We start from the raw sequence: 288358 nt of genomic DNA, 5'->3' as shown, positions 1-288358 counted from the left end.
TGCGTGGCGTTTAACAAATGTTGTCCAGTCCATAATTACTCTTTTGTTTGTAACTGTCTTCTCTTTCTCCTTTACAATTTATCCTGGCTCTTATCATTACTCCTCCTTCCCCATTCAAGCTGACATTTCTCTCTATATTGTTACTGTCAATTATCTTGTCACTCTTTGTGACATTCTTGTGACAGAAAATAGCCTGAGATACCTAGAAATAAAATGACATCAGTAAATGCTACTTCCTTTATTAAACTGCTTTTGCAGACACTAGTAAACCCTCTCTGTTGGTGCAAAAGCATTTGGTAACTTCAAGCGAACCAAATGAAAATTGCACTTTTCAAAACACAATATAATACATGCCTCCCCTTTTAGTAAATGAGAGACAGTATATTTCAGTGGCACTGTGGTTAGCACTGCTGTCTCACGGCGTCAGGGACCCAAGTTTGATTCCCAGCTTGAGTCACTGTCTACGTGGAGTCTGCACGTTCCCCGTTTCTGCATGGGTTTCCTCCGGGTGCTCCTGTTTCCTCTCAGAAAGACGTGCTGGTTAGGTGCACCGGCCATGCTAAATTCTCCCTCAGTGTACCCAAACGGGTGCCAGAGTGTGGTGATTTTCAGACAAACTTCATTGCAGTGTCAATGTAAGCCAATTTGTGACTAATAAATAAACTTAAAAAAAGTATAAACTGCATAACTTGAACATTCTAATTATTGCATATTCTAACTTTTATAGTAATTTAAAATATATTCAGTCATATATAATGAGATGAAAGATTAAATATGGCTGGATATCATAACGGGATCTTTGCTTTCCAATATGACCATTGCATTTTACAACCTCCTCCTCTCCTGGCTTTAGGGATATAGCTTTGAATTTACTTTCATTCGATCTTTCTGTTCTGAATCATGTGTTGATCATTAGCTCAGCAAGACTGTTCACATAGCGTATGAAAAGATAAGCATAGCTGGAGGCTGTCCAACATTTGAGTGAGGAGTCACTCTGTGAAGCTCTTACTTCCATAACCTGCTCTTAGCTGTAGCTATACGTCTCACTTTTCTCCAGGTATACATAAATCTCTTGACGTCTCCATTAGCTCTTGGCTAATGGGGTGTGACCATTCAATAAGTGAAATCTAGATAGTTCACAAATTGATTGAACTTTTCACTGTTGAATAGGGGTCCTTTGTCATTCCTTTTCATTCTCAAGGTTCCAAAGTAAAGATCTGTCTAGATTTGGGATGACAGCTTTCATTGAAGTTGACATAATTATTTTCACAACTGGGAACCTGCCGCTGTCATCAGTGATAATGAGTAGATGTTCTACAGTGGGTATATATGCAAAAATCAATGCTAACCTCAATCAATGCCTCTCAGCGCCGGGGACCCAGGTTCAATTCCAGCCTTGGGTGACCATCTGTGTGGAGTTTGCACATTCTCGCCGTGTCTGTGGGGGTTTCCTCCAGGTGCTCCAGTTTCCTCCCACAGTCCAATGATGTGCAGGTTACGTGGATTGGCCACGCTGAATTGCCCCTTAATGCCCAAAATGTGTAGGTTAGATGAATCAGCCATGGGAAATGTACGCAGCTACAGGGATAGGGCAGTGGATAGGGCAGTGGAAAGGGCCTCAGTAATGTTGATGCAGACTCGATGGGCCGAATAGCCTCTTCTGCACGGTATGCATTATATGATTCCATGATTCTATGAATGATCCTGGAAGTACTTCAGACATTTTGAGAGGATCACAAAGATTTAAATTGTAGTTTTGTGACATGGTGACCTGTGCTTGATTTGTTGCCCTACCTCAGAACCATACTTTTTCCCGAAGGTTTGTTTGATTTTGACAATTCCCTAGTGATCTTCACGTGCTCTTTTGACAATATGTTCCCTCAATGATTGTGAAATGATAATACAATTGTTGTATAACTTACAAGATCAAATGTGGTTGTAATGGTGAGCTCGTTTTGCACATTGTGAAAACCTGGTAGCGTGAGAGCGATTGTTTTTAGATATTCTTTCAATCATGTCTTTCCCATCTTGTGATTCCATAGCCATCCACCCTGATTGTAAAGCCTCTTGTTTTCTTGGCACCTGGATACCAACTAGGTATCCAACTTGGCACCACATTTCGGCTTGCGTATTTATGATGTTGTTTTACAACCTTTTCCTCATGACTAGTAGAACTAACTGTTGGCATGGATGTCATGAAAGATGGTTCACTGAGTTGAGCTTGCCTGGCTGATACTCTCAGTAAGAAGTCTCACAACACCAGGTCAAAGTCCAACAGGTTTATTTGGTAACAAACGCCACCAGCTTTCGGAGCGCTGCTCCTTCGTCAGGTGAGTGGGGAGTTCAGAGTTGTGATCAGAACCCCCACTCACCTGACGAAGGATGAGCTCTCTGAAAGCTAGTGGCGTTTGTTACCAAATAAACCTGTTGGACTTTGACCTGGTGTTGTGAGACATCTTACTGTGTTTACCCCAGTCCAACGCCAGCATCCCCACATCATGGCTGATATTCAACACGGAACTGTTATTCTTGTGATTTTAGTATCTAATGCTCTATTTGAGTAAGCACTTTGTCATGTCAATGGTTGAACAAGCTCACTGATCGCTCATTATTATTTATAACTTCAAACTCTCTTCCTACAAATAGGGATGAAAGTGTGTTGATACTCGATGCGATTGAGAGCACTTCTCTCACTGCTTGAAAATAATGTTACTTTACAGGTGTTAGCAATCTGCTTGCTATCGCGACAACTGATCAGGTACTTGCTTTGTGTCTTCACATGACTGCTGCGTATAAGCCAACTGGGCTCGCGTCCATGACTAACAGATTGCATTTCTCAGAGTCAAAATAGGCATTTATAGAACTTGCTGATAACTGTTGTCTGATCTGGTGTACAAGCTGTTTGCGTGATCTGGTCCACTCCTATCTGCAGATCTCTTTTGGCAGATGACACAGAACACTCCAGCACAAACAGGCCCTTCGGCCCAAAAGTTGCACCGATCATATCCCTACCTACCAGGCCTAACTATAACTCCCAGTCCCATGTACTCATCCAGAAGTCTCTTAAAAGACCTCAGCGAGTTTGCCTCTACCACCACAGATGGCAGCCGATTCCACTCACTCACCACCCTCTGAGTGAAAAACTTACCCCTGACATCCCCTCTGTACCTGCTCCCCAGCACCTTAAACCTGTGTCCTCTCGTAGCGACCATTTCAGCCCTGGGAAAAAGCCTCTGAGAATCCACCCTATCTATACCTCTCAACATCTTATAAACCTCTATCAGGTCCCCTCTCAACCTTCGTCTCTCCAGGGAGAAGAGATCTAGCTCCTTCAACCTATCCTCATAAGGCATGCCTCCCAATCCAGGCAACATCCTTGTAGATCTCCTCTGCACCCTCTCAATAGCTTCCACATCCTTCCTGTAGTGAGGCGACCAGAACTGCGCACAGTCCTCCAAGTGGGGTCTGACAAGGGTCTTATAAAGTTGCAGCATTACCTCCCGACTCCTAAACTCAATCCCTCGATTAACGAAGGCTAATACACCATATGCCTTCTTAACCACATCCTCCACCTGCGAGGCCGATTTAAGAGTCCTATGGACCTGGACCCCAAGATCCTTCTGTTCTTCAACACTGCTAAGAGTAGTGAGGTCAGGAATGAAACAACTACAGGTCATAATAAATCCTAGCAGACTCTGGACTTCCTGTATGTTTTCAGATTCTCAGCATTTGTAATTCAATTCCAGCCTTGGGTGAACTGTCCATGTGGAATCTGCAGTTTCCCCTTGTCTGTGTGGGTTTTCTCCGGATGCTCTGGTTTCCTCCCACAGTCCAAAGATGTGCGGATTAGGTGGATTGGCCATGCTAAATTGCCCCTCAACGCCAGTGGGTCTAGCCAGGGTAAATACATGGGATTTTGGGGATAGGGCCTGGGTAGGATTGTGGTCGGTACAGACTCGATGGGCCAAATGGCCTCCTTCTGCACTGCAGGATTCTATGATTCTATGAATAACTTCAACTTTTCATGGGTCAGGTGATACTTCCCCACTGAATATGTGACAGAGGATTTTGTTTTGTTGAACAAGGACTTGGTTTTGTTCATGGTGAGATTGCGTTCTCTAAGATCACAATCTTAGAGAATAGAATCATAGAATCCCTACAGTACAGAAGGAGGCAATTCAGCCCCTCGAGTCTGTACTGTCCACAGTCCCACCCAGGGCCTATTCCCATAACCCCACACATTTACCCTGCTAACCCCCTGACACTAAGAGTCAATTTTAGCATGGCCAATCAACCTAACCTGCACATCTTTGGACTGTTGGAGGAAACCGGAGGAAACCCACAAGATGTTGAAACATACATGTAGATGTGTCTCGGGTTCACTTTCAGTGTGACTCCGGATAAGAACGCCTTCACCGGTGTGTAGTGTGACTTTAAGTCCTTGAAGTGCAACTGAATCAAACTGAAATATCTCGGCTGCTGAACTGACTTCAAAGTTTTGAAGGTCTTGCATCAAAAGAGTCTGACGTGAGTAGAGAACTCTGTGAGATTCCTCAATTCTTCAGCAAATTCAAATTGATGGTATCCAGCATTGAGGTCAAGTTGAGCAAAGTGTTTCACTTTCTCTGTGATATCACCAATTGTTGCATGGCTTGGATTGTTAACTGGTTTTAATCTGATTCTCACTCTTGAGTTTTTTTGGTGCTGTGGGTGAGAAGGATCCAAGGGATAGGCTCATCCCAAACTTTCTCAATAACTTCAATGTCAAGCAGATGCAGAAGTTCCTTCCCAGTCTGTTTTCTGACACCAAATTCACTGCTGTTGTTGCACAATTGGGAGCACACTGGGCTCAATATCTGATTGTCAATTTCTCGCAGCTTTATTAAAACACATGCAACTTACTCAAGCAGATATTTAACTTTTACATACCAAGATCTAAATTTTTAGGATGGCATAAGCTTAGCTTCTCCTGCTGCCATGTTATGCTCTAATGAGTCTAATTTGGCATCAGGTGGAATTCCTACCCCTCACTCGGGGTGGAACCTGTTGGTCAGTTTGATTGGCCAGCAGCTCTTCCATCCCTCCAGCAACAGCGCTGCGGTGGCTAGAAGAGGAACTGCATGGAGCTGCCTGAATTGTCAGATGACCTTCTCCCATCCTGGGACTAAATCCCATGGTGGAGGGAAAAGAATTATTCAAGATGGTGGACCTTCTGAAAATGAAGATGGATCTCCAGGAAGATCCTGAGGCAGGATGATGGACCTCCTCCAAGACATCAAATCTGCAAGGTCCACCTCCCCCCACCCACTGCTGTGGTGTTCCATGGTCCAAAATTGCCAGCAGTCTTCATCCTGAAGTCCAGAGGCAGCCCCAGGTATTGTTAAGGTGAGGCCTGACATCTGCATGCCATGTTGTTACAAATGTGGTGAATCTGTGGAATTCACTACCCCAAAGTGCGGTGGATGCTGGTACAGTGAGTAAATTTAAGGAGGAGTTACATTTTTAAATGGTAATGGGTTGAAGGGTTATGGGGAGAAGGCAGGGAAAGGAGGATGAGGAGCACGTCAGCCATGATCGAAATGGTGGAGCAGGCTCGATGGGCCGAACGGCCTAATTCTGCTCCTATATCTTATGAACTTATAAATGTATTTGGCTGAAGCATGTTTCCCTGCTGGCTCCAGCTGGAAAATCAGATATTGGTATTCAACCCTTCATCTGCATCCCAGGTTCACGCTGAAATCCAGCAGGATTTCCCAATCTGACAACATTGGAAGATCCCATGGGAAATTCGTGCTGGCATAAAAATCATTTTGGGTCTCCCACTAGGTGGAGGGAACATAAAATTCTGATCATGAGTTTCCTTATCGAAGTCATTACAAGGAGGACTGTTGACTGGTATTTGGTTGGCCCCTAACAGTACACAGACTGACAGATGCTATTGGCATCCTGATGATCATACAGAAAAGAACAAAGAAAATTCCAGCACAGGAACAGGCCCTTCGGCCCTCCAAGCCTGCACCGACCATGCTGCCCAACTTCACTAAAACCCCCTACCCTTCCAGGGACCATATCCCTCTATTCCCATCCTATTCATGTATTTGTCAAGACGCCTCTTAAAAGTCACTATCCATTTTCACTACCTCTCCGGCAATGAGTTCGAGGCACGCACCATCCTCTGTGTAAAAAATCTGCCTCATGCATCTCCTTTAAACCTTGTCTCTCGCACCTTAAACCTGTGCCCCCTAGTAATTGACTCTTCCACCCTGGGAAAAAGCTTCTGACTATCCACTCTGTTCATGCCTGTCATAATCTTGTAGACTTCTATCAGGTCTCCCCTCAACCTCTGTCGCTCCAGTGAGAACAAACCAAGTTTCTCCAGTGTCTCCTCATAGCTAATGCCCTCCAAACCAGACAACAGCCTGGTAAATCTTTTCTACATCCTCTCCAAAGCTTCCAAATCCTTCTGGTAGTGTGGCGACCAGAATTGAACACTATATTCCAAGTGCTGCCTAACTAAGGTTCTATAAAGCTGCAACATGACTTGCCAATTTTTAAACTCAATGCCCCGGCTGATGAAGGCAAGCATGCCGTACGCCTTCTTGACGACCTTCTCCACCTGCGTTGCCATTTTCAGTGACCTGTGTACCTGTACACCCAGATCCCTCTGCCTATCAATACTCCTAAGGGTTCTGCCATTTACTGTATATTTCCTATCTGTATCAGACCTTCCAAAATGCATTACCTCACATTTGTCCGAATTAAACTCCATCTTCCACCTTTCTGTCCAAGTCTCCAACCGACCTATATCCTACTGTATCTTCTGATGGTCCTCGTCGCTATCCACAAATCAACCAACGTTTGTGTCGTCCACAAACTTACTAATCAATCCAGGTGGTTCATTGGTTCGAGACTTGGGTGACACCACGTATGTGCCAGAATTCTCCAATCTCACCATGGCTGGGATTTTCCAGTCCCGTGGCTGTAAATGGAGATTTGGCCAAACACCAAATTCTCCATTCTCCCCGGCAGCGGTCATGGGGTATGTGAGGCTAGAGAATCCCGCCCACGCTTTTCCAAATTTCAACCGGTTTGGTATATTTTACATTTTATAGAAACATTTACACAGAATATAAATGTAAGAACATCTCCTCCCAACCACAGTTCATTTACTCAGTACAAGGAGTCAACTTTCCACCATTGGCAATCTTGGGTGAATTCTAGCCACATTTTTTACTGTTCTGAAATCTGACCCTTATCTGCCTCTACCTGCCCACTGACAATTATAATCGCAGCAGGTCAGGTGCAGGATACTAAACCAGGCTCAGGCAGTTTGTCAAGTTTCCTCTCAAATTGTCAGTAAAATCTTTGATGAGATTGAGTGCCTCCATTTGACTCCACGTCTACTTTGAACACACACAATCCCAGGGCTTGGAATCCCATCAGCCAATAGGAGATGAGAAGGACCAGATCCATGAGGTGAGTGAACTTACAGCCAGGAGCGGGTATGTTTCCTCCTGTCCCCCCCAAACAGCCTTTTCACAGACCCCGCTACCGGACCCCCTAATCTACTCCTCCCTCTACCACCCTGCCATCTTTGGCTTCCCCCACACCCATGATCACCGATTTGCCCCATGGGCGTAATCTCTGGTTACTGCACCTAATGTCAGCTTTGGATCAGAGTCTTTGCTGCGCCTTGAGTCAGAAAGTGGGTTCAGATCTCACTCCAAGACTTGAGCACAGGAGCGAGTGTCGACACTCCAGTATTGAGGGAGTGCTGCACAGTCAGAGCTTCCATCTTTCAGGTAAGATCTTAAACTGAGGTCCCTTCTTGCCCCCCTCAGCTGGATGTAAAAGATCCCACTACATAATTTTGAAAGAGAATTATTCCAGGTAGTGGTGGAAATTCTCAGCCAGTCTGGCTGTGTATGTAGAGACAGAGCAAGCATTAATATTTCCCTTTCTTGCTATGAAGGTTGTTCTAAACCTCCTAGCTCGCTCTCTCTCAGGCAGATTTTCAAGGGGTTGTTAAGTCAGGCCCCAGTGTGGGGTGGGGGGATTTAAAAGTCCCAGAGGCCTCCGGATCCCAGCGCAACCGAGCCTGGTTTGAATTTTGAAAGGGTTGTGGGTGGAGCAGAAAATATGGTCTCCGTCAATCAACAGTCCCTTAAACTCCCCAAGGAGTTTGTTAAGGAGTCTACAGTTCAAGGTTGAAACTTTTCAATGATTATCTGGCGAGTCCAGACTATCCTGTGCACAGCTGTCAGTTTGCAGGCGGGCCCCGGTAAACTACTTTGCATTCATTTTTACATTTACTCCATGGAGAGTCCCAAGAACAGCAGCACGAACGCTGTTCCTTCCATTCTCACGCATGGCCACTTTGCGTTGCATTCCAACCCAAGGAAGTGACTGATCTCATTGTCGACCAGCTCTTACCAGGCTGCTGCCTGCCTTTGCTGCTGGTGCCAGGAGGGCAGCTTCTGCCTCCTGGTGGCACTCAGCACCTTTGGTTGGGCACCAAGCTCACCTCCCAGGCGATTTCCATTTCAGAATAGCGATGAGCTTGGGCACGCCATGTGCAGGTCAGGTTCTCAACTCTGCATTGAAAACTCAGCCCTCAGGGTCTCCATCCTACACTGTTGTATATCTCTCCATTTTACTGGTACTGCCATGGATTGTGCCCTCAGCTTGGAATACTTGCACATTCCCTTCCCCACAGCTCCCTTCTGTGTTAAAATCTAGAATCATTGCACTTTAATTTTCCAGGAACTCTAAACCTTATCTCTCAGACGTTCCTTCCCCCACCCTAACATGTTCTGAATTTAAGTACCTGGAATTTAAATGCTAATTGTAATCTCGATTTACTCTTTTTTTTTCTTCACTCTTCTGTCGTGTTTTCTCCACTTTGCCCCTCAGCCTTTCACTTTGCTGTCTCAATTTTAAAGCATTCTTATGTTCCAAAAGGTAGGTTTCCAATGGGGAGGTAATGGTCTCGTGGTGTTATTGCCACCCTATTAATCCAGGTAAACTCAGCTAATAACAACAAAGAACAACACAGCACGGGAAACAGGCCCTTTGGCCCAATGAGCCCGCGCCGCCACTTTAACATTGGGAGGGCCCTCTTCTACCTGTGACCATAGTCTCCGCCTATTGGACTCCACAATAAAGGAATTATAACCAGATTGAGGGATGCCTAATTTAGGGGCAATTTGTTAACACCAATCAGCCTAAGAGCATGTTTTTGGTGTGTGGGAGGAAACCGGAGCACCCGGAGAAAACCCACGCAAGCACGGGGAGAATGTGCAAACTCCCACAGACACCGGCCCAAATCCACGTATCTGCACAGCAAACAGTGATAGTCACTGAGCTGTCGTGTTGCCCGTCAGCTGGTCCAGTTTAAGCGTACACTAACGACGTGAAGCACTCAGCAACTCTCGAAGCTAATGTTCTGGGGACCCAGGTTCAAGTCCTGCCATGGTAGATGGTGGAATTTGAATCCAATCCTTGGACAACTAGGGATGCCGGATGGCTAATGACGTCCCATTAATTATTCTTTTTAATTGAGCCTCTTTATGGAAAATGTTGTGCTTTTTATAAAAATAAAGTCGCCTTAGTCCCAGATGATCAGCAGTTGCTCCCCTCAGAGCTGATCGGCAGTGATTTAGCCTGAAGATCACCACACCTCAGGCCTTCATGAATAACCTCAGCTGATACAAGAATTGAAACCACGTTGTTGGTGGCAATGTCCTGCCTCATGAACCAGCGGACCATCCAAATGAGTTAAACCAACCCCCTTTTGTACTAAGGTGACAAAAGCTCCTTCAAATGAAAGCAGAAATCAGCAAGCTTCAAACTTAAAAAATCCCCTGCCCCCAAAATTGTTAATTTTACATGAGAGTTGCCATGGTTATTCTCACACATTTACCGTTGCTTCAGCAGTGGAATAACAAGGTTACTGAAGAAAACCCAGTTTTGAAAATCCGAACTCAATAAAAGCTGAATAAGGATTTCTCTGCATTACTCAGATACACAAAAAAAAATCATTGTACATATTCAAGGGAATGTTTTTGATTACCATGGAGGAAAGATGTATTGCAGTTTTGGTGTAAGGGAGATAAATTTGGTCAGCACAACCAAAGTTAAAACATCTAAAATATTCAATAAATTCCTACAGAATTGGTTGCTAACAGATTGGACAATATTTCATGAGGCGACAGGGGTCTTGCCCGCCTGCTATAGAGCCAGCGAGAGCCCCCAGTCATCTCTTTTAGGGAAGACCTGCTGCATTGGGTACTTTGACAGGCCAGCGACAGGCCTTCCCCAGGGTCAATGATAAAGTGTCCCCCTCTAGCCCTGTCCCCTCCCCTTAGGCCCCACCCCTTGGCAGTGGCTGGCATTGCCCAAGGAGCACTGCCTCCTGCCTTATCTCTGACCATCCGGGGACCTCAACGGTTTCCAGTCCCATCAGCGAGGCCTCACACCGGTTCTTGTTGCTGGGAACTATTCCTGATGCTCGCCAGTAAGGATTTCTATTGGCAAGACAGCTAAGGAAAGTGAGCCTGGATAATTGCAATTCACGTCGTATTTAAACAGCCTTATAATATTATAATTAGCCTCCCTTTCTGGGTGCGGGGTTGATCATGCTGGCTTCACAGGGCAGGTTGTATCATGAGAGGTGAGAAACTGGGCACAAACCCAGTTTTTCGTCTTTTTCGCAATCTTACCGGCTCACTGGGCAGGATGGGCCAGTAAGATCACCCCCAAAATCTTCTGCTAAAATAGTTTTCATATTTCATTATAAATGGAGCCAAAAGCAAGAAAGGGTGGGTGTGGTCAATAAGGAAATCTTGCACATGCCAAACACAATATGGGTGAAGTTGCATTTGTAGCTGATAGATCGCACAAGATTGGAGAAGGGATCAGATGTTGAGAGTGCAACCCTTGAGTGTATGGTTGAGTGTAACAAGTGCCACACGTATAGGAAAGACATCAGATCAGTGCAGAAAATAATGCATTCATTTAAAAAATATAAATTTAGAAATAGGCATATGCATTTCATTACTGTTAATAATTTAAAGAACTTGAATAAATGCATTATTTATTGTGGACCTTCAAAATACGTTGCAAAGCTAACTGCACCTTGTATGTTTTATATTTGATATGAATAATTAATGGAATCTAAATTGGGCTGTGCAGTACTCATGCCTCAACACTACATGGCCAGGTAACATTTGGAAATGCAACCTCTGATGCACGCACACACCTCCATTGGAAAATGTGCCAGAAACCATTCTCAAAATGGCTTTTGCACATCTAACAACCATTTGTTGTCAGCTGTCTCTCGATTCGAGGATGACACCTACTCGGGGTCACAGATTTCTTCCATAGGTCTTCATCTGGCTAAACCAACTGATTCCTGACCCTTTGGGCAGATGGGACAAAGATATCCCATGAAGTAGAAGGGTGAGGATTTGCTTCTTTTTCTTTCCCTCTCTGCCACTGCTGTGCCTCATTGTGAAGATATTGTGACTCAAAGAGTGATTCAGCTTGATGGACAGGTTGTTGCCTTTTTGAACGATTGCTGGCGAGCTTCTCCCAGTCACTAATAACAGTGCCACTGGGCTTCAAGCAGAATTCAAAGTGTCTCTGAAGCGTTTGATTCGTCTTCCTCTGGAACATTGGCCATGATGGATAGGATAGAGGTGGAGAGACTCTTCCCGCTCAGAAAGGACAGTAGGACGAGGGGGCACAGCTTCAAGATAAAGGGGGGGCGGTTTAGAATGGAGTTGAGGAGGAACTTCTTCATTCAAAGGGTGGTGATTCTCTGGAATTCTCTGCCCGTTGAGGTGGTGGAGGCTGCCTCACTAAATATTTTTAAGACGCGGGTTGATGGGTTTTTGATAAGAGAGGGGATTAAGGGTTATGGGGAGAGGGCGGGAATGTGGAACTGAGCCACGACAGATCAGCCATGATCTTATTGAATGGCGGGGCAGGCTCGAAGGGCTAGATGGCCTACTCCTGCTCCTATTTCTTATGTTCTTATGTTATTTGGGAGTTGAGGGAACAAGATCAGGTAGAGGAGGCAGCTTTTAACCATCCAGACACCTGTCCAGTCCATCAAAGTTGATTTTGCGGGAGTTTAGCCAAAGTGGATCTGGCTTCAAGAAGGGCACGAGAACTTATTTGTTTGACAATCCTCCCACTGAAACTGGAAAATGTGGCAGAGGCATAACTGATGACATTTTTCTAGCACTCTTGTGTGTCACTGATTAACAATTCAGGTCTCACTACAATGAACAACTCCCAAGCCTGGTTATGAAGAAGACACTGAGACTGGGATGTTTTGGTTTAGACAGTTAATTGCCCGCAACAAAGGTTACCTTTCATTATAACACTATCTCCCCCGAGTTGGCTGGCTCTTCTTCATATACACATCTGAGTATAGGTGACCAATAAATAATTTGGGGTAGCACAGTGGCACAGTGGTTAGCACTGCTGCCTCACAGCGCCAGGGACGCGGGTTCAATTCTGGCCTCTGGTCACTGTCTGTGTAGAATTTGCACATTCTCCCCATGTCTGTGTGAGCTTCTTCTGGGTGCTCCGGTTTCCTCCCACAGTCTAAAGATGTCTGGGTTAGGTTGCTTGGCCATGCTAAATTGACCCTAATGCCAGAGGGATTAGCAGGATAAATATGTGGAATTATGGCCCAGGTGTGATTGTGGTCAATGCAGACTCGATGGGCTGAATAGCCTGCTTCTGCACCGTAGGAAATATCCAACATTGGTTCATGCTATTACCTTCAACTACTAGCTATTTAACATCCAATCAACAGAACCTATTAGCTATTCGCAGAAGGCCCCCTTTTATTTAAACTAAATTAATATGCAAACAAAAAAAATTCATAAGAAAAAATACAAATATGTGATAATATGTGATCTGGTTGTACAATCAACCTTTCACATATTCCATAATCCCCACCCTTCACCTTGAAAGCAAAAAAAATTTCAACAGGGTTGCAACATGAAAAATTTCATGTTTTCACAATCCACAATAACACAAGGCATCCCTTTTCGAGGATATCCAACAATTTCTTTGGACAAGGGGTTCATTTTGTGAAACAGTCCGATAGTTGGTGACTTGAGCCAACCCATTTTGTTTTTGAAATCTCCTTCCTTTTCCAACATCTTTTACACTCACAAGCTCAATCCTCAACCTCTTCCCTGTGACACTGTCCAATGGATATTGTCCCAGAGTGAACGGTTATTTATTCAGCATCCTTTAGGTGCATTTTTCCCCCATTGCCCCTCATAAAGGAGTTTCTTTAAAATAATCAATTAATACGGAGCCATATCTGTTGTTCTACCAGTACAAGTGTCTCCGCAGCTGAAGTGCTTTTAACTCCTCTCTTTATTTGCTTCGATTCCCAGGCTAATGGATGACATTTATCGTTACAAAGCTATAAAGAGAAGTATGATAGATTATGAGAGTAAACTAGCTCAGAATATAAAACAGGTCGTAAATATTTCTACAAATATATAAAATGAGAAAGAGTGACTAAGATAAACATTGGTCCTTTAGAGGATGGGTGGGATTTAATAATGAGAAATGGGGAAATAGCTGAGGCATTGAACAGATATTTTACGTCAGTCTTCACAGTGGAGGAGACAAATAACATGCCAAAAAATTGATGACAAGAAGGCCATGGTAGGTGAGAACCTAGAAATGATCATTATTGCTAAAGAGGTAGTGTTGGGCAAGTTAATGGGGCTAAATAGGGCAAGTTTCCTGGCTCTGGTGGAATGCATCCCAGGGTACTAAAAGAGATGGTGGGACAAATAGCAAATGCGCTCGTGGTAATTTACAAAATTCACTGGACTCTGGGGCAGTTCCAGCAGATTGGAAAATAGCAAATGTGATGCCACTGTTTAAAAATGGAGATAGATAAAAGGCAGGTAATTATAGGCCGGTTAGCTTAACTCCTGTATTAGGGAAAATGCTTGAATCTATCATCAAGGAAAAAATAGCGAGACATCTGGATATAAGTTATGCCATTGGGCAGATGCAGCATGGGTTCATGAAATGTAGGTCATGCTTAACTAATTTACTAGAATTCTTTGAGGATTTGCTTTGATTTCACATTACGATCACAGTGGACAACGGGGAACCTGTGGATGTGGTGTATCTGGATTTCCAGAATGCACTTGACAAGATGCTGCACAAAAGGCTTCTGTATAAGATAAAGGTGCACAGTGTTATGGATAATGTATTAACATGGATAGAGGATTGATTAACAAAAAGCAAAGAGTGGCGATAAATTGATGTTCTTCTGGATGGCGATCAGTGACGAGTGGTGTGCCTCAGGGATTAGTGTTGGGACAGCAATTGTTTACAATTTACATAGATGATTTGGAGTTAGGGACCAAATGTAGTGTGTCAAAGTCACAGATGACACCAAGATGAGTGGTAGAACAAAGTGTGCAGAGCACACTGAACATCTGTAAAGGGATTATAGATAGCTTAAGTGAGTGGGCAAGGTTATGGTAGATGGAGTACAATGTTAGTAAATGTGAGGTCATCTATTTTGGTCAGAATAACAACAAAATGGACTATTGTTTAAATGGTAAAAAAATTGCAGCATGCTGCCGTGTAGAGGGACCTGGGTGTCCTTGTGCAGGAATCTCAAGGAGTTGGTTTGCAGGTGCAGCAGGTAATTAAGAAGGCAAATGGAATTTCGTCCTTCATTGCTAGAGGGATGGAGTTGAAAAACAGCGAGATTATGTTGCAGCTGTGTAAGGAGCTGGTGAGGCCACACCTGGAGTACTGTGTACAGTTTTGGTCTCCTTACTTGAGAAAGGATATACTGGCACTGGAAGGGGTGCAGAGGAGATTCACTAGGTTGATTCCAGAGTTGAGAGTGTTGGCTTATGAGGACAGATTGAGTAGATTGGCGCTATATTCATTGGAATTTAGAAGATTGAGGTGGGGGTGATCTTATAGAAACATATAAAGTTATGAAGGGAATAGATAAGATAGAAGCAGGGAAGTTGTTTCCACTGATGGGTGAAACTAGAACTAGAGGGCATAGCCTCAAACTAAGGGGGAGCAAATTTAGGACTGAGTTGAGGAGGAACTTCTTCATCCAAAGAGCTGTGAATCTGTGGAATTCCCTGCCCAGTGAAGCAGTTGAGGCTACCTTGTTGAATGTTTTTAAGGCAATGATAGATAAATTTTTGAACAATAAAGAAATTAAGTGTTATGATGAGCAGGTGGGTAAGTGGGGCTGAGTCCACAAAAAGATCAGCCATGGTCTTATTGAATGGTAGAGCAGGCTTGAGGGGCCAAATGGCCTACTCCTGCTCCTAGTTCTTATGTTCTTATGTTTCTTCCTACTAAAAATATAATGAATCCTGCATCTCTGCAAAAATAGTACATTTCAGCACTTTCTTAATTCTAATACAACATGGCACTCATCTGGTCTAGTTTGTGTGCATAGCAAGTTTAATTGCCCATCTTATAGCATCTTCCTTTTGTGAGGATCTGGCCCGATTTATCAGGATCCCATTAATATTTGCTGGGTAAAACTGTTGAGTCAGGATTATTCCTAATGTAGTCTGCCTAATGTCCAACCCTATATACTTAAAAACCCCAGAAGCCTAACTCCCAATTTTGAACCCAGTAATTTTAGTTATCACAAATGTCGCAGATCACCCACAGGAAATCATTTACGTGCATTAAGAAAATATCTGCTAGTTTTCCTTCATTGTACCAATAAAACATTGCTGGATCTGCTTTAGCTGAAGACAACCAGCTTTCAGTAGGCTGAACCTTACTGAAAAATGCCACATTCTGGATGCATTCTTTAACCCATAAACACACTTGTTCAGCCTCCATAATTTCCATCTTCTTCTTGGGGCTTTAAGGTACTTGTCTTTGATATTGTTCACATCGCAAGAACTTCAGCTTTGACACCAACGGATTTACATTCCCATGAGAATGTTGCTAAAAGTGCTCGGAGAATCATCAAAATTCCTTTTCCTATTGTTGGGGAGCCTACTCTAACTTTCTAGTTGCCCAGTCGTTCCTCAAATCCCTGAGCGACAAGTCTGCCCTTAGCTTTTCACATACCACCAGGGAATACTTTCTGCATACATATCAATCTTTGGGACAATGCTGACTGCCCTTTGTCTAGCACCTCCACATAAACACCAAACCCCCTCCAACTGTTAAGTTCTTTTTGTTTTGACTCCTTTGCCATCTAACTTGTTAGTAATTATTTGAGCTTCTCTATTGTAGGGGTTCATACTTCTTGTTTTGCTCCTCACTTGTTCTCTGACCTTTGCTCGTGTTAAACAACACCCCCTTCGAGACTTGGTGTCCTTACCTGGGCTATTTTTACTCAACCTGCCCCTCCCATGACTGGACTCCCTTTCATAAGTTCTTAATCTTTTCCTTGAACTTACATAACATTTCCGGGCTTTCCACACTTTTACTGACTTCTGCCAATCAGTAGCTCTGATATTCTGCTTTTGGTTTGTACGTTCAACTAGTTTTTTGTATATCTTTATGGTCTTTCTTACCCTTCTGACCATGGTGTATGCCCTTTGCTCACCAGTCCCTTCTGACTTTTATGCCACCCTAGATCCAGCTTTTGGTAGCTGAAGTTTGTGATAAATGGCCCTGTTCTGATCTTCAACGCCACTTGTTCTGCTTGCTATCTGTTATCTGCCTCAGTCTGTTCGTACAAGCCCGGTATATATGTGTGCGATGTGCATGCATCTTCAGTTTCCATCAACATGCAATCAGTTGCCAGGAAGCTGTGTGGAATGTACTCTCATTGTTTGGTTACCGTGTTGCAAGGTTAGTGTTCTGTCATCAGTGTCTAGAACGTTTCCTGGGCCACTCCATTCTTTCTGCCCTGCTCTTTTGTAACACACTACGGGCCTGATTCTACCATTTTCATTCTACGTGCCGAATCTGGGCGTAATGCAGATCCGACTTAGAAATCTGCTTTCTGGGGCCCCCATATGCACCCAGCCATCTCCAGTCCCCTTCGCACTGTGGGCAGGGTGTAGCGTGGCTGAAACGATTGGAGCTCTGAACTGTGCAAGCGCAGTTAGAAAAGAAGTTGAAAAAGCGGGCCTGTCACATCGCTCCTGGGCCGGATAGTGCTTCCCCCCCAAGCCCCCACATTCATTGCCCCACCCCCACAGCATTACAGACCCGCCTATCCCCCCTTTCCCCCCCCGTCAATCTCAGGCAGTATGGCAGCAGACTCTCCCCCTTCCCTCACTGATCTCAGGCAGGGAGATCCCCCCCCACCCCCCTCCACCCTACAGATATCAGGCAGAGTGATCCCCCTCACTCCCAGCCTGGACCCTCCTCCACAAGGCCCCATCCCACCTACACTCCAGTGGCTGTGCGACACCTCCCCCTCTCTCCCCTGTCACTAATCATCGAGGCACTCCTCCACCACCACCGCCCCCGCCCCCACCCCCCTTCTCAACAGCATATCTGCAAGTGCTCACTTGCTCTCCCCTCAATGCTAACAAGCAAACTGCATGGAACTCACTGGAACGTTCCGCCAAACTGCCTGCAGCTGATCCGAAGGGCAGCTCCATGAAAAACTCCAGGATGGACAGGCAGCCAGTTCAGGGCAATGTGCACACGGCCAGCCCCCCCCCAGTTTTCTGAGGACGACATGGGGAGGCTGCTGGATGCAGGAGAGGCGAGGCGGGCCACCCTCTTCCCCCGAGGAGGACGCAGACCACAGGGGGGGTCTGATGGCCATGCAGCCTGGGAGGCAGTCGCCATCGCGGTCAGTGCCAGGGCAATGGCCCCCCGAACCACGAGGCAGTGCTGGAAAAAAATCAATGACTTCATCAGTGCAGCAAGGGTGAACCCCGTTCAGCACGCTCCCCCATATCTTCCCCAGATCCTCCCATCCCCAGCACCCTGCGTGCTTCCAGCTCCTGACCCCCAGCACCTCCTTCCTATCCCCCCCCCCGCAATGAGTCCCACTGTGTTTGCTCTCTAACATCACCATCTGACTCTCTGCATGAGTCACGCCACCATTTATTTCATGATTCCTTCTGTCTCCATAGAAGAAGACCGAACACAACAATCGCGAGAGGGCAAAGACACGGGGGTGGTGAGCCAGACCTCCGGGTCCTCACCCCGTCCGAGGAGTGGGCGCTGGAGCTCCCCAGAGGCGGGGAGACACGGGCTGTCAGCGACAGCATGGTCAGTCTGCTGTCCAGACGTTCCTACACTCACATCGAGGCAACTTCTTGGGTGCAAGGGGCAAGGTGTAGATGTATGAGGCATGTTTATTTGTATAGAGAGGATAGTGGGTGCCTGGAACTCACTGCCAGGGGAGGTCATGGAAGTGGAAACTACAGGGACATTTAAGGGGCACCTCTACAGCTATCTGAATGGGATGGGAACAGAGGCAGATGGGGGCAAACAAATCAGATGGGCAGCTTGGTCAGTACAGGGGTGCAGGGCTGAAGGGCCTTTCCCTGTGATGTAAATTGTCTAGGTTCAGTGTTCTATGTTCAAGGGAGCTATATCATTCATTCTCCTCCCTGTATGTACGGCATTCAAATATTCTGCAAAAATGGGACTAATGATAGTCCCCTCCAAAGCCGCATTATTGGATGTATCTTCAGATTCCTGCCATGAACTAATTGATGGGATCTGCGGTTCCCAACCATCTGTAGCTTGTTTCTTTTGCATCTACTGCCCATGCTAAAGCAGTTGCTAATTTACAATTTGCTTGGTGAGCTAAAATCTTTCAGAGCATTTCATCAATCATGGTATGATTTCTTTCCCATATCCCATTGCTAAACGGACCTCCTGCTGCTATGCGCATTGCCACAATATTGAAAATTTCACACCTTTTTCTGAATTAATCATTGGCAAGTCTTCCTTGATTAAGAATTTAGCTGTACTCCTAGCCCCATCCATTTTCCATTATATCATCAATAATTACTTTTTCTTCTTTACTATAAATTACCATTGACAGACTAAGTCTAGTTGCTACGTTTATAAAATGTAGAACAAAAAAGAAATTTTTCTTTATCCCGTATATGGAGGTCCATCACTCGGGTTGAATTAACGTCTCTCGCCAATTGAAATCTTGCGATTGCGTTCTCCTGTACTTTTCACAATATCACATTTTTCACTAATACCCTCAATAATCTAATTCAGTAAGTCTGCTCCCTTTCACCGGTGGACAGAGAGATGTACAAATTGTCAATATAGTTCTGTAATAATTTGCTTCTTCCCCTTTAAATCCCGATTGCCAGCTGCCATTAATACCTTTTTAACATTCTGTCGAGCGATAATAGACCTTAAAGGAACACAATAATGTCCTGACTATTCAAATTGCAAATCTACCGATCTCACAAAGACAATCGCTTTGTCAAGCTCCATGTCCAACTCCATCTGGGCCCTTTTCATTGTGAGTTTGTTTAAGAATAAAAGTATTTCACTCAATACAACATCAGTACTGATAAAGTGATTTATCCCACTATTTCACACTGAATCACTATTCCTGGCACAGTGGTTAGCACTGCTGCCTCACACTGCTAGGGACCCGGGTTCGATTCCTGGCTTGGGTCACTGTTTGTACAGAATTTGTATGTTCTCTGCGTGGGTTTCCTCCGGGTGCTCCGGTTTCCTCCCACAGTCCGAAAGGCATGTTGGTTAGGTGTATTGGCCATGCTAAATTCTCCCTCAGTGTACCCAAACAGGCGCCAGATTGTGGCGACTAGGGGATTTTCACTGCAGTGTTAATGTAAGCCTACTTGTGACTAATAAATCAACTTTAGTGATTTAGTGTGTTACCACCATTGAACATAGAACTGTCAAATTCTTTGACCTTACTTTGGTCTTCCTTACTTAAAGAATCCATGGAAAGTGTTTGGGCAGTTACAAAGTACACTGGAATTTTGTTGAGTTGCAGAGATTGTAACTGTCAAGCATTTGCTGCTGATTTGCAGAAGACTGGACTGGCATAGCTGATCCACATTGATGGTGGTCTGACCCTTGTCAGACCCCACTTGGAGTACTGTGCGCGGTTCTGTTCGCCTCACTACAGGAAAGATGTGGAAGCTATTGAGAGGGTGCAGAGGAGATTTACAAGGATGTTGCCTGGATTGGGTGGCATGCCTTATGAAGGTAGGTTGAGGGAGCTGGGTCTCTTCTCCCTGGAGAGACGAAGGTTGAGAGGCGACCTGATAGAGGTCTATAAAATGTTGAGAGGTACAGATAGGGTGGATTCTCGGAGGCTATTTACCAGGGCTGAAATGGTCGCTACGAGAGGACACAGATTTATGGTGCTGGGGAGCAGGTACAGAGGAGATGTCGGGTAAGTTTTTCACTCAGAGGGTGGTGAGTGAGTGGAATCGGCTGCCGTCGGTGGTGGTAGAGGCAAACTCGCTGGGGTCTTTTAAAAGACTTCTGGATGAGTACATGGGATTTAATGGGATTGAGAGTTATAGATAGGTGTGGTAGGTATGGATATGAACGGCGCAACTTGTGGGCCGAAGGGCCTGTTTGTGCTGTAGTGTTCTATGTTCTTGAAAGAGTGGCTGCCAAGCTATGGGAAGTGTTCAATGTATTCCAGAGCCTCTCCTTCAATATATCTAGCAGGTGGAATATTTGACTGGCCAGGCGTGGGTTAATATATAAGGTTTGGCAGCATTCAAGGATAGGTCGAGAATTGAAAAAAATCAAGCGTGGTTTGCAGTGATGACACTGCAGTCATCCACAAACTCTACATCATATATGTCGACGGTAATCCGTTTAATTTGGCATGGAGGTAGTTGAGGTTAAAGAATTTTCTGTCTCGGGGCTATCTAATACCTGCATCAGAGGACAGTTGATCTTTGATGGTGTGAGTATTCACTGTCAAATAAATAGTAAATAGAACGGGGACTATAACACAGGCCTGTTTGACACCAGTCCAGCTTTTAAAGGCATCTGTTTCAGACCTTCCTCTCAAGACAATTGCAGTCATATCTTAATGAAGCAATTGCAAGGTTGTAATGAAGTTTCTTGAACATACAAATCTTCAGAACTTAATCCACACAGTCAAATACTTTGGCCAGGCCAGTGGAAGCAATAAAGAGTTCCTGGTGTTGTTCTTGGTATTTTTTGCTTGGCAACAAAGACCATGACCCGTATTTTCCAGCAGTCCACACCGGCTGGAAAATACTGCAGGTTCAGCTCTGGCCAATGGTGCACCTCGCCACAGGATTCCCGGTGGTATGGGGCACACTCAGTGGGAAATCCCGTTGACAGTGGCGGGCCCAGAAGATCCCACTGCTGGCGAACAGTATGCCGCCTCCCTCCACAAGAATCACACTGCAAGAAGGCCAAAAAATCCAACCCCCCCCTCCCCTCCCACTATGTCAGAGGAAGGAGTTCTTCGATCACAGGAAGTAGGCAATTCAGGAGAATGCATGTCAGGATTTTCCTAATATGGACAAAAGGAAATGGTTTCCACGGAATTATTTATCCCCCTTTTTGAAGATTGTTACAATTGTCACATTCCTGAAGCTGGATGGACTTAATTTTTCCTCCCAAATCTACAGATTACCTGTACAGAATCTTGATGTGAGCAAACGTCTTATAGTTTTGAAGACCTCAGCTGGAATACCATGGCAGCTGCAGACTTGGTCTTTTCTCATCCATTTGACTGCTTGTTGCAGCTCTCCCACTGATGGTGATTCACCGATAGGTTTCACCGCAGGGTGCTTGGATGTAGCCGAGAGAGTATCAGCTGCCACTGTGGATTGATGGTTGAGGAGGGGTTGAAAATATTCTTTCCAGCATCGACAGATGGCATTGGCATCCTTAAGAAGTAAAACACCATCCTAAAAGCAAAGGGAATTGTGTTGATTTGACCTTGGTCCCTAAGTGACCCCAAAAAGCTTAGCATGTCATGAAGTCAGCAAATTGTTGGATCTCGCAAATATTTTCTTCTCACATGTCCATTATCTTCTGAATTTATGTAATCATTTGCTTCTTCCCCTTTAAATCCCTGTTACCAGCTGCCATTAATACCTTTTTAACATTCTGTCGAGCGATAATAGACCTTAAAGGAACACAATAATGTCCTGACTGTGCAAATTGCAAATCTACCGATCTCACAAAGACAATCGCTTTATCAAGCTTCGTGTCCAACCTCATTTGGGCCCTTGTCAACAGCCTTGAGCTATTGGAATGCTGCCTTCTTGACTTGCAACCTTGGGTTGTTCTGCCAGGCGATGAATGCTGTTCATTTTTGTTCCGGGAGGTCACATATTTCAGCACCGTTTTCATCAAATCAGCCTTAGTTTGTGGAGTAACAATGTGGTAAATCAGCACGTACTGCAGATTATGTGCCAGCATTCCTTAACTTGTCCTTAACTTTGCACAGCTGAACGCAATGTTAAATGGAATGAAGGAGCCCACCCACCTTCCCAACCAGCAGCGCCATATAAAGGGGTCATGAACTACCCACAGCTTAGTCGCCGGGTTATTTTTACATCCGTACGTGGGTGGCTTAGTAAGCCTTCCTCTTGTAATTGACCATATCGTGGAGAATAAAGAAAGGTCACACAGAGCAGGACAAGCTGTTGAAAAGGGAGGAGGTGGAAAGGGAGAAGGGTTCTCAGCAGGAGGGCCTATCCGGAGGCAATTCTCTCACCTTAACATCAGCAGGGACTAATACGTGAATAGTCTTTGCTTCATATAAGACGTCCTGACAGAAGTGTGTCAAATGCTATGCAGCAACTGCAACGTCAAAGCAGGGCTGGGATAGCATTGGCCATCTAGGTGACTCTGGCTCTGAACTTCAATGCATCTGGCTCCTTCCAAGTTGCTGAAAGCAACATCTCACAGTTTGCAATGCATGAGATCAGTCACCGAGGATCTCTATACAACAGAAAGGCAGCTTCATCTAATTTCCTCCTGCCAGAGGCAAGCAAATAGAATGACCACAAACTACTCGCCGCAGAATTCCCGGCCTCTGATCTGCTCTGTAGTCACGGAATACAGGCGGCTGATACAGTTAAGTTTCCAATTAACAATAACAGACTGGGATGTTGATGGTAGGTGATTAAACGATGATTATGTTGTTGAGTGTCAAGGGGGGATTGTCACAGTGAAATGACAGCAGAAAATGTTGGAAATGTTGAGTAGGTCAGGTGACATCTGTGGAGCGAGAAATAGACTTAATGTTTCGAGTTGAATATGACTTCTTCAGAACTGAAGGAAGGTACAACTGTGATGGGGGTTAGGCCATTGAAAGGGGCAAGAACAAAGAGGAGGGTCCAGGACAGGGTGGAAGATAATAGATGACAAAGATATGGGGGAGAATACCTAGAAACATAGAAAATAGGTACAGGAGTTGGCCATTTGGCCCTTTGAGCCTGCACCACCATTCAGCATGCACTTTCAGTGTCCCACTCCCACTCTCTCCATATTCCTTGATCCCTTTAGCTGCAAGGGCCATGTCCAGCTTTCTCTTGAATGTACCTAACTGGCTCTAACAGCCTTCTGTGATTGAGAATTCCACAGGTTCACAACTCTCTGAGTGAAGAGTTTCTTCCTCATCTCAGTCCTGAACTCTTTATTCTTAAACTGTGACCCCTAGTTCTGGACTTGCCCAACATGGGGAGCATTCTTCCTGCATCCAGCCTGTCCAGTCCCATCAGGATTCGATATGGTTCCTTCTCATTCTTTTGAATTCCAGTGAGTACAAGCCCGGTCGATCCAGCCTTTGTTCACATTCCGGGAATCAGTCTGGGGAATCTTTGCTGGACTCCCTCAATAGCAAGAATGTCCTTCCTCAGACAAGGAGATCGAAACTGTACGTGTGCCCGCTGATGTGTGCAGCCAATCATTTAACACAGGTAGCAGTACGACTTTAATATGTTACCTGCCTCACCGTGAACAGCCGTGGGTTAACTGGGTACCGCAATCCCCCTGCTTGGCTTTGGGATTTTCCGCGTTGACCCCCACATGGGCTTATTTATATATTTGATAAAACAGTTTATTTTAATCATTAATTGGACAATATTGACCTCCTGTCCTGTCCTGTTACATGTGACAGAAAGAAAGCTGCAGCTTGTTACAACCTTCACACTGTGAGATTTTGATCTTACAGTTTCGAGAGTTATTTGTCAAATGTGACATGTTTTTAACCTCTGAACCCAGCTGCCATTTAAATTTCACGTAGGCAGTATCTTGGCAGGTGCTGGCTGGAAAATATAAGTTGTTTGTTCCTTTGTGTCCATTCAGAACACCAGAGTAACGCAGTGTAATGCTAATGGGTTTGCTACACATATTAGACTAAGCAGCAGCATTGAAAATAATTCCTACAGCTTCACCAGAAATCATTATGTGCCAGTAAGCTTTATACCAAGCTTTTTGTCTTCCTGGGCCGGTTAAGTCCATTTCAATGGAGCTTCAAGAGCTACTTGATATTTTAAATTCATGTTCCCATTAAATTGTTTAAATCTCAGGTTGCTTATACTATAGATACAAGTCTTACTTACGATTTATTTGTCAATGAAGCAAAAGTGTTAAACAGTCCTTCCCAAACTTCTGGGCTCATAAAATGGAAAAAGAACAGGCATCTTGAGTAAGGAATGTGAAGGATGCATTTGCCTGTTTTTTTAAGAACCGAAGGCTACACTTGAAATATACCCCTGCTTTAAATTCTCTTTCTACACTGAGACAGACACATATTTGAAACAAAAATTAAACTAAAGCTATTTATATATGTCTATTAAGAGCTGTACATTCTATACAGACATGTGTATATATATATATATATATAGTTCCTCTGTTTGCTGATTTAAGCAAGATACTTGGAGTGAGCATGAATAAGGGACGCTCCCTGATTGGAATTTAAATTACTGTTTGTCTGATGTAAATGTTTACGATATTGGTACTTTAAAGCTGTGTAAGGATGCGATTTTCCTGGCCCGGTGCTCGAGTAGCACAGTGGGCTAAGAAATATCAGCAGGAGGCCAAAAAATGGGAATCGCGACCAGCGTCTGGCTGATTGCAATCTTCCCCAGCCATTTTTTCAATATAATCATCCTCACACCAGGGACAGCACACGGCTGATTACAATATGGAAATCAGCATTTGCATTTGTTCAGTGAGCCCAAGATACAGTCGTTCAGGCTCGCTAATGTTTCTGACCCCACCAGTGGAGGTTCACACCAGCGGGTATCACAAACGGTCCTCTCAGCAATGGGGACCAGACGTGATGGCCTGGCTGGTGGGATCAGAGGCCATTGAGGCCCCCTAGGAAGTTGCGGGCAGGGGGTGCTCCTTGGGTACCCTGGCACTTTAGGCAGGCACACTGGGTGGGCAACAGGCACCAGTGGGCATCAAGCAATGCCAAGGGGCAGGACGGGGGTGGAGCCAGAAAAAATTCTCATCCTTGTTTTCAAATCCTATCTTTGTCATCCTTTCCAGTTCTTTAGTCCCCCAAGATATCGGTGTTTGTCTAATTTAGCCCTCTTTAGTATCCCTGATTTTAATTACTCTGCCATTAGTGGTCTTGCCTTCCTCTTCTCTGGGTGTAAGCTTTGGAACTCCCCTGTAATCTCGCTACCAATTTATAATTTGTCCTATCTCTCCTCTCTGGAATGATCAGTAATTAAAATTAATAATGCATGAGTAATTTTGAGTTCAATGTGTTCCATATTCTCAGTACCAGTAAATGGGGTAATTTGATTTAAATATTTATGATAAATTAGAAATCATAATTCAGTATGCACTGTATCAACTTCTTCCATTATAAATTTCCATGTCCACAGTTATTCTGGAAAATGCCCGAGCAAACTAGATGAACACATGAGGACAGAAGAATGGAAAGTTATGCTTAGAGGCTGACATGAAACAGGGTACTTGGAGCAAGAATGGGTTGAGAGAAATGGTTTGTGTGCTGCAACTTCTATATCATTTTATGAGTAAACATAATTACACCCTTTTGCCCAGGGAAATGCTTCAGCTCTGCTCCTGAAAAGAGGGTTTCACTTCAGAGTGAAACATTTACATCAACAGCTTTCATTTCCAACATAGAAATTTATAATAGAAATTTTACAATAGAAAAATAAGGGCAGAATCTATTACTTTAAAATGGGGACTAAATGATGTCTTCATGCCCTGGGTTCAGTTATTTCCCTGCTTCATTTGAACATGATATTTGGTATTAACTGCCCATGTGAAATGTCACAAGAGATTTGCTAGTACCTTATGAGAATTGTATATGGTAGAAGTCACAGTTTTTCTATGGGCTTGTGCAGCAAAGATCTGTGGGTTAGGTGGGTTGCCCATGCTAAACTGCCTCTGAGTGCCAGGCATATTAGTCAGGTAAATACATGGGGTCATGGGAATAGGGGTCTGATTTGGGTAGTTGTCAGTGCAGGTTTGATGGGCTGAATGGCCTCTTTCTGCTCTGTAGGGATTCTATGATGATACGGCACTTCAGACCATATGGTGTCGGCATGGTCAAGTCCTGATGAACGGAATAACTTTACCAAGGGAGCGTTAAATTCAACAAGCCTTGAGAAAGGACGTGGGGATTACTGCATGTAATGAAACCATGCTTGTTCATTGCGAAGCACTCAGCATCATATATTTGTGCTGCCTTCTGTTTTCAATGATAGCTGCCAGCAGTCCGTACCCACACTCTCGATTGGTTACCAGCACCAGCAGGGGGCCCACTACTGGAGTGCTTACCACTACTTCTGGCAACCTACATCTCTTGAAGGGGAGGTGCAAGGTGGCTGCAAGAGGTGATAAGAACTTTTTGAAAGGTGAATCTGGCCTGGGAGAAATGGTTGAATGTTTGAGAGCAAGCACCAAGATTTTCAGACAATTCATTGGAGCTCTTGATGCAAGAGAGGAAGAGAAAGAGAGACAACCTGGGTTTGCTTTCCAGATCAGGGTCAGGAATCCAATAAGTGGATCATTTTCAGATCTCAACCTGTATTACGTCTGTGTCGCTCACATGATGTAGTCTTCACATTTTAATGCTCTAATTCAACCAGAGCTGAACTTGGTGCCCGATTAGTGATACCAAACTCTGTGAGAAGGCAGGAGACCCTGTTAGAGCAGAAGTGTCAAAGGCAGATGGCAGCCATGATGAAGCCTGTCACTGTCTTGCACAAGAGAGGAAGCGGGAATTCAATGAGCCAGAACCTCAGCACTCAGAGAACTGGCCAAATGATACTACTCCCGAGCTTGCAGCAAAAATCCTGGTGGCAAAAGTTTTCTGCCTTGAAGCAGAAACGTTGAAACTTTCCCCATTGAATCCAACAGCTGTGTACTGATGTGTACCAGATGTCGGTTTGACAATTTCCAATTTGAAAATGGCTTCTTGGCCATCTATACCCCACTCATAAGCTCCTTAAGAAGCTTAATGGACTGCTAGTTGGAAGGAAGTTTGTTTTCAGTTCCCATTATCCCCGCCCTCTCTCTGAAAAGGCAGGAGGGTCTCTGGACTCCAGAGTGGGAAGCATTAGCAGTTGGAGTGTTGCTCCAAGAATATGGATGCAATAAAGAAAGAGATTTTGGATCTGAACCTAAGAAAAATCTCAAACCAAAGTTAATTATCTTCAACTCCCTCCATTTTAAGATGTGGGCAAGAGTTCTAAAGTATAATTTTACATGTCACCATTGGTGTGCCTTTCATATCCTAGAACTGATTAAACATCAAAGGGAGCATCAGTGGACAGGATCCATTCCTATATTCCATACCACACAGATCCTGATGGACGCACGTTTAACCTTGTCCAGTCTTTCCACATAGGACAATGTTCCATTCCAGGAATTAGTTCAGTAAACCTCTAAACTGCCTCTGATGTATTTACATACTTCCTTCAATAAGGGGACCACTGCTGTACACAGTATTCCAGATGTGTTCTCACCAGTGCCCTGTGCAACTGAATCATTACCTCCCTACATTTGTAATTATTTTCCCTCATAATACACGTTATTCTATTAGCTTTCTCAATGTTTTGCTGCATCTACATACTAATGTTTTGCGATTCACAGACTGGCAACAGAGTGCTTCACAAGCCAAGCGCTAAATTGGGATTTGGTGCAAGTGGGAATTTGGTGCAGAGGAGGAAGGAGGTGTTGCTTTTTCCTCTTCTTGTTTTGCCTCCAGTAGCTGATGAGAGTTCTTTCATCTGTAAGCTCAAAGACTGTAATTTGTACTTTTCCTTTAGCCAATTAAATTAACAACTAATTGACAATAACTAACATTAGGTAGAACTGACAAGGTTGTGTATTTAATTAAGACTGAGATGGACAAATTTTGAACTTTCCTGGAATAAAGTTAAGTGAAGAACAGGTGGAAAAGTGGAGTTAAGATTAAAGATCAGCCGTGATCATACTGATTTGTGGAGCAGGTTCAACGAGCCATGCAGTCCATTCCTGATCCGATCTCATGTTCTTATGTTCTGAGCATCATTCAATAAAATTAACACTAAGTCACACAAGGAAATATTTGGGAAGATGGCCAAAAGCTTGGTCAATACAGTTGCTTTCAAGAATGGAGGAGAAAGATGTGGGGAGGCAGTGAGGAATAGGGAGGCTAAATGAAGGCCCTAAGCAGCTGAAGGGATGGACCTCAATGGTGAAGTGATTAAAATAGGTGATGTACAGAAACCCGTATTGGAAAAGGGCAGATATCTCAGAGAGTTGTGGGACTGGAGGACTTTACAGAGATAGGCAGGGTCCAGGCCATGGACATATATGAAAACAAGGATGAGAGTTTTAAATCTGGTGTGTTGCCGGGCTGGAGCAATGAATATCTTCCCCAGCACATTTTCATTCCCCCATGTGGTTGCATCTCTGTTCAATCTTTCTGTTTGGTTTCTCTTTGGACCAGTTAGTCAAGGCGCGATATTTTACAGCAAATAATCAAACTGACCTCATTCCTATTTGAATTAGGTAAAGTTCCAAATCATGTTGAGTCTCTCAATTTCACAGGTTTAACAATAATTGACCATAGAACATAGAAAAACTACAGCACAAACAGGCCCTTCGGCCCACAAGTTGCGCCAATCATATCGCTACCTACTAGGCTTACCTATAACCTATGACCATGTTGGAGTGCTGTAGGCCAAAGGACGCCTGTCAGAACTAAAAGACAGGTTGTACCATAAAAACCTGTAAACGTGTTTTCTGAAGCCATGAAGAAGGTGGATGTCAGGGAATTGTTTTCTAAGAAGTAAAGATTTCCTCTATCTGCTATGTGTAGCAACATTATAAGCACGTTGGGATTACTTTGCTGCAGATGGAACAGTATTGCCTTAGGCTCACTGTAGATCTTCTGCCAATTTTTTCTTCCCAGGGTGGAAGAGTCAATTACTATGGGGCATAAGTTTAAGGTGTGATGGGCAAGGTTTAAAGGAGATGTACGAGGCGTGTTTTTTACACAGCGGCTGTTGGGTGCCTGGAACTTGTTGCCAGGGGAGGTAGTGGAAGCAGATATGATAATGACTTTTAAAGGGACCTCTGGATAAATACGGAAATGTGGTGGGAATAGAGGGATATGGTCCCCAGAAGGGTAGGGGGCTTTAGTTCAGTCGGGCAGCATGGTCGGTGCAAGCTTGGAGGGCGGAAGGGTCTGTTCCTGTGCTGGAATTTTCTTTATTCTTTGTTCTTTCTTAAGGCAAATATTCAACTCTTTTCTTTGTAAATAATTTTACAATCTTGTCACCCATGGAACTCAGAGATCTTAGTCCTCGGCTTTCAAATCCCAGTGTTTTCTTGAACTGAAATTTTTTCTTTCAAAATAAAGAAATGATTTGCATTTATATAGCATCTTCCATGGCTTTCCAGCTAATAAAGTGCTTTGAAACATGGGCCGTGAATCTCACATTGCAACCCGCAACTTTTCTGTTGGGTCGCGATGGGAGACCCCGCGCAATGAAGGGGGGGCAATGGGCAACCCCCCCCCCCAAGGGGTTGGGTGGCAGGGATGATGCCCCCCCAGCCTGTGTCCCTGGCACTGCACAAGGGGCAAAGGGCCCATGCTCAGGGTTGACCTTGGCACTACCCATCAGGCATTGGGCAGTGCCAAGGGGGTGGGGCCTATTGTGGGCAGGGCCTAGGGGTGACCGTGGGGGTAGGGGGTCCTGCTGCCTCTCTGCAAACAGGATTGGTCTGGGACGGAGGGAGGGCAGCGAGTGGGGTGGACTGGATGGAGAGTCTGCTGGGGGAGACCTGCCGACAGGCGGAGGGGGGAGTCTGATCCAGGTGATGGGGGGTGGTCTGCTGGGGTGAGGGGTGTGTGGGGGGGATCGCCACTGCTGGGAGAGTTCAGGGACGGTGGGGGGGGTGGGCACAGGTCCCGGGCTGGCCAGCGAACAAGGAGCCTGACAGATCGGAGCCACTGCGCATACACAGAGTTCCAGAACTGTCGGACTCCAGCGCGAATAGCACCCCCCCCCCCGCCAAGTTTTTAATGAGAATCCCAACTGGGATCCCTTCAGTGCACAGAGTGTGGAGATTGGGGTGAGAAGCTGAGCTGACAGAACAATCAGGATTTACAACAAGTTGCCCCACAGTTACAGCAGAAGCAATCATGTCCTCAGAAGTTTGGTATCGAATTTCATAAAAGTCTTGATTTAACCACCTGCCCACATTGTTGGGAAATGGGAATGGGAAAATCTATCGCACAACAAAGCTACCTCAATCTGTGTTACCACATTAGAGGACTGTTTCTTGTTGTCCTGAGTCAGTGTCATCATAAGCTTTAATGCGATGACTTCCTCTGAGAGTTAATTCTCACAAAACTGCAAAAAGCATTGAGAATGAACGCATTATGATTTTGCCAGAAATGGTGATTGGGGGAAATTGTCCTGCGATGTTTATAGTGTTGCCAGCACAGAGGGATCAAAGGAAATCATTCCCAAGTTGGCAATTGCTTCAAAGAATTTGTATATTAAATAAAGCATCGATTTCCTTTGTAGATTATTCAGATGTATGACTTGTATTAATTTAGTGGCCGTTGATTGTTGCTATTTTTTTTAATGCTAAAATAACAAGAAAACAGCTTGCATTCATCCCATGCCCTCAATATCGAAAAACATCAGCCTCTTTCCCAGGAGGGTATTTACACTGAGTCAAGACGAGAACCATTGGAACAGACAATTAAAAGCTAAAAAAAAGTAACATTTAAAGAGGGTCTTGAAAGAGGAGAGAAAGACAGATAGATAGAACGTTTTAGGAAATGAATTCCAGAGATTAGGGGCTGGACAACTGAAAGCACGTCTGCCACTGTTGGTGTGAGGCAACGGGGTTGAACAAGAGTCTAGAGTTGGAGAAGCACTCACATCTTATAGGACGTTACAGAGACAGGGAGAGAAGAGACCTGGGAGGATTTGAATGTACGAAGATTTAATAGGTGAAATAATATAACTGTAGCTTCAGGAACAGCAGATGGTGAAGTTACTTGTGAATTAATGTGCCAATGATCTTGTCGTGCAAAGCATAAATAAATGTTTATTTCTTCGGACTGGAACAACTGTAAAGAGATGTACTGAAGTCATGCGTGCAAGAAAGTTTGATTAAGGAACTATATTGGTATTGAATTACAAAGAGACAGTCAAAGTAAAAACAAGGACAGGAAAGAACTGTGTTTATAGAGCGTTTTTCATGACCAAAGCATTTTACAGCCAACAATTTACTTTTTTGAAGTGTAGTCATTGTTATAATGAGAGAATAGAGGAATTTTAAGAGATTTACCTACACATTGGAAATTTGGGTGTATAGTGTTGTGTATCGAAGAGGTAATATGTGGAACAGATATTGGTTAAAAACAAATGGAGCTTTATTAGTGGTGTGTGATCTCTTCCATGGCTAATTCTTCTCTCCCTTTCCTGCGCTAGGTCTATTACATTACTCCCAGCGTATTCATTAATACAGCAAAGTTCCAGTGAATAAACAGGGACATTTCCTCTCCTAAAATTGAACATTCCCAAACTAGTTCAAAACAAGTTCAACATGAACAATTGTCATTGAGTCAGTCGTTATTAATAAATCAGACAGTCTTGGAATGGCAGACAGCAAATCTCTGACATCTTCTTCTTTCCACTGACATCATCAGTGGTTATTTTTAACCAGCATTGATGTAGAAACTAAAGGTTATCTCTGCATCTGAACAGAAGGTGAGACGTTGCTTTCCTCACTGCTGTCTGGTATTGCAGGGGTCGGAGGAAGTTTAAAGTCAGGCATTTGTAAATCTGATGCTGAATTTTCAACGGACTCCAGATTTGGCGGATTCTGTTCTTCCAGCTGATAACTGATCTGTCTGTCTCCTGCAGATAATGTCACTTCTAGTCTGGACAGTGCAAGAGACAAGTTCAGTCTGCATAAGGACTATGGCAGGAACCCATTTCTCCTCTTTGGAGTCGTTCGGAGCCAGAACTCCTTGTCCAGTCTCCTGGAAAACTCTATATTTCACCTTCCTTTCCCACCATTCCACTTGTGCTTGTTGCCACTGTCACGCAATGTCTTTAGTTCTTGGAGGTTTTAAAAGATCAAATGCAGAACGCAGCTGACCTTTTATCATGAGTAAAGTAGGAGAGGTCTTGGTCATGGAATGTGCGGTTTTTCCAACAGACCAGCAAGAATTTGTTAAGGTGCTTAATAAGTGAACTTCTTGGTTGCGTTCAAAGTGTGTTTCAGAGTTCGAACAAAGTGTTCTGCTTTGTCTGAACCCTGTAGCAGGGTGATATGGTATGGATTTAATATGTTAAATACAGTTTTCTTGTAGCAAGTTCTCAAATTCCTATGAGACAAATTGAGGTCTGTTGTCACTTACCAACTGTTCAGGAAATCCAAAGTGACCAAATACTTCTCTTAGCCTCTGTCTTCTCAGGTGAGGCAGATTTCATCAGAGTGACCTCGGGCCATTTGGTGTGAGCATCAACAGTTACTCAAAACGTGTGTCCTTCAAAAGGTCCTGCAAAACCTACATGTACACATTGCCGAACCTCTTCAAATCATTCCCATGGATGCAACAGTCTTAAGTGTGGCAGGTTTTTGCACAAGGAGAATCTGTTCTAGCTCTCTCCACAATTTCCGCATCCAGTCCAGGCCACCTGAAATAACTTTTTTTTCTTTGTGCATACGACTCCGCAATGACCCTTGTGAACTTCTCTAAAACTTGCTTCCTCAATGATGGTGAAATAATCACTCTTGACCCCTCATAGAAGACATCCTGACTGCACTGACAGCTCCACTCTCCTGGAGTAATAGGATTTCAGGTGAGGTAATAGTTCCAAATTCTTTCCTCATAAAACAATATGCATCACTTCTGAGAGCGTAGGATCACTCCAAGTGTGTTTTCTCACTTGCCTAGAAGTGACAGGTGTGTTGTCTACTTGTTCAAAGTGGAGGATATTCCTCTTCCAGCAGCCTGAAGAACTGCCAAGTTGTGGCAATCTTGAAAGTCCATCCATGTTTCAATGTAGTCTTGACTGTCAGCACTTAATGGTGTAAGTATGTACAGACAAAAGCAATGCCCGTGTTTACATTTTACTTGCTGTAATTAAGGAAATTCCCATGTGTGGCCCAAAAATGGCAGTGAGTGGATGATGGTCCATACAGGAATTGATGGAATTTTTTCATTCCAAAAATAACCCCCAGTGCTTCTCGCTCAATCTGGTTATAGTTACTTTCAACTTTTCTCAAGGTCCGAGAAGCCAAACCAATGGGTCTTTCTTCACCTGATGGCATGATACGGGAGACCACTTGTCCTGCGTCATAAGGGAATGATCACAAGTTAACTGTACTTGACCAAAAACCTGTCAATCTCATCCTTAAATATATTCAACAATGGAGCATCCATGAGCCTCTGGGATAGAGAATTCCAAAGATTCACAACACTTTGAGTGAAGAAATTTCTCCTCATCTCAGTCCTAAATGATTGCTCCTCATCTTGAGATTGTGCCGCCATGTTTTGACCAGCGGAATTCTTCTAAACCCCAGAGAATGTCAGCCCAATTTACTCAGCCTCTCGTCATAGGTCAATCCCCTCGCTCAGGGATCAATTCACTTTCGCACCTCCAATACAAGTGTATCCTTTCCTAAATGTGGAGACTAAAACTACGGACAGTTAATAACAGGCCACAAATACCTTTGCATCATACTTGAGTTCCCTTTTGGTTACATCAAGTGGGGCACTCGAGTGCCCAAAGTAGAGGGCAACTGAAACTTTGGCAGCAGTGTGATTCAAACCTATTCCTCCATAGAGATTGAGACCTGAATCCAGAGCTTTAAACCTTAACTTATTTAAGATTAGTTAATTACTGTGGTTAACGTACCTTGTCAGGGCCAGGTAGGCTCTGGCAATCACTGGTGCACCTTGCAGCAGTATCATCGTATCTACAGAGGTGCAATTGCCTCTGGGTGACCCCTCCATGGGTGATGGAATGGCCATAAAGGAGGACCCCAATGGGAACCTGCTGGGAGGCCACTTGGCAGTCTCTTTGTACAACGACCTCTCCTAACACAGGTAAAATGTCAATGGGGCAGGAGGTGGGTTTAAGTTGGGCACTTGATTGTCACAGTTGACTACGCAGCGGTGGCCATACTGCTGAGGTTCATGGCATATACTGTAATATTGAGAAGACATGGAGTTCCCCTCCTAATGCCTTTGGCTGGCATTTTACCAACCCTCCACCTCCCAGCCCAGCTCCAGAGAGCTGGTAAAATCCAACCTCGGGAGTGAATTCTTATTCACAAGTTGCATCCTTCCAACTACGTCACTACCCTCATCCACTGCAAATTCACTATGTTCCCATCACTCACCTGACTACGAGCTCCATAAATCAGGATTCAGCCCGAATGTCCACATGTTTAACCCCACCCTCACATGGACAGCGCTGTTGCAAGCCTCAGGCCCACAACTCAGATCTTGCATTCACTGGCAGCCATTCCAACCTGAGCACCACGTGACTCAAACATTTTACATGACGTTTCACTGATACACTTTCCTCTTTCTTTGTGGGGGAAGGCAGTGTATAGCAGCCATGGAGGAGACCATGGTGACCATCATAGAAAGAAGCATCGCTTAGACCGTGACCACTGGTAACATTGAGGTGATTGATGATGAGGGTGTCTGCATTCCAATCCTCCGTCCCTCAGTTTATGTTTACCTCCTCTCTCAGTTCCCTGTGGGCGACACTGCAGAGGGTGTAAACAGGCAAACTCTTCCCTCGTTACAACATTTTACATTTCAGATATTCAAGAACGCAGCAGGGGTGGAAGAGGAAGAAGGCAGCAAAGGAAAAGAGGAGACACTTGGTCTACGATGATTTGTTGTTTGCCAGGGCTGGCAGTAAATAAACTTCCTGTGATGGCAGTAGCCAGAATGAGTGAGCACCCAGCTCTACTTCTCTGTCTGGACACTTTCTAGAAGAGTGTCGCTGATGGCACACATTGAACACAGAAACTGGGGCTTTTATAAACAGTAAAAAGTCTGACAACACCAGGTTTTAGTCCAACCTATTTATTTGATAATATACTCACAAGCTTTCGAGGGGACTGCCTCTTCGTCAGGTGAATGGCATTCACCTGACGAAGAGGCAGTCCCCTCGAAAGCTTGTGAGTATATTATCAAATAAATAGGTTGGACTAAAACCTGGTGTTGTCAGACTTTTTACTGTGTTTACGCCAGTCCAACGCCGGCATACCCACATCATGGCTTTTATAAACCACAGAGGATATTTGTTGATCAGTGCACAGCTGGTGTACAACCACAAGAAGAGGCTCATTCAGATCTGTGCCAGACTCTCTGGGAGCTACAGGGTGAATTCATACTGTGGCAGACTTACATTCCAGAGGATTTCGTTCCAGGAAACGGCTTTAAGATCTGCCTCAGAGGAAACAGGCAGTGCCCACTTCAAGCTTGCCAAGTGACACCCATGAGGAAGCCCATTAATACAGTGCAGGAGCACTATAACAAAAGTTGTATAACCACTTAGTGTATCACTCCAGGCGGCATGGTAGCACTGCTGCTTCACAACTCCAGGGACCTGGGTCCGATTCCCGGCTCGGGTCACTGTCTGTGCGGAGTTTGCACATTCTCCTCGTGTCTGCGTGGGTTTCCTCCGGGTGCTCCGGTTTCCTCCCACAGTCCAAAGATGTGCGGGTTAGGTCGATTGGCCAGGCTAAGAAATTGCCCCTTAGTGTCCAGGGATGCGTAGGTTAGAGGGATTAGTAGGTATAGTATGTGGGGGTAGGGCCTGGGTGGGATTGTGTTTGGTGCAGACTCGATGGGCTGAAGGGCCTCTTTCTGCACTGTAGGGTTCTATGAGCTCTATGATCAGCGAGCAAGACATTGGAACGTTGGAATTGTCAATGCCCGGGGATACCAGCGAGTATGACATGTTGCATCCTACACAACACACAGGGCAATGGCTCTCATTGCCCATCCGTGGGTGAGGAGAACATGGAGAAGGATGAAAATGGAGACATACCAGCGGCTCAGCCACTTATATTGCAGCCCAGGATGTCCTAATATCGTGATGTATAAAGCATACCAAATGAAATGATCTCCGTGCACTTCAATCACCCATCCACACATTGCACTTTCACCCAGTCGGCCCGATTATTCCATTTTCATTCTAAGTGCTGAATCTGGGCGTCATTTCAGATCCGACTTGGAGATTTGCTTTCAGGCGCGCCCCCCCCACCCCCCCCATACACAATTAGGCTGAAAAAAAATTGTGGGTCTGAATTGCGCTGTGGGTGGGGCTTAGTGCACCTGGAACGATCAGAGCTCTGAACTGCGCATGCGCAGTGAGGACAAAAATTTGAAAATTGCGCCCCTGTCACATCGTTCCCGGGCCGCAAAATGCGGATAAAGCAGCCAGGGAGAGATGGCCCCCACACACATCCCCCCCATCATCCCTACAGCATAACTTTCCCCCTTTTCCACCCACCCTCCTCCGCTACCCAGTCCGATTGTGACCCCCTACCCCAGCTTCCCTCCCACCGATCACCCACTGAGTGGCAGCGAGCCCCCACCCCGTCCCTGCCTCCCTTGCTGGTCCCCCGCCGCTCACCAGAGATCCATCTGACCTCCCTCCCAGTATATTTCACATACTCACGGCCCGATACTTTGACAGTTTCACTCATTACGTACACGCGCACTATTATAGCTGTGGAATCCCTTCTCTCTGCTACCCATACTGGTAAAATTCACTGAGGTACATGTCCAGGCCTTTATTGAAGTTGTGTAATGAAACATGTACAAATAACCGTTCCTTAATTCAACAACCTTTGGAATTGTGTTTAGCAACAGCCGACTTGCATTAAATTCAAACAGCGGCGTTTCCTAGTTTAGAAGACAGTTTGGGAAATGGTAATAAGATAATTTCTACTTCTTCTGAACTTGCTGGTGTAGGGAAAAAAACACAACGTTCAGGGCAAGTGAAACAAAGGGCCAGATTTTACCAATCAGAGGCTAAGTGCCGGATCCGGACATAAAACGGATCCAAGCCCGGAATCCTCATTCCAGCGCGCCCATACACTTTTTGCCAGCTCCGCGCTGTGGGCAGTGCTTAGTGCTGCCGGAACAATCGGAGCTCTGAACTGCACACCCGCAGTTCGAAAAGAAAACCTGAAACAGCGTGCCAGGAAGCGAAAGACAAAACAGAGAGAGCCGGGGTGGGGGGAGGGGGGGGATGAGCCACGATTGGACCCCCTTGGGAGGTAGGGCCTCATGGCAGATGCCCCCCCCCCGCCCCCGATCAGACCCCCCATGGGAGGAGCTCCCCCCCCCCAATCCATTCCCCCCCCCCCACACCTCATGGTCAGAACCCCCCAGGAGGCAGACGACCACCCCTCGGCAGACCACACCCCAACCTACCTGGATTGCTGCTCTCCCTCCACCATCCTCCTGACCTGCACTTGTTGATGTGGAGATGCCGGCGTTGGACTGGGGTGAACACAGTAAGAAGTCTCACAACACCAGATTAAAGTCCAACAGGCTTATTTGGTAGCACTAGCTTTCAGCATCTCAAGCTCCTTCATCAGGTGAGTGGGAGTCATATTCGCAAACAGGGTATATAAAGACACAAACTCAGTTTACAACATAATGGTTAGACTGCAAGTCTTTACAGATCATCAAGTCTTAAAGGTACAGACTATATGAGTGGAGAAAGGGTTAAGCACAGGGTTAAAGAGATGTGTATTGTCTCCAGCCAAGATACTTAGTGAGATTTTGCAAGCCCAGCAAGTCATAGGGGTTACAGATAGTGTGACATGAACCCAATAATCCGCTTGCAACCATCCTCAACGTGTGTGGAACTTGACTATCAGTTACTGCTCTGCGATTCTGCATTGTCATGTGTCGTGAAAGCCACCATGGAGAACGTTTACCCGAAGATCAGAGGCTGAATGACCGTGACAGCGGAAATGTTCCCCAACAGGAAGAGAACACACCTGCCTGGTTATTGTTGAGCAATGTTCATTCATCCGTTGTTGTAGCATCTGCAAGATCTTGGGACATCCTTTCCTGCAGTGTATCAGGTAGGCAGTGTTGGCCAAGTTGCAAGAGTATGTACCATGTATCTGGTGAATGGTGTTCTCACGTGAGATGATGGCATCCATGTCGATGATCCGGCGCATCTTGCAGAGGTTGCTGTGACAGGGGTGGTCACTGTTCTCCTGAAGGCTGCGGACAATGGTCTGTTTGAGGTTGTGTGGTTGTTTGAAGGCAAGAAGTGGGGGTGTGGGGATGGCCTTGGCGAGATGTTCGTCTTCATCGATGACATGTTGAAGGCTCCGGAGAAGATGTCGTAACTTCTCCACTCTGGGAAAGTACTGGACGACAAAAGGTACTCTGTCCGCCGTGTCCCGTGTTTGTTTTCTGAGGAGGTCAGTGCAGTTTTTTGCTTTGGCACATCAGAACTGTTGATTGATGAGTTGAGCGCCATATCCGATTCTTATGAGGGCATCTTTCAGCATCTGGCGTGGATAGACATTAATCAGATGCTAATTATTTAAATATTGAAATCAGCCTCACACTGATTTGTCCAATCTACATACAGACTGAAATCACTCAGGATTATAGCATGCCCCCTTATTCCTTCCTGTACACCCTGTCCCACCACGTAGTTACTGTTAGGGGATAAACCAAATCTATAAACCAACCCCACAAATGCCTTCTCGCCTTTGTTATTCTTGTCTCTGCCCAAATTGATTCTAAATCTTGATCTTTAGAACTAAAATCATTTGTCCCTAATGTACTATCCTTAATTAACAGAGCAACATTGATACTTTTTCCTCACTTTCTGTCCTTCTGAAATGTCACGTACCCTCGCATATTTGGGTTCCAGCCTTTGTCAATTTGCAGATCACATGTATCAGAACATGCATATTTATTTTTAATTGAGCTGACAATTCATTTGTTTTGTTAAAGAATGCTACATACATTTAAATGCAAAGCCTTTAGTCCTGTCCTTTCACTATTTTTGCAACCTTTAACCTTACCTGCTGGCGCATTCTTATGTTTTGAGCTGGGTCCCATCCTGCTACAATCTGATGATCACATTTACTATTCCCATCAGACCCAACAATATAACACTCAATGCTACCAGCAATCCATATAGAGAACAATATCCTGATATTATTATACTTGTGGAAAATCCAGCGAACCACCTTTTCCATATAAACTGAGGACATCTCGGCATGAACCGATGTATCCCTGAAAGATATTGTGGCTCCCTGCACTGCTATCAGGAGTTTACTTCACAACTATTTCAGAATATTATTCTTTTCTAAACGCTCTTACCGATATTTTAATGTAAATTTAAATGCAAACCCATTATTTTACAAGTGTGGGAAAATAAGAATTGCTTTAACTGATAGGCAAGGTCAATTTGACCAGCCTATCCCTAATTTCCTGGCACAGAACCACATTATCAAACCTTGTTACTTAAATATAAAGTCAATCAAAATTGTGTATTAAATAAAAGATTTTGTAGCATATTGGGAACATATTCTGCAGAAAACCCATGTTGCTAACTTGCTCCATTGTCTTGTTCTGTTGGGGCTGGGCTGGAGGATTGCCTGCTGAATTATTTAACATCTATCAGGTGGGATAATCTGCCTCCAGGTTTCCTGTGGGCATTTAGTCCCAACTCAGGAGAATCGCAGCCATAGAGTCTTACAGCACAGAAAGATGCTCTTCAGCCCATCGTGTCTGTTCCAGCCAACAATACCTACCTATTCGAATCCCATTTTCCAGCACTTGGTCCATAGCCATGTATGGAGTTTCAAGTGCTCATCCAAATGCTTTTCAAATTGTGATGGCTGTGAGATCCAAACTCCCACCACCCTCTGGGTGACACACTTTTTCCTCAAATCCACTCCTTCCCTTAAATCAGTGTCCCCTGGTTATTGACCCCTTTACTAATAGGGAAAGTTCTTTCCTATTTACCTTTCCTATATCCCTCATAATTTTGTATACCTTAATCAGGTGCCCCCTCAGCCTTCTCTGCTCTAAGGAAAGCAGTCCCAGCCTCTTCTCATGGATGAAATTCACCAGCCCAGACAACATCCTAGTGAACCTGCAATCACATCCTTTCTAGAGAGTGACCACCATCACGGGATAATATTCTAGCTGTGGCCTAATGAGTCTTTTATTCAGCTTCATCATAACCTCCCTGCTCTTATATTCTGAACCTCAGCTAATAAAGTCAAGTATCCTATATGCCTCCTTAATCTTCTTAAGGACTTCATTAAAACTTACCACTTTGACAAGTCTTTTTATTACCACCCCTAATATGTCCTTTTTCATCTGGACCATTTTTGTTTGCTTGCAGCCTTGTGAATACCTTGAGATGTTTTTCTACATTAAGCATGTTGCATGAATACAAATTCTTGTGGTGAACTTTGTACAAAACAATGGTAAGCTCACAGTTATAATACTATACACAGGTCTGGAACAATAATGCAGGAACAACATCAAAACCTTGGAGAACATATTGCATTGACACTTCAGATCAATATCGTGGATAAGAAACTTAGTTATAAAAAGAGATTTGGGTACTGTTTTCAATTGAACCGAGAAGGCTAAGGGGATACCGAAAAATAAACGTTGAAAATTTTGTATGGTTCTTAAAAGAAAAGATTACTTCCTCTAAATTTGTGAATCAGTAAAGATGAATCATAAATTTAACATTTTTGTGAGCGAATTTAGAAGAAATTCCTTTACTCAAATGGTTGGTATGCCTACAGGATGCTTTGCGTAGGATATAGTTGATGCTGAGAGTTTTGCTTTTTTCCAGAAAAGATTAGACAGACATTTGAAACAAAGGAAGGTACAAGGTTACAAAGCTGAGAGGAGAAAAATTACAAAATTTTTACGAATGAGTCAGCACCAATAAATTACTGACTTAATTTCTTCAGTGCTATAAACTTTGCTGATTCTCTGGCATTTTGCTATAAATTTAGTTATCTTGTTTGTCAGTAATTTGAACATGACATACTACAAACTAAAACTCATGAAAAAATGCTTCAAACTGTGATGGGTGCAAATTATTAAAGGCAGAGATCTATCCAAGCGTATTGCTGTTTCGACTCTTTGAGCTGTGTATGGTCATTCCTTGTCAGATTTCCAGGCAGGAAAGATACTGCTTTTGGCAGGGAAGCAGGCTGCAAGCATTCAAATTGATTCATGAATATTAATTTGATAGTGTTAAGCCATGGTGTGTTGCTAAGGACAACTTTACATTCTAGCTCTTTAGGCTGCGCTAAACCAACTGCAAATGAAATCTTGCCCAATTGCAATAGCTGTCTGCAGTAATCAATCACAGTTATTCATCTTTTATTGCTTACATGTTTACTATTCCCATCAGACACAATGATATAACACTCAATGCTACCAACAAACCATGTAGAGAACAGTATCCTGCTGTTATTATACTTGTGGAAAATCCAGCAAACCACCTTTTCCATCTAAACTGAGGACATCTCGGCATGAACCGATGTATCCCTGAAAGATATTGTGGCTCCCTGCACTGCTATCAGGAGTTTACTTTGCAATTATTTCAAAATATTATTCTTTTCTAAACGCTCTTACCAATATTTTAATGTAAATTTAAACATGCAAACCCATTATTTTACAAGTGTGGGAAAATAAGAATTGCTTTAACTGGCAGGTAAGGTCAATTTGACCAGCCTATCCCTAATTTCCTGACACAGAACCACATTATTAAACCTCATTACTTAAATATAAAGTCAATCAAAATTGTGTATTAAGTAAAAAAAAATTGTAGCATATTAGGAACATATTCTGCAGAAATAGGATCTGATAATACATATACAATCTTGATTGAATGTCAGTAAATACTTTGATTTTAATTAGATGGAACATTAATGGCCACAAAATTTGACTCTAACGGAGCCAGTGCCATAGACATCAGAGGCCCCTCACAATGCCAGCCACCAGACTTCTGTAATGTCTTGCATAGTGCCTCTTGCTTGAAGGTAAACTAGTGCTGGCATGGCTTGTGTACATCAGAAGCTTTGATAGTGGGGAGATTGTGACCTCAAATAACCTCTCAGGGTCGTGGGATGGCATGGTGGCATAGTGGTTAGCACTGCTGCCTCACAGCACCAGGGACTTGAGTTCAATTCCAGCCTCAGATCACTGCCTGAATTTGCACATTCTCCCCATGTCTATGTGGGTTTCTTTAGGGTGCTCTGGTTTTCCCTCCATACTCCAAAGATGTGTGGGTTAGGTGATTGGCTATGCTAAATTGCCCTTTAGTGTCAGGTGATTAGAAGGGTAAATACGTGGAGTTATGGGGCTAGACCTTGGGTGGGATTGTGGTCGGTGCAGACTCTATAGGCTGAATGGCCTTCTTCTGCACTGTTGGGATTCTATGACTGATGCATGTTCAGCAAACTTAGACCACGTGGTCTAGTGAGTGCCCTGTCATGATCACTCGTGCATTCAGTTGCACAAGGGTTATCCCGAGTAGTATCATTCATTTAAAGGGACAAGCAACCAATTTGTGAGTGGGGTGATTTTGATTTACATTTGCTCTTGCAAAGTTTTAGTGTATTCTTGGAAGAGGTGTCATACCTTGTTGTTTTTGCAACAGAGTGTTGCTGCAATGTAACAGGAAGGTCAGAGGGGTTTTGTGACCATTCCACTGAAAGGCTGGTGTGATTATGGGGGCTGTGTTTGCAGTCCCTCTCAGGATGTGACATGTCAGGCAGGTGGAGCTGAGGCTGCAGAAATGGGAGGCTGTAGCCAGAGACAGGAGGAAGAAGACTGTCAACAGTAGGCCCTCGCTTCAGTGAGAACTTCTCCTATCAATGTCTAAACTGCCTGTGATTCAACAAGGAGAGGATTACCGAATTGTGGCCTCTCCTTCAAGAGGATCTTGAGTCTCACAGCAGGGGGAGGACAATGCTACCTTAGACCATTACTCTTAATTTCTACATAATCAGATTCTCTTGAATGGGAACAGGTGACATTATCAACAGTTTCCAGTTTGCCAACTATTACTGCATCAGGGAGATCAATGGCAAAAGTCTTGTACACCAGGAGAAAGGATTTCATCATCTTCTCTCTGACCAGACAAGGAGGAGAAATTTGGAGCTTAGAGGAGCAGACACATGGCTTTGAGAAGATAACTGGATTCCTGTGGAAGCCATTGACAACACACATATGGTCCGGTGGTTTCCATGTATAACTGAGGGGATATACAGGAAATGCAAAGTGCAGTTGGTGTGTGACTGTGCCCAGATCATCATGTTGGTAATGCCCATTATTCAAGCAGAAACTACAATATCTTCACTATGAGGTATTTCGCTGTTTCTATCATCTTCAGGTCTCCAGGGAGAATGAGGAAAACACTCTACAAGCATGACTAATGATATCCCTCTGCCACGCAACCACACGAGAACAATATGCATACAGTGAGAGTCATGCTGCCACCAGGAACTTCATGGAGAAGAACATTAGGATTCTTGAGTAACTCTAATTAGACCACTTGGGCAGAACTCTACAATATTCACCAGAAATATCTTCAAATTTGTGGTGGTCTGCTAAGTACCCCTCATCTTGCTATCGTGAAGGCGTATTCTTGCCAACAGATACCTGGAGGCCACCTCGAGAGGAAGAGGAAGAGGAAGAGGCATCCAGGACTCCTTTACACTAGATGGTCTACTTGTGAGCACTTGCTGAGATTCTGGGTCTATTAGGACATCATCCCATCATCACCCTTTCACCTTTCTATCCACCTGCAATGTTCTACCACAGTTTCTTTCTTGGCCAAATTCCTGTAGTAAAAGCCACTGACAAAAAAAAATCTTTATCCAAAAATACATCCAATAGTACACAAAAAAAAACTATTCTCCTTTGTGTATCCCTTTACTGCCTGCCTTGTGTTTGCTTTTGACTGGTCCAGTGTTCAGTGTTAACTTTATGACTGCAACATGGTTGGTAGAAAACTGTTGACTTTTGATGAGTGAGATTGCTTTTGGAAATGCGAGGTTATTTTAAGATTGTTATGTTTTGAATAATGCAATGTAGAGAAGTGAAAGAGTCTACACGATCTGCTATGAGCTCTGCCCATCAACAAGCCTGTACGGCTGGTTACCATGGAGACCTGCAGCCCAGATTGAAACTCACTGAGAACAAGATGCAAAATATTCACATTGTAGCGCTAAAGATGGCCTTGCAATATGCTGCTTCTTCCCCAGAGGGCTGGAGCAGTTCTCACCCTTCCTCGTCCAGCTGTGGATGACCAGATGATAGTTCGTGGATACCTGGAAGCAGAAAATCAGAAGGGGAGGGTTGGGAAGGGATGGAGAGGGGGGGAATGGGGAGGGCCAGGGTGATAGAAAGTGAATTGTCTGTGATTCAATGAACATGGATATATTAAAGGCATATCTGACTAACTTTTTGAAGTAGTGGAGAGACTGGATGAGGGTAGTTCAGTTGACGTATGTGGTCTTTCAAAAGACGTTTAACAAATTACCACACAGTAGATTTGCTTGGAAAATTGAAGCTGATGGTATTAAAGGGGCAGTGACTGTGTAATTACAAAATTGGCTAAAAGAACAGAGAGCAAAGAGTACTGATGAATGGTTATTTTCCAAATTGAAAGATAGCTGTCAATGGTGTCCTCCCAAAGGTACGTATTGTAACCACTACTCTCTTTAATGTATATTAATGACGTGGACTTGGGTAAGCAGCATATAATTTCAATGTTTGCCTACGACACAAAACTTGGAAAAGTACTAAACGGTGAGGTGTATGTTAACAGGGATCAGGAAGGAGGGACAGATCTGTGAAATGAAGAGACACACACCAAATGAAACTTAATGCAGAGATGCATGAAATGATTCATTTTGGTAATAAAAGCGAGGAAAGACAAGATAAATTACCTAGTACCTTTGAAAGGAACAGCAAGATCTGGGGCTGTACATAAGACTTGGAAGGTAGCAGGAAAGGTGGTTAAAAAGGCTGATAGACAGGATCCTTGGATTTATAAATTGAGGCAAAGAACACAAAAGCAATGAAGTTATGCCATTTGTTTTAATAAAATACTGGTTAGGCTCCATCTGGAATATTAGAACAATTCTAGGTGCCACACTTAGGAAAGAAGTCAAGCATTAGAGAGGATTCAGAGGTGAATTATTAGAATACAGCAGAATCCGGGATGAAATGGAGGGATTAGAAAACTTGAAATTGTTCTCCGTAGAGCCAAAAAAGTTAAGGTATTCAAACTCTCAAAAGGCTTTGACAGAGTAAGTAAGGGGTAATAGGTTCCAATGGCAAAATGGTTGGTAACCACCAGAACACACAGATTTAATGCAATTAGCAAAAGAATCAGAAGCAACAATAAGATATTTTTTAATGTTAGTACGATATAGAATGCATTTCTTAAAAGAGCGGTAGAAGCTGGTTCAATAAAGTTTTCAAAAGTGATTTGGCTGAACACTTTAAAAGGAGAAATATTATTGAGCTACAGGGAACTAGCAGGTGAGCAGGACCAATTGGATAGTTCTTTCAAAGAACTGGCATCGATACAATCGGCCAAATGACCTCTTTCTGTCCAGCCTTGTGCTATGATTCTTTCACTCTAGACAACTAGAAACTAGGGCCAATCTGTAATGAAGAACTTGGACGGTCCAAAAATCTCAGTCATCTGTAATTATCATGTGAACCATACTTGATTGCACTGCAAAAGGTATGATTCATCTACTACTATTAGACAAAATGTGAGTGAATAATTATCTTAGCTAAGAACAAATGAAGCAGAACCATGAAGTAACAGTGTCAAACTGCAATACTATCTAATGGTAAGCAATAAAAAATATTTTACACAGGTCAGATTTAATGTTTGTTGAGTTAATTGAATAGTTAACAAATGCCCCAAAATCGAAATATAACAGTTGTCAATGCATGCAGTAAAACTTAATAAAATGTTATTTTAACTCATACAAAGCAGTACAATGTCAACAGCTGAAAGTTTAGGGAAAGATTCAACAGCATTATGTCTATTTTGTGGCCTAAAACAAATACAAATTATTAGCATTCCCCCCCCCAATCCCGGAATTATCTCTGACTGTGACACATGGCAAAATTGGAACGGCTTAATACCCTGGGCTCAGTATTTGAGAAATGGTGTGTCATGGTAACCTAGCAAGAGGTAACAGCATTAAGAGATGAGGGAAGAAGTGTGGTGCACAGAATTGTTATCTTTATTGATGGTATATACATTAGATAATTCCAATAGCAACAATAGCAATCTGCATTTGATAGTGGCTTCAACATTATGAAACATCCAAATGATGTATCATAGTGGCATCATTGAACAAATTATGACACCAAGCCACATAAGGAGGTATTCAGTTTGATGACCAAAAGCTTTCTCCAAGATATAGGCTTTAGTGAATATTGGTTCCCCGCAGGCCGTGTCCTCAGTCCCTTGCTATTCTACTTATACATCTGTGATTATGTGGCCACATTCCCCTCCAGCTCAATTTTCAAGTTTGCTGATGACACCACTGTAGAGGGTCGGATCTCAAACAATAATGAGACAGAGTACAGGAAACAGATAGAGGATCTGGTGAACTGGTGTGGTGACAACAATCTCTCCCTCAATGTCAACAAAATGAAGGAGACTGTCATTGTCTTCAGAAACATAGTGGAGAACACAGCTCTGTCTACATTAACGGGGATGAAGTGGAAATGATAAGAGAGTTGCAAGTTTTACAGCCTTGTTTGAGCAAGACTGGAAATTCCTGCCCAACATCAGCAGACATTTCTGTTTCCGATTCTGTGGCAGGCAAGGCGGTAGAATTTTGGCCTTTGTGTCCAACCTTACTTGGTCCCTCCACACCAATGCTATGATTAAAAAAGCCCACCAAAGCCTTACTTTCTCAGGAAGCTAAGGAATTTTGGCACGTCTGACATGACTCTCACTAACTTTTACAGATGCACCATAGAAAGCATCCTTTCTGGTTGTATCACAGCTTGGTATAGTTTCTGCTCTGACCAAGATACCAAGAAACTACGAAGGGTTGTGATCAAAGCACAGTCCATCGTACAAACCAACCTCCCACCATTTACTCTGTCTACACTTCCCGCTGCCTCGGAAATGCAATCAGCATAATCAAGGGCCCCTTGCACCCCACACATACTCTGTTCCAGCTTCTTCTGAATTCCATTGAGTATAGTCCCAGTCTGCTCAGTCTCTCCTCATGAGCCAACCCTCTCAACTCCGAAATCAACCTAGTGAATCTTCTCTGTACCCCCACCAGTGCCAGTATATCCTTTCTCAAGTATGGAGGCCAAAACTGTACACGGTTTTGTACAGGTATGACCTCACCAGCACCTTATACAGCTGGAACATAATCCCACTGTTTTTAACCTCCATCCCTCTAGCAATGAAGGACAAAATTTATTTGCTTTCTTAATTACCTGCTGCACCTGCAAATCTACTTTTTGTGATTCATGCACAAGGACACCCAGGTAACTCTTCACAACAGCACGCTGCAGTTGTTTGCACTTTAAATGATAGTCCATTTTGCTGTTATTCCTACTCAAATAGATGACTTCGCATTTATCAACATTGTACTCCATCTGCCAGACGCTTGCCCGTTCACTTAGACTGTCTATATGCAGACTTACAGTGTCCTCTGCACACTTTGACCTGCCACTTATCCTAGTGTCATGTGCAAATTTTTACACACTACACTTGGTCCCCAACTCCAAATCAATTGCGGCCCCAACACTGATCCCTGAGGCACATCACTAGTCACTGATCGCCAATCGGAACAACACACATTTACTCCCGATCTTTGCTTTCTGTTAGTTAACCAATCCTCTATCCATGCTAATATATTATCTGTAATACCATGCACCTTTGTCTCATCTAGCAGTCTTTGGTGCGGCACCTTAACAAATGCCTTCTGGAAATCCAGATAACTTCATCCACAGATTCCCCATTGTCCACCACACACACAATGTCCTCAGAGAATTCCACCAGATTAGTCAAACATGACCTGCCCTTCATGAATCCATGTTGCGTCTTCACAATGGGACAATTTATATCCAGATCTTTCACTATTTTTTCCTCGATGATAGATTCAACCATTTTCCCTATTACAGAAGTTAAGCTAACCGGCCTACAGTTACCCACCTTTTGTCTACATCCTTTTTTAAACAGTGGTGACAAGTTTACTGTTTTCCAATCTGCAGGAACCACCCCAGAGTCCAGTGAATTTTGGTAAATTACCACTAGCGCATTTGCTATTTCCCTCGCTACCTCTTTTAGTACCCTGGGATGCATTCCATCAGAGCCAGGAGACTTGTCTACCTTTAGCTCCCATTAACTTGCCCAACACTATCTCTTCAGTGATAATGATAGTTTCTAGGTCCTCACCTGCCATAGCCTTCTTGTCATCAACTTTTGGCATGTTATTTGTGTTTTTCGCTGTGAAGACCGACACAAAATATCTGTTCAATGCCTGAGCCATTTCCTCATCTCCAGTTATAACATCCCCCTTCTCGTCTTCTAAAGGACCAATGTTTACATTAGCCACTCTTTTTCATTTTATATATTTGTAGAAAATTTTGCTACCTGTTTTTAGAGCTAGTTTAGTTTCATAATCTATCTTACTTCTCTTTATAGCTTTCTTTGTGGTTTTCTGTTGACCTTTAAAAACTTTCCACTCCTCCAGTTTCCCATTAATCTTTGCCACTTTGTATGGATTTTCTTTTGATTTGCTGCCCTCCTTTATTTCCTTAGATACCCATGGCTGATTATCTCCTTTTCTTATCACGGGTATAAACTTTTGCTGAGCACTGTGAAATATCGCTTTTAAAGTCCTCCACTGCTTCTCAATTGTCCCACCATAACGTTTTTGCTCTTAGTCTAACTTAGCCAACTCTTCCCTCGTCCCATTGTAGTCCCCTTTGTTTAAGCACAATGCATAGGATTTTATCTTCTCATATTCCATCTGTATTTTAAATTCAACGATACTGTGATTGCTTCTTCCAAGTGGGTCCCTAACTGTAAGATCATTAATTATTTCTGTCTCATTATACAGGCCCACCTCAGCACTTCACTGTACTGCAAGCCCACAGATAACTTCACGAAGCTCCACTCCTTTACTTCCACTATAAACACGTTAAAGAAGCCACCCCTATGGACAAGCCCTCTGTATACACAGGATCTGCTCAATGAAGAGGATTGTAACAGACACCTACAACGCTGAAAGACACCCTCGTAAGAACAGGATATGGTGCTCAACTCATCGATCAACAGTTCTGATGTGCCACAGCGAAAAACTGCACAGACCTCCTCAGAAGTCAAACACGGGACACAGTGGACAAAATACCCTTCGCCTTCCAGTACTTCCCTGGAGCAGAGAAGCTACGACATCTTCTCCGGAGCCTTCAACATGTCATTGATGAAGACGAACATCTCGCCAAGACCATCCCCACACCCAAACTACTTGCCTTCAAACAACCGCACAATCTCAAACAGACCATTGTTTGCAGCAAACGAGCCAGCCTTCAGGAGAACAATGACAATGACCACAATACTACATAACCCTGCCACAGCAACCTCTGCAAGACGTGGCAGATCTTCGACATGGATGCCATCATCTCACATGAGAACACCATCCACCAGGTACACAGTACGCACTCTTGTGACTCTGCCAACATTAACTACCTGATACGCTGCAGGAAAAGATGTGAAGAGGCATGGTACATTGGCAAGACCATGCAGACGCTACGACAATGGATGAATAGACACTACTCGACACTCACCAGGCAGGAGTGTTCCCTTCCTGTCAGGGAACATGTTAGCAGTCAAGGGCATTCAACTTCTGACCTTCAGGTAAGCATCATCCAAAGCAGCCTTCAAGACACACGACAGTGCAGAATCGCCGAGCAGAGACTGATAGCCAAGTTCTGCGCACACAAGGATGGCCTCAACCGGGATCTTGGTTCATGTCAAACTAACCCCCATGACTTGCCTGGGCTTGCAAAATCTCACTAACTGTCCTGGCTTGAGACAATTCACACCTCTTTAACTTATGCTTAACCCTAACTCCACTCACATTGTCTGTACCTGTGAAGACTTGATTACCTGTTAAGACTCACATTCCAACCATTATCTTGTGATTGAGTTTGTGTCTATATATGCCCTGTTTGTGAAACAAATCTTGCACTCACCTGACGAAGGAGCAGTGCTCTGAAAGCTGGGGCTACCAAATAGACCTGTTGCACTTTAACCTGGTTTTGTGAGACTATGTAAGAAGTCTGACAACACCAGGTTAAAGTCCAACCAATTTATTTGATAGTAAACTCACAAGCTTTCGGGGTTTGCCCTTCGTCAGGTGAATGTTGTGAGACTATTTACAGGACCAGATCTAGAATAGCTGGCTCCCTTGTAGGTTCCATTCTAATGTACTAGGAAACTATCATGGGTACAGCCAGGTTGATAGAGAGTAATCGTTGTAATGGGGACTAGGCATTGAAATGGAGCTGAGAGTGTCCTTGCTAGCTGCAAAAATGTGGTGAACGAACGGTCAAATACTGGACAGTCAGGCTTTTAAAAAACTCGTTGTAAGTGAATTAGGAGGGAGTTTTTTTCCAAAGGCTGAGACAGAAGGAAGTTGGGTTGAAAGGAGGAAGAGGGATGTGTATGGACAACGGTACAAATAGGAAATCAGAAATGGTCTTATCTGTGATTGATGCTGTGGGAACAGCAAGGCCACATGAGTTAGTCATGTGTGGTTGTGACTATGGGTTGGGGAGTTTACATGGAGAGAAAGATTAAGGGAGAATAGGAGAGAAGTTAATTTAAAGGAGAAAGGATGTGATGAATTGAGATAAAGGTTGAAATCACTAGCAATACAAATTGTAAACTGGAGATGGTGCAGCAGAAAAATTGAAGGTATCTTAAGTGGAGAAAAATCACATAATGGGTGGGTAGTAGAACACAAAAATTTTAAATTTGAGGTTAGAAGGTAGAACAAGGTGACATGTTCAAAGAAGGAGAAAGTGTTGGAGAAGCAAGCAAACATACCAAGATATGATTTTGCAATAAAAACTGCGCTGCTGCCCTGATGATCTGGGTGAGGATGTGGTGTAAGGTATAGATAGGCGGGAGGTGTCATTTAGGAGGAAAGTGATATTACTCTTCAGCTAAGTGACTGTTGAGGCCATTTTGCTGATGCAATCAACCGCAACTCTACCCTATACACTGAGGCAATTAGTCACCAATAGTCAATTAAAAAGCAGCCATCATTACATCTAAATGCATACAGTCTGTGGAAGGTGCATGGGGATGGATGCCAATACAGTAATGCAGTAAACTAGAGGCATGTGTGCATCAGCCTAATGTTTGTATGTGTAAACCAGTGTTAATGTTCCATTTTATTTATTTTGCAGAAACTTGTCACAACATTGTAATTACAATGAATTATGGATAACAAGATATGTGTTGCAGGGAGAACATTTAGTATCCATAAATAGAGGAATGTGTGGAATTAAAATGTGTTGAAAATGTGAAGCCATTCTCTGAATGAGGCTTTCAGTTGGGTGCAAGTGTCAAAGTATTAATCAAGATAAAATTCATTAAGAATAAATAGGAATGAGGAGTGGAGTGGGCAACAATTTGATGATGGGTATTTATGAAATTGAATCTCTCAGAAATCTTCCAAAGACAGATGATACAAACTGGATCTAACTTTAACCAGTCAAAATATCTCGCAAATTGAAACCACAGAAATGTAACATTGGGTGAGGGAATCAGAATATCTAGCATTCTTCATGAATTGCAGTCTTATCTTTAAGGTTCCTGCAGCCAAACAGACATTTCTATATTAGACCACTGAGGATTAACAAAAAGATGCCATTATCATTCCCCCCAGACTGTTTTTTGTCTTGTTGTTATACATTATCTATAACAAAGCTACCCAGCTATAAAAGGAAAAGAGTTCAATTATATTATAATTCAGGAATTAAAAACAATTTAAAGAGGGCATTGTTTGAGAGAGTGGTTTGCTTGTATTAAGACATTCATTTTTATAACCGAAATTCCTGAGCATAAATAACCTAACTGCTCTGCACTTTTGTTCCTTTTTTTGTAAGCTGTATTTGCTCTTCATTACAACAGGAATCATCTTGTGGATTAAAAAAAAGGCAGGCAAACCAATCTCAAGCTTCTGATAACATTGGCTCTGTATCTAATCATTTCAGAGGTTTGATTTTTCACACCCTTCTTTTGTATTTGTTTTCATCTCACTGCTCACACCTGATGTTGTGACTGAAATCGGAAATGCATAATGTGGAGAATCCCAAAAGCAAACTAATATCTTACCATTCAAAAACATACTTCATTGGTAGTAAAGCACTTTGAGTAGCTGGCGGTCGTACAAAAGTACTCTTCAATTTCAAGTCTTTTTTTTATCTATTCCATTGTTCATTGAAATTCAACGTGATTTTGTGATTTTGCTTCCTTCCTCCAATGTTCTCTTTTCCTATTTTCTGAGATCGCTTACTCCTGCTGATGTTCAGTTTTATTCATGTTTTTATTGATTACTTCACTCAAAGGATGGCGATTCTTTGGAATTCTCTGAAATGCTGTGTGAGGGAAAGGAGGCAATTGCAGGGTCTCTGACACTAAATTTCAAATCCGCCCCAGCCACAGGAGAGGTGGCAGAAGACAGGAGGACAGCTAATGCGGTACCTTCATTCAAGAAGGGAAGTAGGAAAAACCGGGCAATCACAGGCCTGTGAATCTAACATTAGTGATAAAGAAATTATTGGAAAAAATTCTGGGGGACAGAATTACTCTCCACAAGGGTTAATCAAGGGTAGTCAGCATGGTTTTGTCAAGGGGAGATCATGTCTAACAAGTTTGATTGAATTTTTTGAGGAAGTGACTAGGTGTGTAGATAAGGGCAGTACAGTTGATGTAGTCTACGTGTTTGTCAAGGTCCTACATGGGAGACTGATCAAGAAGGTAAGAGCCCATGGGATCCAGGGCAATTTGACAGACTGGGTCCAAAATTGGCTTAGTGGCAGGAGGCAAAGGGTATTGATAGAAGGCTGTTTTTGTGACTGGAAACCTGTGTTCAGTGGTGTGCCACAGGAATCGGTGCTGGGTCCCTTGTTGTGTGTAGAGTACGTTAATGATCTAAACATGAATGTGGGGATATGATCAATAAATTTGCAGATGACACGTAAATTGGTGATGAGGTAAATAGCGAGGAGAAAAGCTTTAGATTACAGGATGATATAGATGGGATGATCAGACGGACAAATGGAATTTAACTCTGAAAAGTGAGGGCATGCATTTTGGGGGAACAAACAAGACCAGGGAATACACAATGAACAGTAGGAAACTAGGAAGTTCAGAGGACCAGCAGGATCTTGGAGCATTTGTCCCTGAAGGCAACAAGACAGGTAGATAAGGTGGTTAGGAAAGCATATGGGACTCTTGTCTCTCTTAGCCATGGCATAAAATATAAGAGCAGGGAGGTGATGGCCTGCTCTTTGGCCACAGCTAGAATACTGTGTGTTGTTCTGTTCACCATAGTATCGGAAGGATGTGATTGCACTTGAAAGATTGCAGAGGAGATTCACCATGATGTTGCCTGGGCTGGAGTGTTTCAGCTATTGAAGTGAGGCTGGTGAAGCTGAGGCTGTTTTCCTTAAAGCAGAGAAGACTGAGGAGGGATCTCATTGAAGTGTACGAAATTATGAGGAATATAGGTAGTGTAGATCGGAAGAGACTTCCCTTAATAGAGGAATTGATAACCCCAGGGCACAGATTTAAAGTAAGATTTGAGGAAAAGCTTTTCCACCCAGAGGATGGTGAAAATCTGGAACTCACTTCCCGAAAGGATGGTAGAGGTGGGAACTTTCACAACATTTAAGAAGCATTGAAATGAGTATACAGTCCAAGGCTATGACATTTCAAGTGCTGGAAAATGGGATTAGAATAGATAGGTGCTTGATAGCTGTCACAGAGATGATGGGCTGAAGAGCCTCTTTCTGTACTGTAATAATAAATCTACTCCAAAGGGTTGTGGATGTCCTATTGTTGAATACGTCTAAAATTGGGATGGATAGAATTTGCTCTCTCAGGAAACCAAGAGAAACAGGAGCAGGCAGGAAAATAGAGTTGAAGCCCCAAAATAGCCATGATCATATTGAATGGTGGAGCAGGTTCAATGGGCCACATTGTCTATGCCTGATCTTATGTCTTGTGTTCATCTGGCATGTCTGCTACGATTCTCAGCAATTTTTACCGATGCAGCGTAGAAAGTATTCTTTCACAGCTAGGTTTGGCTTCTGCTATGTCCAAGACCACAAGAGACTACAAAGGGTCATGAATGAAGCCCAGTCCATCACACAAACCAGCCTCCCATCTACAGACTCTGTCTACACTTCCCACTGACTGGGAAGAGTGGCTAGTATAACCAAATCCCCATGCACCCCAGACAAACTCTCTTCCACTTTCTTCCATTGGGAAAAAGATACAAAAGTCTGAGATTATGTACCAACCAACTAAAGTTTAGCTCCTTTCTTGCTGCCATCAGACCTTTGAAGGAAACAATCTCATATTAAGTTGATCTTTCTCTACATCCCAGCTATGCATGTAACACTACATTTGCGCAGTCTCTTTTCCTTCTTTATGAACAGTATGTTTTGTCTGTATAGCGCGCAAGAAACAATACTTTTCACTGTGTACAAATCAGATCATGCTGGTGGCTTTCTGGTATTATGTTCAGACAACTGTTCTACACATAAGTCTCAAGTTGTGAGTGTTGAAAAGTTTTCTTTCCTATGGAGGGCATTACAGCCAAACCTGATCCCATTCTGACACCCACATAGTTTGGAAATGGAATCATAGCTTTTTTTCTCCTTGTACCCAGCTTGGTGTTCAGATGTGATTTATTTTCCGAGGGGTCATTAGTCTTTGGAATGAGTTTTATGTAGTGAATGTGGACTTCCAGTAAGAAGTCTCACAACACCAGGTTAGGGTCCAACAGGTTTTTTTGGAATCAGGAAGTTTCTGAGCGCTGCTCCTTCATCAGCTGTTGGACTTTAACGTGGTATTGTGAGACTTTTTACTGTGCCCAGCCCAGTCCAACGACGGCATCTCCACATCATGATTTTCAGTAAGTGTTCAGAATGTAGCTGGGTGAGTTCCTAGACCTGAAAAGGGAGGTGGCTGTGGTGGTGCTGAGGGGGGTGGGGGGAGATTGTCTGTCCCATGGCCACTGTGGTGCCTCAGAACCTGTCTGAAATAGAAGTATATTGTGTTGAATCAAGAAGAAAATTGCTGTAAAGCTGTTTCAAATTTAAGACTGCTTTGTGAGAATGAAGACTAGACAACCACTCAGACATATTTCAGCATTTGGGCCAGAGGTTCAAAAACAGAAGCTATTTTAAGTCCACATAAATACATAGAAGGTTTAATCCTTAATCTGTGTTAAATGTGTTATTGGCAGAAAACTGGAACTTGTTTTGATCATTTTCAAGGTTGGAGAGGAACTTTCCAATGTTTCTTTCATTGGAGTTGGCCTAGGCTTTTTGTTTGGCCCTTCTGGAAGATTATGTAGCTGCTGGTGGGTGACAGCGCTGATGATCAAGTTAATACATGGCAACTGTATGAGAAAGATTTGGTGGTTCAGCAAGTCTTTTGGTGTCTGCCATTTTTGTCTGTACCTTTCTCGAGAGATCAACACACTTAATAGATCTTAGGGTTTAAATCTTCCATACATTTATTTGGATTTAAAATGCCTTATATCTTTTGAACCACTGGGCCAAATGCCAAAAATATACCTGAGTGATTGTTCAGACCTTGGTTTCATTAATTTTGAATTTTAAATTTGAAATAGTTTAGCAGAGATTTTCTTCCTAATGCACCAAAGAAGGCAAAGGCATCATGGAAATGAAATAATGTATATTTGCCTGGCTACTCATACTGTATAGGATTGGAGTTCCACACCCTTGCCTGGATGAAATCACAATTTACATTCACGTTCAGACTCAGTGAATGAGCCTAATGTGTTCTGGGTTGGCCACATGCAAGGTGAGGCAGAGTGCCCCTCCTGTCGACAGATAACAAAGCAGCAGTAAAATGAGTCAGACTGGTCTGTTCCCACGCATAAAGCAGGAATTACATAGTAGAAACAGAAAATTTCCCCCCAGAAAAAACCAGACAGAAACTAATAGTTATGGGAAAGAATTCAGATTTGTAACAGACTCAGACTGACTAATTACTAAAGTATGAAAGGACAAGCAAAAATGAGACCCATTCCACTTTCTGGGGAGGGGGGTGGGTGCAGAGAGCCCAGAGTAAATATGCCCTGCAGCAAAATACTTCAACCAATTAAAAATAAAACAAGTTTTTGTTTGAAACCACAGATCATTTACTCCCATGAACCATTAATGGTGCAAAACATTAACAATGAGAAGTAGCTGAGTCAATGATAGGTCTGTGTGAATCCTTGTTTTCCAAAAATATACTTTATGCATAAAATATATACAAGAACATTACAAACATTCCAAAATAGCCCTCGCACGAAAATAAATAATAATATTCAGATCCTTTACATACATCAAGTAACACTTGGAGATGATTCAGCACAGTAAACGTTTCAGACATTTCACAAATGTTTCAAAGTTATTTTAAAGGCTGTCCACATAGAACAAGTTCCACTCCCAGGTACTTCAGCACAGCTGGGATACGGGTCATACAGTTTGCATACTGTGAGTCATTGGGGCCTGAGGAGGTCCTTGTTCCCCTCAGTTCACCCTGGCCACACAGGGGCTGGGATGCATTATCAACATGTGGAGATGCCGGCGTTGGACTGGGGTAAACACAGTAAAAAGTCTGACAACACCAGGTTGAAGTCCAACTCTCCATTCACCCGAAGAAGAGGGAAACCTCCAAAGCTAGTGCGTTTACTATCAAATAAATCGGTTGGACTTAAACCTGGTGTTGTCAGACTTTTTAATGCATTATCAACCCTCATCATCCCATCTTAATTCGATGCTTTTAAGTTTCCTTTGTACTTAGATTTTGTTCAGGCTGTTTCCCCCCCCCAGTCCCTGCTCCTTTTTTGGGGGGAGCTGCCCCTTTTTGACTTTGTCCTGATTTAACTGGAGTTTTGTTCATTTGGTCTGGCCTCACAAAAGAGGTCAGTACAGCCGGGCTGAAGAGGTTTATGAAGTCGGATCTGTGTGAATGAGACGAGGTTTCCTCCTCTCGGTCACAGCTCCAGGATGCTTGCTGCTGCTGCTGCTACTTGTAGCAAATCGCTCTCACTTCCCCATGAATGGAGTTTCCCCCCAAGCCCCGCCCACGCACCCACCGGAGGGGGGGGGAGAGAGAGCGTCAGGAAGTGACGCAGACCAATGGCAGTGCGCGGGGGAGAGTCAGTTAGGTCAGTGTGTGTGTGCTGGGGGGGGAGGGGAGGAGAGGAGTGAAAGCCGAGAGAATGAGGAGAGCGGCTCCGGGCAACGGTACCGGGGCGGGGGGAGTGGATCGCAGCTCGCTCTCTCTCACAGACACACATACAGCCCTCGGAAGAAGGAATCGACGGTCGCCATAACGGTGCGTAGCGCACACCCATTCCCTTCGCTCACCCACTCCCTTCACTCACCCACTTACCGACCGACCGACCTCCTTCTTTCCTTCCACGCCCGCGAAGACAACGGACCCCCCCCCCCCCGCCGCTGCTTCTTCTTCCTCGGATGAGCAGAAGCGGCGTCCCGGTGGCTGTGCATTCGGTGCGGTGCCGGAGGCTGTTGGCTGCCCGGGCGCGAGGCGGGCTGGAGTTGGAACGCCGGGGCAACGCGCGGACACAGCGGCGAGAGCGCGACGGCGTTCTATAAGGCGCCGGGTCCCCGGCGCGAGCTGGATCCGTTACTAGGAGGAGGAGGGAGGAGGCTGCTGCTGCTGCTGCTGCTGCATCTTTAAATGCCACATAGTGTCGCAGCCGCGGTGGTTGGGGCCGGGGGGGTGGGCGGTGGGGGAGTTAGCTATTGAAAATCGCCCACATGCGCTGGAATAACAGGACCTGGGAAAAGAAGAAGAAGAAGGAGAAGAAGGTGTTGAAGTTTTTTCAGTCGGTGTGCGGCTCTGTGGCTGGGGGAAGATGGCGGACTGGAGGTGATCGGCGAGGCTCGGGGCTCGGGTTTAGTCTCTTCTCCCGCCGTGTGGCGAGCCTTCCGCGGCCGGACACATGCAGGCCAAGAAGCGCTACCTCCTGCTCTCCGCCGGCGCCGGTGTCCTGCTGCTCGTCTACCTGGCGGGGGTGCGCTTGGGGCGGCTGTCCGTAGCCAGGCGGCAGAGCCGGCGGTGGGCTGCGGACGATGGCTCCCCCTCGGCCCCTGACCGCTGGCCCGAGTGGTCCACTTCGCTGCAGAGTTTCTCGGCCGGGGAGCAGCCGGAGAACGAGGAGGAGTTCAGCCAGCGCGGCTCCCCCCGGCACAAGCGGGAGATTAACACCAGCGTCTACAAGGGGAAGAAATGCCGCATGGAATCCTGCTTCGACTTCTCCCTGTGCCACCGAAACGGTTTCAAAGTCTATGTGTACCCGCAGCAGAAAGGGGAGAAAATGTCCGAAAGTTACCAGAATATCCTGGCAGCTATCGAGAACTCCAAGTTTTATACCTCGGACCCGAGACAGGCTTGCCTCTTTGTGCTGAGTCTGGACACTTTAGATCGGGATCAGCTTTCGCCTCAGTACGTACATAACCTAAAGAGTAAAGTTCAGAGTCTGTACTTGTGGAACAATGGCAGGAACCATTTGATTTTTAATCTTTATTCCGGGACCTGGCCCGATTACACAGAGGACCTGGGCTTCGATATCGGCCAGGCGATGTTAGCCAAAGCTAGCATCAGTACTGAAAATTTTAGGAGCAATTTTGACGTTTCTATACCGCTCTTTTCGAAAGAGCACCCAAGGACCGGAGGAGAGAAGGGATACATGCTTTTCAACAACATCCCTCCCTTGAGAAAGTATTTGCTGGTATTTAAAGGGAAAAGATACTTGACTGGCATAGGCTCTGATACCAGGAATGCCTTATATCATGTCCACAATGCCGAGGACATTGTCCTTTTAACGACCTGTAAACATGGGAAAGACTGGCAGAAACATAAGGACGCCCGCTGTGATAAAGACAACGACGAATATGAAAGGTAAATTTTAGCTTTAAACAAAAACATTTTTTGTTATCCAATGAGAACGGTAGGTATGGGTTTAGAAGCTGAATAACAGGCACGCGTGACTTTTTTGGAGGGTGGTCAGCCCGTTTTCTACCTGTAGTTGAAGAAATGCGTGGAATTGTGCTTCAACAGCAATCGAAGTGCCCGAACCAAAGCAAACGTGTGCTCTAATCGGAACAGTATTTCCCTTCCTCCTGGTATTAGTTTAATTGACGTTTGATTTTTAGCTTTACACGATGTTTGTAAAGGCACGTGGCATCATGAAACATTGGTGTGACTCAGTTGTCTGGCGCTTGCATGGGGGAATGGGCAAGTGTACAGAAAGAACCAGTTTCTTTCAGGGCAATCTGCAATCTATAGCACAAAGTATGACCCATCAAACTAAAGAAATATTGGTCTATTTGCATAATATATGGAGTGGAATTTTCAAGTTTAATTGAGATTTTAGAAATGGGATACATGGTACTCTTTTTATTTCAGAATTTCTATTTGCACCATCTTTCATTGTTTAAAAAAAAATCTAATCACTCAATCTATACAACATGTTTTTCCTCCCTCCAGGCAATGGTTGCATTTTTGTTTGCGAACTTGTTTGGGTTTTGTAATAACCTTTATCAGAATTTGTTTTATCATGCCCTCAGAACTGATTTTTCTCCCTTCTACTGTGAGCAATTAAGCAGATCAGTTCAATTTGGATTCTAGTTTGTCAATAGAGTGTACAGAAACTGACTTTTATGGAAATTGGAATATTATCAGATGAGTTTTAAAATTAAATATTTTATAAAGTTTTTTTGCTTGGGATATCAAGTGACATGGCAGAAATACGTTCATAATTCTGTTCTATCCTTATAAGTGAAATAATGTATGTTCGCTAAAGTTGTTTGGTTTTAAGCTTTCTTGTATTTGAGTGTTTATAGATTGTAACTTAGTCAAGGGGTGTCAGGGATGCCTTGTATTGCAATCTAGCTGTCACTGACTCCAAATAGGGACCGGCTAGCTCAGTTAGTTGGCTGGACTGCTGGTTTTGATGCAAAGCAATGTCAACAGCACTGGTTCAATCCTGTACAAGCCGAGATTATTCATGAAGGCCTGCCTTCTCAATCTTGCCCCTTGCCTGTGGTATGGTGATCCTTTGGTTAAATCACCACCGGTCCTTGATCATCCTTTTGAGAGGGGAGGGGAGAGCAGCCTATGATCAAGTGGGGCTATGGCAATATTAGTGATTTTAAGCCTGAAGAGATGCTGGCGATGTGATTTTTAAAAAATATATATATTTTGCTAAAAAGGTTAAAAATTCTATCTGTACTTTGCAAAGGTGCTAATTGGCACATACAGTTCGAAGTATTTTTATAAAACTAATGCTTAATACCAAAAGTGCATGTTGCAAAGAGATAAATGTAAAGAGATTAACTGTAAAACTGGATACTATAGGGTTGACTGGAGTTTTATTTATGTATAGTTTGGCTGTCCTTGTTACCATGGAAATGCTAACCCCTCCCACCTCTAAAGCTGGAAACATTCTGATTCGAAGCATTTCACAATACTTTTGCAGATTTGCAGGAAATGATTAATATCAAAGATAGGAGGTTTAAACATTTTTGTATAGCAATCAGTGAGTGGTTAATGGAATAAGGTCTGCATTCTGTTTGACCTTTTATTGCCTTGTTTTAATTTTTCATTTGTAACACTTATGATTGTTAAAATGCAGCCATGACACATGGCAGTATATATCCAATTTGCCGAAGTTGTAAAAGTGCGAAAGGTTTTTTTGCTGAGTACGTGCTAAATTTTTGAATTAATGTCCAAATGCTGACAGGTGAACAGTGAATGCTGTTGTCTCCTCCTTTCATGATCCCATTATGAGCTCACGGGCCCATTAACAGATTAAATACTATGACTAATATTTCAGTATGGCACTCTTTTAACATTAACCCCTAATGCAAGCTAATAGATTTGGGATATAACAAAGCTTTAGTGCATTAGCATCTAATTTGTTTTAACTTGATTTCATATGTGGTTATCAGCTTTCCATATCGCCAACTCTTGCTATTCCCGAGAAATGAGCATGTGCATGCACATTGTCTTGGATCTTTCGCATCTTTAATTATTTTACAGTTCATTCTGGGCATGCAGTTCTGAAACAACTGGTTCAGTTTTTGTATATCTTTGTCCAACAATTAATTAACTTTTGTGGTTTTGCAATTTGGAAAGTGAATCTGTATCCCAGAGTACACTTTAATGCCAGCCTTCAGACACTTACGGTTCTCTTGGTTAAGCTGATTCGTCTCATGAACATAGACCATATTCATAATGTCAGTGCCACCCCTTTGAGTAGCTGTGGTATTTGCACTGCCAAAATTCCAGAATTGATCAATTTTCTTAGCCCTTGGTCTGTGAATTTGACCAGGGATCATGCTCATTTCTAACTAGTCTCCTGATGGAAGTTTACACCAGTGGATGTCAGATGAGGACAGCGCATTTATGAATATCTAATGAGGACAGGATTAATTTAGCTGTGGATTTTTCCCATGTGATAAAATAGCCTATCAGTGTTTAAAGTGGAAGCTCTCACTAGATGGGCAAGGTGTCTGTCTGATGCCTGTAGATCCATATAGCAGCGTGGTAGTGTTTTGGCCTTTATTGCTAAGGGGTTGAAATTTAAAAATAGGGAGATTTTGTTGCAATTGTACGTGGTGTTGGTGAGAGTAGAATTTTGTACTCTTTTGAAAAGAGATAGTAACATTGCAGGCAATACAAAGGAGATTCGCCAGGCTCATTCCTGGGATGAGAGGGTTGTCCTATCAAGAGAGACTAAATAGACTGAATCTGTATTCCTTGGAGTTTAGAAGGGTGACCTTATTCAAACATATAAGATCCATAGGGGGCTTGACAGTAGTTGGTGAGATGTTTTCACTAGTGGGAGAGTCTCAAAGAAGGGGACATAACAAAGGCCAGTCATTTAAAACTGAGATGTAGAGAAGTTTCTTTTCACATAGGGTGGTGAATCTCTGGAATTCTTTGTCTGAAAGGGTAGTGGAGGTTGGAGCATTATTTAAAGTGAAGGTGAATAAATGTTTGGTCGAGAAATAGATAGCTATGGGGAAATGGCACAGAAAGAGTTGAGGCCAGCATAGATCTGCCATGATCGTATTGAATGGTGGGGCAGGCTTGAAGGGCCTGATGGCCTACCCCTGTTTTATTTCTTGTGTAGCGTGAACGAGTGAAAAGTGGTGAGCTGGGTAAGAGGTTACAAATAAATGTGAGACTTGACTTATCAGCATTTTTGGCACTGAGTCAGGAGATTGGGAGTTCAAGCTCCACTCCAGAGATCCACTGCTTCTGTTTGCCATGCCATGGAGCTGTTCTGATCCACTTGAGAGCACAGATGGGATCCTCATTTTAACGTTTTAATGAAAGGTAGCACCCCTGACAGTACAACACTCCTTAAGTACTGCAGTGAAGTACCAGCTACACTACATGTGAGGCAGCAGTGCTAACCACTGTGCCACTATCTCCAATTCAGTGTAATGTAAATATTGCTTTCTTACCAAAATGTATAAATGCCTATGTAGCAAACTATGTAATCCTTCACTTGTTAGTGGTTCATTTATGGCAGTTTCCTAGTTGTATACATGTACAATATCATGGGCTGTGTGATAAAAGGGTCGCCTTACGGCTCAGTAATTAGTTCACGTACGTTCTGCAGAAAGCCTTGTTAAGTGGATTTATCTGGCAAATATTCTGCAATAGATACAGATTTGCAACTGGAATTGAGATAATTGATCAAAGTTTGGGAGCTACACAGGTTAGGTAATTTAATCATTTTTAGCCTGTAGCACATGGTAATGTACTTTTCCGTTTTTATGTACAATATGTACTTGCAGGAGCTCGGAGATTTCACCTGAAGCTTTAGTGTGGGAAGAAAGGAGCTGTGCACACTTGCAAGTTGACTTGTTTTTGTGTGAGATTATATATGGAATTTCAGTTGTCGGCTAGTGAAAGGATTAAAAGCTGCCTTGGGCTGTTAATTTGACTTTTTGATAGGTACCTAAATTTCAGCTTTCTCCAAAGGAAAGGGGGATATATATCAGATCCTAGGAGCCAACTGCAAGGGGACTTTCCTAATGTTGCATTTATTTATTCAGCTCAGCAGACTTGGATGGAGTACTGGCTCTAACCAGACAGTAGCCCATTTATACTGCCTCACTTAAAATGTCGAAGGGAAATCTATACATGTATGGTTACATATGCACAATGCTTCTCTACCAGCAGTCAAGATATAAATGTTTGGGGAACAAGGGCTGTAATGTCTGCATTCTCAATGCATTTGTAAGGCACGCTGGACTCCGCTGCTGCACTTGTCGGATCCTGACTTGATGTATGCTGCAACTTTACCATGGTTTCAATGTGGAAACGGTTTTAGATGCCATTAGCTTCAGTCGAAGAGCCCCTTAAGAAAACCACCTTTTTTGTGATTAAATTTGATTATTTGCAATCTGTGCCCCTATTTGTCAGAAATTTGTTTGTAAAAGTGTAGTACATATCTCATTTCTGATATTTTATTACAAAGGTACATGTGGGCTGTTTCTTTCCTTGAAGAAATTTTTTGCTAGCTTTGCCTAGTTACATGGTCTCTTATTTTTCCAAGAAACATATTGCCAGATGCCAACCAAACAAGACTATTTTGGCATGAGCCTTGAAGGAACAAAGCCATTAAACCAATTTATTGGTAAATGACTTCTAGGATATTGTTATTTCAAACTTGGAAAGCCGCTGTAATATCTGAGCCAGTAAATCCTGAAATTGCATTGGAACAATATATTGTACATGTGAAGCTGGGGATTAGTGTGAAATGAACTGAAGTCAGATATTCCTGTCTGGAATTATCTTGATCGTTAATGACCATTCTCCGTGCATGCAAATTTTTAATGCGCAGTCTGTTTTATTTTAGTTCAGTTTAAGTCGTCATGTTTTATTTCCTAAACTTGGGAAATAATTTCTTGTACATTTAAAATGTTCTTAAAATCATAACTACTCTGAAAAGGTTATTTGAATTAACCTATGAACATGAGTTTTCAAGTTGTCCAATACTTTGTTTCTGATAAGGTGACATTTTATGCAAATCGAGGGGGAGCAAAGAATGTTGGTGCCAGTCACTGGTTTATGCGTGTCACATGGAATATTGCATGTGATTTTGCATATGTCTAATTTGACATGAAATGTTCCAGTTCTATCAACACACATTCTAAAATTTCTACTGAAAAGTGTTGAGCACAATGTTCTATGCTATACATGGCACCCAGAATGTGCACTGTCCTTGTGTTATGATCAGTTAGTTGAATAATTAGTTCTGGTGTAAAGAAGGTGTCAGTGTTGAACAACGGTGGCATGTTGGTTAGCACTGCTGCCTCTCGGCACCAGGAACCTGGGTTCAATTCCGGTCTCGGGTCGCTGTCTGTGTGGAGTTTGCATGTTTTCCCCATGTCTGTGTGGGTTTCCTCTGGGTGCTCTCGATTCCTCCCGTAGTGCAAAGATGTTTGGGTTAGGTTGATTGCCCATTCTCAATTGCCCTTTAGTATCATGGAGATTAGCAGAATAAATATGTGGGGTTATGAGGATGTTTAATTTGATTTATTATTGCCATATGAACTGGGATAAACCTTGCACTACACAGACAAAACATACCATTCATTCAGAACATAGGGGGAAGGAGTGGGAGCAGAATTTAGTGTTGCCATAAGACCATATGATATAGGAGCAGAATTAGGGCTTTTGGCCCATTGAGTCTGCTCCGCCATTCAGTCATGGCTGATATGATTCTCTTCTCCATTCTCCTACCTTCTTCCCACATCTCTCAACCCCTTACTGATCATGAACCTATCTATCTCTGTCTTAAAGACACTCAATGATCTGGCCTCCATAGCCCTGTGGGGCAATGAGTTCCTCAGATTCACCATCCTCTGTCTGAAGAAATTCCTCCAAGGGAGCTTCCCTTCACTCTGAGGTTGTGCTCTCGAGTTCTAGTCTCTCCCAGCATTCCGCTCTATCTAGGCCTGTTAGTATTGTGTAAGTTTCAGTTAGATCCCCCTCATCCTTTTGAACTCCATCGTGTATAGACCCAGACGCCTCGACTGTTCCTTATATGACAAATTCTCAATTTCTGGATCCCCTACAAGGCCAGCACATCCACCCTTACCCGTGGGGATTAAAACTGCTCAGAATATTCTAAATGGGGTCTGACCAGAGCTTTATAATGCCTCTGAGTACATCCCTGCTCTTATATTCTGGCCCTCTAAAATGAATGATCACATTCAATTTGCCTTTCTAACTGCCAGTTGAACCTGCATGTTAACCTTGAGAGTCCTGAACCAGGACTTCCAAGTTCTTTTGTGCTTAAGATTTCCAATGCCTTTCCCCATTTAGAAAATAGTTTATGCTCCATTGTTCCTACCAAAGTGCATAACCTCACACTTTCTCACTTTGTATTCCATACAGTCGTAACTAGGGTGTACAGAAAGATCACAATATATGGTGGGTCAATTGAAAAGTTTGATGACAGGAAAGAAGTTGTTTGTGAGTTGGTTGGTATGTGATTTTAGACATTTATATTTTTTTTCCTGAACAAGGTAGAAGAGAACATGTCAAGAGTGACATGGGGCGGCACAGTAGCACAATGGTTAGCACTGCTGCTTCACAGCTCCAGGGTCCTGGGTTCAATTCCCGGCTCAGGTCACTGTCTGTGTGGAGTTTGCACATTCTCCTCGTGTCTGCGTGTGTTTCCTCCGGGTACTCTGGTTTCTTCCCACAGTCCAAAGATGTGCAGGTTAGGTTGATCGGCCATGCTAAGAAATTGCCCCTTAGTGTCCAGGGATGCATTGGTTAGAGGGATTAGTCGGTATAATACGTAGGGATATGGGGGTAGGGCCTGGGTGGGATCATGTTTGGTGCAGACTTGATGGGCCGAAGGGCCTCTTTCTGCACTGTAGGGCTGTATGAAGAGTGTGTGGGGTACTTGATTATGCTGGCTGCTTTTCTGAGAAGTGTAGACAGAGTTGATGGACTGGAGGCTGGTTTGAGAGGTGGACTGGTCTGAGCAGGAGCCATACCAAGCTGTGATGTATTCAGAAAAGTTGCTTTCTATGATGCATCTGTAAAAATTGGTGAGAGTCATAGTGGACTTGCCAAATTTCCTTTGCCTCCTGAGATAATAGAAGCATCGGTGGGCTTTCTTAACTACAGCATCAGCATGGAGGGACCACACAAGTTGCTGGTGAACTGGACCCCTGGAAACATGAAGCTCTTGACAATTTTCACTTTTACACTGATGTAGACAGGCACGTCCGCCACTTCGCTTCCTGAAGTCAATGACTGTCGTCTTCATTTTGCTAACATTGAGAGAGAGATTGTTGTCGTCGCACCATTTCATCAGATTCTTGTCATTGTTTGAGATCAGCTGACTGGAAAATGAAGTTGGAGTGGTATTTGGCCACAGTCGTAAGTGTGTAAGGAGTATAGTAAAGAGCTGAGGGCATAGTCTTGTAGGGCACCAGTGTTGAGGATAATTGTGGAGGAGGTGCTGTTGTCTGTCCTTACTGACTGTGGTCTGTGGATTAGGAAGTCTGCAGCGGTAAGAGTCGAGCCGTAGACAGAATTTGGAGATGAGTTTTGTAGTGATGGTGTTGAAGGCTGAGCTCTAATCAATAAATAGGAGTCTAACATCTTTGTTATCCAGGTGTTCCAAGGTTGAGTGTAGAGCCAGGGAGATGGTGTCTGTTGTGGATCTTTTGTGGTGATAGGCGAACCGTGGTGGATCCAGGCAGTCTGGGAGTCCAGAATTGATCTGTGCCACAACTAACCTTTTGAAAGCAATGATGGATGTCAGTGCCACTGGGCAGTAGTCATTAAGGCCTAGGTAGAATTATTGATGCAGGCATAATGAGCTGAACGGCCTCTTTCTTCACTGTAGGGATTTTATGATTCTAGAAAAATTCTGATGCCTCAATGGACCACCCATTACCTGTGAATCAAAATCATTTTAATACATGCAACAAAGTTGACTAATGTGTCCACAGTCCACCCTAACTTTCTGATTTGTCTTAATTACTTAATTAAGTCAATATTTAATACTATTAGAGATCGTCCATCTACATACATTTCCTGTCACCCTATTTTTAACTTGGTATGCTCATATTTATAATGGAAACTGCCAATGTAAAGTAATGCGCTGTAACTACACCCTGCTGTTGCAGTGCCTCCTTTGGCAGGAAGATACAAATATAGCATGATGATTTACATGGACTCTTGTCTATTAATAATGTGGACGTATTTCTATCTTCCTATTATAAATTTCTAAGCTCCAAACATCTAATTTTAAAATTGTGATTGAATTATGCCGGTATGATTTGGCCCATTAACCCCAAATCCTCTAATTCCTCTTCCCTACAGGGCTATACTTTGGTCCTGTGGACAAGCCCAGATGATGAGACATTGAGGAAATATTTTCCTCTTGTAAAATTTTCTAGAAGGTTGCTCCTTCTGAGTGCAAAACTCCACTGAAGCAAAATAATCTTTGTTTCATTGCATAGACTTAATGGTCAAGTTTGATACAAGGGTGAGGGAAGGGCACCCACCCACCTGCAAAAAAATACATATGACAGTTTTCTGAAACAACATAAATTGTTTATGTATAAAAAAAATTGGGAGGTGAGTTTTTGCATTTCATGATGACAGTGTATTTGATTGGGGTGATTTATATTTTGAAATTAAGCATTGATTAAATTGTCAGTTTTCCTCATGTGCTATTATTTGTCCAATTGCTGTCAGTTGTAGTTTTTCTCTGAGCTGGTACATTGCATTCTTGTCTCATAGAAATAAATTTTGCATTCTTGCCCTGCCTATTTAAACTTTTGAGGTGGCTTGGTATATTAAATGTATTGATTAGTTCACAGTAACTTCATTGCAGTGTTAATGTAAGCCTTATTTGTGATTAATAAATAAAGACTTTAAACTTAAATTGTTAAACAGAATCTCTTTCCCCCCCCCCCCCCCTGTATTTTGTGATCAAAATTAATATTTTCTTCACATCATTGATTTTGTTTTTCCCTCGTTAAAAGATAGGACATTTTTTGGCAGCATTTGAAAAAAATTAGCCCATGTCAGAGAATAGGGGTAACTCCACAAGCTATGTTTGCAACATTTTAGTAAAATAATTTACTTTTAATCATCCTTTTTTTGACAGATTGAATGTTAACAACCTGCCAAATTTAATTAAAAGTATTGGCTGAATATAATTAAATCCATTTCATGTAAATTTGACATTTATAGGTCTTTGATGGATTATAATGAAATGCAAATCAGTTCCGCTGGGTAAAATTCAAGTAACTCATGTTCTACTGTCTTAATTCCTGGTAATTTTTAGAATATTCTAATATTTGATTGTTTGAAAGAACTCTGACATTCTCCACTTCTTCCTCCTGCTTTCATAATCAAGATCAGTAATAAGCATATCTGGATAGTCGTTATTTACACAAACCATTTAGTTTTTAAGAAAATCTGAATTAAGTTGTTAAATCAAGAAGCTGGACCATAAATTGCGCAATTGTTAACAGACTGTGATTATTACCAGTAGCCACTTTGCCCTGTCACAGATTCTATTGTCTTTTAACTGTACAATTTTTGTGCTTACATAAAAATGTAATTCTTTCCTACACTACAGCTACGAAGCTTTTCCATGAAAGTTTTCAAAGTGGGTCCTCCCAGACTTCATTTCATTCTGTTATACCTCTTTTGTATTTTTGAGCAAGAAGGATAATTCATCGAGGCTTCTTGCATGCCAGATCTACAGGAAAACTACTCAGACGTGTGACTCGTGCACGTGTGGTTTCTCTTAAGTAGTGGCCTTTGCTGTAATGTTATGCATATATATAGTTAAGGTCACATGCGTTGTGGATCTGTTGTGATATGTACAGGGGGACTAGTGTCTTAGCGGGGAGGTTAGCTGGGGTGTTCAGGAATGATTTAAACTAATAGGGAGGGGGGGTGGGGAGGTGGCTGGGAGAGAGTCGGGTGAAAGGAAAATTATAAGGGAGAAGGTGGTTCCGAGGGACACTTGTGGGTTGAACTGTGTCTGTTTCAATGCTAGGAGTGTGGCAGGGAAAACGGATGAGCCTTGATATTTGTGAGGCAGTTAGATGTGGTGGCTGTAACGGAGACGTGGTTACGGGAAGGGCAGGACTGGCAGCTGAATGTTCCTGGGTACAAGTGTTTTAGGTGTGACAGAGGAGGGTTGAAGAGAGGTGGAGGGGTGGCACTGTTAGTCAAGGAAAACATCACAGTAGTGCAGAGGGAGGACGATATAGAACATATAGAACATAGAACATTACAGCGCAGAACAGGCCCTTCGGCCCACGATGTTGCGCCGACCAGTTACAAAAACAATGACCCACTAGCCTATACCAATCCCTTTTCGTCCATAAACCTATCCATAGATCTCTTAAACGCCCCCAAACTAGGCTCATTTACAACTGCAGCAGGACAAGATGGAAGAGATAGGGATTGAGTCAGTGTGGGTGGAGTTGAGGAATAAAAAGGGAGAGATCACATTGCTAGGGGTGTACTATAGGCCACCCAACAGCCCAAAGTTAGTGGAGGAAGGCATTTGCAGGGGCATTTTGGACAGGTGCAGGAAGAATAGAGTGGTTGTAGTGGGTGATTTTAATTTTCCCGGAGTGAATTGGAGGGGGCCTAGAGCTGGGGGTACGGAGGGAGAGGAGTTTGTGAAATGTGTTGTGGAAGGGTCGCTAGAACAGTATGTAACTAGCCCGACTAGGGGAGGGGCTATACTGGATTTAGTGTTGGGAAACGAGCCGGGGCAGGTGGGTGAGGTAGAGGTAGGCGAACATGTGGCGAACAGTGACCACAAGTCCGTCTACTTTAGGATAAAAATGGAAAGGGACGAGTGCCGTCCGAACGGGAGTGTGCTGAACTGGGGAAAGGCGAGCTATGGCAGGATTAGGAGGGAGCTGCAGCAAACTGATTGGGAGGGACTGTTAGCTGGCAAGTCCACGGTTGGCAAGTGGGAGGCTTTTAGGGACAAAATGAAATGGTTGCAGGGGAGGTATGTTCCGGTTAAGCGAAAGGATGGGAAAGGTAGGATTAGAGAGCCGTGGATTACGGGGGATATTGAAGACTTGGCCAGGAAGAAGAGGGAGGCGTATGTTAGGTCAAAACAAATGGGTACGGAGAGTGCGCTGGAGGAATATAGAGAGAGTAGGAGGGAGCTAAAAAGGGGAATTAGAAGGGCGAAGAGAGGGCATGAGATGGCTTTGGCTGGTAGGATTAAGGAAAATCCAAAGGCATTTTATTCCTATATTAGAGGCAAGAGAGTAGTTAGAGGGAAAATTGGTCCTTTTAGGGACAAGAGTGGAGAGTTGTGTATTGAGTCGGAGGGAATGGGGGAGCTCCTGAACGAATACTTTGCGTCGGTATTCACGAAGGAGAGGGGTTCGGAATCGTGCGGTCTCTTGGAGGGAGCGGAGGTTCAGTTGCAGGATATAGTTATTACGAGAGAGGAAGTGCTAGGGCTTTTAGGTAGCGTAAGGACGGATAAAGCTCCGGGGCCTGATGGTATTTATCCCAGGCTGCTTAGGGAGGCGAAAGATGAAATTGCTGGGCCTCTGGCGCAAATCTTTGTTTCTTCTTTGGACACAGGTGAGGTCCCAGAAGACTGGAGGGTAGCAAATGTGGTCCCGTTGTTCAAAAAAGGTAGTAGGGATAACCCTGGGAATTGTAGACCGGTGAGTTTGACGTCGGTGGTAGGGAAGTTTATGGAAAAAATACTTAGGGGTAGGATGTATGAGCATTTGGAGCGTTGCGATCTGATTAGGGATACGCAACATGGCTTTGTTAGAGGGAGGTCTTGCCTTACGAATCTGGTAGAATTCTTTGAGGAGGTGACAAAAACGGTTGACGATGGGAGAGCCGTCGAGGTCATCTATATGGATTTCAGTAAGGCGTTTGACAAAGTCCCTCACGGTAGGCTGGTAGAAAAGGTTAAGGCGCATGGGATACGAGGCCAGGTAGCTAGGTGGATTGAGAACTGGCTGGGAAATAGGAGACAGAGGGTAGTTGTGGAGGGGACCTTGTCGGGCTGGAGGCCAGTGACCAGTGGTGTGCCGCAGGGCTCAGTACTGGGACATAAATGACTTGGAAGAGGGCGTAGGTGGTGTGATCAGCAAGTTTGCTGATGACACCAAGATGGCAGGGTTGGCGGGTTTGGAACTGGATTGTCAGGTGATATAACAGGATATAGATAGGTTGGTGCAGTGGGCAGATAGGTGGCAGATGGCATTTAATCCTGACAAATGCGAGGTGATGCATTTTGGACGGAATAATGCAGAGAGGAGCTATGTGATAAAAGGTAGGCCGATTAGGAGTATAGACGTACAGAGGGACCTGGGAGTGCAGGTTCACAAATCCATGAAGGTTGCGTCACAAGTGGAGAAGGTTGTTAGGAAGGCTTATGGGATGTTAGCCTTTATAGGAAGGGGCATAGAGTATAAAAGCTGCCGTCTAATGCTTCAGTTGTACAGAACGTTGGTTAGACCGCATTTGGAGTACTGCGTCCAGTTCTGGTCACCTTACTACCGGAAGGACGTGGAGTCTCTGGAAAGGGTGCAGAGGAGGTTTACCAGGATGTTGCCTGGCATGGGGGGACTGGGTTACGAGGAGAGGTTGAAGAAACTGGGACTATTCTCCTTGGAAAGACGGAGATTGAGAGGGGACGTGATAGAAGTATATAAGATACTGAAGGGAATAGATAGAGTTAATAGTGAGAGACTGCTCCCTAGACTGGGTACGAACACGAGAGGTCATCATTTAAGGGTGAGGGGGGAGAGGTATAATTTGGAGGTGAGAAGAAGGTTCTTTACACAGAGAGTTGTGGGGGTCTGGAACGCGCTACCGAGTAGGGTGGTGGAGGCAGGAACGTTGGACTCGTTTAAGATGCAGTTAGATAGGCACATGAGTGAAACGAGAATGGAGGGATATGGTAGGGGCCATTAAATAGGGTTAAACCTCGGGAGACACCGGAAGGGCAGGCTGTAAGATTAATATTTTTGTCTTTATTCCACAGGTGGAGGTCCACCTCGTGTCAAACGAGGGGCATGCACACGGCGGGTCGTACGTGGGCTGCTCTTGGAAGTTCCAGGAGTGGCCTAGTACTTCATGTCAGTGTGTGTGCTTGATCCTGGACCGGTGGACGGGCACCGCAACAGCTCAGTGACTAGCACTGCTGGCTGTGCAGACACATGGATTTGGGCCTGTGTCTGTGGGAGTTTGCGCATTCTCCCTGTGGTTGCGTGGGTTTCCTCCGGGCGCTCCGGTTTCCTCCCACACCCCAAAGATGTGCTCTTAGGCTAATCGGTTTTTACCAAATTGACACTATTTCTTCCCTGAATCTGACTGAGTAGGGTTCCATTCGTAGACATGCAGGGTAGAAAAGGTGTAGGGTGATGCGGCGGCGCGGGCTTGTTGGGCCAAAGGGCCTGTTTCCCGTGCTGGGTTGTTCTTTGTTCTTTATTTACTCCCTCGAGGGAGCATTAGAAAGCAAAACGTTTGCTTTCTAAAGTTTAAATGAAATGACACCTATACCAAACACAAAAGAAGCATCAAACAGCAAATGCTGGCCGTGGGAGTAATTTTATCACTGTTAGAAAATCTCACTGCTGCTTATGTCATTTATGCTGTAGGTTGCCTCTGTCTGCCTGTCTTGTCAGAAACAGTTATCCCAGTAAAGGCAAGCTTTCGACCATTCTTAGAATTTAACCAAAACAGTCTTCCAACTTTATTCTGTCACCTCATTCTAGAAAGCGATGTCTGAATTTTAAAAAGGTCACCTTTCATCCACCAAATAGAACTTTAATTTCACTCGGCAAGATTAGTCTGAGATCAAATACATACTCTCTGGTGAGTGTGAAGGAATATTTTGGAGCATTCAGATGCACCAGTATTTGATAATTATGACAGTTTGCAGTTTTAGTTAAAATTGAAGGCTGCACTTATTAAATTATTGTGTCCACTGTTTTAAGTATCTTTACTCTTATGTCCAAAGCTGTGGGAGTTCCTACTGTCCAGCTGGACAAACTTTTCTTGGAATTGGCAGAGATGTGGGAGCAGGTTGCCCACCCTTGTCAGAACGTGGGAGGTAGCGGTGCATGGTTGGAGGAATGCCCAGATATAGTTTGAAATAAATCCCATCAGTTGGGATAACTGCCAAAAAAAACTGGCGCATTATTCAAAATGTTCCTGACCTGGTTCTAAAAGTAGGCAAATATGCAGAGATGTGTTGAATATATGATATAGATATAATGTACTCACCTGATTGAATGAGTGAAATTATCACCTGACTGGGAGATCAGCTGCTATCAATCTTGGGTGGTGTACAGCATGAGGAAGCAGTTAATGTGTGTTTAAATATTGGCCTCAAGCATTCGAAGTTTGTAACATTCTTTCAATGCACAACATGTTTATACTATTGGTATTTTTCAGAACGTGTACACCATGTGTCTTTAAACATATACCTGGTTAAAATATACATCAATTTTATTAACACTGCAGCGGTAACCTATCTTTTATTACTCCATGTAAGTGCACTGTCATTTTTGTTGTATTTTTTTCAAAATCATGACAGAGCCTGGGTACTCCATACAGAATGTACAGCACAAATGGGCCATTTAGCCTAACAGGTGTAATCCTCCACATGAACCACTTCCCACCCTTTTTTCATCTAATCATATCAGTAAGGTTTTCTATTTCTCTGTCATTTCTCTGTCGTTTATCTAGCCTTTCCCTCAAATACAATTCACCTAAACCATTCCACGTTCTCTTTCTGGACAAGTAAGTTTTACCTGAATTATTTATTGGATTTATAAGTGCCTATCTTATATTTATGACTTCTAGTTTTGATTTCCTGCACAAGTGGAAACATCAACTATCAAAGCCTTTCATAATTTTAGACATCTCTGTCAGAATAACTTCAGCCTTTTCTTTTCCCAAGAAAGGAATCTAAAGCCTGCTCAGTCTTTCCTGAGTTTTAGTTGTTTTCTCTCCATTCTGGTACCTATTTCATGGTAGGTAGTGGATTACCAAAAAAAAATGAAAACCTGCTCGAATTGCAAGGAATGCAATAGCAGCGAAAACAAATTTCCTCCCTCCAGTGCAGCTGTCACTCTTGATCTTAGCAACTGGTTATAAAAATAACACTGCATATATGTTGTGGTTATGGCCTGGCCACTTACAACCACCAGTCAACAATCTGCTGACATTAACAGTGATTACATAGAAGAGCCAGCTTTATACATACACAGCCCTTAGTGCTTAATTAATGGTCTGTTCTTGCAAATTGACTTGAAACATGAGAATTAGCTGAGTTTTCTGACTGTGTTGCATGTTTTGTGATGGAGGGGGGGGGGGCGAGGTGGGTGGAGAGACACTCATGCCCATTTGACCCTCAGTTGAGTGTCAAACTGCAAGGTACAGCTTCCACCAGCACCCTAACCCTGACCTGCTTCCTTTTCCACAATTTGATTCCATTATAGAAGTACCCCTGAGAAAAGAAACTTTCTGCCTTTTAGCAGGAATGACAAATGCTAAACTGCCATTACAGCACATGGAAAGTGTTCTTGTAATCTGAAACATCTTGCATTTTGGAACTACACACCCATGTGTGGTCTGCATATCTTTTAAGTGATTTAAAATGAGCAAAATCCCAATTAAACATCATGCTCAACTCCTGGTCTGTTTTGTATCTTTTAGTATTCTTTGCAAACAGGGTTGCATGATAAAATAATGATAGTAGGACATTCTGAGGTGATGATGATGCAATAATGCCCTCCTATGCAAAGTAATTGATATTCTACTAATCTGGTCACCTGAAAGCCATGTGCCACATGGTCAACTTCTAGTTCTTTCAGAGTAGAAAAAGCCTTTTTGCCTCTAACAGGAGGGTGAAAATAAATTCAGTTAACAACAGTAAGTTACTTTGGAAAATAGAAATATCATGAACTATTCCCAATTTTCAATCTCTTGCATCTGATTTGCTTTCTTTGTGAATTTTTTTCAAACAGTTTTTTGAACCAAAGTCAGATTAGTAATAAGTCACAGACTTGCTTTGTGGAATCTAAGTTACCTTTTTTTATCTGTCCTTATCTTGCCAATCCTCTGTTTCTAAGGGATTCTTTGCTTGTCCTTTCTTTTAGGATATGCTAGTCAAGATTTCATGGCATCCTTCTTTACGTTCCCAGTGCAGAGCCACAGATAATGCCACTAATGAAAATCACTACTTTCTGGAAAGGCAGATGGTAGAAACAATCTACCGGGGGGAATGATAAACACGCAGTTTCACTGCTGAATGCTGAATCCTCTCTCCTCTCTTAACAATGATCTTTATCCCCTCGTCTCCTTCCCCTTCCCCCTCCCCCAGCAATCCGGTTTCAACCTGCAGTATTATAGATTCCTTTGCAGATCCTGAATGGAGTCTGGAGAAGGCACAACAAGCGGGAGGTTTGTATGCTACTTTTTTAAAAAGGTAAAATACTTGGTTAGTATTGCGACACTTTTTTCAAAATGGAGTTTCTGGTGTTCCAAAAATCTTTGCTTATGTTCCAGAAATTTATTACACAGTACTGATATGTCATACTCAGTTTTGGGTAGCATGTTTTTATTTTGAAGTGAACGTTTTAGAAAGTGATGGCTAAAGCATTACTTGCTTCAATTTAGTCATTCTAAATTTACAATCCTGTATTTTCAAGATAAAACTTTTAAAAATTCTCTTTGAAGTTCAGTATAACAGTTACGCATCGATTAGTGTTTCTTTCCAGTCAGGTTTAAAGGCTGTTCTATTGAAGGAGTCGTTGCTGACGGTCAGTCTATTAGATTTCCTCACTTTAGCCTGTCTGTATCTTCAGCTGCTCATGTTATGAATTTTTCATGTGGTGTTCCCGTATTTTTGTCTGTCACAGGCTGCTGTGTTGAATTTAAATAGGTTATAAATGGTATGTGTTGAGAGGAGGTGAGGCAGAGCAACAGCTCTTTTGAATAGCCTGACCCTCCAGTTCAGTGCCTGGTTTTCCCTTGCAGCAGTTTTGCTGTGAGAAAATTTGGTGAAACGCCGCTGCATTTTCATGCTGTGGCTTGGCTAGGCTTTTTCAACTGGTTTGGAGTGGAATTACTGTCAGTTTGCTTTTGAACTTCACTAGCACATAAAGCCCATCCAGTTACTTCACTAGGGCTCACTTAAATGAATTCATGACACTTCGTGGGTCGTTGGCGCTACTTTCAGAAAGAGAAATTTGAATGTCTGGCCAAGAAACTGCCACCTTTTTGAGGATATTTAGACACGGCATGAGCTGCCAAGCTCAGTGTTCTCTTAACCTTGTTGGCAACAATAGTTCTCGCTTTTTATAACTTGGCTGGGCAATTTGTTATCTGCCAATACAATTTTGTTTTGCAATGACTTTATTTTCACTCTGTATTTAATGCTGGTGATCAGATTCTTTCTGAAAATGTTCCGTCTTTGAGTGCTTTACATTTGTTTTTCTATTTAGCTTCTTTCTAAATGTTAATTTATGTCAATCATTAATACATAGCTGCACAGTGTGGAAAATGAAGTTTGCATTTCTGAATGGCTGCATATTCTCTGGATTGTGATGAGGTCAAGGAAATAAAGCTTTCATAATTACAGTTAAACAGTTTAAAGAAAATAATGCTGAATTTGTCCCAATGTTAATATTTATCCTGACATTATGCAGATCAGTAATCTTTGTGTTTTAAAAAAAGTTTATTTGGAAATCGTAAATTTCTATTAGCAGTTCTGTCCGTTATAGTTTTATGTTTTGAAATTTGTGAAGTGTCAGGCCAAGCTTGGTAACAGCCTGTAGCTTGCGTGTTGATCTTCATAGTCTGGATAGCTGGAGGGCCAAAGGGTCTGCACAGTTGCTCAGTATTATATCCAGTCTGTGAAATTGTGATTGCCATGGTTCACTGCCCTGCATGTTGGTGCAATTCACCAGGTCTAACAACCTGCATTGAGATCAGCACTGGGCAGGATGCAAAGACTTTACAAGCTTGTTAGTGCAGACTTTTATTGCTTCTTCACAGAATTAATTTAAACCAATAAAAAGGCACATGAAACATGTTTGCATGCTTACTGTTCTGTTATATGTAAACATGTTTTGGAATGTAATTTGTGTATTCTGTCAGATTACATGAATTGTGTGACTTTTGTATTTTTCAGAAAGTGGTTCTTTTCCTTGTTTAATTTTGAGCTTTCCAATTTTTAATGAGTAAAAAGATTGGAGAAGAGGAATATTGTGTAGTAAGACTTTTTGCTCATATTTTTGTCTTAGCTTTATTTCATTCAGTATTTTGTTTACTATATTGTGGTGTGTTGGACTGAAGGTGAAAAGAATGTTTAAAAGTTACAGCAGTAGCTAAGCTGTCACCTGTATGTTTTTTTTAGACCTGCCGAAAAGCAGTAAGTCTTTCTCAACCATCCTTCCGTACTCAGTGATCTCCTTTGATTGTTGGATCCCAGATCATATTTAAAATTGTTATCCTTGTGTTAAAATCCATTTATAAACTCATTATATCTAACTCTTTCTCTCTCTTTCAACACCACAAACCCAACCTCATTGCACACTGTTGCTGTGATTTTGGCCTGTTGTGCATCCTCTCTCTCTTTGTACCATACATGGCAATGGTATCTTCGGCTGCCTAGGTCGCACAGAGGTTTCTTCCTTGGCGCCCTATGTCATTCAATTTCGGTCTCCTCGTGTAGCAGTCTACTCAAAACCAACCAGTTTGACCAAGCCTTCTAAAAGTGCTATCTAAACGTAGGTTGTTTCCCTGTATCTCTTTCCACACCAGCCCGCCACTGTATAAAGTAAAATAATAAACACAGCAGAATTTTCTTAAGTTTCAAAACTAGAAATTAATAATTTACCAGAGTAGAAATCCTTAGCTGGATCTTCCTTTCTGTTGGATAAACAAGGTGCACTATGGATGTTGGAATGATTACATTTTTGGGACTGAGATTGATAACGTTTTGTTAGATATGAGCATCAAGGGAATTGAGGTATAGATCAGGCATAATCTAACTAAAATCAGCATAAGGAGTTGGTTGACTTGCTCTGCTCCGCTTTTTGAGTTGTTGTTGGAATACTCTATTTTACCCAAACTTTTTATTAAAGTATTAAAATCTCTCACTTCTGTCCTCCCACACACACTCACTCTCCAACTTTTTTGCATTCAGTTTTTTTCTCTCTTTCTCAATGAATGGGTGACTGCTTGGAACAAAAAAACTCCCCAATTCTTTCAATTTATTTCAAGAATTTCTAGAGAATGTGTAGAGCAACTATAACTTCGAGATGACGAGTCTCCTGAATTTATAGAACATAGAACACTACAGTACAAACAAGCCCTTCGGCCCACAAGTTGTGCCGATCATATCCATATCTACCAGGCCTATCTATAACTCTCAATCCCATGAAATCTCATGTATTCGTCCAGGAGTCTCTTAAAAGACCCCAGCGAGTTCGCCTCTACCACCACCGACGGCAGCCGATTCTACTCACTCGCCACACTCTGAGTGAAAAACTTACCCCTGACATCTCTTCTGTACCTGCTCCCCAGCACCATAAACCTGTGTCCTCTCGTATGCCCCCAAATCTGACTGGCATTTATCAATTGATTTTTAAAGTAATTTAATGTAAAATCGGTTTTGTGTTGCCCAGACCCCATCTTGAAATTGTGCTTAAGAAATTTTATGTACGTATACCTAACTAAAAATGAGTAATTTGCATTTTTCATTCCTATTGACATGAGCAAAGAAAACGAAAATACATTTTTTATTGAAAGGTATTTCTTGGTTAGAAGCCTTAATACACGACTGTGATCATGTACAACAGCTGGATGCAGAAATCCACTTCATTTTTTAAGGCTTTGGTAATTATAGTCAAAGCAATTTGATCACCTTAGTTAAAGAGCTATTCTTCTGGAAGGGCAGGGAACTGTTGGAATTTTCAGAACTGTGATCCTGGCTTCCAGCTTACTGTCAAAAAGCACAATGGTAGTATGAAAACCTCAATTAGCTATCACTTTGATCCAGTCTTTTCAGTTTCATAGAGAAACGGTAACTAAATGGGGGATGAAACACCTTTCCCACGGAGTGCTAGTTTTATCCATTGTATTGTCCAAAGGAAAAATGTCATCAGATTTGTTGTATTGATCCTTTTGCTGAACTTGATAGTCATCCACAAGTTTATATGCTAGAAGTTGCACTTATTTTGAGAACTGCTTACAATAAGTAATTTGACCCTCAAACCCATTTTGATTTCAGTTCAGACAAAACGGAGGCGTAACAAAACATTATATCGATGGATAATATTTATGAACTTGTAACATTATAAATGTGCATGACCCAGTGTTTTTCAGAAATTTTAAAGATATGGTACTAAAATCATAATCTTCAAATTCTGGCCATATAGGTAGGTTAAGACCCAGTAAGATGGTTCTGTTATATATCAGATGTCAGACACTTTAGACTTATCTACTGCCTCTTCATCAGTGCCAGTGATCTATCTCTGCTCGCTCTTGAATGTACAGCCTGGAAGCATAGGGCAAAATGAAAAGTACAGAATTATATCATGGATTTTGCCAACTTGACATTACCAGGCTTTCCTAACATCTGTGCCATGGATTATTTTTTTCACTGGTTCAGGTGCATATTATGAAGGAAGATAAAAATTTATGTTGAAGTTTTAACTGAAATTAACTAGTTAGCTCTGCAGCAACAAGCACTGTTGCAAATTTTTTCTCTTGTATATTGGTTCATGGGATGTGAGCATTGCTGGCAAGGCTGGCAGTTACTGCCTTTGAGAAGATGGTGGCAACCTTCTTGAACTGCTGTTGCCCATGTGGTGTAGGTACATTTGTCATGCTGTTAGGGAATGAGTTCCAGGATTTTGACCCTTCTTTGTTTACTTTGTGGCCCTGCCTGTTGAAGCTTTTGTCAAGCATCAAGGTATTCGTTTTTCTTTTCTTTTACACTCATCATTTGGAGTAAGAATCCAACAAATGATGCAAAGCAGGTGCTAACCTTTTTTTAAATCAATCAGTGCTATCTTGGCATATGGCAAACCAGAGTAACATACTTATGCAGAATCTATTTTAGTAGAATTTCCCCAGTATCTCCTTATTTTATGTTTATGCTCTTCCTTTCCCAAGTAATCAATTTATTACCCCCTTCAAGACAGTTAGCATTTAAAATCAAACCCAGTCATGTTCGCAAATGTTGTAAACAAGCTTCCATTGATTTACTGCTTTCATATGGATAGTTCAAACAATAATGAAATTGAAATGTTTCATTTCATTCACCCCACTCTTTATTTGAACATGTAATCCAATCAGTACTGAGGGGGTGCTGATTGTCACACCATCCGGTGGGATGGAGTGTTAAACTGATGGAGGCTTCCTGCTTCAGTAGTTAAAATATTGCATGACACAATGCATGTGAACATGCATGTGATCATACAAATTATAGGAGCATATCACTCAGCCTGTATTGCCATTCAATAAGTTGATGGCTGATCAGATTGTAATCTCAACTCCATGTTCCCATCTAACCCTGACAGCCTTTCATTCTCTTGCTCGTCAAGTATCTCTGTAGCTCAGCCTTAAAAATATTCAAAGGCTTTACTTCCACTGCCTTTTGAAAAAAAGAGTTGCAAAGATATTTGACTCTGAGAAAAGTATCTCCTCATGTCTAATAGGCATGCCAATTTTTTAAACACTGACCCCTATTCTAGCTTCTCCCACATGAGGAAACAAGTAATGAAGATGAGGTGAGTTCCCCTAGTATTTTTGTGTATGTTCCTTCCTCAGCTATTGCCAAAACAGGTAAACTATTCATTTATCTCACTTGCTGCTTCAGAGATGTAGCAGAGTTTGCTAATATCAGCTAAGACCACTACTTAATTCCCTTGGTTCCCTCAGGCTTAGTGCAGGACAAGAAAAAAACAGAATTGGCTAGAATTTCTTCTATCCAGTCCATCAAACCAAGATCATAGACTTTAGCCACTCATTGAGCCATTGTGGTGAACTCCTGGTTTTAGAAACATACATAGAAAATAGAAGCAGATGTAGGCCATTCAGTTCTTCTAGTTTCGTCTGCCATTCATTATGGTCGCGGCTGAACATCAAATTCAATACCCTGATCCCGCCTTCCCCTCCATATCCCTTGATCAGTTTAGTCACAAGAGCAAGATCTAATTCCTTCCTGAAATTTCATAACGTGTTGCCCTCAACTACACTCTGCAGTAGTGAAGTTCCACAGATGCGTAGCTCGCTGACACCCCCACCATCGGGAACATTGTTTCTGAATCTACCCCCTCTAATCCTATTAGAATTTTGTTAGTTTCTGAGATTTCTCCTCACTCTTCTAAACTTAAACAATTTTAACCCCAACTGACTTAATTTCTCCTCATATGATAGTCCTGCCATCCCAGAAATCAGCCTGGTAAACTATTGCTGCACTCCCTCTATAGCAATGACATCCTTCCTCAGATAAGGACACCAAAACTGTGTACAATACTCCAGGTGTGGCCTTACCAATGCCGTATAAAATTGCAGTAAAACTTCCCTATTCCAATACTCTCATCCCCTCACTATGAAGGCCAACATACCACTTGCCGCCTTTGCCTAGTGTTTACTTTCAGTGACTGATGCACAATGACACCAAGGTCCTGCTGAGTTTCCACACCTCTCAATTTATCCTCATGCAAATAAGATTCTGCCTTCCTATTTTTGCTACCAAAATGGGTAACCCGCAATTATCTACGTTATTATCCATCTGCCCTCTCGTTCAGCCTTTCCAAATCACGCTGAAGCATCTCTGCATCCTGTTCATTGCTCACCCAACTTTGTATCATCTGCAAATGTGGAGATAATACATTTAGTTCCTTCATCCAAATCATTAACATATAACGATTCTTTGGGAAATCCTGAATAATATGGCTTTGGTCTGAAAGGGGCAGTATATCTACTTTGTGTGTTAATGTTTGGTCCTAGCGTTCAAATCAATTTTTAGCTATATTTTTATGAGCACATCTTTGTGGCTGGGAATATATATTTTGGGCAGGGTTTTCTAGTCGCAGCGTCATGTTGCAACTGTACACAACTCTGGTGCGGCTGCACTTGGAGTACTGTGTGCAGTTCTGGTCCCCACATTACAGGAAGGATGTGGAGGCTTTGGAGAGGGTGCAGAGGAGGTTTACCAGGATGTTGCCTGGTATGGAGAGGAGGTCCTATGAGGAGAGACTGAGGGATTTGGGGTTGTTTTCGCTGGAAAGAAGGCAGCTAAGAGGGGATCTTATTGAAACATGTAAGATGATTAGAGGTTTAGATAGGGTGGACAGAGATAGCCTTTTTCCTCGGATGGAGAAAGCTAGCACGAGGGGGCATGGCTTTAAATTAAGGGGGGGTAGTTATAGGACGGATGTCAGGGGTAGGTTCTTTACCCAGAGGGTGGTGAGGGATTGGAATGCCCTGCCTGCTGCGGTTGTAAATGCGCCTAGTTTGGGGGCGTTTAAGAGATCCGTGGATAGGTTTATGGACGAAAAGGGATTGGTTTAGGTTAGTGGGTCATTGTTTTTTTAACTGGTTGGCGCAACATCGTGGGCCGAAGGGCCTGTTCTGCGCTGTAATGTTCTATGTTCTATGTTCTACTGAGGTGTGGGAAACATGTTGTAAACTTAATCTGGTTGCGTACTGTTCAGATATTCGTTTTATTTGCTTTTGTGACAGTATGCACAATATCATGTTTTGAAGTTTACATAAAATTCCACAACAAAGCTTTATCAGATTGACTTTGTTGAATGTACTGTGTGCAAGTGTGCATTGCCTTTGGTGACTTTGTTAAGGTTACCAATTACTGACCACTTTAAATTCAGTGTTTTTGTACCCTATATGAAAATTAACTAAGGAAAGTCAGCCTTTCCTCCTAAGGAAATAGTGTTTTGGTGTCAGGAATCGGAGGCAGTTTTAAATAATCTATATTTGTATTTAAAGCTAAACAGGGTACAGTTTTAGGTAAGCTTTAATTTGTCTTTCTGTATAAGAAAGGGTTAAAACTTTAGCTTTGTGTTTAACAAAGGTGCCTATGTGCCTGTGGGATTGGTCACTTTAAAACTATTTGCATTGTAATTGAAGGGTTTATGACATGAAGGGAAACTAGATTGTTGCTTCGCAACCAGGGGTCACCTGGTTGCCACTGTAACTTTATAGTTTTAAGTTGGGCTCAGAAGAAGCTGAACAGGACAAGGGAGCTATTGGGAGGAGACATGCAAAAGAACAAAAAGTCCAAAAACCAGGATATTGGGGCATGTCTCAGGAAAAACATGAAATTTAACAGTTCTGTTTGATGAAGTAAAAAGCAGACAGTGCGCTCTGAGTTAGAGACAGTTGTAAGAACTAAATTTAAAGTGAGAAGCTGGGCATCTGAGGTAAATCAATCAATAATCAATTTAATATCACCTATGAAGCAGCTGTATTCGGTTAACATGGCTGGGTACCTGAGAGGTTGTATGGAATCTTGAATGCATCCGGCAAATCAAGGCAGAAGAATACTGAAAAGAGAGATTGAAATCCTGGAAGTGGATCCTTGGTGAAGGCATCCGAATGAAAGCATTATTTGGGAGAAGATTCTAAGGCGTGATTTTTGAAAGTGGAATTTGGAAACACCGTGTGGAAGTTAGAGTTCCAGTGAGGCCATTTGCCCCTCAGTATGGCAAACATTTTGGGGATTTGATAAGAAACCCACAGAAGTTGTATTGAGGTGCATCTGTCACTTGGTTTCAGAATGTGGTGTGTCTGGCCATGTTTTGCCGACTGGTTTACCTGCACTACGTACTTAGAGTATAAAATATCTTCTGTAACTTGTGTAATCCTTATCTGTATATATTTGTGTTTAATGTTTTGCTGTTTTGTTAAAAGTTAAATGGCAGTCCTGTGACTCTGTTCATCCCAGTCTCTTCAAAAAAAAATGAAAAGTTGCAATCTATCGATCTGGATTCTGCACTGAGACCTGACTGTCCAGTAGCAACATCAACTAGATTCTTACCAAAAGAGGTTTGAAATGTGGAGAGCAAATTATTGGATGCTGATTAATACGCTGGGATATTTTGAAATGTGGAAAGCAAGTTACTGGGTGTCAAATAATAAAACTTGGGCTTTATTGTTATGAAGTAGAATCTGTGAATTTCTTTTAAAGAAAAAGAACGTGGAGGTACTTGACATATAAATTGGAGTTGCTGTGAGGTATATTAATTGGTTGGAATCCAAAATGCAAGATGTAACCCTGACAGAAAGTAACCAAGAGTCATTTAACTGAATTGGCAGATAAATTGCCATTAGAATTACTTGAAGGGGGTAAGAAAAGTTGATATAATTGAAAATGTATAGAAGCATTTGGGATTGCAAGGGATACCTGAGACCAGGCTCTCCAAAGATAGAGGGAAATGAATTGGCTAAAATATGGTTGCAAAAGAAGAGACTTGAATTTAAGGTAGCGGAAAAACAGAGGTAAAGAACATTTCAAAATGAAATAAAAATGAAGAGGTTTGCAATGGAGGAAACATAAAACAGCAGGAAAGAGAAAGAAGGCAGGAAAGGAAATTGGAAATGGAGAATCTAGTAAAGAAAAAGAGAGAGACACACAACGTATTGCAGCTTAAAATGCTGGTAGTTAGATGAGACACACCAGAAGAAGGTGAGGAAGGATTTACTGCCAGACCAGAATGTGGAGTGGAGTTCTTAAAATTCATACAGGCTCTTCAAGGGCGGCATGGTGGCGCAGTGGTTAGCACCCAGGTTCAATTCTGGCCTCAGGTCACTGTCCATGTGGAGTTTTCACGTTCTGCCTGGATGGGTGAGTTTCCTCCCACACTCAAAATGTGTGGATTAGGTTGATTGGTCATGCTAAATTGTCCCTTAGTGTCAGGGGGACGAGCAATGGAAAATACGTGGGGTTACAGGGATAGGGCTTGGATGGGATTATTGTCAGTGCAGGCTCACTGGGCTGAATAGCCTCCTCCTGCACTGTAGAGATTCTATGGTTCAAAATTTAAGGCAAGGGATATTGGAACATTTGTTATTTCGATTGAAAAGGTGGCAAAATGGATGAAGTGGCCTTTGCTCTGTAGAAGTAGAGTTCAGTGTGTGTATCTCTAAGAAGAGGTATTTGTAGAGTATGATGCAGTAAATAAGTTATCCTTAGTCCATATGATTGGTTCCTGAAGCAGACTGGCAGAAGTTTTGAAATGCAGAGCAACAGCCTGGACAGACCTATAATGAATTTGATAGTTGGATGCAGCATTAATGGAGGAGAAACAAGATACAAAGCACTTGGAGAAGTGATTTTTGTGGAAGAATTTAAAGATTCACTGCTTCCAGTGATAAGAATTTGTGTTAAAATTGCTAAGCAGGCAGCAAAACTTGCAGGTGACTACAAACTGGTGCATAGAACTAAATCTTTTTTCTGTCACCCTATAAAACTGAGAAGAATGGAGGGTGAAAGGAAAATAAGCATCCAGAGAAGAGGAGCAACAATTGGGAATGGTCAGGAAATTTGTATAATTAGGCAATGGATATAGCACGTGCAGCATTCCTAGTCCAGGATTCTGAACTAAGGTTGGCAACCAAGTTGGTGTTTATTTGGCATCTTTTAATCTTTTAGGAGTGCCAAGTAGTAGCTGGTATTTTGCAGTGTCATTGGTTCAGATCCAAGTTGAGATTTGACCTGACAATTCATGTTTAAGTGCTGATGAATTGCTGCGTTGCTGAAAAGCTGCCATTTTTGAATATAACTTTAAACAAGGCCCCAACTGCCTTCTCAGGTGTGAAAGATCCCATGCTGCTATTTGAGGAAGAACAGGGTAATTCCTCTAATACCCTGGCTGATATTTATCCTTGAACCAACATCACAAAATGAGATTCAGATCGCACATCGCATTGCTGTTTTGGAATCTTGCTGTGCAGAGTTTAATTCAACCATATTAACGGACTGTGGAATATATTGCATTTATACAACACAATGCATTTGTGATTCTTCATAGCAAGTGTCTAAATTAAGTCATTTCCTTTTATATATTGAATTCTCGACTCAGATTTTTATTTTCTACCAACACTTTATGAAGGAAAGCTGAAAGGTTTTACCAACTGTGCCCATCTGAAATGCAAAAACTTCCAGTAGAAGACCCTCAAAGCTTGGTGAGAGGGCAGGTGATAAATGGACGTGGAACTGGAATGTTCTATTCAGATTCATGCTCGAAAAGAAAGAAATGTTTTATTCGCTGTTATTCTTTAACGGCGTCTCAGGAAAGGCAGTATTTACATTTGAATGTGCTGTATAGTTGTCATGTAAATCACTGTCAGTCATTTGCTAATGAGTCATTTATACTCCATCAGCTGAGGCTGAAATCTGATACCACAGTTTACAAACTGTGTCCATTGTGAAAATGGTTCTGCTTTTAAATTTGATCCATCAGTGTTAGATAGATGTTCGTCACGTTATTCAAGACATTTAAGTTTGTGCAGTTGCTTAAAAAGTGCATTTGTGGAAATAGGTTACTGATCACAGATCTGCTTTGATATTAAGAACAGTGTGCGTAAACCAGCAATACACATATTACACTGAAGGCTTGCATAAGTGAGCTATGCGAACAGCCTGTTCACGCCACAACAAAATGCCAATGCAGGAACACTACTTTCAGGCATAGAAGGGGTTGCCTTGAGTTGGCATTGTGTGCCTTCAGATACACGTGTCATTTTAGGACAGGAGTATTACCTCCATGAATTTTTCATTACACCCTAACTACTCATAAAAATGCAATAACCCATTTTGGAGATATTGGTATTTGAAGTTATTCTTTACAATTTGATTTCATTCTCATTCACTGCACCTTCACTTTACTCTGAATTGTAAGAAGTAAATATTAGTTCCTTGACAGTATTTGAAAATGTATTAGTGTTACCAAATCAACAAATTGGTTGCTTACCCTTCTGTTTCTGGATGAGAACCACAGGCTACTGATTGCATCGTCAGCTCATCTTTAGATTGTATTTTATTGAAGATTGGTTACTACTTTTCCCCTTGTTTTCATAAACTTGCAAAATTGTGTTTTCCATGTTTGAACTCTTTCATAGAATGTTATTTTCAAAACACTGTCATGAACCATGCTGATGTTATCTGCGAAGGCACCTCAATGTGAGACACAAGTTTGCAGTGATGTATGGTATTGTTTTGGAATGATGAGAGGAATCGCATGAAATCACCCCTGTCAATAAGTAGTCCAGTCCAAGTGTAACAATTGCTCAAGACTATTTAGTAAATTAAAGGTAAATACACACAAACAGTACTATAATTCTATAAGTCGTAAAAACTGGAAACAATAAACATACAAATTTTATCTAGAAATTGGACCTTACTCCAAACTATATCTACAGTATCTGAATTATGCAAGACTTGTTCCCCAAATACCAGCACCTTAAACAAATCTGTGAGTGGAAATCCAGTTTGTAGTTAATACACAATGCCAAGAAAATGATCCATTTGGGAAGTGTCCTCTGGGTCCAGGCAGATATTTAAACTGCCTTTACAAAGGTTTCTGCACAAGTTTGGTCATAAGACTTTAAAGGTGGCCTTAGCTGCTATTACGTGTTAAACTGGCCTCTCTGCTCCTGCAGGAGTGGGCAATTAAACCCTGATTCTATCTTTGATTCTCCTTACTGTATATTGGGATTCTCTCTTTCTCTCTTTTTCTCTCTCTCTCTCTCTCTCTCTCTCTCTCTCTCATTCCTTGACACTCTCAAAAAAAAAGTTTTTGCAGGTGGTGGTTGATGAGATGGGTGGATGGGACAGTCTGGATTCTGAGTTGTTTCTGCTGTTTATACTTGGCCTCCACATGATAACCCTTCAGCTGATTGGCGCCTTTGCTGCTTCACAAATTTGTGTTCTTAGGCAGGTGATTCCCATATGTTGATGAGGATACTGCATTTATTTAGGGAGGATTTAAGAGTGTCCTAGTAGCATTTCCCCTAACTGGATGTTACGATTTCAAAATATTCTCTGAAATTTCAAAGGATTGTGGTCTGAATATATGATTGTCTCTGCTGACTATATAAATCTCAATGTTGTAATGCTGTACCAAGCTTAAAGATTTTCTCAATGTTCAAATATCTTTGCTGGTACCAATTTAGTTTCATTGAGAAATACCCGACTGGCTTCTCGAGGCCAATTTTGTCCTGCAACAACATGGCTCGTATCCCAATGTCACCAGCATCCACCGCCAGTTGAAATTGCTTGCTGTAATTGGGTGCTGCTAACACTGGGTTTGTTAACACTTTGTTAAAATGGTTGAATGCTGTTTGACAGTCCTCTGTCCAGTTGAAGTGCTTGATTTTCTTTAAGAGCTCCGTGAGTGGTACTGCCACGCTGCTGAAGTTTGGCATGAACGTGTGGTAGAATCTGTTTATGCCCAGAAATCTTAGTCTCTTTTCTGATGGTGGATTCTTGGAAGTCCCAAATGGGCCCATACTTTTAGAATTATAAAATCCCTACAGCGCACAAAGAGGCGATTCGACCCATCAAGCCTACACCAATCACAATCCCACCCAGGCCATATCCCCATAACCCGACTTATTTGCCCTACGAATCCCCTGACGCTAAGGGGCAACTTAGCACGGCCAATCCACCGAACTCGCACACTTTTGGATTGTGGGAGGAAACCCACGCAGACACTGGGAGAACATGCAAACTCCACACAGACACTGACCCAAGCTGGGAATAGAACCTGGGTCCCTGGTGCTATAAGGCAGCAGTGCTAGCCACCGTGCTGCCCCAAATTTTGCATCTTGTGGTGCCATTTGATCATGTGCCGCTGTGTCCCAGTTGGGCCTTGGTGAGTTTGCTTTTCTCAAGATTAAGCACAAGGTTGGCTTCTAAATGGGCAAACAATGCCTTTAGGTGGTGCAAATGCTGTTTCCAACTCTGGCTGGACATCACATCTTCAACGTATGTGGCATAATGACTCATTACTCAAATTACCCTATTCAGGAGCCTTTGAAAAGTTGCGGAGGTGTTCGAGTGGCACAATTCTGAATTGATCAAGTCCTTCTATCTCAAAAGTGAAGATCTTTTTTACTGTCGAGGTCAAAGGTATTTGCAGTAAACCTTAAGCAAATCTATTTTGATGGTTAACTTCAAATGTCCCACACTTTGTGTCTTCCAATTGCAGAATAAGAAATGAGCCCGGTCACTTCGTCTCTGTACAGGCTGTGTGCGCTTTCATTCCTATTGTCTACCCATTTTCTTTGTGTATCAATCTGACTGGCTCCTATTGTTCTGCAGTATCTAAACTAATTTTTCCTGCTTGAGATTGATAACCCCCAATGGGCGACCATGTAATTTCCAGCATTATGCATTTGCGTGGCCCAGTTTACTGCAGTGGAAACACCTGGTTTGGGGGGGTGGGGGGGGGGGGTGGTGGGGGGGTTGTTAAGTCATGTGAGAGCAGCTGAGAGTATAAACAGCCAAGTCATGTGTAACTGTTACTAAATTAGAAAAAAGACAAATATACACAAACAGGACTAAAATGATATAAGGTAACTGAACATAAGAAGCAATGAGCATGTAGAGTTTTATCTGGAAATTGCTCCTTGTTCCAAACTATATCTGATATCTGAACTCCTAAAATTTCCCTGTTCCTCAAAAAACATCCTCTTTAAACAAATCTATAAGTCAAATCCAGCTTATAGTTACCACACAATACCAGGTGGATGATCCAGCCTGGGAAGCATCTTTGCAAGGTCTGGAGAAGATATTTAAATTGTCTTTTCTGCACTAACTTAGTTGTAAGACTTTAAAAGTGGCCTCTGCTGTTCGCTGACTTGTGGTTAAACTGGCCTTCCTGTTGGATGTTAAACTGGCCTGTCTGCTTGTCCAATGGTGGCAACTATCCCTTGTTCTCTCCTTGATTCTACCTACTGTATATTGAGGGACTGTCTCTCTTTCATTTCTTCACTCTCAAATTAGCATCTGTTGCTTCCACAGATCTCTAGGTGGTCTAGGTTAACTGCTTCCTGATGATGGGGCTATTTATATCTGATCTCATCGAGATGTCTGCTAATCTCGTTACTGGGAATAGGATACATCTCATCGTCCCCTTTTGAATGTTGGCTACTACTATCACCGTGTATATTCTCCAGTGTTGCTGGGTAGATTACATTCCATCAGTCCCTTTTATTCTGTGTCCTGCTGAAACCAAGTAAATCCAAGACAGCACAGGGAAATTGTTTCTTAATATTTTCATCAATCATGGGATTAAGTTTAGATTGTTCAGGTGTGGTGGAGGGTGTCATTTTGAGTCACTGGATTTCATGACAACTTGCTTTTCACTAACTTGGCTTTCCCTTTGCAGTCCAATGCAAAAGTGCAACAACCCCATCCTACCTCAGCTTCAAACTTCAGTTTGCTTCCTCGACAGCAGTAACTTCCTGCTGCTGCCTCTGTTGTCAGGTTCTATTGAATTGTATTTAGATGTCTGTATCTTTTCCAAAAAATTAAATTAATGATATAGAACACAGTTAAACGTTTTGCAGTGAGGCATGACCCCTCTAAATGTTGTACAAAATCTCATGAAAGCATGATGTGGCTGTTTACAACATCCCTACATTTAACCCATTGATCACCTGTTGGCATGGAAGACTTGCAACATCCTTGTAAATCTCCTCTGTACCCTTTCAATAGCTTCTACGTCCTTCCTACAGTGAGGCGACCAGAACTGCGCACAGTACTCCAAGTGGGGCCTGACAAGGGACTTATAAAGTTGCAGCATTACCTCCCGACTCCTAAACTCAATCCCTCGATTAATGAAGGCCAGTACACCATACGCCTTCTTGACCACACCTTCCACCTGCGAGGCCGATTTAAGAGTCCTGTGGACCCGGACCCCAAGATCCTTCTGCTCTTCAACACTGCTAAGACTCCTGCCCTTGATAGTGTACTCGTTCATCCCATTGGTCCTGCCAAAATGGACCACTACACATTTATCCGCGTTGAAGTCCATCTGCCACTTCTCCGCCCAGTCTTGCATCCTATTTATGTCCTGCTGCAACTTCTGACATCCTTCCAGACCATCCACAACACCACCGACCTTCGTGTCATCGGCGAACTTACTAACCCATCCCTCCACTTCCTCATCTAGGTCATTTATGAAAATGACAAACAGCAAGGGTCCTAGAACAGATCCCTGGGGCACTCCACTGGTGACTGACCTCCATGCAGAAAAAGACCCATCCACAACCACTCTCTGCCTTCTGCAGGCAAGCCAGTTCTGGATCCACAAGGCCAAAGCCCCTTGGATCCCATGCCCTCTCACCTTATCAAGAAGTCTTGCATGGGGGACCTTATCAAACGCCTTGCTGAAGTCCACGTACACCACGTCCACTGCTCTTCCTTCGTCAATGTGTTCAGTCACATTTTCGAAGAACTCAACTAGGCTCGTAAGGCATGACCTGCCCTTGACAAAACCATGCTGACTATTTCTGATCATGCTAAACCTCTCCAAATGCTCATAAATCTTGTCCCTCAGAAGCCTCTCCATCAGCTTACCAACCACTGAGGTCAGACTCACCGGTCGGTAATTTCCCGAGCTATCTCTGTTCCCTTTCTTGAAAATAGGAACCACATCCGGAACCTCTCCCGTCTCCATCGACAACGCAAAGATCATCGCCAGGGGCTCTGCAATCACCTCCCTCACCTCCCACAGTAACCTGGGGTACATCCCATCTGGCCCCGGTGACTTATCTATCTTGATAGAATTCAAAAGTTCTAACACATCCTTTTCCTTAATATCCACATACTCAATCTTTTCCATCTGCTGCAAACCTGTAGCAAAATCTCCCAGATCAGTTTCCACCGTGAATACTGAGGCAAAGTACTCATTAAGCACCTCTGCCATTTCTTCTGGTTCCACGCAGACCTTTCCCCCTTCACCTTTTATAGGTCCTATCCCTTCGATTTGTTTTCGTATTTTGAGAAACAGAAGTGATCAACCTCTTCCATACAACAATATAAAAGTTATTATGGAATATAAAGGATATTTGTGAACATCAGACATTCTGACATGCGTTTTAGTTGCTTAAATGTTAGTTTATTTCTATGTTAGTGGTGTAATTGATACCCTGTTGCTCTCTAGCCTTGCCCGCACAGTTGGTGCATCGAATGTAACTAAAACTAATCCTCAGAAAACTAGCCAAGTGTAATCAATTCATACAGAGAAACACTTCAACTAGATAATTACATTAAAATGAACACACTTTACCCCCAGTGGCTCCTCCTGTTATTGAAGGAAATTAAGGGAGCCGTATGATACGTTAAAGTAAGGTATGTAAAAGTTTTCTGTGGCTTGCTGAAATTGTAATGAATTAAGACTAGGTGAAAACTTCAGTACAGAGGGTTTATTTGTTACTTTGCATTTGAAATATTTTAACCAACTTTGTTTTCATATGATTGTACAGGATAATAGTTCAATGTTTTAATAATTGCTATTGTTATTCAGTAAAACAAAATGAAAATATGGGCCAGATACTGGATGCTATTGATGTCAGCAGAATTATACTTCGTCTCGTATCTTCAGAAAAGATAAGAAAATTGAAGTTCAGGAACATGACTAGTTAGACTCTATATTACCTAATTCATTTAGTCTGCAGAGCACATTATATCTGGAAAGCTGCATTTATTTGTGCGACAACACTGGGGGGATGGGGTGCATTTCCTACACATGCGCAGATACATGGCATGTTTTGTGATGGCAGATGCAGCCTGTTATTGGCTGGCAGCAGGATGGGAACATCTTGCTGTGTCAATGGGGTTTCCAGTTGTTCGCGCCCTCTCCTTCAAAAGTATTTTCCTGGTCCAGCGAAGATATTTAAACTGCTTTCGTGAAGATGTCTGTGCTAATGTGGTTCTAAGACTTCTCGGATGTAAACTGACCCCTCAGACTCTGAGCAGCAAACTAGCCGCTCAGCTCTTAGATGTTACAAAGCCTGTCTACTTCTGAATGTGCTGGAAGTTATAGCTTGGTTCTCTTTTCTGTGTTCCTTGGGCTAGCTGCATCTCTCGAGTTCCATGACTCAACCATCTTTATTCCTCCACTGATTATTCAGTTGTCTAGGTAAACTGTTTCCTGATGATGGGACTATTTAGACCTGATTCTGTGTCTGCATGTCTGCTCGTCTCATTACTGGGAAAGGTCACTTCTCATCATCCCCTTCGAATACTGGCTATTGCTGTCGCCTAGGCAGGTTTTTTACCTGTTGCTTGGCAGATCATAGCCTATCATTCCTTGTTAAATTTTTGTTTATGCTGTTACTAGACAGATCTATAATAATCTTCACAAACGCAGCAATCACCGTTATCAGGTTTGGTTTTCTTGTTACACAAGTGAAAGCAGTGGCACAGATTTTCCTCTGAACAGAAGTTTTTGCATTTGCAGGGGATTGGGGGTGGAGTACTGGATTGGATTGAGGATTGGTTGACTGACAAAGCAGAGGGATGGTATAAATGGGCCCTTCTCTGGCTGGCGAAATGTAACTGGCAGGCTGTGCATGGGTCAGTCCTTGGACCTCAACTGTTTACAATCTACATAAATGACCTGCAAGCAGGGACAAAGTGTAATATAGAACATAGAACACTACAGCACAAACAGGCCCTTCGGCCCACAAGTTGTGCCGATCATTTCCCTACCTACCAGGCCTATCTATAACCCTCAATCCCATTAATTCCCACGTACTCATCCAGAAGTCTCTTAAAAGACCCCAATGAGTTTGCCTCCACCACCACTGATGGCAGCCGATTCCACACACTCACCACCCTCTGAGTGAAAAACTTACCCCTGACATCTCCTCTGTACCTACTCCCGAGCACCTTAAACCTGTGTCCCCTCGTAACATAGCAAGATTTGCAGATGATACTAAAATAGGTGGGAAAGCAGACAGTGAAGAGGATATAACGATTTTACAGATGGATGTGGATAGACAAGGAAGTTGAAGTTTGGCAAATGGAGTTTAATGTGGGTAAGTGTGAGGTTGTCCATTTTGGCAGTAAAAATAAAAGGCAAATTATTACCTAAATAGAAAGCAGATTCAAAATGTATCCGGGCAGAGGGATCAGGGTGTCTATATTCATGAATCACAGCATATAATGAAAAACGCAAATGGATATTGGCGTTTATTGCAAAGGCGCAAGAGTGTAAAAGTAGAGAAGTGTCATTGCAATTGTATAGGATAATGTTGGGACCACACCTGGAGTATTGTGTCCAGTTTTGGTCTCCTTATCTGAGGAAGGATGCGTCGGCATTGGTTTAGTTCAGAGGAGGTTCACCGGATTGATTTCAGCTTGAAAGGGTTGACGCATGAGTGATTAAACGGTCTGGTCTTATATTTGCTGGAATCTCAAACAAAGATGAGACAGTACAGGAATAAGATAGAGAAACTGGTGTGGCAACAATAATCTCTCCCTCAATGTCAACAAAACGAAGGAGATTGTCATTGACTTCAGGAAGTGTAAATAGGAACATGCCGCTGTCTGCATCAATGGGGACGAAGTAGACAGGGTCGAGAACTTCAAGTTTTTAGGTGTCCAGATCACCAATGACCAGTCCTGCTCTCCCCCATGCCTACTTTATAGTTGAGAAAGCCCGCCAATGCCTCTACTTTCTCAGAAGACTAAGGATCTTTGGCATGTCAGCATGTCAGCAACTTTTACAGATGCACCATAGAAAGCGTTCTTTCTGGTTATATCACAGCTTGGTATAGTTCCTGCTCTGCCCAAGACTGCAAGAAACTACAATAGGTTGTAAATGTAGCCCAATCCATCAAGCAAACTAGCATCCCATCCATTGACTCTGTCTACACTCCTTGCTGTCTTGGCAAAGCAGCCAGCATAATAAAGACCCCATGCTCCCTGGACGTTCTCTGTTCCACCTTCTTCCTTCGGAAAAAGATAAAGTCTAAGGTCACATACTAACTGATTCAAGAACAGCTTCTTCCCTGCTGCTGTCAGACTTTGGAATGGACTTACCTTGCATTATGTTGATCTTTCTCTACACTCTATCTGTGACTGTAACACTACATTCTGCACTCTCATTTCCTTCTCTGTGAACAGTATAGCATGCAAGAAACAATACTTTTCATTGTATGTTAATCTATGTGACAAATCAAATCAGTTTAGAAGGATGAGAGGGGATCTGATTGAGGTACATAAAATTTTAGAAGGGATTAATAAAGTAAATGTAGACTAAATGTTTCATCTTATGGGGCAATCTCCATTAAGAGATCACAGGTATGGTTTGAGTTGGTAAATTTAAAACTGGGATGAGGAGAAACTACTGCTTTCTGAGCTTGATTTTGTGGAACTTGCTGCAGCATTGCACAGTGAAGTCTGAATCGTTGAATGTTTTCAAGAATGAATAGATATATTTCTAATAACAAGAGCAATATGGGGAATAAGTGGGGAGGTGGATTTGAAACAAGGGAGAGATCAGTCATGATCTGATTGAATGGTAGTGCAGGCTCAAAGGGCTGAATTTGCTTCCTTCTGCTCCTAATTTCTATGCCCTTTATTCCTGCCCAAAAGTATCATGTCCATAGGCTACAAAAGGAATTTACTGTCCTGACTTCAATAGAGTTCCAGTGGTGAATTCTGGAACAAGGCTTAGTGGCCTCTTGTGTTCTCAATAAAACACACTTCTATTGATGTCATTAATAGAAGTCATGCTCCTTGAAGGTCAAGCAGTCAGTCACTGTCAGATTGGTGCTTTTCAATGCTTTATAATGATCGCAAGTCGTTTAGAGCATTTTAAAACTTGCAAATATTTGTAATCACTTTGGGATATCCTGGAGTTGTGAAAAGTCAAATCAAACAACAGCAGAGATTTGGATGTGTTCAAGTTAATTGAAGGTTGAAGATGAGAGGCTGTCCTGGGGAATTTGAAACAATCAATGTTGGTATGAACATTGAGTATGATCTCATTTTTTAAATATTTTCATTCTTAATAGGATATAGACAGGGTCAGCCAGTGGTCATTGCACATCCTTAATTCAAAGAATGGTAGTGAACTGCCTTCTTGGGTGAAGATGCTGCCGCAGGATTTTGACCCAGTGATCAAGCAATTGCAATGTAGGAATGGTTGATTGGGAGAGGAGTTTGCAGATGGAGGTGATCCTATGTGTCAGCTGTCTTTATCCTACAAACCAGAAGAGACCACTGATTTGCAAGGTGCTGCCAAATAAGTTTTGGTGAATTGTTTCAAAGCATTTTGTGGGTGGATACAGCTTTGGTGTACCAATGGTGGAGAATGTAGAGTTTTTAAGGTGATGGAGGATGGGGTACCAGACCGGCTTTGTCCTGAAAGATTTTAAGCTTGAGCGCGGGAATTACACTCCGTTCACACTTCTAATTTCTATGTTGTAGGTAGTGAAAAGACTTTGGAGAGTTGGAAGATGAATTTGAATCACTACACCATACCAGCCTATGATCTTGCAGACAACTTAGTCTCCCCCTGCTCTTCCTCCATAGTTTGCAAATGTTTTTAATTATTTATCCAGTTACCTTTTGAAGGTTATTGTTGAATCTGCTTCCACTGTCCTTTTAGGAAGTGTTTCCTGGATGTCTGTTAATTCTCCCCTTAATGTTCCCTGCTGTTTCTTCAGTCTCTCTGCATAACAAAGTTTTTCATCTTCGGTACTATTTTAAAAAAACTCTTGCACCCTCCATCCTTCCTAAATTGTGCAGAGAACCCAATACAATTCTGTAGCTGCTATTAGCCAGTGCTTTATAGAGCTTTCTTACATTTATACTTGATGTCTCTGTTAATAATGCCAAGATTCTTTTTAGTAACCACCTCAACTTGCACTGCCGCCTTCCCAGATTTGAGTATGGATAGCCCCAGAGCTCTGTCTTAGACAGCGTTAGAATTGTGACATATACTTTATATTGCCTCTCTTTCTTTCTATTTAACAAAACAAATCATTTCATTTCACACTTGTGTTTGGTTTTATCTACCCCCATGTGTTTGTCTGTTTCACCTGTTTCAATGTCCTCCTGAAGTCTCTTCTATTCTTCAGTGTTTACTGCATTTCCAGTTTTTCTGCAAGTACAAAGATTTGAAATTTATTATTTGTATCGCCAAGTCCAGGCCATTTGTATCAGAGGACAGTGTTTCTGTTCCAGCCCCTAGGTTACAGCTGTATACTTGTCTGAAAAAGAAGTGTTCATAACTATTCTGTACTTTCTGCCCCTTAGCTAATTTAATATCCAGTTACTGTGGTCTTTTACCCCATTGGCTTCAATCTCTCTAACAGTGATAATTCTAGGACCGTCAACATAAGTGGTATGATGTCATATGCAACTTTAAGACTGTCTGTAGCATCTCTTGTCTTTGACCTGAATTAGCTCATCTGCTGAAACCCTTGTTTGTGCTTTTGCTTTCTCTAGACTTAATTATTCCAGTGGTCATATGGCTTGTCTCCCACATTCTACCATCTGTAAACTTAAAGCTGCCCAAACTGTTGTTTGTCTTAAAGCGCAGTTTCTCTATTGTTTTCCCCTCTCTGCAATATTTTTGACCTACAATAACTTCTGTCAAACAATGCCTTGATTTTAAAATTCTCATGTACTTATTCTCAGATCACTTGATGTGTTGCCCTCCCTTTCTTTGCAATCTCCTCGAACCTGACAACCCATCAAGATAACTGTGCTCCACTAAGTTGTGTAATAAGTAGCTGCTAATTTTTGTCATAACATGGAACTGATATAGCAGAACATGAAGCCTGCAAATTTGTCCTATCTGCATTAATTTCCATAATGTCTTCATCTACAGTGATTGCACACAATAGATGATGGGTGCTTTTTATGAATACTTCAGTACTACTAGTTGTTTCTCAGATATCACATTCTTTCCAAAGGCAAGCAAAGCAAAGCAACCCAACTCTGTCATGGCTATTATGCACCATGATTTTGATTTAAGGGGCAGCCATACTTATCATACAGGTGCTATCAATGAACAAAATTTCAGGAAAAACTTGAAACCAAAACCACATTGAATTTATTGTAGAGGTAGCAAATAACAACGTCTTTATGCCTGACTTCTCACACGCTGAAGCACAAGTGTTGGAGCAACCGTGGTATCACTCCAGCATTCAACCATGCCTTGATGTTCCTGATGGTGCTCAAGATTGAAACTTTGTTGTATTCCAATGAGCCACCACACCTGCTAGAATAATATGGAAAGAATTGTGTCTGTGCCAAATTGAATGTGGTTTTGTATCCCGTTGAGAGATACATGAAATGAAATGGAATTGGTGTTGGTGTTATTAGTTGCATACAATCAATTCATGATACTCTCAGGTGTACTAGATCACACCATTATGTCCAAATCCTATTAGTGCTCAATGTGGATCACTTGTGGTATTTATCTGCGAAGTCTGTTCCGGTTTTGGAGAGAAGAGTGGATTTACATAAAGTAACAATGCTGTTGAAAATACCAGCCTACATCATCAGTTTGAAATATGAGGTCTAGTAGTGCATGGCAGAGAAGCAAAAGATGCCAGAGATGGTGGGTGGAATGTACGCAGCCAGCCGTTTTTCCATCCATTCATATTGATGGATAGGAAGCTGCAGGGTAGTGAGCATGGATTGAATATTGTAGCAGATACTGTTTTTAAAAGACCAAACTTGTAGCACAAATGCTAGACTTCAGTCCACAACCATTTTAACAAGAACACCACAGTAACTGAGCACCTATTATTTAATTTAATCTCAGTTGATTGGATGTGTGGTTGCCCTTTGTGGACACAACAGTTTCACAGAACCGGGATTTGGATCTTCTGTGCCTCTTCTTAGTTGGCACTTGTGAGAGCAATGGCAAGTTGAAGAGGTTCCCATCATCTGTGAAACGGGAAGAGAGTTGATGGTCACTAAAATCTCGAGTCTTTTACTAAAAATGTAAGATGAAAGCATAGACTGCAGTTAAACACACCACACACAAAATACATGGGCAAACAGAGCTCCTTCAATTTCAAGCTAAACATTTCACCCCTGCCAAATGCGCAATTGCAAAGATGCCCTTGAATTGTTGGGTGGTATCCACAGAAGTTCTCATCAGACTGTGGCTCTACAAATCAGTGCAAATACAGTGAGTGATGGTAAACTAAAGCTGGAATGACAACAAAGGACTGTGAAATAAGCGTGGGAATTCCTGGATTACTCAGGCAGCTTCCCAAAAAAAGGCTTTCAAAGGCTTTGTTGCAATAATACGCAGTCAGCTTCGGGCACGGCCACTGGAATTTCAAGCGATCAGGAAGGACTTGGAGGTTTACGGCTGCAATTGATAATGAGAGAGAATCAAGAAGCTATGGTACTCTGTTGATCAGGATAGTGACTGAGTGAAAATGTACACACATCCTCCCTGCTGTTTTGGATGCTTGGGCTGTGTAGCATCTGAAAATGGGCTCTATTTGGTCTCAATTTAACTCCTATTGAGAGTGGAGCTAAAACAATCATCAAAAATTCATTGAAATTCCAGGTAGGTTTAAATGAGGTCAGAGCAAGGAAAAGTCATGTCACTGAGATCAGTCTGGATGGCCTTTGAAATGGGGAGAATTGATGCTCTCTGGGAAGGGTTCTTGATTATGTTCAAGAACTTGAATTAGTTCAGGTTTATCGAGGTTAATCTTGCTAATCACCCTCCCTATCTGGAAGATCCAATTTTTCAGACGATTTGCAATTCTGTGATCTTTACAAAATAAAGTAAAAAGTCTGACAACATCAGGCTTCAGTCCAACCGATTTATTTGATAGTAAACTCACTAGCTTTCGGGTTAGCCCCTTCGTCAGGTGAATGGAGAGTTCTGGTCTCAGACAGAGCATATAAAGCACAGACAGTTTACAAATTACTGATTAGAATGTGAATCTTTACACCTAACCTGCTGTTCAAGTCTTAAAGTGGCTAACAGTGTGAGTGGAAGGAGCACTGATCACAGGCTAAAGAGATGTGTATTGTCTCCAGACAGTACAGTAAGTGAGGTTTTCCAAACCCAGGCAAGTCACGGGGGTTACAGGTAGTGCGACATGAACCTTTACAAAAAGCAGTACCCATGCTTCATATTAGTGTCTTCCTAATTTTTCTTTCTAGAAACTAGAAAACTTGAGTCTTTCAGTCAGCAGACAAACCAAATGGAAAATCTTGGTTCAGATGTGACAAATAAACACACGAGATGAAAATTACCCAAGATTCCAGCACCTGGAAGTAAAGAAACCCAATTATCTCAGCTGCATTAGGAATTAAATGGAGATACTGGTGAAAATCATGTGTAAGATGACTAACATCCTACAACCGTAGAGAAATGGCAATGGGGCATTATATGGTGAGCAACAAAGACCACATGATTGAATCCTGTTGTATAATGTCAGGAGGGAGCATATGAAAGGTACGGGGAGGGACTCATGAAACAAAGTACAACAAACAGAATGCACTGGCATTTTTGCATGGACTGCACCAAATGCATAGAATGCAATGTGGCGTATATTTAAACTATATTCAAATTTCACACAGCAAAGATAACCATACTGATGGTCTTGAAAGGTTCCTCAAAATGAATTGACATGATGTACCAGGCGGATGAACATGTCAGCTGTGTTCAGTTGCGAGCACTCTATTCCCTGAATCAGAAGGCTGAGCGTTCCAGTTTCACTGGACTTGAGCATAAAAATCAGGGCTGGTATTTCAACGCAGGGAGGATTGTGTTGTACGACGTACCATCTGTTGAATGAGGTGTTAAACTAAGCCAATGCTTTTGCATATGTAGAAAATCCCTTGGTGCGATTTAGAAGAGTAGATAAGTAATCTCTGGTGTCTTGGCCAATATTTATCCCTCATTCAGTATCAGTATCACACAAGCAAATTACCTGGCTATTATCTCATTGCTGTTGGTGAGAGTTTGTTGGGTGCAAACTGGCTGCAGCCATTCTGCACTTAGACTTTACAGCTAATAGAATACTTTGGGATATCATATAAATAAATGCAAGTCTTTTTCTAAAAAATTAGGCTACACAGAGTAAAGTTCTAGTCTAAATAATATGATTAATGCAGCCATTAGTGATATTTACCGCAGGCATTTCTGAGGTTAAGGTGCAGCTATTTAGGAAGCCACAGATCACCATTGTGATTAAAACACTAATCAATCCACATTCAACCTGTGAAGTGCTACAAATTGTAAGCGAACAACTTGCCAATTGTACTAGTATAGTGTTCATTTTGATTTTAACATACTGTTATTATGAACTCTCTACTTCTAGCAACATCACTACAAATTACTATTGAGACTAACAATTAAAGAAGCAATCTGAACTACAAAACAAAGCAGTGCTAGCTTTCGGTCCAGGAGCCACGTTTCCATGCAACCCGCACTCAAGTGCACGAGCACGTGCAATGTGTGACTGAGTATGCAAGTGTGGTCCCATTTGTGTCTTCAGATTCATCCTCAGTACGATCTGTCCCCGTAGAGATCTGTGTACAAAACGGCTCAAACTTTTGTGCCATCTATACTTCCCATAAAACTGCAAATTACCACAGTCTTTCTGGTCAGTCTTGACGTAGTTTGTGGAACATTCCTGTGTAAAAACAGGTGCTATGTTCATATTCCGCAAATAACTTATTGTGTAAACCACTTTGAAATTGCTGTGATAAGCACTCATAAATGCAAACATTTTGTTCTTAAAAGGGCTTTAGGCAATTGTTGAGCGTCTTTATCAGCTAACTCTACACAGGCTAGGAGTGAGCCTAGGACATTGTTGGTCTGCATAAATCAAATGGCATAAAGATTTTGCTTTTTTTATTCTTGCCTATCCTACCCTCCACTGTCAGAATACTTAGTTGCTCAGATTTTGTGGTTATAATGATGGTGAAAGCTTTGACATTCACTGTCATTACTCTTCTGAAACTAGCAGCAACATTTAAAGTCTGCACGTGTGTTGTTAAATGCAGAAGTTGCAGTTGGTGATTCTATTCTTCTCCATAGGGTATGTTAAGGTATTCTCCCCAACCCCATTTAGAAATCACTGAAGAGAACTTTCCTTTTTATGCTAGAAAACTCCCTGAAAAAGTGGCACTTTGAACCAAATGCAACTGAGTTTTTAAATGTATACCAAGTTCACAATTACTGCTGAAAAACCTGTGTAGCCCTGGAAAACTAATTTTCTAATGATGTATCAAATTTCTCCATTGTGATAAAGGTCCCATATTATTAAAAAAGGGAGATTTGTTCCTGATATTTCAGCTTCTACCTTAATTTTGTGTATGCCCCATCGTTCATTTGGTTTGCTTGATAAATTAATTGGCAGGATAACCATAGCATTTTATTTCCCAGTTTGCTGTCTGAGAGAACTTCAATATGATTGGCCAACTTCAGTGTGATTGGACATCTTTGTTGCTGGACATCACTTGATTTAGCATCCGATTCAAACTAACGTCAGGAAAGGGAGATTCCATGTCATTAATTATTTTAAGGCAGCAACTCATGTCAGTGGTGAGTGGTGTTAAATATTAAAGATAGAAGGATGGTAGGAGTTGAGGGCCTGAATGCGATTACTATCACTAGAGAGTTAGTGCTTGATAGACTAATGGACTGAAGGTGGACAAGTCCCCAGGACCGAATGGAATGCATCCCAGGGTTCTGAAAGAAATGGCAGAGGTGATAGTGGATGCCTGAGTAATTATTTATCAAAATTCACTGGACTCCGGGGAAGTGCCAGAAGATGGGAAGATGGCTAATGTTACGTCGCTGTTTAAAAAAGGTAGCAGACAAAAGGCAGGGAATTATAGGCCGGTTACTTTAACGTCTGTAGTTGGAAAGATGCTAGGATCCGTCATCAAAGAAGAAATAGCGAGGCATCTAGAAAAGAATGGTTTGATCGAGCAGACGCAGCGCGGATTCATTAAGGGGAAGTCGTGTTTGACGAATTTGTTGGATTTCTATGAGGATGCGATGAATGCAGTAGATAGAGGGGAAACGGTGGATGTGGTGTTTTTATATTTCCAAAAGGCGTTTGATAAGGTGCCTCTCAAAAGGTTGCTACAGAAGGTTAGGGTGCACGGAGTTGGGGGTAAGGTGTTGGCGTGGATAGAAGATTGGCTGTCTAATAGGAAGCAGAGAGTTGGTATCAACGGGTGCTATTCTGATTGGCGGTTGGTGACGAGTGGCGTGCTGGGGGTCCTTGTGCACGAGTTGCAAAAACCCAGTCTGCAGGTGATCAAGAAGGCGAATGGAATGTTGGCCTTTATAGCAAGGGGGATAGAATATAAAAGTAGGGAGGTCTGGCTGCAACTGTACAGGGTACTGGTGAGGCCACAGCTGGAGTACTACAGAAGGATATATTGGCCTAGGAGGGAGTGCAGAGGAGGTTCGCTAGGCTGATACTGGAGATGAGGGGGTTGGCCTATGAAGAGAGACTAAATAGACTGGGTCTGTACTCGTTGGAGTTTAGAAGGATGAGGGGGGATCTTATAGAGATGTATAAGATAATGAAGGGGATGGATAGGGTAGAGGTAGAGAGATTCTTCCCGCTTAGAAAGGATAGCAGGACTAGAGGGCACAGTCTCAAGATAAGGAGGGGTTGGCGGGGGTGGGGGGGGGCAGTTTAGATCAGAGTTGAGGAGGAACTTCTTCACTCAAAGGGTGGTGAATCTCTGGAATTCTCTGCCTGTTGAAGTGGTGGAGGTGACCTTGCTAAATATATTTAAGTCACGGGTAGATAGGTTTCTGATAGACAGGGGAATTAAGGGTTATGGGGAGAAAGTGGGAAAGTGGAACCGATCCACTTCAGATCAGCCATGATCTTGTTGAATGGCGGGGCAGGCTCGAAGGGCTAGATGGCCTACTCCTGCTCCTATTTCTTACGTTCTTATGGTGTTATTGGTTGCAAAATCCGTGCTTTGTTTTTTCATTGAAGAAAATGGGTTATTGTGGATACTTAGCAGTTTATCTGCAAATATTTTGATAGTTGCAGTACAATCAACATGACAAGGGCCCCCAACAGCTTCAATTAATGTACACGTGTTGATTTATAACATTTTCAACCAAGATTTAAGAAACACATTGCAAAATGTTAAGCAATTGATTGGAAATGTCACCAAAATGTGAAGTGACAAGGTGACACATTCATGGATTCAAGTCGAACACAGTGCAGGTTTATTTAGGAGATGTTGTACGACTAAGTTGGAAGTATCCCAAAAGCCTATGAACCCTCCTTCTTGTGTCACTGCAGGTCACATGATGTTCCACCAGCTGAGGTGGAATTATTATAAGTAATACAACTTTCTTAAATTTTGAGATACTTTTATTAATTAAAAATAAGTCTGACAAAGCTTTGTTAAAGGGTGAATGGGTTTTTTTAGATTTCCAGCCAGTGTTAGGGATGCATATGTTACACATTTGTGCTTTGCAAGTAATACAATATCTGAATCCTAGACTACATTGATTTAAAATCTTTGAACCATATACTGACTGCTATTTAGGGATTCTGTTGCCTTGTGTATAATAAGAAAAGATGTGTGACATTTCCTTCCTTTACACTTACCTTTTCAAATCAGGTTTCTGGGTTGTGCACTACAAGTGTGCACATTCTGTGCTATACAGTCTGATTACACAAAGATTTGATTATGCAGTATTTTGATTGTTGCGCTATGAGCGATTGAATGTTCTATGCTAGCGTTGTGAAGTAATGAAGTGTCAAAAGGGCATTTTACACGTATGGAGTTAGGATCAGTAAAGGAAACTTTTAGGAAGTTCAGTTTTGGGCTGTCGGATCTTTGTTGTGAAGAGTTTTGTGATGTCCTACGGTTTAAATTTATTAGTGTCCCAAGTAGGCTTAACACTGCAAGTTGCTATGAAAAAAAGCCCTGGCAGATTTGCCCAACAGTCATAATAGTACATTGAAGTCTCCCTCCCCCCAGCCCTCAAGTCTTTGTCTTTGTGTCCTCCACAAGGAGTTCTGAGTTGTGAATTGAGGTGTGTTTAATATCCCATTTTTATAATGCTGATTCACCAATAGGACCAGGAAAACCCAGGGATGGAGGTAGAAGAGTTGGAGTTATTGGGTGACAAAGCTGTTTCTTGAGCAGTCTGTAGGATATTTCCCCCAATTTAGGGAGTGAAAAAGACTAATGTGAAATAAAAGCAGAAAACATTGGAATACTCAGCAGATCTAGTAGCATGGGTTGAGAGAGAAACAGAGTTACCCTGTTAGGTCTATAACCTCTTATCAGAACTAATGATTCAGTGCAGACTAATGTGCATGGGCTAATTATCATTGGCTTCCGAAAGACCACTTGGAATTTTTAGGTTTAATGGTCATTTGTTATAGAATTCAACTTACCATTATGGGATCTGAACTCTCAATCTCTGGTTTCATAGTTTAGTACTATAATCACTATCCTAATGTACCAGGTGTAAATTTATTACAGATTAAGTGCTGCAACAGTGCAGTCTGACACACACTCGCCAGAATTTTACCACCCTGCCCGCCACGGCAATCGGAGCGGGGAGGGGCGGACAGTGGAAAAGCCCATTGACCTCGGGTGGGATTTTATGGTTGAACAAAGAAAATTACAGCACAGGAACAAGCTCTTCAACCAAGCCTGCACTGACCCATGCTGCCTGACTGAACCAAAACCTCCTACCCTTCCAGGGACCATATCCCTCTATTCCCATCCTATTCATGTATTTGTCAAGACACCCCTCATAATTCACTACCTTATCCACTTCCACTACCTCCCCCAGCAACGAGTTCCAGGCACCCACTGTGTAAAAAAAAACTGCTTCATACATCTTTTAAATCTTGGCCCTCGCACCTTAAATCTGTGCCCCTTAGTAATTGACTCTTCCACCCTGGGAAAAGCTTCTGACTATCTACTCTGTCCATGCCTCTCATAATCTTGTAGACTTCTATCAGGTCGCCACTCAACCTTCATGTTCCAGTGAGAACAAACCAAGTTTCTCCAGCCTCTCATAGCTAATGCCCTCCATACCAGGCAACATCCTGGTAAATCTTTTCTATACCCTCTTCAAAGTTTTCACATCCTTCTAGTCGTGTGGTAACCAGAATTGAACACTATTTCAAGTGTGACGTAGCTGTGGTTCTATAAAGCTGCAACACGACTTGCCAATTTTTAAACTCAGCGCTCAGGGCGATGAAGACAAACATGCCTTATGCCTTCTTGAGTACCTTCTTCATCGGTGTTGCCACTTTGTGACCTGTGTACTGTACACCCAGATCCCTTTGCCTATCAATAATCTTCAGTGTTCTGCCATTTACTGTATATTTCCTATCTGTATTAGACCTTCCAAAATGCATTACCTCACATTTGTCCGGATTAAACTCCATCTGCCATCTCTCTGCCCAAGTCTCCAACTGATCTAATCCTACTTAATCCTCTGCTGGTCCTCATTACTATCTGCAAATCAACCAACCTTTTCTGTCATCTGCAGACTTATTAATCGAACCAATTACATTTTCCTCCAAATCATTCATATATATATATATTTACAGACAACAAAGGTCCCAGCACTGAAATGTCTCAAGCTTTCTTTGCACCTCCAGCCCCCCACCCCAAACTTCCAGGGGCTGAGCACAAGTTTTGAAGAGGTTTGGGGGGGCTGGAATGGGGATGGTGAGGGGGGCAGGATCACCACTGGTTTTGTGACGAGTGAGGCTGTAAAATTCCGCTCACTGTCTAGAAGCTTGAGACTACATATGGTGGCAGTTCCTAACTTTGTTACTTGACTGTAACATGAAGAGTGAATTGTCCACCCATTCTAACCCATTTCATCTCTTTGCATATTTACTTCAGAACTCATACCATCCTGTATACTGTGCTTGCATGGAATACCTAATGTCTGTAAACGTAGTTGGCAATTAGCAGAAATGTCATTTGTCCGATCCAGTATTATATCACATGATCTTGCCATGCTGGATGATCTTCAGGCTACATCTCAGCACATATCGTTCAACCCCTCTTTCACCCTGTAATGAGAACAGGAGAGGTAATGGGTGATCCGATTGTATTCTCCCCTCTCACCTATAACATCTGAACTTCACGTTACAAATACAATTTCTTTGTAATGATATTGGAGGAGGCTTAGCACAATGAACAGGATTACTGAAGTGAACTAGAGCAGGCCCCCCCCCCCATACCTGGATCAGCTGGCGAACAGACTACTCAGTTGCTGATCTGAGTTAGGCTCTACAACAGTTGGCCTCCGTGTCCTGGTCTGGAGAGGTGGTGTGGTAGTGAGGAAGGATAAAATAATTAGTTAGGTTCCCAAACATGCTAAATGTGTGCCTGTGCTTATTTCCTATTGATGCTGAAACCCACAGCTGAATAGCCTTGCCAGTGGACAGCGAGGATAACTGTGTTCCAGCAAGAGTCAGAAGGGGTAAATATTGGGATTTTTTTCAACACAAATCATCGTTAAGAGAAATCTGTATGAAAGGGCCATCTCCAGGATTGAATTCTTTACCACAGAGCCAAACTTTAAACAATACTTTACTCGCTATAAATCACTTTGGGATATCCTGACATTGTGAAAGGCACTGCAGAAAAGTACAACCCTACTTTCTTTCCTCCACAGAAGGGAATGTCAGGACAGAAAACCAAAAGCTTGGTCAAGAGGATGGGTTTAAGGAATGTCTCAAAGAAGAAGGGAAGTAAAGAAGCTGGAAGTTTGTGAGAATTACTGAGCTTATGGCCAAGACAGCTGAAAGCACGGCCCCCAAAAATAGAGTAATTAACACTGGGATTGCACAATGCCAGAATTTAAGAATACAGAGATCTCAAAGGTATATTGAGCTGGCAGAGGTTACAGAGGTAGAAATGAGGGAGGCCATGGAGGGAATTGAATACAAGGATGGGGATATTATCATTGGACTCAGACCCAGGGTAGAGCAGCATGCGTTAGCTTGAGGAGTGCTCAGGACTTGGTATAAGTTTTTAGATATGAGTTTTGGACGTGCATGGATTTACTTAGGCTGGAAGCTTGGCTAGAAGTAGTAAAGGCATGGATGAGGATTTCAGCAGCAGAGGCAGGATCATAGGCGATATTATGGACGTGTACGTAAACAGCCTTGATGAAGGAGCAGATATGTTACTTGAAAATAGTTTGTTCACTTGCATGTTAAACCGTATTAAGGATTTTGTCCCCTTCTGATTTTTGAGAAACTGTTATACAACTTTGCAGGAAATTGTCCTGTTACTTGTGAATCAACTTATTTGGAGTACATGGTCTAGGGCAGCACAAAAAGGATTGCATTTGGAATATTATGAAATATAGGTCCTTCAAAGGGATGATTAACTTACCAACAAGTTAAGAGTGCTTTTAGCACTTTATTGGCTGATTAATTTCTGGCTAACGGCCATAAACGAGAACAATTTGTAATTCCACTTGACAGGTTTCTGAAATGATAATTCACTTGTTTTCTTGGGCTGTTTTGATGATACAAATGAGTGGAGCTGAGGAAAGCGGAAACCTGAAGTATCCATTCTGAAATAGCCTATAACAATTATGGGAACATAACAGTTTTTGTACAAATAATTTCTACACACAGCCAAAATCCTGCCCACTTTTGGGAACTCTTGACAGGTGTTTGGATTTTAAATCCCAAGTTTTGTTATCTTTGCATTGAGCTTACTGCCTTATTCTATTTCAAACTGTTGTTCTTAATATGTATCCAAAAAGTTGCTATTTCACTATTGTTGACTGTCACATTAGTTTGAAGGCGTGTATTTCCCTTTTTGAAAAACATCCTTCATTAATGGAGTTAATATTTATACATTAAGCATCATCAAATAACGTTGTGATGTGATAATCCTTATCTCAGGATTTGAGTGAAATCATGTGTTATTAGACATGTACTGTAAAATCTACCAGTTGGTTGGAGTACTTTTGTTGGCAGATAAGTGGTCACTTGAATAGTTTAGTGAATATAAAAGTGAACAGTTATTCACAGTTCACTTTTCATCTTTGAAATGGTTAGTGATACTTTAGTGTGTGAAAGATGCTACATAAGTACATGTTGATGTTAATGTGGAATACAGAATGATATAACTCACGTGAACCATCACTAAAGTTATGTGAACTGTCTTTGCCAGTGAAGCTTTGGAACCTTCGACCCAGAGGTTATGTTGTGCAAGCCCTTGAGATGTACCGCAACACTCCCTAGTGATGAAATCTGGGTACTGAGCAATTTGTCTACTACTTGATTTATTCTCCCTTCCTGATTATCAAAAAAGGAAGGATATAAGTCAGTGTAAGATGTCCAGAGGTATTGATCAGGTTATTCTGAGGCTTTTTCCCAGGGCTAAAATGGTTGCCACAAGAGGACACACGTTTAGGGTGCTGGGGAGTAGGTACAGAGGAGACGTCAGGGGTAAGTTTTTCACTCGGGGTGATGGGTGCGTGGAATCAGCTGCCTTCGGTGGTGGTGGAGGCAAATTCCATAGGGTCTTTTAAGAGACTTCTGGATGAATACATGGGACTTAATAGGATTGAGGGTTATAGGTAAGCCTAGTAGGTGGAGATATGATTGGTGCAACTTGTGGGCCGAAGGGCCTGTTTGTGCTGTAGTTTTTCTATGTTCTAATTTATTAATTGCCTCTGCCTTGCACTGGATTTATGGTTTAATTATAAAATAACACCAAACTTCAGTAGCTTTGGTCAAAATATTACACAATCCACAGATACAAATCTTCTACCAACCTCAGCAAAACATTTTTTCCTTTACAATTCTAATGTACACTCTACCTCTTTTGAACTGCTTAACCCCAGAACTGCTTATTCCTGTTTTAGCAGAAGAGCAAAATCATCTGTGCATGAGAGCCAACCTGTGATTGTCTTCAAAGTTTAAGGAACAAGCCCCTGCAAACATCTAATTGAAGATTTAATGTGACCATTGAAGTGAGGCCTGAAAATATTCGTTAGGTCCTGTATCATCGCAAAAGTAGTTTTTAATAACCAAAAGACATTTTTAGATTCAGAACGTAACTGACGCAGCTTTAAGAAAGCACTGCAAGAGGTTTGCAAAGCAACATCATAGATTCAACAGTCTTCAACTGTTTCATCAATAATCTTCTGTCCATTATAAGGTCAGAAGTGGCTCGATTTGAACAACTGCAGTTTGCAGTTCCTCTAATAACAAAGCAGTCCACACCCATGTACCGTAAGACCTGCCATACATTTGTAAATGGAAAAGTAACAAGTAATAATTGAACCCCACAAATGCCAAATAACAACCATCATCAATGAGAGAGATCCTGATGTATAATGGCAATATTGTTGAGTTTGCCACATTAGCAATCTTGTAAATGAGCCATTGACCAGACACTCAAGTGGATTTGCCACCAAAATGCCTTCCCCTACCATGTTTGGGAAGAATTTGCATATATTCCTAGGTGAAAGCCTTTGTTGCCATAAGTACTCCTGAAGTTGGTGGTGCTGCAGTGTGATTAAAGGAATTGTATGCTCTCTGATACAGCTTTTATCACCATAGTAATACAAGCTTTTATCACCATAGTAGTACACTATTGGCTCTGGCAACACTGTCAATGTACAGTGTAAATCCTGCGGAGACGAAAAGAACATGGCTGCTGACAGACTTGTGGCTGAAGTGCTTCCATCTTCTTCCAAACAGGTATCGGAAGAGTCAGTGATACTTATCAAAAGCAAATTTAAAGTCTGGCCTTGTTGTAGAAAATGTCTTGTACTGTAGCCTATTTTTACATTGATCCTTTAAGTCAAATTCCAAGACGTTTAACTCTGTATAAACCTTGTTTCGATAGCCTTGATAGTGAACTTTTAGTTTCACTTCTGCCGCCAGGTTTGCTGTGGTCTACGATAAGCAGACTTAACAAAAGTGCCAAATCGTGAATATAAAAGCAGCATCTTCAGTGGGGATGGGAAGAGGAGAAGCCAGAAAATTATTTTCCACACCTGGCATGAAAATTACCTTTTTTCTCCTAGCAGAGAGCTTTGTCCAGATGTTGAAGCCAATCGTCTCCAATATGGCAATGCTGGTCAACTCTTGAGCCTTGTAGACCCAGAAATGACATACAATCTAATGGCTGATATCTTAACTTCCATTGCAGCAAAAACACATCATCCACTGTCTGAGTGCTTCTGTGAAAGCATAGACTAGAGTAACAGAACCTTACCTTGCTGCCACATGAGCTGAGACTGCTGTCATAATAATTATGGATACCAATGTTCAAAAGGCCTTTTAGAGTATTTTAATGGTTCACAAATCTTTCCTCCAACAGTTTCTAGGATTACTGAGGTACTACCCCAGGAGAGTGGTTGCTTGAAGCACAAAATCTGCTGTCCTACGCAGGGTGACAGCATTTATCTTCCAAACAGTGCTATTCTGCTAGAGTTTACATTATTGCTCATCAGCAACAAGGCCCTGAATGCCGTGGGCACGTATGGTCTCCTGGTGTGAACTTCCCTCTCCCCATTTCTAATAACTTGCCTTTCCTTGTGCCTCTGCACATTCTCCCTGATGGAGTCGTAGACCAAGAGGAATGCAAACTACTGCATCCATTTCTGCGAGCAAGCAACTTGTGCAGAAGTTAGGGCAAAGTCTTTTATCATGTGCCACCCCCTGATGTCATCAGCAAATTACCAACTTTGGAAACTTCTACAATTAGAGCAAGATCTACTAGAAATTAATCAGCAACAACCCCAAAAGTGGTTGGTTGTTTTAAATAGCACTTGGGTGTTCTTCCTGGTGCTGAACGTGTTTTCAGCTGTGAAAATTTAAGATAGGGCCTTAGTCGGACCATCGAGCTCCCAAATGACTGTGGAGGTGTTAAATCAGCATTACGTGCTCATTGACTTAATGAACTGCCCACTAGACCTAGTTTCAGTAGATGTCATCCTGTTTTAGAGGCAAAACAAGTCTTGTAAAATCAGATTGCATGGCATTAATGTTTTGTACAGCGAATATAGTATTGCACGTCAGGCAGAGATGAGTTTCAACACTTAGAATTGCTAGATTTGATTCGAGTCAAAAGTGGTGCAGGATTAATTTACATAGCCCTGTGAGGAAAAATTCAGCGTTTCCCTTTATTCATATTAATCAACGCAATGAATTGAGCACTTCTCAATTGAAGAGGAAAAACCTGAAATATTTGGGGTTTGGAGGGAGGAAGAAAGCAGTTGCTCCTTTCCAAATACAAATAGATAAACATTTTACGATTATGTTAGGATAAAAAGGATGGTCAGGAGCAACGTAGAAACCAACATCAGTCATATGGTCAATGGAAATAAAGAATAGCACCCAAGTGTCACAGTTGTGCCAGTATTCACTGGGGAGGAAGAGATCAGCATGCCAGAAATGCCAAGGAAAATATTAATGAATCAGACGAGGGACACTCAAATTCTGTAAGTAAAATAAACAGCATCATAGGGTGATAAATCCTAGGACCAGATGGTTTCAATCCCTGATTTTAAAGGAAATGGGCAAGAATGTTGCAGATATTCTATCTATATTCTTCCAAAGTTCTCTTGATAGCCATTCCTTTAAATTGAAAAATTGTGCATGTCACTTTGAAGAAAGCAAGAGAGGACAACCGGAGAATTATGGACCAGGTAGCCCAACATCACCATTTTCAAAATTAGTAGCGTTTATTTTTAAGCATAGAGTGACTGAGCCCTCTAAAGTTTCATCAGATCAAAGCAAGCCATCATGGATTTGTAAAAGGAGGACGAACTGATTACATTTTTTGAACTGACTGTTTCACTTATATAGATGGGAGAAGTTAGAAGTGTTTCCTTGAAGAGAAGGCTGAGAGGAGATTTGATAGCCCTTCAAAATCATGGGGTGGGGTGGAGTGGTGATGATCTGGTCAGAGAAAATAGGGGAAAATTGTTCCAATTAATGGAAGAATCTGGAACAAGGGGGCACCAATTTAAGATAATTGGCAAAAGAAGCAATGGTGGCCGGGAGAACAGCGAATGGTTAGGATGCAGAATACACTGCATAAGAGTGTGGTGGAAGTAAGTTCAATCAAGGCATTCATGCAGGAATTGGATTATTATCTGAAAAAGAAGAATGCGGGGCTATGGGGAGAAGGCTAGAAGCAGCAAAAGTGAATTGCTCCTTTGGAGAGCCTGCACAACCATCGTGGGTCGAATACTGCCCTGTGCTTACAACCACCTTGTGATTCTGTGACTAAAATGGTATGCAGGGAGATGTCGATGGATGTGTTCACGTGGACTTCATAAAATTCCTTATTAGTGACTGTTTGCTGTAAGTTGAATCCACAAAATTAAAGACAAGTTATTGACTGACTTGATAAGTTAACTGGCAGGATGGAAAAGAGTAGGGATAATGGGCAGGTACTTTAACTGGCCAAAAATGATTGGTGCCCCACAAGGATTAATGTTGGGGTCTCACATATCCACCGTATTTATTAATTACTTAGATGATAGGATAGGGCACCACATTTCAAGTATGCTTTAGCTTCATTACGCAAAGTAGGGCCATATGTTCTCTGAAATTTTATGGTTACAATGTGATTTGAAAATTTCAATCAAGATAGTAAAGGGAATAGATAAGGCAGATAGAAAGAAACTATTTTTGCTGGTTAGGGAGTTGAGAATAAGGCATTGTCTAAACGTTAGTGCCCAACCTTTGTAGGATTGAAATTTGTGCCTCTATGCACAAAGAGTGACCGAAGTTTAAACTCAATTGAAAATAGCAATTGATGCCAGATTAATAGTTAAATTGTAATCTGAAATTGATAGATTTTAGTTATCCAAAAGTGTTAAGGGACGTGGAGCCAAGGCAGGTATCTAGAGTTAGGTTGAGTCATCATCATATTGAACATGCATGAGGGGCTAAATGACTGACTTCTGTTCCTATAAACTTGATGAATTATTTGTTGAATTGTGGGAGGAAAATGGAGCACCCAGAGGAAACCCGTGCAGGTACGGGGAAAACATACAAACTCCACATAGACAGTCACCCAAGGGTGGAATCAAACACAGGTCTCTGCTGCTGCGAGAGGGCAGTACTAACCATGGTGTCACCCATACACATCTGCTCATACAATTTCTTATCATTAACAATGTTCTATACATCAGCTGGTGAGCCCTAAATAATTTCTTAACAATTGTGTTGTAACTGAAGGATGAGCTAAAGTTTGAGAAGCCTATGGGCCCCCGACAATAGGAGAAGAAAGAAAGTGGATTTTCTCTCTCTTCCTTGCTTTAGGGGACAAAAGTATTTTTCAAAGCTCCAATGCTCCCAGGAGTTAGTTTGGATCAGTGTAATAGTTAAGTATGATGTGCTGAAAAGGTTATTCCTTAATTATTGGCATTATTACTTGGGGCACCTGATTCTTTTTTGTTAACATTTACTTAGATTGCAAAAAAAAAGTCAGTTTTGTGCTTGAGCATTTAAACTTGTTTGTAAGGTTTAACAATTACACATCTGGCAGACTATTTTGGGATGAGATTCTGTTGCCTTTCATTGGATTGAAAAGTTACATTGTTAGAGAGGCATGGTTATTATGGCACAAATAGGAGGCCATTTAAGCCATCGAGTTCAAACTGGCTCTCCAGAGCAATCCAGTCAGTCCCATTCCACTGCCCTTATTCACCTGCAAGTTTATTTCCTTAAAGTGCTTATCAAAAACTAACGCCACAATGGAAATGGAATCGTCAGAACAAATAGAAAAGACGGTAAAACTGGGAGAATGGAATCAAGACTTTATAAGAAACAGGATGGGAAAAACTAAGTAATGTTTTTCTTTTGAGGATTTGCAGAGTCCTTGACAAAGGTTCAGAGCCTTTAAACTGAGTCCATTTCATTTCTCGCTGTTCTCTTACCTCTTACCCCTTACCCCTTCCCCATCTTTCTAGAACTATGATAGGGTTCCCATTGTCCTTATTGTCCCAATCTTCAAGCTTCCACACTGGACTGATGTGTTTAATGCCATTTCCATTTGGTGTGATAATACCAACAAACCCACCTTCCTTGCTGCCCTCTTTCAGCATTCTAAAGAAATAGTTTGTGCTGCAAAACCCTGGTCCATTCTTCAGCCACCCACAATATCCCCTACCCTTTCCATGACACGTTTGTGTGCAAGCGCAGGAGATGTGCAATACCTGCCTCTTTTACCACTACCTTTTCAGTTCCAAATACTACTAGCAGGTGAAACGGGTTTAGTTGGTGCTCCTTTCGATGTAGTGTCCTCTACATTGGAGAGGTACAGCTTGAGCGATCGCTTCACAGAAGACCTCAGTTCAGTGCACAAGCATGATCCTGATCTTCTGGTCACCTGTCATTTTAATTCCTGGTTGTGCTCTGATTCAGAAATCTCTGTCCTCAACTTCCTACGCTGTTTCCAATTAAGCTCAACTAATCAAGTTCATGATTAGTCACTTTACAGCTTTCTGGACTCAACTTTGAGTTCAGCTATTTCAGGTGATAACCTCTGCTCCCATTTATTTTGAACGTGCAGTTCCTTAAATAAGAATTGGACAGGTCACAAACTGCTGCTGTTATACTTCCTTGATGCTCCTTTAGAACCAAATTATTAATGCATTCTGTGACTTTATTTCTTGAATTATTCTGCGGTGATATTCACTTATACTGGACACCTTCCCCCAAGCAGCCCAACTGAGATCATTAACTCCTCAGAGACTTTCCTTGGGTGGATGTAGCGGTTATTAGGGGGCATAACTATAAGGTTCACGGTGGGAGATATTGGAGGGATCTCTGATGTAGGTTCTTAGAGTGGTTGGGGTGTGGAATGCACTGCCTGCTGTGATAGTGGACTCGGACACTTTAGGAACTTTTGAACGGTTATTGGATAGGCACGTGGAGCACGCCAGAATGATGGGGAGCGGGATAGCTTGATCTTGGGTTCGAACATAGCTTGGCACAACATCGAGAGCTGAAGGGCCTGCACTGTGCTGTACTATTCTATGTTTCTATATCATGGTGTGGGAAATTTGTGTGTGTGAATCTGTGTTCTAACACAGTAGTGCAGTATTGATATACTAGCAAATGGTGTCACAGAGCCAGCTGTCACTAGTTTATTTGGGGGGAGAGGTTCATCTTTACGTATTAATTGACCACTCTGTTTCCCCCAAGAAGATACATTGCATTTTTGCTCATTTTAATTTAGTAAGTGTGAATACTATATGCTTAGATGTTCTTTCGAATGCACATGAATATTAGCACATACCAAGTGAATTTTAAATTATCCTTATATCTGATGGTGGAAACTTAAATCATTCTTGACCTTCAGGTAATTAGGGTTCTATCCCGTCAGGGAGTCCATTTTATCAATATGAAGTGTTTTTGTTGACTGCTCCCCCCTTTTTTGCCCTCTTCCCTCAGGGGGTTGGGGGGAATGGTCCAGTCCATACTGTTGGGGTGAAAAGGAAATGAAAAGCATTGTCTTTTTATGGGGCTCACTGGGATAAATGTAACTGATGCAGTCGTACAGTCTCTTTATGTGAAACACTTTGTGGTTCACTAATGCATAAAACAATACATATAACTGAGTATCTTTTGATTGTCTCCGGATCACTTTAGTTAAATAGTGCCTTTCCAGAGGACTAAAAAATGAGACTGTTGCAGGACAGGTAAAAATGTTTTTGAAATCAGCTGGGTTGTTTTTTGCTTTCACATCATTTTTGAATTTGATGCCTGAAAAGAAGAGAGCTTCGTGGAATTATCAGAACAGAGTCGCAGGTTTGAAGAAACCCAATCTGCTTCTCTAGAATTTAGTTTGCACACGATGTTCTGGAACTAACTTCAGTGATAATGTTGAAAGTTAAAGTGCTGTATTTGAAGACAAACTGTTGGTGATAAACAGCAGGTCTCATTTATTTGGTGCAGTGACCTAACCTGGACATTAAGCTCCCTCAATCCACCCAGCAGTGCGTACTATAATTGTCCCAGATAACAGGAGTTTTCATTAACACTGAAAAAAGGTCAAGGTGACTGCTTTCTCAACAAGTTAGCTTTTAAAATGTGAAAGGAAGCACTTTGCAGTGTTACTCAAAGCAATTGCACAAGTAAAAATTTGGCTTGTGGATGGATTGCACGATAGCTACTTTGAATTTCTAAAACACTACAAAATAATTACCAATTTTGTGCTTCTCACAATCTTATCATGCACCCATTTTCACTTTTTAAGCAACAAAATAAACTGAAAACTCCACACTTGGGGAATTTCTAAAATTACTGTGTTGGGGGGGTGGGGGGGCGGGGTTGTTGAAGTTGGATTGAAATATCGTGGGAGAAACAAAGCTCAAAGTCAACACAAGACCAACAATAGAGACAAAATTAACATTTCAAGGACAATTTTCTGTAATGAAGTTAATTTTATTTATGGAGCACTTGTATTTTTGCAAAAAGGTCTCATTAGATTTTTTTGACAAGTCCATTTTCAGTTTAGGGTTGGTGAAACTAGCTTAATGCAAATGTTTTGTTTGGTAATCAAGACTTTTATATAACTTATTTTCAAGGTTACTTGAATGAACAGGTTTATTGGTAATTTGCAAAATCATTTTTGCATATCTTTACTGGATATGAAAGTTTAAGTTTGAGGTTTTTTGTCTTTGTTGCCTTCCATGCTTTAAAACCACTTCTGCACGTTTTATTGAAATTGTTTTTCAACAACTTTTCTTGATCCTTCCTTTTCTGCTTACATTCTTCTCATATTTGTGGAATTGTGTGGTTTAACTTGAAACAAAAATGGCAAAAAATAAAATCTTTCAAAGTCTCTTGTTCCAGTTTCAACTGATAAATATTCTGATGGCCATCTCATCTTTCTTACCTGCTGTGACAACTCCATCCCCCACGCGATCCTCATCAATTGTTGACAGTGCACCGTTCCATTGGTGCTCTTTACTCTCAGGAAACTCATTTGTAACAGAGTCTAGTGTCATGCCTTCCCTCCATGTCTTTCTTGAAGTGTAGTGTAACTGGAAAATAGATTTTAACTCACAGGTAACCAGCTGGCAGAGCATGTGATTTGGCCAATAAGAAGCCTGGTTCATTTCGAGGGCAATCGTCGATTGTTAATAGTGCACTGTGCCATCTGTGCTTATTGCAATCTGGGAACTAATCCGTAGTCTTTTATGTATGTACTAATAAAGTATACTATTGAATTCAGTTGGATGTGAGTACTGCTGCTCAGTTGGTTTTCCTTTCTCTTGTTTCTAGCTTTTGCACACTAGCGTAGTGAGATATACACTTACTTGCATGGATAGCCGTAAGATATAGGAGCAGAATTAGGTCATTTGGCCCATCAAGTCTGCTCCACCATTCAAACATGGCTGATATGATTCTCATCCCCATTCTCCTGCCTTCTCCCCTTTATTGATCAAGAACCTGTTGAACTCTGTCTTAAAGACACTCAATGACCTGGCTTCCACAGCCCTCTGTGGCAGTTAGTTCCATAGATTCACAATCCCCTCATTGAAGAAATTCCTCCATCTCAGTTTTAACGAAGCGTCCCTTCACTCTGAAGTTGTGCTCTCGAGTTCTAGTCTCTCCCACTAATGCAAACATCCTCTCCGTGTCCACTCTATCTAGGCCTGTCAGTATTCTGTAAGTTTCAATTAGTTCCCCTCTTGTCTACTAAACTCTTGAGCGTAAACCCGGATTCCTCAATTGCTCCTCGTGACAAATCCTTGAGTCCTGGAACCATTCTTGTGAACCACCTCTGGATCCCCTCCAAGGCCAGCACATCATAGAATCCCTACAATGCAGACAGAGGCCATTGGCCCACCGACCACAATCCCACACAGGCCTTATTCCCGTAACCCCACATGTTTACCCTAGTAATCCCCCTGACAATAGGGTCAACTTAGCATGGCCGATCAACCTAACCCACACATCTTTGGACTATGGGAGGAAACCGACGCAGCCATGAGAGAATATGCAAACTCCACACACACGCACACTGACCCGAGGCTGGAATTGAACCCGAGTCATTGGCGCTGTGAGGCAGCAGTGCTAACCGCTTTGCAACTGTGTATAGTGGGGACCCAGTTATGCTTTGACATTCCAGCTTCCATGTCCTGATATTGCTAAATATAATAGGCGCACTATGTACCTAGTAAAAGAGCACAATAATATGTTAATATAGCAAGAATGGGCCGTAGGCTCACTGAGTGATTAAGTCCGTACTGTCGCCGCTGAGCAATGTGAATTTTAATGGCCATTAGAATTTCAACTCCGTGTTCACTCTTGCAATAGTACGGTAGTCACATGATACTATCTGGTTGCTATCTTGTCTTACAGATCTTATTTGCGCTCTTTAGTATCTGATGCTTTGCCCTTGTCCATGTGCCAAAATATTGCCAATGGTTACATACTGAAAGCATTAACAAATTTCTCATTTAGTTTCTAATAAATTTCTTTTTGTTCTTATTTGTTCATAAAAGGGAAATGTTCTTTTATTGTAAAGGGAAAAATGTTGCCACTACCACTCGGAATGGGGCAGGAAGAAATAGCAGAAGGCAGGAGAGATTAAATGACAAAAGATTTAATGGCTGCTAGCACTCTACAGCCTTCTGGACGTGTATTGAGTTCAGCAATTCTGGATCGTGACCTCTGGCTCCGTCTTGTTTTATATGTTTTACGTTGAGTTGATTGTCGTCTTTTCTTTCTTTATCCCCTCGTGTTGCATTCAGGTGGCTGCTGTGTACCATTCACACCTCATCTGGACAGATTGTTTCTCTTTTCTATTTCCATTACCATTCCTTTTGGATTTTGCACTATGAAATCTTGTATTTTAATTTAACTGCCCCTTCTCCCTTCCATCAGCACAACCTATTTCATTTCCATGTCAAACTGAAACGTTAACTCTGGTTCTCATCATCAATTGCTCCCATGTGGCCATTGACTGGTCAATGCAATCTAACAACAACAAGGCTTTTAGTCCTCAAGTTAAACTGGTCTGTGACCAGATACGAGCTTTCTCCATGTGGGTGCACATCTTCCTGGCAGCTGCCATAAATGCTTGGTGGATCCTAATAGATAAGAGAAGTCCCTTGAAGCAGCTACTTACTTTTCTCTGGGAACCCCAGGCAGAGTTGTAGATGTGACACAATCAGTGCCACCTACTCATTGGGACAGTCATTGAGCAGATGCCATTCTGGTACCCAGACCAACTGAGTAATGGCTTCCAATGCTATCTGGCAGGGATCTTGGTCATTGTGATGGTCTGCTGCTTTCCCTGCAGAGAGAAATGAATCTTGAGGGCAGTGAGGACTTAGAGACAGCTCATTAAGGGAGAAGGAGGTAAAACAGGGATTTGAGAATAGGGTTGCCGATCCTCCTGGTTTTGGCCAGAGTCTCCTAGAATTGATATCGATCTCCTGATAGTCAAAGAAAGCAATATGGGAGATTTTAAAGCATTGTTTTAAGCCGATAACTTAATATGCACAATAATTGTTGGAAAGTCATAATTCATTGCGGTGAGCTGATGGCATTCTTGATAGTGTGATGGCACAAAACAAACCAATATTGACATATATTGCACATTTGTACTGTGCTTGTGAATTTTGTTTCCCATTAATGTGACTTGAGATGAGGACGTAAAAGGAACAAGTGCTGAGGTGGTGTTGGCTAGAAAAGTATATGGCCATGCTTTTTTGCCCCCAGAGTCCTGAGATAAAAAGTGTTGATGTTAGTTCTAGCTGTTTTTTAAAAAAGGGAAAACAATTAGCTGTAACTTTCAAGCCCCCCTAGTGTCAGATTGGGAAGGTACTCCATAGATTCCCTCCCCGTCAGATGCTGATTGCCACTCGTGGACATTATAGCTCATTGTGAGATATAGGTGACAATTTATATAGGGAGTTTTAGCTGGTATAAGTTTGGCTTCTGCAGTGGGTGCAATAAGAGGCAGATGCAGAAGTCTGTGCTGTGTCACTGATCAGTAGTTCGAGGAGGCTGCCCTAAACTAGGCACTTTCTCACTGGATTTGGATTAGAGGTGGCAACGAGTGCAACAAGGGTTGAAACCCGGTGATGTTTCAGGATTCACAGCTGCCCACTGCAGGAGTATTCGACTGTTGGCCATCATAAGCTTTCACTTATGTCTGACGCTGGCCTCAGATGCTGGAGTTAGCATCTGCTGGTAATGTCACTGACTTGACTTTCAGACCACCTGACATCCTTCAACTGAGCAAAGCGCCAAAGAAGGCTAAGGTCAAACTCCCGGCAATCAGTTTCCAAGAAAGCCAGCTTCGTGTGTGTGGGCTTGATGTTTCTTTGGATTACTTTTTGCGTTCCAAAAGCATCAACTAGTCCCAGGAATGTTGTAATCAGAATACCTGCCTTCACAATAGTGCAGTGGAATTTGATGTTGACAAAGAGGTGCCTCTGCTGCTACACAATGAGATGGTCTCTTCCTGCCATGTCCCAGGAACAAGATATGTCTCCTCTTTCTTTTGGTTTCCGACATTTGATCCGAATCAACGTTTATGGAATGAGGATCTGCCCTGCCTTAGGGGCAGGCTACTGGTTCCCCTGTAACATTTCACTTTGCTCTGGTGAAGTGGAAGACTTGGGCACAATCAACAGATTTTTCCATCAGGGCAATCAGCAGCCTTAGTGGTGGCTGCCATGGGGAGTCAAAGTCTCTCACTTCACCTGACCCATCTCTGCTGGATTGATTTGGGCTGGAAACCCATCACCATATCAACTAATAGCTCACCCATGAAAATCTGAACTTTGATCACTATCTTGGGGTGCTAAGTAGAAAAATAGTCCAGAAAGCCCCCCCCGCCACCCGAGGCCTGAGGTAAAGAGTGTTGACGTTAGTTCCAGCTGACTTTTTAAAAAGCAAACCCAGCTAAAATTTCCTGTATAAATTGTCAAAAATATCATACAATGTGCTATTCAAAAATTGACCTAGCTCCGGTTTTCCACATCCATGGCAAAAATTCAGCCCATGCATTCTTCAGAACCCGGACCTGATGAGCATTCTCAAGGTTTGTGTGTGCGTGCAGCGTTTCGGAAGCTCTGCTGTCACGTAAATTGCGCTGGCTGAGATGTATCAATATTACGGAAAATTTGAGACATGCTGTCTAAACTGCCTTTCAAATGAACTCTGATAATAGCAATAAAAAACAGTTTACAAATAACATCATTTGTCTTTTACACACTCAGTAACAAACTGTCATTCAGATACGTTAATAATCTATCCTGCTTTACTTTAATTTTGTCAAACATGGCCAACACGAACTTTATTAGCATTAAATTAATAATGCTATAAATCATTTAATTATGTTAAGTGTCAGTCGCTCTGCATATTCACTACTGCATGGCTATTCAGTGAAACAGGGTTTGATTGAAAGATAAGTGGGGACAAATCACTGTATCCCATCCCATCATTACCTTGGTGAAATTGTTGGTTTTTTGATTAAGCTGAAACTAAAGTCAACATAATGCTTTTTTTTTTGCAGTCCATTTTATAAGGTATGTTTCATTTAACTTTGTGCTGTGCCTTTGGCTTTTACATGTTAAAATGCTGAGAAGCCTGGGTATATTGCTGTTACTTTGCAGAATTTTGTATGGTTCACATTTTTTACCCTTTAAGAATCCAGCACACGGACCTTGCCAAAAAACTAAATTGCACCATTTTAAGTTTTTATAAAAGATGCAGGCTACTATTTGCGTATGTAAATTTAAAGCACTACTTCATTTGTACTTGCCCTATTGAAAGAAATGTTGGGTTTTGAGGATAATGTACTAAACCATAAATCCTGATTATTTAGAAAATTGTATGTTTTGCACTTCCTCTTTTCATTCCCTTCTACCTTTCTAATTGAAAATATTGATCCAGTTATTTTAGCATTGTTTTTTCCCATTATTTAATACTTCAACAAATACAACCCAGCTCTCGTAAGAAACAGGCATACGACAACTGTTTTGAAACTCACCACATCGAGCGTTACAGTTGGATATAAATGTTTAAAGATAACGTTACAAAAAATTCTCGTTTTGATTTACCCCATTTTGTATTGAACAAATGCAGTGCATGTGAAACAAAACATTAAAAAAAAAGTCCATTGATCCATGAAATTACTATTCACCCTCGGTATAGTATGCTGCAGTAGCAGATCTGCACCATTTAAATAACATTTTAAAAGCCTATCTCACTTAACTCACTGTGAAGGTGTTAGCGTGGATAGAGGATTGGTTGTCTAATAGGAGGCAGAGAGTTGGTATCAATGGGTGCTATTCTAATTGGCGGTTGGTGACTAGTGGAGTGCTGCAGGGATCGGTGCTGGGGCCTCAGCTATTTACCATATATATAGATGATCTGGAGGAGGGGGATGAGTGTAAGGTGACAAAATTTGCCGATGACACAAAGATGAGTGGAAAAGCAAATTGCGCGGAGGGTGTGGAAAGTCTGCAGAGGGATCTGGATAGGCTGAGCGAGTGGGCGAGGACCTGGCAGATGGAGTATCATGTTAGCAAGTGTGAGATTATCCACTTTGGCAGAAATAATAGTAGGAGGGATTACTATTTAAAGGGCGAAAAGCTGCAGCATGCTACGGTGCAGAGGGACCTGGGGGTCCTTGTGCATGAGTCGCAAAAACCCAGTCTGCAGCTGCAGCAGGTGAACAAGAAGGTGAATGGTATGCTGGCCTTTATAGAGAGGGGGATAGAATATAAAAGCAGGGAGGTCTTGCTGCAACTGTACAGGGCACTGGTGAGGCTGCAGCTGGAGTACTGTGTGCAGTTTTGGTCGCTGCACTTGCGCAAGGATATTTTGGCCTTGGAGGGAGTGCAGAGGAGGTTCACTAGGCTGATACCGGAGATGGGGTTGGACAATGAAGAGACACTAAATAGACTGGGTCTGTACCCGTTAGAGTTTAGAAGGATGAGGGGGGATCTTATAGAGACGTATAAGATAATGAAAGGGATGGATAGGGTAGAGGTAGAGAGATTCTTCCCGCTCAGAAAGGATAGCAGAACTAGAGGGCACCGCCTCAAGATAAGGGGGGTGGGGGCAGTTTAGATCAGAGTTCAGGAGGAACTTCTTCACTCAAAGGGTGGTGAATCTCTGGAATTCTCTGCCTGTTGAAGTGGTGGAGGCTACCTCACTAAATATATTTAAGTCACGGAGAGATAGGTTTTTGACAGATAAGGGAATTAAGGGTTATGGGGAGAAAGCGGGAAAGTGGAACTGATCCACTTCAGATCAGCCATGATCTTATTGAATGGCGGGGCAGGCTTGATGGGCTAGATGGCCTACTCCTGCTCCTATTTCTTATGTTCTTATGAATAGCAGAGTAATTCACAAATATCTACTTCAATCACTGCTCAGTTTAATAGTTGCCAGAATGGGATTGTTGAGCAAATATTGTCGAAGTACAAAAATAATTTATTGCTTAATATTAATTTATTGTCACAGACACCTAAAATTTCTTCAGTACCAGTGCATTTGCTGAGCTGTAAATTAAGAGCGCCCATTCAGTTTAGTCTAACCGTTTTTAAAAAAGTGATTTGAGAAAATTCACAGACATCAAAATTGCCAATAAATCTGGGCCTCTTCCAAGTATTCTTTCTTTTGCAAAGATGTTGAAGAAAACATGAGAATGTTGTAGTCAAACAGCAACCACCCAGTACCCTCATCTTTTGATAAATTCTTTGCTAATCTCTCTAGGACTGTGTCTCAATTTACATATGTGGCTCTGCAGTTACAGGAACCAGATTGATGAGAATATTAGTCACAGTGACTGATGCTGTATATTTCAGAATATGACATCTCATTTCTAGGTAGGTAAGTTATGCTGTGTATATCTTGGAAGACAGCCCAGATAATAAAAACGAATTCACTTAAAAAAAGAAAAATTTTTGTACTGATGATGTGACCAAGGCATTTTGTGTAATGACTTAATAAGAAATTGATTTTCTTTCATTTATTTTGACCTGCGTTATCTAGGCTGATACCGGAGTTGAGGGGGTTGAACTATGAGGAGAGGCTGAATAAACTAGGCTTGTACTCGTTAGAGTTTAGAAGAATGAGGGGAGATCTCATTGAGACATATAAGTTGATGAATGGGATGGATAGAATAGAGGTGGAGAGGCTCTTCCCGCTCAGGAAGGACAGTAGGACTAGAGGGCACAGCCTCAAGATAAAGGGGGGGCAGTTTAGAACGGAGTTGAGGAGGAACTTCTTCACTCAAAGGGTGGTGAATCTCTGGAATTCTCTGCCCGTTGAAGTGGTGGAGGCTGCCTCGCTAAATATATTTAAGACGCGGGTTGATAGGTTTTTGATAGGCAAGGGGATTAAGGGTTATGGGGAGAGGGCGGGAATGTGGAACTGAGACACGACAGATCAGCCATGATCTTATTGAATGGCGGGGCAGGCTCGAGGGGCTAGATGGCCTACTCCTGCTCCTATTTCTTATGTTCTTATCAGAATTTATCATTTCCCCTCCCCCCAGCTTATGTGAATTGAAAGCTACTTAAAAACCAACTATCCTTGTGCAAAAGATGAAAGAGAGAACTTGGAGGTATCGAATTGCACTAAGTGCATTCTATTTGCCTGTCAGGTGATTTGCAAGTAAAGCTTAAAAAAAATCAAATCAGCCAAATATTTTGCTGTTAAATATTTCTTTGTAGTTTATGGCCAATGGTTATTGCTATTTATAGCATCACACTTGCCTGGACAATGGGGGGTGTTGGGGGGGGGGGAACAAAAGGTGATTCATAAGAACATAAGAACTAGGAGCAGGAGTAGGCCATCTGGCCCCTCGAGCCTGCCCCGCCATTCAATAAGATCATGGCTGATCTGTCGTGGCTCAGTTCCACATTCCCGCCCTCTCCCCATAACCCTTAATCCCCTCTCTTATCAAAAACCCATCAACCTGCATCTTAAAAATATTTAGCGATTCTACAATTTGATCTGATCGATTACAAGCATTGCAGAACAAAGGTTTTATTGAGAGCAGAGAGAATAATTGTCACATAATGTTTTAGCACTAGAAAATGATTTGATCTTTCACAAATGCTTTTGGCTTAAAAATTAGCAAAATTGAGTAGTAGTTCAAGCAGAGAAGAGATCAGGGCGTGAATTTTGGGTTGCTCAGAGCGCATGGACCAAATAGCTCGTATTTGTACTGTCCATTTCTGAGGGTCTAAAAGGAGGAAAAAATTGATCCAAAGTGCAACTGCCTTGAGAGCAAAAAATGGGTAATTATGTATCCAAGAATCAAAGCTCAACTGCCCAAAAAAACTAGTGATAGATGAGAAGACTTTTTATTAATTCTGATGAGATCTGTTAAATAGATCATGATTAACACTTCTTTCCATATCCAAACTCATGACTCTCCATGCTAAAGCCAAGGCTAGTTGTCTCCATTCTGTCTGCGGGCCACCATCTCTTTGTGTCTCTTTTTGAATCTTGTCTCCAGCCATGACACAAGACCCTGCAGTAAATACAATGTAGTAATTACGAGTAATAGTGTTGTCACACTGAAATCACCTGAAATAAATTGAGTCATTAGGGAGAATTTTGTGCCCATTTATGTAAGCATCTTCATTTTTGTATATCTCCCTCTTCCACCACCACCACCCTAATATAATGAAACGGGTTGTTTTTTTTCTTGCCACTTGTATCATCAGCATGTCAGATGTATCTTAAAGGAAAGGTACTCATATATGCCTGACAGATTTGGCTTTGTACTTCCCTTGGGATAGCATTAAACTTTCATACAGTATTGCTTTGGATTGATAACTGTGGCTTTGCTGTGCTATTTCTAGTTTTGAATAAATCAAAATAAACAAATAAGCTAAATCAAATAAACTGAGGAACAAATTGAAGGGGCAGCCCTTTTTAAAGGGATACTGCCTAAATCAAAAAGTCACAAATGAAACATAAAACATTAAATTAAATTTGCAGTGCTATTAATGTGCATACCTATTAGAGGAAAAGGAATTGATTGCCCAATTAAGTACTCTAATTGGCTACTGTTGCTTCTGGGTGGGTAGCTGTTGCTGCTGAGAACCTGCCTCCAGGGAAAGCACATGGCGGTGGTATCATGTTACAGAGCTGATCTGGCACAAATCCATTAAAATTTCCATGCCCTACTGCCTTCAAAGTTGCCTCTGCACAGCTGGGAAAATTCAGCCCATTTCTTTGTATATGTTGTCTCCTGAAGATATTGAAATTTCTCTGTTCCTTGCCTGTATGAGTTTTGGTGGCAGGTTTGAAATCCTTAGTTGGTCCACAGGTGTGCACTTGGTGCTGGCTTTTAACAAACTAATGGTCAAAACTGGAACCTCTCTGATCTGTTTGGCTGACAGACTTCCTAGTAAACCATGATCCTTTGGAAGATTTGTTGATCAGCTGTGTAGCTTGCGAGTTGTAACAACAAACGATTGTGGCAGTAATATCATCAGTCGCTGTGCCAAATTGAATTTTTATCGTAAGTGCCCGATGGTGCATCATAATGGGCCAGCAAGTAGAAAGAGAAAAATGTAAACGGTTGTGATGAAGAAAATCTAACCTGTGTTAGCAGGGAACATGAGCAATTAAGACAAACTGCGTTTTACCTAGACCAAAAGTTACATTCCTTTCTGCAAAACTACTCTGTAAGCTAAGCTCACTTGCAAATTTCAACTTGCCTTCCCTTCCACGTAACCGTGAGCATTTTATTTTTACCTCTGCAACATTGCCAACCTCCTCCTGTGCTTACTCCTAAAGGGTGGCACAGTGGTTAGCACTGCCACCTCAGTGCCAGGGGCCCAGGTTCAGTTCTGGCCTTGGGTGACTGTGGAGTTTGCATGTTCTCCCCATGTTGCATGGGTTTCCTCTGGGTGCTCTGGTTTCCTCCCACACTCCAAAGACATGCAGGCTAGGTGGATTGGCCAAGCTAAATTGCCCCTTAATGCCTGAGGACATGTAGGTTAGGGGGATTAGCTGGGTAAATGTGTGGAGTTGCGGGTATAGGGCCTGCGTGTGAATCTCTGTTAGAGAGCTGATGCAGATTTGATAGGCCAAATGGCCGCCTCCTGCACTGTTGGGATTCTAAGATCTGTGCCTTCTCCTCCCCTTCCCCATCGTAAGCTTGAGTATATGTTGTCATCGCGCCAAGGTTCAGCATTACTAATGTTCATTCATCATGCCCTGCTTCAATCCTCAGCAAGCAAATTCGTTGAAAATGTTGCAGCCCATGTTGTACAAAATCACAAACTCTCATCAACGCCACCCTTTCCAACCTGCCCTGGCTTTTCACACCCTAGAAAGTTAACTTCAAAATCCTTGTTCTCATTTCCAGGTCTCACCATGACCATGTTCTGCTGTACCTTAGATTATCTTCTACGTTATAACCCTTTTGACACTTGGATTCTATTGTTTCCCGCTCCTTGTGCTCTAACATTTGCTGCTGTCAGTTCAATCAAGAAGCTCCCACTCTCTGCCCAGCTGCCCTCCTTTTTAAAATCCTCTCCAATCTCTTGCCTTCAATTGTAGCTTTAATAATTCCAGCTAGTTGAGTATTAGGCTAGGCAGTCATGGTAGCAGGGTTAATCGGATTAGAAAAGTCTGTTTCTTTGGTAAACTAAGTTGAGACAGAACTGATCTTTCTCCGTTCTGTTAAAATTTCAATTCTACTATTTCAGCTTTTGGATGAATTTTCATAGCGTTACTTAAACAGCATTACTTAATAGTTTTCCAGAATACATTTTCTGCATATTTTTTCATCAATTCCTTTCTGATTTTTGTCCTTTCAGACCCATCATATTAGCATGTGAATTTGAGTTAAATTTGCTAGTGACTGCTCGCTTCAGTTTCTTTATTGGGTCCATTCTGGCAGTAGATCTGGCAGAACGGGACGGTTTACTTTCACCAATTTCTCAGTCTTACATCCCCTCTCTTAAATTACAAGATTAGTTTATCAGACCAGTTAGAATTATTTAACTTGATATTTTAAATCTACATAGTATATTTTTACTATGTACTTAAAAACAAAAATTTTATGGGGAATTTGAGAAAAGGACAGGGGAGTGGGAATAACTGACTAGCTCTTAGTGAGCTGTTGGAATGTTTGGCCAAGTAGCATGTTTTTGTCCAGTATGAATTTGACTAAATAACACTTGTGCAATTAAGTGGTTTCAGAAGTACCCAGAAATTTCATCCCTCATCCAAACCATTTCATCATGATGTAATTTTGTTCCAAAATGATTCGCTGCTGGAGCAAGTAACATTTAATTAAGCAAATTTTGAATTTTATAGATGTTAACCTTGTATATTTGAGAATATAAATATTCGAATTAAAATTAAGTTGCAAGCAGGAAAGTAATTCAGTCTTGTTGAAGGAACAAAAAAGCAGAATTATTCTAAGGTACATTTTTGTAATTTGAAGCATGAGTTGAATAATTATTACTAGTTATTTTTAGTCTACACCTACAACAGCCATATTACTTAACAGCTTTGGTGATGTGGTGGTGAAATGGCCCCATTTTACAGCTGAAGATGATTGGAGCCAAATACTTTAATATCCAAACTATTCTGGTTGGCAGTTTGTTTTTAATTTAAAAAGTCCAGTGAAGTTGAATGGGTTTATTACATACATAAGACACTCTCACCTTGGAAATGCTTTCCTATTGTTCAATTTTGAAGTAGTGACCTGCACTAATGTTTGGCCACAGTGCCAACCGTGGAATATTGAGCAGCACTTTGCCACTGAGTTGGAGATTATGGATTGAAGTCTCATTTCGATAATTATGAAAACCTAGGGTAGCGCTTCAGTGTGCTACTGAGGGAGCGATGCATTGCAGTTGGGTGCCACGTTCACCTTGGTAAAATGAAACCCCAGCTGGTGGCTGTAAAATATGTGGTACGGGTCAGAAGAGCAAGGAAGTTCTCCTGGTATCTTGGCCACTGGATAGTGTTTATTCATGATGTGGAGATGCTCACCTGACAAAAGCTTGTGGATTTACTATCAAATAAATTGGTTGGACTTTAACCTGGTGTTGTGAGACTTCTTATTAGTGTTTATTCATCCAGCAACATCAAAAACAGATGATCTTCTCTACCTTTATTTCATTGCTAATTGTGGGTTGGGTCTGTGTGGAGCTTGGACCTTCTTCCCATGTATGCGGGAGTTTCCTCCGGATGCTCCTCTTTCCTCTCAGACTATAAGGAATGAGCTGGATTTTTTTAAAAAAGAGATTTAATTCTTGTGTATTTTTTTTTAGTTTAACCCATCCCCAGCCTAAATGGTAACTTCTTCCCCTGAGTTATGTCTAATTTTATTCTTTATTTCCCTTCCTGACACTGAACATAATCACAATTGTGACACTGACAAGCAGAAACTGTGGTCTGTCCAAATGTGTCAACTTGTTACCTGGTGGCCATTTCAGTGGGGGAACTGCTGGTCGTTATCCTTGACCTGATATTAAGACACGTTCCCACTGTTTATCCAGAACAGTTTGATTTCCTGCTGTCGCTCCCCGTGTGTAACATCCACGCCGTCCTGCTTTATGCAGCCACTGACTGTTCTGAGCTTGTTCGGTACATTTGCATACTGTGCTTTCTGCATTAAAGCAGTAACTTCATTTCAAAAGTACTTAAGTTGCTGGAAACACATTAGGATGTCCTGTGATTGTGAAAGGTGCTATATAAATGCAAATCTCTTTATTTCCGTTTATTTTATAACGTATTGGTGTTACGCCCTGATGGTTGGTTCTGCCAGACATCTTAAACACGAGAAGTGTATCGCAGTATGATGTATTTTAACCTGTAAATGCACTTCTTTTGTACCAGTGTAGATGTAGGAATTAAGCCATTTAAGGACAAGAACTGAGTTTGTATACCTGTGGCATCTCTGACCGTTGTTGTAACATTGCCAGTAGTTTCAGTAACACAAAGTCATAATTTATGGTTCCACAAACTTTTGCATTATTAGCCAATTTTTCAGTATCACTTTGGAGAGCGTACAACAAGTGGTCCAATTATTTCCAAGCCTTAGCCTGAATAAAATTGAAACTTTTTATTAGGATCAGGTAAATAACATGTTCTCAAATTTTTACTTGCAAGTGAAATATTTGGTATTTAGATGTAAGGAAACGGTTTTATCTATTGTTAATATCTGAACTTCCAAGTGTTAAGTTTTGATCATCTGCATATTTGTACAATAGTGGTCTGTATCAGAAAGTCCACTGGTTGTGTACTCATGCCACAGGTATTTGCTCCTAGTTTCTGGTTCTATAATGGGCAAGGAGCCAGAAGTGAAGTGTTGGAGGTCAGTATGATGAATATGCAAAGCTGCTCTTTCTCAAAATTGATCTGTACTCGTAAAAGTTGAGTATCTCCTAGATGACATCAGGGTGAATGGGGGTGGTTGGGATGGTGTAATAATTCCTGTGTGCTTGTGGAGCACCACTGAGAAATTTGAACTCAAGTATTTTTTTTTTCCTTTTTTCCTTTGGGTTGCTATAAGGGGTAAATATGAGTGTGAGACCTGTATGTTGTTGCCAATGCAACATGTGGGAGGTCTTGGAGGCTCCTGGCCTGCCAGACATCCACACCTGTGCTCGGTGTGTGGAGTTGCAGGCCCTACGAAACCAGGTTAAGGAGCTGCAAATGCAGCTCGAGGACCTTCGGCTAGTTAGGGAGAGTGAGGACGTTATAGAAAGGAGCTACCAGCAGGTAGTCACACCAGGGCAACGGGATGAGGGCACTTGGGTTACCATTAGGAAGGGGAAAACACGGGTGATGGAGAGCACTCCGGTGGATGTCCCCCTTCAAAATAAGTACTCCGGCCTGAGTACTACTGGGGGGGACAGCTCATCTGAGGGAGGAAGCGATGGCCAGCTCTCTGGAGCTGAGCCAGTGAGCCAAAAAATCAAAAAGGGAAGCAGAAAGGTAGTATTAATAGGGGACTCCACAGTGAGGGGCGCAGACAGGCGTTTTTGTGGACGTAGAAGGGAGTCGCGGATGGTGGTTTGTCTCCCTGGGGCTGGGATCCAGGATGTCTCTGGGCGGGTCCCAGACATCCTGAAAGGGGAGGGTGAGGAACCGGAGGTAGTAGTACATATAGGTACTACTGATGTAGGTAAGAAGAGGGAGGCACTTGTGAAAAAGGACTATAGGGAACTGGGTAGGCAGCTGAGGAAGAGAAAAGCGAAGGTAGTAATCTCAGGATTGCTGCCTGTGCCAAGGGAGAATGAGGGAAGAAATGAAATGAGGTGGAGGGTGAATGCGTGGCTGAGGGACTGGTGTAGAGGGCAGGGATTTCGGTTCCTAGATCACTGGGACCTCTTTAGGGGTAGGTGGGACCTCTATAGTAGGGACGGGTGGCACTTAAATACCAGGGGGACTAGTATCTTGGCGGGAAGACTGGCTAAGGCTACCGGGGGGACTTTAAACTAGAAAGGATGGGGGGAGGGAACTGTGTTGGGGAAACTGGGACGGAGGAGGTTCGCTCCCAGGTAGGGGAGGACCGCAGGCAGTATGCGAGGGAGGTTAGACAGGTGGTGGAGATGGGAAATGCCCAGACTGAGGGGCTGAAGTGTATATATTTTAATGCAAGGAGTATAGTGAATAAGGTAGATGAGCTTAGGGCGTGGATAGCTGTTTGGGATTGTGATGTGGTGGCCATTACGGAGACTTGGATGTCTCAGGGACAGGACTGGGTACTTCAGGTGCCAGGCTTCAGGTGCTTCAGGAAGGACAGGGAGGGTGGCAGAAGGGGTGGTGGCGTGGCACTGTTGATCAGGGATAGTGTCATGGCTACAGAGAAAGAGGATGTCGTGGAGGGATTGTCTACAGAATCTCTGTGGGTGGAAGTTAGGAACAGCAAAGGGTCAAAAACTTTGCTGGGTGTAATCTATAGGCCGCCCAATAGTGACAGGGAAGTTGAAGTGCAAATAGGGAAACAGATTCTGGAGAGATGTTTTAATAACAGAGTTGTCGTGATGGGAGACTTCAATTTCCCAAACATCGACTGGAATATCCCTAGGGTAAGGGGTATAGATGGGGAGGAGTTTGTTAGGTGTGTTCAGGAGGGTTTCCTGACGCAGTATGTGGACAAGCCTACGAGGGGAGAGGCTGTACTTGACCTGGTACTGGCGAATGAACCAGGGCAGGTGATGGATCTTTCGGTAGGAGAGCATCTTGGGAACGGTGACCATAATTCTATCTCCTTCACAATTGCGTTGGAACGAGATAGGATCAGGCAGGCTAGGAAGGTGTTTGTCTGGGGTAAGGGGAGATACGAAGAAGTCAGGAAGTTACTTGGACAAATAAACTGGAAGGAGGCGTTCTTAGGGAAAAGTACCGAAGGAAGGTGGCAGATATTCAAGGAATGTGTGTCTGGAGCTCTGAATGACAACGTTCCGATGAGACGAGGGGGTTTTGGTGGGTCGAGGGAACCGTGGTGCACAAAGGATGTGTTGAACCTAGTCAGGAAGAAAAGGAAGGTGTACAAGAGGTTCAGGGAATTAGGAGATGTTAAAGATCTTGAGGAGTATAAGGACTGTAGGAGGGAACTTAAAAGGGAAATTAGGAGAGCCAGAAGGGGTCATGAGAAGACCTTGGCGAGTAAGATTAAGGAGAATCCCAAGGCCTTCTATAAATATGTGAAAGGTAAAAGGATAAGAAGAGAAGGGATAGGACCGATAAAAGGTGAGGGGGGAAAGGTTTGTGTGGAACCAGAAGAAATGGCGGAGGTGCTTAACGAGTACTTCGCCTCAGTATTCACGGTGGAAGCCGATCTGGGAGATTTTGTTATGGATTTGCAGCAGCTGGAAAGGATTGAGTACGTGAATATTAAGGAGGAGGATGTGTTGGAACTTTTGAATTCTATCAAGGTAGATAAGTCGCCGGGACCAGATGGGATGTACCCCAGGATACTGTGGGAGGCGAGGGAAGAGATTGCAGAGCCCCTGGCGATGATCTTTGCGTCGTCAATGGAGACGGGAGAGGTTCCAGAGGATTGGAGGATTGCGGATGTAGTTCCTATTTTTAAGAAAGGGAACAGAGATAGCCCGGGAAATTACCGACCGGTGAGTCTGACCTCAGTGGTTGGTAAGCTGATGGAGAGGCTTCTGAGGGACAAGATTTACGAACATTTGGAGAGGTTTGACATGATCAGGAATAGTCAGCATGGATTTGTCAAGGGCAGGTCGTGCCTTACAAGCCTAGTTGAGTTCTTCGATAATGTGACTGAACACATTGACGAAGGAAGTGCCGTGGACGTAGTGTACATGGACTTCAGCAAGGCGTTTGATAAGGTCCCCCATGCAAGACTTCTTGAGAAGGTGAGAGGGCATGGGATCCAAGGGCCTTTGGCCTTGTGGATCCAGAACTGGCTTGCCTGCAGAAGGCAGAGAGTGGTTGTGGATGGGGCTTTTTCTGAATGGAGGTCAGTCACCAGCGGAGTGCCTCAAGGATCTGTTCTGGGACCCTTGTTGTTTGTCATTTTCATAAATGACCTGGATGAGGAAGTGGAGGGATGGGTAAGTAAGTTCGCTGATGACACGAAGGTCGGTGGTGTTGTGGATGATCTGGAAGGATGGCAAAAGTTGCAGCAGGACATAGATAGGATGCAGGACTGGGCGGAGAAGTGGCAGATGGACTTCAACGCGGATAAATGTGTTGTCGTCCATTTTGGCAGAACCAACAGGATGAACGAGTACACTATTAAGGGCAGAAGTCTGAGTAGTGTTGAGGAGCAGAAGGATCTTGGGGTCCGGGTCCACAGGACTCTTAAATCGGCCTCGCAGGTGGAGGAGGTGGTCAAGAAGGCGTATGGTGTACTGGCCTTCATTAATCGAGGGATTGAGTTTAGGAGTCGGGAGGTAATGCTGGAACTTTATAAGACCCTTGTCAGGCCTCATTTGGAGTATTGTGCGCAGTTCTGGTCGCCTCACTATAGGAAAGATGTAGAAGCTATTGAAAGGGTGCAGAGGAGATTTACAAGGATGTTGCCTGGACTGGGAGGCATGCCTTATGAAGTTAGGTTGAGGGAGCTGGGACTCTTTTCCCTGGAGAGACGAAGGTTGAGAGGCGACCTGATAGAAGTTTACAAAATGTTGAGAGGAATAGATAGGGTGGACTCTCAGAGGCTATTTCCCCGGTTTGAAATGGTCGCTACGAGAGGACACAGATTTAAGGTGCGGGGAGGGAGGTTCAGAAGTGATGTTAGGGGTAAGTTTTTCACTCAGAGGGTGGTGAGTGAATGGAATCGGCTGCCGTCAGTGGTGGTGGAGGCGAACTCGCTGGGGTCTTTTAAAAGACTTCTGGATGAGTATATGGGGTTTAATGAGATTGAGGGTTATAGATAGGTCTGTAGGTTGGTAGGTGATGTGGTCGGCGCAACTTGTGGGCCGAAGGGCCTGTTTGTGCTGTAGTGTTCTATGTTCTATGTTCTATGTTCTATTTGCAGTAGTGTAGCATGATGTGTGAAAATGCATTTGACATCCAAGTTTTGAATATGCATGCCTGCCTTGACTTTGTTTTACTCCCACTTTCCAACTGAATTACTGAAAGAAGAAATCTATTAAGTTTTATTGTTTTCTGAAGCTGGAGACAAGGGTTTCAACATGTTGTAATGGTCTTTTCTGTTTCTGTGTGCGCCGCAATAAGGGTTGATGTTGTGTTCATCTTGAATGCAGTTCTCCCCGAATATAGATCATGCACAAGCAGTTTAAAATATATTCCCAAATAGCCAAAACCATAACTATATTTCTGCAATTTGAGGTTTTATTGTTTACTATCTTATGTTTACCTCCGATATTTTGAGAATTCACTTCTGAAGTGAGCAAAGGGTTGTGTGAAATAATTCAGGAAAAACACATTGCTTGTGATACGCAGCACGACAGTGGGCATCTTTAAAGAGAAAATGCAACTGATGTGTTTTGGCATGTATCCTTCATTAGTATTTGGTCTGTGTATTCCTAGTACTTGATAATTTAGTTCAGCTTAACTTGCATCTCATGCTGTAGGTCAAAGTAACACTTGCAGGGCTGTAAAGATTGACTGTGCAGGGATCTGTTTGCTGCTTCTCATTGTAAAATGTTCCAATGTGGTTATGCAGCAACAATTTCCCTTTGATTTTCTCAGTTAAAGCAAAGTGTATAATTTATTTTTCCATGCATGCAATGAGCAGTCTGCCATGGCTTCATGTAGACCCAGATTTCCAAGTAATGCTATTGAATTTTCAATGTATTTCCTTCTAGTCCTTTGTATGATCTTATCTCAGTTTCATGGACTCATTCCCATCCAAAACTTGATTATTAATATTCTGTCGGTCAAGGTGACTGCATTTTTTTTATATTGAACTCTAATGATGACATGGAGGGATACAGAGCAGCTTTTTGTGAACCTTGCTTAGCTTATTGAGCTACAAAAAATGCATTATCCAAAAAATGCAGGTGTAATAAGTGAAGAACGCTATGATGAGAGAATCTGACACTCGTGGGAGATTATTCCAGAGCATGTTATGCAGGAAGCCTGTTAGACTTTGACTGTTTTGTACTTCTGGAACTAGCTGGGATGTTTAGCTTAGGCCTAACTGGGTTTTTCTCCCCCACAGTCCAACATGAGAACAAATTAAAGCAGAACAGAGGTTCTGCTCAGTATCAGTATAATTATTTTGGAGTTTTAAGTTTCATGCTCCAGATGGCGTTTTCAGTGATGTTGTGACACAGATTATATTACATTTCATTATTGAATGTTGCCCTTTGTTTTTATTAAAAACAAAACGCACAATCAAAGCAAGTATTAGCTAGCTCAAAATATAGATTGTACACTGCAATTTCCAGATGCAACACTCCATTTTCTAATCAAGGCATTGAAATACTCAAATATTTGACATTGCATCATATTCGCCCAAAAAAAACTCTTTCCAGCCACACCTCCCCAACCTTTCCTAGATCATTTGCTCTACCTCTGTCTCTGTATATCACTCTCTCTGCCCCTACTCCCCATGCATCATAGACATACACTAAATTCATAGAAATTGACATTGACAGTTAACTTAGCTGTGCTTATATACTTTTTTCCATTTTAAGCCAGTTTGTGTGTCTCCACTTAATTTTGTGAATTATCTTTGATTGTCTCTCAGATTGGTTCTCTGATAGCTTTCATTTTAACATTTTTTAAAAACCATAAATGTGTCCATTATTTCTGGAGCAGCACTTCAAATAAAATGTTCACGACTTTGTCTATCAGGTTCAGTGGTGTTTACAAGCTGTCGGCAGGTCTGTGCTTTTAATAACTCTAATATGCGTTATCTACTGCATCGACTAGGTAAAGGTAAAATCACCATTGTCCCAGGTAGCGATAGGCTGCTTTACCCTTTGAGCGGGGGGGGGGGGAAGCTGACTTGCGGTGATTTAATCTGAGGATCACCACACTTGAGACAAGGGACAAGTATGAAACCTTCATGAGTACATTACTGTCTTTTAACTAAAGGCCAGCTCGTGGAATTATTTGCATCTTTTGAAATTTTAAAGAATGTTGCGAATTTGAAATGGACAACTACATCTGAAATTTGTGACGATAAAATTCTGTATTTGTGGGACTTTTCCTAGGTTTACAGAGAACTTCGATATTTTTTCTCAAATAGTAATGCAATCAGAATCGTATCCACTTCTAATTTTGAGTTACTTGCATGCTTTAATCATATCATGCCTGTTGATCTAAGGGATTTCATTTGCGCTTGTGCCTTATTTCATCCCTTAATGTGCACTTGGATCTAAAATGTTTCAAGCAGGAATTAATCTGGAATATTTTCCTTCAGTAAAACATGGATCTGAGATTTTGGCTTTGAAGAAAATACTTGGGTATTAATCAGCTTTACTCAGACATTGCGGTTTCTAGAAAGGCCCAGCTGGTTTTTAACATTCATATTTATTCTTCAAGCTGTCAGAACTTTGGCTAATAGGAATTTATCAAATAATCACAATAATAGTGGAAGTCTGCAATTCTTTTCAATCACTTCTGGGATGAGTGATCACAATGTGGTTGAATTTCTGGTACAGATGGAGGGTGAGAAACTAGTGTCCTCTGCTTGAACAGAGGATGATAGGATGAGGGCGGAATTGGCTAATGTAGACTGGGAGCACAGATCGGTTGGTAGGACAGCTGAGGAACAGTGGAGGATTTTTAAGGAAATTTTTTTCAATACTCAGCAAAAATATATTCTAGTGATAAAGAAGGACTGTAAGAAAAGGGATAACCAGCCATGGATAACAAAGGAAACAAAGGAAGGTATTAAATTAAAAACAGATGCATACAGAGTGGCCAAAAATAGTGGGGAATTAGAAGATTGGGAAGTCTTTAAAAAAACAACAAAGAACAACTAAGAAAGCGATAAAGAAAGGAAAGATAGATTATGAAACTAAACTAGCTCAAAATATAAAAAATGATAGTAAAAGTTTTTACAAATATAAAAAGGAAGAGAGTGGCTAGAGTGAAAGTTGGACCCTTGGAGGATGAGAGCGGGGGTTTAATAGTGGGAAACGAAGAAACGGCTGAGACTTTAAGCATTTTTTTGTGTCATTCTTCACGGTGGAGGACACAAATAGCTTACCGAATGTTAACATCGAGGGTTGGTAGGAGGTGAGGTCCTTAATACAATTACTGTCACTAAAGAGGTAGCGCTTGGTAGACTAATGGGACTGAAGGTAGACAGGTCCCCGGGCCCGGATGGAATGCATCCCAGGGTACTGAAAGAAATGGCAGAAGTAATAACAGATGCGTTAGTAGTTATTTATCAAAATTTGCTAGACTCTGGGGAAGTGCCGGCTGATTGGGAAACAGCTACTGCTACACCGCCTTTTAAAAAAGGAAGTAGACAAAAAGCGGGTGACTACAGGCCGGTTAGCTTAACGTCCGTAGTTGGGAAAATGTTGGAATCCATCATTAAAGAAGATTAATGAAGGGGAAGTTGTGTTTGACGAATTTACTGGATTTTTACGAAGATGTGATTAGTGTGGTTGACAGAGGGGAACCAGTGGATGTGGTGTTTTTAGATTACCAGAAGGCATTCGATAAGGTGCCTCACAAAAGGTTGCTGCAGAAGATTAGGGTACACGGAGTTGGGGGTGAAGTGTTAGCTTGGATTGAAGATTGGCTATCTAACAGGAAGCAGAGAATTGGAATAAATGGGTGCTTTTCCGGTTGGCAGTTGGTGACTGGTGGCATGCCGCAGGGATCGGTGCTAAGGCCTTAACTGTTTACCATATACATAGATGATCTGGAGGAGGGGACTGAGTGTAGGGTTAACAAAGTTTGCTGATGACACAAAGATGAGTGGGAAAGTGAATTGCGTGGAGGACGCGGAAAGTCTGCAGAGAGATTTGGATAGGCTGAGTGAGTGGGCGAGGATCTGGCAGATGGAGAATAACATTGGCAAATGTGAGGTTATCCACTTTGGAAGAAATAATAGTAAAATGGAATATTATTTAAATAGTGAAAAATTACAATGTGCTACTGTGCAGAGGGACCTGGGGGTCCTTGTGCATGAATCGCAAAAACTCAGTCTGCAGGTGCAGCAGGTGATCAAGAAGGCAAATGGAATATTGGCCTTTATTGCGAGGGGGATAGAATATAAAAGCAGGGAGGTCTTGCCGCAACTGTACAAGGCACTGGTGAGGCTGCAACTAGAGTACTGTGTGCAATTTTGGTCCCCTTATTTGCAAAAGGAGACATTGGTCTTGGAGGGAGTACAGAGAAGGTTCACCAGGTTGATACTGGAGACAAGGGGGTTAGCTTATGAGGAGTGATTGAGTAGATTGGGCCTGTGCTTGTTGGAGTTTAGAAGGCTGAGGGGTGATCTTAAAGAGACACATAATGAAGGGGCTAGATAGGGCAGAGGTGGAGAGATTCTTTCCACTTAGAAAGGAAACCAGAACTAGAGGGCACAGCCTCAAGATAAAGTGGGGGGGGGGGGGGTCAGTTTAGAACAGATTTGAGGAGGAACTACTTAGAGTAGTGAATCTCTGGGATTCTCTGCCCATTGAAGTGGTGGAGGCTACCTCGTTGAACATGTTTAAGTCATGGGTAGATAGATTTCTGATCGATAAGGGAATTGAGGGTTATGGGGAGCGGGTGGGGTGGGTAAGTGGAACTGATCCACTTCAAATCAGCCATGATCTTATTGAATGGCGGGGCGGGGGCTAGATGGCCTACTCCTGCTCCTATTTCTTACGTTCTTAGTAGGTGTGGTGTTAACACCAGCTCTAATATTTGCTCCAGTGTTATGAGAGGAAAGGCAAATGCTCTGGACTTCTGTTGATGTGTTTAGGGCAAAGACTTGAAATGGCAAATCACTGATCTGCCTGTAAATTGCTCTGTCACATTCAAGTTCTAAATTTGAAAGAAAATAAGCCTTGGTGAAATAGTGAGAAGCCAGGCACAGCTGCGTGGTCATAGCAGCTTTGACAATGGAAAATCTGATTCTGTTAGAATTTTCTGAATAGCATGGGGGTGTGTGACTAGTGTAAGTCTGGTTTGGGAACAGATAGAAAAAAGACTTTCCTGATGAATTTCCTCTTTCAGAGGAATTACTAGCTCCATTTCCAACTGGGAATTCTGTGAAGATTTGCTGACTAACTGGGTCAAGCAAAGCCTACAGCTAAGTATACTTGCCATCTGGTTTTATCATCTCTTTTCCAATTCTAGGCATTTGGCCATGAGACGCAAAATGATCTGTTTCTCCTAAAGATGTACCAAGCCAAACACAGTGTCATTATAATGTGAATAAACCTGGATGTCCACCTGGCATTGACCTATGCATTGGTTTCTGACACGACAAAGGCGCACCCTAATCTACTAACCCCATTACTATCTGGGGCTTGTGCCAACATTGGGAGAGCTGTCCCTCTGACAACTTGAGCAACAGCTTGGCAATAGTAATATCTACGAAATTGTACTTTTCATTCTGTCCCAGGCTACTCCATCACTGCTAATGTCTTGTGCTACCAGACATGGTATAGGGCAGGGAGGAAGTGGCCCTATAAGTCCTTAATTTGTGGGTAGTAAAGGTACAGAGTGTATGGAGTAGCTTGACTACTGTTGAAGTTGCCAAGCCCTGAAGGGCAGAACTGCCAGATTGGGCCTACCTGCTGCAGGTGACGAAGGAACAGAGGAGGGCATTGTGCTATGTGGCACTACCACTGTGCTGAATGGGATAGATTCGGAAGAGACTGAGCAGCTTAAGTTGAATGGATTGTCAGCAACAGAACTCCATCGTGAGGTATAACTACATGGACCACCAGATCATTCATTCTACCATTACAAACTAGCTAGAGGATGAAATTTGGTTCCACCAGGTATAGAAGAACATACCAGGAATTGTACCAGGCATCCATAAAAATAATTGCTAACTTGGTGAAGCTAAAACACAGGAAGGTATGTATATTAAACAGCGAAGAAATATATTATTGACAGAATCAAGTGATTGAACACCAAACAAATCAGCCCTGAGTTCACTGGTCATATCCAGTTGTAAATGGTGGTGGACAGATAAACAAATGAATAGAGGATGAGGAAGCTCCACAAACAATTTCATTCTCAATGGTATGCCCCAGCTTGAGTGCAAAAAACAAGGCTGAAGCATTTGCAGGCATCTTCAGCCAGACCTCCTGAGTTGATGATCCATCTTTGCCTACCCCTGAGGCCTTCACCATCACAGAAGCCAATTCAATTAATTCCACATTATATCACGAAACAGCAAACTATAGTGTGTCCCAGTAACAAACAGTAACAACATTAGCCATGTCTCTTGTCAAACATTTCCAGTACTACTGCAACAGTGGCATCTACCTGACACAGTGGAAAGTTGCAGGTATATCCTGTCCACAAAACAGACAAATCCAATCAGTGATAACTACCACTGCCAACCTATTGTCAATCATCAGAAAAGGAATTGTTGATGGTACTGCCAAGTAACATTTGCTCTTCAACCTGCTTTACATTCTCAGTTTGGATTCTACCAGAAATACTTGGCTGCAGACCTCATTGACTTTTGCTCCATCATATGGTCAGGAATGGAGATGTTTGTTGATGATTGTTTAGTGTCCAGTTCCATTTAGATGTTCTCGGATAAGGAAGCAGTCTCTGCCTGCAAGCAGCGAGACCTGGACAACTTTCGGCATGGGCTGATGAGCTTAACTAACGTGTGCTACAAGTGTCAGGCAATGACCATTCCTGACAGAAGAAAGACTAATTATATTAAATGCCTTTAACGCCGTGGCATTTAAACATGGTGTTTAAATGCCATGTTGAATTCCCATCATGATTCTGGGGTCACCATTGACTAGAAACTTAACTGAACCAGCCCCATAAATAGTGTGCCTCTCAAAGCAGTTCAAAGACTGGGTTTTCTGTGGCGTGTGATTTGCCTTCTGACTCCACAAAGACAGCCATCTGTAAGGCACAAGTTGGAAGTGTGATTAAGTACCCTCCACCTATTTGGAGGACTGCAGCTTGATTGGACCCTCTCGCCCCCTGAACACACACTTCCTCTACCACTGGTGCGCTGTGGCTGTAGTATGTATCCTCCACAAAATGTACTGTAGCAGTTCATCAAATCTCCTCAAGCATCAACTTAGTCCTGAACTGTCACCATCTAGAAGTACAAGTAGGCACGTGAAAACACCACCATCTACGAATTCTCCTCCAAACCCATCATGACTGGAAAATAAATTGCTGCCTTTGCTGCTGTCCCTCCCAGCACCAGACACCCTGCAGGGGTTCATGGCAGCTCACCACCCATTACCACCTTGAGAGTAATTGAAAATGTGCAATAAATGCTTGCAACCAATGAGCACATAAAGTAAATTCATGTATTTACTTATAAAAACAGTGTGCGGCAAGCATTCTGGATATTTGGAAGAGGAGGTATTGATTTTATTATAATTTTGGTTTAAATAGAATCCCTACTGTGCAATAAGAAGCCATTCAAGCACATCAAGTCTGCATCTTACTCAAGCTCTCTTTCCCCACCTATCCTGTATCCCCACGTGCAACTCTAACTACGGTGCCATGTGCCACATAACTGTAGTCTTGCATCTCTAGTACTAGTCCAGTAAATCTCTTCTGCACTGTCCCGAGCAGCTTATAGAACATTACAGCGCAGAACAGGCCCTTCGGCCCACGATGTTGCGCCGACAACAGGCCCTTAATCATCTTATCATCTTTCTCAAAATGTCATGTCAGGGATAGATGATAATACTTCAGTTGGTCTTTGATCAGTCATTCAGAAAGGTTTGGCATATAGAACATAGAACACTACAGCACAAACAGGCCCTTCGGCCCACGAGTTGCGCCGATCACATCATCACCTACCAACCTACAGACCTATCTATAACCCTCAATCTCATTAAATCCCATATACTCATCCAGAAGTCTTTTAAAAGACCCCAGCGAGTTCGCCTCCACCACCACTGACGGCAGCCGATTCCATTCACTCACCACCCTCTGAGTGAAAAACTTACCCCTAACATCACTTCTGAACCTCCCTCCCCGCACCTTAAATCTGTGTCCTCTCGTAGCGACCATTTCAAACCGGGGAAATAGCCTCTGAGAGTCCACCCTATCTATTCCTCTCAACATTTTGTAAACTTCTATCAGGTCGCCTCTCAACCTTCGTCTCTCCAGGGAAAAGAGTCCCAGCTCCCTCAACCTAACTTCATAAGGCATGCCTCTCAGTCCAGGCAACATCCTTGTAAATCTCCTCTGCACCCTTTCAATAGCTTCTACATCTTTCCTATAGTGAGGCGACCAGAACTGCGCACAATACTCCAAATGAGGCCTGACAAGGGTCTTATAAAGTTCCAGCATTACCTCCCGACTCCTAAACTCAATCCCTCGATTAATGAAGGCCAGTACACCATACGCCGCCTTGACCACCTCCTCCACCTGCGAGGCCGATTTAAGAGTCCTGTGGACCCGGACCCCAAGATCCTTCTGCTCCTCAACACTACTCAGACTTCTGCCCTTGATAGTGTACTCGTTCATCCCGTTGGTTCTGCCAAAATGGACGACAACACATTTATCCGCGTTGAAGTCCATCTGCCACTTCTCCGCCCAGTCCTGCATCCTATCTTCCCTGCTTTTGTATTGCAGTCCTGTTTCTCGTTTCTAACTGTGTGGGCTTTGAACTTTGAGGCAGCAGGTTGATTATCGGTGTTGAACAAAGTGCTCACTGTCAGCGATGCACAATCTGCACACTCAGTGTCATCTACATATCAGCGAATTTCCAACTGGAAAGTCTACTTCCAATGAATGACAATGAAAACTAAGCTTCTCCTGTTGGGGAATTGAACCACGGTCTCCCGTGTGAAAATTGGACAAACTTGGAGCAAAAGTTGATGGCAAGGAGATGGGACTGATTACTGAAATTGCATTTCTAGTGCTGCTGTGTGCATTTGATTCAACTGCAGCCTTAACAATGAACTGTCATGAAGTTCTGTGAAAGAGAATAGTGTCAAACAGAAGCAGTTGAACAAATTGTGTAAAATATTTGTCTGACATAAAAATGGGAAACAAAATGAGGTTAAATTCAATGAGAGCTTCATAAATACAGCTTGTTGGTTTGAATTCAGGAAATATTTGCAGCACTAAACCTGGCTACCAAGGTTAGCTTTAGAACGAACACTGGGAATGGGGAGTTGGATTTAACAGTGCAGGTTTTTAAATCTCTATTACACCCAACTTGTACTTAATTTTGGGTGGATTGTGAAAGGGTCGAATTTGGTTGCGATCATTTTTAAAATTTCCTTTCACCCCCTATTATCTCAAATGTTAAGTTCATTCTATAACACAATTTATTGCAAGCGTATTGCCACAACTGCTAATAAATCTGCCAACAGTGCTTCCAGATCATGGTGCCATGAATTAGGTTTGCAGTTGTAAAAGTTACTTCCTTGCCAGAGTTTCCTGTTTTTCAATTAACCGATGCTTTTTTTCACTTCATCATTGTACCTTTAGTCGCTTGCTGGTACAGAAATTGATTGAACTCTAATCTCATTTGCCTGGAAGAATCCACCCTGTTTGGTGAGAAATAATATGGCACAAGAATTTGAAGAGTGGGAGAATGATGATTCTCCCACTCTTCAAATTCTTGTATCTTAGTATCAAATTTTATATCTTAGTTAAGTCCAGAAATATTTTTTCTCAGGTGGCAATGTAGGTTTGTATATTTGTAACCAAGTTACTTTGTCCTTGTTCATACTTATTCATCTTGTACTTGAGCGGAATGGAAAAATTACTCAGAACTATTTTCAGCTTGTCATTTCTTTATTTTTCTCTTGTTAGTTTTGTGGCATCTTTTGCCTGTATCAGAAGGTGGTTGATTTAAGCCTCATATGAAGGCATTCAGTGCATAATTCAGATCAACACTTAAACTCAGTGTGGAAATGCTGCTTTTTGGTGAGATATACAAGTGAATGGAGAAAATTCTATGGCAGTGTTCTCAAGTTTTCCTGGCCCGTCATAAACCTTGAAACAATATTGCCAAATCAGATCAATTGGTTACTAAACTCAGTGCATTAAGTGCATTATCATCATCCATGTTAATCTATAAAGTAATCCTTAGTATTGTTCCATTGCCCTGCCACATTGAGGTTTGCTCTTTTCTCGCTGTTCATTTACTCCCGCCCCAGGACTCTCGTTCTGCATTTTTTACTGCCTTTGTCCCTCCCCACTCTTTTTCTGTAATCTGTTTCTCGTGTCCTGAGTTTTCTTCCCATTTGCCTCCGCCGCCCTCTGCCGTATTATTGAGCTGCGTTTACGTTTTACCCAGTTCGAGAAAGAAAAGTATTGCCCATTTCAGTCAGCTTCATTGTATATATTTTTCTCTTTGAACACAATAAATGCTTGGCATGGAATGAAAGGTATGTTCTGCTTCAGTGCACAGGCAGTGCACCTGGAATTATTAACTTATTGCCTGCAGCCACTTTCACTCTTGATGTACACTGATATGACTGCATTAGTCAATGATGTTTCACCATGGTGTGTTGCACTTTTAACTAGTTCATTACTAAATAATCTATTGATAAGCAGCCCACTGTAATGACTGGTCTGAGTAGAAAACCACATGGCACCTTCTGTGGATGTATCTTTGGTTGCTGTAAGAGCCTCCAGCGCCTTTTCTTTTATTTCATTGTAACCACAATTGCTTTGATTGTACTGTGAATGTGGTTTCTTTGGTCAAAAAGCTAGAGCAAGTGCTCCCACTGTGATAATGTCAGGCTGTTGAATGCTTTGACGTTTATTACAGGTTTTGTCATCCTATTGCAACTGATTGTGGTGTTTCACCACACATGTAATTGTCAGCGATTAGACCTAACAATACAGGTATTGACATTTCAAGCACCCGGTCATACAGAGGACAAGTGGTTGTCGCTTAGCAATAAGTAGCATGTAATGGTCAACCCATAGCAATTGATTTGCTGTATGTTTAGGACAAAGGTCTATATGAGACCTGCGTCTTGTCGTTTTTATACCAGCGAACTGACAAATTCAGTTGAGTTGGAACATATAGTTCTCTATAATGTTTATGTAATGTAATGTCTTATGGTACCCAGGGACAAAAATATTACTTAGAATTCTGCAGAAAGCAGGCTGTTCAGCTCACCCGGTCTGTGCTGGTGTTTATGCACCCCTCACTTACTTAGCTAACTTACCCTTAAATGGCTGTACGATTTGCATCAACTACTTCGAGGTAATGAATTCCACATTCTCTTACCTCAGTTAGCACTGCTGCCTCGTGGCACCCAGGTTCAATTCTGGCCTTGAGTGGCCATCTGTGTGGAGTTTGCACATTTTCTGCGTGTCCGCCAGTTAAGATAAAAGTAGGGAGGTCTTGCTGCAGCTGTATAGGGCATTGGTGAGGCCGCAGCTGGAGTACTGTGTGCAGTTTTGGGCGCCGCACCTGCGCAAGGATATTTTGGCCTTGGAGGGAGTGCAGAGGAGGTTTACTAGGCTGATACCGGAGTTGAGGGGGTTGAGCTATGAGGAGAGGCTGAATAAACTAGGCTTGTACTCGTTAGAGTTTAGAAGAATGAGGGGAGATCTCATTGAGACGTATAAGATGATGAATGGGATGGATAGGATAGAGGTGGAAAGACTCTTCCCGCTCAAAAAAGACAGTAGGACTAGGGGGCACAGCCTCAAGATAAAGGGGGGGCGGTTCAGAACGGAGTTGAGGAGGAACTTCTTCACTCAAAGGGTGGTGAATCTCTGGAATTCTCTGCCCGTTGAAGTGGTGGAGGCTGCCTCGCTAAATATTTTTAAGAAGCGGGTTGATGGGTTTTTGATAAGAGAAGGGATTAAGGGTTATGGGGAGAGGGCGGGAAAGTGGAACTGAGCCACGACAGATCGGCCATGATCTTATTGAATGGCGGGGCAGGCTCGAAGGGCCGGATGGCCTACTTCTGCTCCTATTTCTTATGTTCTTATGTTAAGATACTCTTTGGAGAGTTGGTGCAGGCTCGATGGGTCGTCTTCCAGTGTTTATGTTGTGTATTATTTCACTCTCCCCATACCACCACCATCACTGCATTGTTTTTATCTCACATTCATGTTCTGTCTTTTTCTCTTGTTCTCTTTATGAATTTTTTTTGTTTCCCTTTTTCTTTAAATCTCTGAAGGTATCCATAAGAACATAAGAAATAGGAGCAGGAGTAGGCCATCTAGCCCTTCGAGCCTGCCCCGCCATTCAGTAAGATCATGGCTGATCTGTCGTGGCTCAGTTCCACATTCCTGCCCTCTCCCTATGACCCTTAATCCCCTCTCTTATCAAAAACCTGATTCTAATGAATTTTAATGCACACGTGCTGCATTTTTCTTAATTCTGGTAAGGCAAAATGGCAGGTAGCGTTAAGCTTCATAATCATACAATATTTATAACTCAGAGGGAAGCCATTTGGTCCACCGTGTCCATACTGCCTCCCTGCAAGAGCAATTCTGCCAATTCCACTTCACTCTTGCCTAAATTTTTTTTTCTTCAGGTGCTTATCCAATTTCCCTTTTACAAACCAGGATTCAATTTCCTACTCCACACCCTCAGGCTATACATTCCAGAATCTAACCGCTCACTGGATAAAAATATTTGCCTTCGCGTCACCATTACTACTTTTGTCAGTCATTTTAAATCAGTGTCCTCTGGTTCTATACCTTCCACCAATAGAAACAGTTTCTCACTATCTCCTCTGCTGACACGTAATTAATTTATAACACCTCTATTAAATCTCCTCTACCTCTTCTGTAAGGAGAAGAGCACTGACTTTGCGAATCCATGTAGCTGAAGTGTTTCATCCCTAGAATCCTTTTTCATAACTTTTTACTGCATTTTTTTCTAATACCATCACATTCTCCCTAAAGTAGTACCCAGAATTAGACACTATATTCCAGTTAAGGTTGAACCAGTATTTCATGAAGATTCACCATAGCTTCCTTGTTTTTGTACTCTGTCTCTAGTTGTTGTGCTGACTTTCGTAATCTGCCCTGCCATCTTCAGCAATTTGTGCAGATGTACCCTCAGATCTTGCTGTTCATGTTCCCCCTTTAGAATTGTTTAATTGCCTTACCTCATTCTTCCGACCAAAATGTATCTTATCTTTTATCCATCAGACTTCATCTGCCGTGCTTCCAGCCATTCCACCAACCTGTCTCTGTCCTCTTGAAGTTTGTCGCTACCCTCGCAGTTCAAGTTTTGTGTCAACTGTAAATTTTGATATTGTGCTCTGGTCATTAATATTTATCAGGAAAAGCAGTATACCAAATCCTGTACAACCACACTTAACCTTCTTCCAGCCTGAAAACCAAACTCTGTGCCTATGCTGCCCCAGCATTTTTATTCCATGGATTTCAATCTTCAGCCCTATTTTGTTATCACAAAACTCAGTCAAGTTAAATGTGAGTTGCCTTTAACACATTCGCGATGACGTTCTTTAATCCACACTAGTCAAATTGCTGTTAAGTTTGCTCAGGTTATTGTTCCGAAAAGCTTTCCCACCACTGTAGTTAAACTGGCTGACAGTCCTTTATTCATAAAACCCCTACAGTGCAGAAGGAGGCCGTTTGACCCGTTGAATCCCACCTAGGCCCAATCCCCTGACACCAAGAGGCAATTTAGCAGGTCAACCAACCTAACTTGCACATCTTGGGAGCGTGAGGGGAAACCAGAGGAAACCCATACAGGCACAGGGAGAACTCGTAAACTACACACACAGTCACCCGAAGCCGGAATTGAACCCAGGTCCCCAGCTCTGAGGCGGCAGCGCTAGCCACTGTCACTGTGCAGCCCTAGTGCTGGGTTTATCCTTGTGCTTCTTCAAAGACAATGTAACATTTACAATTCTGCAGTGATCTTTTGCACCCCCCCCCACGTTTCTAAGCCCAGTTGAAAGATTAGGGCCAATACCTCTGCAATTTCCACCTTTACGTCCCTCAACATTCTCTGATACATCCCAGCTTGTCCTGGTCACTTATCAACTTGAAGTAATTGAAAACTTTCATAATTCCACCTCTATCAATTACTAGCCCAGCCAGCATCTCAACTACTTCCTCTTTTACTATGATTTCAATAGTTACTACTTTGATAATGACAGATACAAGTACCCATTTAGTACTCCAAGTTTAGTACCTTCTTTGCCTAGGTTCTTTTGGTTTCTAATCATCCTCTCTGGCCACCTACAACCCGTTTCCCATTTATTTGTTGATCGAAAACTTTCAGACTTTGTTTTATGCTCAATCTCTCCTCAGACACCACCTCTTTTGTCACTCTTTCTACTTCCTCTATGAATTCTTCATATTCAGCCTGTTTTTCATCTGTATTGCCAACTGGAAATCTGTGCCATTCCCCTTTTTCTGCTTTATTTTACACTCCATTTCTTTCATTATCCAGGTAGCTCAGGCTTTGGTTGCTTTACCCAAACCTCTGTAATCACCGTGACATATTATCTGCATCTGCAGCCGAACATTGAAGGTCAGCCTCATGCTGGGATGTGGAATACAGGTTATGCAATAACACGGTATTCTTACAGAAAGAACAAAATAGAATTCATGTGGTACCTTCTGTGTTCCAAGTGTGTTCCAAAGCATTTTGCAGCCAGAGAATTACTTTTGAAATGCAATGTTACACGGTAACCACTGCCACCATTTTGCACAAAGCAAATGACCTGTCAGATAAAAGCAAAATACTGCAGATACTGGAATCTGAAATAAAAACAGAAAATGCTGGCAAATCTTAGCAAGTCTGACGGCATCTGTGGGGAAAGAATAGAGGGAATGTTTAGAGTCTAGATGACCCTTCGTCAGAGCTAACAAAGGATCATCTAGAGTTGAAACATTGGCTCTATTCTCTCCCCACAGATGCTGTCAGACCTGAGATTTTCCAGAATTTTGTGTTTTGGAATGAACTGTCTTTAGTAGTTTTGATTGAGGGATGACTGTTGATCAGCACATTGTCAGAATTCCCATGCTGCTCTAGTGTCAGAGGATTTTCTGGTGCACCTCAACAGGAAGATGGGGCCTTAACTTAATGCCACATCCAACAACAGTTAAGGACTTCACTGAAAGATCAGCGGGATTATGTGCTCAGCTGCTGGAATGTGGCTTGAATCCCTGACTTGTTTAGGGAAAGAATGCGAACTTGGAGAAAAGTTGACACCAGCTTGTGGTAACTGCACAGAGAGCCTGGTATGAAGCACTTGAGAGCTTGAAGCGACAGAGTTTGGGTGGGGAGGGAAGATGAGAACTGATAGCTGAAATCAATGAGCATGGGTGTGTGATGTTCGTTCGGAAAGGGTGTAAGGAAGGAGCATCTAGAACAAGACATAGTGGCTGATTTGGAGCCCAGGATAGACCAACAGAATTGTAGGGATTGTTACTAAATATCCAGAAATCAGTCGATAGAAAGGTTTGATTACTAATTATGTAGGTTTGATTACTAATTTTGTAGAGGTTGGGAGCATTTTTGCTACCTGAGGGAGTTCACTGAAACACAGATGATGCTCATATTGTGTATGTGCAGACTGGCACCGAGTGACAGTCCATGCCCAGAGGCTCCAAAAGGGGTATTGAGAGCCACGTCCAACCTTCCATATGTATGGAGTATTAGAAGTACTAGCAAGGGGTTCAGGGTAGTTCATTCCAATAATGGGGCAGAATTGGGAAACAGCGAGGTAGTTCGTGCCAGGAGCTCAAATGCAGAAAGGAAGCATTTCTGGGTGAGATGTCATGTTTAATGTATTTATTTTATTTCAAATTTAGTTGGTAAGGATGTATATTAAGGTGGGCTAGAAAGCAAAGTAGATATTGAAAAAACCTTGAAAAACTTGGAGGAATTTAGGGGTTCTGATTTCTGATTGGAAGCTTTTTAAAATCCTTGTCAGTGGAGTATTTGTATTGCTTATGAACGACATAATCTTTTCATTTAAAAAAAAATCATGGCGGCACAGTGGCATAGTAGTTAGAACTGCTGCCCCACAGCGCCAAGGACCCACGTTCAATTCCGACCTGGGGCGACTCAGTGGAGTCTGCGTGTTCTCCCTGTGTCGGTATGGATTTCATCCTGGTGCTCCATTTTCCTCCCATAGTCCAGTAAGATGTGTGGTTTCGGTTGATTGGCCAAGTTAAGTTGCCCCTTAGTGTCAGGGAGATTAACAGGATAAAGATGTGGTGTTACAGGGATAGGGCCTGGGTGGGATTGTGGTTGGTGCAGGCTCGATGGGCCAAAGGGCCGCCTTCTGCACTGTAAGGATTCTATAATAACACAATATTTGAGTTAGTTACAATTTTCTTAGTTTTGAATATGAATTGCATCGTCTTACCTCTGTGGATACGTGCTAGATGCAGGATAGGACATTACATCTTTTAGATAAGTGTTTTTAAAGAATGCTGACGTTCGACAGAGGCAGCATATTATTTACTGTAGTCACTTTTTTCTTGATTTGAAATCAGTGCAGTTCTATCAGATTAAATGTCAAACCAAAGCACATGTATCTAGACCTGTGGCTACATTCCTCTCAATTCCGTATGTTATTACATTTGCTCTAATTTGGATTTACATTTTGTTCTAAGAGGTGGTTCTTAGATTTTTTGCTTGGCTGTCACGTGGCTTAGAAATTGGCCATCTTCTATTACTGTAGCTATTTGCCATACAAGCTGGATCTATCCAGTGTCACCCTTAGTTTCTGAAAGCCACCCGTTCATGTTTTTTTCAAACCATAGTCCAAAACTGCATAATGCTGGTTATAGCATCACAGTCTCCAGTACGTGCATACCTTGTGTTTTATATAATGTACACGGCACTGTTGTTAGATTTTCAATACTTTTTGAATGATTTGCGTAACTAGAAATGTCAGCTATGGCTCAGTGATAGCATTCTTGTCCAGTTTAGCAGTTGTGAATTCAAAAATCACTTCATAACATGGAGCTGGATTTTAACTTAGCTGATACCACCAGCAATCTCAGATGGAGGCTAGAATGCAGGGATGTGGATTAGGGTTCCTTCGTATGCTGTGGAATTTTAACCGACGGGTTCCCTGCCCAGAAACCCACCAGGCTTTCGGATTTGTCTTTAAGTTGGATGGGAAGCAGTCTTGAGGAGACTTGATGACTAGTGAAGTTTGCATATGGATGGGAGATGTCTGTGGGTGTGGGTGTGGTGGGGGGGGTGGTGTGGAGGAAATTGACAGCCATCGGCTTTTGGCAGGGTTGAAGATATTGGAGGGTGGGAAGGGTTAGGGTGAGTCTGCTGCACATGGGTAGGTCCATGGAATGAAGTGAAGCTGTTGTCCATCAGATAGCTGGAAAGAACTTACCCTTCTGGATCTAACCCAAGACTTGAGAAATCTCTGCCCGCTGTGAAATTAAAAATGCTGAATTCGAATGAGACCCACAGCCTTGCTGTAATATTTTAAAAATGTCAACTCACCTGAGTAAGTTTAAAACACACTACCCTCCAACCCTCCTTTCATCCTTCCCGTTAGGAGTAGAGGTGAGTGGGTGGGAGTCCAGTTGGGTTTGCGCTTCAGAATTTTATAATTTAAATCTTCCACCCAAACCAGAACAGCTGTTTTTTTTAGGTTGTAATTCTCCCCCTTGACATTCCAATTCAATACTGAAGGCGTGCTATATGTTTGGAGGTGCTGTCCTTGAAATGTCAAATTTAGCCCCTGCCACTTGGGTGACGTAGAAAATGGTGCAGCACTGTACACAAGAATACACAAGAAATAGAAGCAGGTGTAGGCCACCAGACCCTCGAAGCCTGCCCCATCATTCAACATGATCATGGCTGATCTATGCCAGCCTCGACTCCTTTTCTCTGCCACTTCTCCATTCCCCATTTTCTTGATCTATCAAATACTTAACCACCTCCACTTTAAATACTTCTAATGATCCAGCCTCCATTACTGGAATAGAGAATTCCAGCGATTCACCACCCTCTGCGAGAAGAAATTTCTATGCTCACTTTTAATTAGCTTTCTTTCTATTTTCCAGCATAAATCAAGCTTGACGGTATTATTGCCCTGATGGTTCAAAATTCCTCCACGTTCTTACCCTTAAAAAATCTCTATCTTCATCCAGCCCCCCTCCAAGATATCTGTGCTCCTTTAATCCTGGCCTCTTGTGCAGTAAGAAGTCTCAACACCAGGTTAAAGTCCAACATGTTTTTTTGTAGCAAACACCTAGCTTTCAGAACTGGCTGTTCCTTCATCAGCTGGGTGGGTGTTCTGATCACACAGGGCATATAAAGACACAAACTCAATTTACATGAATAATGGTTGGAATGTGAGTCTTTACAGCTATTCAAGTCTTAAAAGTACAGACAGTATGAGTGGAGAGAGCATTAAGCACAAGTTAAAAAGATGTGTATTGTTTCCAGACAGGAAGTTAGTGAAATTTTGCAAGGTCAGGCAAGTTGTGGGGTTACAGATAGTGTGACGTGAACTCAAGATAAGTTAGGGGTAAGTTTTTCACTCAGAGGGTGGTGAGTGAATGGAATCGGCTGCTGCCAGTGGTGGTGGAGGCGAACTCGCTGGGGTCTTTTAAAAGACTTCTGGATGAGTATATGGGATTTAATGGGATTGGGGGTTATAGATAGGTCTATAGATTGGTAGGTGTTGATGTGATCGGCGCAACTCGTGGGCCGAAGGGCCTGTTTGTGCTGTAGTGTTCTATGTTCTAAGATCCTGGTTGAGGCTGTCCTCGTGTGCGGAACTTCGCTATCAGTCTTTGCTCAGCGACTCTGCGCTGCGATGTCTCATGAAGACCGCTTTGGAGAATGCTTACCCAAAGATCGAAGGTTGAATGCCCGTGACCGCTGAAGTGCTCCCCAGCAGGAAGAGAACAGTCTTACCAAGTGATTGTCAAGCGGTGTTCATTCATCCATTATCGTAGCATCTGCGTGGGCTCCCCAACGTACCATGCCTCGGGACATCCTTTCCTGCAGCGTATCAGATAGACAACATTGCCGAGTTGCAAGAGTATGTACCGTGTACCTGGTGGATGGTATTCTCACGTGAGATGATGGCATCCGTGTCGATGATGCAGCACATCTTGCAGAGGTTGCTGTGACGAGGTTGTGTGGTGCTGCGGTCACTGTTCGTTGCTCGACAATCACCAGGCAAGACTGTTCTCTTCCTGTTGGGGAACACTTCAGCGTTCACGGGCATTCGGCTTCTGATCTTCGGTTGAGCGTTCTCCAAGGCGGCCTTCACGACACTCATATTGTCTGTACTTTTAAGATTTGATTAGGTATAAAGACTCTCATTCCGATCATTATTCATGTAAATTGAGTTTGTGTCTTTATTCTGTTGCAAAATCGCAGTACCTTCATCATAACTTGCCTTTTCACCTACCTTTCCACTCTGCAGGAGGACTGCCTGGGGCTTCTCTGTGCAACGGGCAATGTTATACCCCAGCCAACATCATTGAAATAGATTATCCAGTCATTATCACATTGCTGTTTGTGAGAACTAGCTTGGCACAAATTGGCTGCTGATTTCCCCTTCTTTGCAAAAGTGCTTTTGAAGTCTGTTCACTTAATTGGATGTGCACTTCTGTGGAATTTCCTGAGGTCATGAAAGATACTATATAAGTACAGGTTCCTGCTTGTCTTCCCATCAGTTTGAATCACATACTTTAATGAGTTCCATGACCATAACTCACTTCAGTAGTTCATAGCATGTTTTCAGGATCTGAATATTAACTTTTGAAAGTCTGGTAATTTTTGCTTTGAAACATTCAAGGTAATTTTGTGCTTTTTGTACCAAAAAGGATAACATTAATATACTGCTGTTTATACTTGTACTACTTTGAAAACGAATGCACTTAAATTCAGTGCAGTTCAATAAACTTCAGTCCCGAACTTATTTACAATAAATGTAAAATGTAATTGACATTATTCAGGCTACTCCTTTAATGCCAGTTGGAATTTGCCATATCATAAACTTGATACTAAACTGAAAAGTTGTACCTAATTAGACCACGTTGCACTGAGCACAGTTGAGTATTGGAGCCATGAAAAACTGGATTGTAACTTTTGTATAAGGAAACGTTTAAAAATCTAGGACTGAAGACTAAGGTAATGTGAAGAGTGGAGATTTTCCTTTTTTAGTGGAAAATTCATGCGTCTTTTTACATTGATCTTTTCGCAATAGGCTGAAATTTGTGCAAAATTCCACCAGGTTTCTAATAATTTGAATAACCAATATCACAAAGTTTGTGGTCATTAAGTTTAAAGAAAATCATGTTTGATACAGTAAAATATCATGAGAGTTATCTACTTGTTCGAGTGATTCTGAATACACAACTAAGCCTTCATTCTTGGAATAAACTCAACTGTTGTAGCTCAGCAAATAAGTTGCAATTCTTAAAAATCTACTGGTTTCCATGAATGACCTGACTTTTAATTAGCTTTCATTCTATTTTCCAGCATAACGCAAGCTTGACAGTATTAGTGCCAGGATGCTTCCAAATTCCTCCATGTTCTTTACCGCTCAACATCTTTGTAACTTCATCAGTCCCACAGAGTTCCAAGCTATTTGTACTACTTTAATCCTGGCCTCTTGTGCAATCCTAATTATAATTGTCCACCATTGGTCTCCATGCCTTTAGTTGCGTAGACTCCAAGCTCTGGAATTCTTTTCTGGCATCTCTTTGCCTTTCCACTTTCCTCCTGCAGTGACTTCTTAAAACCTACCTCTCTGACCACACTTTTGGTCAGCAGACTAAAATACCTTTTTGCATGTCATACTTTATTTGGTAATGCTCCTGTGAAATGCTGTGAAATATTTCATTACATAAAAGAGGCTATACAAATATAAGTTGCTGTAATGATAAGAACATAAGAACATAAGAAATAGGAGCAGGAGTAGGCCATCTGGCCCTTCGAGCCTGCCCCGCCATTCAATAAGATCATGGCTGATCTGTCGTGGCTCAGTTCCACTTTCCCGCCCTCTCCCCATAACCCTTAATCCCCTCTCTTATCAAAAACCCATCAACCCGCTTCTTAAAAATATTTAGCGAGGCAGCCTCCACCACTTCAACGGGCAGAGAATTCCAGAGATTCACCACCCTTTGAGTGAAGAAGTTCCTCCTCAACTCCGTTCTGAACCGCCCCCCCTTTATCTTGAGGCTGTGCCCCCTAGTCCTACTGTCTTTTTTGAGCGGGAAGAGTCTTTCCACCTCTATCCTATCCATCCCATTCATCATCTTATACGTCTCAATGAGATCTCCCCTCATTCTTCTAAACTCTAACGAGTACAAGCCTAGTTTATTCAGCCTCTCCTCATAGCTCAACCCCCTCAACTCCGGTATCAGCCTAGTAAACCTCCTCTGCACTCCCTCCAAGGCCAAAATATCCTTGCGCAGGTGCGGCGCCCAAAACTGCACACAGTACTCCAGCTGCGGCCTCACCAATGCCCTATACAGCTGCAGCAAGACCTCCCTACTTTTATATTCAATCCCCCTCGCTATGAAGGCCAGCATCCCATTCGCCTTCCTGACCACCTGCTGCACCTGCAGGCTGGGTTTTTGCGACTCATGCACAAGGACCCCGAGGTCCCTCTGCACCGTCGCCTGCTGCAGTTTTTCGCCACGTAAGTAATAGTCCTTCCTACCATTCTTCCTACCAAAGTGGACCACCTCACACTTGCCAACATTAAATTCCATTTGCCATTTCCTGGCCCATTCGCCCAGCCTATCTAGATCCTTCTGCAGACTCTCCACACCCTCCACACAATTTGCCTTTCCCCCAATCTTGGTGTCATCAGCAAATTTCGACACCCTACACTCGGTTCCCTCCTCCAGATCATCTATATAAATGGTAAATAGCTGAGGCCCCAGCACCGACCCCTGGGGCACCCCACTAGTCACCAACCGCCAATCCGAATAGCACCCATTGACCCCCACTCTCTGCCTCCTATTTGACAACCAATCCTCTATCCACGCTAACACCCTACCCCCAACTCCATGTCCTCTGACCTTCTGCAGTAACCTCTTGTGAGGTACCTTATCAAACGCCTTCTGAAAATCCAGAAAGACCACATCCACCGGCTCTCCTCTATCCACCGCCCTAGACACATCCTCATAGAACTCCAGTAAATTTGTCAGACACGACTTCCCTTTAATGAAACCGTGTTGCGTCTGCCCTATCAAGCAATTCCCTTCAAGATGCCTCGCAATTTCCTCCTTAATGACGGATTCTAACATTTTACCTACCACAGACGTTAAACTAACCGGCCTGTAATTCCCCGCCTTTTGCCTGGCACCCTTCTTAAACAACGGCGTAACATTAGCCGTTTTCCAATCCTCCGGCACTTCCCCGGAATCCAGCGACGTCTGGAAAATAACCACCAAGGCATCCACTATCACCTCCGCCATTTCTTTCAGAACCCTCGGATGCATTCCATCCGGTCCTGGGGACTTGTCCACAATCAGCCCCTCCAGTCTGTCGCGCACCACCTCTCTAGTAACAGTAATGTCATTAAGACCCTCCAGTCCTACCACCTTTCCATCGCTAACACCCGGCAAATTATTCACGTCCTCCTCCGTGAAGACAGAAACAAAAAAGTTATTCAAGACCTTAGCCATATCCCCATCCCCTACCACTAGGTCCCCTTTCTCATCCGCTAAGGGACCAACGTTCACCCTAGCCAGCCTCTTCCTTTTTATATATTTATAAAAACTCTTGCTATCCTTTTTTATATTAAGTGCTAGCCCAGCTTCATAGCTTCTTCTACCCTCCTTTATCAACTTTTTTGTCAATCTTTGTTGACATTTAAACCTTTCCCAATCCTCTTCTCGCCCACTGCTCTTAGCTACTCTAAATTCCTCCGCTTTTAATTTAACACTTTCCTTCACCTCCTTCGTTATCCACGGCTTATTACCTCTCTTCCTACTGTCCTTTTTAACCATCGGAATAAATTTCTGCTGAGCACCAAGAAAGATCTCCTTAAAGATCCTCCACTGCTCCTCAGCAGACCTACCTTCCAACGCGCTCCCCCAGTCCACATTCGCCAATTCTTCTCTCATCCTACCATACTCCCCTCTATTCAAACAAAGGACACGTGTCCGGGAACCCACTTTCTCCTCCTCCATCTGCAACAGAAACTCCACCATACAATGATCACTCTCTCCAAGAGGCTCCTTCACCTCAAGGTCCCTAATTCTACCCGCCTCATTACATAGCACCAGATCCAAGATAGCTCGCTCCCTCGTCGGCTCCAACACACACTGTTCCAGGAAACTATCCCGGCAGCATTCCAAGAACTCCTCCTCGAGCCCACCTCGTCCAACATGGGTCGACCAATCAATATGCAGATTGAAATCCCCCATAACTACTGCCGTCCCATTCCTGCACGCCGCACTTATTTGCGCGTTAACAGCCCGCCCCACCTCCAGATCATTATTCGGGGGCCTATAGACGACACCCACCAGCGTCTTCCTCCCTTTGCTGTTCCTAATCTCCACCCACAACGATTCCACTTTCTGCTCTTTGGCTCCGATATCATCCCTTGCTACCACCTTGATGCTGTCCTTAATCAGCAGAGCTACGCCACCCCCTCTTTCCTCCTGCCTATCCTTCCTAAACACTTGATAGCCCTGTACATTCATCTCCCAGTCCCTGTCACCTTGCAGCCACGTCTCTGTAATGGCCACCAGATCGTATCCATTTGTGTCGATCTGCGCCACCAGCTCATCCACTTTATTCCGAATGCTTCGTGCATTCAGATAAAGCGCTTTCATCCCAGCCTTCTTCTGGACCCTATTTGCCATAACGCCACCACTTGGGACATCCTCAGCCTCTTCCCTTACCTGTACCCTATCCTTAACTGTAGACCTCCTAACATCACCTACCCTCGCACCCTCCCCCCCCCTAATTAGTTTAAAGCCCTGTCTACAGTCCTCTTTACTCGATTCGCCAGCACTCTGGTCCCAGCACGATTCAGACCAACCCCATCCCGCCCGAACAAGTCCCACCTACCCCAATACTGGTGCCAATGCCCCATAAATTCGATCCCATTCCTCCCACACCAATCTCTGAGCCACCCATTCACTTCCTTTATCCTGTCAACCCTACGCCCGTCTGCACTCGGTTCAGGCAGTAGCCCAGAGAAGACCACCTTGTCGGTTCTACTTTTTAATTCCATTCCCAGCTTCTCATACTCCCTCCCCAGATCCTCAGTCCGCACTTTGCCTACGTCGCTGGCACCCACATGTACCACCACAACTGGGTTCTCACCCTCCCACTCCAGATTCCTCTGCAGCCCAGCTGCGACATCCTGTACCCGAGCACCAGGCAGACAACACACCCTTCTGTGCACTTTGTCATTGTGACAAAGGACAGTGTCAATACCCTTCACCCCACTATCTCCAATCACTACTACGTTCCTTTTCCCCTTCTCTTTGCCTATGTCCTGCTGCATCACTGTACCGTGTGCAGTTTGCTCACCAACCTCACCTGCCTCGTCCTCTTCCAGACTGGAAGCAAGAACCTCAAACCTGTTATGCAGATTAAGAGGCTGAGGCCTCCGCTCCTCACCCCCCTTCCTCCTCCCAGCAGCCCCCTTTTGTTCCTGACCCTTAGATTTAGCCAGTCTAGGGGGGGTGGATGTCACTTGCACCCCACTGACAATGACACCCTCTCTCCCCCTGATGAGCCTCAGTGTCTGTAGCTCAGAGGCCAGCTCATCCACCTTGAGCTGGAGCTCCTCCAGCAACCTGCACTTACTGCAGACATGGCCACTGGGAAGGACCCTGGGGTCCACCAGTTCCCACATCATACAGGAACCGCACATCACATGCCCCTCCATTATTCAATATAATTTGTTGTGGGAAAAAAATTTTTCCTTGTTTTTTGCTGTAGTAGTTTTGAAAAAAAAATTTTTTTTTTTTCCTTGTTCTTTCCACCTGGCCTTTTTTCCTCCAAGCCCTTTTTGATATTAAGCCCTAATAGCTCACTCTGCTTCCCTCTCACTCCGCTGCCCGCTATCTACACCAGGCCTCCTTTTAAACTTGGCGCTGATTTAAAGCTGATGGGCCACAACTGCCTGATAATCACTCCCTCACAATTCTTAAAGCAGTAAATTCATGATTCGGTTGTGGCTTCAGGGTGTGTTATTTAACCTCCTAAAGAGAATTAACTGGAGAATGTATTCCTTGTTTCATGTTGCTGAGGCTGTTATTTGCAATGCTATCTGTAAAACTGGCTGACAGTGGTAGGTTTGTTTTAAGTCTCGCTGCATTGTGTTCATGAAGAGTGGTTGTATACACTACCTTGGATATATTGATGTGGCACATTTTTGTCACCAATGCCGATTTTTTTTTTCTGTACTGACTTAGTATACATTATGTCCTCAGTTTAAATCAGTCGACACAAAACCTTGGTCTGTTGTACACCAAATAGCTAGTTCATCTTGTTTAATGCACAATATCACAGAAGAGTTCAATCAAACGCTCTGCATCAGTCAACAAATCTCAATTCCAAGGTGGACAGTTCTTAGTTGCGTTAATCCCATTGTTCTCCTCCAATTGCTGATACACAGCCTGTTTAGAAGCTTTTTGTTGAGGTTGGGCAGCCTGTTTCAATAAATAATTTTATTGGATTCTATACATCGATTATAAAATCGTGTTATTAAGCGGCTGGATAGCATTTCTTTCTGGTGTTTTTACGCAATCTCTCAAAATTGAGTGCGTTTTTAAAACTCTTTAATGGGGTTTGTTACGTTTCAAACGATTTAATTATCAAGTCAGTTGCTTCTGTTTTTGCTGTATAACTTGAGGTAAGGTGATTCTATATTTTCCAATTAGTCTTCCCTTCATGGTGATTCAACTCTATCTGACTTACCAATTCCTATCTTGAAGTCTTAGTTTTAATCACCATTCTTCCTGATAGCAGGCTGACATTGTATGTTTTGTGCAGGAGAAGTTGCAATATGTGCTAATTTTTGCAAAAGTCATTTTGTCCAAAATAAATAAATGTCTTCAAAAAGTTAACGGGAAGGCGCACAATATCTAGTATAAATAAAACATAGTTATCTAATGACCATTTCCAAAACAATTGAAAAGACAATTTATTTATCTATTCATTCTTTGGGATTGTGAATTATGCTCTTCAGTAAACTATCTCCCATTATCTACACAAATGATTTGTGTTACAAAATATGACAATCTCTTTTTAACATGATATGCAGTTTTATATTATCCATGGTTAAAGTTGTGGATATGAACTAATTAGGAAAGTTTTTAGTCGAGAAAATGTTGCCTTGGATAGCTTTCCCATTTCTGTTCCTGTCTAGATTAATATGCTCTGCAAATCCTATTTACTTTTTGTTTGAAATAAATTTGATCAGGAAACTCCATCCCGTTACTATATTTACAATTATCACTATCTAATGCTTGGCTTATACTTCAACACTTCAGTACAGTACTGAGTGAATGCTGCATTGTTGGAGGTTCTGTTTTTCAAATGCAACATTAAGCTGAGGCCCTATCTGCCAGCTTGGATGGATTTAAAAGCTATCCTAGCACCAATTGTAAAAAGAGGAGTCCTCAGGCATCCTGGCCAAATTTTTTATCTCGATCAACTACACAAAAAAAGGTCATTATCATGTTACTATTCATGGGAGTTTGTTGTGTACAACTTGGCTGCTCTGTTTACTATCTTACAGCAGTGTAAGCATTTGGCTGCAAAACACTTTTTGTGAGACATCCAGTGGTCATGAAATGGGCTATGTAAATGCAAGTTTTGCTCTCTGGCTTTATTTAAAAACAAACTGCAAATTTAATTAATTGTAGTATTGGATTCACAAGGTAACCAGTAATGCTCCAGAGAATTCTGAAATGTTACAGCTTTAAGTATCACGCTAGAAACCTGAGTACAGAATCCAGGCTGACTATCCAGTGCAATACCGAAGGACTATTGTGCTGCCGGGGTGGGTGGGAAGTTAAATTGACCTGCCTTGTCTTTTGAATATTAACACTCCCATGACAGTGTGAAAAAGAACAGAGATCTGTGTTCTGACCAATATGTATCATTAACTAACACCACAAATAGATAATCAGATCATAATTGCACAATTATTTGTGACCCCCTTTGGAGGCAAACTGGCTACCAAGTTTCCTGCATGTCAGCAGTGGCGATACTTCAGAAGTACTTAACTGCATGTAAAACACTTACGGCGTCCTGTGGTTGTGAAAAGTTCTCTATAAATGCAGGTTTGTCGTCTCTTTCCCTCAAGGGTTAAACATTGGATAATGGTATGAGAGTAAGAATGCAATAAGCAGGTAATGGGTTGGGCAGGGATTTGGAATAGGTAAAGTCGCTAAGAGGAGAGAAATTGAAAGTAACGGAAGGGTGATCGAGAAGATATTCACCGGGACCCAGGGATGGGAATGGAGGAAAGGAAGATGGAGGTAATGGATTTGAGCCCAAAACAGCAGCAAACATGTGCATATGCATAGATTCATGTGAAATTCGAATTTCACAGGCATGGCAGAGATTTGGAAAGATGTTGTGGTTATAAATAGAAAATAGAGTGAATATTTTATGAAAGAGCAGAATGTAGAAATTTCTCCTTTACAGCGCAGCGAAGATCAAAATCCCGTGGCTGGTCACAAGCTACTGCTATATCATGTCACCACAATCAATCTCAATTGACTGGATTTCTTAAGTGTTTTCATAAAGAAACTAAGCAAACATCGGGGTTGAAATACCACACCTTGGTCACACCATGGCTGGTCATTTCCATCCTTTTGATGCAGTTCTTAATTATTCAACAGACCTTCTACCAGTTGATAGCTCCCTTTCTTAGAAAACTAAAGCAGATTTAAAAGTATCTATTAGAGGTTGGAAGTCATTTTGAAACGTTTTACTAATATTCCAGACAGAACATGTCCTCGGCAATAAATATGATCGATGAAATACAAAATCCAATTTGGATCATAGTTGTACATGCCAAATGTTCTTAATTGCTTAGTGCTTGCTTTTCTTTGAAATGCAAAACTGCTCCACCATTCCACAGTTTGCACAGTGTTAACTAGATTTATGCGCTTCACACGTTGCACTGTCATTTATAGGACCTTTGGGAGAACTGGCTTTTGGATAGAGTTCTTAAATGCTCGTATCTAAAGCTGGTATTTTAAGTCATTATTTAAATATAGAATGTAATTAAATGTGTAAATAGTGTAATTAATCTTGCCCAGAAGGCATGTAGAAGTTTTGACTTGAGCAGTTTCGATAAATTACGTAGACGTATTGCATTTTTTTAAAAACGTTGAACCACTCTATTGTGAGTAGCAGTCAAGATGATGTATGGTATTTGCAAATATACTTGATGATTTAAAATCAATATATTTTAATGGATGTCCAATGGAGTTTGATTCAGTTGGGTGCCATCAGCTCATTGTTTTCATTCCTCCAGTTCCAAAGTTCAGAATGTTTGTGTATCGTAGATGAAAGCAACTCTGATACAATTATATATTTCCTTTTACCTGTCGTTACTGCTCTGACCACTTCACTCATACTTGCTTTCGTCATGTGCCAGAAACCTTTCCATATGTCAAATGCTTGTAAGTCATAAATGGTTATACTAAGTTTATCATTTTGATTTAATTTATTATTGTCACATGTATTAGCATACAGTGAAAAGTATTTGCGTGCTATACAGACAAAGCTTACTGTTCATAGAGAAGGAAATGAGAGCGTGCAGAATGTAATGTTATAGTCATAGCTGGGTGTAGAGAAGGATCAACTTAACGCAAGGTAGGTCCATTTAAAAGTCTGGCAGCAGGGAAGAAGCTGGTCTTGAGTTGGTTGGTACATGACCTCAGACTTGAGAGTGTGGGGAGTGAGTATGGGTGGAGGAGTGCGGGGGATCTATGTGCGTGGGAATATATCTAGAAAAACTTGTTTAGATTTGATTTTAGTGTTTGCAACTATTTTGGTGCAAAGAGAGTTTCACTGACATTGAGAACGTTTGGGATTCTGTAATATTCCTGGGAGGTCATTTGGGGTTCTGCTGCTGAAAGTTGGGGAAACCCCAAGCTCCAGACAACTGATTCAGCACAACTTTTTATATTTGAAATCTTTGCCTACAGGCCCTGATTTGTTTATATTTCCCAAATGCTTTACAATTGTTTCTCATATAGATCCCAGCAGCAGGTTAACTACCGAAGTAAAATTTCAGTTAATAAGTTTCCCTTAACTCCTAACTTTTATTTTGAAGAGCCATAGTCCAGTATCTCTTTCTATGTTGTTTTGATGAATTTACAGTCAGAGTCCCTGATACTACCACCATAGCTACCCAAGGATCCTCAGGTCCCATTAGTAACATGTTGCCCTGATAGTAACTCATTGCTGATTTTGAGGTTCTGCTATTCGATTTACTTCCTAACTGCTGGAATTGTTTTCATAAACTTGAAAATTGTTCCTATCTGTGCAGATCAACAACTCCCAGCTGATTTGTTGTCTTTGTCTCTTTCTACTCGCAAAAAATTCTAACACCCTGGGAAGCAAAATACATTTCAGAATTCCAGAACTGAAAAAAATTGGATGCTTTCATTCAAATCTAGCTTTCAAGATTTTTAAAAAGAAGTATAATTCCGTTATCTCAGGTGCATCTTTTAACTGCCTAATATTTAAGAAACATTTAAGATAAATCTTACTCTTAATTTGTACAAACCTTGTTGACTAAACCTATTGCTTTGAATGACTGATTTGTTTTCTACACGTTGTTCATGCATCTGACAAAATTTTATGGAAGAGACAGAATACAATTTTCATTTAAATTTTGACAATTAACTGGTGGACTTTGCCATGTAAAGAATCAGTGCAATAGCAATTGTTTGCTTTATCACTGGTTCACGTTGTCAAAATGATCCTTGTTCGGGGTCAAGTACGAGAATTGAGATTAGCTCAATGTAAAAAAAATTTCAGTTTCATGTTTACAGAGTATCATTATTGATTTCATGGGTGAGCAAAATAATAATTTATGGATATTTGGACTCCCATTAAACTGTCAAGCCAAAGATGTTGAATTCTTGTACATAATTTCCTAGTAATAATTCTAGTGTTAACAGTCAGGCTAACTGTCCAGAGACCACAGAATTTGTACTGTTGTGAACCTTAGATCCATTTTCACTAAGTACGTGTGTAGGAAGCATACGTTTAGAGTGTCCGTCAACCAGTTTCAAGAATGGAACAATTTTAAATTCTGTCAATTGACTTTGTCAAAACAATTTCACTCTAAATGTTGCTCTTGACTGTGAAGTGAAGACTTCAAAAGTGGCTTTGAGCACAATGAATTCAATGTGATGGAAATTATTCTACATGTGATATGATGCACACGTGGTTTTAAATCGACGTGAAAAAATCTGGGTGTTTTGTTTTTATTCCAATTCAATCAAATCGAGTCCAATTCAGAGTCTCACCAAGTTGAGACATTCCCGATCCGAGATAACAAGACAGGGCTTTCGCTTCCTGTCTTGGACTTGATCTGCATCATCCAAGCTAATTGGAGTAGTCATAGCTCCTCCTCCAAGGCTTGATCTCATTTATATCTTTGCCAAAAGGCCGAGATGCCACTTATAAAAATTGCTTCAAATGAAGCTAAAATGTAACCTAATGACTTCAACCAAGCGCAGCATGTCGATACCACACTTAATCTTAGCCTATGGGTGATAAACATGGGAAATGAAATAGAGCGGAATTAATCTTTTTTGGGTCCTGTCTCTTTTGAAACCTGCGTGTTTGCTTTACTGCTAAAATTAATGCATATTTCAGATAATCAACCAACAAGGTAATATACTGTCTGAGCATGAGTTCACGAAAGGTTTAAATATATCTGTTAGAACCTTTGTACGCCAGTAAAGCGCATCAATGGATGAACCAGATTTGTTGCAGTTTGAAGGAAAGGATTATTGATGAACTGCCAGTAAATATTTTTACATGGCTAAGGATTCAGCGACATCAGTGCTTTTTGTTATTACAAGTCATCTACTCTGGATTTAAGCTTTTGCTCTGCAGAATCTAGTTTTTATTCAAAATGGAGATGAGCAAAGTTTAATAGCAATTGAAAGCATTTCACCAAATTTAACAGACAATCCAGGACAGAGAAAAACATAGGATCTCCTCTCTGTAATTCTGATTCTAGATCATGCTGCAGAATTTGAGTTTGTATGCAATGGTCATTTCCTCATACAATGAACATTTGTGATAACTAGGCTTGTGTTGATTGGAAATGTATGTTGTATGGTTATTCTGTAAGAATTGGGTCCACCTTGAAAGGGTTCCTAAACATCTAAGTAGAATTTTTCTAGAAATAGATACCGAATCTCTGAACCTTTTAAAAGAAGTCACTTTGTTCCATCTCGGTAACAGGAATTCTAAATCGGTAGTTCTCAAACTGGGGTTGACGGAGATCTTTTAGGGGGCCCAATGCACAGGGCCAGCCTTACAGCAGGGTGACTGCCTAGGATTCCTAGTCAGGAACATTAGTGTTGGCAGGAGGCGGAGTCCTGTTTTCTCCTGTACTGCACTTTCTCACTGCTGCTATTCTCACTTTTCTCTCTTGCCTCGTGTCTCTGTTCTCCAGCCTCTCTGCACTTAGGTTCTGTCCGCCCCCCTCCCTGTGTTCTGCTCATTTTCAGGTCCTTTTGAGGATACGGACTCTTCAGGAAGAAGCAGGCATGCCCATAATGTTCGGTGCAGACTCGATGGGCCAGAGGGCCTCTTTCTGCACTGTAGGGTTTGATGATGATGCATAACCTGAACCATTATTAAAACACTCCTTGCGTACAGCATCTCACATGAGTATTATATAGTTGTTATAGTTTGATTTAAATTATTGTCACACGTATTAGCATACAGTGAAAAATATTGCTTCTTGTGCCCTGTACGAAGTATACCATTCATAGAGAAGGAAATGAGAGTGCAGAATGTATTGTTACAGTTATAGCAAGGGTGTAGAGAAAGATCAACTTAATGCAGGGTAGGTCCATTCAGAAGTCTGATGGCAGCAGAGAAGAAGCTCTTCTTGGTTGGTACGTGTCCTCAAACTTAGATGTGATATCTGTGATTACTAATCAAGATGAAAAGGGGTCCTTTGACCAAAAAGGTTTGAGGACCACTATGAAGTGCATGCTGAAAGTGACCTCCTGTTGGAAAACTGTAACTTTTGAGGGATCTCGAGGATAAAAATGTTTTAATTAAAATATTTTAGATCTGGATTCTCAAGTTTATAACAGCAGAGTTTTAAGTTGTTCCATGACCTACAAGATCTGAACAACCAATATTAGTAAATCAAATAGAAATTAAGGAAGGTAGTAAATATACTTTTTAAAAAATGCCACGTGGAAGCTTCTTATCCCTTGAGAGCCCAGGTTTGCGTGAGGGCTGTGTTATCAATACAGGTGATGTCAATCGTTCTTTTATCTCCAAAACAATTTCTGAGACTGATTTGTAAAGCTGTGCCTCTGAAGACTGGACCAGAGGAGCGATGATAAAGCTATACCAAAAAAGGTGCTGAGTTCTCAGCTTTTATCCCTTATCGCTGTTTCCTTGTTAGGGCAAAGTAATGTCCCATGATTCCACAACACTCCAGGAAATCCAGAAAATTGAGGAAGATGCATGTGCCTACATCCATCAGAATCTCAACAATGTCCGTCAACACCTTGAAGTTACGCGCACCCTTTTGGAACCATGTATTTAACCTTTGACAATGTGACTTCAGCCCTGAGGCAGCTTGAAAGCCAAATGGAGTTCACAAGAAATCATAAACATACACTTCATGAAAAACATGATGATGACGACCCCCGGATTTTGCAAAGCTCTTGGGCAACTCTGAAGCATGTCTACGTAAATCATGCCAGATGTGAACGCTTGATGCACAAATGGAAAATTTAAAAATCCATTTTACAACTGTGATCATCTTAACCGAGCATGCAAAATCCAACAGTTCAATACCTGGTTCACGAATATGAAAGAGTTGTCGTAGCAAAGTGCTGCACTACTGATGTAATTATCTGGTTAGTTGAATGTAAAATTATAGTTTTTGCTTCTCATCTGCAACATTACAAATGGCTGTGTTAATGAAAGTTACTTGTGTAACCAAACTGATGGTACCAGTAATTCATTGGTCTTGTAGCACGTAGTTGTATACTGCTGTTACTAGGTTCAAACGGCTGCAAGCAGATTTGAATTTTGTGCTCATTACAAACTACTAGTGTTTTTAGGCAGTTAACTGAATAGTTTTAAGACTGTTGACTCTTGTTATAAATCATCCCTTATTAACTTATTATTCAGTTGTTAACTGAATAGTTTTAAGACTGTTGACTCTAATTCCACCAAGTTACACATTTAAATATGTAAAACTGTGCCAATTGCCGTAATGCTTTAATCATCTACACTACATACGTAGGCTGAGGATTTTTTTAACTCCGAACGAGCCTGAGATTTTTTTTTAATTCTGAACAATTGACCAGGTGTAATCTGTGGATATTTTCATTGTGTTTTGCAAGCTGTGTTAAAGGCATTTTATTTCCTCTATTTTAAATTATCGTCCGATCGCAATTACGTTGACATAACAATTTGGTGCTTAACTTCAATATCTTATAAATATTTCCGTGATAATGTGAATCAAGCCATTGTTATTGCCGGTTCCTCTGTATGTCTTTTTCAGGATTACTGCATACCTACACTACCATTTCTGAAAATGTTGCTTAGTTACCAGTGGACTGACCACGACCTTTTACATAGCTGAGATGTTTCCCTTTGTGATCTGTTTCAATCTAGGCCCTGCTGTATAAAATGACCCTTTGAGTTTAGACTTGTTGCTTTTTTTTCCTTGTGGCCGCTTTAAAAACTGGCTTCCATTACTATCAAGACTTTGCCTTTTATAACAAGACTTTTTTCATTTGTGTACGCCACTGTTTTTCAAAAGTCAAAAGGCAGTCAATAAGGGATGATTTATAACAAGAACAGTCACTCCTTGACTTTGGCAATCTGCAGTATTGCTTGCATTTCAGTTTCTGGTGTTTTAATTATGAGTTTTATAAGAGTGAAGTTTAGGGACTTGTATCTTTAAATTTAGGGTGATCAAGTGACCTGTTCTAAAGTCAGTCTGAGAGTAAGCCTGAGTGGTTTGATTTTAAGAGGAAATAAGCTTAGATCGAGTAACTGGGAAGAAATTGCACTTGGAGATAAATACAATAGCTCATGTCTTTTTTCATTTGTGGGACATGTGTCACTGGTTGGCCAGTTGCCCACCCTAGTTGTCCTTGAAGGTGATGGTGAGCCACCTTTTTCAATTGCTGCAATCCATGTGCTGTGAGTTGACCCACAATGTTGTTAAGGAGCGAATTCCAGGATTTTGACCCAGTGACTGTGAAGGAACGGTGATATATTTACATGTCATGGCAGTGAGTGGCTTGGAGAGGAACTTGCAGTTAGTGGTGTTCCCATGTATCTGTTGCCCTTGTCCTTCGACATGGAAGTGGTTGTGGGATTGGAAGGTGCTGTCGAAGGATCTTTGGTAAATTGCTGCAGTGCATCTTGTATATAGTACACGCTGCTGCTACTGAGCGTTGGTGGTGGAAGAAGTGGATGTTTGTGTGTTAACAATGAAGGTTGAGCATGTCGAGCCTCAAAAATATTGAGAATGTTAGGTTTAAGCCCATTTAGTTCCAAGTGAAAGTTAAGTTCTCAAAGATAGCTAATTGACATTTCCACCTACAAGACCCATGTGATTCACACTGCCGAGGTGAAAGATGCAGAGGAATCCATGGGACGATGGTGATGTAGTGATAGTGTCACAGAACTAGTAATCAGTAAGTCTGGGCTAATGCAACACGATAATTGAAGTTTAAATTGAATTAATAAATCTGGAATTGAAAACCCATCTCATTAATGGTGCATGTGAAGTTTTTATCAATTATGAGAAACCCATTTGGAAATCTGCCAACCTTTTTTGGCGTACGTGTGACTCCAAGCCTGCAGCAATATGGTTGATGCTTAACTTTCCTCTAAAACAGCCTGGGAAGCCACTCAGTTTCAAAAGCAATTAGGAATGAGCAACAAATGTTGGCCTTGCCAGGGATGCCTACATCCCATGGAAGAATTTTTTAAAAATCAGGTTACAGGCTTTCCTAAAGCTTGACATCAAACATTACAGGCATTTTAGTCTGCCTGGATCTTGGAGCAAGTGAACAGCTAGAGATAAGTCTTTCTGGTTCGCCACCAGGAATACCGGGAAAGCTCTTATTCGACTGAACAGACTAAATTTATGGGGAGCTAAAAGGTGGTTGGAAGAGTCAGTATTTGGGCTAGAGGGAGAGTCTCCAGGCAAATAACTTCATTATGATAGACAGTTGAGAGATTTCTTAGTATCTTAACTTGCAAAGAACAGGAATAAGCCCATGAGAGCTTAGAATCACTTCAGACTGTTTCTGGAAAAAATTGAATACCTATGGAAAGGGCACAGTAAATATATCTGTGAAGTTGTTTTTAAAGTTGGGTTAAGTGTAAAGTATTCCATCTGTAACTTAGTTATCACGACGATGTGATTTCTGCATGCATGATACCAATTTTTAATTTCATCAGCTGGCAAACATAAATTGAAATGTTTCAAAAAAACTTTTAAGAAACAAAGACATGTTTAAAATGACTGCCGCAAGTCAGCTTGTAATACCAGGCATTAGCTGACAAGTTTCCTGGAAGGTTCCAATGTTGCACGCAATTAAGACACACCATTTTGCATTGAATTTTAATTTGGTTATGATCTATAAATTGTATAACATGTATATGCAAGTGTACATTATGTCTGCATGTTTGCACATGTTGATTTATATGTTGCAAAGGTTGAGACACTGCTTTACCTTTTTAAAATATTTTTATATCTTTACCTGAGTGGGTTTTTAATTCAATTCAAACTATCCTTTTTTGTTTTTAAACTGCAATCAGCATATAAATGGTTGAGCGCAGACAGTAAAACACGTTCATCTTTATAAAAGCCTGTTACGATCAGGCTTGGAGTGGTAGGTTAGGGGAATCATTTTTTCCCATCTTTACCTGGTCATAAAGTATTTGTTTCCTGCAAAGGTATAGTTTGTTTAATAGTGTTTTAAGTGTTTGTTACAATAAACATTTCAAAACATGAACTCTTGATGTGTCATTCTATCAGTTATTAATTGGAAGTTCAGATTTCTTTTTTAAATGTTATCGGTCGTAACAGGGATCGTAACAGAATTGACTGCTACTTTCAGAATTTTGAATCCATAGGCTGAGACAAGTACACTGAGTTTGGCCAGAGAGATTTCAGTGACTTGTGCTGTATTTGTTGTAAAGTCAAAAATGCCTATATCTATATGCAAGCTTTCCTCAAAAGAGAGGATTGTTTGCAGCAGTTAACAAAGGTTAATTTGAAAGTCATCAGTCACTATAGGGATTGTAATACTAGACCATCACAATAAATAAGTTTTTAACTATGATCACAATGTATTTTTCAGTATTTTAAAACTGCAGGATTCCTGATGGCCTTTGGGCCAGTTTGGTTGGATAGTCAGTATTGAGGAGGATTATAAACTTTTAACCATACAGAATTGGCATATAATTGGAAATCAGTTTCAACCTGGCTCCTGTTTCCTGCCATAGTCCAAAGATGTGCTGATTAGGTGGATTGCGCATTTACCATGGCCAATGTTACAGGGATTGAGCGGAGAGGAGGGCCTAGGTGGGATGCTGTTTTGCAGACTCAGTACAGGCTGAATGGCATCTTTTTGCACTGTAGAGATTTTATGGTTTATCACAGATTAATACGAGGTTTTACATTTTGCTAAGAAAATCAGGGATTTTCAAAATCCATATTACTTCAAAACTGAGAATTTAAATGGGGTAGAGGAAAGTAAGGATTTTGAAATACAAATACCCAAGTCACAAAAATATCAATGCTGGCCGTGAAAAGCAAACCAAGCATTAGGACTCGTTTCGAAATGAATAAAATTGAAAATAGAAAAATTATGGTAAACATGTTTCAAATCTAGGCGAGACCACATTTGGAGTACTGTTGTCGTACTATAAAAGGATACAGATCCACAGGTAAGGCTTTGAATGTTTTCAAGAGCATTATAATAAGCCAGTTAGCATAAAGCACTATCAGTGACCAAGTGTGCAACACAGTAGCATCTTTGTTTTTGGTTATAGTCTTGAGTGCACTAATTGGCTACTAGTTGCTGTACATTCAGCAAGCAATTTTTAATTTACAATAAAACTAGTATTGACACTTTGCCAGTAATTTAATGAGAATGCTATCCATCTCTACAATGGCTTTGGAATGGTACTGCTGCAGAAGTGCGATAAAATCTAAATATTTATTTCACTTTGGTTCCAGATAAAAAGTATTTGGTAGTCAGGTTAAGTACTTAATAAATTCCTGGGTGTGCTCCTTTGTAACAGAGAGAATAATTGTTTCTTAGTAGTTGGGGTTACCATTGTGCACAAGAGTAGCTGTCTGGACTTGCCATTTAAGCCTCAGTGCTATCATGTAAAAAGCACGTGTGTTGCAAAAGCAAACTTGCAGCAATACTTGAAACTATATGACACTGTTACATTGTGAGTTTGTGAATTTCAGATAGCTTGTATTTCCTTGCATTACTGAAGAATATTTATAAAATAGCTCATTTGCAAGTTAATTGACAAATTAATTAAACCCTTTTGAAGGGACCTTTGTGTAACACAAGTTCTTAGTGGATTTTAGTCGGTTATCCATCTGTACTACCTAAGCAGACCTTGTATGGTCGGCTTGCTATGCTGTGTCGGTTCTGCCACTCTTGTTTTCAGAAAATTACACAGGCATCTAAGTGACAACTGTTGATTAAATATAGGTGACTACCTCATGAGTAAAGAATGTGAATAATCTAGAATTTTTTTCATGCGATCAGTAAAAACAAAAACATAGAATCGTAGAAAGCCTACAGTGCAGAAAGAGGCCATGTGGCCCATCAAGTCTGCACTGACCACAATCCCACCCATGTCCTACCCCCACATCCCTACATATTTACCCGGTAATCCCTCTAACCTATGCATCTCAGGACACTAAGGGGCAATTTTAGCATGGCCAATCAACCTAACCTGCACATCTTTGGACTGTGGGAGGAAACCGGAGCACCTGGAGGAAACCCATGCAAATACGAGGAGAATGTGCAAACTCCACACAGACAGTGACCCAAGCCGGGAATCGAACCCTAGTCCCTGGCGCTGTGAAGCAGCAGTGCTAAGCACTGTGCTATCGTGCCGCCTGCGGTGCGTACTCTTAGCACCCCATCCATACGCTAATGTAAAATCAGTTCATTGAAGTAACAGTATGGAAACGGGCTATTTTGTCCACTCGACTAGTTGAAAGAGCAGTAAGTGGGTAAAGGGTAGTTTTTCAGATTGACAGGAAGAGGAGAGTGGGGTCCCGCAAGAGTCAATGCTGGAATCAGTGTTACTTGCTATAACGATTTAGACATTGAAAGCAAAACAATTTCTAAATTTGTGCAAAACATCAAATTGTGGGTAGTCAATACTAAGGACTGTAAACATTAATCTTTACAGAATTGGCATATAATTGGAAAATTAATCGGTGTTGAAATTGATGAGGTGCTATGCTTTGGTACAAAAATTAAGAATATGTATTACTAAGAAACTAAATGGAGCAGAGAAACAAAAATCTTGAAATACAAACACAACTCAGCAAAAAAATCAACACAGACATGAAAAATTAAACCAAGTACGAGAACTAATTCCAAGATGAAATAAAATTGAAAAGTGGAGAAGTTACACTTAGCCTGTATCAAACCTGGGTTAGACTATGTTGCAGTATTGTATAAAGTTTTGATTATCAGAGTGAAAAAAAGGGATATAGGTGTACTGGAGAAGCTGTTCAAAAAGAAAATTACATAATGGTACCAGGATATGGTAGGATATACCAATCAGGAGAGGGCGGTCAGGGTCACTGTCTTTTCTCTTAAAAAGAAAATGCTAAGGGTTGATGTAAGAAATGTTTGTAAAATTCATGAAAGATTTTTGATAGAACGGAAGGGAAGCATGTCTCCACTTGAGGGAAGAGCAAAACTAGAGGTTATCAATATGATAGTCATCAAATCAAATAGTGAATTCAGAAGAAACCTCTAGTGAGAAGAATGTGACACTTGCTAGCACCAGGTGCTTTTTAATTCATTTATGGGATTTGGGTGTTGCTGGCTTGACCAGAATTTATTTTCCATCCCCAGTTGCCCTTCATAAGGTGCTGGTAAGCTTCCGCCTTGAACTGCTGTAGTCCCTGAAGTGTAGGTACGTACATACTGTCTCTCACACACACTCTCACACTCACTCACTCTCTGTGTTAGGGAGGGAATTTTGCTCCGGCAACAGTGTTGGACGGTGATGTATTTCCACGTCAGGATGGTGAGTGACTTGGAGGGGAACCTTCAGGTGGTGGTGTTCCCAGGTATCTGCTGCTTTTGTTCTTCTAGATGGTAGTGTTTTGTGGGCTTGGAATTTGCTACCTAAAGAACCTTTTGAGTTCCTGCAGTGCATCTTGTATACACAGCTATCGCTGCTCGTTGGTAGTGGAGTGGTTGAATGTTTGTGGAAGGGTTGGAAATTAAGTGGACTGCTTTGTCCTGGATGGTGTCACACTTGAGTGTTGTTGATGCTACATCCAGGCAAGTGGAAAATGTTCCATTACACTCTTGACTTGTACCTTGTAGATGGACAGGTTTTGGGGAGTTAGGAGGTGAGTTACTCGCCACAGGATTCCTATCCTTTGACCTGCTCTTGTAGCCGCAGTATTCATATGGATAGTCCAGTTCAGTTTCTGGTCAATGGTAATCCTTGGGATGTTGACAGTGGGGGATTCGGTGATGGTACTGCCATTGAATGTCAACGGGTGATGGTGAGATCCTCTCTTGTTAGAAATGGTCATTGCCTGGCACTTGTGTGGCCTAAATGTTCTTTGCCACTTTTCATCCGAAGCCTGGACATTGTCCCAGTCTTGCTGCGTTTAGACATGGACTGCTTTAGTATCTGACGAGTCACAAATGATACTGAACATGGTGCAGTCATCTGTGAACATCCCCACTTTTAATGGAGAAGAGGTATTGATGAAACAAGTGGAAGGTGGTAGGGCCTGAAGTCCTTACAGTGATGTCCTGGAGCAGAGATAATTGCTTTCTAATCACCGTAGCCATCTTCCTATGTGCCAGGTATGACTCCAACTAGTGGTTTGACGCAATTGGAGCTGGGGTGCTAGATAAGCATATAAGGGAGAAAGGAATGGAGGGCAATGCATTATGTAAGGAAGGACAGATGACCTGAGTGGGACATAAATAGACTGGTTAAACCAAATGGCTGTTTCTATGCTGTATTCTTTATTCTTTTATGGGATGTGGGTGCTGCTGGCTAGGCCAGGAATTGTAGCCCATCCCCTGGTTATCCTTGCACCGAATGGTTTGCGAGACCATTTGAGAAGGCAGGTAAGAGTCAACCACATTGCTGTGGGTCCACAGTCAGATGTAGGCTGGATATTTTCAATCAAATTCCATCATCTGCCATGGTGGGATTTGAACCTGCATCCCTGGAGCATTCACCTGGGTCTCTGGATTACTTATTGGACCCGGGATAATGCCACTGTCTCTGTAGCCCATATAATTTATCATTCTACCTCTGACTTCTATCTACTACCTTTAGTTCATTGAGCTGATTTCCCATTTTATCCATATAATTTCGTAGCCTCCCTATTGTCATAAACCAAGCTGATGTTATGAGAGGTTGCCTCAATTTGAGACACCGGTTTTTGGTGGTATATATTAATGTTTTTGAAATTGAGAGATGTCATGTGAAACCAGAAGTAGAAGTAAAGTTTATTTATCAGTCACAAGTAGGCTTACGTTCACATTGGAATGAAGTTACTGTGAAAATCCCCTAGTTGCCACAGTCGGGGTGCACTGAGGAAGAACAGTGTACTCCTGGTCAGGTATATTGAGGGAGAATTTAGCATAGCCAATCCACGTAACCTGCACATTTTTGGACTGTGGGAGGAGATGAAACCACACAGACACGGGGAGAATGTGCAAACTCCACACAGATAGTGACCCAAACCAGGAATTAAATCCAGGTCCCTGGCGCTGTGAGACAGCAGTGCTAACTACGCTGCCACCGTGCAGTCTCACCCGTGAAAATAAGCAGCCCAGTTGTTGTGTATCAATTAATGAATGTTATTTACTAAACAAAAGAAAAGACAAATACACGTGAACAGGACTATAATTCTATAAGATGCATAAACCTTGGAGTAGTTGACATAGTTTTATCTCGAAATTACACTTTGTTCCAAACTATATCCCCAATATTTGAACTCAGTAAGATTTCCATGTCCCCCAAACAACAGCCACCTTAAACAAATCTAAGTTAAATTTAGCTTGTAATTACCACGTGATACCAGGAGGATGATTCAGTCTGGGCAGTGTCTTAGCGAAGATAGATAAATTGCCTTAATGACTGTTTGCATTAACTTAGCTATAAGACTTTAAAAAGGACCTCTGCTGTCAGCTGCCTTACTGTTAGATGTTAACCCCGGCTTTCCTGTGAGATGTTAAACTAACCTATCTGCTTCTGCAGGAGTTGACAGTTATACCCTTGGCTGTCTTTGATCCTGTTCACCGCATATTCAGCCACTTGGCTCTCCTTCATTCCTGAGTCTGTCAGATTAACATCTATACGCCTCCCCTGATCGCTGTTATCGAGGTAAACTGTTTCCTGATGGGGCTATTTATATCCGATCGTATCTAGATGTCTGCTAATCCTGTTACTGGGAAAAGGACACATGAATGTGGGCTGCTGGCAGATTTTTCCCTTGTTGCTGGATAGAGTACATCCCATAATTCCCATTGTTATTTGAGTGTCGTTATTACCAGGCAAACCCATGACCCTGTCCTAATTTGGTAGCATCAAATTTTGACACCACTCAATGCCTAAATCCAAATAATTGATGTATGCAGTGAAAAGATGTGGTCCCAGAGCTGAAGCCACGGAACACAAAATCTGGAATTCTCTACCCATTGAAGTGGTGGAGGCTGCCTCGCTAAATATTTTCAAGAAGCGGGTTGATGGGTTTTTGATAAGAGAGGGGATTAAGGGTTATGGGGAGAGGGCCGGAAAGTGGAACTGAGCCACGACCGATCAGCCATGATCTTATTGAATGGCGGGGCAGGCTCGACGGGGCAGATGGCCTACTCCTGCTCCTATTTCTTATGTTATGTTATGTTATGTTCTTATGTTATGTTATGTTCTTATGTTATGTTATGTTCTTATGTTATGTTATGTTCTTATGTTATGTTATGTTCTTATGTTATGTTATGTTCTTATGTTATGTTATCAATTACTCTGGAAAAACTGCCATTTATTCCTGTTTTCTTTCTCCTGGCCAATTTTTAAAACCATTTGATCTCCTCCCCCTAAATTCATACCCCATAATTTTCTGCAGTAATTCCCCACCTGGCACCTTGCAAAAATCTATGTACATTTCATCCACTGCATTTCTTTATCTACCACATCTGTTCTTCCTTAAAAAAAATTACAAAGTTTGTCAAGCATGATCATCCTTTTGAAATTTGTACTGCTGTTTCTATTTTCTCCTCTTTGATAGACCACAATTTCACCCTTAATCAAAGACTTCCTTAAGAAAAGAAAATATCCCTACCGCAGATGTTAAACCAACTAACCTGTATTCACTCAGATTAATCCTCTCCGCTTTTAAAAATAGGTTGCATATTAGCCAGCTTTCAGTCCTCTGGGATGTATCCACGTTTAATGAAGCCCTCCATTTAACTTCCCAGTGTTGATGTAGTATCCTCCCTTTATCCCCCTCAGGATCGAGTCAAGGTCTGGGTGTTTTGCTTTCTTGTCACTCAGCCGCCTAAATTTTTAGTTTATCCATCACAACTCTTCGTTTTTGCTCTCCATGACTACAGAATTCATCACTGCACAAGCATTCATCCAGCTGGTAAAGATTGATGAAAAACACATAGTTTGCCATTTTTAGTTATTTATTTCAATTTTGAAATTGTTTTGTAGTACTGATACACAAAATGCTCCTCTTGATTATTTTTCCCTGAAATCCCTCAGATCATAGTCTGTTCAGCCTCTTTTCATCATTCTCAAGTTTTTTTTTCATTATTGCTGTTAGGTCCTCTTTCAATTTCACTTGGCTTCCAACCTCAGTTTATCTATGATATTCTAAAAATATTAGTAGTTTCCTCTGTCAGTGGAATATACTTAATTCTGTATCCTTTGAATCACTTTTTAAAACATTCCACTGTTATTCCTCAATTCTACACAAATTTCTCATCTCCCGTCATCTTAGCTGGGTTGCTCCCTCTTATAATATGCCCAGATTAGTTTGATTTATGTTTTTACTGGCATTTAAAACTTAAATTATATCATAACTTGTACTATCCTTATTGCCCCTTAGTGTCAGGGGGATTAGCAGAGTAAATACATGGGGTTATGGAGATAGATCCTGGGTGGGATTGTTGTCAGTGCAGGCTCAATATGCAGAATAGCCTCCTTTTGCAGTGTAGGGACTCTGATTCATTGTGATTTGGACAAGTTGAGGGAGTGGACAAGAGAATGACAGGTGCTATATAATTTGAATAAATGTGAGGATGTCCACCTCCATAAAATCACATCAGCTGATTTTAAAAGGAGATGCTTCAGCTTTTGTTGAATTAAAGATACAGCAGCACCAGTATCAACCTTCATCCTAAGAGGTTGTCCATTTGACTTTGAATCACCTAGAATTTGTGATTCGCTCTGTATGCATAAAGCATTCAGTTGGAGCTCCTCATATTTCTGGACATTCTCCTCTTCTTTCCTTCCATGTTGTAATTTTTTTATCAAATGCAACTTGTTTTGCTTCTTGAAGGTATCCCAATTCTCCTCCTGAATGTTCTTCTCAAGGGAAGCTGGTCTTGCCCAACAACTTTTTTCAATGTGACCCATTTTGCCATACTTCTTGCATTGAGTATCTTTGCTCCACCATTCATTCGTCGAATGGCCCCTCCTGGCACACACACAAAATCATGCTTGTTGCTATTTTGACGACTTATGAGCATTTCCTAAATTGCAGATCTTCATTTCTGCACCAAATTCTGAAGCCTCTTTAGCAGTGACTTCTATTCATTGTGCAATTTCTACTGCTGTCTTTAAAGTCAAAGGATGTTCAGTAAGCAGTCTTCTTTGGATAGCCTCATTTTGGAAATCACAAACTAGTTGATCTCGAAGAGTATCTTCTAATGCTGTGCTCTCTGTTGGGCCAGCCATTTTAAGGTTTCCACAAACTGAGCAATGCTTTCACCTTCCAATTGATTACTACAGTGGAACCTGAACCATTCCACAGTGATCTTTGTCTTTGGAGAGTAATGCTGTTCAAGCATCTTTTTCAAGTCATTGTAAGTTTTTGTTCCTGCTTTGCTAGGTGAACCGAGCACCTGAGCAAATGGAAAGTTTTCCTACTTTTGTATTGAGAAAAGTTGGTACAAGCAAGTTGTTTTCAATTTTATTCACTTGTACAAACTACTGAATCTGCTGTACATAGACTCCATGATTAATTTTCTTAATTGAAAGGACCCTTGGTACATAATTGACCCAACATTTCTCTTGGATGGGCCGTGTTAAATTGTCCCTTAATGTCAGTGGGATTAGCAGGGTATATATGTAAGTTACAATGATTAGACCTGGGTGGGATTGTTGTCGATGCAGGTTCAATGGACAGAATGGCCTCCTTCTGCACTATCGGGATTCTATGAAAAATAAGATTCCATTTTGCTTCCTGTTTGCTTAGTTTAGTACCAGCACAGGCATCACGAGCATCATCTAGAAGTTTACTGAAAAAATGCTGATTAAAAAGGAAATCCAGTTTTGTTGACATTACAACTATCCCTTGGACTGAAGTTATTTAAGAGCTAGGCAATTATCCATCATTCGTTCAGTAGTTACCTCCATTTTAATCCCCCTTTCTGTTTAAAGCAATTCAACAATCCATTTGAAAGTTTTGATCGATTTTGTACATTGCTGAGCATTAGAACGTTACTCTCTGGTTATTTGAAGCCGGTGATGAACTTTGCCACTGAGATCTCTGTGAGCCATAGATTTTCTATGAATCCGCATTTCATCTTAGACGCTATTTTTTTTTTCTCTGGCCCATACAGCTGCAGCAGTGCCTTTTACTGAAACTTTTTTTTAGATTGATGCTTCTGATTTCTCAATAGTCCAGTTGAAGCATTTAATGGGCCAATTAAAGCCCCTCCTCTTTATCAAATTTCTGTCACCAAAACTGCAGGCTGACACCTGTAACCCTTTCTCTCTCCCTCTTACTTGGCATGTTTCTGCGTGCTGACTGCTGGTGGGTCATTCTGCTGGAGGGCCTGTTCGGAATTCATCTACCATTTGTGATGAAACTCATGCTTTTCTTCAGCTTGTGGGTGGGAGCTCCAGTTTCTGACAGACCGTGGGTCTCCTGCACTAGTTGAGAAATGGCTGTATGTGCACAGTTTGGTGGTTTTACATTCTTCAGGCTAGAGACCAGCCTTGTGCACCTGCATTGAAGAAAGTAAGCCGAATAGCATGAAAATGTAGGTCAGATGACCTGGAATGGTGCACCTTATCTTCTAGGTGGCCCAGGGAATAGGCCACAGGAGGGGGCAGGCAGAAGGTCCTAACCATGGGAAGGGTCCAGAAAGAAGGTCCAAAACCAAAGAGGGGGGACTCTCAAAAGAAAGTCGCAGATATGAGACGAAGCCAGAGGATGGAATTGCTTTCTTTAGTCAAGTTAAAGAAAGAAGTAGACTTTTGAATTCAAGAAGGAACTGCAGGGAGCAGACTTCAAGTGAAGTGGGCACAAGAAGAGCCCTGAACATCTGAGAAGGCAGTTGAGGTTTCATTACTCCATGCTGCAGGCCACTGGGGCAAAGGGACGCCTGTGGAGCAACGATGTTCTACTTGCTACAGCCGGAGATCTGAAATTGTGTTTAAAAGGTGAGTTTGAGCGTATTAACAACCACGAGAAAAGAATCTTGGAAGGAAAGAATGAAATCCTGTGTATGGGTTAAAGATGAAGCCGTCCAAGCAGGAGTGACTTTTGGATTGAATTCCGAGGCGAGATCTTCAGATGTGGAAACTGGAAATCCTCAGAGATGAAGTTCCATTGAAATTGGTTTGTTCACATGTGACCACACTCGAGGAAGGTTGTTGTGAAAACCATAGAATCTGTTTTGGTCACATCTGCCATCTGTTGTGTAGTGTGGTGTGTCTGACAATAGTTCAACTGTTAATTCACATGTATTTCATACTTATCCTGAAAGTTAGGAATGTTAGAATGGTAGATATTGTAATTTATTTTATCTTTCTGAGCTTGTGTAGTAAAGTTTAATTTTGCTTGTTCCAAACCTGTGGAATTTTGTGGCTTTATTCACTTAAGCATCTTAACTTTTGAACTTTATCTAGTTCAAGCAACATGTTATTAGTCTCTAACTGCGTATTTCTCTCTCTTCACAACTGCACCCAGCTCTTGGGATCTGACCACGGATCATATGCAAAATTATAGCACAGTGAATGTGTTCTGGCCATTCCTTAGAAAATCATGTCTGGTGACTTTCTGACGTGATACAAGATCAGGACCTGCATTTGAGGGATTCTCATCGAGACTTATAAAATTCTAACAGGACTAGACAGGGTAGATGCAGGAAGGGTGTTCCCGATGGTTCTGAACTCGCTCACCAATGGTCATAGCCTGAGGATTAAGGGTAGGCCATTTAAGACAGATGAAAAGACATTTCTTCACCCATAGAGTGGTGAGCCTGTGGAATTCATTACCACAGGAAGTAGTTGATGCCAAAAGATTGAATGGATTCAAGAGGCGGCTAGGTATCGCACTTGGGGCGAATGGGATCCAAGGTTATGGGGAGAAAGCAGGATTAGGCTACTGAGTTGGATGATCAGTCATGATCGTAATGAATGGTGGAGCAGGCTCAAAGGGACAAATGGCCTCTTCCTGCTCCTTTTTTCTATGTTTCTATGATCCTGGCTTCAGAGTCGAGACCCAAAACAAAAAGTCCTGTTCTCTGTATCTAGTTTAGCCTGTACTTGGTGGTGTGGTGATATTTTTCTGGCTTCTAGTGATAGAAGAGCACAACAGATATGTTCTCCAGTAACAATTTACTATTATTTGTGATTACTTATTTAATTATTATGCTTAGGTAACACTAACTTGTATCAGCTGAGACCTACCACACAGCAAACAATGTTCTTTTACTGAATGCTCTCCATTTATTTACGCAAATGAAACTGTTTGCCCAGCAAGTTAGGCTGGGAATGTTACTGGGCTGGCTGCAATGAAAGCGATCAATAAGGTGGGAGGTTTCAACCATGTGTTTATCCTACAAGATAACCTGTAATCTCTTATGAAATTTTGTATCATTCTTGGCAGTATACCAAGTTGTGCAACAGAGGTAATGTAAAAATCAAAATGCAAAAATATTTCCGACGTGTGGTAAATATATAAATGTTGTAAAATGTATTTCAATGATAGTAAAATCAGATTTTATTCTTTTTGAATCTCTGGTGTTTGAGGCAATTATACCAACGGAGCTGCAATATCAAATACTGATTCTTTCTCCCGTTAGCAAATACCCTGTACAGCAAATTTTAAAACATTATTCAAGACGGAATTCCAATATTCAGAATTACTTTACATTTTCAACTTTATGACTGCTACTAACGCTGTTAGATCTTCTTGCTTTATCAGTGTATCAATATTTGAGATGTTCCTCAAAGTTATGACAGAACTATAGAAGATATCGCTTAATGAATTTCTCTCTGTGAGCTAATGCTACAATCTTACCAGGAATTATGCATTCAAACAAACAGTTTGAGAGAATGTCCTGGCCTGCATTTCCTAAAACTGACAATCAATGCCAAGCTAATTTTTCTGCATTTACATAGTGCCTTTCACTTCTCAGGATAACTCTGTGTATTTCCATTGTAAATTATTCACTTTTGAAACATACTCTTATGTAGGTAGCAATGCAATGAATTTATATATATTAAAGGGCCACAATGAACAGTGATTTAAATGGTCAGTTGGGGGACAATTATTGTCCAAGACGCCAAGAGAACTCTATTACAACAGTGCCACAAAAAATGACATCTCTGGCTGTTTAGCGCACTGGTACTCCATCATGGGGTATCACCCTAGATAATGTATACAAAGTTTGAATTGTGACAATTTTGTAAAAGCAACTTTATCAAGAGGGAGTATCAGGAAGTTGAGAGTCAGGTGTCCATGGTTTCCTGATACTAGCAGCTGGTGAATGTGGCAAAGGTGAAAAAGTTAGAGTGAAATTCGAAAGAGTGGCTTGGGGAGGTGAGAGGAATGCAGAGTGCAAACCACACCGTTTTTGATGCCACTTCTGCGAGTTTGGAAATTCATTTTCAGTTATGTTCAGGTCAAAACAAAATTTTATAGCAGTATAAACTTCATCAAGAGCTGGAATCTTGAGCATTGTATTGCTTAAGGATTATTCTAAGGCATGCTACAACACACTTAGAGCAATAGTACCAAGTTGGTGCCTTGAATTTCAATAGACTAGCCCAGGGTTTCCCAAATCTTTAATTTTTTTCAGTTTAAAAAGGATTGTTTTCACACAATAGCTATAAACATACCAAAGTACAATAATCTCATTGCAATGTTAATGTAAGCCATTTATGACATATATAAAAGCCTAATTTATTTTTATTTTTCTTGTATACATGTGTTTACTTGAATTAAAAAGAAAATTAGGTGTTACTTTTACATTATTTTCAGTGAGAGAAGTGATGTTGCTCCTTTAGTTTAATTGGTTATTGGGAAGAATGCTGTTGGAAAACTGGATTTCTGTATTGGACCATGCTCCTGTCTCTTTCTCAGGCGCACACTCACCATAGAAACCCTGCAGAAGGAGGCCATTTGGCTCATCGAGTCTGCACCGACTTTCCGAAAGAGGATCCTACCCAGGCCCACCACCCGTCCTATCACTCTAACCACACGCATTTGCCATGGCTAATGCACCTAACCTACACACCCTTGGGCCCAAAGAGACAATTTAACACCGTCAAATCCACTGGCACGTCTTTGGACTGAAAGAGGAAACTGGACCACTTGGAGTAAACCCATACATGCAAATTCCATTTAATCACCCAAGGCCAGAATCAAATCCGGATCCCTGACACTATGAGGCAGAAGTGCTTGCCACCGTGCTGCCACACATATATAAGCTCATTCTCGCCTCACGCGCATCCTCGCACACGCGCACATGTGCTCACCCCGCATGCATGCAAGATCTCGCCACTTCAATGCACCCTCAAACACGATGCACTTCACACATCTGTTAGGCCCCCACAGCTTCTCTCGAGCCCCCATTAGCTCACGAGTTTAAATTTAAGCACTTCTAGTTTGTCGAATCAGAGGCCAGTTTCTCAGTTCACTGGTTGCTTGTAGGCTGACGAGGGCAGCTATCGGTGGTCAGCAAAGTGAAAAACTGCCTTTGGTAAGATTGGAAGGATAGCTTTTTCTAAAATTTTAAAACGGCTGGACCAACTGTGGGACTCCTCACAGAACCCAGTTTGGAAAACTCTGACCTAACCAATAGCTTGTGGAAGTACGGTATTTTCTCAGTTCAAGGCTTATTCTGGTTTTAGTCCCAATAATTCCTGTAGGTTTAAAAGCTATTTCAATTGTTCTGCAATTATTTAGATGCATTTCCCTCCTGGCAAAATATTTTGTAAATCTAAAAAATGTTTGGTACGTTTGTATGTTAAATATGCTGGGCGAGTCAAAATTTCTATATAATATGTTTTGTTAGCACTGTATGGGTTATAGCAATAATGAGAAGGCTATCAGTGCCCACTATCATTACATATAAATTGACTAATAGTGTCAGGTTGTAAGGGTGCAGTTAAATGCAGAAATCAGGAAGTTGCTGACAAGTGGCCCTGCTACTCCCACAAGCTTCGCTGCACTGCAGTCTGAGGGGAAGCATGAGAAATAGGAACAGAAGTAGGCCATTCATCCTCTTGACCTTGCTCTACCATTCAGTTTAATTATGACAGATCCATTTCAACACTACTTTCCTGCACTATTGCCATATCCTTTAATGTCTTTACTATTTAGGAATGTGTCAGTCTGTGTCTTGAACTTACCTAATCATTGATATTCCACAATCCTCTGCAGTAGAGAATGCCAAAGATTTACCACCCTCTTAGTGAAGAGATTTCTCCACCCCTCGAACCTAAATGGTCTTCCCCTTATTCTAAGATTGTGTTCCTTTGTTCTAAGCACTCCCTCCCTGCCAAAGGAGACCATCCTTCGAGGGAGACGTCTTTCCTGCACTTGTTGAGCTCTATAAGAATTTTGTACGCATCAATGAGGTCTTCTCTTGTTGCTCTAAACTTTAGAGAATACAGGCAAAGCCTTCTCAACCTCTCCTGTAGGACAATCCTACCATCCCAGAAATCAATCTGGCAAGTATATCCTTCCTTTGATGGGAGCAAACTACACGATTCAGGTGTGATCTCAGCAAGGCTCTATACAATTGCAACAAGAAATCTTTGCTCCCATACTCAAATCCTCTTGTAAAAAAGGCCAACATATCTTGACTTCCTAAGTACTTGCTGCACCTGTATGCTTGCTATTAGTGATTTGGGTCTCTTTGGACATCAACACTCCCCGGTCTCTCTCGCTTTTAAAAAAAACACTGCATTTCTGTTTTCAAAAGTGGACAATATTCCACTTTCCACGTTCTTTCCATTCACTTAGCTTGTCTGAATCCTGTTTTAAGTCTCTGCACCCTCCTCACAACTTGCAATCCACTTGGTTTTGTATCATTAACAAAGTAGAAAATATTACATTTGGTTCCTCCATCTAAATCACTGATAAAGACTGTGAATAGCTGGGGTCCAAGATCTGATCCTTGTGGTGCCCCAGTAGTGACAGCCTGCCAACCTGAGAGAGATCCATTTATCCTTTCTTTGTTTCCTGCCCTTTAACCAATTCTCAGTCCATATCAGCATATTATCCCTAATTCTATGCATTTTAATTTTGTTTCCTAGCCTCTTATAGAAAGCTTTTTGAAAATTTAAGCACACCATATCTATTACCATCTCTCAGATCTATTCTGCCAGGTACATCCTCAAAACAAAAACCCAATAGGTTTGTCAAATATGATGCCCTTCCAGGAATCCATGTTGACATTGCTCAATCCTACTATTATTTTCAAAGTGTTCAGTTATCACATCCATAGATTCCATCATTTCATCTACTACTGCTGTTAGGCCTAATGGGTCTGTAGTTCTCTGTTTTCTCTCTCATTCCTTAAATGCTGGTGTTACATTAGCTACCTTCCAATCTGCAGGGACATTCCAGAATGTGTAGAATTTTGGAAGAGGGCGACTGATGCTAGCCACGCTTTCTGCAGCTACCTTTTTCAATACTGTGGGACGTGGATCATCTAGTTCAGGGAATTTTATCGACTTTCACTCTCATTGATTTCTCCAGTCCTAACTTTGTACAAATACTAATGTCTTTCAGTTCCTCATTCCTACTCGTCCTTGGTTCCTGTATTTCTGGGAGGCCTTTTTGTATCCTCCTCTGTGAAGGCACACAGAGTAGAGTTCTCCCATTTTCAGACAGTGTGTGGTGGTGGGTGGCACCAATGATGCCTTTCCCACTGACCTCGTGCTTGGAACCTCATTAATTGTGCAGAGGTGAGTTTTGCTTCAAATCATCTGGCAAACTGACAGCTGATTTGTCTGCCTGCCATCAGCTGGTTGGTTTGATTGTCCCAGTGCCCTGTTTAAATACCAGTCCAGCACACCAGTCCACCATTTTCTCCAGCCACCTGTCCTCACCAGGCTATGCAGGATGTACAGAATCCAGGGGGAAAAGCTGGCAGCCTCTCTCAATAAGTAGCTCAGGCTCGCAACATTGACTCGATTCTCTCTCCGTGAATGTTTGCAGACCTGCTAAATTTCACGTTTTTCTGCCATTTCCCTTTTTTTTTATAAATTCTCCTGTCTCTGTCTATAATGGACTCGCATCTGATTTTGCTAACTTTTTCCTTTTTACATAGCCGTAGAAGCTTTTGCAGTCCATTTTTGTTTCTCCCAAGTTTACTCTCATTCTAATTTCCCTATATCAGCGAATTGATCCTCTTTTGCTGAATTCAAAAAAAGCTTCTACTCTTCAGGCTTACAATTTTTTGACAACTTTATAAACCTCTTCCTTTGACATAATATAATAGAGTCATAGAGGTTTACAGCATGGAAACAGGCCCTTCGGCCCAGTTTATCCTCGCTGCCTTTTTTTTAATATCTCCTAAGCTACTCCCAGTTGCCCATATTTGGCCCATATTCCTCTATACCCATCGTACCCATGTAACTATCTAAATGCTTTTTAAAAGGTAAAATTGTGCCTGCCTCTACTACTATCTCTGGCAGGTTGTTGCAGACACTCACCACCCTCTGTGTGAAAGAATTGCCCCTCTTAGACACTTTTCTGTATCTCTTCCCTCTCACCTTAAACCCTCTAGTTTTACACTCCCCTACCTTTGGGAAAAGGTATTGACTATTTAGCTGATCTATGCCCCTCATTATTTTATAGACCTCTATAAGGTTACCCCTCAGCATCCTATGCTCCAGAGAAAAAAATCGAATTCTATTCAGCCTCTGCTTGTACCTCAATCCATCAAGTCCTGGTAGCATCCTGGTAAATCTTTTCTGCACTCTTTCTAGTTTAATAATATCCTTTCTATAATGGGTGACCAGAATTGCACACAGTATTCAAGTGTGGCTTTACCAATGTCTTGTACAACTTCAACAAGACATCCCAACTCCTGTATTCAGTGCTCTGACCAATGAAACCGAGCATGCTGAATGCCTTCTTCACCACTCTGTCCACCTGTGACTCCACTTTCAAGGAGCTATGAACATGTACCCTTAGATCTCTCTGTTCTGTAACACTCCCCAGTGCCCTACCATTAACTGAGTAAGTCCTGCCCTGCTTCAATCTACCAAAATGCATCACCTCGCATTTGTCTAAATTAAACTCCATCTGCCATTCATCAGCCCACTGGCCCAATTGATCAGGATCCCGTTGCAATTGGACATAACTTTCTTCACTGTCCACTACGTCATCAATCTTAGTGTCATCTGCTTCCTATATTCTCATCCAAATCATTAATATAAATGACAAATAACAGTGGACCCAGCACTGATCCCTGAGACACACCATTGGTCACAGGCTTTCAGTTTGAAAAACAGCCTCTACAACCACCCTCTGGCTTCTTGACAGAATGTGGGTATGCCGGCGTTGGACTGGCATAAACACAGTCAAAAGTCTGACAACACCAGGTTTTAGTCCAACCGATTTATTTGATAATAGACTCACAAGCTTTCGGGGTTAGTCCCTTCGTCAGGTGAATGGAGAGTTCTGGCCTCAGACAGAGCATATAAAGCACAGACAGTTTACAGATTACTGATTAGAATGCGAATCCTTACACCTAACCTGCTGTTCAAGACCTGAAGTGGCTGACAATGTGAGTGGAAGGAGCACTGATCACAGGTTAAAGAGATGTGTACTGTCTCCAGACAGTACAGCAAGTGAGGTTTTGCAAAGCCAGGCAAGTCACGGGGGTTACAGATAGTGCGACGTGAACCCAAGATCCCTGTTGAGACCGTCCTCATCTGTGCGGAACTTGGCTATCGGTCTCTTCAGCGACTCTGCGCTGTCATGTGTCGTGAAGGCCGCCTTGGAGAATGCTTACCCGAAGGTCAGAGGCTGAATGCCCGTGACCACTGAAGTGTTCGCCAACAGGAAGGGAACAGTCTTGCCTGGTGATTGTCGAGCGATGTTCATTCATCCGTTGTCGTAGCGTCTGCATGGTCTCCCCAGTGTACCATGCTTCGGGACATCCTTTCTTGCAACGTATCAGGTAGACAATGTTGGCCGAGTTGCAAGAGTATTTACCATGTACCAGGATCTTGGGTTCATGTCGCACTATCTGTAAGCCCCGTGACTTGGGTTTGCAAAACCTCACTTACTGTACTCTCTGGAGACAGTACACATCTCTTTAACCTGTGATCAGTGCTCCTTCCACTCACATTGTCAGCCACTTCAGGTCTTGAACAGCAGGTTAGGTGTAAGGATTCGCATTCTAATCAGTAATCTGTAAACTGTCTGTGCTTTATATGCTCTGTCTGAGGCCAGAACTCTCCATTCACCTGACGAAGGGACTAACCCGAAAGCTTGTGAGTCTATTATCAAATAAATCGGTTGGACTAAAACCTGGTGTTGTCAGACTTTTTACTGTTCTTGACAGAAGCCAATTTTGTATCCAATCAGATATCTCACCCTGGATCCCATGAGATTTAACCTTATGCAAAAACCTATCATGCGGTGCCTTGTCAAAGGCCTTGCTAAAGTCCATGCAGACAGTATTAACTGCATTGCCCTCATCTACCTCTTTGGTTATCCCTTCAAAAAACTCAATCAAATTCATGAGGCATGATTTTCCACTCACAAAGCCATGCTGACTGTCCCTAATCAGTCCATGCATCTCCAAATGCCTGTAGATCCTGTCTCTCAAAATACCTTCAACAATTTACCCACCGCAGGCTCACTGGCCTGTAGTTCCCAGGCTTTTCCCTGCAGACTTTTTTAAACAAAGGCACAACATTTGCCACTCTCCAATCTTCAGGAACCTACCCCTAACTATCGATGATTCAAATATCTCGGCTAGGGGACCTGCAATTTCCTCCCTAGCCTTCCATAACATCCTGGGATGTACTTCATCGCGTCCCTGGGATTTATCTACCTTCGTGTGCTTTAAGACTTCTAGCATCACCGTCTCTGTAATATGTACACTCCTCAAGACATCAGTATTTATTTCTCCAGTTTCCCTTACATCCATCCTTTTCTCAATAGTAAATACTGATGAGAAATATTATTTAGGATCTCACCCATCTCTTGTGGATCCGCACGTAGATGACCTTGTTGATCCTGAAGAGGCTTAACTTGTTATCCATGGTTGCATCACTTTTCCTGTTGGGTTTTGTGCCTCAAAGGATTGTATATTTGTTGAGATTTGCCATTGGAACACGCAGGGCATTAAAAACTGTGCCACAGATGATAATCGAGTACTGTGTGCAGTTCTAGTTGCTGTGCTATAAAAAAGGTACACGAGGGGTCACAAGCTCAAGGTGAGGGGGGCAAGGTTCAACACAGATTCGGGGGATGTATTTTACACAGGGTGGTGGGGGCCTGGAATGCACTGCCAAGCAAGGTGGTTGAGGTGGACACACTGGGATTGTTTAAGACGTATCTAGATAGCCACATGAACAAGCTGGGAATAGAGGGATACAAACGAATGGTCTAGTTGGGCGCATGAGCGGCACAAGCTTGGAGGGCCGAAGGGCCTGTTCCTGTGCTGTATTGTTCTTTGTTCTTTGTATAAGCATTGGAGAAGGTGCAGAGGAAGGTTACAAGGATGATATCATCCTGAAACTGCTTGGTGCCGTTCTCCATTCTTGACTCTTCATGCCTGTCCCCCTTCACATGGCAAACAACTTCTCTTCTCCCTTTAACTTCCCTTTCTCCCTTTAATTTTCTACCCCACCCCCAACTAATCTTTTCCACTCCTCCCCCTCCCAGTTGTATCCTTTGTTTTCTATCCTCCCGTGACTTGATTCACTTGGCCCCACCTTCGTACCTTGCTTATCCTGAACATTCATGGAATCGTAAAATTCTATCGAGCTTTCGCTGGCAACAATCTGACCCAAGCCCTATTCCCATAATCTTGTATATTTACAGTAGTCCCTCTGACACTAAGGGGCAATTTAGCACGGCCCATCCACTAACACGTACATCTTTGGACTGTGGGAGGAAACCGGAGCACCCAGAGGAAACCCACACAGACAGAGGGAGAACTTGCAAACTTCACACAGACGATCATCCAAAGCCGGAATCGAACCTGGGTCCCTTCCGCTGAGGCAGCCGTGCTGACTACTGTGCCACCATGCTGCCCAAATCAATCAAAATATTGATTTTGACTGTATACAGAAGATCTGTTTAGTTTTTCTTTCCTTAAATTCAATGTCCACACAAGTTTGCAAATTAATAGAATTGGATCTATGGAATTTTCAAATTGACTGTGGCTAAAGTAAATGTAATTCAATTGCATATCAAGCTTTGAATTTGGCCTTACCTCCTAAAGTAATCAAAATGTGGGATGCTTGTGGAGTTTCTCAGTTTCATTAGTGCACAAGAAAAACATCTGCATTTGTGTGAAATAATGGGACTTGGAACAACTGCAGAAAAGCACTATTTTGGTAACAATTGTGCCTTGATGTTTTGTTTAGTGCTTAACAAGAGTGATTCAATTTCTGCTGCTGGGGAAATTGCTGACACTGTTGGAAGTATTTTATTTGAAAAGCTGAGCTGTGCAATTTTTTTCCAAAACCAGATGGAGTGCTTAAACATCAAATTACTAAACATCTGTTTAAAGCTACAAAAAGGAAGCGAGTAAACCGATTTAACCTTTTCAGAGCAGTGGATCCCAACTTTTTATATGTCATGGCACACCTCTATACCAAAAAAAATTCAGACGCCAATTTTCTCTGTTGCCTTCCCTTACTGGGAACTTCATGTTTAACTTCTCCTTGTCCTCTTGCCTGTTTTTTTAACTTCTTCCTGTCTCTCTTGTTTCTCCCAAGGATTTTAGAGTTTTCACTTTTTGTGTTGGCACATGGGACCTTTGTCTTCAGCTCCAAAGTCCCATTGGTCTTGCGCATAGGTCTGACCAACATTAAAGATGTAAACTACGCAAGTGCGGCTCCTTTTCTCGGCCGGCACATGCACTGAAGACCCAAGATTCATTGGGTCTTGGAGATGCTGCCAACGGAGCTGAAGATAATGGTTAGTTTTAGTTTAATTACATTAATTTTGGATCATTTGAATATTTTCACGGCACACTTTGGGGTGGGTGAGGGGGCGTTCTTTGTTGTGGCGCGCTGGTCGGGAACCACTGATCTGTAGTATTGGAAGGCACTTTGGGAATAGTAATTACTTGATTCATTATTTGACAATGGGAATCTTTTCTAATGAAATTATAAAATGCAAGACCGCTGTTAGCCTGGATATAATAACAGTTGAAATATGTCTAATAAAACTTTATTTCTAAACCAAAGCGATTGTTTATTAACTATTTTACTAATATAGTAGTAACACAGAGAATGGGTTGAATGCATGGAACCTTGAGTAATGAAACATGGACATTATTGAGGAAGTTCAGTGCAGAATGGGAATAGCCACTTAAATTGTAGGGCAACTCTATTGCAGAGTTTATTTAGGCTAAACTGAAATTGAAGCATTAGGTTTTCAGGGTCAACTCTCAATTTAAATCTCTCTCACACACACACACACACACACACACACACACGTGTTTGTATGTATTTTCTGTGCTTGAATAAAACTAAGAATCCCTGAAAACACCAAAGTTTTAGTAAGTCCTGAAAAAACTAAACCAGTCTCTTGAATTTAGTACATGCAGCAATCTGATGCAGGGAACAGTAAGGATTTTCTCTTCCTTGGAGCCTTAAAGCATTAAATTGGACTTAAGTGCATGTCTTGCCTGTAAGCTTCAAATAGTAATGAGTAATTATTGCCAGTGATACTGTTCACAATTGAAGTGTGCATGTATTGGTTAGTGAGGTGACATTGTGCTGGATGGTTATTTGTATATAAATTAAATTACTTTGAGCAGAATCTAATTCTTGTTTCTAATAGTTATGTTTCCATATTACTAAATATCCCTAATTTAACAGACTGTTTAACTGAAACTACGAAATACCTGATTTGAGAAATGAGAGACATGCACAATGCTGTTTCCAGTCCTCAAGTGTGGCACGACAGGTCACAAAGTTATTCGTAACATGATCAATGGTGTGTCAGAGATGAAGATAGTAAAAGACCAGAAGTAATCTGTTTCAAGCCTTTCTGAAAGTATTGGGGCACTCATTTTTGCTAACGATACATTGTTGTGAGGAGGATCTAGGATCTAATCCATTCTACTTAGTGGGCTGCAATGTTTAATCACCTAATTATAATAATGCTATGATTTTTTAAATAATTTTCACTATATTAATGCAAGATTGTATTTTTTCCTGCAAACTATGAAGGTTCTTTACAAAGCACACCAAATGCCAATAATTTGCATTATAAAACATAAATGTGCGAGTGCCCGATTTGTGTCCCTCTTTCTATGATTTTCTTCAGCTGTGTTCTGATCAATAGGAACAAATGATAAAAACAAAATGATTTTCTTCATCTCTGCACACACTAAAGTGGCTTTTTTACGTGAAATAAAGATGTTTTAGTGATTCCACCGACAACCACTTCTGTCTATTATGGTTGACTCTAATATTTAGCCAACTACATTGTGGCTCGATCTGAATTTTTGCATTTAGTGGTTTTGTACGAAATTATTTTTGGGTGGATTCGAGAGATGAAGAAAAGGACCAAGCTGATGCATTCTTGTAAGAACCTTAACAGAGAGACCATATATTTTCTTGTCTGTTTGGTAGTGTAAATCGTGCAAACGTTGCAAATCAATGTGAGTCGCTACCATGCTATCTAATAGACCACTTGTCCAGACACTCAGTTTTGCGATACCGAATGGATAATTTTGAAGTAATTCTCTTCATGACAGTGCAAAGGCTCACTTATGCTGCATAGCAGATTTCTTGCTTAAGTGGATGCTTTGGATCCTAGTTTGAAACTTTTCCCTGGTGAATCCAGAGGTTTTTGGCCTTCACACCACACTGGGCTAATCATATTGGGTAAAGTGATTTAGAAAGACTTGTGCTTTATTTTTGGAAAGGAATGAATGCTATTGCAGATTACTAACCACACTTGCGTATTGCCAACATAAAGAAATGCTAAGCATGAGTAAAGTAATGATATTGGGGTGACGTGGGAATAATGTGTGTTTTAAATCTTAATGTCATAGCTAATTTACATTGACCAACATTTCTGATTGTTATTAGATTTGGTGGTTCTGATTATTTTATATCTTGAAAAATAAATCTCATTACTTTTGGCTTATAAACTAAAAGTACTTCATTAAGCAGATTGCCTAATTTCATATTTTTAAATATCATGACATAAGTTCAATCAATGCACGATATTTTTATGAAGCCACTGATAACCAGCTGGCCAAAATCATTGGAAAATGCCTTGGGATTAACGCATCTGTCTATTTCTACTTCCCACCCCTCCACTGTTTCTTCCTTTAGCTATTAGAGTTTTGCCTGGCAGCCATTCAGCACTACCACCTGACAGCTGACAGAAATGGAGAGCTTGTTGTCTGTTCCACTTTTGGTCTGTAGTAGTGTATGTTTTGTCGCTAAGTTATTGTTTTCTATATTTGGTAAGATTGTGTGTTGATCTAACTGAATGAACTAATCTAACTGATGAAGAAAAAACAGTTTTTATTCTTTTACATTGAGTTTTAGAACATAGAACATAGAACATAGAACATTACAGCGCAGAACAGGCCCTTCGGCCCACGATGTTGCGCCGACCAGTTACAAAAACAATGACCCACTAGCCTATACCAATCCCTTTTCGTCCATAAACCTATCCAGTTCATTATTATTATTATTATTATTATTAGTTCAAGTATTCCCAAGTCAAGTCTGCTACAACATGAGCTGACCGGATACAGAGCAAAGCTGCTGCTGCTTAGCTCCAACTTCACAAATTGCTCTTCCTGCGGGAATGTTTGACCATTTGTCAATTAAGCTTTCTATGCCACATAGAGTTTGAGTTAATGCTGCTGTTAATTTACATACATCTCAAGTTGCTGATAACGTCTTAATGCTGATGTTAAATGCTTTGCTGTCTTCTAGGACTGTGAAATCCCCTTCTTTATTTTCTGTTTCCTGCTGTTATCATCTCTTTAGGTCAAATTGATTAATCATTTTTTTGGAGGCCTATGACCAACAAACCCTGTTTAAGACTGTTTTTACACATCACACATATAATTCCTATACCTTGGGTGTTAGTAGACTCTGTTAGTTTATCCATATCAGTTTATTACATAAGTTCAAAGTTTTTACAGCACAGAAAGGAGCCATTTGCCAAATTGATACATGTGTCAATGCTTTATACTGGTTTCCTCTCTCCAAGTAATTTCATCTAACCTGGCTGATTTTATTTGCAGTGGCACCATGGGAACCAGAGGCCCTTGACTACTTTAGCCAAAGGAATCATGTGTTAGCCTTCATGATCTGTTATTTGATGGGAGTGGGTAGGGACCGCGACCCCCAAGCAAAGTTCAATCTTGCCCTTACCTAACCTCTATGCAGGTACACTCCCCACCTGCAGTTCACTAGATAACGATGGGAGACCAAAGCATTTTCTAACCTCCTCAGCCCACTCTGGGAATATATATGATCCTTTGTAGTGTCACTGCCACTTCCCAACTGTGAGCAAATGGTACAGATTAAGGGCTAAATTTGAGATCATACCTCAGAACTCTGCTCTCCTCTGTTCTACCTTTTGGTATTTTGGGTCATTGTGTTTAAAGTTTATGATCTTCTTCGTTCCACCTTTCTTTAAAACAGTCATTATTCATGACACAAGACTGCCAAAAATTTGGCAAGTTGTCAATATGTTCTTGATCCTTGGTTAATACTAGAAGCACAGTCTGAAGGTATCTGCATTATAACTGCAATACTTGCTGATAAGCATCTAAAAGACCTAATACCTAATCTGATAATTACCAGTCAAGAGTTTGCATCGTGACCTTTTGAGTGCACGTGTGGAACATGAACTCAGCTGTGTTGTATAAGGGGTTTAAAATCACTGCATACAGTGCAAATAGTTCTGAGAGTTCTCAGCAAGATATCTCTCTGGATTTCAATTTATTTTTATCCTGAACCATGGAGAATTATTTTGCAGAGTGTAGATGCTGTGCTAATGAAATGCACCGATTTCAAAATGTAGTTTTAGCATGTAATTTCGTGTTTGTTTGATGGTTGCTATAATTTGAACGTGCTTGAAGGTGCTAAAGGAGATACCTGCAGGTTTAATGTGGTAAATTGGATCAGCAAATTTGCTGATGATACAAAGATCGGAGGTGTAGTGGACAGCGAGGAAGGTTTTCAAAGCTTGCAGAGGGACTTGGACCAACTAGAAAAATGGGCTGAAAAATGGCAAATGGAATTTAACGCAGACAAGTGTGAGGTCTTGCACTTTGGAAGGACAAACCAAAGTAGAATGTACAGGCTAAATGGTAGGACTCTGAAGAGTGCAGTTGAACAGAGGGATCTGGGAATACAGGTACAGAATTCCCCAAAAGTGACGTCACAGGTGGATAGGATCGTAAAGAGTGCTTTTGGTACATTGGCCTTTATAAATCGGAGTATCGAGTATAAAAGTTGGAGTGTTATGGTAAGGTTATATAAGGCATTGGTGAGGCTGAATTTAGAGTATTGTGTGCCGTTTTGGTCATCTAGTTACAGGAAGGATGCAAATAAGGTTGAAAGAGTGCAGAAAAGGTTCACGAGGATGTTGCCGAGACTTGAGAAACCAAGTTACAGAGAGAGATTGAATTGGTTAGGACTTTATTCCCTTGAGCGTAGAAGAATGAGGGGAGATTTGATAGAGCTGTATAAGATTTTGATGGGTGTAGATAGAATGAATGCAAGCAGGCCTTTTCCACTGAGGCTAGGGGAGAAAAAAAACCAGAGGGCATGGGCTAAGGGTGAAAGGAGAAAAGCTTAAAGGGAATATTAGTGCAAAGAGTGGTGGGAGTGTGGAATGAGCTGCCAGATAAAGTGGTAAATGCGGGGTCACTTGAGAAAAACTTGGACGGGCTCATGGATGAGTGGGATGTGGAGGGATATGGTTCAAGTGCAGGTCAGTGGGACTAGGCAAAAAATGGTTCGGTACAGACAAGAAGGGCCAAAAGGCCTGTTTCTGAGCTGTAATTTTCTATGGTTTAGCACTCAAATATGGCTAGAAGCAATTTTCTTAGTCATATATTAGGTTACAACTCCATTTTCACTGGAGCTATGGACTTGACACACAGTGGCGGGTTTCAGGATGGCTCAGGGATCAAGAATGCATGGATTCTTAAGAGGGTCCAGAGAAGGATTGTCTTTACTTATAGGGGCCGAAAGAGTCTACCTCACCTTCCAGTCTCCTTCTCAATCACAAGTAAGGCTTACATTAGCACTGCAATGAAGTTACTGTGAAATTCCCCATGTCACCGCAGTCCGACACTTGTTCGGGTCAATGCACCTAACCAGCATGTCTTTCAGAATGCGGGAGGAAACCCGTGCAAACTCCACACAGACAATGACCCAAGCCGGGAATCGAACCTGGGTCCCTGGCACTGTGAAGCAGCAGTGCGAACCACTATGCTCGTTTGTGTGAAGTAAGAGAATGATTTCAGAATCTTTCTAACCTCTGCACTAGTTTTATCCCATTGCATAAGGAAGGAGCAAACACGTTATCCCATAAATGCCCTGTGACTGCATCGTGCACGTTGCTCTTGTTTGATGCTTAAAAGAAGTGACGGGGTAAAATGAATAACTTATTCTCTACACTTACATATAATCATCTTTAATGGGCAATGTGAAAAGTATCTAAGTAGCTATGAAAGGTAGTGAACTGCAGCTGGTTTCGGCCCAAACTTCTTTGAAATAGCCTGTTGGGTTGTGATTGTCTCCTCATGGGATCATTTAATGTTTTCCAAAATAAATGTATGTTACTACTGTAAGTTTTAAGCAACAAATTATTAGATCTGAAATTTCAGAGATTCAATTAACTGACTTCTCTCTGCGATGAAATTGCTGATTGAATAAACTTCAGTTGGCAGAGTGGGACTTGATTTAGAGAGAACGCTGTCATCAGTTCCAGATCATGAACTTTTTACTTCTAACTATGACTAAAGTCATCAGAGTCTCTATTTTCAGTTAATTTTGAGTCCATCTTTTAAAAAAGAGTTCTTCTACTTTGAAATCAGTTGTGGTCGTTTTAGACAATGATTTTTATATACTTAAACTATGCAGGCACTCGTAATTCGTGACCTTTTCTTCTGCAAGGTTTTTTCCCCCCAGTAAATGGTTCTTATTAGTGCAAAATGCACTGCTTAGGTATTCTAAATAGAATATTGGCTTGTTTTCTTTTGTCTATCCTGTGTGGATGTAAAATAGCTTTACCTTCTTTAAGATAGGTTTGCTTTTCCTTGTCTGTGAGCTAGGATTTGGTAGGTGCTGGAAACAACAGAGATCCAAGCTCCATTGAGAATGGCAGGGAGTAGGACAGGAAAGCAACTTGCTTCAATAGTGTGAAGCACGTAAAATTGACATTTCATCCTGCATCTCTTCCACGTTCAAACAGTTAGGTAGGATCAATATGGCGCGCGTTTACGAGACAAATGTCTGACAAGCCAGGTTGCTGCTCCAGACTGAACTGTATATCCTCATTGCGCTGCCGTCAGGAGTGGATTCCTGGATTATTATATTTTGAGGGCTACCTCACCTCTACCACTGCCATGCCTGAAGTCAGCAAATTCAGCATGTATAGGTGGTTGAACTGGCACCTTTTTTGGTATTGCTAGATAACTTCCTGAGTAAACTTCCTGAACCATTTGGAGAGCACGTTATTACACATTTCAAGAATCCAATGACAGGTTAATAGTATTGTTTTGTTGAACTAGTATTCCTATGAATATAAATCCTGCAGCTTGATAATTTGAATTCAGAAGCTGATATCAGTGAAGCGTCATTGAAGCTGCTGGATTGTCGTTAAAAACTCAACTGGTTCACAAATGTACTCTTGGAGAAAGGAAATCTGCCATACATATCTGATCTGGCCTTTGAATCCTGTTGCAAAATAAACTGGCTAGCAATTGCCCTCTTAAGCAAACCACTTGCTTCGGGCATCTAGACACACTCAAATGCCAGCCTTGCCTTATCCCAAGAATTAAGCTTGAAATAATTAACTACTTTGTCAGTTTGCTTTTATAGAATGTGATTCAGTTTTTAAACAAATTGTTCTTATTTATTCTTTTCTAGATATGATTATCGTGAGATGTTGCACAATTCCACCTTCTGCTTGGTTCCACGAGGCCGTAGACTGGGATCTTTCCGGTTTCTGGAGGCTTTACAGGTAAATGATAAAGAATATAGATAAAGCCGTGTTTTTTTTATAGTTGTGAACATAAGGTGAAAAAATGTCCTACAGCACTACTCCACACAAAAGTAGTCTGATTAGTCAGAGTTGTTTAGCGCATGAATAACTAAACTGTGACTTTTAACATCTAGCAATACAGTCCTTAAACTTAGAAACTCGGATCCAAAATCAGGATTAATCTTGTTTGAAATTTATCATTTGGAAAGAACACGAATATAATGCTGCATCACTGAAAAATAAATCCTAAATTAAATGCACCTTAGTTCCAATGTGTGGAGTTGCTGGTATTGGACAGGGGTAGGCACACTAAGTACTCTCACAGAACCAGGTTAAATTCCAACAGATTTATTTGGTAGCACAAGCTTTTAGAGCATTGCCCCTTCATCAGGTGAGTGAAGAGTTCAGTTCACAAACATGGCATATATAGACACAAACTCAATTACAAGATAATAGTTGAAATGTGAGTCTTAACAGGTAATCAAGTCTTTACAGATGCAAACAGTGTCAGTGAGAGAAGATTAAGCGCAGGTTAAAGAGGTGTGAATTGTCTCCAACGAGGACAGTTTGAGAGATTTTGCAAATCCAGGCAAGTCGTGGGGGTTACAGATAGTGTGACGTGAACCCAAGATTCCAGTTGAGGCCTCGTGTGGAACTTGGCTATCAGTTTCTGCTCAGTGATTCTGCATTGTCATGTGTCGTGAATGCTTGAAGAATGCTTACTTGAAGATCAGAGGCTGAATGCCCTTGACTGCTGAAGTGTTCCCTGACGGGAAGGGAACACTCCTGCCTGCTGATTTGTTGAGCAGTGTCCATTCATCCGTTGTGGTAGTATCTGCACGGTCTCGCCAATGTACCATGCCTCAGGGCATCCTTTCCTGCAGTGTATCAGGTAGACAATGTTGGCTGAGTTGCAAGAGTATGTACCGTGTATCTGGTGGATGGTGTTCAGGTGAGATGATAGCATCCGTGCCGATGATCTGGCACGTCTTGCAGATGTTGCAGTGGCAGGGTTGTGCAGTGTCGTGGTCACTGTTCTCCTGAAAGCTGGATGGTCTGTTTGAGGTTGCACGGTTGTTTGAAGGCAAGTAGTAGGGATGGCCTTGGTGAGATGTTTGTCTTCATCGATAATGTGTTGAAGGCTCCAGAAAAGATGTCGTAACTTCTCCACTCCAGGGAAGTACTGTATGACGAAGGGTTCTCTGTCCACTGTGTTCCATGTTTGTCTTCTGAGGAGGTCTGTGCGGTGTTGCACTGTGGCACATCGGAACTGTCGATTGATGAGTTGAGCGCCATATCCTGTTCTTATGAGGGCATCTTTCAGCGTCTGTGGGCATCTGTTGCAGTCCTCCTCATCTGAGCAGATCCTGTGTATACAAAGGGCTTGTCCGTACAGGATGGCTTCTTTAATGTGTTTAGAGTGGAAGCTGGAGAAGTGGAGCATCGTGAGGGGTTAGCCATGGGCTTGCGGCACAGTGAAGTGCTGAGGTGGCTGTTTTTGATGGCGATGCATGTGTCCAAGAATGCAGCAGATTCTAGAGTAGTCCACGGTGAGTCTAATGGTGGGATGGAACTTGTTGATGTCATCGTGTAGTTTTTTTGTATTGTTCGCCGTGAGTCCAAAGGAAGAAAATATCATCAATGTATCTAGTGTATTGCATTGGTTGACGATCTGGTGTGGTGAAGAAATCTTGTTAGAACCTGTGCATAAAGATGTTGGCATACTGAGATGCGAATTTGGTTCCCATGGTTGTTCCACGTGTCTGGATGAAGAACTGGTTGCTGGAGGTGAAGGTGTTGTGGTCCAGGATGAAGCAAATGCAGAATCGCGTCTGGAGATTGGCAGTCATCAGTGTTGAGTACTGAGGCAGTTGCAGCAATGCCATTGTCGTGGGTGACGCTGGTGTAGAGTGTTGAGACATCCATTGTGACGAGGACTGTCCTTGGATCGATTACTCCACGGCTGCTGAGTTTCTGTAAAAAGTCCGCCGTGTCGTGACCGAAGTTGGGAGTTCTTCGTACGGCGCGTTTTAGGATGCCCTCGATGTAGCCAGAGAGATTCTCACACAGGGTCCAATTGCCTGATACAATGGGACGGCCGGGTGTGTTGGCCTTGTGTATCTTTGGGAGGCAGTAAAGATCTCCGACGTGAGGAGTATATTCCCGTAAGTTGTGATGCACGTTAATGGCGATAAGGATTTAAGCTTTATATGTGGCTGCTGAAATTCCCTGATGCACATCCATGCAATCCATAAAGACCAAAAAGAATGAACACCCTTAAAAAGTGAAATGGATGGATCTCGTTATGAGCTGCTTCCAAGTGAGGTCTGAGCGGTGCATTAGAACTTTCAAAGTCAGGGTCTCGACTCACGGGTGAGTGAAAAAGGGTCACGGTGTTCCCCAAAGATCATATGACTTGGGTGCCAAGAGCGGCATATACTACTCTAAATGCAGCCAAACCCTACTGCCTTCATTTTTGAATCCCTTAGAACAGTAGTCTCCAACGATAAAAGGCGACAGTGAGCAGAACAACACCCTCATATACACTTGGCGTGAATTCACTTGAAAGCAAATTTCTTTCACTTGCGAGCAAGAGGAGAGGACTGTGGGCATAGATCATTTTGCTACAAGAAAGAGACGGTCAGAGACACTGATAGGCCCAGTGTACCCACTGGCCAGAATCTCGCACTGGGGTCAGTTAGAGAGAGCTGCTTTGGAGAGTCCACGACAGGATAGAGCCATGCTACTGTTAGCTCTCTGCAGAGTGCCGGGGCTCTAGTGAACGGCCTGAAAAAAAAGCAGAAATGGGGACTAAAGCCATATAAAGATTATTTCTTGAGATACGGGCCCGAATTCCCTGATGTTGCGACCACTGCCAGCAAGAATGGATTTGGCACTCAACCCAAACTCCATTCACTGAAGCTGCACTGGAGAATTCCAGTTTGGGTGAGGTTTATGCACATAAACTGAGGAATGAAATCCATGTTTTCTTCCTTGAGGAATCGTTCTCTTTGGCTGGTTGGTCAAGAAAGTTATATGCTAACTCTGTCTTGCCTTGTAGACATCTTTTTGATTCTAAACTGGTCTGAGCCTGAAATTGCAAGGAAAGGATATTGATTGTTTTCAGCACTGGGAACAAATAGATGCTTTCCAAAAGTCATTGAAAGTTTGGCGAGCACAATTTTACATGTTCCCCACACTGCATAGACTGGCGAGCCTTATTCAGTTCATCTTGCTGTGCCGATCAACAGTTTTTGTTGTTAGTTTCCAGAGGAGAAGCATCAAATTTTAAAGAGAAGTCAGCAAAAAATCCTTTTGAGTTTGTGTGTCCAGAGTCAGTTATTAACTTACAGCTGTACCTAAATGTGGAGACTGAGCTGCTACACCTGACCTGTGACAGCACATGAAAAACACGCCATAAGTCCCTGAGGTTATCATCATTCTGGATTAGCATCTCCCAATAGTATCCAGTGCTGAGTAAAACAAGCATTTTGTTGCTATTAACCTTCATGATGACTTACCTGTGTGTGCAAGGTGGGATTTTCCATTCTCACAAAGGATCGGCTAAACTCTACACTTGATATGCCTTCTTATCCTGTGAACTTGATAAGCAGGCTCAATTGTCACATTCAAGTTAAGTGAATGTGACGTGGGTTCCAAAGCTTGGCCAGTTTGTAAAAGTGGGTACCGGGTGGAAAAAAATGAAAACGTTGCATTAGGACACTTCAAATGTGTCCTCTTTAAACGCTTACACCGATGTTCTGGCAGCGCAATTTCTTAATTATATTTTACAATTTTTAGCATGAGGTAATTGAAATAATGATTAGCAAAAGCAACTGAAGGACGTTGCAGTTAAATTTAAATTTTAGGTTTACACCCAGTTGGGAGTTAATTCTGGCCAGTTTTAACCTGGGTGAAATGCAGATTATTGAAGACCTGTAAATAATTAACCTAGGACATTTCAAAACTTTGTGCTGTTAACCAGAATTGTCATGTGAGTTAGCATCTTTTAAAGTTACAGGTCAATTTACTTTGTTCACATAATTTACAAGCATTTGGAGGTGCAGAAGGTACAGGTACACTAGGTACAGGTTTGGCCATTGAAAGGCACTAGACAAGCAAGAAAATCGATGGTGGTCCAATTCTAATGATCCAAAATCAGTAGTGTACTCATAGCTATCTTTCTAAGAGAATCCACTTTCTAGTTTACTTCAGATGGTTTATCGTTATTTTTTAACTCTCCGGAGTCCTTCCCTTCCCTTCCGTTCCTGTCTTCATTATAGATCTAACCACTGTTTCCTGTTCCTTTCTATGTCTAATAAATGGAAAGTAGAACACTGCATTGTTACAGGTGCTTATTATTAAACATTTAAATGAACAATAAGTCTCAGAATTTATGGGCAGCACGGTAGCACAGTGGTTAGCATTGCTGCTTCACAGCTCCCAGGACCTGGGTTTGATTCCTGGCTTGGGTCACTTTGTGTGGAGTTTGCACATTCTTCTCGTGTCTGCATGGGTTTCCTCCGGGTGCTCCAGTTTCCTCCCACAGTCCAAAGATGTGCAGGTTAGGTTGACTGGCCACGCTAAAAGTTGCCTCTTAGTGTCCTGAGATGCATAGATTAGAGGGATTGATGGGTAAATATGTTGGGATATGGGGGTAGGGCCTGGGTTGGATTGTGGTCAGTGCAGACTCGATGGGCCAAATGGCCGTCTTCTGCACTGTAGGATTTCTATGATTCTAGAATTAAAATACGGTGTTTCACACGGGTCTGTCTGTTTCTTCGGCTGAAATATCCCATGGTGTTGTTGAAACAAAATCAGGCAGCTCTTCCTATTCTTTGGCCAACATTTGTTATTAAAACAAAAACTACACCAAAATTACTGAATCAGATTAAGTGGCCATTGACCTCACTTGCTGTTTGTGAAGCCTTACTCTGTCAGTTTGGGCCACATGTCCCTAAGTAAGTGACTAATTAATTGCTGTCAAGCACTTGCTATGTCTTGTGTGAGAATGTGCAATATAAACCTATTTTTTCTTAGGGAGATAACTAAATATTTTCAGAGCGATGAATGCAGTAGTTAATAAGAAAGGAAAGCATAAACATTGTTTTTTAGCAGCAGCGTATTGTGTCATGCTGCAGTTAAGATGAGTTGAGTCAGACATCTCCCACATCACTTAAGTTTCCCAACCAGAGTAGTGTTGCTGTTGAGAAGTGGAAGCCAAACATCTCACCAGGGCACACAACAAAATCAAGGGTACTGCTTTTCAACTTGCACTCAAGTCATAAATGTTAGTTTCAAACTAGCACAGCTTAGACGTAAAGTGCCGATGGATGGTGTAAGGCTTATTGTCATACTTATTTAATCCTTCCCTTTAAAAAAGCCAATTTAGTTAATGCATAGTAAAACGCGTGGAAAAAGAACTTTACAAAATTTAAAAATATATTTGAAAATGTACACAATTTTGTAACGTGCACACCTTGTATCATTTTTTATATTTTCTCGTTCTCTGTTTTGTCATTTTGTTTTTTTTCACTTGGTTATGCAAATTACCTCTAATGTAAATTATGGGGGCAATTCTCCCAGCAGTGCAGTGGGCTGGGAGATATAAATGGAGGCCGTTTAGCAGGCTCCCCACTGGGCGCCTAAAAGGGAACTGGCGGCCGACTCTGCTGGAGTGAAGGGGGGTTATGGAGGCCCCCCAGGAGGTTGGAGGCAAAGGGAAGGGTGCGTCCTGGGCATTGCCAGAGAGGCAGTGCCAGGAGCAGGGCCTGTGGGGGGGGGGGGGGGGGGGGGGGGGGGGGGGGGGGGAGATCAGTGGGTGTTGGGGGTCTTGCTGCCACTCTGCACTAGGAGAATGGACAGCGATCGGAGCTGGCCATCAGGGTTTTGAGGGGGGCGGGGGGGGGGGTTGCGGGGTAGCATTGCAAGGTCACAAGGCCAGCCTGCAGTTGTGCTGGCCAATGATCAGGAGACTGGCAGTATGGGACAACTGCGCGTGTGCCAAACTCCACTATGACAGATAGGCGCAGGCACAGTGGCCCACTCAATGCTATGCTGCATGTTGTAGAATTGTGTACATTTTTAAAAATATTTCTCCAGTGGGAGTTGCCCCGACCCCGATTTTTATCGAGATTCACGCTGAGGCACTCTGTGATGCACAAAGTGTGGGAGATTCACTTTGAAAATCTTGCTTTAAAAAACCCAGCAGGATTTACTCCAGTTATTACACAAAGTTGACATTTAGAATTTTTTTGGGAGATAGATTTATTTAGTACTGCTTTTACCTGATGGTTAACAGTTGACAAATTATCAAAACTGTTTGCATTGTCAATATAATGTATCTTGTGACTTTTTTAAACCTCCTCTGCAGCTTAACTATAGTTTTTCAATATATATTTGGAGCTGATGGCATCATTTTAAGCTGGCATGTTGGTTTTACAAAAAGTAGCAGTGATAGTAGTTGTATTTCAAATGGAATTACGTTTGGTACTGTGGAAGAGCAAATGGATTTGGGAAACAGGTTGACAATAAAGGCAGCATCTAATTTTTTAAAACACTAATAGAATTCTAGATTTTATCTGAGGCACAGAGTATAAGATAAAACTGAGCTTTGACTGTGACCTTAAAAGTTTTGTGGTACAGTATTAGACTGCATGCTACAGGATGAATATTGAGGCTTTAGAGAAAATACAATACAGATTTACTAAAATTTTCCAGTCAGGAAATACAATTATTTTAAAAATTTAATTTTTTTCATGAAAACAAGGCAGATTGTGTTGTAATATGTGTTTAAAATTCTGAAAGAATGGGAAGAGTTAGATAGAAACACTCGTTGAATGCTCTAAAATAAAGGGTCATAGAGACATCTTTAAATATAGAAGAATACAGAACACGGCATGATAAATTTAGATGGTTGTTGTGGTGGAATTCACCTGTTAGTGTTGTAACTTCTGCCTTAAAAACATTGAAAGTTGAAGTCAATATGTGAATTTAAAAAGAGGAAGGGATATGGGATAGAGAAAGTAACAGATTTAGAACAAATTGCGTGTAGTCTAAACGGTGATTCAGACCAGCTGGGCATAATGATCCTTTTCCATTTATTTCAGTGTTTTCTGAGTTTCAATGGATATGCTTTATGTCGTGGTTATGTTGTTGGATTAGCCATCCAGAAGCCTTGACTAATAATCCACAGAACGAGTCCCATGCCTACTTATTTGATTTTTAACTGCCATCTGAAGTGTCTGAGCAAACCCGTCAGTCGTACTAGAGCTGCAGAGGTTTAAGAAAGCGTTCACCACCATCTTGTTCTTGGGCTAACTTAGGAGCAATTTATGCTGACATTGGGAGCAATGCCTACATCCTGAGAATGGAATTAAAAACCTGTCATCTTCATTACTGCAAATTGTTTTGATGATCAAACATGAAGCTGTTACTCCTGTATTTTTGTCCTCCAGAGGAGGAAGACCTGGTTTCTCTCATATAATGAATATGAAGAATAAGGTTCTGTACCAGACAAGGTGCTTAATCAAAATGTTTCCAGGTTTAAAATCTTACCATAGGTGCTATGAATGTTCTTTGAATTTCACATTTATAAATGATTTTTTATCTTTGATCGATATTTGTACATTTTCTATTATAAATATCACAGGCTGCATGTATTCCAGTGATGTTAAGTAATGGATGGGAACTGCCATTTTCAGAAGTCATTGACTGGAACCAAGCTATCGTTATTGGAGATGAAAGGTTGTTACTACAGGTAGGAGAGCAGTATTGTAACAATATGGATTTGCCATTGCATTGATGTAACAAAAGGCATATAATGCAGTATGATAACTGCAAATTCTATTTGCTTCAGACATTATCATGCTGAATGTTTGTCTGATTGTCTATTATAGTCTTCAGTCCAGTTTTAGGACTTGAAAATTTCTCACGGCTTATGAAATGTAAGTTGAATTAAAAACTGTTGCATTACAGCTACGACATTAATATCCACCTGGTAATGTGGAAAGTTGTCCAGCTAGGCCCTGTACACACACAGCAGAACAATTCAACCTGGCAAATTACCATCCCATCAGAATACTGTCATTCCTCAGTAAACCGAAGAATCAAGCAGTGCTTGCTTGCTTAGTAACTCAGTGGCACTCAGTTTGACTTCCACTAGGGCCACTCAGCCTCTGACTTTATTGCAGTCTTGGTTCAAATACAGACAAGCTATGCTCCAGAGGTGAGATGAGTGACTGTCCTTGACATCAAGGCAGCATTTTATATTGTAGCATCAGAGGCCTAGCAAAACTGAAGGCAGTGGTGGTGCTGGTAGATCCAACCATCTTCAACAGCTTCATCAATGACCTTCCTTCCACCCTTAGGATAAAGTGGGGAAGTTAGCTGATTGCACAATGTTCAGAACCATCTGCAACTTCTCAGAGACTGAAGTACCATTGATAAAATGGAGCAAAACCAGTACAATATTCGGGCTTGTGCTGACCAAGTGGCAAGTAACTTGCATGCCACACAAATGCCAAGCAATGACCATCTCGAGCAAGAGAGAATCTAATCATTGTTCCATTCCATTCAATGACATCGTCAACACTGAATCCCCAGGCATGAACATGTGTGGGGGTTACCTTTGACCGGAAACCCAAGCCGGGAATCAAACCCAGGCCCTTGGAGCTGTGAGGCAACATGGGTGACATAATGGTTAGCAGCGCTGCCTCACAGCTCCAGATACCTGGATTCAATTCCCAGCTTGGGTCACTGTGGATTTTGTATATTGTCCGTGTGTTTGCTCCGGGTACTCCAGTTTTCTCCCTCAGTCCAAAGATGCGCCGGTTAGATCGATTGGCCGTGCTAAATTGTCTCTTAGTGTTCCGGGATGCTTAGGTTGGAGGGATTAGTGGGGTAACTATGTGGGGTTACGGGGATAGACCCTGGGTGAGATTGATGTCAGTGCAGACTCGATGGGCTGAATGGCTGCTTTCTACATTATAGGGATTGTATGACATACTGTGACTACAAAAGCAGGTCAGAGGCTAGGACTCCTGCAGCAAGTAACTCACTCTTGACTCCCCGAGGCCAACCACCTACAAGGCACGAGTCAGAAATGCGATGGAATAATCACCATTTGTCTGGAGTGCAGCTACAACAGCACTCAAGAAATTAGCAACATCCAGGACAAAACAGCCTGTTTGAGCACCCATCCACAACATTCATTCCCTCACTGTTGCACGTTGGCAGCAGTAGTATGCTCCAGTTCTCAAAGTGCACTGCAGGAACTCACCAAGCTTTCTTAGCACCTTTGAAATTCACAACCACAATCATAAAATTCCTACAAGCCATTTGGCCAATTGGGTCTGCATCAACTGTCTGAGAGCTTCTTTACCCCCTGTAACCCGACATAGTTAGCACGTAATCCCTTCAAGGGGCAATTTACCTTGGCTAATCCACATAATCAGTACATCTTTGGAGTGTGGGAGGAAACAGAACACCTGGAAGTATCCCACACAGGCTCTGAGAGAACATGCAGACTCCGCACACAGTCACCCAAGGCTGGGATAAAACTCGGTTCCTTGGCACTGAGAGACAGCAGTGCTAACCATTGTGCCACCACGCAGCCCATCTAGAAAGAGAAGGGTGGCAGATATATGGGGCACCACCACCTAGACTTTCTTTCCAAGCCACACTCTATTCTGAATTGGAAATATATCATTATTCCTTCACGATCGCTGGGTCTAAATCCTGAAACACGCTCCCTAACAGCGCTGTGGATGCACTTAGACCATTGAGACTGTACCAGTTCTCTAAGGGCAGTGCAGATGGACAATATGCTGGCCTAGCTAGCAAAGCCTGCATCCCATAAATACCTCTTGAAAAATGGACTTTGTTGCACTTGTTATATGTTAAATAGGATGTTGATTTCCAGCCAATGTATTTTTAAGAGTAATTGAATACCTCTATGCAAATAGAGGAAAATAACCAATTAACAAAACTTTAAAAAATATTGTATTTTCTACGGTGGATAACAAATATTTATAATAGAAAAGGCAAATTGGCCCATTTTGTATTCATTTTATTAAGAATTTGTGATAAAAGTAAAAATAAATTACTGTCAATTACATAACAATTGTAGATAAATTAGTTTATGGGAGTGCAAAGTTCTCGGTTCTGTTTCGGTTCCTGCTGATATTTTCTTTGAGTCTGTGACAAACACGTTAATGTCCCATGGTATTGGTATTTATGTCACTGATAGCACCCTATGGTTATCTCTGCAGTCAATTACTGTTGTATTAGGAAAACCATTGTCGCTGTTCCACCTGACTTGAGTCTGACATTTAAGCTACGTATTTAATAAGATTGCTTTTAGCCTATAGTTGTAAAAAAACGATATTACAGTTTTGTGGTAACTTTAAGACCGAGTGCGATATGAATCTGAACTAAATATTTGTAAATTTTCTTTTTAATTGGACGTGTCAGGTCACATGTAAAATAATTTGGACTTCACAAAGGACTATAGGTATTGCAACTGTCTCCGTGGAATTAGTAATGCGCTATAATTATTTGGAGAATTCTGTTATGCTTACTTTGGTGGAATAGTTCACGAACCAATTCTTTCCTAGTAATTACATTCAGTACATATTATCTCACAGATGTTTCTATATTGCATTGCTCCAGTTGAGAATTTTCCCAGCTGAAATTTTATTTATGTAACTTAATGTTTCATTAGTTTAGAATTGTCATTTACACTTCATTCTGGATCATGTTACTGCAGGAGGCCAACTATAGACTTCCTGTGTGTCATTCATCAAAGGTTTTTAAAAAGCTGTTAAATATCAAACCGACAATTTCACATACCAGATGATTATACATTTCCTTAATTTTTGTATTCATCAAACCATCTGGATCAGTTGAATTTTGCCATTAACTTTGATCCCAATTAAATATCTTTGCAGTTTGTAAAATTCAACCTTTTGAAAAACTCTTCACAGTGCTGAAAATGCTCCACATTTGAAAAAGTAGTCATGAAGTCCAACCTCTGGCGATGATTGTGGGTATTACCCAAACTGATACACCTTCCATTCACCACTGCTCATCCCTCTATCCCAGTGAAATACTGGATCAGGATCCAACGGGATGGGGGATTATCCCTCTATATCCTGTCACCAAATGGTACATGCTGTTTCTCTTTAAAAATTAAGTCTCTTTCAAGCTATATTCATGTCAATTGAGATTTGCTACCCCAAACAGAATATGTCAATAAATGCATACCAACATTTAGTGCGAATATACCTGCACAGATCTACATATTAACCCAAATCCTTTCTGTTCTGCTGGTTGAAGGTCTAATTTGCACGGTAACTGTTGCATGAGTGCTTTGCAAATTCATTACTGCAGTGAAGCAGATGTGTTCTCTAAATATTATGTAGAATTATTCTCCAATTAATTAAAAGGCGCACATTTTCTGTCATTGCCCATTGTTCATTGTTTCATCATATTGATTGTATTGAATGCCAGAGTTGCTCTAAGGACCGACTGTCGTAGTCCTCTTTTCTATGTTTCTATGTCTTGTCTTACAGATACCTTCAACAATAAGATCTATTAATCAGGACAAAATCCTAGCACTTAGGCAACAGACGCAGTTCTTATGGGAAGCTTATTTTTCTTCAGTTGAGAGGATAGTATTGACCACATTAGAAGTGAGTATGACTTGGGTTTAATGCTTGCCAATTTGTCCTTTAATCCAACAATGAAAACTATACACACACAGTCAAACAGAAAATGCTGAAAAATTTCACAGGCCTGACGGCATCAATCGGGAGAGAATAGAAGCAATGTTTCGAGTCTAGATAACCCTTTTTGCTCTCAGCTCTGACAGAGATGCAGTGGAGACTTATACTGTGGGGGTAGGGGGAGTGATGGAATCAGACAAAGGGAATATAAATGAGGATACAGAAGGCTGCGAAGGTGCTACGAAGTGTCCATTAAGTGATCAGAATGCATAAATAGCAAAACAGAAATGCAGATTGTTGAAGCACTGCCTGAAGAATGTTGTCCAAAGGAGGGGGGAGGGCCAAGGAGGAGAGCTGGAATGAAAAGTGAAAAAACGGAAGTGAGAAAAAGAATGATAAAATGAATGAATAGGATGAAATGAAACAAAAAGAAATGGGGAAAGAGAGTTCATGCTTTCAAGTTGTTGAACTCAAAGTTCAGTCCGGAAAGCTGTAAAAATGCCCAATCAGAAGCTGAGATGCTGTTCCTCCAGTTTGCACTGAGGTTCGCTGTAACATGTAAAAGGCAAGGTCAGACACGTGGACAGGAGCAGGGTGGTATGTTGACTTGGCAAGTGACAGGAAGGTCACTTTTGGTCTCTTTGATGTGGAGTAGATGACATTGGGAGCAGCAAATGCTCAAAAATTGAAGGAGGTGCATGTGAAGTGCTGCTTCACCTGAAAGGGGTGTTTCAAACCTGGGACCATGAGTAGGGAGTAAGTAAAGGGCCAGGTATTGCACCTTCTACAATTGCATGGGAAGGTGCCATGGGCAGGGGGTGAGGTGTTGGGGTGTGATGGAGGAGTGGACCAGGGCTTCCTGGAGAGAATGGTCCCTGTAGAGTGCTGATTGGAGGGAGATGAGATGATGTGTTGAGCAGTGGCACTATATTGGAATTGGCAGAAATGCCAGAGGATGATACTTTGAATGTGGAGACTGGTGGGGTGAAAAGTGAGGACAAAGGAGGGCCGTATCCAAGCTCTGGGAGGGAGGAGAAGGGGCAAGAGCAGTGGCTCGGGATGGGTTGGGTGCAGTTGAGAGTCCTGTCAACCACAGTGGATACAAAACCGCAATTGAGGAAGAAGGAAGACGTATTGGAAGTGCTATTTTGGAAAATGACATCATCAGAATAGATGCGATGGAGGCAAAGGAACTAAGAGAATGGGATGGAGCCGTTATAGAATGTGGGATGTGAAGATCTGTGGTCAAGGTAGTTGAGAGTCGGTGGGCTTGTAATGGATACTAGTGGATTTTTATCACCAGAAATGGAGACCGAGAAGTCAAGGAAGTGTCAGATACGGACCATGCAAGGGTGACAGAGGGCTGGAAATTAGAAGCAAAATGTCTAACCCTGAAATCTTGAGATAAATAATTTCCATCGGATTTCGACACCCACTAAACACCTACGGACGGAGCTGATTTTTAGATTATTTCCCATTTTTCCTGATCAAGTTGTCTATGATGAATTTTTGACTTAATCTGTGTAATAGCAATGTCAACAATATATAGAGACATAGAGATGTGTAAAGCTTATCCAATTCAACATCATTTAATCACTTACCTATCCGTGATGTAAATTGTTGACAATTTAGATTATTTATGTGTGGTGTCGTAGGGTGTGTGAATGGTGGTGTTTGTGCTCTGTATAAAATCTGGAAATGCAGTGATACTAATGTGTGGATTGGATTAAAGAAGATTTGCAGCTGAATAAATTATATACACTGTGCTATACTTAATCCCAAACAACCTATTGAATGGAAGAGAGCATTAAATATTTTAACTTCTGATCCTTCGGAAATCCTTGGTAAAACATCTTCATGTGATTTGGCTTGTCCTGCAGAAGCCACAAAGAACATAACAACACAAAATCACGATGTGAAACAGTAATTTTATATATCCATTCACTTCATTCAAATAATTTCACAATTTTGCAGCTTGTTTGAAATAGGTATTAAGATGGCTTGAAAACCCATTATAAAAAGCTTTTGTACTCTTCTAAATTAATCTATTTTAAATATGAACAAAGTATTTCTCGTGCTGCTTTTTGCCAATTATCTCTTCTCGTGATAAGTTGGCGGGATACACTACAAATATCAAAATTACATATACTCATGTGGGATTTTAACATACTAGATCAGACAGTGCGTTATCATCAGTGGCCATGTGACGAACTTCTGCTGTGTATCCTTTAAGATTAAGTCAGGATGTTAAGAGTTAGTGCCCTGTGAGATTTGAACTCCTAACAGACTGACCATATCCTCAGGAGCCAAATAGGCTCGCTGTGGGGGTTTCACAAGATTAAAGATTCTTAGAAAACCTCGTTGGTTGCCGAATGTGTCAGCTTATTTTCCCTTACTTCCCAGGACACCTCAACTCCTAGTTGCAACAGCAATTTATTTGTACTAGTTTCAGTTTGCTGTTCACGATGTGGTCTGCTCAGTGGGGAGACCAAATGCAGGTTGAGGAGAGGGCTTTGTGGAACACTTGTTCAGTTTGTATGCGTGACACCAATCTTTCAGTCACCAGTCACAGTATTTCTTGATCTTGCTTCCACTCTGATCTCTTTGTTCTTGGCCTCCCACACTATTCTAATGAACTTCAAAGTACAACACATCAGAGTCTTCAGGATTCAATGTGGGAGTTTGAAAATTTAATATAACTATTGTTCCCATTTTTCTGGTCAACAGTTGTTAATGATTATGTTTTTTCCATTAATACTTCCTCTCGAACCATCTTTTGTTTCTTGTTCCATTACCATCCACTTTTGCCTTATAATTCCTTTAGTCACTTAAACTCTCCCCATCTCCCATCCTAATCACAGTTCTTTCGTTTTGCTGTTTGCTCCACTACCAGCCTCTTCCCTACTTCTTTTCATCCTTAAACTGTGTTACATCGTTGGCTTTTCTTGTTTTGATGAAAAGTCATCGATCTGAAAAATTGACTTAATTCTCTCTCCACTGATGCTGCCTCGCTTGCTGAGTATTTCCAGTATTTTCCATTTCTTAGTTCAGATTTCCAGCATCTTCTGCATTTTGCTTTTGTAAACTGTTTGAGATGACAAAGCCATTCTATCTAATCATCTAAATAACTTACATCACGCAGATTGCAGTGGTGTAAGAAAGTCGCTCACCTCCATCATCTTCAGGACTAATCTCTTGGAAGAATAATACAAGTGCAATCAGTGAGAAGCATAATTTATTTCTTCCCTCACCTTCATCCACACTTTAGCCTGTAGCAAAATGGTTGCATGCCAAATATTTCTTTAGCTGAGATTAACAAATTCTACCCAAATTGGGAATCCTGTCTGGAAATTTGATTTCAGTATGACTTTATGCTTTGCTCATTAGGTTATTGAAACAGATTATGTCACGGCCTAGCTAAGACACTAGACCGAGTTGTTAGTTCATTGAAGATAAACAAAGCTTACATTATCTTTGTAAATCAATAATTTAGTGTAATTTTATCTTTCAGAATCTTTTAATGGTATCTTCAAACAATGCTTAAATGTGATGTTGTAACATTATTGTAGCTGCATCGAAATTAACTATACTTGTTCCACCATTCACCCGGAAAACATTTTGTATGGAGTTATCCCAGAAACTCTACAGAGTAGATTGTGAAAAATAATGTTGACTGTTCAGTGTTTGCAAATTCATAATCATAGAGTCACAGTCTCTGTCTGGAAATCAGTTTTGCTGACTATATATTTTTTATAGATCATTCAAGACAGAATTCTGAACCATATATCTCGCAATGGCTTAATTTGGAATAAACCTCCAGGAGGATTATTTAGCCAGCCACAGTATTCTTCACATTTAGGAGATTTTCCTTTTTATTATTCTTATCTAGGTAAGTAGAATGCAAATGAATTCAAGCTTCTCTGTTGGTAATCCTTTACACGTTGTATTCTTTTCTTATACAAAATATAATACATATTTATGCTTCAAAATTTATAATGCAATGCTTTAATCATACTGTAAAAATAAGATTTGAATCCGAATGTTAAATTACTTCCTTGTAGGACAATGATAGGGTAGACAAACATGCTAAAATGAAATTTCATTGTATGCTGGCAATCTGCACTGATTTAGTGCAAAAGAATTTTATGAATGCAGCAATAATTAGAGTTGCAATCTTTTTTGTTTTGGGTATCTCCACATAAATATAGTGGGAACCAACTTCTGCATTATAAAATAATTACTGATTCAAACTGTAATGTTGGAATTCCTTTTTATTTTGGTAGTTCCAAAATGAAGCTACAATAATGCAGATAAGTGATTTCATGATCTTGCGTTCTTTCACAGTTGTCTTTACCTAGAATTTCAATGGAAAATAGAAAAGTTTTTAATGTACACGGTATCACTAATATGTAAATCATCCAATAATTTATGGCTTGAGAGAAATACCCTGAAAGTTGTGAATCGGCATAAATTATGCCACTACGCCATTGGCTATAAAACAGGGGCTTGCAGTTAATTGCTCCATGAGTTCTAGAAATTACTATATTTGGGCATTATTTAAGAATTAAATTTGCTTTAATAGGTGAGCGCTGGTACTTAACCAAGTATGGTTAAGTCAACCTTTTAATGGTGATAATTATGCTTCTATAATGTCACTGAACTTTTCTGACCCAGAAAGAAAATTTCAAGTTTAATTATTGCAAGAAATAACTGCTTCCTTTCTTGTCCTTTCAGTCTCACTTTCCTCTCTCTGTTCCTGTTTTCCTTTTGCTCTGTTTCTCTGCTTGTATCTGAGTTTACTCTGTTTTCCTCTTTGTTTCTTTTCCTTGATTTCTTTCTCAATCCTGTAACCTTATGGGCCACGTTGTTCACCAGGGTCGTAAAAGCCCCATTGATCTCGGCACACCATTATCAGCTCCGTCTTCAGCAATTTGCAGCGTGCAAAGCTTTTGAGCTGAAGACTGGGGATAAAATGTCTCAGTCAACAGCATGCTGCAAAATGTCCCACTCCAAATTTTGACTTATTGGAATGGGTTTCCTAATGTAACTAAACAGCATCTACAAGGTTTGGTGATCTATATGTAGCATACATATTGTCAAATACATGAGTTAACTTCATACCTTAGATTTATTTACAAGAGTCAGCAGCTTAAGTTATTTGAGTTATTTTTTGAATTTATCTTTAAACTCCTGTTTTTGGTTTCAGGTATAAAGCCTTCATCTAAGTTTACTGCCGTTATCCATGTAGTGACTCCGCTGGTTTCGCAGTCACAGCCAATATTAAAACTCCTAGTAGCGGTAGCTAAGTCCCAATATTGTGCCCAGGTAAAGTGACCATTTTTGATTACGGTGAGAATTTTTTTTAAGAAGCTGTGGTGGAGATTTGTGTGTTATAAAATTCTTTGCCAGTTTTCTTCTCTGCCCTTCTGGAAAGCATCCTTGCTGCAATTCAGTTTTACAGGTGTGAAGTGCTTTACTAGTTCATTACCAAATTGACCTTTATTCACGTTTGAGTTTTGATGTCAAGAACTTTTTGGCTGTGGTGTTATCACAGTTCTGTCATCTCACAGATTGATTTTCCACGTTGTGCGAACACACCCCATCTATGTGGTTTGAAAGTAATCAGGCTTTGTAATAAGGGCTGATTTGGTACTTTTCCATCGTGGTTCCAAACTTGTGGCTGTCTCATGAATTATCACGCTCCCGCCAATGCAGCAGTTAAAATCGTCTCATTCAGAACTGACTGGGAGTGCAACCTAGAACTTGCTGCTCTTGTGGGATTTGACTGCTTACTGGGTAAACACACTTGTGATGAATAAATCATTAATATGGCGACAGGCTAAAAAAAGCTATGGAAAAGCTATGTTGCTCCATATACTACAGTATCTGGATGTAAACTGATAATAGACCTACTAAAGAAGTTCTTATTTCTTTTGCTGTAGTTCACTAAGTTTTGATTGTCTCCGTATGTTCATGCATGCACATCGTGACACTCCATGTGTTTTTTGTCGCCCCTTTTGAATTGGAATGATCTTCATAGAGTCGTGCAGCATAGAAACAGGCCCTTCGGCGCACTGTCTATGCCAATTATCAAATGTCAATCTATACTAATCCCGTTTACCAGCATTTGATCCGTAGCCTACTAATTTACCCAAAACATTCTTTTTAGTTCTGATCGTGGAACTATTGTAAAGTTATGATTTACAGATAAACGGCTGAGAAATATTATTTTGAAGTATGTAATTGTGTTGTCAATGAATAGTAATTTATGGAACAAGGCATTTTAATGGGCATTAACTTAGTGGCAATGTAAATTCTGTTTATTAATTACAACGGTGCTTGGTTGTTTGCAGGTTATTGTGTTATGGGACTGTGACAAACCTTTGCCAGCCAAACACCGGTGGCCCTCCACTGCTGTCCCTGTACTGGTAATCGAAGGGGAAAATAAAGTAAGTTTCTTTAGGCTGCTCGATTTATTTTCATAGAACGCTTCAATTCAGTGAGAAGATTGCAAATAGGATTTGCTGATTTCGATACCATAGTGTACTTCAGAAAATAAGCTTTGACATCTTGCCGAAAAAGTAATTTGAAGGGACGAGAAAGGCATGCACATGATTCAGAATTTAAAGATAAAGTACCCTTAAATATGTGTTGATAGCTTTTCAACTGTATAGTAATCTTTGTCTCTGGTCCAGCTCACAAACTACCTAACATCCTCACTCTAGCAATTTTTATGTAGAGAGAATGTACAATGAGGAAGGATCAGTGGATGACAAAAAATAAATTATTAAGTGGCATTGGGGCCAGTAATTTGAATCCCAGTAATACTTGTGGTTTAGGGTCTGTGTCATGAGTGATTTGTTATAACCAGAATCCTCCTTGCAAAGTTTAAAAAAAACTTACAGGGTAAATTTTTTGTAATTTTGTGCAGTGATCACACAAAGTAGCCTCTTCATCAAAAAGCAGTCCGAAATGTGGCTCACACGAAAGTACACAAAACCTGTGGAGTGAATCAGTAACAGTAAAGCTGTGGTATCAACTAGACAATGAAGCTCAAATTCTTAACCCATACTGTCATCGATAACAGCTTTTGTATTGTGAAGTGTGCCGGCATTTTCAATTTTGTGAACCGTCCCCTCTTTTTTTTCTTTCTCCTGCCTCATGACGATGATCTACCACTACACGTAGGAAGTTCCAACCCACACTATAAAAAGTATAATATGAATTTTGATTTATGATGCAAGTGTGACAGATAAGACTAAATTATGGAAACGTTTCAGGGTGTCCAAAATTAAATCTATATTCGACTTCTAAAATGATCTCATTTTCAATAAAACCCTTTTCAGTTTAATGTTTAAGATGTCTCCACAGTTAATGCAATGCCTTTCACCTGTGTCTGCAATAGCATACTGCAGCTACAGTTTCTGTGGCAACCTATACAGAATTCCATAACGGTTTTCTGTCTCTTATTTCAGTTCAGCCGAGATGTCTCTCTTAGAAGCACCTTGGCTTTTCTTTTTAAAAAAGACCAATTTCAAAGTGTCCATATTGTATCTTGAAGGTTAGGAACTTTGACTTCAATTTTGCAAACCAGTTAAATAGACTCTCTCTCTTCTAAAATAGTTCTTGGAGGACTTAAACTATGCAGCAGGGACATTGGAATCGCTACGCGTGCCCTCTTCTTCGCCCCTTCCACGACCATGACTCTACCCGTCCCTGCCCCTTTTCTGCTTCATCCATGTCTTTATGGTCTCTGCGCAGTTATTCCAGTGCACGTGATTTGCTGCTTTCTTGCGCCTTACGTGAACTTCAGCGCACCAACTTCATTCGTCCATCACCCCTGTGCTCATTGACTTACGTCGGCTCCTTGTCCAGGAACACAATTTTAAGTTTCACGTCTTTCTTTTCAAATACCAACAATGCGTCAGCCCTCCTTGTCTCTCTAGCCTCATTCAGCCCTACAAGCCTTATAAATTTTTGCATTCTTCCAATTCCGTGCTGTTATGCACCCCTGATTTTCTTTTGCCCTCCTCATTGGGAAGCTGAAGGCACAGCTACCAAGCCTGAAGCTCGAGAATTCACTTCTTTAAACCTCTCTACTTTTCTCCTCTTTTAAATCACTTAGAACCTACCTCTTGACCAGGTTTACGGTCATCTAGTTACTATGGCCAGTAAAGAGATGACATACTCCTAACTATCGATATACAAACTTTATTCAATGTGGCCTCTTTGTATTAGGGGATTTTTGGAAAAGAAAAGCAAAAGTGTTCCAAAGATGGCTGTCAGATGTATATTCAAAAACTGTCTAATAGAGGCAAAAAGGCACATCCCAGATGTGAAGGTGTTAACTGTGCGTATGACCATCAAGAGGCATTGAACTGCCAATATGAGGAATCACAGGGTAAGGCAGCAGTGTTTATCCCTTTGTAACCAAAGCATCAGCAGATAATACCAATACCTTAAAAGAACTAGAGGCTGTAACATCACAGGTTTTCCAAACCTTTTCCTTCTCGGATCCACTAATTCAGCAAACTGACCTAATAATGGGATTGCAAAAAATGAGCATTGTGACCAGCAGAAAGACCATCTCTTTGAGAGAATCCTGAACTTTAGCGTACAACCTCAGATGTTGAATTTACCTGAACTACCCCTCTGGAATGAAGACATCTTCATTAGGTCTACGTATTGTGTTTTCAAAAACAAGTCAATCACGTGAATTACGAACTACTCTCTTTTGCTTCTAACCTGTGAAAGTGAACTACTGTCATCAACTACTGTACTTTCCTTGAGTCTGTTATGTCATTATATGTCTGAGTGAGGGCCAGGGAGCACCAGATTTTAGGGCTGGCATTTAAGTGAACAATCCTTTTTATTTAAACTTGTGAAGAGCTTGCTGCTGGGCTTTCAAATTGCCCACCCACTTGGAAGTTAAAATGTGCCCACTTATCTTTCTGTCAAAAGCTTGCTGACTGCAGATAAGTGGAAAGAGAACAGGGATTTCAACAGTTATTGCTCACTCTATTCATATCATCATTTGTGTCAAAATTTGTTCGATCATCCCCGTAAAGTGGCCTAGGATATTTTACTGTTATGTTAACATGTTGTAGTTCAGAGCACCTTTTTGAGCAGTAAATCGTTTTTTCAAAAATTATATCTCTGTACTCTAAATTCTGGAGTATACATAATACTCTCCACAGTGCAGTGCTCCACAATGCTGGAATGACATGGATGGATCAGGTTTTTTTCATCGTTCAAATATGCAACATTTACTTTCTATGGTCTGTAATCTTAAGTAAATAATTGTTATCATTTCCCTCTAGAGAATCTAATGATACATTGACAGTTAGTTAGAATTTACAATGTGACCTAATGGACAAAAGGCATTGCATTCTAAATCCTAGAAAATAAAATGCCACTGAGTTGAATTCGTGGATCTCAGCGTAGCCAGAAATTGAAATGCTTCAATGGTCTCTTGTGTTCCTCAGATAGGAGGTTGGAAAATGAGGGAGTTCCACACTTTATATGGAACAGAACTAGATTTGTTGGCGACAGTCAAATAGCCTATTTGCATTCACCGTCTAAGTATGCACAAGATCAGAGGAAAGGCAACTGAGTGACTGCTGGTGCCCAAGCATCTGTATTTTAGCAGAGTTCAATTTCCTTAGGAGTCATGTTGAGAAAAATTGGGGAAAATTATATAATTAGTCCCTCATTCACAGCTTTCTGGCGAGATTCTTATTTTCAAAAAATATAAAACTGTTTAAAAACTGAAGTACCAAGAATAACCATTTCACAGTTTGCACGAGAACATATCTGGTGGAAATCCAAATTTGTCGCTCCTTTGTGCCTCAATTAGGGCTTGGTGGCACTTAAGGATGGCAGAATGGTTAGCACTACTGTTTCACAGGGCCAGGGACTTGATGGGCCGAATGACTTCATTCCACACTGGAGGGATTCTACGATTGAGACTAAACTTGATTATCAACACTGTACACGTTGTACCAGGAATCCTATTATTATATGCAGAAGTAAATTTAAAAGAATATTGGCTTACATTTGATGCACGTGTTTAAAAATTTGTTGGAAATGCCGAGCATTTAAAGTTCCCAAAATTATGCAGCTGCATGGGGCACAGCAATTATAATGACTGTTGTCATTTGTAGAATCGAAAGGATGCTTCCTCTTCATGGAGAAAGCCAATGTGCAGTTTCCTACGATTGCCAACTTTTAGTAAATCTTTATCTTGTGACTTAAGTTAAATAACGTTACATGTTACCACTTGTTTAGAATAATTTGGCAATGATTGATAGATTCTGTCTGCATTTTGTGTGAAGGAGATACTTTCTGGAGATATGAGGAGAACACAGCTGTGTTTAAAATAGAGCCATCAGCGCTAGAATGTGTGAATGTAGTTTCAGCAGAGATGTTATCCAATGCGTGTGATAATATCAATCTGCACTGGTCTTACGTTTGCCACCTTGAAGATGCCAAACTAGTTATCCACTTTTTTCTGCATTATTTGCAGGTTATGAGTAGCCGTTTTCTTCCATATGATGCCATCAGTACGCATGCAGTGCTTAGCCTTGATGAAGACACTGTTCTTTCAACCACTGAAGTAAGATATTTGATTATATTAAATGTATTAGCTCAGTTTGTAAATGCACTGCCGTGTTTGGAAAGTCTTGCAGATCAAGAAGCGTTAATTGCCGTGCATTGAGTCAGCTGATCTCATCCGAGGTGGAGATGGGGGCGCTGCAATTGTCTTCAGTGCACCTGTGCTAAGGAGAGAATAATTGAGCTAAGATTCCTGTTCCTAATTGTTATTAGGTGTCCTCTACTGGAAAGCACCTGTGCAGGTATTGAGCAAGTCAGGATTAAGCTAGGTTGAGATGTTTGCGATTACCTGCTGACATTTGTTGCCTATGCACTTACACACAGTGGTGGTTAGGAAAGGATCCTTGGGTGCATCCAACATGTCACTCTCAGCTATCGATGCCTGCTGCATCACAATATAAACATGTACCAGTGCAATGAATTGTCATTACTGAACAAGATTTGTTAAATGTTCTATATTTAAAGTTATATTTAGGATTTATAATTTGTATAACTTCAATTTCTAGAGACTGTATGAATGGTTTACAAATACGTTGGGCCAAAGGCAGCTTGTGGCAAAATTGAGCAACGTAGTCATGTTGCATACATCCAGTTTTGCTGTTAATTCTCCTCCAAATGCAAGGAATGGTCTTTGCAATTGTCAAGCTTTATTTGAATCATAATGAAGTTTTGATAGCAAATTTGGAACAATTCATTGCAGATTTATTTTGATTCTGTGTCACTCTTGCAATGAAACTCAGTTAAATGGACAATATAATTGATAAATAACATCCTGCACACCAGAATTTTCTTTATATCTTCTGTAGAGTGAGATTTGGAGAAGCATTTTATGTTGGAGCATGTTTATCACAGAGAATCAAGACAGAAAAACTTGCATCTTGTAAGGGAAAAGTGTGTAAATATCTAAAACAGGAAAAAAAATAAATGGAAAAGGCAAGTTAAGAAATTGGTTTTGGATAGCTCTGTCGAAGAATAGGCACGGACATCGGCCTGGATTTTAACGGAGTCAGGCTGACTCGAGAGGTGTTTTAAAATGGAAGACCCAGCCACGTCCTTCCTTGTCTCCAAAGAATAGAATTATGGCAGGCAAGGGCTTTTTTTTTTAAAGGGAATGGATCTGCCAAGTAGAGAAATTTACCATCTTAAGCTTCCCACCTCAATGGCAGAAATTTCAGAAACTCAAGAACTGCCACCTGGCCAGAGAGTGGTAGCTGAGAAAGAGCTGACCTTTGAGAAAAATGCACCATTGCTTGATCTGTTATTCGCAGCCACCAACTCAGATCCTGGCATTGTGTATATTTTAGAGCAGTGTGTCCACTGACTTGCCACAGGTATTTCTATGGCATCAGCCTTTAAACCACGTGCAGTAGCTTCAGTAGAAAATGTTTTGCGCGTATTCAATACAGGTAAAGGTATTTTATATGTATACTTAATAGGCATCAACCATCATTCAGTGATTAAGAAAGCAAAACAAATGTGTATTCAGATCATATGCCCAACGACATTTTTAATTGTACATTTATCAAAAATGCAATTAGTCAAATCTGAATTCCCAATTAATCATACGCGGCCAATGGCTAGAATAGTGGACAACACTGGACTTTGGACCGATGAAGACTTTGATGGAGTAACCTATAGGAGAAAGGGCTGCTTGGGTGCATTGGGAAACTGCCATTGAGCCTATTGACACTGTCAAAGAACATGGATGAATCCACCTCCAACATGGTACTGAACTAGGAGCCTGTCATTCCCAGAATCACACATCCAGTTGTTGTGCAGAATCTGACGGCAGATGCCTGAACTCCATTGTAGCACAGGTTGAAGCCACCGATTACTGCAGTGGAAGCTGAGAGAGATTTCTGCTTGTCGACGTGCAAGTCGAGCTTGGTGCCATGCATACTTAGATTATGGCCATTGTGGCTATTGATACTGTGCTTAGTGGGACGTGTAGAATCTCTCAGCAGTTTACCAGTCTGCGCTCCAACAGTTTGCTAGCGTTTCTGAGGCATTAGCCCAGGGGAATGGTTAGAGGCTCCACGGTAGACAATCTTGCTGTCTGTTTTCAGGATTTATTTTTATTCGTTCATGGGATGTGAGTGTCACTGTTCTACTGTTCATCCCTTGGAGCATTTAAGAGTCAACCACATTGCTGTGGATCTGGAGTCACATGTAGGCCAGACTGGATAAGGATGGCAAGTTTCCTTCCCTGAAGGTCATTAGTGAACCAGCTAGATTTTAACGAAAATTAACAATGGTTTCTTGGTCATTATTAGACTTTTAATTTCAGGATTTTTTTTGTATTCTAATTTCACCATCTGCCATAATGGGATTTGAACCTGGATTCACAGAGCATCACCCTGGGTTTCTAGATTACTAGTTCAGTGACAATACCATGATGCCACTTCCTCCACTGGAGGGTGACAGATTGTCTTCCCACTACTGTCGTTCCACCCGTGCCCATGTTGCTTTTCAGCCAGACTTCTGATGTCCATGTCAAGGAAATGCAGTCATAAACCAGATGCTCGAGGGTGTATCCAGTTGAGACGATTTGCATGCTTTTGCCTCTCTGTAGAAAGTCAGCAGCCTTCCACCGGTCATGCAGTAGCCCTAGGCCAGACAAAGGCAACCACAAGGCAGACAATAAGCGGACAGCTTCTGTCTGATGCCACTCCCTGCATTACTACAACCCAAGAGGAACTTCAACCATAGCCCCTATAACTGAGAGCATGTGGTATACTGAGGTTTTCCAAAACCAAGCCACACCTTGCAAAGGTCCAGCACCTCTGTTCTGACTGAAAGAACTTCTTCAACCTTTCCAGTAGCAATAGCACTTCCACCAACTCTGCAGCAGCACTTTGCTTGAAAGTCGTGCGGTAACGTTCTCACGTTGCAGGTGGGGGCCATCATGCAGCTAAGTATAGGGACCAACATAATACCATGGATAAAGGATTGATTAGTTAACAGGAAAAGAGTAGGGATAAATGGGTCGTTTTCGCATTGGCAAACTAACTAGCGGAATGCCACAGGGATCATGTTTGCTGAGGCCTTGACCCAGTCTTGGGTGATTTGCTCATGATGCAAAGATAACAGTAATTTGTAACGAGAGCATAAGAAAAGAGATATAGATAAAGTTAGGTGAGTGGAAAAAAATTGAAAGTTGGAACTTTGGAAGGAAGAATAGAAAAACAGCTTAGTATTTAAATGGAGAGAAATTCCAGAACTCTGTGGTACAGAGAGATCTGGGTGTCCTTGGACATGAGTTGCATCAAATATCGGGTACAAGAAGTCATAAGGAAAGCAAATGGATTGTTTATTGTCAGGGGAATGAGATACGAAAGTAGGGAGATTATGCTGTGGTTGTACAGAGCATTTTTGAGACTACAGCCTGGAATACAGTGTTCAGTTTTGGTCTCCTTGCTCAAAAGATATGATTGTATTAGAAGCTGGTTCCTCACCTGATTCTGGGGTTTATCTTGTTAGGAAAGGTTGGACAAGTTTGGCTGTATCCGTTAGAGTTTTGAAGATTGAGAGATTATCTTGTTGAGGTATATAGAGTCCAGAGGAAACTTAACAAGGTGGATGCTGACAGGATGTTTTCTCCTATAAGCGAAACCAGAACAAGGGAACACAATTACAATTAAGGTTTCCTATTTAAGCCGGAGATGAGGAATAGTATTTTGATGGTCACGAGTCTGTAGAATTCTCTTCCCCAGGCAACAGTGGAGGCTGGGATCCGAATGTTTTTAAGACTGAGTTAGACGGATTCTGGATTGATAAGGGAGTCGGAGGGTATAAGGAGTAAACAAGGGCACAGAAAAGAGACCAAAACCAGATCAGTGATGATATCAAATGGCACAGCAGGCTCAAGGGGCCAAATGGTCGTCTACTCTTAATTCATACGTTCGGCATTGATTAACATTACTATCTGCTTGGACTGCTTCTGACGTGCTCACAAGATCACCCTATAGGATGTAGTGATCGGTGCAGACATTGTCTGATGTTGTCAGAAGCAGGTCATTGTCAATTTTTTTCCTATCTGGTTCCTGTAACATCAAAACCAGGGTTGTATGGGGGAGTTTTAATTTTGTAGCCTAAATATTTTCTGATGCGCTGATAGAGAAAGCAATGGGTTCATGGCGTATCGAGGTGAATTTGCATTTTGGAAAATTGGACACCAGTTTTATGCATGCGATTTTTTTTGTTTTCAAGGCTTCACCATGTCTATTCTACCCACTAAGGGTGTAGAGCAAGCTTGCCCAAACTGTGTGTGTGGGGGTCCTCATTTCTCACTCAAGGGGCCAATAAGCTTTTCGAAAGATAAAGTTTGGCGTAACATTGAACGTGAATTCCAAAAAAAGGTATAAAAAGAAACATCATGCTAAGCAAGAAAACAATGAATAATAGATAAAGCAGAGTATCAGTGCATAATTGTGTTTTTTTTTCTGGCTCACTTCCAGACTCGGTGCTCACTCAGTCACCCTCATGCAGAGAGTGGCTAAGAGGCATGGGAGGATGATTGAGAATCTAGGTACTGGGAGTGAGCCAAACTTTAAGACACATTCTTCCACCTCACTCTCTTTCACCATTGCCCCCATCCACACAGTCTTAATCCCCCCCACATACACCCACTGTTCCTACATGTGCACACTTTCACCACACGTGCACACTCACACCACACGTGCACACTCCCTCACCCCTAAATCATCATGGGAAGTCATCAGAACCGAGTCCATAACAAATACAGGAAACGCTGGAAAATCTCAGCAGGTCCGGCAGCATCTGTGTGGAGAGAATAGAGCCAACGTTTCAAGACTGGTTGACCCTTCATCAGAGCATGTGTCCATTCCTGCTCCTACTTGCATCTGGCTATGCACTTTCACCAGTGGGTCACTAAACTGTAATTATCAGGAATCCTAGACGTATTTTTCTGTCTCTGGTCAGGAGTTCTGAGGGCAAATTGTAATCCAGCCGTTGACCAGATGGACATCAGCATTGTCATGGAAAAGATACGATTTTGTAATCTGAGGACATTACTACAACGTGCAGTATGATTGTTCATTAATTCATCTAGAAAGACCTTTTGTTTTAATTTTTGGAAGCCACCATTCTTAAAATGGGGATGTTTTTCCTCAGTACAAAGCTGCAGATGACTATTTGCAAAATGGATGCTGCTGCAAAAAGGATGGAACAAAAATTAGGGCAAGGTCCATACTTCCGAGTGGGCGACTGTTGCACACTGTGATGTAGTCACTGCAACAAAAATAATTCAATTGTAGATTCTACTCTTTGAAACTGTTTTTCAAAGCAAAGCCAATATGAAAAGGGTACTTTGTTTAGCCAAGAGGTTACTTTAAAGCATGTCATACTATCCATAATTAACTCTCCATCAGAGGATTAATTTAGAAAATGTTTTGAAGGGAAGAGCCAAATGCAAAAAGAAGGCTTTTCTATTTAAATTTAATTGTGATGAGTTCTCTGAATAATTAATTATTGGATGTCAGCAACAATTTTATTATGTAACCGTTACAAAAAAGTCAGTCATCCACAATCCTCTTTCCTTACCTTAATTACAGTAAGTCTGTTGTCAATACATCTTTGAAGATAGCTCATTTGAGTGACGTTATCATGTAGATGAAATTGGTTGGATTTTAGCAATGGGAGGAATATTGTTAATTAAAACCTTATTGCTGACCTATCAACATTCGTAGGTTTTGTATATGGAGACTCTCAGGCGGATTAAGCAGTGGTAATCCAAAATAATTAACGACAATTATTTTGTCCTTAATTACTTTGCTGTTTTAGTTATGCAGATAAATCGATTTCTTTCCCAGCTCCCCAACTCTTCCAGGAGAATTGAACACTATTGTTAAAATCGTACGTCTAAAAGCGTCATTCATTTTTGCTTTAAATGTTGAAGTTGTGAGATTGAAGTGCAATAAGTAACAAATGATTAAATGTATCTTGCACCAGTATAATGTTTTGTGAACTTAGTTTTTCATAAAACACTATATTCAAATGTATCTATAATAGCTATAGTTGTTTCACACGTGAGTTTGAATAAAACTTATGTATCAGTGGGGAGGAGGCTGCAGTTGTGTGTCACTACAGTTAGCAATCTGATGGCATCTTTTATTCCATGTACAGGTTTTAAAATTCCCTATAGTTGAGAATTATTTTCCTCCTGTACGAATGAAGTTGATTCCATGCTGTTTTATATTATACTCTTTCATGGGCTATGAGTGTCATTGGCCCATAATTGATTGCCTTTGAGAAGATGCACATTGCCTCACTCAAGTGGACGCTTTTATACATGAGTTTCGTGGGTGAGCATCACAGTGTACTAGCCAACTGTGGAGGGCATCTCAACCAAGCTCTCTCTTCTCAATGTTGTTCACACACCTTATCTAGGAGGGGTCTTCCACATTCAGCCATGAATAGCGGTGGATAATTAAACAAGCTTGAGGAGGCAGCTTCACAAAGATCCCTGTACTCAGTGACGCAGGAGTCCAGCACGTGGAAAGTCGAGGATGAAGCATTTGCAACGGTCTTCAGCTAGAGATGCCAAGTTGTTGATCATCTCGGCCCCCTGCATTACAGATGCCAGTGTTGAGCCAATTCATTTCACTCCTCGTAACGTAAAGAAATGACTGAAGGCTCTCAGTACTGAAAAGGTTATGGCCCCAGATAATATTTCAGCTTTCATACTGAAAGCTTATGCTCCAGAACTAACTGTGCCCTTAGCCAGCTGCTTCAGTACAGCTACAATACTGGCATTTACCCAGCAATGTGGAATGGCGTCCAGGTATATCCTATCCACAAAACGCAGGACAAATCCAACTTGTCAATTACCACCCCCTCAGCCTACTCTTGATAATCAGCAAAATGATGGGAACTGTTGTCAATCATGCAATCAAATGGCACATACGTAGCAGCAACCTGCTCACCAAGGCTCAGTTTGGGTTCTGTCAAGGCCACTCGGCTTCTAATCGCAATACAGTCTTGGTCCAAGCTTGATTTGGATAGGCTGAGTGAGTGGGCGAGGACCTGGCAGATGGAGTATAACGTTGGCAAATGTGAGGTTATCCACTTTGGAAGAAATAATAATAGTAAAATGGAATATTATTTAAATGGTGAGGAGTTGCAGCATGCTACTGTGCAGAGTGACCTGGGGGCCCTTGTGCACGAATAGCAAAAACTCACTCTGCAGGTGCAGCCTGCAAGAAGGTGAATGGAAAGTTGACCTTTATTGCGAGGGGGATAGAATATAAAAGCAGGGAGGTCTTGCTGCAACTGTACAAGGCACTGGTGAGGCCGCAACTGGAGTACTGTGTGCAGTTTTGGTCCCCTTATTTGCGAAAGGATAAATTGGCCTTGGAGGAAGTACAGAGAAAGTTCACCAGGCTGATAGCAGAGATGAGGGGGTTAGCTTATGAGGAGAGATTGAGTAGATTGGGCCTGTACTCGTTGGAGTTTAGAAGGCTGAGGGGGGATCTTATAGAGACCTACAAGATAATGAAGGGGCTAGATGGAGTAGTGGTAGAGAGATTCTTTCCAGTTAGAAAAGAAACCAGAACTAGAGGGCACAGTCTCAAAATAAGAGTGGGGGGGTTTTGGGGTGGGTGGGGGCTGCAGTTTAGAACAGAGTTGAGGAGGAACTTCTTCTGAGGGTAGTGAATCTCTGGAATTCTCTGTCCATTTGAAGTGGTGGAAGCTACCTCGTTGAATATGTTTAAGTCACGGGTAGATAGATTTCTGATCAATAAGGGAATTAAGGGTTATGGGGAGCAGGCAAGAAAGTGAAACTGATCCACTTCAAATCAGCCACGATCATATTGAATGGCGGGGCAGGCTCGAAGGGCTAGATGGCCTACTCCTGCTCCTATTTCTTATGTTCTTGCGTTCTTCTGGACAAAAGAGCGGAATTCGAGGTGAGAAATGCCCTTGACATCAAGGCAGCATTTGACTAAGTGTGGCATCTAAGAACCTGAGTAAAATATCAGTCAATGGGAATCAGAGGTGAAACCTCCAGTGATTTGGAGTTATAACTAGCACAAAGGTCAAAAATAGGAATGTTTACAGATATTTGACAATATTCAGCACCATTCGCAACTCCTTAGATGTTGAAGCAGTTCATGTAAAAGATCTTGGAACTCCCTCCCTAACAACATTGTGGGTATACCTAAATCACATGCACTGCAGCGATTCAAAAAGGTAGTTCACAACCACTTATTCATGGACAATTAAAGATAGACGGTGAAAATGTTGGCCTAGGTAGCGATGTCTACATCGCATGAAAAATTGGACAGTGGTATGAATTATACTCTGAAATAGAGGGTGAGAATTGATGAATTGTGTTTGTGTGGTACCTGTAATCCAATAAAACTGTCTCAAGACACTTCAAAGAAGCATTATAAAACAAAATATGACACACAAAGCAATAGTAGGACAAAAAGCTTGGTTAACGTTGAAACATAGAAAACAGGAGCAGGAGGCCGCCGTTTGGATTTTCGATCCTGATCCGTCATTTGTCGTGGATCACGGCTGACCGTTTAACTCAATAGCTTGAACCTGCCTTCCCCCATATCCTTTGAACCCCTTCGCCTGAAGAGCTATATCTATCTACTTCTTAAAAACTTTCAATGTTTTGGCTTCAACTGCTTTCTGTGGTGGCCACTTCCATAGGCTGACCGTTTCTGTATATTCAGACTGTGACCCGTGGTTCTGGGCACCCCCACCATCGGGAACGTCCTTCACCATCTACCCTGCCTCATCCTGTTAGAATTTTATAAGTTTCTGTGAGATCCCCCCTCATTCTTCTGAACTGCGGCGAACACGATCCGAGCCAACTGAATCTCTCTTCGTGCGTCAGTCTCGTCATCCCAAGAAACAGTCTGGTAAACCTTCTATGCACTCCCTCTAGAGCAAGAACATCCTTCCTCAGATAAGGAGACCAAAACTGCACACACTATTCCAGTTGTGGCCCCACCGAGGTCCTGTTTAATTGCATCCTGTACTCGAATCCTCTCACTGTGAAGGCCAACTTACCATTTGCCTTTTTTACCACCTGCTGCACTGGCATGCTTACCTTCAATGACTGGTGTACGAGGGTACCCAGGTCTCATTGAATATTCCCCTCTTTTAATTTATGGCCATTCAGATAGTAATCTGCTTTCCTGTTTTTGCTGGCAAAGTGAATAGCCTCTCATTTATCCATTTATACTGCATCTGCCTTGCCACTCACTCAACTTGTCCAAATCACACTTAAGAATCCCTGTATCCTCCTCACAGCTCACCCTCCCACCCAGCTTCACGTCATGATGTGCAAATTTCCCTCATCTAAATCATTAATATAGACAGTGAGTAGCTGGGGTCCCTGCAATACCCTACTAGTCACTGCCTGCCGTTTGGAAAAAGACCCATTTATTCTTATTCTTTGTTTCCTGCCTGCCAATCAGTTTTCTATCCGTCTCGATACACTGCCACAAGCTTTACTTTGACACCCTAATCTCTTATGCAGGACTTTGCTGAAAGCCTTCTGAAAGTCCGAATAGACCACATTCACAGGCTCCTCCTAAAAACCAGGGGGGAGGAAAAAGCAAGGTAATGAGAAGGATAGGATTTGGAAGTGAATTCCAGAACTTGGAACTCAGGCACCTGAAAGCTAGAACATTGCTAGATCGGTAAAAATTGAGGATGCTCAAGAGGCTAGAGTTAGAGGAGATATCTGTCAGGGTTCAAGGACTGGAGGAGATTGCAGAGAGAGAGACAGACTTATCAGGCCATGAAAGAATTTAAAAACGAGGATGAGAATTTTAAAATCAATGTATCGCTTAACTGGAGCCGATTATAATAAGTTTCTGCTCATCCGGTACTCGTGAAAGACGTAATCAATCCGATCGTTTGGAGACAGTAGATGGATAATGGGGTAAAACTGATGAACGTAAAGTGAGCGTGTCGTCAACGTACGTGTGGAAACTGACAGTTCCAATTATATCATCGAGAGAAATAGGAGGAGGTCAAAAATAGATCCGTGGACATCAACAATATTGTACCAGTTTCCCTAAGAATTGAATATTTGTTTTAATGTCAGTTTGGTGACAGCTATCTTTGTCTACTTTAAATTTTACAAAAATGAAGATTATAGCCCTCGTGATTTATCTGCACACAAATTTAGTATTTCCTCTTCCGTCATTATTCTGAAGGTTGGTTAATCTTAATGTTGTAATACATTTACTTTGGCTTCATCTATTTTAGGTGGATTTTGCCTTCATCGTGTGGCAAAGCTTCCCTGAGAGAATTGTAGGATATCCAGCTCGCAGTCATTTCTGGGACAGCACAAAGGAAAGATGGGGATATACATCTAAATGGACCAATGATTACTCCATGGTCCTAACAGGCGCTGCTATCTACCACAAGTACGTACATAGGCAGTAAAACATTTTTAAACTCCCTTTCTTATAATGAATATTTGTATGTTTTTCCACAAAGCTGAATCCTACCATATGTGGAATCCAGCAAGTCATTACCCAATTATGGCAGAGTGTTTTATTTCTTTCTTTTAAGGCACATATTCATAAATCTTTGAAGGCTGCAGGGCAGTTAGGAGAATGGATTTTTTTAATCGGCCCATTGAATACAAAACCAAAGAAGTCATTCTAAACTTTTTACAAATTTAAGTTCTGCTTCAGCTGAAGTATTGTGTACGGTTCTGGATACACCGCACTTTAGGAAGGATCTCAAAGAGTTGCAGAGAATGGAGAGGAAGTTTAGCAAGTTAGGGACTTCAGTCATACAAAGAGGTGAGATAAGCTGAGATTGTTCTCCAGAGTGAGGAATGCAATGTTAGAATCAGGTACAGGGAATGTAGCCAGTATTCATAAATTTTAAAATCAAGATTTTATCGTTGTGAAACAGGAAGCAATAAATTGCCCTTCTGTTCAAACCAGAGATGAGGCAAGAGTCCTAACTGCATTGTAGGAATAATGTTTTTCTGTAAATGATTATTATATTTTTGCAAAGCTCTCCTTTTGGTGCCAATTAAACTTTAATTGAAAATGTTATTTTCCTCTAGGCACTGGGTGGGAAACTGACAAAAGTTGATTAACAATCTCATAAACTTATTAGAGTTCTTCCTATGAAATCTGATGAGGGAGAGAAAGTGTTTTTATTAAGACCAATCAATCATTAAAAGTTGCATTTTGTGCCATAATCCTTATAAACTTTGTTACAAGGAATGAACTGAAGATTGTTGTCTTAGATATGTTGCTTTCTCTTGCAATGCTTTAGATTTGGGAAACAGATCTAACGAAGCACACTGCAACAGCAGACAAATTCACAAAAACAACCACAGCCCTTAATGACAAGGAATCACCCTTGAACAAGGCGCAAACAGCTGCTAAATGTTTCAAAATAGCACATTAAACATGGTTTATGCAGTGCCTTTGTAATTGACAAGAATCATAATGAGAAATGGTTTACTCAATGTCAGTGACTGTCCAGGGTAAATGAGAATAGTTTGTGATGGGGACTGTAATGATGGCCCCCTCAAATGCTTCACTACAGATAGGATTAATACAAGATATGGGTAATCACAAATGCAAGATGCAAGCTAGTTAGATACTGCCTGATATCTGTAGTGACTTTGAGAATGAAGAACAAGATTTTCGTTGCGTTTGTTGAGTTCAATATATGTTCATCAGGTTATCGTAAATCATCTAACTGCTGAACGCAACAGCTACGAACATCCGTCCCCACTGATTTTGTCACTGTTAAATAAGCACTGCAAATCAGCTCTGGTATAAGTAAGCAGATGCAGGATTTATTACAATCTGGAAACAGTTGTGCTAACTTTCAGTTCATCTGCAGAGTTTCAGTTGATCATTACTGTTGCATTTTAAATCAAATGACGTTCCTGTGTCACATTTGGCTAGCGTATTGTTGGAAGTTCAAGTTAAAATGTAACCTGTCTTATAGTTCGTTGTTCAAGTTACATTTTTTAATTGAAAACTGCTCAAAGAAAATTGCAAGCCTATTTGAGGTAGAGCTTTGAAATTACTTAATATTGCTATTTTCATTTATTAAATCAACCACTTATCAGTGAAATTACAGTTAACAACGCAACACGAATTTCATTTTTCTTTTCTACACTTGTGAATTATTCAGTGACGATGTTGCCCAAATTAGTTTCTGCTTTGCACTTTTGAAGCTTTGGAATAAACGTTTCAATCTTAAACTTTAAACACTAAAGTTATCATTAATGTTCTTCACCATTCACCGCTTCTCCTGCCTCTCCGTCCCTTTACCCCGTAAGTTACTTTGATGTGTTTCTTTGATAATTCCGCTTATAAGTGGTTCTTAACTGATATCAGTAACATTACGTCAGAGCGATTCCATCAGTGGTTATGGATCTCTGACGTTGCTGCTGAGGAAACAGTCTTGGGTATTCTCCCTTCTGAATTTCAACCAGATTATTGAATTATACTTGCGTAAAGTACAAGAATTATGAATGATTTAACTCCTTTATATAAAATAAGCAACTAGGTAGCCACAGTTCTAAAGTTTTAGAAGTAATTATATGCATTTTAGACATTTATGATTAAGTCATGACTTCTGATTTTATTGTTGTAGGTACTACCATTACCTGTATACTCATTACCTGCCTTCCAGTCTGAAAAACATGGTGGACCAACTGGCCAATTGTGAAGACATATTGATGAACTTTTTGGTTTCAGCTGTTACTAAGCTGCCACCTGTTAAAGTCACTCAGAAAAAGCAGTATAAAGAGACAATGATGCAGCAGGTAACTTAATTTTGCTAAAAGTGAAGGAATCCAGACATCGTGGATTTTATGATCCGAGTTAAGATTTGTTAAACTTCACGCCTGATGCAGCTTCTAGATTTGGAGATTGATAGAAAGACTTGCATTCACATGAGAGAAGAAATTCAGCTGTTTGTTTTCTTAGAAACCTGAAAACCCTCCTCACAGCGTCTAACAACTACTTTGAGTCAGTGACTGCTGATTGGGAGTACATGTCAGGACATAAGATGAGTACAAGATCGGATGCCCGCTACGATAGGGTAGTTTCAGACAGGTATTGTACGGATTGATACCGCTAAGGTTCAGTGCATCTTAAAGAGAAAGGGAGAATTTGAGAACAAAACGTAAAAACCTTGACACAGTGGATTAATTGTTTTCTTAAAAAAATGTAAAGATGTAAACAAAAAAGTCAGTCAACATCCAAAAAGAATATGCAAGCCTTTGAATGAGAGATCATTTAGTAAAAGCACAGTTAGAAACGAGAAAACAAACGCAATGACACATCAGCTCACATTTAGATACGGGGCCTTAGATATACTAAAACGTCCCAACAAAAACAATGTCGACAAAACAAATGAAACAAAATCAAACACTCAACTTTTGAGAGAGTGTTTGGAGAGACCGAGGGAGGGAATTCCAGCGCTTAGGTTCTGGACAGGTGAAATCGGTATTGGTGGAGACGTTAAAAGCGGGAATGCTCACGAGTCCAAAATTAGACTCGTGCAGATATCAGTGTTGTAGGTCTAGAGGTGGATGGACGGAGAGGTGGGAGAAGCAAAGCTAAGGAGAGATTTAAAAACAAGGATGAGAATTTTGAAATAAAAGGATTGTCAAACTGGAAGCCAGCGTAAGTCAGCAAGCATATAGTTGATGGGTGAATGTGACTTGGTATGAGCTAGGACATGGGCTGCTGTTTTGGTCGATCCTAAGTGTTTGCAGCATGGAAGAAGAGAGGCTGACCAGGTTTACATTGGAATTGCCAAGTCTAGAGTAACAAAAGGATGGATGAGAGGTTCAACAACAGATGTGCTGATGCAAAGTTGGAGTCAGGCAATGATACAAAAGTGGAGTTGAGCTGTCTTTGTGATGAAGGTGATATTTGGAAGTTTAAGAAAACGTAGGAAATAGAAGCAGGAGTAGGCCATTTGACCATGTTCCACTATTCATTTTGATCACGGCTGATCATCAAATTCAATACCCTGATCCTGCCTTCCTCCCCACATTCCTTGATTCCTTTAGCCCCAGGAGCGATATCTGATTTCTTGAAATCGGACAATGTTTTGGCCTCGACTAATTTCTGTGGTAGTGAATTCCACTGATTCACCATTCTCTGGGTGAAGAAGTGTTTTCTCATCTCAGTCCTGAAAGGTTGACCCCTTGTCCTCAAACTATGACCCCTAGTTCCTGCAGTCCCTGTCCATCAAGAACATTCTTTCTGAATATACTCTCTAATCCTGTTAGAATTTTATAAGTTTTTATGAGGTCTCCTCTCACTCTTAACTCCAATGAATAAATTTTAACCAACTTAGTCTCTCCTCATATAACAGACTTGCTATCCCAGGAATCAACCCTGGTAAACCTTTGCAGCACTCCCTCTATAGCAAGGACATCCTTTCTCAGATAAGGATACCAAAACAGCGCACAGTACTACAGGTATGGCCTCACCAACGCCTTGTACAATTGCAGTAAAACATCCCTATTCCTATACTCAAATCCTCTTGCTGTGAAGGCCAACATACCATTTGCTTTCTCTACTGCCTGCTGTACCTGCGCGCTTACTTTCAGTAACTGATGCACGAGGCCACTGAGGTATCGTTGAATGTCCGCCTCGCTCAATTTACACCCGTTCAAATAATCTGCCCTTCCTATTATTGCTACCGAAGCGGGTAACGTCACATTAATCCACATTATACTGCATCTGCCATGCATATGTTTGTCCAAATCACGTAAAGCATCTTTGCATCCTCCTCACAGCTTACTGTCCCACCCGACTTTGTATCATCTGCAAATTTGGGGAAAATACATTTAGTTCCCTCTTAATAACCATTAATATATTATGTGAATAGTTGGGGTTCACGAGTCACTGCCTGCCGATCAGAAATAGACCTATTTGTGCCCCATCTGCTAACCAGCTTTCTACCTATATTAAGACACTACCTGCCATCCCGTGCATTTTAACTTTACATTGTAGTCTTCTGTGAGACCTTGTCAAAAGTCTTCTGAAAGTCTAAATAAACAACGTCCGTCTGTTTTCCTTGGTCATCTCAGGGTCATATAGAATGCCAGGGTATTTACCATCTGGTTCCATGTCAGGCATTCAGAGAGATGGAGCCAGTACCTTGAGAACAACGTTTGCGAAGGAGAGAGGAGACGTGGGCCCGATCTTACCGACTCGCTGTTGATCGGCGAGGCGAGGGCACGAATCGGTTCGCTACCTTCCTGGCCTCGTTTTACCAACGAGAGCAAGTCATGTCCAGAAAGGGGGAGCTCTGCAAGAGAGGAGCTTGTGCAAGGTTTTGTTTTGGAAGGGGGCTTGGGGAAAGTGGACAGTTACGCAAGAGGTGAGATGCAGGGATGGGTCACGGAAGGGGTCATGTTGAGGGCCCATCAGGGGACTCGTTGGGAGGATCCTGATCCTGATTCACTGATGCCGACAGCCCACGTTGTTGTGAGGGGATAACGATGCTACCGATGATTTGGGGGGTGAGGGGGTTGGTTTCCAGTTCACTGGAAGATCAGTGTGCCTTGCTGGTGTATTTAGGCTCCAGCCCTGCAAAACGTTGGCGCTGTTTTCTCTCCACGGGTGCTGTCAGACCTGCTGAAATTTTCTAGCGTTTTCTGTTATTTTAGATTCCAGCATCTGCAGTAATATGCTTTCATGAAGGAGAACAGTGTTTTTTTTTTAATTAATAGTCCAAGAGGAAGTGATTGTACTGCAAGTAGAAAAGAAAAAGGGATGGACTGACACGGTAGCACAGTGGTTAGCATTGCTGCTTCACAGCTCCAGGGACCTGTGTTCGATTCCCGGCTCGGGTCACTGTCTGTGTGGAGTTTGCACGTTCTCCTCGTGTCTGCGTGCGTTTCCTCCGGGTGCTCCTCCCACAGTCCAAAGACGTGTGGGTTAGGTTGATTGGCCATGCTAAAATTGCCCCTTAGAGTCCTGGGATGCGTAGGTTAGAGGGATTAGTGGGTAAATGTGCAGGGATATGGGGGTAGGGCCTGGGTGGGCTTGTGGTCGGTGCAGACTCGATGGGCCGAAGGATCTCTTTCTGCCCTGTAGGGTTCTATGACAAGGGGCCTATTCCTGAAATATTGGCCTGTCTTTTCTCTCTCCAGATGTTGACGGGCTTAGTACTTATTATTTTCTCTTGTTATCGAGCTGAATGCATGTTACATGTAGTGGTTTTTAATTATAGTATATAGATGAGAGCTCTGTTCGCACCATACCTATATTTGAATTCAGCTAAATACGTGATTGATCTTTTATCTTTCAGTCCTCCAGAGCTTCCCGATGGGCTGATCCTGATCACTTTGCTCAGCGGCAGACCTGCATGAACACATTTGCAAGTTGGTTTGGATCCATGCCATTGGTCCATTCCCAGATGAGACTTGATCCAGTTCTCTTCAAAGACCAGGTCTCCATATTGAGAAAGAAGTATCGGGACATTGAACGACTCTAACAAACACACAATCGTTGGACAGCATTGTGATGAAAGCCAGCCTATAGAATGTCCATCCTGAGCTCAGTAAATAACACGTTTGCAAGGTGACTCTTGGCTATTACCTTACGATGCACCGAACAGACGTTTCTGACTCGAGGATTTCTGATATTAGCTTATTGACTGATCGACGGATCTTTACGATCATTAGAATTTTAATCTTTTTATCAATGTTGAGCGACAGGCTCGAGACCCTGTTGGGAGGACGTAAATCAGAAGTCCGTGAATTGAAAGCTGAAGATCAATTAACAATTATTTCATCAGCACTGTGAAGAACAAAGTGAAACACTATTCAGTTAATCACAATTGAGTGTCTTAAATTTTGGCCTAAAGTTAATTTAAGGCTAATTTACACCACTTAAGCTGAGTTTGCTTTAGGAAAAGTGAACGACGTTTGGAGTGGGTAGCCGTTAGGCTTGTATAGGAACAGGCACTAGGGCTGTCGTGACTGAGCGTGTGGTTGGGTTTCACCAATAACGTCTGCCATGTTTACTGTTAGCATGCAAAAGAAGATTTTTTTTAAAAAAACACAACCATACTCACTACAGGATAACCCTTTATATATGTTGGAACTCCATCCTCGTCAGCTGAACGGGGAGGGAGTGGAGAAATCTGCCAAGTAAATGGGAATTGCTAATTGAAATATGTGCACATACCTGCATGTTAATATGCCTTACGGATGACTTCCTGTATGGCTTTTACAGGGTCACTGGGCTGACCTTTGGAATTGAAACATTGGCTGTGTGTATTTTAAAGTGAATGGCACATATGGTGCTCGTGCAAGGGGTAGCTCCTTGTTTCTAAATAAAGTTCTATTTTTTAAATGGCAGGGCTATGTTAGCCTTTGCTCACAGGTACTTGAATGTCTGAAGACTTGAAGGAGTGCTGAGTGTGGCCTTTTAATCACTTTATTTTGGGTTAATAATGGTTCAGCCTAGTTTTTATATCTGTAATTCATTTATTTTAATAGAAATCACAGTTCATCTCGTGTGCTGAATCTCCAATCAACATTTAGACATTTCATAATTAAGGATGTGAAAAATGGGCCTTGTTATAATGTACATAATCTTGTATATTTATTATTCTGACAGAATTATGTATAGTGTATGGTTACAAACTGACAAAGCAATGTGGGAATAATTAGGTGGTTAACTGTAAAGCGAAACAAATTATTTTGTATAAGATGTACATTTCTGAGGTTTTCTAACATATTTCCAATGTTTTTCATAGTGTCTCATTGCTTTATATAAAAAGTAAATTCCCTACCGGTTGGAATAACACAACTATACACAGTTAGTGGGATTAAACCTACAAAGGAGTGGAGAGAATACAAAGCCATATATTGTGATTTACTGCGTTAGCTTTCAAACCGTTATAGTTCCATCAAAAGTAGCCTTTGTATAGATAGTATCACCAAAGACTGTTCCATCTGATACGCAGATGTCTTCATTAATTTAATTGTATTCTTAGAAACGTTTGCAAGTTAAATGTCTGCTATTGAACATGAATATCGTAAAATGGATTTTTTCACTACATTTTCTGCTGCTTTTCTGTTTTTCATTTTTTTGTGTAGCTTGGGAGCTTTTGCACACTTCCTATTGGCTACCATTCTTTGTGTACTTTTACAAATGTATACAGATGTAATTGTATGTCACAAATATCACTAGCTAGTTCTGGTAAGGGAGAGGTTTACATGCTGGACTGCTGTCACTCCAGAGCCATTACTGTTGCAGTTTTCTTTTCACCACATAATCTCTGCCATTTGTAGATCTTTCTCATAAATTTAGAATGTCCGTTTGTCTTTGGACTAAATTCGATGAAATTTGCAAACAAAGCAGAAAGTAGGATTGCAAAAAAGCTGGCAAAATTGAAGACTGATGGTTATAAATTAAAGAAAAAAGAGAGCAACTTTAGACATCAAGCCCCTAGATTATTTTGTTGTCTGTTAGCAACATTTTAAAGTTTTAAAATAATTCTTGCTTTTACACTTTCATGCGATCGATAACTTGCAGAATGACATGTGGTGGTTATCTGTGGTATAAAAATATGAATCTTTAATTAAATACTCAGTGCAGTTGATTCAGGCAAGTAAATGTGTTTTTTTTAAAGCACTGAAATTATGGTCTAAAAAGCTAGACTAACTTGTTTGAACTCTAAACCAATCTTTTATAATTTTGCTTTTTTAGATTTAAGCAGGAAACAATCATTAGATTATCTGCTGAAGTGTGTTGAAGATGCTATTGCCAATTTTGGAATAACTATTATGAACAAAATTAATTGCGATTATATTTAAATCTAAAAGCCCTGTTTAAAATACGATCAGAAAAAATGTCGTCTTGCCATTGAGCAAAGCCGAATTTTAATTTTACTGATGTCGTGGGAAGGAGCTAGGACTTGATTTGTTTTTAAAATAAATAATCATATGAATCATTTTGCTCAGTGAATTGCAGTCAAAGAATCGTGTTTGAATGTGGTCCTTTTCAGAACACGTACAGAAAACTGGAACTGTATCTCTGAAAGCACTCCAGTAACACAAAAGCTGTTCGAGACTTACGTAGCACGTGCGGAGAAAAAAAGTTTCCATGTAAACCTTCAATCCAGTCCCACCATGTTTTCCAAGTCTTACCCAGAGGCAAAAATGGTTATATTAGGGTGACTCAATGTTGTTTCTTATAGTTCCCCTTCCCCAAGATAGATCTTTTGCTGCAGGAGCACTGGAATAATTGTTAGATAATTACTGACATTCCGGGGTGGGGGTGCTTTTCTTTTCGATCCCGAGGTTACATATCGTACTGCTGCATGTTTCTTTATGGTTATTAATTTTGCCTATTTATAATGAGTTTGTCCACAAAGTATTCCATTAACCCTCGTACCACACCATACCCTAAATTTCTGCCTCTGTAATTAGTAGTATTATGTTGGTTCACTTTTATAGTTATAAATGATTTTAAAAAAAACTAGAAAATAAATGGAAATTTTGTAAGATGTTTTTGTTAAAAATAAATGATATTTGATAATATTCTGTTTTGATATTTTAATTATTTTTAGTCACTATTGAAGTGTTAGTTCTACTTTCTTTGCATTTGACTTGTGTTTCATCTGGTTTTTCAGTAATCTGTAAGCAGATCTTCCCCCTGTGCATTTTGCCCTTCAGGGATTGTGTTTTTATAGGTTCTGGGAAGGCCAATCGAACACTTTGTTTATTTTGTCTTCTCAGATTGAAGTGACTTTTTTTTTCTGATATGACGGTTCCATTTTTTTCCTCTTAGTTTTTTGTGAAAAATTCTAAATGTGCTGTCCTTTTCAATCGATATTTTCTTTTGTACTGCTAAAGGCGTGACACTTTTTTGGTTATTTGTTAGGCATTCTAATAAACTTACTGCAGGCTTCTTTTTGCAAAATTCATTTTACTGGCTAGGTCAGTATTTATTGCCCATCCTTAATAGGCCTTGAGAAAGTGGTCACGAGTTTGAACCGGGGAACAATTCTTGAATCACAGTTCTCCCATGTGGTGTAGGTACGTCGCAGTGTTAGGAAGGAAGTTCCATGATTTTGACTCAGCTGTGAGGTAGATGTTTGGAAGGTAAATAGCTAATTTGTTCAAATAGAGTCATACAATAGCACAGCACAGAAGGGGGCTTTTTGGTCCATCAAGGCCTTTTACCTCAAGTCTCTGGAAAGTTTCTAATTGATTGATCGTGGGTGGAGTATCTGCCCACCCCGAATGGACAGGATGGATTTTCCCGTTGCTTTGACGTATGAGTATGCGGCAAAGAAAAAAGACTGGTTTACGTTTTAGTTGACGTCTTCTGTGATGTTAGGCCAAGTCCTGATTTGCATAACGCATTGGGCAACGTGGTGGCACAGTGGTTAGCACTGCTGCCTCACAGCACCACAAATCCAGGTTAAATCCTAGCCTTGGACGACTCTGGTGTCTTCACGTTCTCCCTGTGCTTGCATGGGTTTTCTCCGGGTGCTCCGGTTTCTTCCCACGCTCTCACGATGTGCAGCTTAGGTTGATTGGCCATACTAAATTGCCTCTTTTTGTCGGGAGATTTGCAGGGTAAATACGCGGAGTTACAGCGATAACTGGGTGCAATTGTTGTTGGCGCGGGTTCAATAGGCTGAAAATGATCTCCTTCTGCACTGCAGGGATTCAATGATTCTCTGATAATTGCACATATTGCATATGAAGTCAGTACCAGAGGAACGGAAAGATGCTTTGCACTGCTGTCACTCGTCCTGTCGGTACTTGAGCCTATTATCCTCAAATGTCAAACTGCTTGACAACAGACTTTTCCATTTAGGTTTCATAGGTTTTGTCCAAGATTGCTTTTCCCATGTTTGGGGTCCAACCTGCAAGCTCAGAAGATGGCTTCATGTTGTCTTTATCTCTAAGTTTGGATGCCACGTAGTGCTGGTTCTCATGCTTAGCTGACTGTAGAGTACAGCCTTTAGTGTGCAGGAATCCCCCATGTGGAATCACATGATGGACTCAGCTCTACTGAGCTCTGATGAGCATGTACTCAGTGCCAGGTATGCAGCACTTTGCAACAACCTTGGTCTTGATAGCTGATGTTGCAAATAGATTTCACACTGCAAAGCATTTATTGCCCATCCTTAATTGACCTTGAGAAAGTGATCATGAGTTTGAACCAGAAGAGCTCTTGAACCACTGTGCTTCATGTTTCTTGTTATTTATGGACCACTGCCAGATAGACTTGAATCTATGTTCTGAGAGAAACTCCATGCTCTTTCCAAAGTCTGAACGAGCCTGCCAAATGCTGAGCTTGCTTGTACCAGACGCCAGCTGATTTCGTCACCCAGTGAGGTACTACTAGAGAGAATATTCTAAGCTAATGTTTGTACCAAACTGGTGTTTTTGATGGTGACCGAGAGATCTCGGAGTATGCGGCTGGGGCAGGTTGATACCAGATCTATTTTGTTTCCAAACGTATTGTCATACCAAATCAGACTAGGGTAAAATGATCAACAAGCAGCTGAATATCCTCTGGGTGTGTTTTACGAGAGCATGGTTGTCCACAAACAAGAGTTTTTAGTGGCTGTTTGTAAGAATGTATGAATTAGGAGCAGAAGTACACCATTTGGCCCTTTGAGACTCTTTTGCCATTCGTGACTCATCTGATTGTAGCCTCAATGTCACAATCCCATCTGTGGTCTACCCTTCCATCCCCTTGCTCATCAAGAATCTATCTATCTCTGCCTTAATATTCAATGTGCTTCCATCTGCTTTTGAGGAAGAGAGTTCCAGAAACAGTCATCCTTCTAGGTAGAATTTTTCTAAAAAAAAAATTCTACCTCTGTCGTAACAGAAGAGCTACAGAAGAGCAGTGAAGGGTGTTCAAAGATGAAATTGGGAGGGAACAGGCCCAACGTATTCCCTCTATGATAATAGGAAGGTGTAACAAATGCAGAGAACCATGGGTGACCAGAGACGTTCAACATACAATGAGAAGGAAAAGAGAGGCAAGCATAAGGGGAGTATGAAGAGGCATGACAAAGTGCCGGATGGAGCTAAAGAATTAAGAGAGCAAAAAGGCGACATGAGAGAGCGCTAGCTGGTAAAAGCAGAGAAAATCCTACAATATTCTATAAGTATTTCAATGGGAAGAGGGTAACCAGGGAAAGATTAGGGCACTTTAGGGACCAAGGGGGATATCTGTGGGTGGAGACAGAGGACATTCGGGTGTTAAATGAACATTTCACATCTGTCTTCCTCCACGAGAACGAGGAGGTATTATGAAACTCGGTGAGGCTCTAGAGAAAATCATCGTCGGGAGCGACAAGGTATTTATTGGCAGGCTTAAAAGTGGACAAATCTCCAGGTCCAGGTGAATTGTGTCTCAGGCTGTGTGGGAGGAAATTGCAGGGGATCAGACCCAAATTTTTAATTCCTCCCTGACCACCAGGGAGGTGCCAGAGAACTGGAGAGCATCTAACGTGGACCTACTATTTAAAATGGTTGTAGAGACAAGGCAGGGAACTACAGACCAGTAAATCTCACGTTGTGGTTGGGAAATGAATGGAGAAGATTCTTAAGGAGAGAATCTACCTCCGTTTGGAGAGGGAAGGTTTGATCGGAGATGGCACGGTTTTGTCAGAGGGAGGCCATGCCTAACAAATATGATTGAATTTATTGAACGTGTAACCAAGTGTCGCGGATGAGGGCGGTGTGGTTGATGCAGTTTACATGGATTTCTGCAAAGCCTTTGACAAAATCCCACACAGTCATAGCGACGTGGGAGACTTATTCAGAAGGCTAATGCACGTGGAATACAGGTGATCTGATGAGGTGGATTCATAATTGGCTTAGCGATAGGAGACAGAGGGGGTGACAGATGGCTGCTTTAGTGACTGGAGGCCAGTGACCAATGGCATACCACAGGGATCAGTGCTGAGCCCCCTATTCATCACTTATTACTAAATTTGTCAATGACGCAAAGATTGGCCGGACGGTTAACAGTGAGATTGAATGTCTTGGGTTATGTGAAGATATAGACAAGATGGTCAAATGGGTGGATAAATGGCAGATGGAATTTGATCCTGAAAAGTGATGTGATGCACTTAGGAAGGATTCATTTGACAAGGAAGTATACTATGAAAGGTCTGACACTGGGAAATTCCAAAGAACAAAGGGACGTTGGTGTGTTTGTTCAGAGTTTTCTGAAGGCAGAAAAGCAGCTTAATAGGGGTAGTGAAAAAGGCATATGGCACACTCGCCTTTATCAATCAGGGTATAGATTACAAAAGCAGAGAGGTCACGATGGAGTTGCGTAGATCTTTGGTGAGGCCACAGCCGGAGCACTGTGTGCAGTTCTGGTCGCCACGTTATTAGGAAGGACGTGAACACACCAGAGGGTGTGCAGAGGAGACTTACCACGATGTTCCCTGCGATGGAACATTTAAGTTATAAAGAGAGGTTGAATAGGCTCGGGTCGTTTTCTCTGAAGCAGAGAAGACTGAGGGGCGATCTGATTGAGGTGCTCAAGATTGAGGGGCATGGGCAGGGTGGATGGGGAGCAGCTGTTTGCCTTAGTGAAGGATCAGTTATAAGGGGGTGGTGACAACCTGGAATGCGTTGTTTGGAAGGGTGGTGGAGGCGGGATGCCAGACATCCCTTAAAACGTACCTGGATGAGTACTTGGCATGCCGTAACGTTCAAGGCTATGGGCCAAGTGCGGGCAAGTGGAATTAGATGGGCAGGTCAGGGCATTTCATGCATCGGTGCAGACTGGATGGTCTGTATGCCCTCTTCTGCACTGTAGGATTCTGTAAATGGCCAACCACTTATTTTTAAAACAGTGGTCCTTAGTACTAGATTCTCCGACATCCTCTCCATTTCGATCTTGTCAAGATCCCTCAGGATCATTTGGTTTGATTTATTATTGTCACATGTATTTCACTGTGTACAGTGAAAAGTATTGTTTCTTGTGCACTTTACAAAGCATAGCATTCATAGAGAAAGAAAGCGGGTGTAGAATGTAGTGTTACGGTCATAGCTAGGGTGTAGAGAAAGATTAACTTAACGTGAGGTCGGTCCATTCAAAAGTCTGACGGCACCAGGGATGAAACTCTTTTTCAGTCGGTTGGTATACATTCTCAGACTTGTATCTTTTTCCCGACCGAAGAAAGTGGCAAAGAGAATTCTGGGGTGCGTGGGGTCCTTAATTATGTTGGCTGCTTTTCCGAGACAGTGGGACATGTAGACAGAGTCAGCGGATGGGAGGTTAGTTTTAATGAAGGACTGGGCTTCGTTCACGACCCTTTGTAGTTTCTTGCAGTCTTGGACAGGAGCCGTAACAACCTATGATACAAACAGAAAGAATGCTTTCTGTGGTGCATCAGTAAATGTCGGTGAGACCTGGGGTGGGCATACCAAATGTCCTTTAGTCTCCTGTGGAAATAGGTGGGCTTTCTTAACTATAGTGTCGGCATGGGGGAACCAGGACAGCTTGTTGATGATCTGGATAGTTAAAAACATGAAGCTCACGACCATTTCTACTTAGTCCCCATTGATGTAGACAAGCATGCCCTCCACTACACTTCCTGAAATCGATGAGTATCTCCTTCATTTTGTTGACATGAAGGGAGAAATTATTGTCATCACGTCAGTTCACCAGATTATCTCTTTTCTGGGTCTTGTGTTTCAATCAAGTCACCTCTTGCTCTTAAATTCCAGCAGGATGTGGGTGTCACTGGCTAGACCAGCATTTAGTCCTAAATCCTTTGAGCAGGTGCTGATGAGTTGCTTTCTTGAACTGCTGCAATCCCTATGGTGTATGAACAACCACAACGCAATAAAGGAGGGAATTCCAGGATTTTGACCCAGCGACTGCGAAGGAAACGGCGACGTATTTCCAAGTCAGGACGGTGAGCGATTTGGAGGGGAACCTCCAGATGACGGTGTTCCAAAGTCGATACTGCTGTGTTGTCCTTCCAATTGGTCGTGGTTGTGGATTTGGAAGGTGCTGCCTAAGGAATCTTGGTGAGTTCCTGCAATGCAACTTATAGATGGTACACAGCTGCCACTGTTTGTCAGCGATGGGTGGATTGAATGTTTGTCAAAGAGGTAGTAATCAACAGGCTGCTCTGTCCTGGATGTTGTCGAGCTACTCGAGCCTTGTCGGAGCTGTATTCGTCCACGTTAGTGGAGAGTATTCCATTACAGTCCTGACTTGTGCCTTGTAGATGATGGACAGGTAATGTGGGGTCGAGGTAAGTTACTCACCACAGGATTCCTAACCTTTGACCTGCTCTGGTAGCCATAGTATGTATATGGCTAGTCCAGTTCATTTTCTGGTCAGTGGTCATCCCCCAGGATGTTAATGGTGGGGGATTCAGTGATGGTAATGCCATTGAATATCAAGGGGCGATAGTTAGATCTTATCTTATTGGGATGGTCATGCTCTGACACTTGTGTGCGCGAATGTTACTTGTTACTTGCCACTTGCCAGCCCAAGCCTAGATATTGTCTGTGTCTTGCAGTATTTGGACATCGACTGCTTTATTACCTGAGGAGTCATGCACGGTGCTGAACGTTGTGCAGTTATCTGTAAACATCTGCACTTCTGACCTTGTGATGGAAGGAAGGTCATTGATGAAGCAGCTGAAGATGGTTGGACCTAGGACATTACCCTGTCCTGCACTGATGTCCTGGAGCTGAAATGATTGACCTCCAGACACCACAACCATCCACCAGGTATGACTGCAACCAGTGGGGAGTTTCCCCCTCAGTTCCCATCAACTCCAGTTTTATTGGGCTGCTCGATTTCATATTTGATCAAATTCTGTCTTGGTGTCCGAGGCAGTCACTCTCGCCTCATCTCTGGCATTCAGCTCTTTTGTCCGTGTTTGACGTCTAATCTTCTGATCTGTCACTCCTTTTTGTGCAATTAAATGTTTTTCTTTAAGCTCTATAATACCTTTCTCTTTAATTAGGATTTTTCTTTCTCTTTGGAATGTATCTATTCTGTTTATTTGTTTGAGCGGCACAGTGGTTAGCGCTGCTGCCTCTCAGCGCCAGGGACCTGAGTTCAATTCCCAGCTTGGGTCACTGTCTGCATGGAGTCTGCACATTCTCCCTTTGTCTGCGTGTGTTTCCTCCCACAGTCCGAAAGACGTGCTGGTTAGGTTTACTGGCCATGCTAACTTCTCCCTCAGTGTACCCAAACAGGTGCTGGAGTGTGGCTACTAGGGGATTTTCACAGGAGCTTCATTGCAGTGTTAATGTAAGCTTACTTGTGACACCGACAAATTAATAAACTTTGAAAAAACCTTTACAGAAATATCTCCTGACATAAATGTCCGCTGCTGCATCTCTGTTAACCTATCCCTTAATCTAATTTGCCAGTTCACTTTATCTAACTGTGCTACACGCCCTCGTAAATTTACTTATTTAAGTTTTAAATTGTCCTCTTGGACCTACTGTCAAACTGAATGTAAAATTCAATCACATGGTCACTGATACCACCTGGTACCTTTACCTATGAGATCATTAATTAATCCTATCTTGTTGCACATCAGGTTTGGTATGGCCTGATATCTGGTTGGCACCGGGCATGCTGCTCTAAGTTATCCAGAAAACATTCTATGGATTCCTCACCTAGGCTACCTTTATCCATCTGATTATCCCTGTCCATCTACACACTAAAATCTACTACGATTATCATTGTACCTTTCCAACAAGTTGCCATTATTTCTTCCTTTATACCTCATCGTACCATATGGTTACTCTGAAAGGAGAATCACTGTCTCAAGTGACTTGTTGCCTTTATCATTTTCCATCTCTGCCCAGATATTTATAAATCCTGGTTTCCTGAACATAAGTCATCCCTCTCTGATGTGTTAATGCCATTATTAACTAACAGAGCCAGCCCCTGCCCCCCGCCATCTTTTCCTAACTTCCAGTCCTTCATAAATGTAATGTACCCTTCAATATTCAAGTCCTAGTCTATGTATTCCTGCACCCACATGTCCATAATGGACTTCAGTTTTTTTTTGTTCTTTGATTTTTTTGTAACCTTGCCTCATCTGCTGTCATGTTAGATTTGTACTCTGTCCTTTCTTGTCACAATATCTTTCTCTCTTGCCTTTTTTTTACTCTTTGATCTACCACATCTTCCCAAATTTGATCCCTTGCCCCACTCTTTAGTTTAAATCCTCTCTACTTCCTTAGATATGCAGCGCACTAGAACACAGGTCCCAGTCTGGTTTAGGTGTGGACCATCCCAACGTTACAGAGCCCCCACTTTCCCCAGTACTGGTGCCAATGCCCCATGAAATGGAATCCATTTTCCCACACCAGTCTTTGAGCCAAAACCTCACTTCTCTAATTTTCTGTACCCTGGCCTACACTGATGTGCACGTGGCTCAGGTAATAATGCAGGAATTATTACCTTTTGAGGTACTGCTTTTTATTTTAGTGCCTACCTCCTCAAACTCTCCGTGCAGAACCTCTTTCCTAATTCTATCTGAGTTGTTGCTACCTACACGGACCACGACAACTGGATTCTCCCCTTCTCACTGCAAGTTCCTCTGTAGCCTAGAGGAGATATCTCGAATGCTGGCTCTGGGCAGGCATCAGGGCTGTCTGGACTCTGGCTCCGCGCAACAGAGAACTGTGTCAAACCCCCCTCACTACCCTATTCCCCTACTATAACTACATTCTTATGTGCGCCCCTCGATTTGAATAGCTTCCTGTACCACAGTGCCATGGCCAGTTAGCTCGTCCTTCCTGCAGCTGCCACACTTATCCAAACAAGCGGAGAATCTGAAGTTGGATAATTGTAGAGGTTGATACTCCTGTCTTACCTGCCTCACACAGTCATACTCAGCTGCCCTTGATCACTGACCAAATCAGAAGATCCTACTTTAAGTGGTGTGATTGCCTCCTGGTGCAAAGCATCCAGGTAACTTTTGTCCTGCCTGATGTGTTGCAGTGTCTACAGTTCAATGACTCTGAGCTAAACTTCCTCAAGCTGCAAACATTTGTTGAAGATCTGGATCACAAAGTTATCCAGGAGCTCCCACACACTGCAGCCTCGATAGATCATCTGCCCTACTTTCTTTACATGTTTTAAACAATTATTTAATTATTTATGGTGCTTTTTATATATTTTATGAACTTCAAGTTGTGTACTGTTTTAAACCTTTGAGTTAAACTTGCCCACTTACCAGATTCTCACCAATAGCTAACTCCTTTCCCTGAAGAACCAGTTCTAAAGGATGAGCAAGATAGAAAATGTCAACAAACACCCACCACTCCATCCCCCCAACCCCTGCACTCCCCCCCCCCAATCTTCTGATTTTCCTGTCAGTAGCTGCACCGAGCGAGGCTATGTATTGGCCCCCATCTCTTTGCCATGTATATCTCAGCCACGTTCCAGTTACACATTCAAAGATCTTGACATCTCGGAGAGTACGTATTCAATTCCGGACAAATGGCAATGTTTTCAACTTGCACAGGCTCGAGACTTGGACAAAGGTTCCGGAAGGGGTTGATACTGTTCTCTGCAGTAAAAATCGCAAGTCCAGACTGCTGCGTTGCCTGCTTGGTCATGATGTGGAGATGCTGGCGTTGGACTGGGGTAAACACAGTAAGAAGTCTGACAACACCAGGTCCAAGTCCAACCGGGTTTTAAACAATTATTTAATTAAATCGGTTGGACTTAAACCTGGTGTTGTCAGACTTCTCACTGTGTTTGCCTGCTTGGTGCCATGGTTCAGAACATTTGTTTAGCCATGATCTTGTTGAATGACGACGGAACAGGCTCAAGGGACATACTCCTGCTCCTAATTCATGTAGCTCAAGGCTCTTAGCTTTATAATACTCCAGTGAAGTGCCTTAGAATGTTTATGTTAAAATCACTATGTAATAATTTGTTATTAAATAGTCAACAAACCTAATTTCCTTTGGCACCTTGAAGTAATAATGTGGACAATCTTTCCAGCTTTGTGTTTGTAACTCATCTTCCTGCATTTGTTTACAATATTACAAATTTGAGAATTAAAAATATCCCATCTGCTGAAAGGCAACAGAATTCATGTCCACTGAAGGGAAGAGTGGATAGGGAGGAACAAATCCATTGATTTGCTAATTGAAGGGTTGTTGAGGTGAAGAAAATTAAGAATGAGCTTGTGTTGTCTTTGGTTCAATTTGTATGAATTGATTTCAGCACTTTCTGGATAAAAATGAGCTATATTTCTGGAACATCTGGAGACTGGGAAGAGGTCAATCTGCATATTTTTTCAAGTAAATAACGGAAGCCATGGATTGCCAAAGGTTATCTCCTCTGAGACGGTAAGAATGCAATTTAATATAGTCCCCCTTGTTTTGTGAAAATTGTATTTTTTGTTAGCAGCTGACAATTTGAGGAGCCTTCAAACTGCCTCACGATTATCAACACAGGACAGAGTTAGTGTATTGTTTGTCAGTAATTGTTATTCTTTGTAGGCCATCTAATTGCATGTTGCTCTTTCAGTAAATCCAATTATCTCCAGTGGACATTGTTTCCTGAGGTAAGCTGTTAGATGCCAATATTTTCAGAAACTAGAAAACTGTAATTCAAAACATGATATTAGAAAAATAATTGTTTGAAATATAATAGAGTGCTGAGATGCAAAGCTTGAAGAACAATGTTCCTCCCTATTCACATTATACTCTTCACCATCTGTTGAATGACGGGAGTTTTTTTTTTAAAACAAACTCTCAGGCGAACAGGCATTTTCAAACGATAAGAATTCTTGTCTTGAATCACACATGAATTGTGAAGTATTTTAGACCAGAGTCTGTGCACCCCCCCCTTGCCTATTTATCCCATGTCATTTCTTCCCCTTTGACTCCTTTCCTGAAGATAGTAACACTCATTAACTTCACAGTTCTCAGTCCCTGTTCTGCACTTTGCTCAAGTGGCCTTTTTTTCATGTGCGGGCAGCTATTTTGCCAAACGGGAGGATATTGCAGCTGAGTATCGACACACTTTCACTTCCAATAGAGGTTGCTGAATAATGTTTGAGGGGATAAGGGGTAAAAACATTGGTGGGATTGGTATACAGACGACCAAACTGTAGGGTAACATAGAAACCAGAAGCAGGAGTCGGCCATTTGGCCCTTCAAGCCTGCCCATCGTTCCCCTTGATCGTGACTGATGATGGGAAAAGCATTAGACAGGAAATCAGAGATGCACGTGTTAAAGGAACATCTGTGATTGTGGGTGACTTTAATCTGCATATAGATTGAGTGTCAAATTAGTCACAGTACAATAGAGGAGGAATTTCTGGAGTATGTGGGATGGTTTTCTGGAACCAACTAGGGAGCAGCCCATTTTTGACTGGGTGTTTTCCAAGAGAGAGGATTAGTTTGCAATCTAGTTGTGAGAGAACCTTTGGGGACCAGTGACCATAATATGGTTGAATTCTTTGTCAAGGTGGATCGTGATGTCGTTGATTCTGAGACCAGGGTCCTGAATCTCAGTAAAGGATGGTACGAGACATGAATTAGCAATGATGGACTGGGAAACATTACTGAAAGCAAAGATGGGACAGGCAATGGCAGGCATTTAAAGAATGAACAGGTGAACTCCAGAAGTTGTTTATTCCTGTTTGGTGCAAGGGAAATTAGAGAGAGCATCACATTCAAGAAGGAAGCGTACAAATCGGCAAGAAAAAGCAATAGGCCTGAGAATTGGGAGCACTTTAAAATTCAGCAAAACAGGACCGAGAGATTGATTAAGGGAAAAAAAAGTATGAAAGTAAAATAGTGGAGAACATGAAAACCAACTGTAAAAGTTTATGTAAAGAGAAAATGATTGACAAAAAATGAATGTGGCCTCCTTCCAATCAGAAACGAGAATTCATAACGGGACATAAAGAAATGGCGAAGGAATTAAATTCATACTCTGCTTTAGTCTTCACAAAGGAAGACATGAATAACGTACCAGACGTTCTGAGAGAAACAAGTTTTAGTGAGGAGCTGAAGGAAATCAGCATTAGCAAAGAAATGGTTTGGGGGAAATTGGAATTGAAGAGGATAAATTTCCAGACCCTGATAATCTTCATCCCAGAGTACTTCAGGAAGTGGCCCTGGAAATAGGAGATCTGTTTTCAAATATTCTTTGGACTGCAGACTGGTTCCTACAGATTGGAGGGTAACTAATGTAAGCCCGCTGTTTAAAATGGGAGGTAAAGAGAAAACAGGGAACTATAGACCAGTGAGCCTAACGTCAGTACTGGGGAATTTGCTGGAGTTCATTATCAAGGGTTTTGTAACTTAGCATTTGGAAGGCAGTGGGATAATCAGACCAAGTCAGTATGGATTTACAAAAGGAAAATCCTAATTGATAAATCTATTGGAATTTTTTGAGGATCTAACTAGTGGAGTTGACCGAGGAGAATCAGTGGATGTGATTTATTTAGACTTTCAGAAGGCTTTTGACAAGATCTCACGTAGCAGATTACTACATAAAGTTAAAACACATTGGATTGCAGGTAATAACTCGAGATGGATAGTAAGCTGGTTAGCAGATAGGAAGGAAAGAGCTGGCATAAATGGTTCTTTATCTGAGTGGGCGTTAGTGACTGGTGGGGTTCCGCAGGGATCTATGCTAGGACCTCAACTGTTCACTTTATATATTAATGATTTGGAAGAGGGAACTGAATGTGTTATCTCCAACTTTGCAGATGATACAAAGTTGGGTGGGAGGGTGAGCTGTGAGGAGGATGCAGAGATGCTTCAGCGTGATTTGGACAGGCTGAGTGTGTGGGCAAATGCACAGCAGATGCAGCATAATGTGGATAAATGTGAGATTATCCACTTTGATAGCAATAATAAAAAGGCAGATTATTACTTCAATGGGTGTAAATTCAGAGAGGTCGGTACTCAGCAAGACCTTGGTGTCCTCGTGCATCAATCGCCGATAGTAAGTGCACAAGTTCAGCAGGCAGTAAAAAAGGTAAATGGTATGTTGGCCTTCATAGCAAGAGGATTTGAGTACAGGGATAGGGATGTTTTGCTGCGATTGAGGATTGTGTACAGTTTTGGTGTCCTTATCTGAGGAAGGATATCCTTGCTATAGAGAGAGTACATCGAATGTTTACCAGGCTGATTCCTGGGATGGCAGGTCTGTCATACAAGGAGAGACTAAGTCGGTTAGGATTGTTTTCACTGGAGTTTAGAAGAGCGAGAAAGGATATCATAAAAACTCAAAGTTCTAACAGGGTTAGACAGGGTAGATTCAGCAAGAACATTCCCAATGGTTGAGGAGCCCAGAACTAAGGGGACATAGTTTGAGGCTAAGCGGTAAAACTTTTAGAACTGAGGTGAGGAGAAATTTCTTCACCCAGTGGGTGGTGAATGTGTGGAATTCACTACCACACAATGTAGTTGAGGCCAAAACCTTGTCTGATTTCAAGAAGAAATTATTATATCTTTAAGGGCTAAAGGGATATGGGGAAAGATATCAAATTCAATGATCAACCATGATCAAAATGAATGGTGGAGCACGTTCGAAGAGCAGAATGGCCTACGCCTGCTTTTTGTTTCTATTCGAATCTGGCTGATTTTCTCTCCCTAGTCCTGGAATGCTGACACCAATTATAAGTCCCGATGACTGTGACAACTGAAGTTATCTAATTCAGCATATACCAGGAAATGAACCTGGAACTTTGGCCTTTACGTCTTGAATACTTTATTTTGATATTTGTTATTGGCCTTGTTGCTGACAAGGCTGCATTTATCCCAAGTAATTGTGAAGAACATAAGAAATAGGAGCAGGAGTAGGCCATCCAGCCCTTCGAGCCTGCCCCGCCATTCAATAAGATCATGGCTGATCTGTCGCTGCTCAGTTCCACTTTCCCGCCCTCTCCCCATAACCCTTAATCCCCTCTCCTATCAAAAACCCATCAACCCGCGTCTTAAAAATATTTAGCGAGGCAGCCTCCACCACTTCAACAGGCAGAGAATTCCAGAGATTCACCACCCTTTGAGTGAAGAAGTTCCTCCTCAACTCCGTTCTAAACCGCCCCCCTTTTATCTTGAGGCTGTGCCCCCTAGTCCTACTGTCTTTTTTGAGCGGGAAGAGTCTTTCCACCTCTATCCTATCCATCCCATTCATCATCTTATACGTCTCAATGAGATCTCCCCTCATTCTTCTAAACTCTAACGAGTACAAGCCCAGTTTATTCAGCCTCTCCTCATAGCTCAACCCCCTCAACTCCGGTATCAGCCTAGTAAACCTCCTCTGCACTCCCTCCAAGGCCAAAATATCTTTGCGCAGGTGCGGCGCCCAAAACTGCACACAGTACTCCAGCTGCGGCCTCACCAATGCCCTATACAGCTCCAGCAAGACCTCCCTACTTTTATATTCAATCCCCCTCGCTATGAAGGCCAGCATCCCATTCGCCTTCCTGACCACCTGCTGCACCTGCAAGCTGGGTATTTGCGATTCATGCACAAGGACCCCGAGGTCCCTCTGCACCGTCGCCTGCTGCAGTTTTTCGCCCCGTAAGTAATAGTCCTTCCTACCATTCTTCCTACCAAAGTGGACCACCTCACACTTGCCAACATTAAATTCCATTTGCCATTTCCTGGCCCATTCGCCCAGCCTATCTAGATCCTTCTGCAGACTCTCCACACCCGCCGCACAATTTGCCGTTCCCCCAATCTTGGTGTCATCAGCAAATTTCGACACTCTACACTCGGTTCCCTCCTCCAGATCATCTATATAAATGGTAAAAAGCTGAGGCCCCAGCACCGACCCCTGGGGCACTCCGCTAGTCACCATCCGCCAATCCGAATAGCACCCGTTGACCCCCACTCTCTGCCTCCTATTTGACAACCAATCCTCTATCCACGCTAACACCCTACCCCCAACTCCATGTCCCTCGGCCTTCTGCAATAACCTCTTGTGAGGCACTTTGTCAAACGCCTTCTGAAAATCTAGAAAGACCACATCCACCGGCTCTCCTCTATCCACCGCCCTAGACACATCCTCATAGAACTCCAGTAAATTTGTCAGACACGACTTCCCTTTAATGAAACCGTGCTGCGTCTGCCCTATCAAGCAATTCCCTTCAAGATGCCTCGCAATTTCCTCCTTAATGACAGATTCTAACATTTTACCTACCACAGACGTTAAACTAACCGGCCTATAATTCCCCGCCTTTTGCCTGGCACCCTTCTTAAACAACGGCGTAACGTTAGCCGTTTTCCAAACATCCGGCACTTCCCCGGAATCCAGCGACGTCTGGAAAATAACCACCGAGGCATCCACTATCACCTCCGCCATTTCTCTCAGAACCCTCGGATGCATTCCATCCGGTCCTGGGGACTTGTCCACAATCAGCCCCTCCAGTCTGTCGAGCACCGCCTTTCTAGTAACAGTAATGTCATTAAGACCCTCCAGTCCTACCACCTTTCCATCGCTAACACCCGGCAAATTATTCACGTCCTCCTCCGTGAAGACAGAAACAAAAAAGTTATTCAAGACCTTAGCCATATCCCCATCCCCTACCACTAGGTCCCCTTTCTCATCCTCTAAAGGACTAACATTCACCCTAGCCAGCCTCTTCCTTTTTATATATTTATAAAAACTCTTGCTATCCTTTTTTATATTAAGTGCTAGCCCAGCTTCATAGTTTCTCCTACCCTCCTTTATCAACTTCTTTGTCAATCTTTGTTGACATTTAAACCTTTCCCAATCCTCTTCTCGCCCACTACTCTTAGCTACTCTAAATTCCTCCGCTTTTAATTTAACACTTTCCTTCACCTCCTTCGTTATCCACGGCTTATTACCTCTCCTCCTACTATCCTTTTTGACCATCGGAATAAATTTCCACTGAGCACCAAGAAAAGAAAGAAGGTAGTGACTTTTTTCCATGAGTCACTACATAGAAACCCTACAGTGCAAGAGGCCATTCAGTCCATCAAGCCTGCACCAGCAACAATCCCACCCAGGTTCTATCTTTATATATATTTATATATATCTAAATATAATTAATTCACGGGTAGTTAGGTTTTTGATAGACAGGGGGATTAAGGGTTACGGGGAGAAAGTGGGAAAGTGGAACTGATCCACTTCAGATCAACCATGATCTTATTGAATGGCGGGGCAGGCTCGAAGGGCTAGATGGCCTACTCCTGCTCCTATTTCTTGTGTTCTTACGTTATGTTCATAACCCCATGTATTTACCCTGATGATCTAGGTATTTACCTTGATAATCCCACCGACACTAGGGGCCAATTTAATATGGCTAATTCACCCAATCCGCACATCTTTGGATTGTGGGAGAAAACTGGAGCACTCGGAGGAAACCCACATAGACACAGGGGAAGTGTGCAAACTCCACACAGTCACTCACCTGGCCCGGGTCCCTGGCGCTGTGAGGTAGCAGTGCTGACCATTATGCCGCCTGACAATTAGAACTACAATTCTAATGTTGCTCCCGTGGTGATATTAAATAGAGATTTCATCCAGTGATAGTGCAAGTAAATTGATAAATGTCCAACGCATGATTGGTGGTGACGATATTTACAAATGTGAGACTTTTCAAGATGGTTATATTTTAAATCGTCCTTTTATAATTTAAGACAAAACAGAGTCCTCTGGAAGAAAGGAATGGTGTGAAGTTGTACTGAACTCTGCATGGGGTCAGGTCCATGAGACAGGGTTGCCATGGAGATGGGGCCCAGTTCAAAACCTATTGAAAATCAGGCACGAGCTTTAACACCTGGGCACAAAGGGAGAAGGTGCTGGCCTTCCTCCGTACAAACTCTCAGACTGAAGGAGTTGGGAAAAGAGGACTCATAACAGATGCTGCTATGCTAAGCAGAAGGAAAGGACAACCTTTGGGTTCATCACCAAGCAGTGTGTTGACAAAAATGGAGCGCTGTTCGAAGGAATAAAGCTCGTTGTGTAGAGCTGACGGTCAAAACATCAGCTATGGCTGCCTTGTTGCTGGAAGTCCAAGCATTCTGAGGAGATTGAGATTGAGTGTTTAACAGGACACTGGAAGATTCACCTGGGAGGGGCAGGAAGAAGGGAGCCTTTGAATGACTGGAAGACATCTGATACATTAAATACATATACATCTATACAATGAGAATAATCTATAAATACGATGTGGGAATTTTGGCCATATTTTGCCAGGATGTTGCCTGGTATAGAGGGGAGGTCCTATGAGGAGAGACTGAGGGATTTGAGGTTGTTTTCGTTAGAAAGAAGGTGGCTGCGAGGGGACCTTATTGAAACATATAAGATGATTAGAGGTTTAGATAGGGTGGACAGTGATAGCCTTTTTCCTCGGATGGAGAAAGCTAGCACGAGGGGGCATAGCTTTAAATTAAGGGGTGGTAGTTATAGGACGGATGTCAGGGGTAGGTTCTTTACCCAGAGGGTGGTGAGGGATTGGAATGCCCTGCCTGCTGCAGTTGTAAATGCGCCAAGTTTGGGGGCGTTTAAGAGATCCGTGGATAGGTTTACGGATGGAAAGGGTTTGGGTTAGGTCAGAGGGTCATTGTTTTTTAACTGGTCGGCGCAACATCGTGGGCCGAAGGGCCTGTTCTGCGCTGTTATGTTCTATGTAAAGAGTTACCGAGGCTAACTTATTAGTAGTTTAGTGCATTAGTCTCCTATGAAATATTGTTAGTTAGTCAATGTTGATTTAAGTTGTTTGTCATGGTAAAAGCTTTAAAACTTGACGCAAACATGTGACGCCTTTGCATTAGTCATTGGGAAGTTAATCTTTTTATAATCTCCACAGAGACTGATAACTTTTCAAAAGATATTGGAAGTTCCAGTTAATAGCTGAAAGGATAACATGACAAGATTTCATGCTTTAAGGCTTATTGTGTAACAAAAGATTACATCGCTATTAACTAAACTATTTACCTTTTGTAGGCAACTTATACTTCAAACCACAAAACAGAACATTCCTCATATTCTTTCAGCACAACTGAAAACACGCTTCACAGATATACTTTACACTGTCCTTTAAATAGACATTCAATTCTCCTGGAACCAGTCCAAATTGGTTCTCCGCTCTCTGTGGTTTACTTCTGTTTTTTTCCTTTCTCAGCCTGGGAAATTTTAACCTCAGAACTGTCTTTCAGAGTCTGCCTCTCATGCAAGCTAGTCAAAGTTTCCAGCCTTGCTTTACAGCTCATGAATTTGGTCTTTTCAAAACATGTGGAAACACCTCCTCACATTCCTGCATAGTGAATTGTAGAGACTTTAGGACACTAGTTGCTCTCTCCCTCGCCCAGACTCTTGCAGACTAACCTTATCTATGGGTTTTCAGGAATATCTTAGGAACCCTTCCCCCGTCAAAACCCATTCCTGTGGCAACGTGAATCACATGGGCTTTGTACCTAAGTAGGAATGCAGAGTAGCTACCCTTCAGATCCCAACTCTCTCATTTTGGAAAGAAATTGACGGTTTAAAGCATAACTGTCGGCTCAACATTCTCGGTGTTTTCCCGAGACTTTGGGTGTTCGCAGTCTATTCACTATTTGCACACAATTGTCTCAAGTAGACACGGTGCACCTTAATCCCAGTAAAACAATCTTGGACCCGCTGATCTCTAACAATTAAAAGATGTAGGCTTGTTCTTAGGCAGACTTTAGAAAGTGCATTTTACTTTAAAGATGCATTCACACAGCACACAAGAATCCTTAGAGACCTTATAATTGTAACATTTTTTAAGACGTGGGGATGCTGGTGTTGGACTGGGGTGGGCACTGTAAGAAGTCTCTCAACACCAGGTTAAAATCCAACAGATTTATTTGGACTCATCTGGTGAAGGAACAGTGCTCCAAAAGCTTGTGATTTCAAATAAACCTGTTGGACTTTAACCTGGTGTTGTGAGATGACTTAGTGTAACATTTTTCAAGATGTTATCTATCTGCTGGGATCCTAATAGCGCTGGCAAAGGTCACTGGGGAAAGAAATGTTGCAGCGCGTCATTGTAAAACCCCAGCTAAAGCGTACCAGTTGTGTAGAAGACGGTCGGGGTGCTGACTGATGAGCTGCTTTGTTCTGGTTGGTATTTCTTTTGTGTTGTTGTGGTTGCACTGATCCAGGTGAGTGGTAACCATTCCATCATATTCCTGAGTTGCACCTTGTAGGTTCAGGAAGTGAACCACTTGTCAATAAGTACCCAATTGACTGATCAGTTAATCTGCTGGTTAACATTGACCCCAAACTTTTGTACAATAGAAATCTTTCTAATTGAGACAGTCTGCAAGCTGCACACAATTATTCAAACCATTTCTTATGACATTTTCACTTAAAGCTTAGGAAATCGTGACTAGTTATCTTTGGCATTTGTTTTCCAAGTTGATGAGACAAAGATAATTTTTAACCTGTGTTAAAGGTTAAAATATTCACGTTATACTTTAATCTCAGTAATGTCAACTTTGTCAAACGTTTAAATTTTAATTTTTTTGTGCGTTGCCAGAATGAACCAGACATTTATAGTCTCCTGGAAAGAGATTTCATCCTTTTTCCTCAGCCAATTTTCTTTCAATAGACTTAGCTTATTTCTGATGGTTACTGTGTTCAAACTATTTGTGTACTACGACTGAGTTCAGGTTGGAGGGATGAGCACATCTTGAGCGTATTGTTTTTTTCAACAATTGGCTCCAAAAACAGACCCTGCAATTTAACATTTCAACTCATTTTAAATGCTTTCTTTTAATACAGTTCGTTTTGAGGGAGATCTGAACAAAATTTATTTCACCCTTACTTTGATTAAAAATGCTTGAACCTGATCAATGAAATATCCCTGTTCACATTTCTGATCTGCCCAACCACACCCTCACTCCACTTTTGATGCCATGGTAACCTTTCATACCATGAGTGTGTCTCAACCTGGCCAATTCTCATACGGCCCTCACATCTGACCCTTCAAGTTCAAGGAACGCAGATGCAAAAGGTGAATAGCAAACTCATCGAAATCTTGGCTTTTTCAGACATCTGTATTGAGGCCAGAACAAAATCTGCTTTCAGACTATTGATTCCCGCAATGGAGCACTGCATTGGAGTCCTTGTAGTAGACGTTACCCCACAGATGGAATTCTTTCAATAAAGTTGCTGTGAATCAGTTTTGAGGTTGGAGGAATCTGTTCGTTGTCTGTCACTTGAAAGGAAGAGCATTTAGGATGGGAAAGAGGGAATGGCTGTGGCACGTAAGGATTGGGAAAGGAATCATTGGGGACAGAAATGATTGCGGCACAGGGTAAGGATAGGAAAGGAACGTGGGGGACAGGAATGATTGTGATGCAGGATAACAATAGAGAGAGGAATCAGTGGGGACAGAAATGATTGTGACACAGGATAGGGAGAGGAATGTGGGAGACTGGAATGATTGGGACAGAGGATAAGGGAAGGCATAGTTAATGGACAGGGATGATTGTGGCAGCTTTAGAGGAGTGCAGGTGATGAGGCAAATAATTTGAGGGGAAAATCAATAGAGATTGGAAATGGAAGAAATGTATATTGTTTGCAAAATACCTCAACACACCAATCTTTCTCCCAAACTATTGTGTTAAAATGGGGATAATGGAGCTTTTGGAGCCATTTCCTCCAATATACCAGAAATTGTTGCTTTATTTATTTTTTGTTTCATATTCCATCAAGAATATTGTTTGGTCACTGGAGATTTTTTTTTAGATAATCAACTTTTCAACCTGCAATGTTTTGTTAAATTACTCATCTAATAGATCACAATGAATCTCTTACAAAGATGCGATGGTCGCTGTTGTAAAGCCACTTAATTTTCCTCCACAGGTGCACAGTGGGTTAACACTGCTGCCTCACAGCACCACGGACCCAGGTTTGATTCCCGGCTTGGATCACTGTCTGTACAGAGTCTGTACGTTCTCCCTGTGTTCTGCATGGGTTTCCTCCCCAGTCCAAAGATGTGTGGGTTAGGTTGATTGGCCATGGTAAACTGTCCATTAGTGTCAGGGGACTAGCAGGGTAAACACATGGGGTCAAGGGGATGGGGCCTGGGTGGGAATGTGATCGGCGCAGACTCGATGGGCTAAGTGACCGCTGTCGGGTTTCTATGACAGCAAAACGCCTTCTGATTTTAATTGGGAAAATAATGCAGATCTAATAATAATCTATCTTTCAGAGTTCCAGTGCTGTTTATAATTAGGCTTGTCGATTTCCAGCCTGGAACTAACAAGATCGACTTGAAATTGTGCACTCTCCCCATTCCCAAAATAGGACAAAATATTTTCATCAGTCTGCAGGTCTGGAAGGAAAAAAAATCACGATATTGATCATAAATATCAGGAATGGCACATCATTAAGATTGTGCTCATGCTTTGAAAAAAGGTTGGCTATCCATTAAACATTTACTTTTCTTCTCTGGATACTGATCTGCATTTAACGAGTGCAGATTGTGAGCGTGTAGTTTACTGCGCTCCAAATAGATCATCACATTCACATTCCTGAAACACAGACAAAACAAATATAAGTTGTCAGTGGTTACCTGCAACACGGGGAGATAGGCTTTGTTAGAAACCGAACAGCTCTGTGGTCACATCAGAAGCCGGACTTGTTAAAGAAAGCCTGTTCCTTTGTTTCTTCATCCTGTTGAGGAAGCTCTGCTTCCCCTTGCACTGAGTACCTGAGAGACAAGCGCCTGTAGAAATTGTCTTTTTTTTATATGCGCATAAGCTTTCGGCCACAAACACATTTCTAAACCGTGAGTTCGTGTTTCCTTCTCGGGTTGTCTGGACAAAAGCTAATGTTGGCTATACATGTAATCGCTGAGCAGTAAAGCAATCTAGAACAACAGCAGTCAGACATGGAGCACACATAGATATCCTCTGCATAATTACCCATTTATTTCAGCATTTCCATGCAAATTTGAATGTGGCTGTTGCATAATGCATGTTTTTATTTGTCGCACAGGCCTTTGTGATTCAGCACCAGATCTGTAAGTAACTGGATGCCACACACATCTCAGCTCCTTTTGTTCCAGTGTCAAGAGTAACTTTGTGATGGAGAAGCATTTGAAGCCATTAAAACCTTCAGTAAGCTTGTCCTTTTCGATTTGCTCTCTATCAAGTTTTACGAATTAAGAAGCATTACGTTGGCAGAATCACTGATCAATTTGTGTATATTCTTGGCTTTGACCCTCGGGTCCTGGGTGCCTGGCTATTGTTTTTCCTTGTGTGTACTTTCTTCAATACCTGCTCGAGATTGACCAAATAACGGTAGGGCCTTCCCACAAGCCACTTCAGAGCAGTTTTCTCAAACCGCTACTATCTGCTTCAAAGTGTCTGCAAAGAATGTGACTTCATTTACAGAGATATCATCTGGACGTGACGTACAAGCGAAGAACATCGCTGACATGCTGTCAAGAGCAGCACACCCCATGAAGAAAGTTGAGGCCAAAACAGAATGTGAAATCTTCCAGATTCGATGTGAGGCAGCAGCTTGACCTGCTCCAGACTTCATTGACCCTGCAGAGACCACAAGCACCTTGCTCAAATCAAGCAAACTACCAATCAAGACTCAACTCTCCAAGTGCTGCAAGAAGTAATGATGAAAGAACGGCCTGAGAACATCAAGGACACACCTGTGGTCACAAGCATATTGAGCATTCAGACAACCCAAGGTACCTCGTACAAAAGCAATAGCGTCTTTGCTCCTCAGGAGATGGGAGGAGAGATCCTGAAGCGAGTACATGTAAAGCCATTAAGGAGTTGAATCGACAGTGAGAAAAGCAACGTGTCCACTGGCCAAAAATGAGCAAGTAAATTAAGGCCATGTTGACCAGCCCGGTGCTTGTAACAGATACTAAACTATATAAGCTAGACAGCTATTAATAGTGGATGTTGTCCCAGACACACAGCAGATGAAGTTGGCAGTAAACCACATCACTGCAGCAGGAACTGATTATTTTGCTCTTGTGAACTACAATTCTGAGCATAGAGGTGAAGAGCAACTGACTTCCACAATGACAGGGAAGATAGTGGACTGCCCGAAAGCACACTTCAAACAATACAGCATTCCAGGTATTGTGCTGAATGACAACAGCTCCACATTCACGAGTGAAGAATTTAGCCATATCACAAAGGATTTGGAAATTTGACACAAAACGTCTTCACACTATCCTCAGTTGAATTGAAAAGCAGTGAAAATCGCCAAAGGAATCATAAGAAATTGAGCAAATGTTGCACAAGCGTATACAAGACAATCCTCGAGTGGAGGGACACACTGATTAAAGTCCACTCTAAAGACTGATGTCATGTCGCATCCAAACAACTCTTCCAATAGCAAAAAAGCCAGAGGTAGTAACAGGTCTGTGTAGAAAAATCAGTGGAATGGTTGCCAAATTATATTTTGACGAGAATTTCATTGAGCATTAGCGAGCCAGTCAGCCCAATTAGCCACCGGGAACACGTGTAGAGCAGTTATCACCTCGATCGTACCGGGTGGAAGTGACTGTCCAAATATATCAGCGCCAGGGCAGGCACCTTCAAACGACGAGAGAAATTGTTCCTTCAGTATAGGTAGTCAATCAGGAAGACAGGATTGCACCAGCTGCACAGAGTTCAGAATAACTACCACCCCTCAGGCTCCAACAGTTCCCAACAATGGGAATGGACCAACAATAACGAGTACCACAGCAACAGTAAGTTCATAGGAATGCCACTCCCTGGAGAAGGAACATTTACCATACTGAGAAGGAATTCTACAGCAGATTCCAGCACCTGAAGACTGTGGTCCCAATGATGGGATGGAGGAAGGACCTTCAAGAGATGACTTTGAGCAGTGGATATTCAGAAAGAATATAGAAAAAGAGGAAATTACAGAGATAAGGTGAAGAAGGCCATGAAGGATGAGGGTTAGAAAATTAACTTGTTGTGGACAGGTAGTCAACAAGGACTTAGATAATGGGCAATGAAACTGAGTGTGGCAGAGTTTTGGAAAAGTTGCGAACGTGTATCCAACTTTGTCATTCTCAGAATGCAGATCTGAAATTAGATCTCTTAAATCCTCTGTTGAAGATTGGCCAAAGATTAAGTCCCTTATTGTGGTAATTAGTTTATGATAGTTTATGTGTGGTCTCCAAAGGCCAAGGAGAAAACGTCTTGTGATTTAATCGAAAGGTCTAATAATTTCCCTTCATTTCCGACATCAGAGGCTTGGCATGTTCCATGCAATGTTGCTGAATTGCTCACCAGATAATGGATCTATTTGATATTAACACCGACTCATGACTGAAACTCCAAGATAGATAATGTTACTGGTATCAGTTTGGCTTTAAATTCTGGCACCACTTTATTGCGTTTAAACGGTTCCAATGAACTCCATAAACTGAAGTTCATTGATTACTGTGCTGCTTGTATCTGAACTCTCACCACGTTCCCTCTGCTCCCTGATTTACTTCGGCTCCAGATTAAGTAGCACCTCAATTTTTGAAATTTTCATTCATGTTTTCAAATCTATGGCCTTGTCCCCACCTCCACATCATCATACCTATCTGCATTCCTCCACTTCTGACCTCATGCACATCCAAGCCACCACTCCTGCCATCTGCAAGCTCTGAAACTTCCTCTTGAAACCTCTGTGCCCCATTTCCTCTTGGGACTGCTTCTTAAAGCCAATTTGATCTGCCTTCTGACTAATACCTTCTACTGTGGGTCAGTGTACAACTCTGGTTGACAACACCCACGTGAAGAGTCTTGGGACAGATTACTAGATTCAAGGTGCTGTTTAAATACAAGTTATTACTGACGTTGTGTATTCTGTTTCTGTGTGCCTCGAGTGATATATTTCTAAGTTTCGCACTGTGAACTTTAATCCTTTTACCCTTTCCTTTCCCATACTCTACTTTTTAATATTCAATCCAATTCCCTCTCAAGTGATGTTACATGCTCTACTTGAATAGTTATTGGTGATAAAGCATTAAAGCTCCAATAGCCTTCTGTGCAAGAACACACTTCCAGCTCCCCGCTTCGTTCTTCCGGTGACAATTCAGAATCGTGAGCTGAAATTTCCCAGCAATTTGGCATCGGCTGGGAGGCGAGACGGATGACAGGAGAAGACACTGGGAAAGAAGCCTGGCATCTTTCTGCAGCAGGTACCTCATTGGCATAACTGCCACAGAGCAACCAGTTGGGCCACTTCAGGACCTATTTACAGGCGGCCACCAGCTCCCACCAACATGCTGCCCCTATGTGGGAGAGGTGGGAGGGTGGGGGAGATATTTAAAAGAAACGCACCTGTGGTTGAGTTCATCCCACCATTGAGCTGCTCTCTTCTTGGTGCTGCAACCTCACCAGTGGCCAACGGCTGCTGACCTCTGGCTGACAGTTCTGAGGGATGGGCCACTATCCTCCATTGGACAGTGTTCACCCTTGTTTATTGCTGCTGTGCCATACTGCCGAAACTACAAAAGGTCATGAGTGTAGCCCAATCCGTCAGGCAAACCAGCCTCCCATCCATCGACTCTGTCTACACTTCCCACTACCTCGGCAAAGCAGCTTATAGCGTTCTCTTGGGTAACAGCAATCTCGGCACTCAGTCGACTCCTTACACAAACAGCGCTGGACGCCATGCATCCAATGCAAGGTCTTTAATTACTTGTGCACGAGGAGAACTCACTACGGCCAACACAGAATGGACAGAGCAGCTCTGCGGTTACAGAGAAACAGCTCAGCAGTTATTGCTAATTACAACAAATCAGGAACAAGAGATTTTTCACATCTTTCATCGATGTACATATTTGTCAATTAAATCCTGGCCTTTCGCCCTTTCTCATCTGATTAAAATATTTGCTTCTACTAATTCTTCATTCGCATTAGCGTATCCTCATATCTCGCCTTTGGTATTTGTTACGAAACAAATCTGGTCTCGTTCACCCTCTGGTGAAGGCCGAAAAAGGAAAATGTTATGGGAGCTTGTAAAGAATTTGATTTGATTTATTATTGTCACGTGTATTAACATACAGTGAAAAGTACTGTTTCTTGCGTGCCAAATAGACAAAACATAGCGTTCACAGAGAAGGAAACAAGAGAGTGCAGAATGTAGTGTCAACAGTTACAGCTAGGGTGTAGAGAAAGATCAACTTAATGCAAGGTAAGTCCATTCAAAAGTCTGACGGCAGCAGGAAAGTAGCTGTTCTTGAGTCGGTTGGTACGTAACCTCAAACTTTTGTATCTTTTTCCCGAAGGAAGAAGCCGGAAGACAGAACGTCCGGGTGCATGGAGTCCTTAATCACGCTTTGCCAAGGCAGCGGGAATTGTAGACAGAGTCAATGAACGGAAGGCTGGTTTGCGTGAAGGATTGAGCTACGTTCATGACTATTTGTAGTTCCTTGCGGTCTTGGGAAACAGCAGAGACTGACTTGTTTTGAAGGTCAGTAAGCTGATAAATATTTTCCATTACGGTACAGAAAAAGCATGAGTTTTTAATTCAAACACTTTAACTTCCGCACAATTTAACTTCCAAACTATGAAACTTCAAACTGAACTTTTAAAATTTCCGCACATAATTAAGGACCCCACGCACCCTGGACATTCTCTCTTCAACCTTCTTCCATCAGGAAAATTATCTGAGGTCACGTATCAACCGACTCAAGGACAGCTACTTCTCTGTTGCGTCCGACTTCTGAATGGACTTACCTTGCATTAAGCTGATCTTTACATCCTAGCTATGACTGTAACATTACGTTTTGCACTCTTTCCTTCCCTATGAACAGTATATTTTATCTGTATAGTGTGCAAGAAACAATTCTTTTCATTGTATATTAAAACATGAGACAATAATAAATCAAATCAGATCAAATTAAACCACACAGGGCCAGGTCCCATATTGAGTCCGAACTGCAGGATTTTACAACTTGCAAGCAAATTTAGCCCAATGTTACCAATCCCTGGAAACAATAATTGTCCTTTCCAAATCTTTTATAATTTTGGAGCTTTACTTTGGCGAGGTAGTTCGTGCCAGGAGCTCAAATGCAGAAAGGAAGCATTTCTGGGTGAGATGTCATGTTTAATGTATTTATTTTATTTCAAATTTAGTTGGTAAGGATGTATATTAAGGTGGGCTAGAAAGCAAAGTAGATATTGAAAAAACCTTGAAAAACTTGGAGGAATTTAGGGGTTCTGATTTCTGATTGGAAGCTTTTTAAAATCCTTGTCAGTGGAGTATTTGTATTGCTTATGAACGACATAATCTTTTCATTTAAAAAAAAAATCATGGCGGCACAGTGGCATAGTAGTTAGAACTGCTGCCCCACAGCGCCAAGCACCCACGTTCAATTCCGACCTGGGGCGACTCAGTGGAGTCTGCGTGTTCTCCCTGTGTCGGTATGGATTTCATCCTGGTGCTCCATTTTCCTCCCATAGTCCAGTAAGATGTGTGGTTTCGGTTGATTGGCCAAGTTAAGTTGCCCCTTAGTGTCAGGGAGATTAACAGGATAAAGATGTGGTGTTACAGGGATAGGGCCTGGGTGGGATTGTGGTTGGTGCAGGCTCGATGGGCCAAAGGGCCGCCTTCTGCACTGTAAGGATTCTATAATATTTGAATTCAGTGATATATCAGCAGCAACTCAGTACAATACAACAAGCCACAATTCAGTTACGGATTTTACGTTCATTGAATTTTTTTTGGATTTGTGTTACACATTGAGCTGTGAAAGGCCTTTGAATGTTCCTGCCAGATTGAATGGGTTATGAACTTAGGGTCCTTCAGCGTTGATGATATTATGATTCTTTTTTAGTGTTTTACTTGAACCATTACAATAACAAGACCTATGACTAAGGAACGAAAAAGTGGCTGGAGTTTCTGCTGCTTGTGACTCTTATTGGAAAGGGGAAGAACCTCTCACTGCACTAATTGGAACAAAATCCTTGTTCTCTGTAAATGCCTGTACAATCTTGATACAATGTGGGTATGCCGGCGTTGGACTGGCGTAAACACAGTAAAAAGTCTGACAACACCAGGTTTTAGTCCAACCTATTTATTTGATAATATATTATTGATAATATATTATTTGATATTATCAAATAAATAGGTTGGACTAAAACCTGGTGTTGTCAGACTTTTTACAATCTTGATACAGCAGGCACACAACAAAAAATGGTTTGCATTGTAGAATGGCACGCACGCACTCAATGTTCACTCTCATCTGTATGGAGTGGCTGCTTGGAGATGTACCACAAGGCTGCTAATACCCATGAAACTATATCCCACATGAGTCGTCACCTTCAGTAGAGAAAGTAAAGATAATGTTACCAGAAAGAGAAGAGAGAACCTATAATCCAGCAAGAAAGTTGTCCCAATTTCTCTGTTGTGGATTACTTACTAATGTAACAAAATTGAAAACAACAAAGCATTAAACAAGTGGGATTAGATTATGGAGTTGCAGGCTAGTTAAACTGACTGTAGGAATTAAAGCACCAACGATTTGAAGATATCAAGATTTCACTTCTGCTTTAATCACAGCCAAGACAAAAGAAGCGTAACAGTATGTTTTGATTTAAATAGGCTTACAGGCCCCTAGGCATATAAACGAATGCACTTCAGGATAGTGTTACATTACAACAAAGTAATCAGTTAGGATGCAGTCACCATTTGTCACTTGTGCCTGCTGTATTCTTGAGTTAAGTCATTCCATATTCTTTAACGGTTTATTTTCCTTAGTCCGTCATTTGCTGACACGCTGCTAGGTATTTACAGACAGATTTCTGAAGTTTGTCATTAGGCTTTAAATGACCGAGACAGTAATTTGGTATCAATCTGGCGTGCGATAATTGTGACGTGTGCGAAAAGCTCCAGAAAATGTCGTGGAGGGAGAGAAATGTGATTTCACACAACTTGAAAAATCCACATAAAGATCTTTTGTGCTTTCTAACTCGTGTTCTTGTTCACGGTTCATGTTAATATTTAAAGAGATCTTTTTTAGTTCTGGGAAGAACAAAGTTGGAAAGGAGCGGTAATTAAAAAATTGGGGTTTAGAGATTGCCAAAACCTCTCAAGAAATAGCAGTTTAAAAGGTGACCCATGATTTTTTAATAAAGTCACAACTGAAGTGATGGAACAAGTGAGCTTACTTACCTAAAATGCTGGAGATGTGATGTCTGAGATGTTTGCAAAGAAGGTGATTTCAGAGAGATGTTTTATTTTGAGTTGTGGTGAAATTAGTTTACAAGCATTCAGAAAACTGTGAAAGATTGTCTCATTCATTTACTTCATCAGAACAAAAAGGAAAATTGTAAAAGAGCGATAATTAACTCAAAGGTCAGGTTGAAGACAGCCCAGAGCAGATCACGTCATCTTAGAGTTAGAATCATAGAATCCCTACAGTGCAGAAGGAGGCCATTCAGTCCATCAAGCCTATACCCACAACAATCCCACCAAGGCCCTACCCCGTGACCCTCGAGTATTTACTCTGCGAATCCCCTTGGCAATAAATGACAATTTAACACAGCCAATCGACCTAACCCGCACATCTTTGGACTGTGGGAGGAAACCAGAGCACCCAGAGGAAACCCACGCAGACAAGGGGAAAATGTGCAAACTCCACACAGACAGTGACCCGAGCCGGGAATTGAACCCAGGTTGTGAGGCAGCAGTGCTAACCGCTGCGCCACCATGGTGTCCAAGTGGAGCTAAAGAATCTTCTCTGATTTGTTGACTGGGTGTTTGCTGAGATCATTTTTAGTAGTAATTAGACCTTGTTGCAGTTTGCAGTTCTGAGAGAAGTGAGAGTAAATGACACTTAGATTGAACTGCACGCTAAGCAGAGTAAAAGAAAATGTTGTCATTGACCATAAGGAACATGGGTCAGGTTTAATCTCAATTTGAATCTTATGAAGGTACATAATTGAAGCTAGTTGGGGGAATCTACAGTGGGCCTCAACCTCATGGTGTCTAATTGCAAAAAAATGAAATCGGCTGAATTAGCTTGCAAGTATTGGGAAATAACAAGGGCAAAGGCCTGGGACATCCACAGTCAAGAAATAGTGTATTAAAGTTTTATATTTGAGAATATGAAGCTGATAGCGCTGGGCTAGCGCTTAATATAAAAAAGGATAGCAAGAGTTTTTATAAATATATAAAAAGGAAGAGGCTGGCTAGGGTGAACGTTGGTCCCTTAGAGGATGAGAAAGGGGACCTAGTGGTAGGGGATGGGGATATGGCTGAGGTCCTGAATAACTTTTTTGTTTCTGTCTTCACGGAGGAGGACGTGAATAATTTGCCGGGTGTTAGCGATGGAAAGGTGGTAGGACTGGAGGGTCTTAATGACATTACTGTTACTAGAGAGGCGGTGCTCGACAGACTGGAGGGGCTAATTGTGGACAAGTCGCCGGGACCGGATGGAATGCGTCCGAGGGTTCTGAAAGAAATGGCGGAGGTGATAGCGGTTGCCTTGGTAGTTATTTTCCAGACGTCGCTGGATTCCGGGGAAGTGCCGGAAGATCGGAAAGCGGCTAATGTTACGCCGTTGTTTAAGAAGGGTGCCAGGCAAAAGGTGGGGAATTATAGGCCAGTTAGTTTAACGTCTGTTGTAGGTAAAATGTTAGAATCCGTCATCAAGGAGGAAATAGCGAGGCATCTTGAGAGGAGTTGCTTGATAGAGCAGTCGCAGCACGGTTTCGTTAAAGGGAAGTCGTGTCTGACAAACTTACTGGAGTTCTATGAGGATGTGTCTAGGGCGGTGGATAGAGGAGAGCCGGTGGATGTGGTCTTTCTTGATTTTCAGAAGGCGTTTGACAAGGTACCTCACAAGAGGTTATTGCAGAAGGTCAGGGGACATGGAGTTGGGGGTAGGGTGTTAGCGTGGATAGAGGATTGGTTGTCAAATAGGAGGCAGAGAGTGGGGGTCAATGGGTGCTATTCGGATTGGCGGATGGTGACTAGTGGAGTGCCCCAGGGGTCGGTGCTGGGGCCTCAGCTTTTTACCATTTATATAGATGATCTGGAGGAGGGAACCGAGCGTAGGGTGTCGAAATTTGCTGATGACACCAAGATTGGTGGAATGGCAAATTGCGCGGAGGGTGTGGAGACTCTACAGAAGGATCTAGATAGGCTGGGCGAATGGGCCAGGAACTGGCAAATGGAATTTAATGTTGGCAAGTGCGAGGTGGTCCACTTTGGTAGGAATAATGGTAGAAAGGATTATTACTTACGCGGTGAAAAACTGCAGCAGGCGACGGTGCAGAGGGACCTCGGGGTCCTTGTGCATGAGTCGCAAAAACCCAGCTTGCAGGTGGTCAGGAAGGCGAATGGGATGCTGGCCTTCATCGCAAGGGGGATTGAATATAAAAGTAGGGAGGTCTTGCTGCGGCTGTATAGGGCATTGGTGAGGCCGCAGCTGGAGTACTGTGTGCAGTTTTGGGCGCCGTACTTACGCAAGGATATTTTGGCCTTAGAGGGAGTGCAGAGGAGGTTTACTAGGCTGATACCGGAGTTGAGGGGGTTGAGCTATGAGGAGAGGCTGAATAAACTAGGCTTGTACTCGTTAGAGTTTAGAAGAATGAGGGGAGATCTCATTGAGACGTATAAGATGTTGAATGGGATGGATAGGATAGAGGTGGAGAGACTCTCCCCGCTCAGAAAGGATAGTAGGACTAGGGGGCACAACCTCAAGATAAAGGGGGGGCGGTTTAGAACAGAGTTGAGGAGGAACTTCTTCACTCAAAGGGTGGTGAATCTCTGGAATTCTCTGCCCGTTGAAGTGGTGGAGGCTGCCTCGCTAAATATTTTTAAGACGTGGGTTGATGGGTTTTTGATAAGAGAGGGGATTAAGGGTTATGGGGAGAGGGCGGGAATGTGGAACTGAGCCACGACAGATCAGCCATGATCTTATTGAATGGCGGGGCAGGCTCGAAGGGCTAGATGGCCTACTCCTGCTCCTATTTCTTATGTTCTTGTGTTCTTATAAAATTGTCCAGAGGGATACGAATGGGTGGTCCCCACAGAGATAAATAACTTTAAGACTGATGTGTCTTACAAGAGAAATCTAGGAGAAAGTAGAAGCAAACTTGAGTGCATAATATGTAGTTACAAGGTATAGTATTAATTCAATCATATTTGCTTCGTTAAATTGTTTTATATCACAAAGTTTTGCTTTTTAAAAATTGAAATGTTGTTAAATGGTTCAATTTGCATATTGATTGGTCGACCCATGTTGGACGCGGGGGGCTCGAGGAAGAGTTCTTGGAATGCTGCCGGGATAGTTTCCTCGAACAGTGTGTGTTGGAGCCGACGAGGGAGCGAGCTATCTTGGATCTGGTGCTATGTAATGAGGCGGGTAGAATTAGGGACCTTGTGGTGAAGTATCCTCTTGGGGAGAGTGATCATTGTATGGTGGAGTTTCTGGTGCAGATGGAGGAGGAGAAAGTGGGTTCCCGGACACGCGTCCTCTGTTTGAATAGAGGGGAGTATTGGCGAATGTGGACTGGGGGAGCGCGTTGGAGGGAGGGTCTGCTGAGGAGCAGTGGAAGATCTTTAAGGAGATCTTTCTTGGTGCTCAGCGGAAATTTATTCCGAGGGTCAAAAAGGATCGTAGGAAGAGAGGTAATAAGCCGCGGATAACGAAGGAGGTGAAGGAAAGTGTTAAATTAAAAGCGGAGGAATTTAGAGTAGCTAAGAGTAGTGGGCGAGATGAGGATTGGGAGAGGTTTAAATGTCAACAAAGATTGACAAAGAAGTTGATAAAGAAGGGTAGGAGAAACTATGAAGCTGGGCTAGCGCTTAATATAAAAAAGGATAGCAAGAGTTTTTATAAATATATAAAAAGGAAGAGGCTGGCTAGGGTGAATGTTGGTCCTTTAGAGGATGAGAAAGGGGACCTAGTGGTAGGGGATGAGGATATGGCTAAGGTCCTGAATAACTTTTTTGTTTCTGTCTTCACGGAGGAGGACGTGAATAATTTGCCGGGTGTTAGCGATGGAAAGGTGGTAGGACTGGAGGGTCTTAATGACATTACTGTTACTAGAGAGGCGGTGCTCGACAGACTGGAGGGGCTGATTGTGGACAAGTCCCCAGGACCGGATGGAATGCATCCGAGGGTTCTGAAAGAAATGGCGGAGGTGATAGTGGATGCCTTGGTGGTTATTTTCCAGACGTCGCTGGATTCCGGGGAAGTGCCGGATGATTGGAAAACGGCTAACGTTACGCCGTTGTTTAAGAAGGGTGCCAGGCAAAAGGTGGGGAATTATAGGCCAGTTAGTTTAACGTCTGTTGTAGGTAAAATGTTAGAATCCGTCATCAAGGAGGAAATTGCGAGGCATCTTGAAGGGAATTGCTTGATAGAGCAGACGCAGCACGGTTTCATTAAAGGGAAGTCGTGTCTGACAAATTTACTGGAGTTCTATGAGGATGTGTCTAGGGCGGTGGATAGAGGAGAGCCGGTGGATGTGGTCTTTCTAGATTTTCAGAAGGCGTTTGACAAAATACCTCACAAGAGGTTATTGCAGAAGGTCGAGGGACATGGAGTTGGGGGTAGGGTGTTTTTGATAGGAGAGGGGATTAAGGGTTATGGGGAGAGGGCGGGAAAGTGGAACTGAGCAGCGACAGATCAGCCATGATCTTATTGAATGGCGGGGCAGGCTCGAAGGGCTATATGGCCTACTCCTGTTCCTATTTCTTATGTTCTTATGTTCCTATTTCTTATGTTAGCGTGGATAGAGGATTGGTTGTCAAATAGGAGGCAGAGAGTGGGGGTCAACGGGTGCTATTCGGATTGGCGGATGGTGACTAGTGGAGTGCCCCAGGGGTCGGTGCTGGGGCCTCAGCTTTTTACCATTTATATAGATGATCTGGAGGAGGGAACCGAGTGTAGGGTGTCAAAATTTGCTGATGACACCAAGATTGGGGGAACGGCAAATTGTGCGGAGGGTGTGGAGAGTCTGCAGAAGGATCTAGATAGGCTGGGCGAATGGGCCAGGAAATGGCAAATGGAATTTAATGTTGGCAAGCGTGAGGTGGTCCACTTTGGTAGGAATAATGGTAGGAAGGACTATTACTTACGTGGCGAAAAATTGCAGCAGGCGACGGTGCAGAGGGACCTCGGGGTCCTTGTGCACGAGTCGCAAAAACCCAGCTTGCAGGTGCAGCAGGTGGTCAGGAAGGCGAATGGGATGCTGGCCTTCATCGCAAGGGGGATTGAATATAAAAGTAGGGAGGTCTTGCTGCAGCTGTATAGGGCATCGGTGAGGCCGCAGCTGGAGTACTGTGTGCAGTTTTGGGCGCCGCACCTGCGCAAAGATATTTTGGCCTTGGAGGGAGTGCAGATGAGGTTTACTAGGCTGATACCGGAGTTGAGGGGGTTGAGCTATGAGGAGAGGCTGAATAAACTGGGCTTGTACTCGTTAGAGTTTAGAAGAATGAGGGGAGATCTCATTGAGACGTATAAGATGATGAATGGGATGGATAGGATAGAGGTGGAGAGACTCTTCCCGCTCAAAAAAGACAGTAGGACTAGGGGGCACAGCCTCAAGATAAAAGGGGGGCGGTTTAGAACGGAGTTGAGGAGGAACTTCTTCACTCAAAGGGTGGTGAATCTCTGGAATTCTCTGCCCGTTGAAGTGGTGGAGGCTGCCTCGCTAAATATTTTTAAGACGCGGGTTGATGGGTTTTTGATAAGAGAGGGGATTAAGGGTTATGGGGAGAAAGCGGGAAAGTGGAACTGAGCAGCGACAGATCAGCCATGATCTTATTGAATGGCGGGGCAGGCTCGAAGGGCTAGATGGCCTACTCCTGCTCCTATTTCTTATGTTCTTATGTTCTTAATTGGTTAAAACGAGGTATTAAGATTTCCTTAAATGTTAACAGTGCCTAATTGGATCATAACGTTAATGAAACTTTCTCATCAAACCTGTGCTACATTTACAGAATTCATACCCGCAACCTGTTTCAGAATTGGTTATCGTTTTTCTCTTCCCCATTATCCTAATCCTTTGACAAGTATACCGGAATCAACTTCACAGGCACCAACGGAGATTTTTGTTACGCATAGTACTAAGGTGGCCGGAACAAGTCTCGTCGGTGAGTTAAAATGCAAATCAGAATTGATTGGCTGAATTAGCCTGAGGGACTGAATGGTCTATTCCTGTCCTGTTATTCCCTTCCATTCTGTTAACACGGCTGTCAAAAAATTAGGGTTATTGGTTCGGTCTGTTACCCAAACCTTGCATTCCAAAATGTTTGGATATGTTATACTGAAGATTATTACTCATTAAGAGACAGTTGCAAAGAAATCTCACAACACCAGGTTAAAGTCCAACACGTTTATTTGGAATCATGAACTTAGGGAGCACTGCTCCGTCAGGTGAGTGGAGTCGCCTTGATGAAGGAGCAGTGCTCTAAAAGCTTGTGATTCCAAATAAATCTGTTGGAATTTAACCTGGCGTTGTGAGACTTCTTACTCTGTCCACCCCAGTCCAACACCGACATCTCCATGTCACGGTCGCAAAGAAAGACAGATGGCCAGTTGCGGTGTTTCTGTCTCAGAATGCAGTCTAAGAAAGTGTCAAAGTTGCAATATAATGAAACATTCATTCGTGTCACAAACTCGCCGACTGTTCTACCCGTCTTCTGGTTCCAAATTTGACTTTCTGCTATCTGTAGTTGTTTAGGAATGAAGTGTTTCACCAGCTTGACAATGATTCTTTTGAACGGCACATCATTTGATTTGCTGCAGGAAGATTTATGAGCCTGCCACGCACTTATGGGCTAATCCCCATCAGCAAAATTGCTTTCTTGCGCTCGGTAATTGCTTTATTCAAAGTCTCGACATTGACACTGTTACAGCCTCGTTATAACAAACTCACGCAAAGTCAATCCGGTCGGTAGTTCAATCAGATAGATACTCGGCAACTGCAGTAGCCCAGTTGATTGAGTGTAGCGACATCGTTGTCACAATTCCTACTTCTGTTTGCTGTAGTACTGTTGAATTTTGACCCCTTGCCATCAAAATCTGGTACATGTTGACAGACACGAGCAAAGAATGCCAGACACTAAGCTGACCAGTTGATATGTTTAATTATCTCATCAGGACGGCAATCTGTAACTAGTGAAGCGCCGCAGGAATCAGAGCCAGAACCTTTATTTACTTATTTACAATCTGTGACCTGGGTGAAGGAGCTGACTGTACTGTAACCAGATTTGCTATGAAGAAAGGTAGGAAAGCAAGTTATGAAGAGGATACGAAAGGATATAGATTAGTTCAGAGAGTCAGCCACCATTTGGCAAGTAAAACATTGTGAAATGTGAGGTTATCCACTGACAGGAAGAATAGAAAAGTGACATTTGTTTAAATGGAGAGAGACTTCAGAAAAGCTGCAGTACAAAGGGACCTCTTTGTCCTTGTACAGAGTCACGGAGTTTTACAGCTTGGAAATAGGCCCTTCAGCCCAACTTGTCCATGCTGCCCATTTTTTCAACCCTAAGCTAATCCCAATTGTGCCCACATTTGGCCCATATCCCTCGATACCCGTCATCCCCATGCAGCTATCTAAATGTTTTTTAAAATATGAAATTGTACCTGCCTCAACTACTACCTCTGGCACCTTGTTCCAGACACTCACTGCCCTCTGTGTGAAAAAGTTGCTCCTCTGGACACTTTTGTATCTCTCCTCTCTCACCTTAAACCTATGCCCTCTAGTTTCAGACTCCCCTACCTTTGGCAAAAGATAATGATCTATGCCCCTCATTATTTTATAGACCGCTATAAGATCACCTCTCAGCCTCCTACACAGCAGATAAAAAAAGTCCCAGTCGATCCAACCTCTCTTTATAATTCAATCCATCAAGTCCTGGAAGCATCCTAGTAAATATTTTCTGCACTGTTTCTAGTTTAATAATATCCTTTCTATAATAGGGTGGCCAGAATTGCACACAGTATTCCAAGTGTAGCCTTACCATTGTCTTGTACAATTTCCACAAGACGTCCCCACTCCTGTATTCAATGTTTTCACCAATAAAACCAAGCATGCCAAATGCCTTCTTCACCACTCTGTCCACCTGTGACTCCACTTTCAAGGAGATAGGAACATGTACCCCTAGATCTCTTCGTCCTGTAGCTCTCCCCAATGCCCTCCCATTATCTGAGTAAATCCTGCCCTGGTTCAATCTACCAAAATGCATCGCCTCGCATTTGTCTAAATTAAACTCCATCTGCCATTCATCAGATCACTGGCCCAATTGATCTCACAGTCTGCATACAGGTAACTAGGGCAGCAAATGGAATGTTGGCTATTCTCGCAAGTAGTTGGAATATAAAAGTAGAAGAGCCTTATTATAATTGTAAAGAGCAGTAGTGAGACCCCACCTAGAGTACTACAGTTTTGGTCACCTTATTTAACACGCTGGAATTGGGGGTAGTTCAGAACAGGTTCAGGAAGCTGATTTCTGGGATGAAGGAGTTTGCCTAATGAGATAATGTGGAACAAGGTGGCCCAAGATATTGGGAGTATGTTTCTATCAAGGGATACGGGAGGAAGGCAGGAACAAGATATTGAATTCAATGATCAACCACGATCAAAACGAACGGTGGAGCAGGCTCGAAGGGCTGAACGGCCTACTCCTGCTTCTAGTTTCTATGCCAACCTTTTTTACAGTACCAGCTGCCACAGGGTAAATTTAAATGCCCTGTATGAGTGGGTGAATGAGTGAATGGATGGATGAATGAATGAGTGGGTGGCTGGGTGAGGTAAGTGGGTAGAGTGTTAGGTGAGTGAGATGATAAGTGAGCAGAGTGGCAGTTGGGTAGGGTGGTAGATGGGTGGGATGGTAAGTCAGGGAAGCGGCCGGTTGGGGGTTAGGGTGGTTTGTGAATTAGGGTGCTAGGTAGGTAGGTGGGAGGAGGGTATTTGGGTCGGGCTGGGAGGGACTGTCAGGTCAGGGGCTGGTCGGATTGGGTTGGGACTATGGTCAGGTGGTTGAGGATCAGTGTGGGGCCTCTCTGCATTTTGTGTTAATCGGAGAACAAAAGTTTTGGGCCATTTTAAAAGCAAATAAATTTCTCATAAATGGTTGATTCTAATTAATGTCTGCAATGACATGAGTTCATACGTGTGCGAATACTACTCAATGGCTTGCTGAGAGCAGGTTAAAAATTATATTAATTATGTCTTTTGTGAGTTCGCAAAATGACAAGTACAGATCCACAGAAGGGGATAAATCAAACCCTGACGTGATTTGGAGAGAGGGTTGTGCAAATTGGTCTCAAATGGAGCAGTGACAATCTACCGTTCAGTGTTGTACAGAACCAGGGGAAAGGCAGAGGAATTGTAAGCAAGGGCTCCTGCTTCTGATGCCACCCATTGGCAAACGTGCGTGTGTTTGACAGATAAGAGCAGATTGGATTCATATTATCTTCCAGCGTTAGTCAATCCTTTTACAAGAATGAGAAAAACAGGAGTTACGGTCCTGCCGTTCTCTTTAAAATATTCGGATCTCCACTCGGTAAAGTGCTCTCTGATCTCTTCCCAACAGCAAGCGACCGGAATGCAGGAAGCATTTCAGTTTCCTCTCCTGCCACATGCCTCACCACTTTCCAATAAAAGGCCAGTCTGATGCTAGTCGGAGATCTGCTCCGACAAAACAGTTCTCTCTGACAGATAATAATCAGTTCATTGTTGGAATTAGATCAGAAGGAAACCTTTGGAGTACAAAAAAAAGTTAGACAGTCTGCTGATGTTCAGGAGATTGTGACGTGTTGTCTGACTTGAGTAACAGCTGAGTAAGCCATTTCGCGATGTGAAACAATTGGTTTATACCCATAACAAGACTCAAAGGTCAATGGAACCGGCGGTTAATATGTTTACATAACCTTCCGAAGCTTTGAATTCCTGCTGCACAAAGCATTAAAGCCGGAATATTCCCTCATCTCTCAAAGAACTTTTAAAGTGTCAGCCTAGAAAGAAGTAGGAAAATGTTTGATTTCAGAGAGGTTTCTTTATTTTTAAAGTTAAATATTTTTAAATTTCACTTTCTATTCCTACTGGTTTCTAAAGCCGTCTGACCTGAACGTTTTCCAAAAAGTTTAATACTGCAAAAAGAAATACATTGAGGAATTCTCAAGCCTGGCAGGCCTACAGAACGTACTGAATGTTATTCCAGTGTTCCTATTATATTTACTTCATCGGTTTCTGCCTCCAGGTATTTTAAGTTTGCCAATGATATCTATACATGTTTTTAATAAAAATCTTGGCTTGTATTTTTATAGTTGCCTTGCGATGCAACCCACCCATTGGAGGGTTGAAGGGCGAGGAGAGAGAAATACCTCTTTCGTCGACTCAATGATGTGCCAGAGTTGGGGCATATCTTACCAGTTTCAGACAAGACAAAGGGCCGAGCCAGTTAAAAGTAAGGTCAGTAAAAAGGCAATCAAATTGCAACGCTGTTGTACCCTTGGCAAATTGGCTTGATGGACCTGTCTGATTCCTAGCAGGGGAGTGGGATAAATGGAAGAAAAGAAAGTGATTTTTTTTTGTTTGTGAAGCTGCTGTGCGTTTACCCACACGCGTGTGCCAGGGTGCATGTGTGTGCTTGCTGGCATATGTGCCAGTTCAGGGGAGAAAAACGTACACGAGAAACAGAAGTATTTTATCACCTATTAGTCATGATGCTCGACATGCTTCTGTGGTTAGATTACGAGAGCTGTGAACTGAGTCCAGTTCTGAGAACATCTGGCAGAGTCACAGAAATTCGGTTTGGACGGTGGCCATCCAGCGATTAGGTTGACATTAACTCCCTGTTATTGCTGCCTACTCCACTCCAAATTTACCCATCGTTCAGGCCTCAAGTATAAGAGTATTCTGACGATCTTCATCTTGGTGAAGAATCCTTGAATAATTAAAGATGAAGAAGGCAGTGTTTAGGTAGGACAGTAAGTAGTTTAGATGAGAGCAGAAAGCTTCCAAGGAACATCGGCAGATTAACGGAGTGAGCAAAACCGTGACGGCTTGTGCTAATGTGAATGCTACTTGGAAGCTCAGGGAGATCAACCATAACATTTTCTGAATGGTGGAAATTGCGGAGGAGAACGATTTATGGGTTCAAGCAATCACCAGAAGCTAAAGGGTACAAGAATAATTTCTAAGGCTAATGGAATGTTGACTCTTATCTCCAAGGGGCTGGAATGCAAAGAGGTGAAGGTTACGTGACAGTTTCTGTAGCTCTAGTTAGATCCCAACTGGAATACCGCATTCATCTCTGGGCACTGCACCTCAGGAAGGATGTACGGGCTTTAGGGGATGCACCATAGATGCACCAGAGTGTTACTGGGTTAAATGTCTACATAAGCTTATATTCTCTTGACTCTAGAAGAATAAGGGGTGACTGAATTGAGCTATTTAAGGTTTAATATAATGGGTAGAAACAATTTTTGGTGCGGTTTGGGGAGGTGCACTGGACTGCAGAACAGAAGTTGAAAATTGGAATTAAGCAAGTCAGAGGTTTTGTCAGGAACTTCTTTATATGAAGCCCTGTGAAAATCTGACACTCTGTCCCCCAGAAAGCTAGTGAGGCCAAATTAAGTGAAAATTTGAAAACTAAAGAGTGGAGAGCTTGAGAAGACATTTCACAGAATCCTTGCCGTGCAGAAGAAGGCCATTTGGCACATCAAATCTGCAGCGACCACAATCCCACCCAGCCCCTTCCCCCAGCTCCATGTATTTACCCTGCTAGTCCCCCTGACACTAAAGGGCAATTTAGCATGGCCAATCAACGTGACCCGCACATCTTTGGATTGTGGGAGGAAACTGGAGCACCCAGAGGAAACCCATGCAGACACGGGGAGAAAGTACACAGAGACCCAAGCCGGGAATCGAACCTGGGTCCCTGGTGCCGTGAGGCAGCAATCCTAGCCACCATGCTGCCCTTAACATCTGAACCTATTGGTATCCTTTTTGGCAAGGCTGAAGAGAGGAAACATGAAGAGAAAGGTGACTGAAGATGCAAACGTGAGTCTGCAGGCAAGTAATGGAGGCACCCAGTCTGTTGAGGATGGCTGAAATAGAGGTGCAGCATGTGATGAACGTGAAAGCTTTTGGCTTTGATGCTAATCCATCATCATCGAACACCACTTCAGCGCATGCCCGCAAGGAGGTGAAGCCAAATTTTAAATTACGACTTAGTGAGTCGAACCCGGATCCCTGGTGCTGTGAGGCAGCAGTGCTAACCACTGTGCCACCCAACGGGGTGCATCCAAACAAGCATCCAACATCGCAGTTAATGAGGTAATCACATCTCTGAGTAATGTCTTGGTGTCTCCTGCGCCTATTTTCTTTGGGAAAAGCAATTAAAATAACCTTAATTGTGTCCCAGAGTGAGGTAAGGTTGTCTGTATCTGCGGATGGACTGGGTTGAAAATTGGCAATCCAACAGCAGATGGTACACTGCCACATCCACCACTTTGCTGACCAAAACGTTAAAATAAAACCACTGCCCAACTAGGTAGGCAAGCCCTGAAGAAATGCTGGCATTTTAGCAGGTCTGGAAAATCCTGCAATGTTGGCTTGCGGTTACCCTGACCGCTCTTCTTTCACGTCGGTTCACTGGGAAAATGACTCGCCCAGTTGAATAGAATCCATACAGTACAGGAGGAGGCCAATCGGCCAATTGTGTCTGCACTCTCAACAATCCCATTCTATCCCCGTAACCCCACAAATTTACCCTGCTAATCCTCCCAAAACCATGGCCATGCTAAATTGACCCATCAGCCTAAGCCGCATATCTTTGGATTGTGGGAGGAAACCGATACAGACACGGGGAAAGCGTGCAAACTCCACACAGACAGTGACCCAAGCCGGGAATCGAACCCGGATCCCTGGTGCTGAGAGGCAGCACTGCTAACCACTGTGCTACCCACTGGGGTGCTTCCAAACAAGCATCCAGCATCGCAGTTAATTTGGTAATCACATCTGAGTAATGTCCTGCACCTATTTTATTCGGGGAAAATGAATCAAAATAACCCTAATCGTGTCCCAAAGCGAGGTAAGGTTGTCTCTATCTGCGGATGGACTGGGTTGAAAATTTTAGGAAGATTGAAGAAAGAACATAAGAACGTAAGAAATAGGAGCAGGAGTAGGCCATCTAGCCCTTCGAGCCTGCCCCGCCATTCAATAAGATCGTGGCTGATCTGTCGTGGCAATGCAAGTGAATATCCCTGAACCATCCAATAGTCCATGAATTTAAACAATATGTCCTATACAGTCCTCTCGCAAGTAAGATTCAGCCTGGAAGCGTTACTGAGATTGGCGTTAAAGCATTTGCTATGCTTGCCACAACAATCCAAGACCACTATTGGGGCGGCAGGGTAGCACAGCGGTTAGCACTGCTGCTTCACGGGTCCCGCGTTCGAATCCTGGCTCGGGTCACTGTCTGTGTGGAGTTTGCACACTCTCCTCGTGTCTGCGTGGGTTTTCTCCGGGCACTCCGGTTTCCTCCCACAGTCCAAAGATATGCGGGTTAGGTTGATTGGCCAAGCTAAGAAATTGCCCCTTAGTATCCCAGGCTGCGTAGGTTAGAGGGATTAGTGGGTATAATATGTGGGGATATGGGGGTAGGGCCAGGGTGGGATTGTGTTCGGTGCAGACTCGACGGACCGAAGGCCTCTTTCTGCACTGTAGGACTCTATGATTCACTACGATCCCCTTCCTGCCTTCCCTCTTCAGTTTGTGAAGCAAGCAAACGTTGACATTTTGCCCATCTGTAGCATTTTCCTCTTTGAACCCTTTAAAGCATTCTCTCCCATATATTTCACGTCTCGCGCTCCAAAGCATTTCACGTTAATCTCTGCATCACCCTTTGACACAGCTGAGATCATATTTAGTTTCTCAATTACAATGTGCTTTACAGCATAACTTTTCCCATTAAAAAATTTGAAGTACATGGGTATGCAAATATCATTTTAACATAAGTCAGTACAGGAAGTACTTAATTGCCCGTAAGTGTAAGTTGCAGCATTCTGAGGGGAATTGCTTCACCAGGTCATTGAAGTTTTTGAGCTTGGCTTGAGATTTGTCAGCAAGCACAGGCAAGTGAGCACAAGTCAGCAAACGGTTATTGTTAGTGCGGAATGCTGATATCTCAGTCTAAGCACCTTGTGGATGTGACAGGGCACCGGTGAGGCCGCAGCCGGAGGACCGTGCGCAGTTTCGGTCGCCGCACTGGCGGAAGGATATATTGGCCTCGGAGGGAGCGCGGAGAAGGTTCACCAGGCTGATACCGGAGATGAGGGGGTTGGCCTATGAAGAGAGAGTGAACAGACTGGGTCTGTACTCGTTGGAGTTTAGAAGGCTGAGGGGGGGGATCTTACAGAGACGTATAAGATAACGAAGGGGATAGATAGGGTAGAGGTACAGCGATTCTTCCCACTGAGAAAGGATAGCAGGACTAGAGGGCACAGCCTCAAAATAAGGGGGGGTGGGGGGGGGGTGCAGTTTAGAACAGAGTTGAGGAGGAACTTCTTCACTCAAAGGGTGATGAGTCTCTGGAATTCTCCGCCCATTGAAGTGGTGGAGTCTACCTCAGTGAATCTATTTAAGTCACGGGTAGATAGGTTTCTGGTAGACAGGGGAATTAAGGGTTACGGGGAGAAAGCGGGAAAGTGGAACTGATCCACTTCAGATCAGCCATGATCTTATTGAACAGCGGGGCAGGCTCGAAGGGCTAGATGGCCTACTCCTGCTCCTATTTCTTGTGTTCAGGTTTGAGATGAAATAAGGGCAAAGCTTGGGGACTGCTCCTCACTGCATTGGGGTAAGAATATAGATTTGGCTCCGGTAATGGGGAGCAAGATTGAAACAGAATAGATCATTTTATGAAAGACAACATGACACGGGCTTAAATACTGTGACAGGAATTATCTTCAGAAACGATCATTAAATCGCAGCATATCCATCACTGAAAGTCTGTGCTGATGGAAGTGAACTAAAACAATTTAATGAAGAGTTTTTGCTTATTTTTTTCAATGATGAGATTGATGTTACCGTTCCTGAATCCATCATATTTCCACTCTGCTTCTAACTGGGGTCACAATCTAGTTGCTGTATTTTTCTGTTCAGATTGTCGTGCGAACCCTCCAGGCTCTGCACTAATGACCTATTTTGTGGATGGATGTAACCTCCTGAAAGAAATGGCGGAGGTGACAGTGGATGCCTTGGTGGTTATTTTCCAGACGTCGCTGGATTCCGGGGAACTGCCGGATGATTGGAAAACGGCTAACGTTACGCCGTTGTTTAAGAAGGGTGCCAGGCAAAAGGCGGGGAATTATAGGCCGGTCAGTTTAACGTCTGTGGTAGGTAAAATGTTAGAATCTGTCATTAAGGAGGAAATTGCGAGGCATCTTGAAGGGAATTGCTTGATAGAGCAGACGCAGCATGGTTTCATTAAAGGGAAGTCGTGTCTGACAAATTTACTGGAGTTCTATGAGGACGTGTCTAGGGCGGTGGATAGAGGAGAGCCGGTGGATGTGGTCTTTCTAGATTTTCAGAAGGCGTTTGACAAAGTACCTCACAAGAGGTTATTGCAGAAGGTCGAGGGACATGGAGTTGGGGGTAGGGTGTTAGCGTGGATAGAGGATTGGTTGTCAAATAGGAGGCAGAGAGTGGGGGTCAACGGGTGCTATTCGGATTGGCGGATGGTGACTAGCGGAGTGCCCCAGGGGTCGGTGCTGGGGCCTCAGCTTTTTACCATTTATATAGATGATCTGGAGGAGGGAACCGAGCGTAGGGTGTCGAAATTTGCTGATGACACCAAGATTGGGGGAACGGCAAATTGCGCGGAGGGTGTGGAGAGTCTGCAGAAGGATCTAGATAGGCTGGGCGAATGGGCCAGGAAATGGCAAATGGAATTTAATGTTGGCAAGTGCGAGGTGGTCCACTTTGGTAGGAAGAATGGTAGGAAGGACTATTACTTACGGGGCGAAAAACTGCAGCAGGTGACGGTACAGAGGGACCTCGGGGTCCTTGTGCACGAGTCGCAAAAACCCAGCTTGCAGGTGCAGCAGGTGGTCAGGAAGGCAAATGGGATGCTGGCCTTCATAGCGAGGGGGATTGAATATAAAAGTAGGGAGGTCTTGCTGCAGCTGCATAGGGCATCGGTGAGGCCGCAGCTGGAGTACTGTGTGCAGTTTTGGGCGCCGCACCTGCGCAAAGATATTTTGGCCTTGGAGGGAGTGCAGAGGAGGTTTCCTAGGCTGATACCAGAGTTGAGGGGGTTGAGCTATGAGGAGAGCCTGAATAAACTGGGCTTGTACTCGTTAGAGTTTGGAAGAATGAGGGGAGATCTCATTGAGACGTATAAGATGATGAATGGGATGGATAGGATAGAGGTGGAGAGACTCTTCCCGCTCAAAAAAGACAGTAGGACTAGGGGGCACAGCCTCAAGATAAAAGGGGGGGCGGTTTAGAACGGAGTCAAGGAGGAACTTCTTCACTCAAAGGGTGGTGAATCTCTGGAATTCTCTGCCCGTTGAAGTGGTGGAGGCTGCCTCGCTAAATATTTTTAAGAAGTGGGTTGATGGGTTTTTGATAAGAGAGGGGATTAAGGGTTATGGGGAGAGGGCGGGAAAGTGGAACTGGGCAGCGACAGATCAGCCATGATCTTATTGAATGGCGGGGCAGGCTCGACGGGCTAGATGGCCTACTCCTGCTCCTATTTCTTATGTTCTTATGTCCTCTAGATTGTACCTGGACCATGCAATGATACAAGCATTTTGCTGGGAATGAATGTAAAGTAAGTGGAACTGGAGTTCTATGAGGATGTGTCTAGGGCGGTGGACGGAGGAGAGCCGGTGGATGTGGTCTTTCTGGATTTTCAGAAGGCGTTTGACAAGGTACCTCACAAGAGGTTATTACAGAAGGTCGGGGGCATGGAGTTGGGGGTAGGGTGTTAGCGTGGATAGAGGACTGGTTGTCAAATAGGAGTCAGAGAGTGGGGGTCAACGGGTGCTATTCGGATTGGCGGATGGTGACTAGTGGAGTGCCCCAGGGGTCGGTGCTGGGGCCTCAGCTATTTACGATTTATATAGATGATCTGGAGGAGGGAACCGAGCGTAGGGTGTCGAAATTTGCTGATGACACCAAAATTGGTGGAAAGGCAAATTGTGCGGAGGGTGGGGAGAGTCTACAGAAGGATCTAGATAGGCTGGGCGAACGGGCCAGGAAATGGCAAATGGAATTTAATGTTGGCAAGTGCGAGGT

General features: G+C 42.1%; 1 protein-coding gene across 1 annotated transcript; it reads left to right on the top strand.

Annotated features, from left to right (window-relative positions):
• The first annotated feature begins 58566 nt into the window (after positions 1–58566).
• Positions 58567–242674, top strand: LOC145346413 (exostosin-1-like). The gene is made up of 11 exons (XM_080193577.1): positions 58567–59747; positions 200665–200758; positions 208431–208538; positions 212353–212472; positions 216262–216394; positions 217712–217830; positions 218859–218954; positions 223031–223120; positions 233374–233534; positions 235747–235918; positions 239431–242674. Exons 1-11 carry the CDS (start codon positions 58789–58791, stop codon positions 239614–239616), a joined length of 2238 nt encoding a protein of 745 aa, XP_080049703.1. The 5' UTR covers positions 58567–58788; the 3' UTR covers positions 239617–242674.
• The last annotated feature ends 45684 nt before the right edge of the window (positions 242675–288358 follow it).

This window comes from Carcharhinus amblyrhynchos, chromosome 8, assembly GCF_965287045.1.
Source record: "Carcharhinus amblyrhynchos chromosome 8, sCarAmb.v2.hapA, whole genome shotgun sequence".
Taxonomy (NCBI): Eukaryota; Metazoa; Chordata; class Chondrichthyes; order Carcharhiniformes; family Carcharhinidae; genus Carcharhinus; species Carcharhinus amblyrhynchos.
Note: the sequence above shows the minus strand (reverse complement) of the source record. Positions and strands in the feature narration are given on the sequence as shown.

Bases quoted from the DNA above. Each gene is read 5' to 3' on its own strand.
- LOC145346413 (XM_080193577.1), top strand. From the start codon at position 58,789: ATGCAGGCCAAGAAGCGCTACCTCCTGCTCTCCGCCGGCGCCGGTGTC. The intron at 200,759-208,430 runs GTAAATGATAAA...TAAATATCACAG, and splicing joins GGTTTCTGGAGGCTTTACAG to GCTGCATGTATTCCAGTGAT. The intron at 218,955-223,030 runs GTAAGTTTCTTT...CATTATTTGCAG, and splicing joins TAATCGAAGGGGAAAATAAA to GTTATGAGTAGCCGTTTTCT.